Source organism: Eubalaena glacialis, chromosome 6 (genome assembly GCF_028564815.1).
Source record: "Eubalaena glacialis isolate mEubGla1 chromosome 6, mEubGla1.1.hap2.+ XY, whole genome shotgun sequence".
NCBI lineage: Eukaryota > Metazoa > Chordata > Mammalia > Artiodactyla > Balaenidae > Eubalaena > Eubalaena glacialis.
In genome coordinates this window covers 53,510,655-53,799,012 of record NC_083721.1, presented here as the reverse complement: position 1 = coordinate 53,799,012, position 288,358 = coordinate 53,510,655, and the positions used below count along the sequence as shown (strand labels likewise).

Sequence of the window (288,358 nt, the reverse complement as noted above, 5' to 3'; positions counted from 1 at the left end):
AGATTTCCCTTTTCTCCATGTCAACACTTGCTATCTCGTCTTTTTGATAAGAGCCATCATAACAAATGTGAAGTGCTGTCTTGTGGTTTTGATATGCATTTCCCTGATGATTACTGTTGTTGAGTACCTTTGCATGTACCTGTGGCCATTTGTATGTATTCTTTGTTAAAATGTCTATTCAGGTCCTTTGCAAATTTTTTTTTAAAAATATTTATTTTTCCTTATTTATTTATTTATTTGACTGTATCGGGTCTTAGTTGCCGAACATGGGATCTTCATTGAGGCATGAGGGATCTTTCATTACAGCATGTGGGCTCTTTGTTGTGGTGCTCGGGCTTCTCTCTAGTTGTGGCGCACGGGCTCCAGGGCACGTGGGCTCTGTAGTTATGGTGCGTGAGCTCCAGAGAGCATGGGCTCTCTCACTGAGGCATGTGAGCTCAATAGTTGTGGTGTGGGCTTAGTTGCCCCGTGGCATGTGGGATCTTAGTTCCCCGACCAGGGATCAAACCTGCATCCCCTGCATTGGAAGGCAGATTCTTTACCACTGGACCACGAGGGAAGTCCCCCTTTGCCCATTTTTAAATCGTTTTTTTTTCTATTGAATTGTATGAGCTCCTTGTTATCTTGGATATTAACTCCTTATTTGATATGTGACTTAAAAATATTTTCTCCCATTTGGTAGGCTGCCTTTTCATTTTGTTGGTGGTTTCCATTGCTGTGCAGAAGCTTTTTATGTTGATTTTTGCTTTACTGTCTTTGCTTTGGTGTCAAATCCAAAAATTCACTGCCAAGACTAATGGCAAGCATCTTACCCCATGTTTTCTTTTAGGAGTTTTATGGTATTGGGTCTTATTCAAGAGTAGATCTATTTTGACTGTGTGTGTGTGTGTGTGTGTGTGTGTGTGTGTGTGTTGTATGAGGTAGGGGTCCAGTTCCACTCTTTTACATGTCTATATTCAGTTTTCTCAGCATCATTTATTGAAGAGACTATACTTTCCCCATTGTATATTCATGGTGCCTTTGTTGATAACTGACCATATAGGCATGGGTTTATTTCTGGGTGGTCTGCTCTATTTCACTGATCTATGTGTCTGTTTTTGTGCCAGTATCATACTGTTTTCATTACCATAGCTTTGTAATATAGTTTGAAATCAGGAAGTGGGATGTCTCCAGCTTTGTTCTTTCTCAAGATTGCTTTGGCTATTTGGGGTCTTTTGTGGTTCCACACAAATTTTAGAAATGTTTTGTTTTCTACTTCTGTGGAAAATGCCATTGGAATTTTGATAGGCATTGTATTGAATCTGTAGATCACTTTGGATAATATGGACATTGAAGCAATATAAATTCTTCCAGTCAATGAACACAATGAACACATTTCTGCTGTCTTTCTTTATATATTAGTTTCATCAATATTTTATAGTTTTCTATGTACAGATATTTCACCTCCTTGGTTAAATTTATTCCTAAAATTTTTTTTTCCTTTTGGTTGTTTTTGTAAAAGGGATTGTTTTCTTAATTTCTCTTTCTCATAGTTCTTTGTCAGTGTATAGAAATACAACTGATTTTTGTGTATTGATTTTGTATCCTGTAACTTTACTGAATTTTTTTATTAGTTTTTTGGCAGAGTCTTTAGAATTATATATGTGCGTGTGTGTGTATATATATATATATATATACACACACACACGCACATATATATATATATATGTATAAAATATCATGTCGCCTGCAAAGAGAAACAATTTTACTTCTTCCTTTCCAATATGGATGCCTTTTATTTCTTTGTCTAGCCCAAATGCTCTGGCTAGGTCTACACTGAATAAACATGGCAAGAGTGGGCATTCTTATCTTTTTCCTAATCTTAGAGGAAAAGCTTTCAGCTTTACACCTTTGAGTACGAAGTTAGCTGTGGGCTTGTCACATATGGCCTTTATTATGTTGGGGCACATTCTACCTATATCTAATCTGTTGGGAGTTTTTATCATGAAAGGATACTTCATTGTGTCAAATGCTTTCTCTGCACCTATTGGGATGATCAAATAACATTTGTTATTTATTTTGTTGATGTCATGTATCACATTTATTGATTTGCATATGTTGAACCATCCTTGCACTCCAGGAGTAAATCTTACTTGACCATGGTGTATGATCCTTTTAATGTACTGTTGAACTTTGTTTGGCAATATTTTGTTGACATTTTTCATCTATGTTCATCAGGGATACTGACCTGTAATTTTCTTCTCTTTTTAGTGTCTTTGTCTGGCTCTGGTGACATGATAATGCTGGCCTCATAAAATGAATGAGAACGTATTCTCTCCTCTTCTAGTTTTTGGAAGAATTTAAGAAGGATTGGCATTAATTCTTCTTGAAATCTTTGGTAGAATTCAACAGTGAAGCCATCTGGTCCTGGACTTTTGTTGAGAGGTTTTGATTACTGATTCAATCTCCTTACTAGTAATTGATCTGTTCAGATTTTCTATTTCTTCATGATTCAGTCTTGGTAGATTGTTCATTTCTTGGACTGTATCCATCTCTTCTAGGTCATCTAATTTGTTGGCATATAATTATTCATAGTAGTTTATGATCCTTAGTATTTCTTGTTATCAATTGCAATGTCTCTTCTTTCATTTCTGATTTTATTTGTCTCTTTTTCTCTTAGTTCATCTAGCTAAACATTTGTCAATTTATTTTCTCAAAAAAAAAAAAAAAAACAGCTCCTAGTTTCATTGATCTTTTCTATTGTCTTTCTAGGCTCTATTTATTTCTACTCTGATCTTTGCTATTTTCTTCCTTCTACTAACTTTGGGTTGAGTTTGTTCTTCTTCTAGTTCCTTGAGGTTTAAAGTTAGGTTGTTTATTTGAGATCTTTTTTTCTTAATTTATTACTATAAACTTCCCTTTTAGAACTGCTTTTGTTGCAACCTGTAAGTTTGGAATGTTTGTTTCCATTTTCATTTATCTCAAGTTATTTTTTGATTTCCCCTTTGATTTCTTCTTTGATTGGTTGGTTGTTCAGGACCCATTTTGTTTCATATCCACATTTGTGTATTTTCCAGTTTTCCTCTTGTAATTGATTTCTGGTTTCATACTATTGTGATAGCAGAAGATGCATGACAGGATTTAAATCTTTTTAAATTTGGTCTAGTCTGTTATTGAACCCCTTACTGAATTTTGCAGTTCAGTTATTGTATTCGTCAGTTCTATGGTTTCTATTTGGTACTTTTTAATATTTTTTGAAATTATATTTCAAATAATATTTGTTGAAATTCTCACTTTGCTCATGCATTGGTCTCCTTACCTCAGTGAGCATCCTTATGACTATTAATTTGAACTCTTATCTAAATTCTTATTGGGTAAATAACTTATCTGTTTCATTAAGGTTGGTTTTGGGGAGATTTATCTTATTCTTTTGGTTGGAACATATAACCCTGTCTCTTAATTTTCCTTAACTCTGTGTTGGTTTCTGCACATTAGATAAAACAGGAACTTCTCTCCATCTTGACAAACCGGCCTTGTGTAGATGAACCTTGCCAATTAGCCAGAACAGAGCTCCTTGTTGCCTCTCAAGCCTTTGTGATCATCTAAGGCACCGTCTTGGTAATTAGTGGCTCCCAGAAGTTGAGGATATGCCAAGACCTGTCAGTTTCCCAAAGGCGTGGGAAATGTCCTTATGCCTGTTCAGGCTCCAGGATGACTACTAATTGCTTGGCCCTTCAGCTCCCCAGTGCAGGCTAACTGGAAGCTCGACTTTCAGGCAGCAGCTGGGAAAGTCAGGATGTTAAATATGCAGTCCAGCCTCTATCAAGGAGAAACTGGAAGGCGGGTATTTTGCCCACTCACTCTGTGCTGAGCCAGAGGGAATAGTCTCTGGAATTGTTTATGTGCCCAACCAGAACTGCTTTTTTGTTTTGTGTAGTCCCTTGGGACTCAAGAATGCCAATCCCTGTTAGCTCCTAGTGCTAGATTTGGGAGTCAATAAGAGTTGGGTGACAGCCATAACAGTTGGGGTGCTATATATGTGGATAAGCTCCTTCCAGGGAGAAAATGGACACTTGGTTTTATTGTTGGAGGAAGCTGGGGGGGAATATCAAGGGATGTGCCCACCAGCTCTCTCAGGGTCCTTAGAGGATCCCAGTTAGCACACGCAGTGATTAGAAGCCAGAACCTCAAGCAGCAGCTGGGGAGGTATGCAGTCAAATCCCTTCCAAAGACAAACTGGGAGGTGAATATTTTTGCCTGCTCCCTCTGTGCTTAGCCCTGGGGGGACAGCTGCAGGAAGTGTCTGTTTGCCCATTTGAAAATTGCTTTATTTTGTTTGTTTAATATGGTCCTGTAGTGCTTGTGAAGGCTGAGCCCTATTGGCTATCAGAGCTGGTGATTTGCAGGCCTCGCTGGATTGGCTGCCTCAAAAGTTGGAACATCAAATGCGTGGACAAGCTCCTTCCAGGGAGAAGGTGGCGTCTTGGTTTTATGGTTGGAGTGAGACAGAAGGGAAAGACAGGGGAAGGCAGGGGAAGTGTACACTGACTCCTCTGGGCTCCTGGAAGGATCACAGTCTGCAGCTAGATTAAGTCTGATTAGAAGCTGAACCCTCAGTTACCAGCCTGGTAAGTATGTAATCAAATTCCTTCCAGAAAAACACTGGGAGATGGATGTTTTTGCCTGCTCTCTCTGCACTGAGCCCTGGGGGGAAAGCCACGGCCAGTGCACCCATGCCTGTTAACAACTGCTTCTTCGATTGCTATGGTCCTATGGGACTCATGAATGCAAGCCCTGTTGGCTTTCAGACTTAGGTGATTTGGGGGCCCACCTCTTGGGTGAAGGAAGCCTTAAAAGTTGGGGCTCTAGATGTATGGCCCAAACCCTTCACTCCTCAGGGAAAAGCTGGGAGTTGGGAGTTCCCTCCCAATTTCATGGCACTGTGACGGGGGTGGGGTTTTTGTTGAGAGTGTGTCTCAGACTTTCCTGTTTTGATACTGGTTTTTCTCAGTTGCCTGATGTGTAGGAGTCACTTAGCTAGTTTCCAGATTTCTCTCAGAGGGAAATGCTGTGTGCAGCTGTATATTCAATGTGTCCATGGGAGGAGGGAATTCAGGAGCCTCCTATGTCACCATCTTGGTGACATCCAGATTTCTACTTCTGATAAAAATTGAGTAAGGGCTCACTCATCCTCTAACCAACCATCCTATTAGATTGGAAAGGTGTCAACTCTCTTTTCCAGACTCCCTTGCAACTTAGATTCTTTATCTGATTTAGATCCTGTTATATGAACTGGTTTAATATTTGGAAGGCTTAAGGGAGGCAGTGTTAAGAGGCAATGTTTAAGTGTCTATTCTCTTTCTTCCTCCATGTTAAGATAGGGTTTCCATGACAGCTTCTTATTTCCAATTTTACAAAGCCCGAATCAGAACCCCAGGGGTGTTCTTGAACTCTTAACTCTAGTATTAGCCTCTAGTGAAATAATGCTTTTGTGAGTCAGTCCTGTATATATCTGAAAGTCAGCCTATAGACCTAACCTACAACTTTCTCCTAAAGCCCTTTGAATGATGTTCTAGCCACCTAATTTTCTATATTAAACTTCTTCTTCTGAACATAAGTGGTTTCTTTTTTCAACACATAAAATATTTGGAGTAAGAAGTTAACACTTAAGATGATCATCTGCAATTATCTTACCTGGTTTGGATTAAAGGCAGTAATGACATGATGTCATTGGAAAATGGGAACATGCAAAATACAGTGCATGAACGACCAAGAAAGTTACTGAAATTATCATACAGTGTCACCTGAAATAAAGACTAGACTTTGTTAAAACAACAGATTTCTAAAATGGGCCATGACAGAGACAAAAAGGCATACAGAGACTGTAATTTGGACTGGCAGTTTGTAATTCCATCAGATATAGATTAAGGAGAAGGGGAAAGAGAAGGAGGAAAATGGGGAGGGAGGGAGGAAAAAGAGAGAGGGGGGAGAGACAGAACAAAGGACAGAGGGAAAAAGGAGGATGCTTTGAAGAAAAAGACAAAAATCAAGATTTTTAAATTCTTTGCTTAAGGTATTAGTATTATCAAGAAGTCTGTGCCTGCTCTAAAATGATCTCTTATTAGTATGATACAGCTAAAAATCAAAGGCACAGGCTGATCATGTAGGCTACCAAATTAAAATACAGATTGAAGTACAGAGTCATCAACTCTCTTATACAATTTAGTGCAAATCTTCAGAAAAAAAAAATTCTCCCACTTGGAATGAACATACTTAGGTAGATTCAAAGGAATCTGAGCTCTCTGGCCCTCCAAACCTACTAATTTTCCCATATCAGCAGAAACAGCCTCTCCTTCCAGTCTTATAAAGTTGATTCTACTTTGTTTGGAGATCCTGTTAAGTCCTCACATGAGGTAGTTATCGATACTTTGTAAGCAAAAGCCCACTCTCCTTATGACACAGCTACAAAATCATTGCCTCTTGACTTAGAATAGTCAGTCTCTGCATGCCCAGGGACCAAAACCAAAACCCAACATGGGATGAGATAGCTTTACAGCAAACATTTTCTGGATTTTGTTCATTTATTTGGCATCAATATAAAAAAATTTGTGCAAGAATAGATTCCTGAGGTCCTAAATAGGAAAAGAGTTTCAATTTTTTAGGTTAGGTCTAATTTATCAATGTGTGTACATTTTCCAGAGATTTGTAATTCAGTGTGCTAGCTCAAGTATCTGGGAGTGCTTCTGACTCAAGATTGGCTTATGAAGAATGAAATATACATTCCAGAAAATTCTTAGTATTATAGAAAGATGAATATAAAGATTTAGGAAGATAAGAATGATGGAGCAGATTTGTTATTTACAGCTTACTTATCCAAACTGAAATTAACATCTGTAGGAGAACCCAAAAAGCACACTCTTCACTGAGAAATGCATAACTGAGAGAAGTACCAGATTATCATAAAGCTCTATAGACATTGTCCCTTACAGGCCGGCATTAATGTGGTAAATGCTGCCATTTACATGGTCTGACTTATTTCACTGAGTTGATGGATCCCCAAAAGAGAAATGTGGTGGTTATTTTTATGTGTCAGTTTTGATAGGATATAGTGCTCAGTTATTCAATTAAACACTCTTCCTGAGTTATTCTGTAGATGAAGATAACGTCTATAATTAGTTGACTTTAAGTGAAGGAGATTAATCCTGATAATCTGGGTGAGCCTCACCCAGTCAGCTGAAAGCCTTAAGAGCAAAACTGGAGGACAGCAACGTCACCAATACAGTGACATAGATTGTTCTTGACTTCACTCTACCTCACAAGAAGAGGAACTAATAACTATTCAAGAACAAGACACCAAGAGGGAGCTTCAAGATGGCGGAAGAGTAAGACGTGGAGATCACCTTCCTCCCCACAGATACATCAGAAATACATCTACACGTGGAACAGCTCCTACAGAACACCTACTGAACGCTGGCAGAAGACCTCAGACCTCCCAAAATGCAAGAAACTCCCCACATACCTGGGTAGGGCAAAAGAAAAAAGAAAAAACAGAGACAAAAGAATAGGGATGGGACCTGCACCAGTGGGAGGGAGCTGGGAAGGGGAAAAGGTTTCCACACACTAGGAAGCCCCTTCGCGGGTGGCGGTGGGGGGAAAGCTTCAGAGCCACGGAGGAGAGCGCAGCAACTGGGGTGCATGGGGCAAAGCGGAGAGATTCCCGCACAGAGGATCGGGGCCGACCAGCACCCACCAGGCCGAGAGGCTTGTCTGCTCACCTGCCGGGACGGGCGCGGGCTGGGAGCTGAGGCTCGGGCTTCGGAGGTCAGACCCCAGGGAGAGGACTGGGGTTGGCGGCGTGAACACAGACTGAAGGGGGCTAGTGTGTCACAGCTAGCCGGGAGGGAGTCCAGGAAAAGGTCTGGAACTGCCGAAGAGGCAAGAGACTTTAAGAGCGCCGATTAAAGGAGCTCCAGAGACAGGCGGAAGCTGCGGCTATCAGCGCGGACCCCAGAGACGGGCATGGGATGCTAAGGCTGCTGCTGCAGCCACCAAGAAGCCTGTGTGCAAGCACAGGTCACTATCCACACCGCCCCTCCCGGGAGCCTGTGCAGCCCGCCACTGCCAGGGTCCCGTGATCCAGGGACAACTTCCCCGGGAGAGCGCACGGCGCGCCTCAGGCTGCTGCAACGTCACGCCGGCCTCTGCTGCCGCAGGCTCGCCCCGCATCTGTACCCCTCCCTCCCCCCAGCCTGAGTGAGCCAGAGCCCCCGAATCAGCTGCTCCTTTAACCCCATCCTGTCTGAGTGAAGAATAGACGTCCTCAGGCGACCTACATGCAGAGGCGGGTCCAAATCCAAAGCTGAACCCCAGGAGCTGTGCGAACAAAGAAGAGAAAGGGAAATCTCTCCCAGCAGCCTCTGGAGCAGAGGATTAAATCTCCACAATCAACTTGATGTACCCTGCATCTGTGGAATACCTGAACAGACAACGAATCATCCCAAATTGAGGAGGTGGACTTTGGGAGCAACGATATATATATATATTTTTCCCTTTTTCTCTTTTTAAGAGTGTGCATGTGTACACTTCTGTGTGTGATTTTGTTTGTATAGCTTTGCTTTTACCATTTGTCCTAGGGTTCTGTCTGCCCGTTTTTTCGTTTGTTTGTTTTTGGTTTTTTTTTTTTAAGTATAGTTTTTAGCATTTGTTATCATTGGTTGATTTGTTTTTTGGTTTGGTTGCTCTCTTCTTTCTTTCTTTTTTTAATTTTTTTATTACTTTCTAAAAAACATTTAATAATATTTTTATTATAATAACTTTATTTTATTATTTTTTTTTATTTTATCTTCCTTCTTTCTTTTTTTTTCTCTTTTATTCTGAGCCGTGTGGATGACAGGCTCTTGGTTCTCCAGCCAGGCGTCAGGGTAGTGCCTCTGAGGTGGGAGAGCCAACTTCAGGACACTGGTCCACAGGAGAACTCCCAGCTCCACGTAATATCAAACAGCGAAAATCTCCCAGAGATCTCCATCTCAACGCCAAGACCCAGCTCCACTCAACGACTAGCAAGCTACAGTGCTGGACACCCTATGCCAAACAACTAGCAAGACAGGAACACAATCCCATCCATTAGCAGAGAGGCTGCCTAAAATCATAAAAAGGCCACGGACACCCCAAAACACACCATCAGATGTGGACCTGCCCACCAGAAAGACAAGGTCCAGCATCATCCACCAGAACACAGGCACTAGTCCCCTCCACCAGGAAGCCTACACAATCCACTGAACGAACCTTAGCCACTGGGGGCAGACATCAAAAACAACGGGAACTATGAACCTGCAGCCTGTGAAAAGGAGACCCCAAACACAGTAAGATAAGCAAAATGAAAAGACAGAAAAACACACAGCAGATGAAGGAGCAAGGCAAAAACCCACCAGACCTAACAAATGAAGAGGAAACAGGCAGTCTATCTGAAAAAGAATTCAGAATAATGATTGTAAAGATGATCCAAAATCTTGGAAACAGAATGGAGAAAATACAAGAAACGTTTAACAAGGACCTAGAAGAACTAAAAAGCAAACAAGCAGTGATGAACAACACAATAAATGAAATTAAAAATTCTCTAGAAGGGATCAACAGCAGAATAACTGAGGCAGAAGAATGGATAAGTGACCTGGAAGATAAAATAGTGGAAATAACTGCCACAGAGCAGAATAAAGAAAAAAGAATGCAAAGAATTGAGGACAGTTTCAGAGACCTCTGGGACAACATTAAACACACCAACATTCGAATTACAGGGGTCCCAGAAAAAGAAGAGAAAAAGAAAGGGACTGAGAAAATATTTGGAGATTATAGTTGAAAACTTCCCTAATATGGGAAAGGAAATAGTTAATCAAGTCCAGCAAGTGCAGAGAGTCCCATACAGGAGAAATCCAAGGAGAAACACACCAAGACACATATTAATCAAACTATCAAAAATGAAATGCAAAGAAAAAATATTAAAAGCAGCAAGGGAAAAACAACAAACAACACACAAGGGAATACCCATAAGGTTAACAGCTGATCTTTCAGCAGAAAAGCCAGAAGGGAGTGGTAGGACATATTTAAACTGATGAATGAGAAAAACCTACAACCAAGATTACTCTACCCAGCAAGGATCTCATTCAGATTTGACTGAGAAATTAAAACCTTTACAGACAAGCAAAAGCTAAAAGAATACAGCAACACCAAACTACCTTTACAACAAATGCTAAAGGAACTTCTCTAGGCAGGAAACACAAGAGAAGGAAAAGACCTACAATAACAAACCAAAAACAATCAAGAAAATGGTAATAGGAACATAAATATCGATAATTACCTTAAATGTAAATGGATTAAATGCTCCAACCAAAAGACATAGAATCGATACAAAAACAAGACCCATATATATGCTGTTTACAAGAGACCCACCTCAGACCTAGGGACACATAGACTGAAAGTGAGGGGATGGAAAAAGATATTCCATGCAAATGGAAATCAAAAGAAAGCTGGAGTAGCAATTCTCATATCAGAAAAAATAGACTTTAAAACAAAGACTATTATAAGAGACAAAGAAGGACACTACATAATGATCAAGGGATCAAACCAAGAAGAAGATATAACAATTGTAAATATTTATGCACCCAACATAGGAGCACCTCAATACATAAGGCAAATACTAACAGCCATAAAAGGGGAAATCGACAGTAACACAATCATAGTAGGGGACTTTAACACCCCACTTTCACCAATGGAAAGATCATCCAAAATGAAAATAAATAAGGAAACACAAGCTTTAAATGATACATTAAACAAGAAGGAATGGATATTTATAGGATATTCCATCCAAAAAAAAGAGAATACACATTCTTCTCAAGTGCTCATGGAACATTCTCCACGATCGATCATATCTTGGGTCACAAATCAAGCCTTGGTAAATTTAAGAAAATTGAAATTGTATCAAGTATCTTTTCTGACCACAATGCTATGAGACTAGATATCAATTACAGGAAAAAATCTGTAAAAAATACAAACACATGGAGGCTAAACAATACACTACTTAATAACCAAGACATCACTGAAGAAATCAAAGAGGAAATCAAAAAATACCTAGAAACAAATGATAATGAAAACACGATGACCCAAAACCTATGGGATGCAGCAAAAGCAGTTCTAAGAGGGAAGTTTATAGCAATACAATCCTACCTTAAGAAACAAGAAACACCTCAAATAAACAACCTAACCTTACACCTAAAGCAATTAGAGAAAGAACGAAAAACACCAAAAGTTACCAGAAGGAAAGAAATCATAAAGATCAGATCAGAAATAAATGAAAAGTAAATTAAGGAAACTATAGCAAAGATCCATAAAACTAAAAGGTGGTTCTTTGAGAAGATAAATAAAATTGATAAACCTTTAGCCAGACTCATCAAGAAAAAAAGGGAGAAGACTCAAATCAACAGAATTAGAAATGAAAAATGAGAAGTTACAACTGATACCACAGAAATATAAAAGATCATAAGAGACTACTACAAGCAACTATATGCCAATAAAATGGGCAACCTGGAAGAAATGGACAAATTCTTAGAAAGGTATAACCTTCTAAGACTGAACCAGGAAGAAATAGAAAATATGAACAGACCAATCACAAGCACTGACATTGAAACTGTGATTAAAAACGTTCCAACAAACAAAAGCCCAGGACCAGATGGCTTCACAGGCGAATTCTATCAAATATTTAGAGAAGAGCTAACACCTATCCTTCTCAAACTCTTCCAAAATACAGCAGAGGGAGGAACACTCCCAAACTCATTTTACAAGGTCACCATCACCCTGATACCAAAACCAGACCAAGATGTCACAAAGAAAGAAAACTACAGGCCAATATCACTGATGAAAATAGATGCAAAAATCCTCAACAAAATACTAGCAAACAGAATCCAACAGCACATTAAAAGGATCATACACCATGATCAGGTGGGGTTTATCCCAGGAATGCAGGGATTCTTCAATATATGCAAATCAATCAATGTGATACACCATATTAACAAATTGAAGGAGAAAAAACATATGATCATCTCAATAGATGCAGAGAAAGCTTTTGACAAAATTCAACACCCATTTATGATAAAAACCCTCCAGAAAGTAAGCATAGAGGGAACTTTCCTCAACATAATTAAGGCCATATATGAGAAACCCACAGCCAACATCGTTCTCAGTGGTGAAAAACTGAAACCATTTCCACTAAGATCAGGAACAAGACAAGGTTGCCCACTCTCACCACTATTATTCAACATAGTTTTGGAAGTGTTAGCCACAGCAATCAGAGAAGAAAAAGAAATAAAAGGAATCCAAATCAGAAGAGAAGAAGTAAAGCTGTCACTGTTTGCAGATGACATGATACTATACATAGAGAATCCTAAAGATGCTACCAGAAAACTACTAGAGCTAATCAATGAATTTGGTAAAGTAGCAGGATACAAAATTAATGCACAGAAATCTCTTGCATTCCTATACACTGATGATGAAAAATCTGAAAGTGAAATTAAGAAAACACTCCCATTTACCACTGCAACAAAAAGAATAAAATATCAAGGAATAAAACTACCTAAGGAAACAAAAGACCTGTATGCAGAAAACTATAAGACACTGATGAAAGAAATTAAAGATGATACAGATGGAGAGATATACCATGCTCTTGGATTGGAAGAATCAACATTGTGAAAATGACTATACCCAAAGCAATCTACGGATTCAATGCAATCCCTATCAAACTACCACTGGCATTTTTCACAGAACTAGAACAAAAAATTTCACAATTTGTATGGAAACACAAAAGACCCCGAATAGCCAAAGCAATCTTGAGAAAGAAAAATGGAGCTGGAGGAATCAGGCTCCCTGACTTCAGACTATACTACATAGCTACAGTAATCAAGACAGGATGGTACTGGCACAAAAATAGATCAATGGAACAGGATAGAAAACCCAGAGATAATAAACCCACACACATATGGTCACCTTATCTTTGACAAAGGAGGCAATAATACACAATGGAGAAAAGACAGCCTCTTCAATAAGTGGTGCTGGGAAAACTGGACAGCTACATGTAAAAGAATGAAATTAGAACACTCACTAACACCATACACAAAAATAAACTCAAAATGGATTAAACACCTAAATGGAAGGCCAGACACTATAAAACTCTCAGAGGAAAGCACAGGCAGAACACTCTGTGACATAAATCACTGTAAGATCCTTTTTGACCCACCTCCTAGAGAAATGGAAATAAAAACACAAATAAACAAATGGGACCTAATGAAACTTAAAAGCTTTTGCACAGCAAAGGAAACCATAAACAAGACCAAAAGACAACCCTGAGAATGGGAGAAAATATTTGCAAATGAAGCAACTGACAAAGGATTAATCTCCAAAATTTACAAGCAGCTCATGCAGCTCAATATCAAAAAACCAAACAATCCAATCCAAAAATGGGCAGAAGACCTAAATAGACATTTCTCCAAAGAAGATATACAGATTGCCAACAAACACATGAAAGAATGCTCAACACCTTAATCATTAGAGAAATGCAAATCAAAACTACGAGATATCATCTCACACCTGTCAGGATGGCCATCATCAAAAAATCTACAAACAATAAATGCTGGAGAGGGTGTAGAGAAAAGGGAACACTCTTGCACTGTTGGTGGGAATGTAAATTGATACAGTCACTATGGAGAACAGTATGGAGGTTCCTTAAAACTCTAAAAATAGAACTACCATACGACCCAGCAATCCTACTACTGGGCATATACCCTGAGAAAACTGTAATTCAAAAAGAGTCATGTACTAAAATATTCATTGCAGTTCTATTTACAATAGCCAGGATATGGAAGCAACCTAAGTGTCCAACGACAGATGAATGGATAAAGATGTGGCACATATATACAATGGAATATTACTCAGCCATAAAAAGAAACGAAACTGAGTTATTTGTACTGAGGTGGATGGACATAGAGTCTGTCATACAGAGTGAAGTAAGTCAGAAAAAGAAAAACAAATACCATATGCTAGCACATATATATGGAATCTAAAAAAGAAAAAAATGGTCTTGAAGAACCTAGGGGCAAGATGGGAATAAAGACACAGACCTACTAGAGAATGGACTTGAGGATACGGGGAGGGGGAAGGGTAAGCTGGGACAAAGTGAGAGAGTGGCATGGACATATATACACTACCAAACGTAAAATAGATTGCTAGAGGGAAGCAGCCGCATAGCACAGGGAGGTCAGCTCGGTGCTTTGTGACCACCTAGAGGGGTGGGATAGGGAGGGTGGGAGGGAGGGAGACGCAGGAGGGAAGAGGTATGGGGACATATGTATAACTGATTCACTTTGTTATAAAGCAGAAACTAACACACCATTGTAAAGCAATTATCCTCCAATAAAGATGTTTTAAAAAAAAAAAAAAGAACAAGACACCACTGAAAGAATCCTTCAACATGGGGGTAGGGCTGAACCCCCCGCCGAACCACAGAGTCCAAAACATACTGCATTAGAAGTGTAAGAGAAGTGGCTACATGTTGACTGCATTGCCTCTCCCCCGGGCCAGGTCAGCACCATGCAGAAAAGTCTCCCTTGAGCCTCCGGTTCCTCCAGTGGGAAAAGACATCAGCCCCCTCCAGCACTGTGGGTTATTCTGTGGGAGGCCCTACTCTGATCTTTCACCACGGGGACTGCAGGGGCATCTGTGGAGCCCAGCCTCTACGAATCTCAGGGGGATGGAGAAGGGGGATTGCAACAAACCAGCACACAGAGCTCACACTTGCAGTGCCCAAGTAGATCCAAACCAGAGAATTTGCTCATCCACAAAACCATGTTGGTGGCACACTCTGAATCAGGGAATTCAGCAGGGTGCAGATCTGCCTGAGCTGGATTCTCATATAAGGAGTTTTGCTGGCCCTAGAGGCTGGTTTTCCCATGCCTTGGGCAAGGAGCTGAGTCACACCTCCAGGTGCTGTGGAGAGTGGCTCCAGGTCACATCTGACTAGAGGGCCTGGCAGGAACATCTGGAAGCTCTGTACTTCAGTAACCCTCATACCAAGAGATGGGCAGGCAGAGCTGATTGCTCCCAGAGCAAAGTCAATACTGAGCGTGGAGAGTTCCCCTGCTGTGCATAAGTAGGGGAGTTAATTCACAGCCAATTAACCAACATAGCTGAGTTAAGGGTGGCACTCAGCCCCTCCCAGCTGGAGAACCTGTTTGGGAAACTGAGAGTTGCCTAGAGTGGACCCTCCCCTTCCTACCCAGGCAAGGGAGCTGAAACACAGCCCCAATCCTTGTGGCTCCTGGCCCCATTTGACCAGAGGGCTGGCAAGAACACCTGGAAGCTGTGCACCCAGGGGGTGCTCAAGCCAAGAAAAGGGAAGACAGAGTCAATGGTTTACAGAGCAAAGCCAGTGATCCTGTTCAGCCAGGGAGCTTAGGGCACGGATCAGCTTAAGACAGCAAAGAGCTTTACCAGCTTTAGAGTTGCTTCTCCCACTGCTCCCATGCAAGGAAACTAATTCACAACCACATTCATTGCTGAATACACTCTCAGCCCACATGACCAGGGAACCTAACCAGAGCACATGGGAAGCTGCATAGCCCATTCAACAATGCTGCTTATAGTAGCACTTCAACAGCACAGCCTGTGGCTTTCCCTATCTGCAGAGCAAAACCAGTGGTCTCATCTGACCAGGGAATTAAGTGCACACTGTTGCCTAATTCAGGTTCCCAAACAATGAGCCGTACAGGTCCTGAGTCCCATCCTGCTGCCCTGCCAGGGCAGGGAAGCTAATTCATAGCCCCATCTACTACTGAATATAGTACCCACCCTCAATTATCTAGTAAGCCTGAGCAGAGAATCCAGGCAACCGTGGAGCCCATCCTATGGACTCACTTAGGTAGGGGACCAAGTCAGCAGTCTTATCCAACTGCTTTTAGCCAGTGCCCTACCCCCATCCCCAACCTCAGAGCTTAAACAGTTGCCACACCCCCAAAACAGACCATAATAGTAGGTCCCTCCTGCTAAACGACATTACCAGCAGACATGCCCAGAAACCCACACCAAGCTGCCTGGTGAATATCTGTCTCTGTCAAAGCAAACCTGTAAAGTCTGGAAGAGGAACCCAATTGCTCAAATACACAGATACCAACATAAGGAATCAAGGATCATGAAAAACCAGGTAAATATAACGCCATCAAAGGAAACTAATAAAGCTCTAATAACTGACCTCAAAGAAATGGAGATCTGTACTGTTAAAGAATTCAGAATAATCCTCTTAAAAAAGTTTAGTGAACTACAAGAACACAGATAGACAACTAAAAAAAATTAGGTGAACAATGTATGAACAAAATGAGAAGTTGGACAAGGAATAGAAACCATCCCAAAATACCCAACAGAAATCCTAGCGCTGAAAAATAACTGAAGAATTTAATAGAGAATTTCAAAAGCAGACTCAACCATGCAGAAGAAAGAATTAGCAACCTGGAGAATAGGACATTAGAAATAATCCAGTCAGAGGCGCAAGAAGAAAAAAGAATAAAAAAGAATGAAGAAAACCTATGAGACTTACAGAATACAATGAGAAGAAACAATATTCACACTGGAGAATTCCAAGAGAAGAGAAAAGAACAGAAAGTATGTATAAAGCAATAATGGCTGAAAACCTGGGGAGAAAAATGGACATCCAAATCCATGAGGCCCCAAAAGACCAAAACAGGTTTAATCTGAATAGGTCTATACTGAGACACATTACAATTAAACTGTCAAAAGTCAAAGACAAAGAAAGAATTTTAAAAGCAGCAAGAGAAAAGAGAAAAATTGCACACAAGTGAACCTCTATAAGACTAGAAGCAGATTTTTCAACAGAAACATTTCAGGCCAGGAGATAATGGGATGACATATTCAAACTATTGAAAGAAAAAAACTGTCAACCAAGAATATTACACCTGGTGAAGCTGTCCTTTGAAATGAAGGACAGATAAAGACTTTTCTGAACAAACAAAAGCTGAGGGAGTTCATTACCACTAGACCTGCCTTAGAAGAAATGCTAAGGGGAGTTATTTGAGTAAAAGTAAAAGGACACCAATTAACATAATAAAAACAGGAAAAGGTAGTGTAAAATTCACTGGTAATGGTAAATATAGAGTCAATGTGAGACTCTGTAAATTGGTAATGGTGGTGCATAATTAACTTACAACTCTAGTTTAAAAGTTAAGAAAATAAAAGTAAAAATAACCATAACAACAATAATCTTATTACACAACATAAAAATATGAATATTGTAATAATAGCAGTAACCTAAAATATGAGGAGGACGAGAAGAAGTAAAAGTGTAAAGTTTAGGAATTCTATTGAAGTTAAGTTTTTTTCAGCTTAAAATAGTGTTATAATTTTAAGATATTTTATGTAAGTCTCATGGTAACCACAGGGGGAAAACCTGTAGCAACTACACAAGAGAATGTGATAAAGAAGTCAAAGCACACTGGTACCAAAAGACATCAAATACAATAAATAAATAAATAAAATAACAGCAGGATAAGAAATACGGAATAATGGGAACTTCTCTGGTGGTCCAATGGTTAAGACTCCACACTCCCAATGCAGGGGGGCCCGGGTTCAATCCCTGGTCAGGGAACTAGATCCTGCATGCCACAACTAAAGGAGCCTGCATGCTGCAACTAAAGATCCCACGTGCCACAACTAAGATCTGGCACAAATAAATGAATAAATAAATATATAAATACTAAAAAAAATAAGGAACAATGAATCTACAAAACAACCAGAAAACAATTAACAAAATGGCAGTAATAAGTCCTTATCTATAAATAATTACTTTAAATATAAACAGATTAAATTCTCCAATCAGAACACATAGAATGGCTAAATGGATAAAACAATCCAATGATATGCTGCCTACAAAAGAGATTCACGTTAGCCTTAATGACATAAACACATTGAGAGTGAAGGGATGGAAAAAGTCATTTCAAGCAAATGGTAACCAAAAATAGCAGGAGTAGCTGTACTTATAATCAGACAAAATAGACTTTAAACTAAAACTAGTAAAAAGAGACGAAGAGGTCATTACATAATTATAAAGGGGTCAATCCATCAAGAAGATTTAACAATGTAAATGTTTATGTGCTCAACATCAAAACACCTAAATATACATAGCAAAAGCTAACAGAGCTGAAAGGAGAAATAAATAGTAATACAAGATTAGTTGGGGAACTTTAATACCCACTCTCAACAATGGATAGACCATTCAGACAGAGAATCAGTAAGGAAACAGTAGATTTGAATAACACTATAGACCAAATGGATCTAACAGACTAGACGTAATCAGAACATTCTATCCCACTTCTGAAGTACACATGGAACATTTTCTAGAATAGATCATATTTTAGGCCACAAAACAAGTCTTAGCAAATTCAAGAAGATTGAAATCATATCAAGTATCTTCTCTGACCACAATAGCATGAAACCAAGAATCAGTAACAAGAATAAAACTGGAAAAACCATGAACACATGGAAATTAACACTCTCCTGAACAACCAATGGATCAAAGGAGAAATTAAAGGGGGAATTTTAAAGTTTCTTGAGACAAACAAAACACAGCAGAACTTGTGGGATACAGCCAAAGGCAATACTGAGAGGGAAGTTCAGAGAAATAAACACCTATAGTAAGAAGAAAATTCCCAAATAAACAACCTAACTCTATGCCCAAAGGAACTAGATAAAGAAGAACAAACTGAGCCCAAAGTTAGCAAAAGAAAGGAAACACTATAGATCAGAGCAGAAGTAAGTGAAATAAGAACAGAAGAACAATAAATAAGATTAATTAAGAGTGTTATTTGAAGCCAGGACATAGAAGCAACCTAAATGTCCATCAACAGAGGAATGGACAAAGATGTGGCATATATATACAATGGAATATTACTCAGCCATAAGAAGGAACGAAATTGTGCCATCTGCAGAGACGTGTATGGGCCTAAAGACTGTCATAAAGAGTGAAGTCAGAAAGAGAAAAATATCATATAATATCTCTTATATGTGGAATCTAGAAAAATGATACATAGGAACTTATTTGCAAAGCAGAAATAGAGACACAGACATAGAGAACAAATGTATGGATAACAAGAGGGGAAAGGGGGGGATGAATTGGGAGATTGGGATTGACATTTATACACTACTATGTATAAGATAGATAACTTATGACAACCTAATGTACAGCACAGGGAACTCTACTCAATGCTCTGTGGTGACCAAAATGGGAAGGAAATCCCAAAAAGAGAGGATATATGTATACATATAGCTGATTCACTTTGCTGTACAGCAGAAACTAACACATTGTAAAGCAACTGTACTCCAGTAAAAAAATGTTTTAAAAAGAGTTTATTATTCAAAAAGAAATGAAATTGACAAACCCTTAGCTATACTAACCAAGGAGAAAAGAAAACACAAATCAACAAAATTATGAATGAAAAAAGATACATTACAACTGATACCAAAGAAGTGCAAAGAATCACAGGAGGCCATTATAAATGACTATACTACAAAAAACTGGACAACTTAGAATAAATGGAAAAATTCTTAGAAACATACAATTTACAAGATTGAATGAAGATGAAATTAAAAATCTGAATATACCAATTACTAGTAAGGAGATTGAATCACTAACCAAAACTCTCCTAACAAAGAAAAGCCCAGGACCAGATGGCTTCACTGGTGAATTTTACCAAATACATAAAGAGGAACTAACACCAATCCTTCTCAAACTCTTCCAAAAAATCTAAGAGGGGGGAATGCTTATTTTATGAGGCCAGCACTGTCCTGATACCAAAACCAAAAAGGACACTACTAGAAAAGAAAACTACAGGCCAATATTCCTGATAATACAGATGCAAAAATCCTAAACAAAATACTAGCAAACCAAATTCAGCAGCACGTTGAAAGAATCATTCACCATGATCAAGTGGGATTTAATCCCTGAAATGCAAAGATGGTTTGATATATGCAAAATCAATTAATATGATACATCACATTAGTAAAATAAAAGAAAATAATCATATGATCATCTCAACAGATGCAGAAAAAGCATTTGAATTTTTCAAATTCAACATTCATTCATGACAAAAACTCTTCACAAATTAGGTATATATTAGAAATATATTTCAACATAATAAAGGCCATAAATGACAAGCCAAGCTCACAGCTAACATCATACTCAATGGTGAAAGGTTGCAAGCTTTTCCTCTAAGATCACAAACAAGACAAGGGTGCCCACTCTCACCACTCCTATTCATTATAGTACTGGAAGTCCTAGCTGGAGCAATTAGGGAAAAAAATAAAATAAAAAGAAGAAAAAAGATATAAAAGGCATCAGAATTGCAGATGGCATAATTTTATATATAGAAAAGCCCAAAAACTCAACCAAAAAACTGTTAGATCTAATCAATGAATTCACTAAAGTTGCAGGATAAAATTAACATACAAAAATCAGTAGTGTTTCTATACACTACCAACAGATTTTCTGAAAAATAAAGAAATTGATCCAACTTACAATAGCATCAAAAACAATAAAATACTTAGAAATAAATTTAACCAAGGAGGTGAAAGATCTCTACTCTGAAAACACAAGACATTGATAGAAGAAACTGAGGATGACAGAAACAAATGAAAAGTTATCCCCTATTCATGGATTCAAGAATATTGTTAAAATGTCAATACTATCAAAAGCTATCTATAGATTCCATGAAATCCCTATCAAGATTCCAATGGCATTTTTTTTAAAAACAGAAGTAGAAAAAACACTTCTAAAATTTATATGGAACCAAAAAGACCTTGAATAACCAAAGAAATCCTGAAAGAACAAAGCCAGAGGCATCACACTTCCTGATTTCAAGCTATACTATAAAGCTTGAATCAAATCATCAAAACAGTAGACCAATGAAACAGATTTGAAGGCCAAAATATAAAACCAAGCATAGAGGGTCAACTGACATTTGACAAAGGAGCAAAGAATACTCAATGGAGAAAATACAGTCTCTTTAATAAATGGTCCTGGGATAGTTGGATATTCACATGTAAAAGAATGATACTGTACCCCTATCTTAACCACCCACCACAATTAACTTAAAATGGACTAAAGACTTAAATGTAAGACCTAAAACCATAAAATCCCTGGAAGAAAACATAGGAATAAAGCTCCTCAATATGGGTCTTGGTAATGATTTTTTGGATATGACACAAAGCACAAACAACAAAATCAAATATAAACAAGCGGGACTACATCAAACTAAAAAGCTTCTGTACAACAAAGGAAAAAATCAACAAAGTGAGAAGACAACCTACAGAATGAGAAAAAAATATTTGCCAACTATATATCTGATAAGGGGCTAATATTCAAAATATATTAAAAAACTCACATAACTCAATAACAAAAAAAAGCAAAAAACAAACAACCCAACTTAAAAATGGGCAAAGGACCCAAATAGACATTTTTTCCAAAGAAGACATACAAATGGCAAACAGGTACATTAAAAGATGCTCAACATCCCTAGTCATTAGGGAAATGCACATTAAAACCACCACACCTGTTAGAACGGCCATCATCAAAAAGACAAAGGTAGCAAATGGTGGCGTGAATGTGGAGAAAAGGGAACCCTGTGTACCACTGGTGGGAATATAAATTGGTACAGCCACTATGGAAAATAATATGAAGGATTCTCAAAATTGCCTAAACATAAATACGGTATAATTTAGCAATTCCACTTCTGGGTATATATCCAAAGAAAACAAAAACACTAACGTGAAAATATGTGCACCCCCCTGTTCATAGCAGCATTATATATATTTACAATAGCCGAGACATGAAAACTACCTAAGTATCCACCAATGGATGAATGGATAAAGTAGTTGTATATATACACAATGGAATATAAAAATGAGGAAATCCTACCATTTGTTACAGTGTGGACAGACCTTGAAGACATTATGCTAAATGGAATAAATCAGAGAAAGAATACAAATAGTGCATGAACTCATATACAGAATCTTAAAAAAATAAAAAACAAAACAAACTCATAGAAAAAGAGGTCAGACTTGGCATTACCAGAGGCTGAGGGTTGGGGGAGGGGAATTGGAGGAAGGTGGTCAAAAGGTAAACGTCCAGTTATAAGAAAAATAAGTACTAGGAATTTAATGTACAACATGATGACTATAGTTAACACTGCTGTATGATATAATACAGAAAGTTGTTAGGAGAGCCATCCTAACAATTATCACAGGAGAATTTTTTTTCTTTTTTCTTTATTCTTTCTCTTCTTTTTATTCTATCTACAGGAGATGACAGATGTTAGCTGAATCTATTGTGGTAATCATTTCACAATATATGTAAATCAAACCATGATGCCATGAACCTCAAACTTGTACAGTGGTGTGTGTCAATTAATTCTTAATAAAACTGGGGGAATAAAGAACAAAACTGAGGTGCCCCTGAGTTAGAAGAAATTCCATCTATGGGCTGCAGTTAGCTCCTGCCTGAGAGTTGCCAGCCTGCTGGCCTGCCCTGCAGATCTCAGACTCTCCAGCCCTCCAATCATGGAAGCCAATTCCTTGATCTCTCTCTCTCCCACTGGTTCAGGAAGAAAGAAGGACAAATGACAGCACCAGAATCAGTAAGCATGGCTGCTATAATAGAAATCAAGTCCAGATTATTAATCAAAATGTTTTGATAATTAGGAATCATCCTCAGTGGCTTAAAATATTTGGGTAGAATATTGTTGCCAAACAGATTTTTGTATGAACCACCACCAAAAAACCTATCAAACTATAGGTCTGACCTGTGTACACCGAACTTGAATCACTATCATTATAATGAAGTGTCACTGCCTCTCACCCACTTCCCAGACCTGTTTTATCTAGACTGGCCTATCTAAGGCCTTTGACTCAAGAGATAATGTGTCCCTTTTGACACATACTTGTCACAAGGATGTAATATGAGGTTTCTTTGGCCTCCCTCCAAAGGTGCTGCACCTCTTTACTAGAGTTACAGTCAACTAGGAAAGGGCACTGGCTCTGGGAGTCTGAACACCAGCATGAGACAAGACAGGCTGAGGGCACGGGGTCAGGAGATAAATGGAATTTCATTCTAAGTCCATATCAGAATAGGCTTAGTGAGTTTGCAGATACACTCTGAGGTTATTTTCCTTGTTTCTGAATGCACTGTTGGTATATACATAAACTGCAACTAAATGCAATCCCACTATTGGCTCCCTGACCAATGGAGTGAAGGCTACTAAATTAGAAAGGGCATATTTGAAACCTCTGAAGTAATCCTTACCCATAAAACACAAGACTGAATCTCTGGAGAAATTTCAGAAATGAGTACCAACGTCAAGTCTTGAGAAGATATTGGGGTGCTGTTATGGGTTAAATTGTGTTCCCCTCCAAAAGTTATGTTGCCATCCTGGCCCTCAGTATCTCAGAATGTGACCTTATTTGGAAATAGGGTCGCTGCAGAGGTAATCAGTTAAATTAAGATGAGATCAGACTGGTGTAGGGTGGGTCCTTAATCCAATATGACTGGTGTCTTTATAAGAAAAGGAGAGAGACAGAGAAGAGAATGCCATGTTAAGACACAGACACTCACAGAGGGATGATTCCATGTGATGAAGGAGTCAGGGACTGACGTGATGTAGCTGCAAGCTAAGGAATGCCAAGGATTGATGGGCACCACCAGAAGCCAGGAAGAGGCAAAAAAAGATTCTCCTCTGCAGATTTCTGAGGAAGCACTGTCCTCCAACAACTTGATTTTGGACTCCTAGCCACCAAGACTGTGAGACAATACATTTTCTGTTGTTTTTAGACACGCAGTTTATGGTACTTTGTTACAGCAGCCCTAGGAAACTCATATAGATGTTACCCGTTTCCCATCTTCATTTAACTTCCATTTCATCACTGAAAAAGTTAGATGGGTCTTGAAGAATGACATCGCAATATCTTAACAGACCAGGTGGTAACCTCAATCAGAGCTGACTAATCAGATATGCCTTGACTGAAGAAAATCAACAAAGCCTCTAGTAACTGGTATGAAGTTATTGAGAAGGCAGAAGATTTTTTTGAATAATAATAAACAAAGTCTATCAGAATCAATTTTCTTTCACTGGGCAGAGCCAACAGTATTTTTTACAATCTTAGTTCATCTCTGTGTTACCTTTCTAATTCTCTATCGTATCTAGGTCCACAGGGATTTTCATCATCTCACATTTCCACAGAACATTACCTGTCCACTGCATTAAAGACATCATGTCTACTGGACCTGATGAGCATAATTCACATAATATCTCAGGAAGAAAAATGCATGCAAGGTAATGGGCAATAAACCCCAAGAAAATTCCAGGACATGCCAGTTCAGGGAAATTGCTGGATGTCTGTTTTTCAGGCATGTTACAGCCTTAAAGGAATGACAATTGCTGCACTTTGTCCTACGAACCACAGAGAAAAAGTTAAACATTTAGTGAGCCTCTTTGATTTTTGGATGCAACATAAATCATATTTGGATGTGCTGCTCTGACCATTTACCAAGTAACCCGTACACCTTTAAATATAACCTAGAGAAGGCTCCCCAGCTGTCCGAGGTTGCGTTACAAGAGCTCTATCACCTGGGCCTTCACACCCAGCTGATCTAATGGTGCTTAAATTTCCTGTGGGCTAGTTGAATGCTAAAGGGAGCCTGCCACAAACCTCCATGTGAGTGTTTCAGAGTTCTGAGCAATAAAATTCTCCCTTCAGCAACTACTCTCCATTTGAGACATAGCTCTGGATTGTTGTGGGTCCTAGTAGAGACTGAAGAAGTCAGTCACCATAGAGCCAGTAACCAGGAACTTGAACTACTCTTATACTGAGTGTCATCCACTCTCCTAAGCCATATCTGGGCATGTGCAGCAGCACTCCGCTATCCACTGGAAGGGGCAGATATGAGACTGGGCTTGAGCAGCTCCTAATGGCCCAAGAAATTTGCATAAGCAGGTGATTGATACTCACAGCACACTTCAACCTAATGCACTGATTTCTCTCCCTCAACCCACATTTTTGGTTTCATGAGAAAGTTCCCTATGACAGGTTGACTGAAGAATAAAATATAAAATAAAAGCACCTGCTTTACTGATGTTCTCTTAAAAGATCTGGAAGATTTGTCCCTTTATTGTGATTTCCCCTAGCGGAGTTGTCCTGGCATGTGAGTTGTTTATGTTTTAAATACAGCAGAATCCCTTCTTTTTTTTTTTTTTTAAACCTGTATTTTTTTTTTAACATCTTTATTGGAGTATAATTGTTTTACAATGGTGTATTAGTTTCTGCTTTATAACAAATTGAATCAGCTATACATATACATATATCCCCATATCTCCTCCCTCTTGTGTCTCCCTCCCACCCTCCCTAGAGCTCTAATTTGAGCCATAAAACACGCGTATTAACTGACTGGTAATTTCTGCTCTAAAGATATTTTAATTTTGTTTATTTCTTTAATCAAAGATGGGACAGCTGAAGTGGTGGTGCTGGGATTTGGCAAATTCACAGGCAACTCTCAAGGCTGAAGGAGTCAGAGCCACATGGGAGAATACCAAGCTAAAAATAAAAGTCTAAAATCAAAACGTGAAATGAAAATCATTAATAGAAAATAGAGAAGGATGCAGAAGTAAAGGTAAGTGTCACAGATGTTCTAACACATAAGGTCAGCAGAGCAGATTTGTAGTTGTCCTGAGGGTACAATAAAGGGAGCTTTATGACAAGTAAAGTAGGTAGAGTTAATTGGGGAAGGGAGGGGGATATATGGAAAGAACCTATCAGGGAGATTTTTCAGAAGAGACCAGGCAGACAAGTATTTGAAATTTGGGGTTAGGTTGGATGTTATTGACTATGTTTTATCTAGTAAAGAGAATACACACACTAAGTATTTAAACCTTCACAAAAGAACCGAGCGTTTAAACATTTTCTTTAAAAACTAGGAATTCTTATTTGGAATTCTAATATTTAAAATATATAAAAGCAAAGACACTCTGATTGGATGGGAGACATGCTGCAAGCTGACAGTTCCCCTGCCTTGGTCTCCTTCCTACCGTTAAGCTGCCACTGGTTTAAAAACCATCAGTGTTTATGCAAGTTTTTACTGAGAACAAAATCACTGCTGCATTTTTTAAAAAACAGCAATGAATTAAAATGGAAGACAACCTAAATTTTCCCCCAAAATGTATATGAAAGTTATAAAAATGGTAGCTATAAATTCTTCTCCTATATCTTTGACAACTTTTACATTTATATAAGTCTCATTTTTTTGCAGTCTCAAAAAAGTCTCCGTGTGATTCTAGAAGCATAATGTAAATGCTTGAAATAGTGATAAAATATTTGTTTACCAATTGTGTCTGGGCCCCATGGGGACTTAACAGTCTTATCCTACACCTACCTTGAAGCGGGAATGAACATTTCAGTAAAACGTGTAGTAGTTTCTAAGGCTTTGTGAAATTAAATTTGCTTTGGGGGATTCAATAAAGATTTTGTAGAAAAAAGGAGGAGAGCGTTGTATTCGCATGCCACACAAAAATACTCAATATAGGGCTTCGCTGGTGGCTCAGTGGTTGAGAATCTGCCTGCCAATGCAGGGGACACGGGTTCAAGCCCTGGTCTGGAAAGATCCCACATGCCGCGGAGCAACTAGGCCCGTGAGCCACAACTACTGAGCCTGCGCGTCTGGAGCCTGTGCTCCGCAACGAGAGGCCGCGATAGTGAGAGGCCCGCGCACCGCGATGAAGAGTGGCCCCCGCTCGCCACAACTAGAGAAAAAGCCCTCGCACAGAAACGAAGACCCAACACAGCCAAAAATAAATAAATAAAAAATAAAATAAAATAAAAATTCCCACCATTAAAAATACTCAATATAATTCCCTTAGACATCTGAGTTCTATCTCCAAAGTTCTAATGCATTTACAGTCATGTCCTTTCCGTCTCACCCTTCCAGAACCCAATGTTTGCAGCTCTCTTCGCTTCGGTTTTCCCCACCACTCCTATCCTCAGGTCTTGCTATAATCCTTCCCTTACTTCTTCCCCTAGGTACGGAGCAATTGAACAGCATTCCCAGCCTCACCATTTGCTCAGCAAAGAATACAATCTCCCCACACTCCATTCCTCTGAGAAGTCAGTAAATAGCTGATTATTTTTCTGTCATTTTTTCTTTCATATTTCTAACTCACTTAGCTTCAGATAACTGGTGGAGTAAATCCCCCCTGACAACCAGTTATATATTTTTACTATCTCCTCCTTCATTAATTCTACAGTTCCTAGCCCTACCTCTACCTAGGGCCTCTCCATGGCATATTATGGCAAGCTTTCTAATATTGTATAGGCTGGACCGGAAAGGCTAGATTAAGTTGTAGTAACAAAGAAATCCAAAATCTCGGTGACAGGAAAAAAAATCTAAATATATGTCTTGCTCTTTCTATTTACCTATTGTGCCTTTCCACCACACTCCAGAACCTAGTCTGATGAAGCAAACGCCATCTCAGACATTGCTGGTCAGTGACAGAGGGAAAGAGAGCTCTGGGGGGAAGGTGGCAGGGCGGGGGGGATGGTCTTGCAGCAATAATTGAATGCATAGGCTAAGATGGGATCTATTTCTTATAACTCATCGCCCATCCACAAAGGAGCCAAAAAGCACATTATTCTATACACCCAGAAGGTGGGAAGCCAGAAATAATTGCAGTCGTCACTAACGATTACCACACTGTGTTAATAACATCTCAGCCCACCTCTCATTTTCCTCCCCCACAAATGCAGAGGTACAGTTCTAAGGTTTTGACACTATTTGTGCCCTGCCCACTTACTTTATTTCTTGCAAAAACAGCTCATTCTACTCTGCCATCCGTATTGCCTCCTTTTTCTCTTTTTAATCTCCACTTTCCTTTTTCTAAGTATTCTCAACAAAATATTTTGTCCATGCTATAGAGGAGTCGGAGGATGAAATGTGGAATTTTGCCAAATTCACTCTAAAATGTGGTTTGAAAGCTTTCCTGCGTGAGAACTGTCAGAAAATAATCAGCAGATTCTCAGTCTCTTCAATTATCCCAAGAAATGATAAAAGCTAGCCATAGATTTGTGGTGGATAGAAACCAAAATTAATTTTTGTCACTTGCATCATTTTAGTCTGTATGTGAGGGGGCAGCAGTAATTCACGACTGGGTTATAACTGATTCTTAAAATTTTCTCCTATTTAGATTGGAGGTGATTGGTGGCTGGTATTATAATTTATTCTTTTTCATCAGAACATCCAATACTGATTTGCACATAGTAGGTGGTTCCAAATTGTTAGTGATATTGTACAATAAGACCCTGATTCCTTCTTAGGAATGTTTAAATAGGCCAGTAGAAGCAAGGACCACTTTTCTTTCTGCAAAGACCCCTTATTGATTATAATTACTGTTAACACTCTATATAATCCACTTTCATATACAATTTTACACTTAATTCTCACAACAATTTTACAAGTATCCATTATCTTCCCAAATTTGAAAGTGGAGGAACACGTTCTCAGAAAGATTAAATTACTTTCCCAGTTGTAAGTGACAACTTAGTCGTCAGGGAAATCTGCAACAGGAACTCATATTTTCTGAATATAAATCCAGTTTTTTTTCCATTAATAATCTATTATAACTCTTGAAGCCAGATGTATTAGTTAGGATCAGGTTTGGCTGCATATACCAACAACAACAGAACAAGACAGAAGTTCTTTTCCTTTTGCCTCTATGTGGAGGTGGGCAGACTAGAGCCGCTGTGGTGACCCTATGGAATCATCAGGGACCAGGCTTCAGTCTTTCTTCCTCACTGCCTAGCACATGGTTGCCACCCTCAGTATCAGTTTATGTTCCATGAGGACAGTTGGTTTCCAGGGTTTCCAGCCATCACCTCCCTGTTGAGGGTTATGCAGAGAATTGCAGATAGTGCTAAAAATGAGCGCTTCCCAACCGAGTCAGCTCTCTGTAAGCAATGTTCTCTGAAGTCCCCCACAAAACTTCCATCTATGTGTCATTGGTCAGAACTTAGCATATGACCACATCTCACTCTAAGGGTGGCTCGGAAATCTGGGGAATATAGTCTTTAGTTCTGAGAGGCAATGAACTCAAGGTAAAACTCAGGGATCTGTCACCAAGGAGCAGGGGAAGAATGGATATTGTATAGGACAATGGCAATCTCAGCCAGTTCAGGACCTGATTTCAATCTGAATTCTCTCTCCATCTCCAACCTCCAGTAAATAATTAACCAAGAGACTTACCATGAAATTGATAGTACTGTATTTTATCATTGTGAGGTGTACTCTTCCACCAACACCTTTTCACATGATGTGACTTACTATCAATAGAATCAATAAAATCAGTGAGAATTTTGATTACCATTACTTGTCACCTGTCCTAACAGCCAGACTCTGTTTGCCTTAGTTTGTCATAGATGCTGCATAGATGCTGCCTACATGTAGGCTTGCAAGAGTCCCAGGACCTGAGCCTCTCCTGAGGAAGGACAGTGCTCCATGCCCTGCCATGCTTGGACTCAACACATTTATTCATTAAGTTATTATTCTTTCATTTATTCAATAATTCAAAAATATTTCTTGAGTACCTAAAGCCAAGTATTGTACTGGGCCCTGAGGACACACCAGAGAACCATGCCTTTGCTTTAATGGGTCTTGCACTCTTCTGGGGACAATGTGACAGAGACAACAAATTATACAAAAATATATATACCTGAAGTGCTAAGTGCAAAGAAAAATAGAACAGGGTATGGGATAAGGGGTGTGCCTGTGGGGAGTGGGGGACATTTTAGAATTTATAGTCAAAGAAAGTCTGTGATAGGTGATATTTGAGTGGCTACTTAATTGAAGAAGAGTGCCGATGTGCATACCCAGAGGAAGGACATGCCAGGCAGTGTGGGATTTAGGATTAAGCTACTCTCTCAGACCCAATATTTGATCCAGTGACCCTGTGATAAAAAAAAAAAAAATGAGCTATCAAACCATGAAAATACATGGAAGAAACTTACATGCATATAGCTAAGTAGCCAGTCTGAAAAGGCTATCCAAGTGTGATTTCAATATATGACGTTCTTGAGAAGGTAAAACTTCAGAGACAGTAAAAGATCAGTGGATAGATAACAGGGGTCTGTGAGGAAGGAGGGATGAATGAGTGGAACATGGGATTTTTAGGGCAGTGAAACCATTCTGTATGATACTGAAATGGTGAACACAGGGTATTATGCATTTATCAAAACCCATAGAATGTACAACAGAATGAACCCTAATGTGAACTATGGACTTCAGGTAATAATAATGTTTGATATTGGTTCATCAATTGTAACGTACCACACTAATGCAAGATGTTAATAATAGGAGTGTGTGTGCATGCGAGATAGAGAGGGAGAGAGAGGCGGGTGGGAGAAAGGGAGTATATGGGGAATCTGTTCTTTCTGCACAGTTTTTCTGTAAATTCAAAATTCTCTAACAAATAGTCTCTTTTTTAAAAAGGGAAGAATGCATAAAGGGATGAGAAGAATTTGTGACTGCTTTTGCAATCGACCACAGCATCAAAGACCATTTGCCAAACCTTACCCTCCAGATTCACTTCCTAATTCATCTACCCAGCCTCCTGGTCCAATGACCTACCAACCCCCAACCCAGTCCCTGATACAACTGCATTTCTATACCCAGGTGCATTTTCTGATGTTCTTCCCTTAGCTGGGGGGCTCTGAACTCCTCTTCTCTGTGTGTTAAAGTTCTGTTCATTTCTTAACCAGACTCTTACTTTCTCCATGAATCTTGTCAGTATCCTTTAGTCAAAAAGAATCCCTTCTTCCTTTGCATTCCAGCAACATCCTGCAAGTACCTTATTACTGATCCTGGTTGGCCTTATATTATGCTGTTATTGTATCTGTTTTTTATCTGTTTTCCTTGAAGGCCAGTTCCTTGTCTTAATTTTCTTTGATTCAACTATAATGCTAAACACAGTGCAAGGCACATAACGGGAATGGAGTGAATGTTGACTGGAAACTGTAATTAAACGTAGAAGAGATGTGATAATTTAGTCATGAAGGTCCTGTTTTCTTGGCTTTTTTCTAAGTAGTCTGGATTTCCTGGTCCTCTTTCACTGCTAATGACCCAAATGCCATTTTATTTGTAAAATATAAAGAATGGTATGGAGAGAAAGTTATTAAATTACACAAACGATAATAATAGCAAATGATTTCATGTAAAGTATGTGGTGGAAAGGGAAACTGGATCTATTGCATATAAAGAATATCACATTTTACTTATGGGCTGTGGTGAAGGAAAATACATATAAATTATTAGCTATTACAGCCAGTAGATTCCTATTGTAATTGACAATGCTAACATTATAAACACAGACATAGAGTTTCACAAGAATGAATTTGGTATTCAATACTGTACCATTTGGGGGTACATTTTTCTTTATTACTTTGACAATCGGAAACAACAGGAATTTGAGTTGCTGAATTTAATTGATAAGCAGATTGCCTTTTGCCAACTATTGAGCTCTAATGGCCCAAGGTCTGTTCATTTTTTCAACATCATTTCTGTGCAATTGAAATAAAATGATCAATTAGTCTTTTAAGCACAGCATCTGTGTTTCGAGGGCAAGTTGAGAATGGAAGTAAAAATTGATTTTGTGGACGAGTCTCGGAGGGGTACTGGCTCTTTCCCTTCAGGAAAGTTCCCATCTCTGAGCAGAAAGCAGCTGCTAGAATTAGGGCACAAGTGAAAGATGTGTGTAGGTTTAGTACACAACCTATGGAGAAGTTTTAAACTGGTAACAACTGACCTAAGTGAGAGCTAATCTAATGCTACATTAGCTGAGAAAAACAAGTAAGCAATACTTACTCAGTGTTACACACCCGGAAGGGAAACAAGGCCATGACCCGAACTATACATGGGCTCTACCGCTGCCACTATGAGGGGCAAGTGGGGCTGGGATAGGAACCAAGGAGGGAGAATCTCCATTGATGGGAAACTCTATCTTCTCCAAAACTAGATAATGGCTTCACATAATTCCCTAGGTTTTGTAATATACACTTATCAATACAAATGCTTGTATGGATGTGCTTAGTGAGTACTGTTTATTTAGAAAATGGTGCTCAGAAATGTATGTATTCTAAAGTGTATATATAGGACTAAGATAACACCAGAAGGAATAATCTGTAGTAGTCAGAAAGAATCTTAAGTTAATGCATGTAGCCCAGAATGTAGGGGAAAAAATGAGCAAGACCATGATATGCATAAACCCAACTGACTATCAATATCCTACACGACAAGCAAGACATGCCTAGTTGGAAAAGCTCCATAGATTCACTGACACCCCAAATTTTGGTTAAAAAGATAGCCTCCTGTTGTTTAGTTTCCAGTGATGGAGCCTAGAGTTCATCAGACCCATTCCACTGCTGTGAACACTAGCCCAAGCAGTCATCTCTATCCCTCCCCCTTCCAACACACACACACACACACACACACACACCACTTCAAACTCAAAGGGGAGGAATGACAAAGTTCATTTATCAAATCATAATAAAAAAAATTTAACTCATTTGGTTGTTTTGATTATTAAATGAGCCAAACTTTATAAAATGCCTTGCACATGGAAATCTCATAAAATTTGCTACTGCTGTTACTACTGCTGCTGCTACTGTCTGGCTCTGAGGCAACACATAATCTAGGTATTAACAATTATGCATAATGAGTCAGTTGTGATATAATGTAAAGAGCTGATCTTGGGATCACATCAGCCTGGGTTTGAAACCACTTACTAACAACCGAGAGTTTGGCTTATTTACTCAACTTCCCTGAATCTCCACTTCTTCCTCTGTAAAATGGAGCAGTAACATTTACCTCAGGATTGTTGTAAGGAATTAATGTATAATAACTAGGAAGTAGGTGGTGATTGATACATGTCAACGTCTTCTGAGATTTCCTCCTAAACATTTCCTGTGAGAGTCTCCACTCCAGACATGAGGATGCAGCACGGGAATAAGTGGGTTGTACACCCGATATTCCTTCCAACACTGAGTGATTGATGGAAACCTGTTATCTCTTTCTGAGCAGCAGCTGCTGTTGACTGCCACACAAGTGCCCCCTGGAACATGCTGTTAGCAGATAGTGATGCTTTATTGCCCATAGTCAGCTGACCATTTCTCTGGAGGAGCGAAAATCCCTAATACAGTGTGTGAACCAATGTGGCCAAACTATTCAGAATTTGGTCCCGGATGGATACAAGAGTGATCACATCCTTAACTATCCCATTTCCAGCAACTTTGCATGCTTACAAAGCACTGAAAAGCCCATTCATTATAATTGCCCACCTACAATGCCCCAGTTTATATGTTTATCTTGAAAGCCAATTATATTCCTAAGTTTGTTTTGCAACTTTTCTCCCAGGAAATTTCTAGCCATTCTCTAGAGTTAAGCTGTTGTATGACTTCTTTATCTCCTTCCAGAATCCTTTCCCATTCTATTTGGCACCTAGAAGTTGGCCATGAGATTTGAAGTGAATACTAATGTGACTCCTGTACTAGCCCTTCTGCAAAGAGGCAGAGTAATCTTGGAGGCAAGGGCTTTACAGTATGATACAGTCCTTATTATCTCCCTGTATGGGACCTATATTAGTTAAGCCTCGCTTCTCTCAATTGTGAAATGGAGAGAATGCATTCTGGTAAAGAATGGTTGATGCTGACGTGAATGCATGAAAGGAAAATGCGTAGCACGTAGTTGATACTCAACTTTTTAATGGGTCTTTCTTTTTCATACAGATTTGCTCAGTCTACTTTTTTTTTTTTTTGCCAAGTGCTATTTAAATTTATTTATTTATTTTTTATTTATGGCTGTGTTGGGTCTTCGTTTCTGTGCGAGGGCTTTCTCTAGTTGTGGCAAGCGGGGGCCACTCTTCATCGCGGTGCGCGGGCCTCTCACTATCGCGGCCTCTCTTGTTGCGGAGCACAGGCTCCAGACGCGCAGGCTCAGTAATTGTGGCTCACGGGCCTAGTCGCTCCGCGGCATGTGGGATCTTTCCAGACCAGGGCTCGAACCCGTGTCCCCTGCATTGGCAGGCAGATTCTCAACCACTGCACCACCAGGGAAGCCCCACAGTCTATCTCCTTAATCCCCCTTGTTAAAAACTTACTCCGAACCTCTTGCCCATTTCAACTCAGCCCTGTCACAACTTGAGAGAAGCAATCTGTGAGCAAGTAGCTGCAGCAATGCCTCCAGCTGTATAATCCCAAAGCTTCAGTGCTTGGTGATGGCTTGGGAAGGATGGCACCTTCCCAGGAAGAAGTGACACTATGGTTCCACCTTCTGTGAGACCACAGGCAGCCTGACAGATAAGAACATTTCCTGGGCTCCCACTGGGCTCAAAGCACCTGATTAGGTTCAGTGAGGGATGACAAAGGAAGGAGAAGATGGGCCTCCTTCCTGGCTGCTCCCTCCACCAACTGCTTAGAAGCCTGAGAGGAGCCTGGGAGTCAAGGTTAGCTGGAAGATGTCACATCACAGCACCCTCTACTCAAGGAGAGCTCATTTTGAGCTGGCAAGTATTCTGTTAGCACAGAAAATATTCATTCCTGGAGTAAGGGAATTGGGAGTTAACCAGATCCAGGGCACTCAGGAGGCCTTGTGAATCACAGACATGCTGAACAACCTCAAAACTCTGCTGAGAACACTGAGACTATGTATTCCAGTCACAAAGGAGCACAGAAGCCTTTTGTAAACCAAGGGAAGGTAGATGCTGTGGGATTGCTTCGCAGAGAGGACAAAATCTAGGACAGCAGCTACAATAAAGCCACAGCTAAGCCACAGTCCTCCTGGTGTCTCTTTTTACTCAGTCCTTCTTAAATTTTCTGATTTGTCTTTCAAAAGACAAAAAAGATCAAAAGGAAAATCTCTTGTTTGACCAGAGAAGGGCTGGGAATGGCAGGGGAGGTGCGCAGAGGCCAGGCAGGGGCTTGTTTATCTCTATGGTGGATCCGTTCCTCCTTGGGAAGAGCAGGCTGTTCCACCCCGAGACAATGGGGAGCATAATTGCCCCGCTGTCTCAATTATTTCTGAAATTCAAACTTGCAAGGGCGGATTTATGTGTTTGCCTTTAGGAGAAAACCCAAGCCCTCCCACATAGTCGTGGGCTTTGTTCACACGGTTTTCTTCTGCGAGTTTCACTCTCCCGGGGATAACTAGATTCTTGTAGAAACTAAACTGAAGTGCAAGATTAATCCAGGTTGGTTACATGCCAGTTGTTTTCTACAAACCTTTGAAGGTGGATGTGTGATAGACATTTCTAATTATTTATAATGACACTTTTATTACGATGGCTCTTTTCTCCTAAGGACTTTGTGATTTCAGCATGCTCTAGAAGGCTAGAGTTATTCATCACAGCTTATTTATTTAAAAATTGAGGTGAGGTGAATATGGAAATAAGCAATCTAAAACTTTCTTTTAAATCATATTTTATACATCTTTCCATTATTAACATTTTTATATTGCCAAGAGTGCTTACTTTCCTCTTCCAATTCAGTTATATATATATATTTTTCAAGACAAATTTCAAAGTTGTAACTTAAAACAATTTAAAACAAAGTCAATAATGCTTAAAAGCAACTTTAGTATAGGAGAAAAACTCCAGATTTGAGACAAAACACTACATTTAGTTTAGCTGTACCACTTTAGAAAATGTTATTTAACCTTTCCAGCCTCAGTGTCTTTAGGTATAAAACAAGGATGAAGATGTCTACTTGACTGAATTGTGGTTATGAGAGTTGAATGTGATTAATCAAGTGCATGAAAGCTACCAGGTGAAAGAGTTTGATAATTAGTGTTCTCCTGGGTAAATATCATATAGAGAGTAATGTTCACAGAACTGAAGAATAGCTTTGAACAGAGGTTCATATTTGAGGATCATGGATAAAGGTTCAAAGATGGGCTTCTTCAGGAAGCCCATGAATACCCTGAAAACAATGTGCAAAACTTCTGGGCATCTGTGTATGTTAGGACTCTCTGGGTTGTGACAGAAACTGAACCCATACCAGCTTATTCTATCAAGAAAGTACAGGTAGAAGCCTGGGTAGCTTGGGAACAGCTGGAATCAGGGCTTGGAATACAGCCAAGGTGCTCCACCTAGAGGCTCTGTTTCTTCTTCAGATGGGCATTATCTGTAAGCAGATAGGGTGAGGGATCCTGGAGAAAGACAACCAGGCATGACTTTCTTGACATAAGACATTTTGGCCTAAACTGTTTTGTGATCTAAGCCTGGCCATTATGCTTGCCCTAGAACAGGTCTCAGTAACTAATGTTCTTAAGGGAAGTAAGGGAATGCAGGAACGAAAGAAGTAAAAGCAGTCAAGAAACAATAGTTCAGCAATAAAACAGAGTCCTAGTTCCTCCTTAAGGGATCTACCTAACAATCTGATACAGTCTGAGTTCTGCAGGAACTAAGCCCCCCACCCAGCTGGAGGATGCAATGATGACGTTGACCCTCCTGACTTCAATCAACTAAAGCCCGGACGCTGGCCACCTTTGCCCCAGTGCTATGGTGAATTCTTCTCTGCTCAAGCCCCTTCATGAGTATGCATGTTCCCTTAGCTTAGAACTTCCCCAATTTTGCAGTTCGGGGAGACACTGCTTTGGGAAAGACCCCTGGTGCTCTCCTTACTTGCTGCAGGTAATGATAAATCCTTCCTTCTCCCGATCTTTGGCTTGGTTTTGTCTTTCGCCTCAACACCCACTAAGAGGGGAACCTAGTTTCTGTTTAACATATTCACTTTTACACAGGTGACCAGCTTCTTGAAAACACATTGAGGGGCATGGATTCAGACGATTACATCACCCATACTAGAGAGGAACTGGTTCTCTCTCTTCCCAAGTTAAGAAGTCTCAGGAAAGGACACTGATCATTCTGTCTTGATCAGAACATCACTGTGGCCAGGAGGCAGGGAATTTAAAATGCTAGTGGGGACCACTTGCATGAAAGAGTAGGGAAAAAAAAAAATTTCCTAGGAGAAAAAGGGGCTTGAGTGTGGCTCCAGGGAGACAAAATTCACATAAATGGACTATTTTGTGGGAATTCTTTATCAGATTTTCAAATGTTTTCATTCACCATAGAAGAACCACATATCTGCAGATTTGAGAATTAAGAGGTTGTTTCCTTTTGTGGAAATATCTTGTGGCAGATATTTCTTAAAGAAACCCAATGTTTCTGTGAATATGTAAAACGTTTTCACTTAACTGCAGTCCTATGATTAAAAAATTAATGCAAAGTTATTTATTCATAACCTTCACATAAATTAATATTCCAATTGAAGTGCACAGAAGACTCCAATTAAGTTTAATAATTCTCACTGGACATCTTAGGTTCCATAAAAATGGCTAATATCTGTAACTAGCTATCAATTTAACTCAACAAATATTTGAATACTTATTATGCATAAGATTTGAGCTTAGATAATGTTAAGGGAGAGTTGACCCCTTGAGGAAAACATCCTTAGTATCTGTGATGATTAATTTTACGTGTCAACTTGGCTAGGCTATGGTGTCCAATTGTTTATCAAACGCCAGTCTTGACGTTGCTGTGAAGGTATTTTTAGATGTGATGAACACTGAAATCAGTAGACGAGTAAAGCAGGTCAGTTTCCATACTGTGCGTGGAGACTAATCAGCTGAAGGCCTTAAAAGCAAAGACAGGTTTCTCAAAGTGGCAATTTGGCCTCAAGACCGCAGCATAAAAACCTTGCCTAAGTTTCCAGCCAGCAGACTTCCATACTGCAGACTTTGGACTGAACACTGTAACAACAGCGCTGCCTGGAATTTCCAGCCTGCTCTACAGATTTCAGACTTGCAAGTCCCCACAATCATGCGAACCAATTCCTTAAACTAAGGCAGAGTCTCTCTCTTTCTCTCTCTCTCCTATTGGTTTTGCTTCTCGAGACTCTTGGCTAATACAATATCCCTAAAATATAAAGGGTATCTAAAATTTAGAAGAAAAAGCCAACAACCCAAGAATAAAATGAGCAGAAGAAGCAGACCTTCCGCAAGTTCACCTACCTTGGCGTGAACCTCGACCACCTGCTTGGCCTACCAGCATCTCGGGCCGTGGGGCTGCGGGGCTGCGGGGCTGCGGGGCTGCGGGGCTGCGGGGCTGCGGGGCTGCGGGGCTGCGGGGCTGCGGGGCTGCGGGGCTGCGGGGCTGCGGGGCTGCGGAACCGGGCTGCGGAGGAAGCCTACTCCTGGCTAAAGCGGCTGCGCAAGACCGAGACCGAGGCGCCGCCCACGAGAAGCCCGACGCGGTAGAGCTGCACCTGAGGGTCATAATCGTCCTGCCTGAGATGGTGCGTAGCATGGGAGGGGCGTCTACGACTGCAAGAGCTTCAGCCAGGTGGAAATCAAGCCTGAGATGATGGGCCCCTACCTGAGCGAGTTCTCCACCACCTACAGGCCTGTGAAGTACGGTGGGCCCGGCATCAGGACCACCCACTTCCCGTGCTTCTTCCCCCTCAAGTAGCCTGACAGCCAATAAAGGAACAGCCTTCTCAAAAAAAAAAAAAAAAAAAAAAAAGTGTTCTGTGACTGTTTCACATAAAAAGAAATACGAAAGATACTTAATGTTGCTCAAAATTAGGGACATCACATTAACAGTAAGTTAAAATATCTATCTTACATATCAGAATGACAAAAAATCAAATACTTTAATTTCTTATTAAAAAACAAATGAACTCAATTGTTGATTATGTAACCACACAGAGATGAAAGTTACTTCAGGTTAAAAAAATAACTTCAAGTGATTACTTTTAGTAGTAAATACATTGTTATTTTAAAACTACAAAAGGTGTGTTTAAGATAAAACTAGGTAATTACATTAAGGTAGTTAAGGGAGGAGTTTTCATCATGAGAAAACGGAGAAAAGATACACATATAAAGTAAAACAAGTTAAATATAAACCTACAGTCTTAAATTTGAATTGGAAACATTTTTTTTCTCTTAAAAAACCCCTACATTTCCTGACTCTGTCCACAGAAAAGGCCTAGTAGCAATGAGAAGTTGTGTGGTTTGTAAATAATTTTCCACTAAAATATTCTAGGACTTTTCGTGAAACAACTGTTTATAGCCAGACCTGGGGCAGATAATGGGAAGATGAACCTGAGACATCTTATTGAAACAGGAAATAAGGAATTTATCTAGACCAATGTACTCATATCAAGAGAAAACAGAAACCAAATGGAAAGGACTCTCTCCCCAATGGTCTAAAATAAGATAATGTGAGCATCAGAAAAAAAAATAATAATAATAATGCCAACCATAGATTGAAACACACACAATATATAAAAACCCATTAGCTCATTAATAGTCTTAAGAAAAAAATATTCCTTGGTTACCATTTGGAGTTCATAAGACCCAATGTCATTTCTCTAAAAACTGACATCTGTTCTTTTCCTGTACACATTTTATTTTAGGGTAACTAAGTAATTAATGTGTGAAGTTCTTTATAGAAGAATCTTTTCTAATACATGCTGAAAGAATGATAGAATTAGAAAATCATTATTTGCAACCTCTAGGTTACCAATGGAACTGGGAAAAGATCATTAATGGATATTCAACCATTTGTTAAAGGTTAATAGGGAACTTCATAAGAAGTACCCTGCATCCCCAAATCTAATCATCATTAAAGTGAGACTAACACTTAAGTGTTGGTGATGTTGTGGAAAAGTTGCTACCCTTGTGCACTATTGGTTGGCATGCAAAATGATACAACTGTTGTGGAAAACAGTGTGGCAGTTCCTCAAAAATTTAAAAATAAAATTACCATATGATGCAGCAATCCCACTTCTGGATATAAACCCCCCAAAAATTGAAATCAGGGTCTTGAAGAGATATCTGTACACCCGTGTTCATAGCAGCATTATTCACAATAGCTAAAATGTGGAAGCAACTTAAGTGTCCACTGAAGGATGAATGGATGCGCAAATTGCAGTATATACACACAATGGAATACTGTTCATACTTAAAAAGGAAGGAATTCTGCTACAAGATGGATAAAACTTGAGGATATAATGCTAAGTGAAATAATCCAGTCACAAAAAGACAAATATTGTATGATTCCTCTTGTACTTAGGATAGTCAAAATCATAAAGACAGAAAGTATAATGGTGGTAGCCAGGGCCTGGGGGAAGGGAGAGTGGGGAGTTATATTTTAATAGTTTTAAAGTTTTAGTTTCACAAGATGAAAAATGTTGTAGGGATGGATAGTGTTGATGGTTGCATAACAATGTGAATGAATAAATACTACTGAACTGTACACTTAAAAATGGTTGTGCTGGTACATTTTATGTTATGTATATTTACCACAATTTTTTTTAAAAGTGAGACTACCAGGCGCGTGCGTCCTGATGTGATACAAAAGGAACTACATATTACAACCTATAAGAGATGTTTGCCTAGATAATTGCAACTAAATCTACTCAAGCATCCACATTTAACCACCTGCTTACAGGGAGTACAGAGTGACAAATGAGTTGAATTTGGAATGGTAAGCAGAACTTTGAAGTTTGACAGGAGGAGGGAGGGCTGAGAGGAAAGCATTAAAAGCAGGGATCAAACCACAGGAACAAAGGAGCAGCAAGCAGTTCCTGTGGGAAATAACAGGCATTGAGCTGCCTTCTGAAGACCTTGAATGTCTGACTCAGAAGTGAGAAGACAAAAACAAATAAAAATAATGGCAGTCACTTGTGAATGCTTTCTAGGGACCAGACACTGGGCTTCTTGTGCTCATTTATTTCTCACCACAATCTTTTATGAGAGGCATTATTTTCATTGTTTTACAAATGAAGAACCTGGGGCTTATGAAAGGTTAAATAACTTGCCCAAGGACACTCGACACTTACAAAGAAGGGTTCAAAGGTTCAACATCATCGCTTTCTTGACTGTAGAATAAAAAATTCATTGAAGAAAGTATTGCTTATACCTCTCTAGCTAATGCAAATCACTCTTTGTGATTTGTCCTTGGCTTACTTATTTATCACATACTATATTTCATTGATTCAAAATGCCATCAATTGCAAGACTCAATTATTTCATGTACCAAGAAAAATGCCGTCAATTAAAATAAAATACCGTGTTTTATCATTTAGAGTTTTTATTTGCTACCTATTGAAGGAATCCCTATGGTATTATTTAGACATTTATTTATTTATTGCTACCTATTGAAGGAATCCCTATGGTATTATTTAGACATTTATTTATTATTAATCCCTATGGTATTATTTAGACATTTATTTTGAATCATATATCACTTTTATCATACATAAAATCAACAATATTAGCAAACTATGTTGGCTAAGAATTCCTAAAACTTCTTACCATTCATGACTTTTTCACATTGCTTTTCAATTCAGTCAGCAAGGTCTCTGTTCTTCCACATATTTTCGTTTGTGCCATCAAGAGCCAAGATATAATCAAAGTCCACTGGTGTTGGGCTCTTAAGTCAGTTTTGCCATGATATAGAGGTAGTCTACTTTTGAGTTCCATTTGGAACTTAACCCATTTTTTTCATGTCCTTCCCACCTCCTCCTGCAATTGTTTATATCCTACGGGTTAAAAGAGGGTTTCTGATTTTCCTCCAATGTACTGAAATTTAATTTTGCAAGTTTTGAGGCTGAAATTTTCATATTTTCTTAAAAAATGACAACTATGTCATGATTGGTGCCAGGCAAAATAAGGCGTCATTGGGCATAACTCGTATCTTGATTACAGAGGTGTTAAAATGTGACAAAGAAAAATGCAGGCCTTAGGATTGCTAAATATAGTAGTTAAAAATAACATATTTGCTTAAACATTATGAGATGTGGAGACAGAATTAGAGTAGCTAGCTGGGAGACTGCCTGGGTTTAAATTCTCTTCTTCAGTTTCTTACTTCCTGTGGGTCCAGGGGCAGTCTCCCTCTCTCCCTACCTTCTCCCCGTCTTCCCTTCCTTCTTTCTTGCTCGTATTTATTGAACATCTGTCATGAACTAGACATTAGTATAGGTGCTTGGAAGTCATTAGAAAATAAAATAAGGATAACACCCTTATCCATTTTGATTTTAGTCTTAAGGAAGAGAAGTCTTAAGAAAAACATTTTAGATGTGGACAATCACAAGTAAGTCAACAAAGTCAAAATAAAAATGTGTTTTATCCTACTATCAATTTAGACTCTTCAGAAATTACTTTTCTGATCTTCAAATGCTTTATTTGCATATTACATGAATAAATTGTGTATGTGTGCATATTTGTATGTGTGTGTTACTCTTTAAAGTCAAAATACAGATGGAGCTATTTCTACAGAATGTCATGTATTCTTCAAGGTGAAGAAGAAAAACTTCTGCCTAAAATGATGATCAGTGAAATGCAAAAAAGGTAACAGCATGGAAAATGAAACATAAATGAGGTTTATAAAATTATCTTGGTTATATTTCTCTACGGTGTTGTCTGCAGCCCAGATGACCCTCTCATTTAGCACATGAGTTCTTGGTTAACTAAGTTACCTTGGGAGTTACTTTACTGTTGTTCATGTGTGTTAGGAATTTTATTTTTCCTCCCTTAAATCCATGGAGAATATATATCATCCCAAATGCACACAGTCATTTTGAATTTGAAATATTTCCTTGGACTCTTCATATAGGAACAAATCTATTATTTTGTACAGGGAATATTTTTTCCTTTGCTTGACACCATAGGCTAAAGAGCATATCATCTTCAGCAATTTAAATTTAAATGAATCAATGGGCTAACTTTGATTTGCCTCTGTTCCTTCATAGCCACATATAGTAGTTTGCATTAATTAAATTAGTAATAAAGGAATTAAAATTGCTAGCTTCTAAGGGAGGGACATGTCAGTGGTATTAAATGTTGTACTTGGAATGATTGTCCTTGCATGTTAATTATTAGCTGCCTGAGATGCAGAGGAAGTTCAAGGAAATGATACTCTAACCACATGTTATCTTAATTTGGGAAAAATTCCTTTAAAGGATGAATTGCATTGCAATGGGCTTTCTAATCAGACCATGCACTAATTTAGAATCAATGACCTCTAATCCTTTAAATCCACTATCACTGTCAGTAATTGGGAGGCTTCTGTAAGGCTGTTTACAAGTTACCTATCTGGACACAACAAAAGATGGATTTGTTTACAAATTCAAATTTGTAATTGTGTGCACTAGAAAGCTCATCTCTTTAGTTGCAGTGGTGATCAGATCATTTGTGGCATCGTGTTTTTGGTGCGTGCGTAGACTTGCGAAAGAGGAGAAAGAGGAAGGAAGAATAAGAAAAAAATGACCACTAATGTGGTTCTTATCAATTGCCTAATTTCTTTCGGCAGCCTAACCGCTGCCACTTTTGGACTGCACAGTGCTTCTGACCATTTTTCCTCTGTTAAGCCTAGGTATACAAGTAATAATGGGGCAAGATTAGCAATTGTTTGGTTGCTGTAGCGTCCATTCAATGACTTTCAGTCTAAAGAACAAGACACCCCAGCAGAAAAGAGTTTTCTTTTTGAGTTCCTTACCCCTGGTTGGAAACTTGGGCAGGACTCATGGCTTTTTGGTTGACTGAGAGATAATAGACAGTTTTGTAATTACTTGAAATCACAAAACATAGTCTCAATTCAGCAAGCAAGTGTCCAGTCCAAGGTATTAATCAACAATTCAATCTTCATTGTGAAGTAAGGCTTTCATTTTCCATTTTGCTCTAACTAAAGCTTGAGCACAGAAGTGCAGTGTGAATGCTTTTTTCCCCATTCTCACCACACCCTTGCTTTGTATCTGTAGCTTCGACTCTGGACTTGGAGTATGGGAAAGGAGGCGGGAAAAGGCTTAGGGAGGTAGGCTTCAAGGTCTCTGGCCTTGGAGGATATTTAAACCTGTCTCTTCTGATTATTTAATTTTTTTTCCTCCAACATAGCATAGTGGGTCACATTTTGAATAGACTAAGAAACAAAGGAAGCAAGTAACTAACCTGATTGAATTGGAAGACTTGATGTCACCCCAAACTTCACTCCATCAATCTTAGCTATACTGGGTCACCTAAGTCCATATTGCTGTAAACTGCAGTAGACAAGGACAAAGTAAGATGAGCGCACATGCATCCAATATCTCCTATACAGCAGGTGCTGTGGTCCTTTTGCCTATGTCAAACCTTGACATTGCCATCGAGCCTGCTGACAGCGGCACAGACCTGACTTTAAGCTAGAATGAGGACAGTTCTGTATGTGTGGAGACCATTTCCAAGAATAACTACAAACAGGTAGGCCAGCATTTGCCCAAGAGCTAATCTATTGGACCAGATACCACCAGCAAGTCAGCAGTTCTCAGAGACTTTGTTTTCCCAGTGTGGGAAAAGATGCTGCTCGTTGTTTTCATATTTAAAAAACATATCTATTTCTTTGCTTACTGCCTCCATCTTTGTAACCTACACTCTGTTGAACTGGGCTTCCCTGCCCTGCAGAAATCTCCAATTTGCACTCAATAGTCCACACGGAGTCATTTTCTTCTTAACGTGTGCATTTTATTCTTTAAAGGACAACAGGCTCCAATGTAATTAGTATTCCTGCCATTTTACAAAGGAGGTAACTGAGGTTCAGGGGTTTGGCATTGTGCTCCAGGCCTTACTGCTAATACGTTACAGATCCACATTCATTTAGGAGTCCATTCAGGGTCTGCTTGTTTTTAAAGACTATAATCTTTCCATTAAGCCAATAAGTACATCTGTCCCTCAAGAATGCCCTGTGCCATTTGGGGAACACAAAAAGCAAAGTAACCATCTCTCCCTTCACACCATCGCCACCATGACTTCATCTAGGATGTGGTGGATAGTCAGGTCTGCTGGATCTGTGAAGGATTTGGTGACAGTATATGTATATGTAGGTCTGTTTAATAACGCCCTCCCAATTATTTGTTATTTATATAGTCCTATCCATATTTTCCTCTCCTTACATTGAACCTTCCTGCTGAGCAGTTTTATGTCTGCAGAACTTGTGCCTGAAATGTGAAAACACAGGGAAAAGGTTAATGAAAGCAGTGAGAAAACTTTTCGGATATCTTTCAGGATGTTGCCTGTGATCTTCTAGATTCATATTCCGATTTACTGCCTGGATACCCGAGTGCTTGCTGATTAGTATGATTGTCCAAATGACCAATGACATGAATTACTGAAAACCTAATTAGGCCTTTTGAGCTAAGAATATTTTTTAAGAGACTCTGACATTTGGTGAGAAATGTGGTGTCAGCGGAATATCTAGCCTGAATATAATTTCTAATTTGGGGAAAAGTATTGGCATGTAATTATGTGAGCATATAGAGAGAGCAATTATATGAACCTGTCTTGAGTGCTGAACTTTGGAACAATGAAAAGGGACAAATGTGGGCCAGAGACAGACAGAACACATAATGTGCCCAGTCTGCCCAGAAACTTGTATACACGCTTAAAATTTATACACTTAAGATCTCTAAATAGCTACCTGGCATTACTACAAATAATTCTTATGTGTTGATGCCAAAGAGTATTTAATACCATACAGAGGGATTTGAGGTCCTGGGGGAGGGGTGAATGTTGGTCCCAGAAAGGTCAGAGGAGAGGGAAGCATTTCAGAAGCACAAAAATCTAATCATTGGGGTTTTAATAAAATGTCTCTGATTTTTTGAGGAAGGAATCTTCTTGATATTATCCTGACCTAATAAGCCATCCAGGAACTCAGAGTTGCCTCTGAAGAGGTGTACCAGTTCGTTACTGTCACATAACAACAATCTCAAAGCTCAGTGGCTTAAAACAACCCTCATTTATTACTGTAACGCTTGTGTCTGTGGGTCACAGCTGATGTGGGCTGTGCTCAGGTGATCTTGGCTGGGCTTGCTCGTGTGACTGTGGGCTGGGTAGGAGCTCTGCCCTGGCCTGGGCTTGTCTGAGGCACCTTACCTAGTGCAGATCTGCTCCATGGGTCCTCAACCTCCTCCTGGCATTAAAAGGCTTGCCTTGGCACATCCTTCTCATGGTGATGACAGGAGGGCAAGAAGAAACATGGTAGGCCACTTGAGAGCTAGACTCACAGCTAGAAAATGGTCACTGGTCACTTCTACACAATCTTATGGGCCAAAGCAAACCATAGGGCTGAGTCTAGTGTCAAGGGGTGGGAAAATATGCTCTGACCCTTTTCTGGGAAGAGCTACAAAGTCACATGCAAAGGGTATGAAGACAGGTAAGGGTAAATAATCAGGATAACTAATGCAACAGATGGACCATAAAAGAAACAGAAATAGGATGCTTTTTGCAAAAGCATTTAATTTTAGGAAACGTCTTCTGAAACATACAAAGAGGGGAATGGAAGGAAAGGACTTATCCTATCGTATAGCTGTAGTTGCTTCTTCTAAGAAGAAAATATGAGCCAAGGACAAGATCAAAGGCTGTACAAACTGTTGTGATATGCTTCATCACAGAAAGTCATCTTTTAGCAAAAGATCAGTTAACTGCAATTATAAATACAAATGCTTTAACTCTGGAAACTCGAGCTGATTTGAAAAACCAAATCGTAACTGAACAGCTCTCTGTGCTCATCCAAGTTTCCAAACGTCTGCTGCTCTGTTCTGCTCTTCCATTTCTAAATTGGAATATAAATTATTTTGGTAAAGCCCATTTGACTTTGCTCCCAACCACATGGTTTCCCCATTGGATCAAATGTCTGGAAAAATCATTTTAAAGAAGAAATTGAGAAGTTGATTTCCACCCCAGCCTGTACACATACATATCCTACTTCCACTAGTAAGAGTGGGGAATAAAGGAGTTGACCCAACAAGAACTGTCTACTGCCAGTTTCTCTTTGGTGCAATGCAAGAGTCAAGGGGAAACAATGCTGAGGGGATCAATGTAAATTTCACTTCACTGATGTTGCAGAAACACCATAAAAACTACAGCATTACTATTTTTAAATCTGTACAACCCTTTGAATTGAACACTAATTCCATGTATTGCTATTGTCATCAGGACAACAAAAAATATAGTGAGTCCTGTGGTGATAACTATAAAGTACGTATTTAATATTTTAATGACTTTATTTTATTACATTCAAGAAAAATTAAACTTAAAGAATGAAAGAGTAATCACTACACACAACTTTTAAATTGCATTTCTCTGAAAACAGATTATCCGTTAGGAATATGGAGGAAGGTCTATTTGTTGTTTTTGTGGTGTTGCCAGTGTGACAAAAACCCATCATCTTTCAAATAGCTTAATATGCAACTATTATATATGAAGAACAAAGCTCTCTAAATTAAGAAAAGTCACAGACGATTATTCCTGTGAATGAACCTGCAAATGTTTGAAAAAATAATCTTTCCTTTTGGAATCAGACTCAACAATAGGTAATGTCTATTTGTCTGTCAATGCAAATACTATCTTAAAGCTTTTGGTGGACATTCTAATCAAGATAAGAAAAAGGAACTTAGTTGTTACTGCCAACAATGTAGAAGCCCAGAATTTCTGGGTAAATTGGGTTTTCAGTAAGTTTAGCATGTGAGGAACGACTCTGATGCTTAAACATAAAACTTTTCTTAACAGAACCATTCCATTTCCTTAATAAGTCATCCCAGGGAGAGTCCCATGAATCAATTTTCAAGCAGTAACTACATCTCATTTCACTAATAACATGGTTTTTTCACTGATGAGAATTCAAAGAATTATTCAGGGTTGCCCAGATTTCAACTATTATTTCTGTGGAAGTGAACATCTCGGTATGTGAATCGAGCCATCAATTTAAACTTCTAATTGAAGCTCAATTTATGCTGGCCTAGCTGGGAAAACATAATCAGAAAGAAAATATGTATAGAAAAAGTTAAGATGACATTTTGATTATTTATCTCACAAATAGTCCAAATTGAGCTGCTGTCAGCTTCTGAAGGCATGTTTTGTCAAATGCTATACCTTCTGGAGACCATAGCCTGTGCTCTCTGATAATACACGTTTTCTTAAAGAATCTAATAATTTATGTTGAGCCTCTAGATGTTGAGGACCTCATTTATTTCTTGGTAGTATAGAGTTTATGCAATTAGGTTTACTCACACAAATTTCATTGCAACTATTGAGTCTAACATGTGCTATTATACCTTTTGTTACAATTATGAATGCCTCCCATCAAAGTACCATGAATATTTTTACCCCGTAGCTGCTTCCTATTTGACAAATATTTTGTAGTTCTTCAAACAATTCCTTTTCTGATAAGCAAATTCTATATCCTCCCTTACAGGATTATGGGGTAAAGTAGCCCATAATGTGTGTGTGTGTGTGTGTGTGCGTGTGTGTGCATGCGCACGTGTAAACACCTATAAATGTAACTGAATATCTTTGAATTCACTCAGCTGCTTGGCCATCACAAGGTAAAACCTTTTCCTGAGCTAGCTAATAAAAAGAGACAAGACAGATAACTTGAGAATGCCATCTGCCTTTGCAGTCTTATGCTTGTGTGTTCATTTTCCAATGAATATTTGTGCATTTGAGGAGCATTTATAAGAAAAAATGAGAGATGGACATTTGCGGAAGAAAAAGAAATTGGATTGGAACAGGTAAAGAGGGGGAAAAAATGAACTCCAGTATTCTGACTTCAAGTTTCTAGTGTTTTTAAAATACTTTTTATTCAGAAGCTTAGATAAGAAATATACATTCTACGTTTGACTGAAGTAATTTTTATTGTTAAAGTATGATACTTGTAAAGCCAAATCTACTGCATTTTTTAAAATAGTAGCGTTAGTTCCATTTAATTCCTTAGACATGTAATAAAAAACTAACATTTATATAATAATTTATTGTTTTCAAAGCAGTTTTCACATATTTCTTATCATATTACTCTGAATATGAATGGCATTAGTTACTAGAGGGAACAAGTAGGTTATTCAATGCAAATCTAACTTTTGGCACTGTCCCCAAGTATAGATTAGATGTATATTCAATACAACAGGGATGATAAACAATGTAGTGAATAGAACTTAGACTTGGTCATCTTGAGCATGGGTCCTAGGTCAGCCACTCCTGGTGTCTGTGATTGTAGACAAACTTATTTACATTGTCTTCATGTGTAAGATAGGAACAGCACCTCCTGTAGCAGAATGGTGGGTGGATTCAAATGAAGCAGTGTAAATAAAACACCAATACAGTCCAGGTCTCATGATAGGTAACTAGTATCTGAGAGCAGTATGTGTGTTTAAAATGTAATGTGGTGTATATATATATATATATATATATATATATATATATATATAGTGTGTGTGTGTGTGATTTATATATATATATACATGTGGGGGCGGTATTTAAGTGTGATGTGATTGATATATATATGTCACATCACATTTTTAAATACAGAAGTGTTTTAAATACACACATATATAATCATATATATAATGTCTAATACTCCAAATACAGTTAAAATATTATAATATTTGCCTATTAAGTGATTTGAATATCTTGGAATAATCCTTTATACATGGTATAACCAGTTCACGTATCAATTAATGTTTTTTTACATATTCTAAAAAGGAAGATTTCTTTATTAAAGAAGTGTGGGAACTATAGTAGACTGGGGTGAGCATGGCCTTTAGAATCAGATCGGTTTGATACCTGACTTATCTACTTAGAAGCTAAACGTACTTGGGAGTTATGGAATCTCTCTAAACCTTAATTTTCTGCTGTGAAATGGGGGTTATTTAATACCATTTGTAACCGTTCAGGATTAAAAAAGATAACGTATAGATGGCCCAAGCACACAGTATGAGCTCAATAAATATTAATTACTTTCTCTGACGCACATAGCTGGCTTTACCTTACTTGGAGGGAGAAGCATTTCTAGGTTCATGCCTAGGTACTTCCAGATGGTACGCTGAACAGGCAAGGGTCCTTTTAAGTCAGTTCCCAGGACAGCCACGTGGGAGGCCCACAATAAGTGTGACTCTATGGCTGAAAAGGGAGACACGCACATTATAGAAATCACCCCTTGTGAAATCGGGGACTAGCTGAAGTGGCTTACCTGACATCATAGGAGGGCATGGACAATTTTATTTTGCTGAATTACTTCTCCAGGGAGATGGGGAGTCACAATGAGTTTTCCACTCTTTAATAAAGACAACTACTTTCTATGCATGAACATCCTAGTTTAGACAAGAGGCAGACAGCTGTGAGAGATATGTGAAGACATATTTCAGTTTTATTATCTTTTAGGCGTAGACGGGTATGTTAATCCATTTCCACATACAAGTCCTGTAATCACAGATAGCGAGTGAACCTTGAACTGGCAAAACCTGTCTCCTGTTGCCAAAGAGTTAAGTTTGGAAAGACGAAACCTCAAAGGTTGAGGATTGTGCATTATCTTCCTTCCCAGCCTTGCTGTGCTTATGGCTGCTGTTGCACACATAAGCTTTCCTTTTTATCCAGGCATTGATTCACTGGTAACAATGTTGTCCCTTTTTATCCCCAGGCAAACTTTCTGCTTTCAGTCCATAGCTCAGAGTTTCCCATGTTCTGCTCTCTAGGTTCTGACAGCTGTTTTTGGACTTAGTTAACCATAGAAGCCAAGAAATAATTGCAGTAAAAACCTCTCTTTCTATTGTCACATTGCTTCTTTATGCAAATGTCTCTTAGGAGTTAAACTTTGAACCTTTGATCTCTCACACCAAAAGATAAAAAGAAAAAATATTTATATGGAAATAAGTTCATTTTAGTGTTCATGGTTTATTGTGGAAAGCAGGTGTTTAAAAATTTTAGAATTTTTTTAACAAAATTCTAAAGATAAAAGAAAAAAAATCACAGTATTTACAGAGATAACAGAATGGCGTAGCCATGCAAAACAAATAACTTTGGTTTTTCCCCTTTCACTTTGGTTTAAATATTGACCAAGATTCAATTTTTTCCTGCCAAATAAAACTTCAATAAATCAAAGTTTAGAGGCAAAATAACATATTTTCTTTTTTCCCATAATATTTTATACAGCATCAAGTCTAATAGGATATTTTATGTATTTAATTCATACCAATACACTATAGGAAGCTTTTATTAAACTGAGTCACTATTGCTCAGACAGCAAACGGTTTACAAATGTACAACAATGTGTGTTTCTAAATAATGCAGAAGTGGCAAAGTATTTATTCCTAATCTTCATCTGACTTTAATCTTCAATTTATTTTTCATTGCCTTCCTAATTTTTTATTCCATCAATCTAAAAAACAAACGCCAGTTTTCCTTTCCTCCCAAAGAACACAGTTCTATACCTGGAAATCTGATGTTCATTTTTCTTCAATAAAGTTATGTAAATCCATGACAAAAATGGCCATGCCGTGTTCTCCCAGAAACCAGGCTTCTGCTTGAAAGAGCAAAGTTTAAAAGTCTAGTCCCAAGTAGCTATTGGCCCATATCCAGCCTACTTCAAAAAGTTTCCATTTACACTACCACCCTATAAATTTCCTCCAGCATAAAACATGTTTATAAAGTTACAAATTTGAATGTAACTAAAGGTATATAGACATTTTATTATTATACTTTTTGATGTACTGCTTGATAAATTATGTACCAGTTAAAAACACTAAATGATCTCAAGGTGCATTCAATATCTGTAGCGTAGTTAACAAAAACACACGAAAAAAATATATATTCTATATTCTGTGGAAAATAACACAGCTTTGATAATGATCACTGTTAAAAATCTCCAATTCTGACTGATATCTTTTTTTTTTTTAAAGGAAATAGGTATAATTTTAAGGCAGTGGATAACCCAAAGGATTTAACTCCAATTTTCAATTACAGTGATTTACATAGTGACCTATGAAAATGGGAATGTTATCCACGATTTTTCCAAACTGTCTCTCATTCATTGACTTGTTTTCTTATTTTGACAGAAAATAATTTACTAGCAGGTGTCTCTAAAGGTAAATGCTACCCAAATTCTATGTGATTTTTTTTCAGAATAGGCAAAATTGTCAGTTTGGGAGCACCATGAGTATGTGTGTGTGCACATGTGCGTGTGATTTCCTTGAGAGTCAGCTGGTGGCACATACACAGGTGCTAATCAACCTCACTCTTTGCCTCCTCCTCCCTAGTGATAAAAATCAGTTTTTGATTAGGGCAATGTGTGTCCCCAATCTTCACAAGCTGCCATCTTTGGGATTTAGGTGCTTGTGAGAAAGTCTGGGGGCATTACTGATAGCAATCAGAATCAGAAATGTACCTGCTCAGATTATCCATAGAAACAATTGAAATAAAAGCGTCACATTATACATCAGATTAACAGCAACTCCCAGAACAAAGCTTACAGTGTATAAAAATAGCTACGTAAAAAATTTACATAAAAGGCAAACCAAAAAGGAATTCTCAGTGCAGACATTTACAGAAAAGAAAATCAAACCAACACAACATATGACCTATTATCATGGCTGCCAAAACTTGTTGTTATTGTTTGTAATTTCATTTCATTGTTTTATTTGAGATAATTCTCTAAAATCCTGTGACAGCTTGGTAGAATGAACTGCTTAACACTTGAACCATGAATTGCCGTCAATGTCTTTGTATATGTCTTAAATACAATCCACGTTCATGCTTCAATTGGTCTATATAGTTTTCTTTTCTCTGAAATGATGAAAAAAACCACAATTCAGATAAGTTACCATAGCAATCACTTTTCACAATCAACATATGCTTTGTACTGAAAGTGATACTTCATAAGAGCTTTTTATAAAGCTCCACTGTCCCTGAACCTAACTGTAATCCCAGGTATTGCTGCAGCTCTTCAACTAATAATGTTTTTGAATTGTTGAAAGCATTTTTGTGAAAACTGCTTAGTTCTTATGAAAATTATAAGGTTTTTCAGGAAAATATTTCATTCTGTTTCTCTTCAGGTTAACAAACTCACTTATCCCTTCAAATCACACTCCATTTTGTGGGCTTTGTCCTCAAGCTCAATTTTCCTTTGAGAATTTACTCTATCTGATTTTGAAGAAAAAAGAAGGTAAACTCTACATTTACAGAGGATTGAGGAACGAATCCTAGAGAAGCAGAAATAAGAATCAGGTGGGAATGCTGCATACTTGGTCTCCAGTGGAAGGCAGGATACGGGAAGGAATTCAGATCTTACTCCTTTCACCCAATCATTTTGAGATTCTGGTTTCCAGATTATGAAAATGTCTTATTTCAATCATTCTTATTTTTCTTTCCTGTGTGCATTCTTCTAATTGCAATTCTTTCCCTTGCTCCCTATCTCCTCTATGGGATTAATTTAGGTGACCCGCTCGAATGATAACTTGCGGTTTATTTATAACGAACCAAAGTTTTACTATGGCTGTTGGGGATTTTTATATATTTGAGTAAACTGTAGTAACACTATTCTCAAGGACACAAAAAATAATTTGTCCAAATGGCTTCTCTGTTTGACTGGCACAAGAGAACATAAATAAAAATAAAAAGTTCAAATTGAAAGTGGCAATACCATGGAAACGTACCTCTTTTGGAGATTATCTTAAAAGTCACACTCATATAGCTATTATATATTGATGTATGCAATATATATGCATGTATATATATTATATTGATATATACTTAATACACACATACATATATATGCACATATAGATACATACACACATATATAATATATACACTATTTGGAAAAGTGTGTGTGTGTACACACACACAAATTTGTTAGTCTTTTCATTAGAATGATTTGAGAGATGGCTGTATAAATACGCTGACACTTTTAAGTATATTAAATCCTTGGATTAAAATTTTTATATTTTAAAATTATTCTCATAATTGCTTTTTAAAATAAAGTATGAGAATTGCTTCTCATCTAATCAAAATATCAATTTATAAAATGAAGATTTTTGCACTCAGCAAAATTTTTGGCATTAGAATAAAAAATGCTCATTGAATGTTAAAATCTCAAAATTGATTTCAATTATTCTGAGGATAATGATTTTTATTCAGAGGATGGGAAGTCCGTTGAGATTCCATACTTCTGAGAATACCTTTCTGAGTAACCAAAGTTTCCTTTTGAAAATCTCTCTTCCTGTTTGAAAGCTGTAATTATAAGGCATCTTAATGTCAAGGCTTTCCCTTTCATCTCTAGGATGTTTCATACTTTCCTGGGAATTGTTTCTATAAACCTCAAACAGCCTACCCACCTGGACAACAAGTGGAACAGTTTCTCTCTTAGGCTTCTGTTTTGTGATTGTTTTCTTCTAACTTTTTGTTTTCTTCCAGATTGCCAAGATCCTTGTTTACATGTTTTGATGCAGTCCTATGAGAGAATTAAACATTATCACATTGACACACACATATTTAACCTTTCTTATTTTTAATTTTAGGGTTCACATTAATGTATCTTTGAAAAGCAAATGTTTTACATCTAATACAGGTAAGCCCCTAAGATGAACAATTCCACATCTGTGAGCCTTGATTGGTAACAGGACACATTCCACTGAAATTACCTTGGTCGTAGGGTTGCATTAAATATATGCTAAGAGAAAAAGAAGTCAGTTATTTTGAACACAGACTACACATACTTAGTTGCATCATGTTTTTGGCTGGGTTGATGTTCTTTCTACTTTCCCGGAAGTAATTATTATCATTTGATAGTCAAAATTTTCATTCTGGGCAAATACATCCTGCAAAAATTTTCTGAAGAAGTTTCATTAGGGGCTTTCAGTTTCTGCATTCCCTATTATGCATCCATGTTGAACCAATGTCCTGTATCTTAGCAGAAGCTAAGGCAGCTCTAATGTGGTGGTTCTCAAATTGTGGCCCCAGACCAGCAGTATCAGCACCCCCTGGGAACGTGACAGAAGTGAAAATTCTGAGGCCCCACCATAGAAGCATGTAAAAGAAACTCTGGGGATGGGGCCTGCAATCTATGATAAACAAGACCTCCTAGTGGTCCTGCTGCATGTAAAGTTTGAGAACCACTGCCCCAGTGGCTTCCAGGGTTACACACGACTACTAGATTCTCTCTTTTAAGAGCTGAAATCAGGTTTTCTTAAACACACAGCTAAATTCCTTGGTTTTGTGACCACTTGAGAGAAATCATAACTGTATTTCCAAGAGTGTACTATTTCCTTCCCTCCTTCCTCCCTCCCTCCCCTCTCTCTTCCTTCCTTCCATTCCTCCTTTATTCCCTAACTCTCTCCTTGTTATAAGCACATCAGGGAAATCACAGTGATATGGTACTTCAAATTATTATTGCTATATAATTCCTAGTAATACTTCTACTTTTATATAAAAATTATATAGTACCAGATGTGTCTCTTGGTTAAGGAAGCTAGGGTAGAAAACTCCATTTTTCCCTAAAAGTATTTCTATGCTTTAAATAGAACTCCTTAACTCATTTGCTAAGAATCACAACTTAATAGTGTGATAGTGTTAACAGTGTCATAGTGTTAATAGTGTGTAACTGTGTATGATTTATGTCCAAGTGAGATAAAGACATATGGCTCATTCATACTGAGACATTCATTATATTCAGCCTAAATTTAATTTAATTTGTGATTTAACAATTCTTAATTTAGCTTAACTACAGCCTTCTAAACTGATTCATGAGCAGGAGAGCAACCTCAAACCCTGCCAACATGATTGAGTCCTATAATATGTGAGAGTATATTTATATATATATATATATATATATATATATATATATATGAATTTACATGTATAAAATAAAGGTATATACGCCATCTACATTATATATATCACATTATATATATATCACAGATCATTTGAGGTCTAGTCTCTTTTGCTAATAAGTTACTTAACTAGTAACGAATAAAATCTTAGTAACCTCAATAATATCCATACAAGATAATGTACCTATCATAAGAGTACAGTTCAATGAATTTTCAAAAACTGGGTGCATGAATGTAACTAGTACCTAGTTCAAGAAACAAAATAGTTGCAGATGAAGAAATCCCCCATTATACTCCCTTCCAGTCACTTCTACCTCCCCAAAGGTTACTATAATCCTGATATCTCACAGCATGGTTTTACCTGGTTTTATAATTTGTTATAAATGGAATCATACCACATGTATTCATTTCTGTCTGCCTTTTATTTAAACTCAACTTTATGTTTGTGACATTCATATATAATGTTGCATGTAGTTGTAGGTTGCTTATTTTCATTGCTGTATAGCTTGTTATTGGGCTTATTTATCTATTTTACTGGTGACGGACATTCTTGCTCTTTATTCTTTCTGGGATTTCACTTATACATAAATTAGATCTTTTGTGTGTGTCCCACATGTCTCTCATGCTCTTGTGTGTCTTATCTATTCTTTTTCCTCTCTGTGCTTCAACTTGGATGTTTTCTATTGATCTGTATTCCAGTTTACTTCTCTTGTGTTCTGCTGTGGCCAGTCTGCTTTTAAATTTATCCACCAAAGACCTATTTTTTTTTTTTAAGATTTTTCTTTAAAAGGTCAAGTCTTTTATTTATATATTTATTTATGGCTGCGTTGGGTCTTCGTTGCTGTGCGCAGGCTTTCTCTAGCTGTGGTGACCAGGGGCCACTCTTCGCTGTAGTGCACGGGCTCTAGGCGTGTGGGCCCCAGCAGCTGTGGCACGTGGGCTCAGTAGTTGTGGCTCGTGGGCTCCAGAATGCAGGCTTAGCAGCTGCGGCGCATGGGCCCAGTTGCTCCGTGGCATGTGGGATCCTCCCAGACCAGGGCTCAAACCTGGCTCCCCTGCATTGGCAGGCAGATTCCTAACCACTGTGCCACCAGGGAAGTCCCCAAAGACCTATTTTTTAATATTATCTTTTTCAGGTCTAAAATGTCAATTTGATTTTTAAATATTTTAAAGTACATTTCTATTTTCTATTCCATTCATCTCCTTTGGCCATCTTTTCTTCCACTTTCAATATCTTATTTATAATTATTTTAATATCCTTGCCTGTTAACTACAATACCCAAACAATGCATAGATCTGCTTGTCTATTTTTCCTCTTGATTATTGATTATATTTTCTTGACTCTTTGCATATCTAGTCCTTTTTATTTTGCATGACACCATATATAAAACAACAGAAGAGACAACATATGATGTTATTTTCCATCACATAAGGTCCCCCCTTTACTGCAGATAGGTGAGCAGATAGGGTCTGAAGCTCAGTTGCAGTTTAGTAAGACTCAGTCTACATCTGGTTTGTCCCTACTCCTAAGTCATGGCCCTCTCAAGTTTCTGATTGAGACTCTGGCATGTTTTGCTTTCTTCAGACCTTAAACACAGAGAGATCCAGCTCTTCCCTTCAGTGAGTCTCTACCCAGATCTCCAGCCATCTGTCCCATGACACTTCAAATGTGGCCAATCTCTTTAGTCTCCTTGAGTTGAGTGTAAGCCCCTTGATAATAAGGACCATGTTTTATTATATCATACTGTCTGAATATGGTAGGCATCCAAAAGATATTTCTTTTACTGCATTGAACTAACTGACTTTATTACAGTTTATATCTATTCCTTTTTACTGTTCCTTAAGATATTAGTGTTCAGCAATATGAAGTCAATACAGACCCAGCTGCGTTTTTACAGATAGGTAAAATAGAGAAAATACTACATTGAAATGATAGAACTTGAGTGACATCTTACTCCAATGTTTTCAGGTAAAACTGCACAAAATTATATGCATAAATATGTACCTTGATTATTCTAAAAGCACCTTGCTATATATTCTAATATATACTAATAACTATAATTTCTATAAATCAGTAAGATATTGTGGCAATCAAGAAAAACTACATGATTCTCAAAACTTTTTTCTTTTATTCTCCTTGCCTCCTCTCACCTCCCTGACTTTTCCTTCATTCCTTTTTTCTCTACTTTTCTTTTCACTCCCTCTCTTTCTCTTTTATTCTTTCAAACTCACTTCATTAAATACTATTCTTTCCTCCAAAGTAAAAATTCCAACTTTCAGGGAGCCAGTAGAGTGACAGATAAAAGAGTCAATGTTGTATAAGCATAAAAATAAAATAAAATAAAATAAAATAAATTTAGCAATGTAATAAATCAATTTTACAATTGTGGTTTTTTTTCAACCTACTTTGAACAGTATGGGAAGAAGGAAGTTATAATAAGTTTGAGGACATAATATTTTCACAACTTAAAAATAAAGCATGGATCAGTTCCTCCCAGCAGGAAACTTGCACAAGCCTCTTAGATAGCCTCATCCACCAGAGGGCAGACAGCAGAAGCAAGAACTACAATCCTGCAGCCTGTGGAACAAAAACGACATTCACAGAAAGATAGACAAGATGAAAAGGCAGAGGGCGATGTACCAGACGAAGGAACAAGATAAAACCCCAGAAAAACAACTAAATGAAGTGGAGATAGGCAACTTTCCAGAAAAAGAATTCAGAATAATGATAGTGAAGATGATCCAGGACCTCAGAAAAAGAATGGAGGCAAAGATCGAGAAGATGCAAGAAATGCTTAACAAAGACCGAGAAGAATGAAAGAACAAACAAACAGAGATGAACAATACAATAACTGAAATGAAAACTACACTAGAAGGAATCAATAGGAGAATAACTGAGGCAGAAGAACGGATAAGTGACCTGGAAGACAGAATGGTGGAATTCACTGCTGCGGAACAGAATAAAGAAAACAGAATGAAAAGAAATAAAGACAGCCTAAGAGAACTCTGACACAACATTAAACGCAACAACATTCACATTATAGGGGCCCCAGAAGGAGAAGAGAGAAAGAAAGGACCAGAGAAAATATTTGAAGAGATTATAGTCGAAAACTTCCCTAACATGGGAAAGGAAATAGCCACCCAAGTCCAGGAAGCGCAGAGAGTCCCAGGCAGGATAAACCCAAGGAGAAACACGCCGAGACACATAGTAATCAAATCGGCAAAAATTAAAGACAAAGAACAATTATTGAAAGAAGCAAGGGAAAAACGACAAATAATATACAAGGGAACTCCCATAAGGTTAACAGCTGATTTCTCAGCAGAAACTCTACAAGCCAGAAGGCAGTGGCATGATATACTGAAAGTGATGAAAGGGAAGAACCTACAACCAAGATTACTCTACCCGGCAAGGATCTCATTCAGATTCGATGGAGAAATCAAAAGCTTTACAAACAAGCAAAAGCTAAGAGAATTCAGTACCACCAAAGCAGCTCTACAACAAATGCTAAAGGAACTTCTCTAAGTGGGAAACAGAAGAGAAGAAAAGAACCTACAAAAACAAACCCAAAACAATTAAGAAAATGGTCATAGGAACATACATATCGATAATTACCTTAAACGTGAATGGATTAAATGCTCCAACCAAAAGACACAGGCTTGCTGCATGGATACAAAAACAAGACCCATATATATGCTGTCTACAAGAGACCCACTTCAGACTTAAGGACACATACAGACTGAAAGTGAGGGGATGGAAAAAGATATTCCATGCAAATGGAAATCAAAAGAAAGCTGGAGTAGCAATACTCAGATAAAATAGACTTTAAAATAAAGAATGTTACAAGAGACAAGGAAGGACACTACCTAATGATCAAGGGATCAATCCAACAAAAAGATATAACAATTATAAATATATATGCACCCAACATAGGAGCACCTCAATACATAAGGCAACTGCTAACAGCTATAAAAGAGGAAATCAACAGTAACACAATAATAGTGGGGGACTTTAACACCTCACTTACACCAATGAACAGATCATCCAAAATGAAAATAAATAAGGAAACAGAAGGTTTAAATGACACAAGAGACCAGATAGATTTAATTGATATTGATAGGACATTCCATCCAAAAACAGCAGATTACACTTCCTTCTCAAGTGTGCATGGAACATTCTCCAGGATAGATCACATCTTGGGTCACAAATCAAGCCTCAGTAAATTTAAGAAAATTAAAATCATATCAAGCATATTTTCTGAACACAATGCTATGAGATTAGAAATGAATACAGAGAAAAAAACGTAAAAAACACAAACACATGGAGGCTAAACAATACATTACTAACTAAATAACCAAGAGATCACTGAAGAAATCAAAGAGGAAATCAAAAAATACCTAGAGACAAATGACAATGAAAACACGACGATCCAAAACCTATGGGATGCAGCAAAAGCAGTTCTAAGAGGGAAGTTTATAGCTATACAAGTGTACCTCAAGAAACAAGAAAAATCTCAAATAAAATATCTAACCTTACACCTAAAGGAACTAGAGAAAGAAGAACAAACAAAACCCAAAGTTAGCAGAAGGAAAGAAATCATAAAGATCAGAGCTGAAATAAATGAAATAGAAACAAAGAAAGCAATAGGAAAGATCAATAAAACTAAAAGCTGCTTCTTTGAGAAGATAAACAAAATTGATTAACCATTAGCCAGATGCATCAAGAAAACGAGGGAGAGGACTCAAATCAATAAAATTAGAAATGAAAAAGGAGAAGTTACAACAGATATCGCAGAAATACAAAGCATCCTAAGAGACTACTACAAGCAACTCTATGCCAATAAAATGGACAACCTGGAAGAAATGGACAAATTCTTAGAAAGGTGTAACCTTCCAAGACTGAACCAGGAAGAAATAGAAAATATGGACAGACCAATCACAAGTAATGAAATTGAAACTATGATTAAAAACCTTCCAACAAACAAAAGCCCAGGACCAGATGGCTTCACAGGTGAATTCTATCAAACATTTAGAGAAGAGCTAACACCCATCCTTCTCAAACTCTTCCAAAAAATTGCAGAGGAAGGAACACTCCCAAACTCATTCTATGAGGCCACCATCACCCTGATACCAAAACCAGACAAAGGTACTACAAAAAAAGAAAATTACAGACCAATAACACTGATGAATATAGATGCAAAAATCCTCAACAAAATACTAGCAAACAGAATCCAGCAACACATTAAAAGGATCATACACCATGATCAAGTGGGATTTATCCCAGGGATGCAAGGATTCTTCAATATACGCAAATCAATCAATGTGATACACCATATAAACAAATTGAAGAATAAAAACCATATGATCACCTCAATAGATGCAAGAAAAGCTTTTGACAAATTCAACACCCATTTATGATAAAAACTCTCCAGAAAGTGGGCATAGAGGGAACCTACCTCAACATAATAAAGGCCATATATGACAAACCCACAGCAAACATCATTCTCAATGGTGAAAAATTGAAAGCATTTCCTCTAAGATCAGGAACAAGACAAGGATATCCACTCTCACCACTATTATTCAACATAGCTCTGGAAGTCCTAGCCACAGCAATCAGAGAAGAAAAAAAAATAAAAGGAATAGAAATTGGAAAAGAAGAAGTAAAACTATCACCTTTTGCAGATGACATGATACTATATACAAAGAATCCTAAAGATGCCACCAGAAAACTACTATAGCTAATCAATGAATTTGGTAAAGTTGCAGGATACAAAATTAATACACAGAAATCTCTTGCATTCCTATACACTAATGATGAAAAATCTGAAAGAGAAATTAAGGAAACACTCCCATTTACCACTGGAACAAAAAGAGTAAAATACCTAGGAATAAACCTACCTAGGGAGACAAAGACCTGTATGCAGAAAACTATAAGACACTGATGAAAGAAATTAAAGATGATACCAACAGATGGAGAGATATACCATGTTCTTGGACTGGAAGAATCAATATTGTGAAAATGACTAAACTACCCAAAGCAATCTACAGATTCAATGCAATCCCTATCAAATTACAAATGGCATTTTTTATGGAACTAGAACAAATAATCTTAAAATTTGTATGGAGACACAAAAGACCCTGAATAGCCAAAGCAGTCTTGAGGGAAAAAAACGGAGCTGGAGGAATCATACTCCCTGACTTCAGACTATACTACAAAGCTACAGTAATCAAGACAATATGGTACTGGCACAAAAACAGAAACATAGATCAATGGAACAAGATAGAAAGCCCAGAGATAAACCCACACACCTATGGTCAATTAATCTATGACAAAGGAGGCAAGGATATACAATGGAGAAAAGACAGTCTGTTCAATAAGTGGTGCTGGGAAAACTGGACAGCTACATGTAAGAGAATGAAATTAGAACACTCCCTAACACCATACACAAAAAGAAACTCAAAATGGATTAGAGACCTAAATGTAAGACGGGACACTATAAAACTCTTAGAGGAAAACATAGGAAGAACACTCTTTGACATAAATCACGGCAAGATCTTTTTTGATCCACCTCCCTATGTAATGGAAATAAAAACAAAAATAAACAAATCGACCTAATGAATCTTCAAAGCTTTTGCACAGCAAAGGAAACCATAAACAAGAGGAAAAGACAACCCTCAGAATGGGAGAAAATATTTGCAAATGAATCATCGGACAAAGGATTAATCTCCAAAATATATAAACAGCTCATGCAGCTCAACATTAAAAAAACAAACAACCCAATCCAAACATGGGCAGAAGACCTAAATAAATATTTCTCCAAAAAAGACATACAGATGGCCAAGAAGCACATGAAAAGCTGCTCAACATCACAAATTATTAGAGAATTGCAAATCAAAACTACAATGAGGTATCACCTCACACCAGTTAGAATGGGCATCATCAGAAAATCTACAAACAACAAATGCTGGAGAGGGTGTGGAGAAAAGGGAACCCTCTTGCACTGTTGGTGGGAATGTAAATTAATACAGCCACTATGGAGAACAGTACGGAGGTTCCTTAAAAAAACTAGAAATAGAATTACCATATGACCCAGCAATCCCACTACTGGGCATATACCCAGAGAAAACCATAATTCAAAAAGACACATGCACCCCAGTGTTACTGCAGCAGTATTTACAATAGCCAGGTCATGGAAGCAACCTAAGTGCCCATCGACAGACGAATGGATAAAGAAAATGTGGTACATATATACAATGGAATATTACTCAGCCATAAAAAGGAACGAAATTGGGTCATTTGTTGAGACGTGTATGGATCTAGAGACTGTCATACAGAGTGAAGTAAGTCAGAAAGAGAAAAACAAATATTGTATATTAACGCATATATGTGGAACCTAGAAAAATGGTACAGATGAACTGGTTTGCAGGGCAGAAATTGAGACACAGATGTAGAGAACAAACGTATGGATACCAAGGGGGGAAAGTGGCGTGGGGGTGGGGGTGGGGGCGTGATGAATTGGATGATTGGGATTGACATGTATACACTGATGTGTATAAAATTGATGACTAATAAGAACCTGCTGTATAAAAATAAAATAAAATTCAAATATTAAAAATAAATAAATAAATAAATAAAATAAAATAAAGCATGGACTATAAGAAGCTCTTGTAATAGTAATGATTAAAAAAAGAACCCACTTGTATAGTGTTAATCCTTACATTTATAACATTATAAACTCTCAGGAAAATACAGAATGAGCTATATGGTTGTACTTGAGAGTAACAAAAAGAAATTAGAAACTGAAGGAAAGTTGATCCCTATACTGGGTGAGCTCTACTTTTGCATAAGTTTTCCTCTGAGGGCATCTCCCATTTGCAGAGGAATATGCTAACTAGAACTAAACCTTGAAATCAAGGGTAATAAAATCTCAAAAAAGGAGAGAGCCAAAGAGTGGTGAGGAGCCCAGATTTGTGTGTAAACTACACAAATGATCTCTAAACTGCACGTGTGGAAGAAATTTCATGTAGCCCAGAAGAAAGCAACACCTGGAAAGCTTAAAAACCTGACATAGATTTTAGCTGTTACCCACACAGAGGAGACAGAGTTTGTAGTTGAACCTCACCAAGCCAGGAGTTATTGGTAATCATGTCAATCTTTCTATTGAAATCCCAGAAAAACTTAGTAAAGACTATGTGTCAAGATTCAGTATTCACCCTAAGACAGATGTGAAATATAAAATGTAAAAGTAACCGTGACATGATCAAGGAAATCAGCCAGTAATCTAATTCTCTGCCAGTAAAAACAATCCATATCCTTTAGCCTATACAGTAGAACCTAGGATCTCTACAACATATCACCAAACAAAGAGTAGTTATGAATAAGAAGTTACCACACATAAAAATGAATAGTAAAATAATGTAACACAAAGTCCAGAGAATGTCCTTGGATAATAGAGACTTTGGAAATAACAGTTAAGAACTTTAAATCAGTATTACATAACATGTTCAATGACTTAAAGAAAAGTATGGTAACAATGAGAGAACAGATAGAAATCTCAGTACTAAAAATGTAAACGAAAGTAATTCTACAACTTAAAACTACAATATTGGAAATTAACAATTCACTAAATTATCTTATCACCAGATTGGAGGTGCAGAATAAAGCCTCGGTGAACATAAGGACAAAAAAATATAAATTATATATTCTAAAAAATTGAGAGAAAAATAATAGAAGTAAAAGAAGCAGATCCTCAGTGACCTGTGGGACAATAGTGAGCAATCTAACAAATGTGTAATTGGAGTCCCAGTAGGAGAAGCAACAGAGAATTGGGGCATAAAATATATTTGAAGAAACAATGAAAAATATTCCTAGATTTGTTGATGTCCATTAACTTGCATCCAAAATGGTCAGCAGCTCCCAAGGAGGAATGATAAAAAGAAAAACACATCTAAGTACATCATACTCAAAGTAATTGAAAGCAAATATAAAGACAATGATTTGAAAGTAGCCGTAGAAAATTTGTTCAGGGGAACAATGACATGAAAAGCAGCTGATGTCTCATCAAGAAAACAATGCATAACAAAGTTAACTCAACATCTTTAAAATGCTGGAAAAAACCTCTCAAACTAGAACTTTATATCTAGTAAAAATATATTTTAATCAAAAGCAAAATAAAGACATGTTAAATTGAATAAAAGAAAACTGGGAAAAATGATCACTAGCAGACCTGTGCTAAAAGAAGTATTAAAGAAAGTTCTTTGGTTGAAGGAAAATGATACTAGATGGAAACTCAGATATATAAGAAAGAATGAATATAGATTGTATATGTGCTAAAATATAAAATACTATTAAAATTTTTTTACAAAGACAACTGACTATTTAATGCTATATATATAGCATTATATATAAGACCCTTGAAAAATTGTATTTTCATTTAACCTCTTCCATCTTTTTTGCTCTTGTTGTCATATCCATTACAACTGCATATATTATAAACCTCACACTACAACTATATGGAGGAGGATAAATGAAGTTATAATGTTTTGGGGTTTTAGATTATTACATGAGTTGACAGTTATAAACTGAGTTCTTATTGAAATTCCTAGAGCAACCACAATAAAAGAATACAAAGACATATAGTTAAAAGGTCAGTAGATAAATTAAAATGTAATACTAAAACTTATTGGAGTGTCTCAGAAGAAGGCAGGAAAAGAGAAACAGAGGACAACTAGAAAACAAATAGGGAGCTGGTGGTCTTAAATGTAAATATATCAATAATTAAGTAAAATGTGACTTGGTTAAATCCTCCAATTATAAAGTAAGAATTGTCAGACTATAATAAACAATCAAGACTCAACTACATGCTCTATACAAGGGGTTAAGATTTTTTCTGAAAGGTCCAGATAGTAAATATCTTAGTCTTGCAGGCCACATGGATTTGTTTCAACTCTTCTGGCTTTGCAGCATAAAACAACACAGGTAACATGTAAAGAAATGGGCACGGCTGTGCTACCATAAAACTTTATTTACAAAATTAAGCAGCAGCCTGGGAGTCATAGTTTGATCAGTCTCTCTGTACATGAGATGCACTTTAAATATAAAGAGATAACTGAAAATAAAAGGATAGAAAAAGATACACATGTACACCGTAAGCATATGAAAACAGTATGGCTATATTAATATCTGGCAATGTAAAATTCAACACAAGGAATATTACAACCACAATGAGAGACATTTAATAATTATAACAGGTTCAATACATAAGCAGGTCACAACAATTGTTAGTGTATGTTCCTAATGAAAGCCTAAAGCAAAAAGTGACAGAACTAAAGGGAGAAATAGCCAAATACACAATCTTAGAGAATTTAACAGATCTTTCTCAGTAGCTGATAGGGTAAATGGACTAAAATTCAGTAAGCATGATCATAATGAAGTAACTAGTACTGGGCTAGCTCTAGTGCTGGAAGTGTAACTGGGCTAGCTCTAGTGCTGGAAGTGTATGCTTGTAACCTTCTTATCAACGCATTATATGTGAAGTGATTTCATATAATTTGAAAAAAATCTGTAAGAATAAGAAGATTTAAACAAACTATTATCTATTTTAACATAATATACTATAGAACACTCTACCCATCAGCCACCATATAAGTTTTTTCAAGTGTTGAGTAGCATCCACCTGGAAATACTGCATGCCTGCATCATAGGCCCAAAAAAAAAAAAAAAAAAAACTCAATGCATTCAAGACTAAAAGCATACAGACTAGGCTGTCTTAACAAAACAGAATTAGATGAGAAATGTTTGGAAGTTCATAGAGTTCTAGTTACATGGCTCCAAAGTAGAAACCACAAGAGGAATATAAAAATATTTTGAACTGAATAAATATGAAAATACAACATACTGAAATTTGTGGAATGCAGCAAACCCATTGCTGAGAGGGAGATTAAAAGTTTAAAAGCTTAAGTTATAAAAGAAGAAATGCTAACATCAGTGATCTAAATTTTTAATTTACTTCATGAAATTAGAGAAAGAAGAGCAAGTCAAACTCTAAATAACTAGAAGAAAGAAAATAGTAATGACAAGAGCAAAAAAAAATTAAATTGAAAATAAGCAATAGAAACAAAAACAAAGCAAAAAGTTAGTTATTTGAAATCATCAAGAAAATTGAAAGCTCCCTAAAAAGACTGAACACGATGTATGATAAAGGAACAAAACATAAATTAAGAAAATTACAGAACAATATTCCTCATGAATGTAGACAAAAAAATCCTTAATGAAACATTGGCAAATAGCATCCATCAATATATATATAAATTATGATACATCATAATAGAGTGGGATTTTTTCCAGGAATGCAAGATTGGCTTAACATTCAATCATCAATCAGTGTAACTTACCATTGTATCAGAATAAAAAATATGAGAAAACAATATGATTATTTTTAGAAATAATGTAGATATAGATAGAATATAATATAGATGTAGATGTAGAAATGGCATTTGAGAAAATTCAACAATCATTTGCGATAGAAACTCTTAGTAATCTAAGAATATTAAAAAATTTCTTCAACCTGTTAAAGGACATTGTGTAGGAAGGAATTTCGCCTTGCCCAAAGAGAGGTCTGGCCTTCCTGCTCAGTTCCTGGGAGATAATCTCTAAATAGTTAGAATTTTCTGAGTGATAGGAGTGGCTTTCTTATTTGTGGTGGGCTTCTTGGATCACACCTGATAGTTTATGCTGAGGAGATGTCTCAGGGCAGGGCCATCAACACCCAATTATCTTGGGGTGGAGACTGGCCACACCTGAAAGAACAATCATACGGTTTAGGGTGGGGGCTTTGGGCCATTTGATATCAGCCTGACATCTGGGGAAGGGAGAGGCTGGAGATTGAGTTCAACCACGTGGATAATTAATCAATCAATCATGCCTATGTAATGAAGTCTCAACAAAAACTGTGGACACCAAAGTTCAGGTGAGCTTCTCAGATCAGCAGTACTCCATGCTTTTGCCACTCATTGAGGCCAGTAGAGTAAAAGATCCCTGAGGACAAAGGAAACTTCACATTTAGAATCCTCCCAGACTCTGCCCTGCACTTCTCTTCTCTCAGCCAATTTTAATGTATCCTTTACTTGTAATGAATATAACCATGAGTTCTGTGAGTATTCTAGCAAATTATCAAACCTGAGGGTGGTTTTGCAAAACCCCAAACTTGAGTTGATAGCAGAAATGAGGGTAGTCTTATGTGAACTCTTCTCTCTAACTATGTATTTGGACCGTAACTCCTTGCAGCTGGAGTCAGAAGTCTTGGGCAGACATGGAAGTCTGGAGGATACTACCCTTAACTAACTCTGAGTAGGCAAATATGAAAAACGTATAGCTAATATCATACATAATGGCAAATATTGAACAATTCAATCTCTAAGATTGAGAATATGTAAAGATGTCTGCTCTCCACATTTCTATTCAACATTGTATTGAAAGTCTCTATGAGGGCAAAAATAAATAAATAAATAAAAAGCATATGAAATGGAAGAAAAGAGGTAATGTTATTTCTATTTGCAGATAAAATGATTGTTTACATAGAAATCTTAAGGAATTCACAGAACAACTAACAGAACAAGTGAATTTAGGAAGATGGTTGTATGCATTTCAACAACAAAAATTAATTATATTTCTATATACTAATATAAAAATGGAAAATAAAACTCACAGAATAATTGCATTTATAATAGCTGCAAAGTACATAAAACGTAAGAATGAACTTTATAAGACATATCAAATGTCTACATTAAAATTTATAAAATATTGCTAAGAAAAAATGGAAAATATTTAAGTAAATGGAGATATATAGGATGGTCATGGTTTGGAAGACTAAATATTTTTAAGATGTTAAATATACCCAAACTTATCTAGAAATTCAAAGCAACCATAGTCTCACAAAGCTTTAAAAATTGGGGGGGTGGGTAGAAAGTAACAAGTTGCTCAAGTTTATATGGAAACACAAAGATATAAAATTACTAACACAAGCAGAACATCAAAGTTGAAGGACTATTATGATGATGAGGAGGAGGATGACAAATGTGCCAAGGCCAAAAGGAAGCCTTTTTAACCAATGGTGCTAGAATGACTTGATATGTATATGCCATATATATATATATATATATATAGCATAAAACAAGCAAATAAACTAACTTTGTCTTGCACCACACACAAAATAGCAGATATATACTCAAATGTAAAACTATAAAATTTCTAGAAAAAGACATAGAAAAATATCTTTGCCACTTTGGAATAAGCAAAGATTTTGTAGAGTGGACACAAAAAGCAGTAAATATAATAGGAAAAAATTGGTAAGTTGTTATTCATCAAAATTAAAAACTTCTGCTCGTCAAAAGACAGCATTAAGAAAAGAAATAATCAAGCCACAGACTTCGACAACATATTTACAATTTATAACAAAGGTTTTTGATATAGAATATGTAAAGAACCCTTACAGAGCAATTACATAAGACAAATAACAATAAAATCATAGGCAAAAGATTTGAATAGTCGCTGTACAAAAGAAGCTAACCAATAAGTACATGGAGCTTAAAATCATTAGGTCTCAGGGAAATGCAAGTTAACACCAAAATTAGATATCATTTCACACCTCCTAGAATGGATAAAATTAAACAGAACACCACCACCAAATTTATGCAAAGATGTAAAAGAACTGAAACTTTATAAATTGCTGGTGGGGCTGCAAATAGGACTACTTTGAGAAAGCTGTTTGGCAATTTCTCATGAACAAGTATCTACCCTACAATCTAGCAGTTCCATTTCTAGGTATTTGCCCAAGAGAATGAAAACATATGCCCACGAAAAATGCTTGTATAGAAAGTTGGTTTTAGCCATATTATTCATGACAGCCCATACTGGCTGGAAACTATCCAAGTGTCCATAGATAAGAGAATGGATTAAAATAATGTGATATATTCTAACAACGGACCACTACTCAGCAATTCTAAACAATTAAATCATTAATACATGTATTGATATCTCAGAAACACTGTGTTAAAGGAAAGAAGCCAGATACGAGTACATTCTGTATAGTTCCATTTATATGAGGTTCCAGATTAAGAAAACGTAATCTCTGGTGATAACAATCAGCATAGCGGTTGTCTAAGGGAAAAAGGATGGCAGGGCTGGACAGGAAGGAATTCCAAGGGAACTTTCTGAGGTGATGGGATGCTCTATTATCATGATTGGAGTAATGGTTACAAAGGTGTACAAATTTATCAAAACAGATTTAATTGCATATTTAATGTAAGCAAGTTTTACCTTAATATAAAAACATTATACAGCGAAAAGCTAAAGCATGATCCTTATGGCCAGGGATTGAAAGAACCAGGCAAAAAGTACAATGAGAATCTGGATACCTTTTCCGTTTCCAATACTATTTACTTTCTAGGTGGATTTAGTATTTGTCTAGGGATGAAAAGTAGTTTCTGTGATTTTACCAAATTCTATCACATAAAAGAAGGAGGTATTCAGAGGAAGGGAGTGACTAGAATTCCCTCGAAGGAAGTTGTGGTATTCAGGGCAAATCATAATATCTTTCAGCATATCTGTCAGGTAAAATCAGGCTAAGAATCACTGCTCTCAGTTTGGCATTACAAAAAAGGGTTTGTTAAGGGCAACATGAAACATATTTGTAGAATATATTTGTAGAATAAGAGCTGAGTAACTTCAAACTGATAGTTTTCTTATTTTAAAGTTACAAAACAAAAGGAAAAAAAATCTCCCTTCTTTTCTTAATCTCACTCTCCAAAATCATAACTGCTAACACTCTTATAATGCCTTAATGTGCCAGGCACTGTTCTAAGTGCTGCATAGGTATTAAATTATTTTAGCCTTAGGATATCTCTATTTTACATTGAGACTAATAAACTTGCTTGTGGTCATAGAGCTAGCAAGTAGCAAAACCAGGAATCAAGCTCCAGCAGTCTGGCTCCCCAGCCATGTGCCAAGTTACACAGTTATACAAATAAGCTAAGTGTTAACCACTGTGAAATGTACTAAATAGAAATAAAAATAGTGTTGCTGCCGGGGGAAGGGGTATTCACTGAGTCTATGTATATAAGATTTACTTGGAATTTTTAATGAATTTCTCCATTTTTGTTACTGAGAGTCTACTCTCTCTTGCAGGGAAAAGCCTCTAAAAATTATTCTGATTACTTTTGGGCTCAGTTTTGAGATTGATGTGGTAAAAATAAATATAATTTTATGGAAGTGTCCTTTTTAATTTGGGGAAATTTCAGAGATTTGAAAGCAGGTTAGATTTCCATCTACTGCTGGAAGAGAACAAAAATTTATTTAAACCATTCCCTTTAGCAATATTTTCAGTCAATATTTTTTTTTCAGTCAACTGATTTGAGGGATGAGGTTAAGGCATTTATAAAGAACGAGCACTTGAGTAAAAATAAAAATTGTTACAGTTATTTGTCTTAAATGTTCTCAATCAGTCAGCTTTTTTATAACTTTAAAATGAGATAATATTTAAATAACAGAATCACAATAAATTAATATTGGAAGACTCTCTAATTAGTGAGGCAGAGAGAAGAGTCTTGACCTTGGGGTCAGTGAGTCTGGGCTCTCATCCTCATGTGTCAAGTCTTAGCTGCAAGTCCCTGGACAAGTCCCTCCTCTAAAGATGCTTGCTCTTCTGTAAATAGGGGACAATAGGATCTACTCACAGGGCTGGTGTGAGGATAAATGAATAGTGTATGTGAAAGCCTCCAGCAGGTGACAGGGACTCACAAAACTGATGGTGAGTAATGGACAGCTGCCCAGGCCACATAGCTACTGAGTGGCCGAAGGGAGTTCAGTCCTCACTTTCAACACCCCTTCTGTGTTATTTCTGTAAGTGCAGGGCTATTAAGGGTTCAAGTTGCTTTTAAATAACTTTTTAGAAGATTCTTAAACTTTTCTGTGAGATTTTCCCCAGTACCATAAACTTGTTTCTAGATCTCCTTGAAAGGAAGTAGGGAACTAATCTAGTGGTGTCTTCTAAGTGTGCCTTTATTTTAATGCTTCAGAGTTGTTAAGAGACTGGATGGAGGTGTTACTAATGCTACAGTAGAAATCATATTGCAATATATAAATGTATCAAATCAACATGTGGTACACCTTAGATTTATACATTGTTATACGTCAATTATATCTCAACTAACAAATAGGTTAGAGGGGGATGAAGGAGATAGGAAAAGTGAAGGAGGATAGGAGTTGCAGACATAACCAGTACATCACAATCTTGGGATGTGGTGTCATTTGAAAAGATACATAAAGTGTTATAACAGAAATGTATATTTGGAAAATAAAAACAATACCCATGTAAAATAATTCACACATGAAAGAGTTCATAAGACTTTAGGTTTCTCAAATGTAGGCATATGTATAACAAATTTGAAAACTCAGAGGTAACATGAGGAATTATTATCACTTCCTCGTTTAGAGGGGCATTTTCTGTGATTTCTAATTTATAGCATGCCTGGGACACAGCACAGAAGGGCACCAGGACTATGGGTATTTAAGACTGGGACCCTGGCAGTGTGGAATTGCCACTTTCAGCAAACCGGCCGTTGATACCTGTGCAGGTAATTAGGGTCATACCCATGAGAATAGTTATTTTTCTTTCTTCCCTGGTCACAGCTCTCAGCAAAGTAAGTTTCCTCCTGGGCCAAGCTTAATAAAGAGCTAGAGGAGGAGAGGAGAGCTCTTACCACTGCATCTTAGAAAGACAGTTGTCAGCAATTTCTGGGTTTGAAGAAGGAAACAAAGAAGAATAAATAGTTGGACTTGTTACAAGTTTCAATTTGATATCCTTAGCATTTCTAAGACTCTCCAAAGAAACTCTCCATTAAAATAGATTTCCTAATGTCCTCAGTGAAAAATAGAAAATGACCTTTCACTTGGGCAATAGTAAATATTGGAACCACCATTATGTAAAATATCAGTAGATCAAAATAAATGTAACAGTACTGAATATGCATGAAAGCAGGATGCCACTGGCATGTATTCAGCCTCATCGTTCAAAGTGTTTCCTTTAGGTGGGTAATGTGCTAACACAGCCTGGGCAGAGGCAGGTGCTTGAGGAACAGGATTTCCCTTCACCTTTGAAACAATAATTAAACCAAACACATGAAATTAAAAAAAAAATAAAGTGAAATGCATACATACAGACAGCTAGAAGAGATAAAAATTGAAAACATTATGTTTTGATGCTATCTCTTTCCTCTGGAAATGTTTCAGTTCACATGTAGTAGGAGAGGGCAGGGCCATGAATGGTTCTGCCCTTTGAGTGGCCAATGACCTTGTGATTGACTAAAGGGGGACTCCAGCATTTCCACATTATCTTATTTCCCCTCTAGTCTCCCCTGTTATTTATGCTTTGATAGAATAATGGGGCATTTTCTTTTCTTTCTTCTTTTGGCTGCCTGCCAGGCTATGGGTAGGGAAGGAAAAAGAAACGAAAACTTGGATTAGCTTGACGTCTAATACAAGGTGAGAGGCCACATCAGCCCTGCACTTGAGAGCACACCCTTCCACCCCTAGCACTATATTAAATGCCAGCAGGCAATCAAAGTCAGAGACGAAGTTTTAATTCCAAAGAAGTCCTGGTGAGGCAGCAAAATATATTTGAAGGTTTATATGGGATATGGAATAAGATATTGCATGTGTTATCTTAGGCAAATTACACTCACTGAGCCTTAGATACTATGAAATATGGTTACCTTATTAAATTTACCTCATTAAATTTTGAGGATTTGAGTAAAAGTACAAAAAGAGAAGATGCTTACATAGTAATAAATGAGGAAAGTCACTCAAAATGTGCTATAAATGGTCCTTCAGCACTATATTTTCAACTTATTCAGCAGGAAGTCTGAATAAGTTCCCTCATGGGAACATATATTTGATTTTAGACAGGGTATTGATTGGAAATAGAATTCAGTTAAAATCAACTTTCTTGCAAGATCCTGTTCCATATATTAAGAGATACTAATAAGAAGCGTTTTAGAAAGCCTTAATTTAACAGTATTTCTTGAAGTTTGGGGGTTATAGGCAGTCTTCTTTAGTCTTTTGCCAATTTAGGTCTTTTTTTTTTTTTTTTCCTAAGACAGTAGTAGAATAGTAAAGCATTATAAAAGGCAAAACTGACAAAGGATATTTGTGATTTTTAGACTTCCATATTGCCTACATATTGTACAAAAACTTCATGAAAATAGTCATGAGTTCCACAGTTGCGAAAGATAAATCTCTTGGTAAACTTCCAGTATTCACACAATGTGTATTTTGAGATTACAAATGTCTGGTTAATGCTTACTTCCAGTTTAGTGATAAGAAGTATGGTGGTCAAGGGTCTCTTAAATGCAACCAACCTGGAAATTATGGTTTTAATACAGTTCTGAATAAGTTTGTGGCTACATCATGCTACCTTACATTTTTCCTTTATCTTTGACTCTTTTAATTTTTCATTAGTTCTTGTAATATAAGATATGCAGGAGAGAATTTCAAACTCAAACAGTAACATTCAACTTCCTGCAGATATAAAAACAATGTTCAGAGAACAGGATGGAGAGAAAGGGAGTAAATAATTTAAAAAGTCATTGAATTATCTCTAGGTCTTTAATGTTTCCTATCTGTTAAACAACTAGATACAAACTGGGTTTAGTCAATTAATACCTTTTGCCTGGAACTGTCAGTTAATACCCTACATACACAGGAAATGATTGGAGTCATCCATTCTCACTATCAAAATATCTCAAATTAAAAAAAAAAATTCCAGTGAGAAGTTATATGAATCAAAACAGCAGAGGAATCATAAGCCCTTATTCTGCGATGAATATACCATATCACAGTATCAAGCACAACTGCTAAGCATATCCTTTCCATATTTAAAATAGATATAAAAATATGTATCTCATATTAATGGAATGGGGAGTGCATGTTATTTGAGTCGCCACTAGGTATGTTAACAAATGTATTCTTAAATTCTACTTGGGCATAAAAGATTGTTTCCCTCATTTCTCTCTCCACTGACTTTTTAAATTGCCATTGCAAAGAACTAATATAATTGTGGCTAAGTTGTTTGCAATAATGGGTGACTCACTAAGATTGTTGATGGTATTATTTTGCAGGATGGTAAACACAAGGGTATATTTCTTTAGGTATCTGTGGAAAAAGTATGGACCATATCTTTACTAAAAATCTCTCATATCCACGTAAAATGGTGATGAATTAAGCTAAGACAGAAATGAAACTCTCATATTGATTTGTAAAGGTGAAGTTATCTAGAAGAAAAGAGAGTATAGTAGACCCAAAAATTGACTTAGCAATTCTTAACCTGAAAGCTCTTATTATGAATCTGCACTTACTCTGGACACAGGTGTTAACAATAACTCATATAGCAAAAATACTTGCTTATCTCAGAGGGCAGTAGAAAGAATAACTAGTTAGGAATGTGAAGCACTTAGCAAATCTGAAAAGTTCTGCAAATTCTTAATAAAAACACTTTGATGCTTGGGGTAAGAATTGCAATTTATTATTTGATTACCAATAATACTGACAGTATTATTTGATTACCAATAATACTGACACTTTTCAATTAAATAACAGTTATTTAGACAAATGTTCATGTCAGATGGTAAAATAAGCACTTAATTTAATGAAGTACTTTAAAGGAAATGCATGAAGTCTTAACCTTTAACCTAAAGACACTATGAAGCTAAATGTCCAGCATTTTTTTACCCATGATTTTAATTTTGGGTTACCGTATGGTAATGACAAATGACATAATGACATAATGTATGGTATGTATATATATGGTATACCATAATGTATGGTAATGACAAATGACATAACTAAAAAAACAAAAAACCACACACACACATAATTTTTTTCTATTCATAGAAGGACAAACAGGGTATGATGAGACATTGGCAATCAGAATAGGATGATTAAGGACGCTGGGGGAGCTCCAAGAATTTAACATTCATTTGAACATAATGTAGAGGACTGCTGTTTATTTTTCAGCTCAATTCCAGGATACAGAGAAATTTTATTTTCATTCTTTTAGAAATAAAATTACTTTGGAGTGCATCAGAAACCCTAAATAAATAAAACCAAAATACCCTAGAGGCCAAGCTGTTAGATTTATGAGCACCTCACTGTGGATTATAAAGGTAGGATAAGATTTTGATAGTCAGGAAACACACACACAGAAGGAGAATTTCTGTAAGATAGATACCACCTCTGGGCAACTGTTTGCACTTCCTTTCTTTTATGTAGTACAGACAATCTTCTAAATTTTCTATGGAAATCATGGGCACAAAGCAACATGAAGTGTTTGTAGGTAAAATTTTCGCTGAGAAAAAACCCACATTTGTTATCAGGTGATAGTGCAGACTGTTCAAGATTGAGGACTGAAGTGCCAAGATTAGAACTGACTGTGCCCTAGTGTGAGTGGACATGTATATCAACTACAACACACAACAGCAATGTGTTTCTGCCTTATGTAACTGAAAAAGAGAAAAAGTAAGGCATAACGAGAGAAAATAAGAACTAGTAATTAAGCACAAAGATTCTAAAACACCACTGCCTTAAATCAAATATAATTCTGTCCCTTACAACTGTGTAATCTCAAGCAAGTCATTTAACCATTCTTTGCCTTAGTTTTTTCCAATGTAAAATATGTATAATAAGAGTACCTACTTCAGAGATGGATTGTGAGAACGAAATAGAACTCAGTACATGCTCACATTACGGGACCTTAAAAATTCTGAGCCACTGCCTCCCTTTGATGGCAGCTCCATTCAAATATTACTTCACTGACATTTGTATCTTTACAGGGTGAGATCATGGATCTGATTGAGTCTGTTTTTTCTTTTGATTTTCTTTTAAGTTAACTTACCTGAGTTGTTGAAAGGGGTTATATCAAGACATCAAGAAAATATAAAATAAAGTCTAAAGTTGCCACTAGCTATACATATCCCCTTGCAAAATTCAATTTCCTCGTTTATTAGATACAGGAGTTTGAAACCCATGTTTGAAACCAGGGGTACACCACATAATCACCAATGGAGCTTTTAAAAAATGCAGTGCTAGAATTGCATCTCTGACCAGTTGCATCTGAACCTAGGGTCAGAGCTGGGGCAATGAGGAGTACTAGGCATGTGTGTATGTTAAGAATCTTCATTGGTCAACTGGATTTTCATTATAAACCACTGTTAGATGATTTGTGAGGTTGATACCATATGTATTATTTCATGACTCTAATAATCTTTAAACATCATCTAAATCATTTTTAAAGTAATCTTGGTACTTTGTCTAATCATTGTTTTAAAACTCAAGACAACATAATGATGACTTTTTCCCTGAATTAGATTCTTCTATGGAACAAAGTGACCTAACTAGAATAGAGAAGTAGTGACAACAAGATGGCTTTCCCTACCAACACTTGCACTGCTGGCCAGACCTGTCATTGCAAAGACACCCGGCTGTCCCTGCAGGATGTACTAACCACTTTTACTTAATCTCCAGCAATCTCAGGCAAACTGTTTAGAATGGCTGACATTTAGGCACTACGTGCCTTTTAAAAATCTATCTAACCATTGAAAAAAAATCAAATAATTGAATTCAGACTACTGACTGAGAAAAATAAGGGGACACAGGTGAAATCACTCCAAGCCATGTCCCCAGTCTTGGTAATATAGTCACAGTGAGCTGAAGACAAAACATGATCAGCCTGATTTCGGGGATATGTCTTTCCTATTACAGAAATTACATGCCCAGCTGAAATGAGCATAATGAACACACTGTATTTTCTCCCAGTGAAAGTCAATGAACAATGAAGATCTTTTTTCTACAACTTACTTTGATTTCTTCATGTACAGCCAATAGACGACACCAGCAACTAGGGCAGCGAGGAGGAGACCAACAACGATTCCCACAATTAGTTTTGCCTGGTCATTCACCTTTTCTTTGTTTTCATCTACAACAAAAAAGAAAAGCCCATGCAATTACAGACAATGCCAAGCATTTGTGAAAATAAGTCAATCTAGTTATTATTTCTTATTAAAAATGACTGAGGCTCACTACTAAGAGTAACATGCAAACTTGTGCTTTTAAAGGATTAAAATTTTAGCATTCTTACTCTCTTGTCTCATTTGCTATTTTAAATCAAGTCAAAATTGTGACAGCTAAGAAAATTACTTAGACAATGACACTTCATAAATCTTGAGCGGATAGTCAAGGAAGAAGAGTCGGCAGCATAGTACCTACCACTTATCTCGTCTGCCTCATCGTGTTCTGGAATACTTACTGAAATGAAAAATGTTAATATGAAATTAAAAACAAAATTTGTTGATATATGAAAGTCACCTTTACCATTATAGTATGATGTAAAAATACTCAAAGATAAAATATCTATTCTACAGCTAAGGGTAGAAAAAAATTTACATTTAATAGTGTGAACTTCCCTACAAAGAAATTCATCTTGTTTTAAAGAAAGGAGAGTAGTTAAAACTGCAAAGGTATTAATCTACCATAGATAACTTCACAACTGACAAGCTATAGTATTGATCTGAAATCCATATTAATTTCCCCACTATCTACCACCTTTTAATAGGACTTCTTTTTTAAGAGAAACAAGTTGCAGTGTATGAAATCTTCAATGTAGTGTTTCTCAACTTTTTTCCAATTTTCTGGCCTCAATGGAGGAGAATTCATTTTCATCCTCTAGCGTCAGGGATTTGCCACTAGAGACATTCTCAAAGTGGTAGGGGTGGAGGTTAAAACTGGGGACGTCTCAGAGGTGAAGGGGCAATATATGTGATGCTTGTAAAAGCCCTCCAAATGACTCTGATAGTGCCGTGCTCCTGGCCCATTTTAAGGATTGTCACTGTGGTGGATTATCATCTAATATTAGACTGAATAAATATTCTTCTATGCACATGGGCTTGCATCAGAACTTCCAGTGATGTTTGTTAAAATGCAGATTCCTAGACCCCTCCTCATACATACTATATTGGAATTTCAGGAGGTGCTCATTGAATTTGAAAACGACGGTATTAGATGTTGATCAAACCACTGCAAGGTCTAGAAAACCACTATTCGATGGGTTAGAATAAAAAGAGAGACTTGTGTTCAGGAAGAAAGGATAAGTTCTCTTTTTAGGTAGGACAAATCAATACTCACTGAATTGAATTCAGAGAAGTCAGTGCTCCTATTTTAGAGTTATATTCGTTTGGTTCTTTTCTCCTGTCAATCCAAAAGGCTTTTAAATTCCAGTCATATTCTGTTAAGGACCATTATCTTTCGATAATTATTTTCTCCTACCTCCAGCTAATTCCTAGCCAGTATATCTCTATCCTGCTAATGTCACATACAGGATTCCAACTGACTGAAGAATGAAGGTTTGGAGGGTCAGTTAGCATCTTGTCCAGAACTGAGCCTCATTCTAGCCAGCCATGTTAAGACTGACATGGCAAAAAAAAGAATTACAGAGTTGAAGATGAGAGATAATTTCAAATTAAATAAAGAAGCTGCTACTGGTATGTATCCATTACCTTGATCTCAGCATTGACAGATTTTTTTTTCACTTTCTCTGAGATAATCTCATTTGTTTGTTTTTGTAACCTATGATTCAAATATGATATTCAAAAGCATCAATTTTTGAAGCTAGATTTCAGGAATTCTGATATCAGTTTTACTACCAACTTGCTGAATGACTTTAAGCATGTGGCATCCCTGTGCAAAATAAGAATAGGATAAATACTACAAAGAATTGAAGTGCAAAATAATAGATTAAGGGGAATTAAAAATTTACCAAAATTAAAATTGTCACAGAAATGTTTTCAGATAATCTTCGAATTATCTGTACTCTGAACACAAAACATGGATTAAGTAAGAGCAACTTAGTCCTTATCCTCTGTTGATCTTGGAAATATTCCTGTACAAGATAAAGTCTCTGACCCGTAAAACATGAAATGATTTAACTGTCAAGACACGGATTGTACAAGAATGGACACCAGAAAAAAAAAAAAAGAACCTTATGATGATGATACCAAATGCAAAATAAATAAATAAAACTTACCATAATGCAGCACAGGAAGATGGAATTGAAGATTTTAAACTAATGAAGAATAACTTCAAATTTTCTTACATTTTTAATGCCAGAAATGAAATACTCACTAGCAGAGACATTCAAGGAGTTTACTGTTCTCTCCAGCTGGTTTTCTGCTGTGCAAGTTAATGTAACATTCTCTTCAGGGGAAATGATAATTTTACTATAATACCTGCCATTGATATAAGGAGATTCCTCTGTCTGGAAAAAGAAAAGGAAAATGGATTTAGAAATGGAAATGAATTAAAAACATGGGAAAGAGTAATATTGAATGAAATGGGATAGGTGTGGTGTTCTGTCGTGTTATCTGGCGTTCAAGGGTACATGTAAGGTCATAGATGAGACCAGTTCAGGTTTATAACCACAGCATGGAGGAAAAAGAGTAGCGAATCCATACCTGGGTTTCTGTTTATGCTTCTATTATTAATTCTAATAATTAAATCAATTAAACTCTTCTTTTTCAATAGATGCTCAGGTTAGTCAATATTTTGACATGATAGTACCTGTCTCAAAATAATTAGTTGGAGATTAACTCATCACCAATTTTCTCCTAATAAACATGAATTTAATTCTATTTGTAAACTATGTCATTGTTCTTCACTACAGGGTTGAATCCCTTTATCTTAAGCCATGATATCTTAAGTGCATATGTATGCATGATTTTCTCATGGGAAAAAGACTATTTTTTCCTCAATTTTCTTGAGTTAAATACAGAGGATAGGTTATTTTTTCAGTGACTGGTAAGTTCATTTGGTTTTTGTGAGGTATTAATGAGGATCATCACTGCCATTTAATTCCTTCAAACATAAGAGAAAATTCACTTTAATCTCTTCCCCAGGACATGACTCCTAAGTCCAACTGCACTAAAGCAAGCATGTACTTGTATTCTTTTCTGAGACATATTATACACACCACATCCTGTATTGTTCTCTATGTGCTTTCTCCTCAACTACATCGTAAAGGACTTGAGAACAGGAGAGAGCTTCATGCTTAGAGACATCATGGAGCCCCTGGGGCACAAGTAACAGTAGTTGTAAAATAATAGATTCACCAAGTGATTGAGGAGGGAACAAATAAAAAATTATGGATAGATCAGCACAAACCTAGGACAAGAAAAATAACATATCACCTATTGGGCCAGAATCAGTCCTTCTCCTTGACAGTGAAGAATGGCATTATTTTTAACCTCAGAGTAAGTGCACCTGCTTTTTTTCTACTTCCCACTAGTATTTTTCACATAACTTTCTCACTGAGTCTTTGTTTTTATTATGTTTATCTCTACAATACATTTGCTTATTTCTAGGATGGCCTTTTAAATCTTTGTATCTTTTTATTCATCAAATATTTACCAGATGCTTATTTTTCTATTTTCTTTGTTTGCATTACCCAGTACCAAAAGTTATTTTTGCTGTAATTATTACTAAATTGAACTAGAGAGCAAAAAAGAATAGAAGAGAAACAGTCGTTTTTTATGCCAAAAAATAGATGTGTACATTGTCAGCAATTCAGGTCTTTTTTCTGAAATCAAGAGCCTTTTTGTCCTCCTCAGGCATGTTCTCTTGCTTGTGTGTCCGCATCACACTTAACCAAATCAGGAGGCATTTGCTTGTGTCCACTCCTTTGGGGACCTTCCATGCTTGAGTTATGCAAATTTATATCCATCACCCATAGGTGAAAGAGCCAAAATTCACCTTGCTCTGCAAAACTACATTGCATAAGCTGGACCAGCAGCCCAACTTCCCCAGACAGAGCAAGAATGGACATTTTAACTTTATATTGAAACTCTGGTTTATGCATGCCTTCTCAGATTTCAGCTGGGTCTGAAGCTGGGAAGAAGGCAGCACAGAAGATTCAAACAATCAAATGGCACATCTGGGTATTCCTGAAGAGTCTTTAGGTGGCTGAACTGAGAAGAGGGACTGTCTTAGAGAAAATGGAATTAACAAGTATGTCAGTAACTCAAGCTGACTGGCAATTTAATGGAATTACAGCTCTGAACTGTTAGTGATAGACCATATTCTCATCTTTTTTTGTGTGTGTGTGTGTCAAAGAAAATTAATGGTAGTGTTCATAAGTTCTTAGCCCTTTACTACTACAAACTAAAATGGTGTGACAAAGGTACAAATATTACTGTTTATTTTATGAATACTTTATGAATACTTTTGTTCAGCAGGAACCAACCTAGACACTATATATTTAGCTAGCCTTACTCTGGCCCTGGCACACACAAATCAGACCATGTGTTCACAGTATACTATGTTCTTCACCACAACCCAGGGCCCAGTTTCAAGAAGAAATAACCCTTAATGTGCTTAAGTAAGCACAGTATAAGTGAGGCCACTTATACTCAGATGTGGAAGTTCATGGTGCAGGAAAGCATATACCTTAGTGCTTTAATCACCCAAGTTTCAGGAATTAATGACCATGGAACAACACTTAATTTATTTCCTTTTAAAAACAGATATTGACCACAACAAAATGATTCTTCCATTCTCCATGGCCCTATGATTTTAAATTTCTCTTTGAGTTATGGTCTTCCTTTGGGAAAATTAAGAAGTTAGCAAAAGCTTCTTCTGAAAATATACTGCAAATTTCATGTTGATAACAAGCTAGCCTACAGCTTAGGTACCTAAATAAAACCCCACATTGGACCAAGTTCAGCACATAACAAGAAGACAAATACTTGCTTGGTTTATGACGCTTCCGCTGCCAGTAATTGTCCACTGTATAGCTGGCTTCGGAAAACCTTCCACATGGCAGATTATTGTTTTAGACAGTCCACTGGGATCAGTTTTCTTTGTCATTTTGATTTGAGGTTTTCCTAAAATGTCATTACACTTAAAATAAGATGTTGAACTGAGATCATAAAAGAAAGAGATATTAAATTCTCAAAGAAAAATTTAAATTGGTGCTCACGTATTTTATTACCTTCTACAATCAGAGTCAATGACTCCCTTTTCTTTAGTCCTTCAACCTCTTGCAGAGCAGTCTCACAGACATAGTTTCCAGCATCTTGATAATGGAGACTAGAAAATGATGGGCTAGATCGAAGCCTGATGTTATCCTGATTAAATAAAAAGTTAATTACGTCACATGGCACAATTATAACTCTCCATGTATTTATTACATAATAATGAAGCCCAAAATTATACTTCTGGGTCTAATGAAAATGAAAGCTTCTTTTTTTAACTTCAAATTCTTTCAAAAATAGATTTCCTTTTTCCTCTGTACTTTTAGAGTTAGACATACCAGAGTTTTACTTCAGACTCTTCCATTTACTGAATTTATAATTTGGAACAAATTCATAAACTTCTGAGACTTGGTTTCCTTATTTGTAAAATGGGGTAGTAATCTTACCATATTGAATTGTTATGAGGACTTAATTAATTATAGGCATAATATAATGTGTTCACATTAAGGAGAATTCTCGGTTGATAGTAGCTACTCCTTATAGTAAATGTAGATGAAATTGAATTGACAGATATTGGAGACTTGTGCTACATAATCAATGATGGATATAAATACCTGGAAGTCATTTTATAGGAGACAGTTTTCAAGACAGGGGATCCATTACACAGCCATGGCAATTATGACAAAAATGATTTTTAAAGAAACCTTTAATAACAGATTACTATCCTAATTCCTATGAACAAAGGAAATGCAACATTTAATTTTGAAAATCATTTTATATACAGAAAATAATCCTATTTACCAGAAATTGAAATGCTCCTAAGAAGACAACTAAACACAATCTTAAGATTATGTGGTATTTGTTCACTACGAATTTTTTTTCCATTTCCAACAACTAACCAATGGCCAGGCAATATTGATCAGCACTACTGACATGAGGTATTTAATCAACAGCAGTGACTGCAGCTGATGTGGAAACTGGTTTAGCCAAGTAAACTTAGTTTCTCCAGTCCTGTAGTAAAACACACTATGAGTGTTCATATGCCTAGAACTTGTCTAGCCCTTTGACCATTAACTACTACAAATACCTCATGTTAAATATGCATTTTAACTATCTGAGTAAATAAGAACTTGTGATGAGGTTGTGTTTAAAAGAAAGCGAAATAAGAAACTGAGCTTTAAGAGTAAGATAACAAGTAACAGAGGATCTGGCATGAAAAGAGATAAGAAAGCAATAGAAAATAATTAACATTTTCATCAAGAAGAAACTCTAGCAATAAATTTCCCACAAATTTTTTACAAAGATAATTCTTGCCAACCCCTATTTTAAGTGGTTTGTATGTGTTTTGTCAACACATCACTGGTTTAAGTGCTTCTGTTATACGCCACGTTCTGGTAATAAAAGGGCTGGGTGTTCAGATACACTAGCCAAGGATTCGAGTGGAGGGAACATAGTTACAACCTTTCCCTTTGGTGATAACCTTGTCTCAAATCACCAATTACCAATTCTACTTTCTCACTCTAAAAAGATAATAGCAATGTTTGGGTCCCCAGGTAATGGCCTACATTTCAGACAGTTACAAGAATATAAGCACTCAGGAAATACAGACAAAGCTCCTAGTATGTTCCAGGTGTTCTACTATGGCTCAGGGGTGAAAAGAGATCTCTGCCTTCAAGGAGCTACTAATTCATGAAACCCACATTCAGACACTTAAGGTCAGTTTCAGCAGAAAGGCAGAAGGTTATGTGACTAGAGTGCAGCATTTATGCTGGGTAAGGCCTGAGCTCAAGTCTCCCCTCTGTCACCTGTGGCTCTCTGATTTCTCCTGCCTCAACTTCTTTTGAATAATGTGGGGAAATAATCATTTTCCTACATATTTCACATGGTTGTTGTAAACACACTGTTTATAATGTTGTGGATTAAAACACATTGAAAGTTGTTAATCCCTAAAGTATATAACTGTATATGTGTGTGTATCCATGTGCATGTGTGTATGTGTATAATTACTCAGTAGATACACATAATTAAATTAATGCCCCAAACTAAGTTTCAGAGCATCAATTATGGATGCCATAGTGATGCTGAGTACCTCTAAAAGTTTATTGTGTTATGATTTGTATTATATACAGAGAAACAGAGTATGAGTGTGGGTGTATAAACATATTACCCATGAATATATAAGAGAAGGCTAAAAAGGAATCAGTTCAAACAGTGGAATATTACCAAGGAATATTACTTACTTTCATCCATACCACAGTTGCGTTCCTACTAGCAGATATTGTGCATGACACAGGCAGAGCATCGCCAATCTGCTTGGTCACTTCCCCACTTGGGTTTAAGGACAAATCCAAATCTGTGAAGCAGAAAATATGCTTGAAATGCAACTCCAGAAAGTAAGATAGTCAAAATATTTTTTGAGAAAAAAATGGATGAAAGAAAAAAAAATCCTCTAACTGCACTTGAAATTCAGAAGTGACTTATGTGACTGAAATAACTGAACTGTAGCATAATCAGTCTAGCTTTTCAAGCCAGTTTGAGATCAGTTTGGACAAGCGAACGGTCAATCTAATTGATTATGCATTTATTTGCAGTTAACATGATTGATGTTTTGACTGCATGTAAGTGTTCACCTGCGGTCTATCACCTTAAGAAAAAAATTCTTAAATCACTTCTGGAAGAAAATAAAGAAAGATGATGACTAGGTAAATATTATAAAAAGAGTTGATAAGGCACACCATGGGAAAATCAAGTATATTTAGACAGCAGGTGATAAACCAAAATACCATTAGGTGTCTAAGTGTTTCTTCAGAGTGAATTGACTATAATGGTTAGATATTTTTCAAAAATGCTATCCCGTTTCTCATGCAGTTGAAATTTTAAATAAGATTTATTATTAGGTACACTGTCAGCAGATACCATTTTTAAAAAACAGAGTATAAATACATCTAAGGAAGTAAAATCTTCCAGATGGAAAGTAATTTCTATAAAAATCTTACTGTCATAGTATGATCTGTATGAGGAAAATCCAGTTCAATAGAACATTTATTGTACAACTACTATGTTCCAAGCACTGACAGGAGATACTGAGATGAATAATGAGCTCACAATTTACAATCTGAGGTAGAGGTAACATGCACTCAATGTGATGACACTACACGGCAGCATGAAATCAGCACCTAGTGGCAAACGTGCAATAGATCAGGAGCTCAAGAAATATTTGCTGAAAAACTAGAGTAAGGGCTACAGACAGAGGTACAAGAGAAGACTTATGGGAGTATGGAGAACAGAACCAACTTGACTTTCAAAGCAGTAATAAAGGCTTTGCATGGAGGCAGTATCTGTTTGTGGCCCCTGATGGTTGAGAAGGGCTTTGATAAGTGGAGATGTTGGGAAAACTTCTGCCACATAAGCAAAGGCAAAGAGGTGAGAGAGCTTGGCAGGTTTCACAGTGGTGAGTAAACTGGTATGAATGGTTATAACACATGGAAGGTAAACCTATACAAGTAATTAAGGCCAGACTAAGGACTGTGCTTGCCATACTAAGAGTTGGGACTTTATCCTATGGCAGTGGGGATTTGCTACTGCATCCTGTGCTTCTCCTTGGTTTTACATGTTATAATTGTACTTTGTTGACTGTTTACAGCATTATTTTTAATACTTGTTTCGCCTGCTAGGCTGTAAGCATCTTTGGGGTAGGGACCATGACTTGAGTTGCCACTGTGTATCCACAGTGTCTGCCACATTGTAGGCCCTCAAAAACTACTGTTGAATGAATGAAGGGAAGAAGCATGTTTCTCATTAATATTAAAATAGGCATTATCACATAGAAAAGTGGAGTTTCCTCAGAATATTTGGTTGAATTATATTTAGAAGGAAATTCAATTCAGGGCAAGTTAAAGCTTTTCTTAGCTCGACAGTTAACCTGCCAGCGAGAAGATAAAAGAAGTGATTTTAAAGGATGATGATGGACTTTGAAAGCTTGGATGAAGAATCTATATGTGCGTGAATTGGCAGAGAACTAGTAGATGCTTCATCAGCAACTAGAGATCTGTGGGCTAAAAGCCTGATGAGAGGTCTGTTCCGCTAATATGTGCAAGTACTGGTTGGTGCTTCTCTATCTACTCCCTTTAGTCATCTATGGAAAGGAAACAAATCTTTTTTGAAAGCAAACAGTTTAGAATAAATGGGCAAGAATAAGATTTTTATGTTTTCATGTAATTTAGAGTAAAATCTTGATTTACTTGCGATGCTATTTTAGCTTTTTCTTTTTAATAGATTTTATTGGAGTATAATTGCTTCATGATACTGTGTTAGTTTCTGCTGTACAACAACGTGAATCAGCCATATGCATACATATATTCCCATATCCCCTCCCTCTTGCGCCTCCCTCCCACCCTCCCTATCCCACCCCTCTAGGTCATAGCAAAACACTGAGCTGATCTCCCTGTGCTATGCTGCTGCTTCCCACTAGCTAACTATTTTACATTTGGTAGTGTATATATGTCGATGCTACTCTCACTTCGCCCCAGCTTCCCATGTCCTACCCCCCCACATTCTGTGTCCTCAAGTCCATTTTCTATGTCTACGTCTTTATTCCTGCCCTGCCACTAGGTTCATCAGTACCATTTTTTTTTTTTTTTTTAGCTTCCATATATATATGTTAGCATACGGTATTTTAGCTTTTCAGAGCAACACAGGCCTTAAAGCCCAGTGTTAAAGCCTACCTTCCAAAACCAAAATGTATTTAAGTCCAATTAAATGCACTGAAATTCAATTAAACTGTTACATGCTTTTGTTTAATTTCTTTTTAATCGCAGCTGATCATTGAGGTATTACGTAGCTGCAGCACAGTCTTTTGCCTAATCCTTCTGCCATCTATCCTTCTCTGCCTGATATACAGGTGATATAAATGAGAGTTCTCTTTCTTTAGCGTCCTGAGTAGCTAGCATCTCTTAAACATAAGCAGATTGTACCATCACTAAGCTCTGGAGATTATTGGTTATTGGCCCAAAGATTTCATGAACAATGATATCAGAAAGTTATTCCACAGGCAATTTTATCTGCTGGCTACATTCCCTCACTTCACTTCTTTTCCCCTATGGAACAAACTGGATAAATGTCCTCAGAGAAAAAGTAGCACAGTTGTTATCCTGAGAGGTCACTGCTTTCTCTCTAACTAGCCCTTGATGGCAGACACACTCAGATATGTTCAACATGAAAATGGAGCAAACAGAGAAGTAGCTTAGCTGTGAATATTTCTTAACAGTCCACTGTAACCATAGGGCTCCCCAGGGTGTGCTCCCAACATCAGACACTCAAAAGCAACCATCTGGTTACTCTATTCCCCGATGTACCTCCTTCAAACTTCTAGCTCCTATCCTACGTGTTTTCCAAGTGTTATGTGTAGAGTAATAGATTTAGAACCATTTCCTCAGAACAGTTTCTAACATCTGTTTCAATTCTGAAACAAAGAAACACTCATATTCAATGGGATTGTAGTGGATCATGTCTAGAGAAACCTTACTGTAATGGATCATGTCTAGAGGTGCTGTTGGGTGCAAAGGACTTATTAGAAAATTTGGCTTATATTTCCAAGCAAGACTGACATTTGCCCAAAGCACTCTGTGTATTCTAGTGTCACCAGCGAGCAGTTCAAATTAGTTTCCAATTTCTACAATGCATAGGGTACATCAATAATACAGACTGTCAGGAACTACAAAATGAAGAACTCAAGGCAAGTGTCTGTTTTCTATGTATATTTATTTTTTTCTATCTACTGGAGTAAATATAACTTTTGGAGTATCTGGAGTATAAAAGTGGGTTAAAAGTTCTGGGTGATTTTGAAGTGGTTCTGTTTCTAGAAAATTTCTGTTGCTTGGGCTTGGGTGTTAAGAGTACTCTGTAACTTAAAAAAGATACTTAATCTACACTTTTCTTGGCCAAATGCAAACCTTGTAAACTTCGAGAATATCCAAATATTTTCTTAAAATATAAAATAATTTATTTCTTTAAGATGCATGTGAATATTTTATTAATACCACAAACTGAAGACATTTAGAAAGAAGATGGAGGTTTATCACTGCCAAAAGTTGCAATTATTAGATCCATTCAAGATTTCAATATTGTAGGGCAAATCTGGACCAAAGTTGGGTTCACTCTGATGCTCTTTAGTAAGTCTATTGAAACCACATTATTTAAGAAAAATATAGCTGCAATTTATTTGAAGAGATAGCAAAGTTAGACTATGAGAGGCCTTTAAAGTGAAGCTGGTAATGAAGAATAAGGTGACTTACAGTGAACTGTGATGGCTGTTGAAGCAATCATGCTTTTTTTGTCTATCAGGGAGCATTTATAGTCTCCTGTTGCATTGCGCCTCACATCTGCCAATGTGTAAGTATTTGAACTTCGTATTCCTTCAGGCTGTCCCTTTTGATAGAGGCAAAATGTCAGATGATTACACTTGGTAGCTACAATAAGAACAATTATATTTCTTGATTAAAATGACATTTTCTCAGATAAGAAAAAAAAAGGGAATGTATTTCTTCGATTGGACAAATGAGAGTAGAGTTTGTATTACCTGAATCCTGGAAAAATAATTGGTAATTTGGTTCTAAGGAAATTGAGAAGCTAATTTACATTGTATTGATGACATCTATTTTATTGACAGCATGGCTTGTGTTTGTTAAGGCAGATTTTTAAAAATGTTTAATATTTTATTTTTACATTTATCCCTTGCTTAATCTGACAAAAAGATTTGAGGCAGCTTAAAAGAAAACATAACATATAATCCAAATTAGGAAGGAAGGAAGGGAGGGAGGGAGGAAGGAAAAAGGGGAGGGAGAAAGAAAGAAAGAGAGGGGAAAAGAAATTTTAAAAAGAGAAAAGAAAAAGAAAAGAATTAATAACTAAGAATTAAAAAAATATATAGATGAATTAGGAGTATATAGTAACAAAAAAGATAATTGTTGTTAAAACTAGACACAAATTTGGCTGTGTCATCCCTGAAAATCAAGGTAGAAACATAATTAGTTTCAAATTTTCATTTGTGTTTTAGACAAAAACAATATGTCAGTTTATTAAGATAAACAGAATTTTCTGTCAACATTTAAGTAGAAAGGAAATCACTTATACTTGTCTTCTGAGTAACATAGTGGATGACACTCTTAAACATTACTGAACAATCCAGTGGGTGACATTTGTGAACAGATCCCTGCAGTAAATGCAGTACAGAGTTGTATATGGCTTCTCCCAATGGAAGGTTATGTCAAACGCAAACCTGGGAAGGCTGTGGGAGAGCAAGCAAGTGTCCTCAGACAGAGCTCTTTCCTAGTCTGGCTCCATAGCGTCTAGAACACATCCAAATTATCCTCTAGACATCATTTCTTTCAGCTGTGATACTGATAAAAGTTGAGAAAATGGCTGTTTAAGACCACATACAATGGCAAGATACAGCCCATTGCTTTATTCTATCAAGCTAAATATAATGTGCAACAGAAGTGTCCCTATATCAGAAATTCAGGGACGTGTTCAGGAATGCACTGTGTATAGATTTAGAATCCACATCAGACCATTTGCTGTCATCATCCTTCATTTTATATTTGTTTGCTTCTGAAGAGCAGATTCTTATAGTTTATTTGGATAATGAGACCTTGAGTTTCTACCATTACGGTTTCCTATGATCAGATTTTTTCCTCTTTGTCCCTGATTTCCCTTAACACTGAATTAAAAAAAGGCAAGAGCACTGGCAGATGCCAAAAAAACTTTTAAAGGACATTCCACAGGTGTCCCTTGACTCCAAGAATAACATCTTTTCCTCACTTAAGCTGCCCAAGAATATACAATTCTTAATGTCAGCCAGCTGCCAAACAACAGGACAGAATGATAGTGGTCTCGCTCAAGTAATAATCATGAAGCACTTACTGGTAAGTAAAACAAAAACTCCTCAGGAGGAGGGTTACCATTTCCCAAGCATTTAAGAGTGATGTTGTCCCCTTCTTTGATAGCATTTTTTGATGGCAGCACTTGTATTGTCACCTGCTCTGTAGGATCTGCAAGAGTCACAGACACAAGTTAACCATTTCATCAAGTACCAAATTACTCAGTACATACAATGAAAATGACTAAATTATACACAATTTTCTCAAGAAGCTAGTAATGGTAATTGCTTAAATGTATCTTTTTATAGAAGGATTGAAGTTAATAGCTACTTGCCGTAACAAGTACTAATCTTGGTTAGAGCAAACTACAAAGAGACCCTGTTACATAAAAATCAATTTCTTCTTAGCAAAATGTCTTTACCTGAGGTAGGAATGACCATAATTATTTTATGTGTAAAAGACCAGTAGGAACAATCTCACTGTATAATCTCATTATAAGGACATTTAAGTATATTATATGTATCTTACAGTTTGGAAAGACTGGAGCAGCTAGCAAAGGAGCTAAAACTATTAACCTCCCCCCAGTCTTATTACTCAATAATACCTTATATTAAATTAAAAGGGACATGAGCCAAACAATACCAGCAAGATTTTTGGCATGCTGGAGAGTAGATCTGCTTTCAAAAAGATAAATCCATGAACTGAGGGAGACCCTTAACACAATCAACGAACTGTGAATGTATTGTAATTTTTTTCTGTTCATTGGAGCCAAGATGCAACTTTCATTCCATTTCGGTCATTTTTATGGTGAAAATAGGGCTAAAGGGTATTCTTTAGTTGAGGCTACTGCTCAACAGTAGAATGCTAAAGAAATGAAAAGCTGAATACACAGTGGACCATACCCAGCTAACAGGAAAGAAAAGGAGGTGGTGTTGGCAGTTATAAATGACCCACTTTCTAATGTATCTACTTGTTATGTGGCTGATGATACAATGAACAATGAATTTTGAAATCATATAATGCAAAGGTTTATTTTAGAGAACCTCTTCCACAAGGCTTAATAACTACTGAGGCATGTGTCTATATTTCCAAACCGGCAGCACTAAAAATTATCTATGAAGACTTATTTTGCTATTAGCTAATAAAGTGAGACGAATAAGTGGTAGATTTTGAGGCTTTTTTCTATCTCTTGCAGTCATTTACTTACCTTTCTAAGATTAAAGTGCAGGAAAAACAACCTGAAGGATTGTTATAGATTGCTTCTCTGACTTTTTCCCATGCTTGGGCATCTCTGAATATTTGCCCAGAATGTTCTGAGGCTAAACAAAGATTGGTTTAATATACCTGTTCATTTTTCTGAATTTGCCTGAGGTAGTTCCCTGACCAGCAGTTCTCAGTTAAGTCAGAAAGTAAATAAAGTTTGTCCTGCACTGGCCTTCCATTTCTAGGCCTCCCTCACTCGTTTGCATGGCCCTTCTCTGCCTAGCTTGGTCTGTAGCACGTCACTGCAGCACATCTCTGACCAAAGTTGATGCCAGAACAGCTAGGAATCATAATCGGTCTGACTTCATGTTTTATTTAAATACCCCCCTTCTCTGTGTCCCCTTTTCAACAGGCTCTGCTCTGTACTAGAGAGTTGAAGAACTACACTGAGATCAGAGGGTTAATGTAACACATTTGAGTTTTAACAGTAGCCTTCTGGTTGCCCACTAACGTGCGTCCAACAAAATTAATGATCTCTTGCTCTCCTTTTGACTTTCAGTTTGACTCTATTAGTAAATCATCAGTCTGCCAGTTACTCTGGCTTTCTCCTTTGCCCTCTCTTATCCACTCAATCACCCAGTCTTAATGATTAATCCTTATATTTTGCATCTTCTATTCCCACCAACACTTCTCTAGCACAGGCTGTAATTAATCTACACCTGAAACACTGCCTTCAAACTTCATTTGGTCCTTCACCGTGAGCCTTTCTCTTTTCTACATCTTTATATATATATATATTCTCTAAATAAGTTTTTGAAGTAGTGCTTTGAATATTACAATGATATTTAAAATTCTTCACACATTCCCAATATGTAAAAATTGAAATTAAAATTTCTTAACCTGGTATCCACAATTGCCTTGAACTTAGTTCAGGTAAGACTCTTATATCTCACTACTCCATAAATACCCCTACATAATAATCAAAGGAGTCTACTCAATTTTTCTTTCTCCCTTCTCTCCATTTATCCTCTGTCCACTCATTTATTCACTCATTTGGCTAATATTTGTTTTGTGCAGGCACTAAGTGCAAGAGTTACAAAGTCAAAAACAGCAATTCCCTGTCCTCAATGAACTTTCAGTTTATTTATGATGACACCAAACTTATCAATTAAGACTGTAACAGCACAAAAACTGCCTAAGATGCATAAGCATAGTAATCACTGGTAGTTTACAGATCTGCCAGACTGGGAAGCTTCCTGTAGGAATTGACCCTGGAGCTGGGTTTTGAAGAATAAGGAGGTGTTTGCTGGATAATAAAGGTAAGATAGTGACAGCATATGGATAGGAATGTACACAGTATTCTACAGGAGGAATCTGGAAAATAGAACAGGCTACAGAAAGTAGTTAAATGTTGAAGGTTGAGACAGGTCAGGACCATGGCTATAGGGGACTCAAGGCATTTTGAAATTGGGAGTTTAAAGATTAACCTGAGAGATCTGGGGAGTCGCTGAAGAGTTTTAATCACAGTAGTGACATGTTCACATTTGTGTTTTAGAAAGATATTTCTGGCAGCAGCTTGCAGGGCAGTTTGGCGTGAACAGACAGGAATACTATTTTGGAAGTTGTTACAAAAATACCAGCAATGAGGAATGGTGGCATAATCTTAGGCAGTGTCAGAAGGCAGAATCAGACACATACAAAGATGAAAGAGCTAGATTCTATAAAACTTCATTACTGACTGGATAGGGTAAAGGAGTGGACCAGTGCGTCTTTCTCAGGCTTCCTCAAGGTGAATTGATCAAATTTCTTTTTCTTGAATGTACTCTTCTGTACTTTCCATTTAGCTCCTCCTTCTCTAAAGTAATCCTAGAGCAGTGGCTCTCCAGCTGTGGTCCTCAGATGATTAGTATTAGCATCACCAAGGAACTTGTTAGAAATGCAAAGTATTGGGCCCCTCCCCACAACTACTGGATGAGAAGCTATAGAGCCAGGTCCTGTAACTGGTTTACTAACAAGTCCTCCAGGTGATTCTGATGCATATCCTGAAGTTTGGGAATTACTGTCCTTGGGCACCTGAGCTTTCAGGACTGTCCACTAAGTCCCTGTGGCACTTACCACTTTGCATTGACAGTTTCCTTCTGATGTACATGTCTTACTTACCTATTGGAATAGTAAACCCCTTGAATGTCAGGACTATATATTAAACACTTTCGGGTCTTTGCCATGAAGCCCAGCACTGCATACATTGTGCCTATTCAAAAGCTGTGCCCAATGCTCCCCACACAGCCAGCCACAGTAAAATCATTTCCTTCTTCCTCATCCAAGGACTTTTCTGCCCATCTATCTGCCCATGCCTGACACTCACATACATTTCTGTTCTTTCTTAAGCCAATTTCCCAATACTTTTCACTCATCTCGATGTTCTTTCCTATCTTGTACTCCTGTACTTACACCAAGATAGTTTATTTCCAACTGAATATCTTTGAACAGAGTTCTGCTTCCACATACAGAAATAATAGTTTGATTTTAGATAAGCTGTACATGATGAAATCCTCTCAATCCTTGCTTTTAAATCAAGTTGAAATTTTTATTTATTATTTATTTTTGGCTGTGTTGGGTCTTCGTTTCTGTGCGAGGGCTTTCTCTAGTTGCGGCGAGCAGGGGCCACTCTTCATCGCGATGCGCGGGCCTCTCACTATCGCGGCCTCTCTTGTTGCGGAGCACAGGCTCCAGACACGCAGGCTCAGTAGTTGTGGCTCACGGGCCTAGTTGCTCCGCGGCATGTGGGATCTTCCCAGACCAGGGCTCGAACCCGTGTCCCCTGCATTGGCAGGCAGATTCTCAACCACTGCGCCACCAGGGAAGCCCTCAAGTTGAAATTTATTTACAAAGTTTAAGGCAAAACAACCCATTATGGTTAGGGCATGTGGAACTTCAGTTCTGTTCTTCTATAAGGTTCTGCACTTCATGGAGCCAAAATAAAAATGTAGCTGAGATAAAACTCTTTGAAGGTTCAGTGGGCATTTCTACCCTTTCTCTCAAATAGAAGTAGAAGTACTAGGTTATTCTACAACATAAGGCAGTATTATGAGAATTTCTGATTCACTAAAAAGTAATAATAAAGTTTTCTTGCATCTTTCCCCAAAATATATCTCTAGTCTATGCTTATGAAGTAATAATGATTATATAGTAATAATGATGATAGTACTTAATAACGAGCATTTAATGTGCTATATATTGTGCTATTTTAGATTTTTGATTTTACTTAATCTCCATAATAACACCATGAGTTAAGTATTACATTAATATTTTTCCTATTTCAAAATAGGAAAACTGAGACCTAGAGTAGTTAAGCTTCTTTTCTAGGAATACAAAATAACAGCACTGGGACTGGATTGCCAGCATCTTTGCTCTTAATCATATTATCTTGGCTCCTGTCTTACAGGAAAGAGCACAGCATTGGAGAAAAGGATTCTAATCCACTTGCCACAGCTAAGTTAGGGCAAGTCTCTAGGTCTCACTTTACTGCTAGCTAAAATAATGGACTTAGATCAGATGATCAAGAAAGTTCCTTTGTAGTCTAGTATTCAAATCTATTAAGTTAACCAAAACATGTTGGAATTCAAAATCCTATTTAACTTTTATGCAATTGATCTCATTATTAAAATAAATTTCTTTATTAACATGGAAATTCCATATCTAGAAAACCAATCAGTCATAAGCTTCTATTCATCTGTCATTCATTCAGAAAACCATCAGATGGCATTCTGAACTCCTACAAAATCCAAGGCTGTGCGTCAGGGCTGAGGACTACCAGAAGAAATCAGACTAAGTTAGAGATCTTGTGTTTAAGGAACTTAGTGTCTAGTGTAATACAGAACAGATGATTATAAATAACAAAGTATAGAGTGAAAGATATCATAGATGGGTAAGCATTTATTCCATAGGTCTTGCAAAGAGGAAGAGATTATTTGGGTACCATGGAATGGGGATGGGGGTTTGGAAGTAGATTCCAAAGAGCTTTTGGATTGGGACTTAAAATAGCATTGGAATATTTTTTCTAATACATAAAAATTGCATAATTATTTATTGAGTTACTTACAGTAAATATCAAAGACTGCTTGTTCAGAGTAAACTGTTTTCTGGCCGGATGGTCCATAATATGTCACAGAGCAGGTGAATGGCATTTGAATGTCAGCCTTGGTTGTCTTGTACTCCAGGGATGAAGTCATGATATAGAGCTGAGTCACTGGGTCCATTTGCTTTTTAAAAATTATGACCACCGCTGAAGAAAATAAAGAACACTAATGGTAGGATCTTTCATTGGAAAATCACAGTCCTTAATTAACTGTCACAGCAACTTTGAGAAGTGGTTTTGTCCTTCTTACTGTATTTAACAGGAGGGAAAATTGACAGGTAGTGAGGTAGATGTCTTTTCAAAAACATGAATCAGAGACATGGACAGAAATAGAATCCTGGAATTCTATCTCCCACTCACTTTAATTAACTTTTAGAACATGCCATATAGAGAAATAATTTTCTCTGCTCTTGATTCTTCTGCACAAGGTCTAAAATGATGTTTTAAAAATCCCTTCTGATTTAATGGATACATAAAGTAACAAAGTATAGAATCATAGATCAAAAGAGGGCAATGCATTTAGACTCAGGATAGTCTAAGGAATGCTTAGACAAGAGAAAGGCAAAACATGTCATCTGAATTTATTGCCCACTTCTTACCCACCTCCTTCAAGGGGTTGCAGAACTTTTCCATTCCTGTACCACGTGATGTTGCCATCCGGATAACTGTCTTTTGAAATGCACTCACCCAACTGCAAAATAAAGAGGAAATATTACAACCTTGGTTGCATCAGTGGTTGTCCATTTGAAAGCCCCAGACTCCTCAAGGGATGCAGAGTTACTCCAACGATTTCCTGACCCATTCATTTTCCAAGCCTTGACTAAGGACTGAATGAATGCACTCTTGTATAAAAACAATGTTTTGTGCTTAAAATTATGGTCTTGCCCATTTTAAAATGTGCAATAGATGCTGCCACCATTAATAAAATCACATTCATTTAAAAGCATTACCTGATTCATTTTGACAGTATTCAGTTTTAACATTAACTAAATAACATAACTATATTAACATTGGCTATTACCATGGTTCATAGATCTGTGTATTCAAGAATCATTAATGGTGTTAAAATGAGGCTGCCTCTCCAGCTTCATGCTACGTTTATTTCAGATGACATATACTTACCACGATCTATAATCCCCACCACTTTACTTCACGTGTTCTTAATATTTAGTGTTGTACTATGCAGTCAAATTCAATCTGATTCAAAGAATTCTGAACTTGCTTTTTCCCCCAGCCAAGGAAAATTTGGCTATTTTAGTTAGTGAAAATGAGATTATGAATCAAGTGATGTGCTCATATATGGAACTCCAGTTTTGTCCCTCCTTCAATACAGACTTCCTTCAAACCTCTGCTACTGTGATTGTTTAAACCTGATCTTATCCCTTAACTTCAACTTTTCAATAGTTTAATTTGTCAATAAGATAGAGACCAAACACTATACATGACAGAAGGCTTGTCATAATCCAGCTTCTCTTTAACTCTCGAGATTTATCTCTTATTGCACTCTCTTGCCCACTGGCTGAGCACCCAAAATTCCAGCAACGCAAATAATGTGTTTCCCAAACATGCCATTTTCTTTAACATGGTATTATTTCATATTGTTGGAAAGCCCTTTTTACCTTTGGTCTGGAGAAAATCTACTCATGTGTCATTACTTCATTAAACATCCATTTCGTTCAAACAAGAAAGACTTATGCCTTTTTTTACTCTCATCTCCCTCTCCTCCCTTCAGAAATGACCAAGCCTTCCTCTGTGTCTCCTCTCTACCTTGTGCAGACTTTCTGACTGCCACCTGGAACACTGTCAGCTCCACAGAGCAAAGTCTATCTTATTTGTCCTGGCATCTGAGGCCAGGAGAAGGCATTCAACACTAGGCTAAGGAAAGGCAATTAATCAAAAACAAGTTCTTACCTTTTTAAGCTGCTCTGTTTCAAGAAATGGGGCTTTGCTTACAATTTCGGGTTTAGATGGTTGCTCTAAAGTTAAGTAGAGAAAGATTTTAAGTGCATGTGGGAGAAGAAAATGAACATTTGTGATTTGGTTTATAGAAAAATAACTCATTTACCCAAAGTAGAAAAATAAGCAACAAAATAAAAAATAGATTTCCCATATAATCTATAATTAAGAAATCTGGTTAGTTTACCCCTTCCAAATATTTGCTTTATTATATTAAATATTATTTTAAGTGCTTATTATTCCTGTGAATAAAATATTGGTAATGTTTTCTGGATGCTTTATAAACAGTGAGTACGGTTCAGATTGTAAACAGAGGTTAATATACTAAAGAGGATATGTTATCTGCAATTGATTACCATGTGCACTTTCTACTTAATAATTTCCATCTCCTTAGAGGAAAACCTGAGTCCATATGAATCTGAATCACAGGGGTGCTTATTTAAAATGCAGATTTCTGAGCTCTACCTGGCCAACTAAATCAGCATATCTGGGGAAAATCCTATAAACCTACTTTTTAAACAAGTTCCATTGGGGATTCTTGGGCACAGCGGAGTTTAAGAATCACTGCTCTAAAATCATGGGAAATGCAAAGTGGCTAAGGGATGTAGAAGCCCAAGTTTCCTGTGTATCTCACACCTTATCTTTTAAATGAAGTTATATTATGAAACTATAAATGTGAGAAAATCTTTCAAATTTGGAACATGAGATAATGGACAGAAGCGTTTTAAATATAGGAAGTTCAGTAAGCATAAATTCTAATAGAGGCTTCAGGAAAAATTGATTACAAATTGCAGCAAGAAGGTATTATTTAAACTTATTTTATTCTTAGCTATTAGTTATCTATCATTGATGGATTTTTAAACTTTTTAATTAGCTCTAACAATTAGTCTATAGAAAATGGATATTTCCTCATTGTCATTGATTTTTGTGAGTCTCATGGAGAACTATTCTATTTTCAAATAAATAGACAAATAAAAACAACCAGCTATTCTCTCTTCCATAGTCTTGTCTACCATATCTACACTTTCAATTTTGATTACCAAACTAAACTAAATTGCTTTTGTATAATTATTACTCAATTTGGAATTCAGTTATCAGACATGTTACCTACCCAGACCATTATAGAAAACAAGGATGAAGACAAAAAGTCTTTGGAACAGCAAGATGGGTATCACCAAGATTGTATGCAAAAATAATGTAAGCTTCTTCAGGTTAATATCCTGAGTTAATTTTCCCTTTGCAATTGTTTTATATTAGAAATTAGAATAATTAATAATAATAGTGAATCTGCCTATCTGTTGAGCTTACACTTTAATTATAAGAGGCCTATTTACTATTAATTCTAGAAGTATAATTCTCTTGATACAATTTTCTGAAGAGTGATTATCTATATTCTAAATGCACAGATTGGAAAGAAAATATAAGAAAGATAAAAAGAAATGGAAAAAAGAAACATAGAAAAATAGAAAAGCATAACAGACAATTACATTAACACAAACAAGAAGTGACACCTGGCTACCTGATTGTTAGGAATGTGACCAAAAATATAAAAAACTGACAAAATATAAAAAACTGATCCAGCAATTTCATTCCTGGCATATATTCAAAGAAAAGAAAAACTCTAATTCATAAAGATTCATGTACCCCTATGTTTTTAGCAGCATTATTTACAATACACAAGATATGGAAGAAACCTAAGTGTCCATCACACATAAAGAAGATGTTACGTGTGTATACACACACGCACACACACACACACACACCCCTAATGGGATATTAGTCAGCCATATAAAAGACTGAAATTTTGCCATTTGCAACAACATGAATGGACCTGGAGGGTATTTATGCTTAGTGAAATAAGTCTGACAGAAAAAGACAAATACTGTATGTTATCACTAATATGTGGAATATAAAAAACAAAACAAATGAATGAATATAACAAAACAGAAATACATTCACTGATATATAGAACAAACTAGTGTTTACCAGTGGGGAAAGGAAAAGGGGTAGGGACAAGATATGTGCAGGGGGTTAAGAGGTAAAAATCACCATGTATAAAATTAATAAGTAACAGGGATATATTGTGAAGCACAGGGAAATATAGCCATTATTTTGTAATAACTTTAAATGGAGTATAATCTATAAAAATATTGAATCACTGTTGTACACCTGAAACTAATATAATATTGTAAATCAAGTATACTTCAATTTAAAAAATTTTTTTCAATTAGAAAAAATAAATTATAAAAATCAAAACAACATAAATAGCAATTCCTGGGAATCATGTGGTAGGGGATTAAAGCCTTCTCCAACACACATCAGTAAGTCTTGGTTTTACCACTATTTTAATGTAACATCATTAATGTTCATAATTACAACTCTGAGTTATGGATAAAACCTTAAATTATGTTCAGAATTCAATGTTTTATGGCAAATGTCTAATACCTTTGAGAGAGGGCTGCATCCAAAATATTTAAACAGAACAAAAATCTTGGAGCTTGAGTAAGTGTAAGTTCTCTGGGAACTAAAATCAGTTATTCAGTGACACCTCTCTGAAAGCTCAAGAGAGGTAAGATATTAAATTAATTTTTGTGGTTGATCAAGTGTCAAGATTAACAAGAAAAAAAGAGCAAATAGTTTTTTGTTTCCTCAGTACTATCTATGCCTGGAATATATAGAGAGATCTGAAAAATCCTCCAAAAAATTAGGCTCTTAATAGAAAACGAGGATGGGCAGTTTTGTTAAGTTGTACTAATTTCTAGTTCACCAAAATCAGATACCAATTCAGTTGGAACATACTTCCTCTAATGTCAAATATATTCCTCTACTTTGACTTATAAACCCCATATAACCATAAATACCGATGTGTTACAATTGTTGGTCTTTTCCACATGGCCATGTGTGCTTTGTTTCCATAAACACTTTCTAAAATTTATTCTTATTTCAATAAAATAAAACTGCAGCAAACCCAGGAAAACCTGATGAAAGTATGCTTAAAATTTAGTCCTCTTTGTACTGTTATTCACTTTTCCATTTAGAAGAGAGAGTCACAGTGGGTATTGAGAAAGTAATGGTAATACCTATTGCATTTCTCTGAGTTATTTTCTCAAACTTCTGTTTCAAGCCCTCTATATCAAATACATATTTTGTATGTAACTTTCTCTTATATTAGCTTGTAACAATCGATGAGAATTAGTTAGAAGACCATAAAAGAGGATGTGTACTATTTTAGCAAAATTGCATATTGATTCCAAAGTGTTTTAAAAAAACTTTATGTGAATTATGTCTTAATATGATTCAAGGATTCATAACTAAGTATAGAATTGAAAGGAAAAGTCATACCACAAATTTATTTGCATTAGTAAAATAATTTTGTCAAGAGTTTCACAGCCAGGTGAGGATGGAGTGATGAATGCAAAACTGCTCTATATCACCCAAATGCATGAGTGTTATTCTCAAAATCCTCACACAGAGGATGGCTCAGTTTGATATGGGAAGAGAGCAAGAAAAGGCAGGTGCACTGGTTACATTGAGTCAAGGGTGCTTCTCTCAGTACTTTGTCAGCAATCAACTCTTGATGTACTTTAAGTAGGTCACTGTGAGCATGAAATCGTTTATTTTCCTTATGAGATGGGAAAAGGTATTTTTTATACTTAAAGAATCAAAATGAAATATACAGTGTAGATCTCATTTGTTAAAAAGGTATTTTCTGCTTCCTTCATTCTGAAAAAATAAAAATGACTTGCAGTTGAAAGTTGAATAACTTTCACAGGGAGGGTGGGAGGAGGGATGCTCAGTTTTGATAAAACATTGAGAACAGTGTCCCAATGAAAGCTCAAATAACACTGTGATGTCAACCATCACTAGGAGAGCTGGTTGGTCCAGGTGGAAGTCACGGGAACAGTCTTCCTTTTAATACCACACACACCAGTGCAGAAGATTAGGCTGGATTGTGGTTTTCAAATGCTTTTTAGTACTCAAGCCCTTCTGCCTTTTTTCCCCCTGAACAAAATATCATGAAAAAACTTCCAAATATTGAGTGGGCAAATTATAGCTAATCAAGTAGAAGCAGCTAGCTCCTCACCCTCCTCAGCCCTATTCATTAGCACGTCAAGAGGATCCTAGGAACAGAGTGGGAAAACCACTGCCTAATCCAAAGTACTCATTTACTGATGAGGAGGGAATCGAAGCCCCTGCCCTGACTGGTGAAGTCACTTGCCCAAGGTCAGAAATTAGCAGCAGATCTAACAAAGCCAGATCTCCTGATGACCAGTTCAGTGATTTTTCCATTATATCACTGACAGCCATTTGGCTCTCTGGGCAAGCATTCAACCTCTAAGATCTACTCTTCCTAAGGGATGGTTTTATTAACTTCAAATGTGCATTAAATGCAAACTGTTTGATTTTGATGCCATTCAACGACTAACCAACCAAACAAACAAAAATGCCTCATTAGTGGTGACAAAGCATGGGACTTACTTGGATCTGGTCTACTTTATGGGCATGATTTCTTGCATCTGAGATATAGCTTAAAACTGAATAAACAAACCTACATCAGAAGTAATAAAGTCATCAGTCATGACCTCTAGTTTGAATAAAAACAGTTTGTGCTTGTCAGGAGGACACTGCAGCAAACTGATCTGGGATTAGCTCACGTTAACCACACTCATTCTGTGGTACACAGTGCATGTTGCTAGGTGCTAGGTGACTCGACAGAAGGAAACAGAGGACTGATTGATGAGCCTAGTAACTCTTAAGTGACTGCAATATATACATGCGTAGAATGAAAGCCTCCATGTCACAGCTGCCATTTGCTTCACAAATAACGATCCAAAGTAAATTCATTATTTTTAAAGAAGCAAAGCCCTTATATGCTCTTGCAAACTCTTTCTTTATCATGAGCTGTGCTGTTTATTTAATTGGACTTGGAGGGTCCCACAGTTTCTAGTATAAAACCCCATTTTCAAAAGTGTGTAACTTGTCTGTTTAAATTCTCTCTGGCCCAGAGCCTGGAATGCAAATTCTGTTTCTGAGAATCACTTTGTTTTCAACAACATTCAAAAGAGAAGGGGGTAGGGGGAGTTGATGGTATGTAGGGTTTGAGTGTGTTTTTATAACCATAGAAATCCTCTGTATTCCAAAACAGCTTACAAATTTTATCAAATTAGGCCAAATGATGTTTTTTGGCATTTAAAAAATTATATTCTGAAAATTGTCACAAATGTTTCTTCGAAATGGAACAACCTGAATTTTCTCAACTTTCTTGTAGACTGTCTTGATATTTGGTAATTTTAACATAATAACAAAGAAACATTTCAATGACAAATCAATACATATAACTTTAGAATGCTGTGACTTAATCTCTGTACCTACTGCAGTACATTCTTGTGTACTTATATTTACGACCTCATGGCCTAATTAAAAGATTTTGGTTGCTCACTTTAGAAAAAGTGTTTTTAGCAGCACACCATCCATCTTCCTAATAACATCAAAGTGAAATAAAAGACAAGAAAGAAAAAATACATGGGACTTTGGCAAATACAGGATGGAGATTATCCGGGGTGTTTCATGGAAGGGGGCGTAACTGGGAAACGCTTGGTACTTGGTTTGATCCATAAAATGATTGAATTGAGTGGATGGTTTCTGGAAAGTACCTTCTAAGCTGAAAGGTAATCAACTGAAACGTGTACTATGCTTTTACAAGGTTCTTCGGGAGAACAAAGGTCTCCTTGATAGTATAAGCACTCTGAATCCTTGTCATGAGTCCATAAGAGCACTGAAGTCCATATAAATGCTTAAGGGACAGTCCTACTTAGTTGTATAGGCATTACAAGAGAAACAGGAAAAATCCACGGTTAATTGCTGTAGTAGCAAGGCCCTCTGGGTTTCTTTCTTCCCTGTTTATTTTAATAATTTCTAGGTGCTGTCAAGTTATCAGAAAGCAGAGGAAAAAACTGAAAAGTGAGACCTTCTTCCCTAATTAAAAAAGACTGGTATTCTGAAACTTTCGAGACCTATTTTTCTCCCTGTAATTTCTAAGATATTAGGATGTAATGAAGGTGGGATATTTTATTAGAATATTAAAAGATAAAAAGTTTTAATTAGAACTTCTCAAGTCATTCATTTGCGTAGCTATTTGTACATGCACATTAACTATATATTATCATGAGGCAAAGTAACCTCCAGTAATTATTACAAGTTTCTTCTACAACCTTTTCTTGTTCCAACCCTCCTCTACTTTTTCCCCTTGGTGGATTCCATGTACACATTTAGAGTGTGGTGTACTTCTTTATTTTAGGGCAATTTTCTAAACCGCTTGAACAGTCTCAAGAAGTAAATCAACAAGCATTAAGCATTAAAGGTCAAAATGTGTGTGTGTACACACACATATACACACACATGTATATACATATACAGAAAACTTAGGTCTCTTGTTTGTATTTTATTGTTTTTTTTTTAAATTTTATTTATTTATTTATTTATTTTTGGCTGTGTTGGGTCTTCGTTTCTGTGCGAGGGCTTTCTCTAGTTGCGGCAAGTGGGGGCCGCTCTTCATCGCGGTGCGCGGGCCTTTCACTATCGCGGCCTCTCTTGTTGCGGAGCACAGGCTCCAGACACGCAGGCTCAGTAGTTGTGGCTCACGGGCCTAGTTGCTCCGCGGCATGTGGGATCTTCCCAGACCAGGGCTCGAACCCGTGTCCCCTGCATTGGCAGGCAGATTCTCAACCACTGCGCCACCAGGGAAGCCCAGTATTTTATTGTTTTTACAATATCAAATGGCAACTTTTATATGGTTTAGCCTAATTCATATATATGTAAGCATGATATGCATGAATATGTGCATGTATTATATATCTATGTATCAATATGTATCACAGAACATTTATTTGTACGTCAGTGAAAGTAAAGGATCACATGCCAGTTTTCATTTAGCACTATTTCATATCACAGGAAATTTTACCCAACAAAACAACAGAATATTCTTTTAGTTCCTCATTGCAAAGCTCCTATTTGCATTTCAGGTTTTTTGTTTTCCTCACTGACAGCATGCATGAGCAGAATGAAGATCTCTAGAAGTCCTCTTACATAGATGCCTACTGTGGAGACACTGCAGAGAGTTCAGTCTTCTTTCTAAAGAACATTTTCTAGTACCAGCCATCAATCCCACTTAGCATTACACTGCAGACTACTTACTGAACACCTTGACTACTGTAGGTGCCTCAAACACGTTGTCCTCAGTTACGAGCATGCACACAAATCTCTTTTCATCACTGATCTTTGCATTACTGATAGAGAGAGTGTAGTTTTCTGAGAGGTTCAGTCTGTCTTTGTATTCTGGTACATCGTCGTACTGCACACTTTTCTTTGTAGAGGACCTGAAGGCAATAAATACTGGGGAGCCATCAGGCTTTTCCTAAAAATTGAAATAACAATACATTTTTAAAAAACAGGCATATTTAGATGTTTCAGGATTACAGCCAGAATAACAAAATTTTCTTGGCCGTATTATTCCACCAAAATTTGTAGTTTGGTCCAAGAAGAATAATTTTAGATATGTGCCTCATATAAATCTTTGGTTATAGAAAATTATTCTTCATAAGAAGAGAAGCTGTAAGTTCTTTTACAGGTATCAATTTAAATATACAAAAATGAAAGGACAGAGCTTTAGGAATCCAAGCTTTTCTTGCATCTGGAGGACAGAATTAGTAACTGTTTTGAAAATGACAAGGGTTGGCCTTATGTCTAATGTAAAAGAAAAAAAATAGATGAAAACAAACATATAAGTGTTATGTTACAAAAGGATTTTCAGCTAACTATCAGAGTAAGCATACACTTGAGCTGCAAACACTCATTTAGAAATCCTGGGCAATTATCTTTAGCATGTTCATTACTTTAATCCACATACTTTATGTGTCCACACTTTTCAGTTTCAGCCAGAACTGACACAGCTGACCTTTACACATAACATAGCTTAATGTGTCTTCATGGAGGAACAGTATTTGCCCTTGTGAAATGATCATGTCCATTAAGCAACAGAATTAGATTAATCACTAAAACCCATAGTTTTGCTATCTGAATCTTAAAACTTAGCTCGAAGGGCTTTCATATAAAATCTGGCATATACAATTATGCCAAGAGCACTGAGACATAATTCATTTCTTCCTCTGCTCCCACAAACATTCTCTTACCTACTAACAATAATCTAAAATAAGGGCCAATCCCTCTTCTACTTACCTCACAAGGCCTTTGAGAAAATAAAATATGATAAAACATTCTAAAATGCATGACAAATTTCAAGGTGTTATGAGGAGTAACGTTTTAAAAATTATTAATATTTACTAATGTTACGGACTAAATTTATATGCCTAAGCCCTAACCCCCAGTGTGGGATTAGTGGAGGTGGGCCCCTGAGAGGTGTTGAAGTTTAGATGAGGTCATGGGGATGGTACCCTCATGATGGGAACAGTGCCCTTATAAGAAGAGGAAGAAACGTGAGAGCTCTCTCTCTCAATGAGAACACAAAGAAGAGGTTTTGTGAGCACATAGCAAGTGGCAGCTGTCAGCAAATCAGGAAGAGGGTCCTCCGCAAGAGGTGAATCGGCTGGCACCTTGATTTTGGACTGCCCAGCCTCCAGAACTGTGAGAAATAAATGTCTGTTGTTTAAACTATCCAGTCTGTGGCATTTTGTTATAACAGCCCAAACTGACTAAGACAATTACTAAGCTAATCTTGGAGTCCAAAAGGTTTAGCTGGTTGAATATCTGAATACATCAGTAATATTCTCCTTAAATCTTTTAATTTTGCCACAGGTTTACAATGCAAATCCTTGTACTAAATTATTCCTTCATTAAGAAAAATATGTTAGACCAGTTAGACCAGTATTTTAAATTTCTATAATATATTTGTTCACTTATGCAAGAAATAATAGTTATTAAATTTCGAGCACTTAACTGTATGCCAGGGTACTTTCTTTGGGCTTTCCATGCATTAATGGATTTAATATTCATAACAACCCTGTAAATTACACATAATATTGGCTTCATTTTTAGACAATGGAGACAGAGATTGGTTAAATAACTGGTCCATTGCCCCGGCCAGTGTATCTCAGCAGGGTCAAGACTGGAGCTCCACAGCCTGGCTCCATCATAACTACACTATATCATTCTCGACAGCCGTTAGATGCCTCTTCTGTACCAGGCACAGAGGCAGATGCTGGTGAAGAGGTGGTGGGAGTGAGGTAGGGCGGGGTACACAGGGAGCTATGATCTCCATTCACAGGGAGATTACCGTGCAGTAAGAGAGAAACTAATCCATCTTTCCTCTGTATTTGCTCCCTTTCACTCTTTCCAAATCTGCTCTTTGTCTTTCAGGTTACATTAAATTAGAGGTTGTATAGTATGTCTGCGAATCAGGACTGCTTTTAGAGCGTATGGTACTTCAAATGTATCTCATCAGTTTATTGCTGAAGGTTTTTGTTTCATTAACAATTTGAAAATTGCCATTATTATTTGTTTTCACTGCCATTGTGCCAGTTCCATTTAGGTGAAAATTATTTCCTGGGCATCAGAAATGTCTATAATCACAGAAGTTTTTCACCACTGTATTCCATTTATTTTAGCATTAAGTTTGACTCAATGGTGAATTAGGTGGTAGTCTCCCAGACCCTTAGAATTTTAGGGGTGTTAATAGACTTTGTCCTCATAGGCCTTAACTTCATATTTCCATTTTTATAGAGAGCCAGAAATAGTTAAAAATTACCCAGTGTGAGCTGGATAACAGGAGGAGGGATCAGGGAAGTGCTATGCTGCCTCACCTCCTTCTTTTGCCTTCACCTGCCCTTCACACAGTGTGTTTAGAGCATAGTAGCCCCACACTCATAACAGCTTACACTCTTCGTGCAATTACCATGTGCCAAGTACTAGGTAAGTATTCTGATATGAGTTACTTCATGTAACCTTCACAACACTGTAAGGAAGATTATTATTATCTCATATTTTTCTATGAGAAAATGGGGATTAATTCACTCGTCCAGAATCCCACAGCCAATACATGGCAGAACAATGTCAGTCTGACTTCAGAACCATATTTTAAAAGATTGTGTTATACTACCCCTGGGGTGCAACTTACGTACATTTCTATTCTGCAGAACATTTGTTCTTGCAGATATCTGAGAGGAAAAGTTGTGTGGTTCAATAAACTTAAGAAATGAATGAACTCAGACAATTCATCATGTATCTTACTATAGGAAAGGCTCTGAGAAGTACTGCAGTAAAAAAACTTTTCAAAAATTATTGGACCATCACAAGAATTAAAGTAATATAGAAGTGTGATTGGATTTGAAGCAATTCAGAAGTGTAAGATGCTTTCAGGAATATATCAACCAATTAATTCTGCTTTTTTTACATGTGTAAGAATAATACATAATAAAAATCTATGCCCAAAGTCAAAAAAAATTATTGGACCATCAAATCCTTTTCCTATTCAAATACCTTTTAACATTTCATGGACCTAGGGAAAATTTGCCAGTTGTGTTCAATGAAACATATGTCCTCTTTTTAAGCTTGCAAACCATTGTGAGTCTCATGTGATTTAGCAATGGGAAATTGTGCCACACAGACACCTTTTGTTGGTCTTGGTAATGAAATTTAGATATTTTATCAGAGTTACCTAGCCTTCCCACATCACCTACCAGGATATCTACCCTTCATTTCCAGACCCATTGGTACCTTGATACCTGAGAAAATATGATTTTGCTATCTGCAAAAAATGAATAAAATCAGCAGTGTTAAATTTTAAAAGGACCTACCACTTCGACTGAGTTCTAAGACCAAGTACCAGTAACAGGCTTCTAATACTGATGACTAATTTTCAGTGAACATTTGAATGCTCTGGCTTCTGGTGCATCTTGCTTTTGCAGTAACTACACCAAACAAAACATGAGTGTGTAGAGAAAGGCTGCCATCTTCCACTAAGCTCTGCCCTATACTCCACTGATTTTACCCTGGAACTCTGCCTTTTCTTCTGCCTCAGACACTTCAGGGTGAATCTTTCAGACTAATTTGAGCTAAGAATTACCTGTTTATTGGCTTTATTTTAAAATAGCATTTGTTATGTAAGACTTAGGAATTATTCTTTTGACATATTCAACTCATTAATTTCACCCTTTTACATTTATACCCACAGCTGAATATTGCCATTACGTTAATTTGAAAGTCACATTTACTCACAGAAGGAATTTTCTTTCAAAAACTAGAGGCAATTAACCAAGTCCAAGGTAGGTCACACTTACATATTTCCATTTGCCAAACATGAGATTCTGAGGTACACTGAGTCGGCAAGGCATGACAATGGTATCTCCATATGCTGAGTTTACAGTATACCATCCAAGACCTTTAGAAAAAAAGGAACATGAGAGAGAAGAGTTTAAATGTTTTCTTGAAATAAAGTAAATAACTTCAGTTCAAGATGCATGTCTTAATGAAGGTTATGTATTATAATTTTATCTTAAATGACATACAACAAAGTATGTAGTTAGAACATATTTCCTATAAATATCAACAGCTCTTATTTAGCTACTAAGCCTTCAAATGTCACACAGTTCAAATCTATAAACCTCTCAGTTTTAGCGAGGAATAGATAAGTAGTATATGCCAAAGGAACAGTGTGGAATCTGAGGGTTTCTTTTCACCTTCACTGTATTTCATAAGAAAAAACTTCACTATATTTCATAGAAATGTGGGACTATACAAAGAGATTAACATGCTTAAAATTATCAAAACTAGCTTTAAATACGTTTGTGTTTTTCATTTGAAAATATTGTTAAGTTTAAATTTGGAAAATTTAAAAAACTATTAAAAACTAAGAACTAATACATATAAGACCACAACTGAATCTTAAATATAAGTGGTAAAATGAGCATGAAAATGGCCTGCTTTACAGTAGCAATGGTTAAAATACTAGTTTTCATTTTAATTATACATAAAATATTAACAGGAAAAGAATTTGTAAGGAATTCCCTGGCTCTCCAGTGGTTAGGACTCCACGCTTTCACTACTGAGGGCGCGGGTTCAATCCTTGGTCGGGGAACTAAGAACCTGCAAACTGCGTGGCAGCCAAAGAAAAAAAGTATTTGTAGTATGAAATTTCTTCATGAAGTGATTACACTGCTTTTTGGATAGACAATCTAACTTAAGCAATAGTTTGCTACTAAGGTACAGAAAACTTCCTGGTCTTATTTAATTCTTTATTGAAAAGAATGTGATGCTCAATAATTAAATTATCAACAATACCCACATTTTTGCATACGTATGTAACATACTATTCAAATCTGTATATATTTATGAAGTTTAAAGAAACATAGGCATTTAACTTGGCAATTGTATAGTACTTAGGAAATATATCAGATCTTTTTACCTTATTTTGTTTACAACTATCTTTAAAGTTAGATACATTTGCAATTAAATACCTATTAAGATATGTCATAATTGGATACAGAGTGTGAAGGGGCTAACTTTATTTTAAACTGAAAAGAAAAAGAAATGACATTTTGTCCACCAGGTGGTGCTAAAGTGCAAAGCTAAGGCAATTTACAACACATGAATAAGACCATCTTATGACTTTCTGAAAAACAGGACAGGGTGGATACTATCTTTCTCTGTTACCCATCAATCACAACATATAAAAATTTCATATAGGGATAAAAATCATTAACCTTAGTAAAGAAAGAAAAGGTAATAAAATTCCTATTTTAAATTCTGTCAACTGAGGAAGCTACTTTCCTTTAAAGCAATTTTGCTCCAGTGAACAAAAGCATTACAAAGAACACAAATTTCATGTAAATATACTGCACAACTACTTTCCAGTATTTTTAACATTGTTAAAATAAAGAATACAAAGTATAAGTCATGAGAGTGTGTTTTTAACTTGCTATTAGAGACAAAATTTTACTAAAATTTTTATTACATTCTGTTTTATAATGAAAAATTACCGGGTGGGAGGGAGGGAGATGCAAGAGGGAAGAGATATGGGGATATGTGTATATGTATAACTGATTCACTTTGTTATAAAGCAGAAACTAACACACCATTGTAAAGCAATTATACTCCAATAAAGATGTTAAAAAAAAATTACAATTTTCCATCAATAATTTTTCATTGTTTAGTGTCAACCATACTTTAAATTCCTTTTTACTATAAATCATTGAAGAGCATAAGACTATAAGGTCTCTTCAGCCTTGTTAAAATAAAAAATTGTTAGGATTTAGATATGTGGTGGCAGACAGGCAAAGTGATGACAGTTAAGAAATTGCTTTATTTCACAATATAGTACTTGTTTTCTACAATATTTTGGATATTAAATATGGAACTTGTATCATGTATTTTAGAATCTGTTCATGCAGGTTTGCCAAACCATGGAAACCATTTTGTGCTTTAATATTTTGTTTTTTTCATCAATATATAGCAAGACACTTGAACATGTAATGACTCTAAGATAATGTGAATCTCTTCCTTAAATTATGGCAAGACACGCACCTCTAATTATCTCCTATAATTATAAAAACACACCTTCTTTTGACAACTGCCAGTGCTCCCATGGTTGGTCAAGGAGTGAAAACAGTTTACACAGCTTAGGTACCAATGAGGTGAATCCTTTGCTAGGTACAGGGAAACAAATTCCTTTTCCAAAAAATTTAATGCTTTGCTCTTTCTTACAGACCATTTTTCTTTCCTCTTCTCTATAGAACTTTAATATACACCAAATTTTATAATTCTATATTTTATAATTGATTTAAAAATTTAAAATTTTATAATTTTTATAATTGATTTTAAAGCTGTATGAATTTCAAGTACATAATGTATTCGCATGATGAAAGCACAATCACAGCAGGAAGAGGACCATATATATATATATATATATTTTTTAACATCTTTATTGGAGTATAATTGCTTTACAATGGTGTGTTAGTTTCTGCTTTATAACAAAGTGAATCAGGTATAAATATACATATGTTCCCATATCTCTTCCCTCTAGCGTTTCCCTCCCTCCCACCCTCCCTATCCCACCCCTCTAAGTGGTCACAAAGCACCCACCGAGGTGATCTCTCTGTGCTATGCGGCTGCTTCCCACTAGCTATCTATTTTATGTTTGGTAGTGTATATATGTCCATGCCACTCTCTCACTTTGTCACAGCTTACCCTTCCCCCTCTCCATATCCTCAAGTCCATTCTCTAGTAGGTCTGTGTCTTTATTCCCATCTTGCTCCTAGGTTCTTCATGACCATTTTTTTTTCTTAGATTCCATATATATGTGTTAGCATACGGTATTTGTTTTTCTCTTTCTGACTTACTTCACTCTGTATGACAGGCTCTAGGTCCATCCACTTCACTACAAATAACTCAATTTCGTTTCTTTTTATGGCTGAGTAATATTCCATTGTATATATGTGCCACATCTTCTTTATCCATTCATCTGTAGATGGACACTTAGGTTGTTTCCATGTCCGGGCTATTGTAAATAGAGCTGCAATGAACATTGTGCTACATGACTCTTTTTGAATTATGGTTTTCTCAGGGTATATGCCCAGTAGTGGGATTGCTGGGTCGTATGGTAGTTCCATTTTTAGTTTTTCAAGGAACCTCCATACTGTTCTCCATAGTGGCTGTATCAATTTACATTCCCACCAACAGTGCAAGAGGGTTCCCTTTTCTCCACACCCTCTCCAGCATTTATTGTTTCTAGATTTTTTGATGATGGCCGTTCTGAGTGGTGTGAGGTGATACCTCACTGTAGTTTTGATTTGCATTTCTCTAATGATTAGTGATGTTGAGCATTCTTTCATGTGTTTGTTGGCAATCTGTATATCTTCTTTGGAGAAATGCCTGTTTAGGTCTTCTGCCCATTTTTGGATTGGGTTGTTTGTTTTTTTGATATTGAGCTGCTTGTAAATTTTGGAGATTAATCCTTTGTCAGTTGCTTCATTTGCAAATATTTTCTCCCATTCTGAGGTTTGTCTTTTCGCCTTGTTTATGGTTTCCTTTGCTGTGCAAAAGCTTTTAAGTTTCATTAGGTCCCATTTGTTTATTTTTGTTTTTATTTCCATTTCTCTAGGAGGTGGGTCAAAAAGGATCTTGCTGTGATTTATGTCATAGAGTGTTCTGCCTATGTTTTCCTCTAAGAGTTTGATAGTGTCTGGCCTTACATTTAGGTCTTTGATCCATTTTGAGTTTATTTTTGTGTATAGTGTTAGGGAGTGTTCTAATTTCATACTTTTACATGTACCTGTCCAGTTTTCCCAGCACCATTTGTTGAAGAGGCTGTCTTTTCTCCTCTGTATATTCTTGCCTCCTTTATCAAAGATAAGGTGACCATATGTGCATGGGTTTATCTCTGGGACATCTATCCTGTTCCATTGATCTATATTTCTGTTTTTGTGCCAGTCCCGTACTGTCTTGATTACTTTAGCTTTGTAGTATAGTCTGAAGTCCGGGAGCCTGATTCCTCCAGCTCTGTTTTTCTTTCTCAAGATTGCTTTGGCTATTCGGGGTCTTTTGTGTTTCCATACAAATTGTGAAATTTTTTGTTCTAGTTCTGTGAAAAATGCCAGTGGTAGTTTGATAGGGATTGCATTGAATCTGTAGATTGTTTTGCGTAGTAGAGTCATTTTCACAATATTGATTCTTCCAATCCAAGAGCATGGTATATCTCTCCTTCTAATTGTATCATCTTTAATTTCCTTCATCAGTGTCTTATAATTTTCTGCATACAGGTCTTTCGTCTCCTTAGGTAGGTTTATTCCTAGATATTTTATTCTTTTTGTTGCAATGTTAAATGGGAATGTTTTCTTAATTTCACTTTCAGATTTTTCATCATTAGTGTATAGGAATGCAAGAGATTTCTGTGCATTAATTTTGTATCCTGCTACTTTACCAAATTCATTGATTAGCTCTAGTAGTTTACTGGTAGCATCTTTAGGATTCTCTATGTATAGTATCATGTCATCTGCAAACAGTGATAGCTTTACTTCTTCTTTTCCGATTTGGATTCCTTTTATTTCTTTTTATTCTCTGATTGCTGTAGCTAAAACTTCCAAAACTGTGCTGAATAATAGTGGTGAGAGTGGGCAACCTTGTCTTGTTCCTGATCTTAGTGGAAATGGTTTTAGTTTTTCACCGTTTAGGATGATGTTGGCTGTGGGTTTGTCATATATGCCCTTTATTATGTTGAGGAAAGTTCCCTCTATGCCTACTTTCTGCAGGGTTTTTATCATAAATGGGTGTTGAATTTTGTCGAAAGCTTTCTCTGCATCGATTGAGATGATCATATGGTTTTTCTCCTTCAATTTGTTAATATGGTGTATCACATTGATGGATTTGCATATATTGAAGAATCCCTGCATTCCTGGGATAAACTCCACTTGATCATGGTGTATGATCCTTTTAATGTGCTGTTGGATTCTGTTTGCTAGTATTTTGTTGAGGATTTGTGCATCTATGTTCATCAGTGATATTGGCCTGTGGTTTTCTTTCTTTGTGACATCTTTGTCTGGTTTTGGCATCAGGGTGATGGTGGCCTCGTAGAATGAGTTTGGGAGTGTTCCTCCCTCTGCTATATTTAGGAAGAGTTTGAGAAGGATAGGTGTTAGCTCTTCTCTAAATGTTTGATAGAATTTGCCTGTGAAGCCATCTGGTCCTGGGCTTTTGTTTGTTGGAAGATTTTTAATCACAGTTTCAATTTCAGTGCTTGTGATTGGTCCGTTCATATTTTCTATTTCTTCCTGGTTCAGTCTTGGAAGGTTGTGCATTTCTAAAAATTTAGGACCATATATTTTTAATCACTGTATCCCAGGGACAATGTCTGGCATTTACTGGGCATCTAATAAGATGATTTTTCATTTGAATCTTGTTCCATCCATTCCATTTTGGTTATCAAATTAACATCTTTAAAAACCAGGGAGGAGTTGACAACACTGGAACTTTGAGAATTCTTTTTCTTACCAAATACTGCAAAGGCTGTCATATACTGTCTTCGATGCGTAAGGAACATGGATTTGGGCTTGGATGGCACTCTCTTACTTGAAGAGAAACAAACACAAAGCCAACATTCTTATGAGTTTATGGATTAAACTACAGGATAGAACATTTCTCCCTTCCCTTTCAAGAGAAATTAAGGATTGTTTGTGCTATGTGATCTGCAAATGACAGTAAGAAGTGACTTTTTCCTTACTTGTGATGATCACAAAGCAAAGAGTTGTTTTTAAAAGTATTTGCAAATTCATGGATTGAGTCTTGCAGTGACAGCTCGATATCCAAAATTAGCCAGGACAGGACTCTTCAGAGCACAGCAAATGTAAGGGAAATAAGAGATCTGACAAGAATGAGGGCAGTAGGTAAAAGGGCAATAGTTACAGATAGAAGCCCTGGTCCACAGACTGAGGGCAGAATGCATGATAATCATTTGCATTATCACTTGTGGCATTAGGAGCCACAGTCATGATGATTTTAGAAATAATTTTCAAGTTTGTTATAATCATCAACTTTCCTCTTCGGGTAAGAGTATAAGGGCTCCAGGTTCATCTGATAGAAAGACTAAGGCTTACACATGTGGGAGGGCTAATATCTCTAACCCCCTAGGGATAAAGTAGCTACAAAGACTACTGTGATTTGGTGATGAATTAGCATCCTGATTTCTAGAGACGTCTCAGTCTTTGAGATGAAGTGCCAGGGAGACCCAAAGCACCTGTCAACACAAATAATTCTGTTTATACTTTTCATAGAAGCAAGAGATTTTTATCTTTGAATTGCCAAGTCTGAATTAAATTTAGCTTACTAGAATTCCCCTGCAATTCTCTCCCTGTAATATCAGTTGGTTAAATTATTCATGGTTTTGTAGCATAGAGATTATTGGATACAATTGCAAATACAGAATGCCTATGATGTCCTTCCTCAAAGAGGCAAAATATAAAATATAGAAGGAAATGTGTGTGTGCACAAGGGTGTGAATTTCTGTGCTATACGTGTTATGTCTATGTGTATATGCATATGTCATAAGATACTTTAACCCGGGCTAAATCACCTTTCGTATTAAATGTGTTTTAAAATTTTAACATAGTGTTATGAATTATTATTATCACTGTTGCTATCAAAATGTCCTGACATAAAGTAAAACATAAATACGTTTGGTAGTGTATATATGTCAATGCTACTCTCTCACTTTGTCCCACCTTCCCCTTCCCCGTCCCCTGTAAAATAGATAGCTAGTGGGAAGCAGCCACATAGCACAGAGAGATCAGCTCGGTGCTTTGTGACCACCTAGAGGGGTGGGATAGGGAGGGTGGGAGGGAGATGCAAGAGGGAGGGGACATGGGGATATATGTATACATATAGCTGATTCACTTCGTTATAGAGCAGAAACTAACACAACATTGTAAAGCAACTATACTCCAATAAAGATGTTTAAAAAAAAAATACATGTTGGGCTTCCCTGGTGGCGCAGTGGTTGAGAATCTGCCTGCCAATGCAGGGGACACGGGTTCGAGCCCTGGTCTGGGAAGATCCCACATGCCACGGAGCAACTGGGCCCATGAGCCACAACTACTGAGCCTGCGCGTCTGGAGCCTGTGCTCCGCAACATGAGAGGCCGCGATAGTGAGAGGCCCCGCACCGTGATGAAGAGTGGACCCCGCTTGCCTCAACTAGAGAAAGCCCTCGCACAGAAACGAAGACCCAACACAGCCAAAAATAAATAAATAAATAATTTTTTAAAAAAAAATACGTGTTATATTTGAGAAGCGGCATGTAATAATTTAATGATTCTTATGAAGAATTATTAGCTAAAGATAAAGAACAATAGAACCTAGAAAGGCTACATAGGAGAATTCAGTGGGAATAAAATGAGATAAGCATAGCATAAGAAAAATTTCTTGACCAAATAATTCTCACACGTAGAATTCTCAGGCAAGTGATCATAAAGTACAAGATAATTATAGTTATGCATTTTATATAGCAAATAATTTAAAGAGGCACTGAAACAGACTGGCAGCCTTTTGAAGTTAGGTGAACACTTTATATTTCTAATTAAAATAATAAAACTGTAATAATTTTGGCAATATTGATGAGAATTTCTTTTTCTGTATAAAGTAATTCTTAAGGACTATCAAGGTCAGAGTAATCATTCTCTTTGCATTGCTGACAACTAGACATTTGAGTTGAGGTCACTTAAACATCAGAATCTGCTACCACATTTCAAGCAGAAGTACAGCAAAAAATATAGAATAATATAGGACCAGAATTCATCAGAGTCTATTTTACATGCTGTAATTTAGCGTGGTTAATTATTTTTTATTGCACTGATACTTTAAAAGCATCATCATCCTTAAAAGCTTTTTTTTTTTTTTTAGCTCTCTATCCCTGTTAGGTGCCATAGAAGGGTTAATCACATTATAATTGGTTCAGAGCTTACAACATAAAAACTAAATTCCAGTTCTACAGAAATTTTAGAGATATATTTGTGCAAATGAATTGTTGGGGAGGAAGTGGGTAAAAATGAGAGTTATCCTTAGAAATTACTTTCATATTTATTTGACTGATTTTGACAGATAAACATGCTAGTGTCCCTATTTGCTCTATTAATGAATTAAGATATGTACAACTCTAATTAAAACATGTAAAACATGTAGTGTTTCTCAGTCTCATTACTATTGACATTTTGGGCTAAATAAATCTTGATTGTGGGGGGCTGTCCTACGTACGTTTAGCAATATCCCTGTCTCTGCCCATTGGATGCCAGTAGCACCTTCTCCTCATTATGACAACAAGAAAATCCTCAGACATGACAAATGTCCCCTGGGAGGCAAAACTGCCCCCTGAAACCCCATCTAGTTGAGAATTACTGATTTAGACCTTCACTCATTTAATAAAACTGTGGTTTCCAATAAAGGGATCATTGTTGTAAAATAGAATCTTAGTGTAGGACTAAATAATCACTGAATATGAATGAAGGGATGGAGGAAGCAATGGCACATAGTAACATTGGTTATTATCAAGTTTGTTTTCCTCACAGAAACATATTATATTAAACTATAATAGGAGGATTGATTTCTAACTTTGAAATGTTGGGATCCAATCCAATCCAAGAAATTACAAAAATATGCTGTTTTAGCAAATCTACTTCATGTACTATAATCAAGCACAAATTATACCTACTATATATGCTTTCTAAAGTGTACATATCATGTATATTTTATTTGATATGATAAAATATCATAGTTCTACTGATAGAGAATAAAGCTGATGCCTTTAAAGAGTCTTCCAAACCTGATTTTATAATTCAATGACACAAAGTTATCTCATAATTCCTCCCATAAATTTATTATATGAAACAAGTTTAAAATTTTTGTCAAGGTCGTGTAATATATAACAAGTAAGATTTGTTTGTGTGCGTGTGTGTGTGTGTGTGTGTGTGTGTGTGTGGTACAAGGGCCTATAATTCCCAAGTAACTTGGAATGCATGGCAGGTGGGAGAAGACATCTGAGGGAATCTAATGTCATTTTGAGAAATACAGAAAACAGTTATTCTACCCCCTTTTTCATTTTCAATTTCTCTTCGTAAACTTGGGTACTTGGGGGCCAAGTTGGGTTTTTGCTGAATCAGAGGTAGGAATACATTTGTTCAAACTTTACTTTCTACCTTGCCTTTCACACGTGTCATATATTATAATGTAGGTATAATTGTGTAATGCCTACATATAAGAAAAAGAGTAATTCTTCTTTTCTCTTTCTCTCATCAGTTCCTATAATTTTATAAATGCATTATATTATATCTTTTAGATAAATTTTATTCCACTGTGGAATAACATTTCAATGGAAAAAAACATCTTACCAAATTATTATTGCTAGTACTCAGGAATATGTTTTAATATATGTGTTCTTTATATTACTTCCAAGTTTTGCATGTTACTTGGAAGTGCTCAAAATATTTATCTTTTTAGTGATGTATAGGTCAATGTAATAATCCATATTATGCCATAGAAGGGAGATCTATAAAAACAATACAATTTAAAAAATACAGTACCAGTATTTGCTGTGCTGAAAATTATCTTCTCAATTTACCACATGCCACATTATACTCTAAGCATAGAATGATCTATGAGGCTGGATAAGTTACAATTCTTCTCAATTAGTTTAGGCTTTACCCCATCTCTGCTTCATTTTTTATCATTGTTCCTTGGGACCATCTGCTCTGCCTGAATTCCTACATATCCTTCAAGGCCTATCTCAAAAATCATCTATTTATACATTCAAACATGCATCAAGTATTTACTGAACACCTATTATAGGCAGAGTGCTAGACGTTCTTTGTGGGGGAAATATATAAATAAGATACTGAGGCCTGCCCCTGAAGGAACATGATGGAATTTGTATGAGCTGCTTATTAGGTAGAGAAAGTGGTATGGCAAAGCAGAGAAGGGAATCCCAGCAAAAAGTTTGAGGGTATTGGTTTAGGATTCTTGGAGGAAATTTCATCTGATCTGAACACTGAATTTCTATAAATGGGAAGATGAGAACTACTTCACCAGTCTGTCATAGCCAGGGACCAACCAGGCAGAGGCACTGAGTGATACTTGGTTTTCTCTCTTACAGCAAACTCCATTTTTTGTTTTTAACATCTTTATTCGAGTATAATTGCTTTACAATGGTGTGTTAGTTTCTGCTTTAAAACAAAGTGAATTAGCTATACATATAGATATATCCCCATATCTCCTCCCTCTTGCATCTCCCTCCCAACCTCCCTATCCCACCCCTCTAGGTGGTCACAAAGCACCCACCGAGGTGATCTCTCTGTGCTATGCGGCTGCTTCCCACTAGCTATCTATTTTACATTTGGTAGTGTGTATATGTCAATGCCACTCTCTCACTTCGTCCCAGCTTACCCTTCCCCCTCCCCATGTCCTCAAGTCCATCTCTACGTCTGCGTCTTTATTCCTGTCCTGCCCCTAGTTTCTTTAGAACCATTTTTTTTAAATTCCATGTATATATGTTAGTATATGGTATTTGTTTTCCTCTTTCTGACTTACTTCACTCTGTATGACAGGCTCTAGGTCCATCCACTTCACTACAAATAACTCAATTTCGTTTCTTTTTATGGCTGAGTAATATTCCATTGTATATATGTGCCACATCTTCTTTATCCATTCATCCGATGATGGACACTTAGGTTGCATGTCTGGGCTATTGTAAATAGAGCTGCAATGAACATTGTGGTACATGACTCTTTTTGAATTATGGTTTTCTCAGGGTATATGTCCAGTAGTGGGATTGCTGGGTCGTATGGTAGTTCCATTTTTAGTTTTTCAAGGAACCTCCATACTGTTCTCCATAGTGGCTGTATCAATTTACATTCCCACCAACAGTGCAAGAGGGTTCCCTTTTCTCCACACCCTCTCCAGCATTTATTGTTTCTAGATTTTTTGATGATGGCCGTTCTGACTGGTGTGAGGTGATATCTCACTGTAGTTTTGATTTGCATTTCTCTAATGATTAGTGATGTTGAGCATTCTTTCATGTGTTTGTTGGCAATCTGTATATCTTCTTTGGAGAAATGCCTATTTAGGTCTTCTGCCCATTTTTGGATTGGGTTGTTTGTTTTTTTGATATTGAGCTGCTCGTAAATTTTGGAGATTAATCCTTTGTCAGTTGCTTCATTTGCAAATATTTTCTCCCATTCTGAGGTTTGTCTTTTCGCCTTGTTTATGGTTTCCTTTGCTGTGCAAAAGCTTTTAAGTTTCATTAGGTCCCATTTGTTTATTTGTGTTTTTATTTCCATTTCTCTAGGAGGTGGGTCAAAAAGGATCTTGCTGTGATTTATGTCATAGAGTGTTCTGCCTATGTTTTCCTCTAAGAGTTTGATAGTGTCTGGCCTTACATTTAGGTCTTTGATCCATTTTGAGTTTATTTTTGTGTATGGTGTTAGGGAGTGTTCTAATTTCATACTTTTATATGTACCTGTCCAGTTTTCCCAGCACCACTTATTGAAGAGGCTGTGTTTTTTCTGTTGTATATTCTTGCTTCCTTTATCAAAAATAAGGTGACCATATGTGCATGGGTTTATCTCTGGGCTTTCTATCCTGTTTCACTGATCTATATTTCTGTTTTTGTGCCAGTCCCATACTGTCTTGATTACTGTAGCTTTGTAGTATAGTCTGAAGTCCAAGAGCCTGATTCCTCCAGCTCCATTTTTCTTTCTCAAGATTGCTGTGGCTATTCGGGGTCTTTTGTGTTTCCATATAAATTGTGAATTTTTTTGTTCTAGTTCTGTGAAAAATGCCATTGGTAGTTTTCCATTTTTTATTATAGTAATCTCTACAGATTAGATATTTGATATTCATAAGGAACATGTCCTAAGACTGGCAGTTTTCCCAAATTCATAAATGCACATAAAATTTTCCTAATAAAATGCAATAAACTGTAACACCTTTTTACTTTTTCTTTACTTTCATCATCAACACTAGCATTGGATTCAATTTGGGGTCACTTTTAAATTATAAGCAAAAACTTTATTTAGAAATGATTTAAAAGTAACAGAAATGATTTAATTTGTGGACACTTATTTTTATTTTTTGAGAAATGCCTCGTGAATTTTAAATCAGCAAATGTACAGATTTTACTGTGCTTGTTAGAATTTCTTAACTTAGGATCCATGAATGGACATTAGGGCATCTATGAACCCTCTAAGTTATTTTAAAAACTCCCATATTGTGGTACACTGAAACATCTGTTTTTAAAGAAAGAGAATTCAAAGCTTTCATCAGGTTGTCAAAGGTAACCTTGAATTAAAAAATAAAATGTTTAAGTTTCATTCTAAATTGAAGAGAAGTTGTGGAAGTACAATTTGATGGTATCTATCAAATTTTAAAATGCTAATATCCTTTGATCCAGTAATTGTACCACTGAGACTCTATCCTACAATAAGTTTCTGCACAAGTGCACAACTGTATATAAAGATAATGGCAGTATTTTGAATACTAAAAAACTGGAGGAACCTAAATGTTCATTAACACAAAAATATAAACTAGAGTGTGTATCCACACAATGCTCTACACGAACCCACTGAAAAGAAATGAGAGCCAAATACATTGTTTCCTTTTTTCTATATATATTTCAGTATTTATAATTTTTTATCATTCATTCATTGGCTACTGAGTGCCCACTTTGTGCCAAGTGCTGTTCTAGGGTGGGCTATCCAAATCGATAAAAGGAAAAAACCCTGCTCTCATGGAGCTTAAATTCTAGACATATATATTTATTCATGTATTTTAAAGTTTAATTTCTTTCCAAAAAGAGGGAAATTATCAGTTTAATTTATCCACTATGTTGCAACCTATTTGAAGGAAAAGCCTACATTTCGCTCATTTTGAAATTCACTGCAGCACCATGAAGGTTGCAGGTGCTCAATAATAATGCGTAAAATAAATTCCCACTGCAGTACACTGAAAGGAACTCTATCAGATCATATTCTCACGGCCCATATCCTTTAGTCTGCATTTAACATTCCAGAAAACCATATGCTATTCTTTGAAATTCTAGGGAATCCAGGATGGTGGGGATGGGGGGCACTGTGGTGATTAAAAATCAATACCTTAACATTGTTCCCTGCCAAAAAGCTATTTTTGCTTTAAAAATATTTTTAATGGAATATAACATAAATGCAAAATAGTGCACTGACCTAGATTTACATTTGAAATGTCACTAAAAGCATCAGGATTTAGGGTTTCTTTGGCAACTCCCCTCACATTCTTTGTTCTGCGGATGAGACTGGGATTTCCAAAAATTTGTCCCACAGGGGAGCTCTGTGTCACCAAGTCCTCATTCCTCAGTGATGAGTTTTTGACTGGGCTATGGGGTCTCTGTCAACAAGCCAAGACACTGGTCCTTTCTTAGGGATAAACTCAAATAAAAACACTTCATGCTCTGTGTGTGTGGGCGGCAGGGGGCGGGGCAGGGAGACTACACTGAACCAGAAATTTCAAATTTGTATATGAAAAGAACAATATTCTACATTTTATTTTAAAATAGATTTTCATAGTGAAGGAGACTAAACAAGAGAATGTTTAAACATATTTTCCTTTATATTCTACAGTTTACTCATTATAAAAATTAAAAACATTTATGTATTAATAATTTATGTAAGTTGAAGTGCATAAAGTTGACTATTTTCTACTATCATGCTTCTCTCCTAATTATCTAGGACTTGATGCTGTGTCTTTAAGGAGAGTCCACTCAGACAATTGATACAATGAAAATAATCAGTAAAATATTACTTTCCTTTTGTTTCTCTCCCCCAATTCAATTTCTTGATTAGTTCTTGCATTGTCTCTATCCAGATCCTGAGGAACCTGGATCATTTGGAACCAGCTTAACTAAAGAGGTAGGTAGAAGAAACCCATATTTGAATACTCCCCCAGGTTAAAATAATGCAAAGGAAAGATGAATACATTTATGCTCCAGGTTTAACTAAGAGTATCAGTTCTATTTGAATGGTGAAAAATTACATTTTCCTCTGCATTTTGCCACAGAAGTTGTGCTGAAATTGTGAATATGATTTAATTATTTTAGCAAAGACAATAGCTGTACTGTATTCATGAAAACACTATCAACAGGAAAGCAGGCACAACGCTTCACAAATGACTTTTAACTGCATCATCTGAACTGATGGAAACTTTTTGGAATTTAGACTAGAGCCTGTCTTCAGAAAGAGTTCATAGTTATTGTGACATTATTAAATTTGTTTTCTGCAAATAATTTAATGCCATGACAACGAAAAGACCTCTTGAATTGAGATAATCAAAGCTGTCCTTGAAAACACTCCCCAACCCCCAAACAACAAATTCCTAATAGCTTTGATATTCCTCAAAATGCCTTAGAAAAAATATATCACAAAGATTTTTAGCCAATAAGATCATCATTGTTTTCACAGAGAGCTTCTGTTAATAGCAGCTTGTGCTAATTGTATTGCTTTAGCATTTAAAGTAATCAACAGCATTAGAGAATTTTATCTTATAATTGAGGTAGTGAATTACCGGGGATAGCATATTGTCAGGGCTCCTCAATGAGCAGAGTAGTAAACTCTTGCTTCTGAATTGGTTGAGTGATCTTGTCCAGTATGCCTGCTTCCGGAATATTCCCCGTTAAGTATTTAACTAGGTACCAAAAAATGTTTACATGGGTTGAAATAGCTTTTTGCTCTTTTCTTCACATGAATCCCAATTAGCATTGCCTATGTCTCCTGAGGATATAGATTTGTACAATAAAACATAGTAAGTAATAAAGGTTAAAAAGCTATTTAGTAGGTTTTCCCACATATTTGGTGCAGATTGCTGGCTGATTTCCAAGACTTAGATTTGTGAAATTCCGGGCTTTTAATTGACAACTCCCCACAGAGGTTGTAATATAAGTTAAGGTCATAGGAAGAAAATGATGGCTTTCTATGGCATTTTCCCTTTATTAAGAACTAAACTCAGCTTACTATGAAATCTAGTTTTCTAGTTCTGAGGGGGAAGGAGAAATAGAAACATTTGCCCAATATAATTTTTGAAAGAGATTAAGAACACAGGAAAGATAAAATTTTCTTTAAAAAATTTAAAAGTAAAACAAATAGTTGCATAACAGGAAACAGAATAATCTCTTATATGAAAATGAAATAATCTTCCAGCCTTAAGAGATTCTGCGTTGTCTCAAGGACCAGGTAAGCATAGAAACCGGTACCCATTGTAGCTTGTCCACAGTGGGAACTCAATGGTATTGCTCTGAAATGCATGAACTTAGACAATACTGTCATCTATTAACTTTTCATATATGCCACTTTCCCTAGCAGTCATTATTTTTAATTGATGAGTGGGAGGAAAAGTGGGAAGGAGAACAAGATAATTTAGGAAGGCAATGAGTAAGAATAAGAAATATAGGAAGCTGTATTGAAAGGTAGTTTTATCATTTCTAAGGATGTCAGAATGGAGGGATGCTTTTAAAGATCTTTTAAAATCTGGACCTGAATATGCCTCTAGCTTTGAAACTCTCCTTTACTCCCGAAGATTTTAACTTGCTGAACACTTTTTCTTACAGCCCCAGAGGCCCATCGTAACTTTAAAATGTGCCATATCTTTGCTCTGATTTAGGAAATGGTTTAATAATCTGCAGAATTTCTGGAAGACTAGCCATCATGGACAAAGTGGCAAAAAATAAAAACCAAAAAGCAACAACAACAAAAAAACCATCTAGAAAGGGAGAACAAGTTCTTACAGTAGGAAAATGGCTCTTCTGCATTCAGTTGGTTTTCTGTGCTTGTTAAGGTTTGCATCATATCTCACCTGCCTGTTTCACATCTTCATAATCTTATATAAGCATCAACTAATTAAATGCTTTCTCTTTATTATTCAAGCGAAAAAATGTTTGTGAAGCGTGGTGGGCATTAAAATGTACCTCACAGACCCCCCAAATGCTGGGAATGTAACTTACCAAGGACCCCACCTGCTGCACTCTAATCCATCACCAAGTTTGTTTTGAGGCCACACTTTCCAGGAGTTGTTCCCAGCTCAGGACTGAGCACAGCAGGGATACTAAGGCAGACAAGGTTCTTCCCTGAGGGCTGGCTATGGCTCAAGGACTCCCTGCCAAACCTTCTTTAGGCTGCAGGACAGTCTAGGACGTGTCCATCCAACCTTCCATCCCTTTCTCTTTTCCTTTGACCATTTTTTTGGGGGGGCTGCACCATGCAATTTGCAGGATCTTAGTCCCTTGACCAGGGATCGAACCCGCGCCCCCTGCAGTGGAAGAGCAGAGTCTTAAACATTGGACCGCCAGGGAAGTCCCTCTTTTCCTTTGAAAAGATTTATAATGCCATCTGACATTTCTTCCAGCCCATTAGCTCCTCCCTCATTGTTTTCTCACATTGATGTTTCCCCTAATACAATCCTGGCATGTTAATCCATTCTGGTATAATATCTGCTTCTCAGAAGATCCTAACACATGATTGAAATTAGAATATAACTATATTGACACTCCAGCATTAGTAGACTATTGGATTCCAGAAAATTCAGGCCGCAATAGATATGTAGTGAAAAAAAGAAAAACCCTACAGCTTGATTTAGTAAGGGGTTAGCCAAATTAAAAGTAAAAAATACACTAGAACAATAATAGTAATAATAATGGACATTTTATGGTGCTTATAGTTTGCAATACTCTTTTATGTACATTGTACATTTTTGCATTTGAGTCTCACAAAAGCCCTGTATGATGAGCAAATAAATGTGTGCAGTGAACAGATATTATGATGCTTCCTTTGACTGATAGGACACTGTTTGGCCTGCAAAGCCAAGAGACTAAACTAACATCACCAAGCCAGTACGCAGTGGAGCCAGAGCTCAAAATTAATTCTCAACTCAAGTCCAATACTCATCAAAATGATGACATGTTCTTATTTCATTTTAAATTGTGGTTAAGTTAGGAATATTGTTTGAAAAGTATTAAAATGTTTTCCATATTTAGTATTAAATAAAATTTCCATATTTAACATTAAAAAACCTATAGATCAGAAGGACTAGAAAGAAAATAAACTATTAAGTTTGATCACCTCTTTCTCAATGGGATGTAATGTAGCAACTGAGCATTTATTGCCAGGAAATATACGAAGTCCTGTCCATGATAGCTCATCTGATTCTCAAAACACAATAGAAAACTGCAAATAGCTGAGGAGGTAGGCATCTTTCAGATAAGGAATCAGAGGTATAATAAGGCTCTTTAATATAGACAAGGCACACAGCTGACAGGCAGAGTAGCACTTTATGCATTTCAAACACCCAGCACTGTAGAGATAATACAGTAGACTACCAAGAAAAATTTATTGGATGAATAAAATGAAGGTTAGGATTCAAATCAAGTCTTTCTAACTTCAAAACCTATACCTTTCCTCTCCATCAAAAATACTTTTCACAATTACAATTTTTAAGTGAGTTGAAAACGTAAGTTCGCAAAAAAACCTGAACATGAATGTTTATAGTAGCTTTCTTCATAATTGTCAAAATTTGGAAGCAACCAAGATGTCCTTCAGTATGTGAATGGATAAACCAACTGTGGTACAGCCATACAATGGGATATTCAGCAATAACAAGAAATGAGCTAGGAAAGGCAAAGGAAAAGACAAAGGAAACTTAAATGCACATTGCTAAGAGAAAGAAGCCAATCTGATTAATATTCTGTATCAATCTGTATGACTCCAACTATAGGATATTATAGAAAAGGCAAAACTCTGGAGACAGTCAAAAGAGGGGTTGCCAGGGGTTTGATGGGAGGGAGGATGGGACAGATAGGCAGAGCACAGAGAATGTTTTGGGTAGTGAAATTATTCTGATACTATAATGGTGGATACAAATCATTATACATTTGTCAAAACCCATAAAATATCTAACACAAAGAGGAAAACCTATAGAACTTATAGATTTTACTTAATAATGTAGCAATATTGACTCCTCAATTGTAACAAATGTGCAACACTTATGCAAGATGTTAATAATAGGGAAACAGGGATGGTGAGTGTTGAAGGAGTATATGGGAACTCTCTACTTTCTATTCAACTTTCTTATAAACCTAAAACAGATAAAAAATATTCTATTAATTAAAAAAACTGATGCGCATAGTTTCTTCAGCCTATGGAATGCATTCTCTATTTAGACAATCTAATCTAAGTTCCCTTGGTTAAGATGGAAGGAAAGACATAAAATCTTCAAGGGCAAAGCTTTGCATCTACCAGCAAAGGTAATCTCCCCAGGCAGATCTCTGACAATTGCTGACAATTCCAAGACCTCTGCTGAACAGTGTCCTGGGTGGCCGTGCTGCAGCCCAGCAATTGCTGTTTTATGATTATGTTTCCCACATATTCCCAATCCTACTGAGGTGCTAATACATTGGTTCATCTTTCCATGTAAAAGAGACAATGTCTTTGACAATTTGTTCATGGTTACTGCTCAGGAAGATAATGACACTCAAAATTTCCCTACACTGCATATTATAATATTACCTCTTTGGCTCTGCTATTTTTAACAGCTTTTAAAGACAATAGTGCCATTAAGGTTAAAAAAAGTTCACCATTCCTACACATTAAAAGAATTCCAGGTTACAGAGATGAGCTGTAAGAGGGTTAGAAAGGCTTCAGATTGTATTATGTCTTTTGTTTATGAATCTCATTTGAGTTCTATAACTGAAAAAACTCCTAAAGCTTCCCCCCACAGGAAGAAATTACTTAAAAAACAAACAAACCGAAGAGAAAAGATTGAGATGCTTAGACTGTGTCCTTGTCTGAAAATCCAATGGCAATTTTCAAGTTAATTCCCCCTTAAGAGTTCTACCAAAACATGCTGTAAGTGTGCATTCTTCAGCCACAATTCTATCACTCTGTGTATATAGAATAGATGAGAAAGAAGTCTCTGGAATCAACTTTAAAATGTTTTCTTCTTTATCATTTTTGAATTTCCAGCAGCCTCAACATACAGATATGATTATTGGTGCATGTTCAATCTCTCTATATATTAAATACTTTCCAGGTAATCAGTATGATTTTCAAGTGTGTTATTCAGAAATCCATTGATTCTTAAACCTCTAATTTTAAAAACTGGAAGCTATACTACAAAGTAAATTTCCAACCCAACATCTTACCTAACAGTCACCTGGAAGTGTGCTATTTATTCTAAAACCTTTATAGCTAAGACAATTTATAATGATGTACATGGGAAAGCCAGTGCAATCTACTGAAAATGTAAAATTGCACGTGCCTGAAGAATATTCTATAGTAAATATGGGTTAAACATTTATCCAATATTGTTGATGTAATTGAGAAACTGTAAAAGATATATGCTAAACTCCAAGAGCCATAGGATGATCTCAGTATAAGTTTTTAATTACTGATCTGTGCTGTATTTTCCTTAATTTTTCTAAGAGTTTTTTCTATAAGCTTTTGAAAATAAAATTTCCCTTAACCCAAAAGATTCTATTTCATATTAATTTAAATACATTGTACCATAAAGCAATCGGTTGGCTACAGTATGTCAGATACTATATTCCTGTTTGGCACACAAACATAAATAAGTTATCTACCCAAAGGAGATTAAAATCTAGAAGAAGAGGCAACAGACAAGACTGCATGGGTATGATTCCAGCCCTGCTACTAATAAGGTAAGTGACCTCCAGAGTTACTTGACCTTTACGTGCTCATGTTTCCCAACCATTAAATGGAAGATAACAATAGTATCAACCTCAAAGGGTTATTGTGAATATTAAATACATTAATATGTATAAGCTGCTTAAAAGAATACTTTTCATACAACAAATGCTCAATAAATGTTAGCTATTATGAAAAGATGCTCAACATCATTAATCATTAGGGAAATACAAATCAAAATCACAAGATATCACCTCACGCCTGTTAGGATGGCTCTTACTAAAACAGTCAAAAGGTAAGTGTTGGTGAGGATGTGGAGAAAAGGGAGTCCTTCCTTCTACACTATTGAGGAGAATATAAATTGGTACAGCCATCATGATACAGTACAGATAAAAATAAAACTGCCATATGATCCAGCAATCCCATTTCTGTGTATATATCCAAGGAAACAAAATCACTATATCTAAGTTATATTACACTCTCATGGTCACTGCAGCATTATTCACAGTAGCCAAGATATGCAAACAACTTAAATGTCCATCAACAAAGAAAATGTGATATAGGCACATGAACACACACACACACACACACACACGATGGAATGTCATGCAACCTTAAAACAGAAGAAAATAAGGAAATTCTGCCATTTGTGACAACATGGACGAACCTAGACATTACGCTGAGTGAAATGACAGATGCAGAAAGACAAGTACTGCATAATCTCATTTATATGTGGAATACATATACATATATATATATATTTTTTTTTAAAAAGCCCAACACATAGGAACGGAGAGTAGAATTTGGTTGCCAGGGCTTGGGGAAGGGGAAATGGGGAGATATTGGTCAAAGGGTACAAACTCTCAGTTATAAGATGAGTAAGTTCTGGCGACCTAATGTACAGGTGATTATAATTAATAGTAATGTATTGTACACCTGAAATTTGCTCAAAGAGTAGATCTCAAAGTTCTCATCATCCCCACCACCAACACACAAAGGGAAACTATGTGAAGTGATGGATACACTGATTAGCTTGAATGTGGTCATCACAATGCATATGTATATCAAAGCATCACATTGCACACTTTGAATATATACAATTTTTATCTGTCAATAGTATCTCAGTAAAACTCAAACAATGTTAGCTATTATATCTCTGTATTTTATTTAGTGGAATTAAAGAGATTATGTGCCAAATGTTGTAGGAGCAGAGGAGAGATTAATGGATAGACTGAAGAAGGCTTTACCCCAAAAGGACATTCATAATGACCTTCACAGACAGGGATTTCTTCAAGTGAAAAGGAGAATGAAGGAAAGTCCACGCAGATGAAAGGCTGGGAGCAAGAGGCATGATCTCGTTCAGCCAGTGTGGCTGAGACTTAGGGCATGTGAGAAGCAATGGAAGGAAACACAGCTGGGAAGGTAGCTTTGGGAGTGGTACTTGGAAAGCCCTTAAATAACAGCTTAAAGAATTTGGATTTTATCCTCTAAGGAATGTGGAAGCAATAAAAGGTTTTTGGTGTATTTTAAGGATGGCAGTGAAGTGGTCAGATTTCTGCTGTTGAAAATTATCTTTAGCAGTAGTGTGGAGGATGACCAACTGGATAAGGGACTAGAGGAGAATAACCTTGTTAGAAAGTTAAAATGTTAGAAGGTCATGTAATCATAGTGAAATAGGTCCAGGGAATGAAGAAGAGAAAGCACAGTGAAGAGGAGACATTTCCAAAGTGGAATCTACGTGAGCTTCAGTAAGTGTGACACATCATGAGACTACAAAGTTCACATTTCCAAACCTAGCTGAGTACACTGCTCACGGGAAGAACAGCTAATACTTCGTCTCTGTAGAAGCACATCATGCACTGTGTGTGAAATCACACACTCACTAGGCAAATAGGAAAGCCGCCTTTTAGTGTTAGCTCTTTGGAAAAAACTTGAGACTAAATAAGCAGAACAGTCCAAAGCAAATATTAACTCTGGTGGTGTTAGATGCCTGGATTTCTAAACGCAAATTATTAATGTAATATGCATTTTGGTTTTAACACATGCAAGCCCTTTTTGATTATCACTGCAAAATACAGAAAGAAAAAAGCCCAAGGTGCTGGAACTTAAATAGTCCTAAAGAAATCTTGCTGTTTTTTTAAGACTTTGTGCTTACCAATTAGCGCTTTGATGAAAAAAGCACAAAAATGGAACGTAAAAGAAAAAGACCTACACTATTGTGCTTTTTAGACACACTAATTTTTTTCTTTTAGAGCAGTTTCTGAATTCATTTGGGACTCCAGAAATGTTTCTGCAAGCACAGATGAGTGGATCAAGGACCTCATAAAGCTCTGATATGAAGTACAAAGCCATTGTACTATTATCGTTTAAACATTCCAATTCAAGTGATAGTGTGACCAAAGATGGTTACCAAAGACTATTCCTGCTAACTTTAGTTAACAGTAAATTTCAGTCTTGACTTGATGTACAATGTCCCTCCCACAAAAGGAAAGGGTGGAAAATATTACTTATATATCTTTCAAATAGCTCTTTCCAAAGTCGCTGGTAGCTGGGAGTTAGCAGCCTCTGCTGTTCTTGTCTTTCTTTCCCTGCTGTACAAAAGGGTAATTGAGCAATCTGTGCTCTGGTCTGCCGGGAAGTCAATCCATCCAACTAACCTGCACCTTCACCTGGCTAATGTCCTTTCTCCTATTCACGATTCAGTTGCTTTTGTGTGCTCTCCTTAAATGCCCTGACTTTAGGAAATGATTTCCAAAATTATGGCCTCAAGCCCCCAGGATCATGGACTGTCAAATCCATCCAGTTTTTCATTCTTAAAATGTCTGCCATTGATGTTATGTAGTAGATGATAAGAAAACTTTATTAAAAATTCAGTATAAAATATCAGCTCTGCAACTCATAGTTGAAAGAACTCTGGCGTAGGAGTCTAGGAATGTGAGTTCTTGTCTCATACTTACCTCGAAATCATTGAGAACTTGCTTTCCTGGGCCTCCATTTATTCATGTATAATATGATATAAAACAAGGCTTAAATATTCTAGGATTAACATTCCCCTATATGGGAAAAGCATACAGTTAATTTTCAGCTGGGATTTGAAGCCATATTACTTTTATGTCTGGACTGGCAAAATCTTAAAGAAAAAAGAGAACATGTCAGATTTCTTATTTTCGCTGTATAACTTAATTTGCTGTTGGAGATTCCAATGAATATTTTGGAAACTTGACACTGAACAAAGTTTGGTTTGGTTTTGGTTTCTAACTCTGTATGAATTGATGGGTGTTTTTAGATGTAGCTTGAGTTTGCTTTAGATTGGTTACCACTATCACTTAAGAATTATTAAAAACTTTTATTACATTGCCTCAGCATGTAATATGTTTTAAGTATTGACATATACCATGTTTTGTATCTCTCTAATAGTACTATCATAATAAGCTCATGAGGTTAGAAACAGTGTTTCAGAAAATTCTGAACCAAGCATAGAATAATTTTGTTTAAATATGGAGCGAAATGAATTAATATTATTTTATCTTAATTACTTCCATTATGGATAATAAAAAAATTAACTGCCTTTCAAAATTAGAGTAGTACTTCATAGATTCAGTATTATTTACATACAATTTTCTAGGTAATTGAAATCTAACCCCTCATGTACCATATAGCTTTTAAATTTTTAATTCTTTTAGATGGAAAACATTTGTACCACACTGCATATTGTCTTGACTTCAAATCAAATTATATGATAATACCTAACATTTATACAGTGCTTAAAAATGCACTTTCCAAGGACATCATCTCTTAAACCAAGTATCATTCAGAATATAAATGAACTTTCTTGTGATAATTCAGTTATTTCTACAAGCATATACTGTGCTATAATTCAGAGAGGATCTTGGGAACTACTGAAATGACTAAACCTATCTGCCAGTATACTAAAGACCACAGCCCAACAGGATTTGGACATCACTGTGTTTGTCTGAACTGATTTATCTTTTCTCTCACTATTCCTGTCAGTTGTCACTCTTGCTAATGATAACAGCTCACATTTGCACGGTACTTGAGAGCCTACAGAGCACTTTCCCATACATTGCTCCATTCTGTGATTGCCTCCTAGCCCTTTCCGATTTGCCACCAAAGTGCCAGGCCTTTGAAAACAAGATAATCAGACTTAAAAAGAGATTCTATTTAAAGAGTAAACAACCTCTGAGTGAGGGCCCCAAGGAGTTTCCTAAAAAATAAGGTTTAGATCACAGACAACAGCATTTATTTTGGCTGCTCAGAACCTATGTGTTTCCCACAGATTCTTGGCTGGGCTCTGAATGGTTGAGGTTGGCGGATAAGAAGCCTCTGGCTCTACGAAATATTTCTGTTATTGCACTTTACAATGGATTGTCTAGTGATTTAAAGACGTTGCATATTGGAATGAGAAATAACCTTAGAGATTATTCACTGCAGGTTACTCATCATATAACTAAGGAGGTTGAAGACCAGAGAATTTTTAGTGCTAAAGGCAGAACTGACTTAAGGAAACAACTCTTCTGACTCTCAATCAATGTCCTCTCTATTAACACGACACCATGCATTTGTTCTAAATGACCTTGGTATTTTTAAGATACTGAGTTTTTGGAAGTTTGGCACAAGTGATATGATGAAGATAATATATTTTCAAGTGTATGTACTATGACATGCACTGAAGCATGTAATAGAACGACTGCGTTTCCCGCTATTAAACTGTAAATATTTTATCAGTATTTTCTCTATAGTTTCAAAAGTTGAAGAGAAAACATTTTAAAAGAGATACTGATTTTTAAAAAATGTTATCTGACTACCCCCCCAACATACAAACCCTTATCTTGAAAATACAAAATCCTAAAAGAAAAGGAAAAAAAAAAAGGAGGGAGAGAGGGAAGGAAGGAAAAAAGAAAGAAGGAAAAGAGGGAGGAAGGAGGAAAGGAAGGAGGAGAGCTGGGGAAAATTAAATCATTCTTTGCATATTAATATTAAGGAAGCTTAGCAATTTTTGTGTTTCAATAATTTTCTCCTATCTTAATATAAACTATAATTAGTTTGTGGTTAAATCAGCATGGGTATTTCAATTACCTTTCTGGCAGCAGGGCTAAATTGGTCACTTCTAAGTGATGGTGTGTGAAAAAACTTATTACTATTCCCCCTAAATTCTTCACTTTCAACTAACCAACACAATTAATACCAAACATTTTGGTGTTCAAGTGAGTGACAGCTTTGACTTGATATGTAATTCTTCTTAGGGGTTGAGAGTAGGAAGAAAACAGTTGCTTAATACAATCTAGTTCATTCTCTTGTTTGTCAAATGACCACACTGGAATAGAAGAGAAATGGAGCAAGTACTTTTAAGATTATAGTATTTCATCTCAATAAGAAAATGCATAATGAAATAAAAGTAGTCTATATATCTCACTGTAGAAAAGCCAGATTTTTAGGTTTTTATTACCTAACAACTTTGCACCATGTTTATACTTAACGACAACAAAAAATGAAGTACACTTTTTCCCTTAGTTAGGAGAAATTGGCTTTGAATATTTGCAGATTTATTCTCATGACAAATTTATGATGATTCACATATTTAGCTTTGGGAGTAGAATTCTAGGGAAGAAATTCTACTATCAGTTAATGTGGAAACTGTGCTGGTAAATCAAGTATAACAGCTAAGAAATAAATCGGAGGATTTTAATTGGTCGATATGTGCCCTAAACAAAACCTATAATGAGGACCCTGAGTAGACTGTGTGAGTGAAGCCAATCCACAGCACCCTGACCTTCTTCAAAGAGGCTCTGAAAACAAAGTGGTTGTTAGGTAACATAATTTGAAATAAAAAACAGGAGATACCATATTTATTTAAAGAACCAGTATTCATCAGTACAGCAATTCTAAAATTCCTATTTTAAAAAGCAGCTCTCCTGGGGATTCCTGGAGTTAAGTGGAGATGCAGCAGTGAAGAATGTAGCCATATTTGAACTGAGATGATTTGGGTAAGCTGTTCTCTCTAGAAATCACATCAGCTTTCCAACAGAGAATCCTGAGGATGTGTGTTTGCTTCTGCCTGCCATCCCTGCCAAAGCTTACCCTATTTAATCATGTGTTTACAGATGTAGAGAAGAAACATATGGACACCAAGGGGGGAAAGCAGGGGCGGGGGGTTGTGGTGGGATGAATTGGGAAATTGGGATTGACATGTATACACTAATATGTATAAAATAGATAACTAATAAGAACCTGCTGTATATATATATAAAAAAAAAGGTGCATTGTGAAAAAAAAAAATCATGTGTTTAAACACGATAGGCTAATTACGTCATAAAACCACCTCTCCACTTCCAGCAGATTTTAACCAATGAATAGAAATTAATTGGTATGTAGAAGGATAGACATGAACTAATTTACTGAACACATATTTAAGGCAAAAAATATTTCTTTTCTCTAGAAAGATAGGATTAAAGGGCTTTTCTATGCATGGTTGGAAATCAAAACCATGTTAATTGTTATATGAGTTTTTTTGGCTGGGAATTTGGGAAAGAATTAATAAAACATATCTTATCACTGGGCCTATTGACTAAACTGGTAATATTATAGTATGAAGAAAAAACTGCATAACTTCTACATTCTTTTTTTAGCTATAATTTAACATTCTAGTCTGATCTTTTGTCTTAACTGGTAACTCACACCAATTTTTGGTTTCCTCTTACCTAAGGTCTTTTACTCTTAGAAGGTATGAAATACAAGCACATTTTAAAATTATTTTCTAGCTCTTAGATATTGAAGATATGAGATCTCCACTCTAAATGGCTGTGAAAATTCTACTTTGCTTGGATTTTTACAGTGATTTAAACATCATTTCTATTCAGCTGGTACATTTTAACCACTTTCATGAACTCAGAAATAATTTTGTGACAATATACTATTGTAATTTATTGTCATTCGTTTGCTTTTGAAAAGGTGAGATAGGTTGTGTCCTTCCTATTGCTAAACATATACATTATTCTGAACATATATCACTACAATTTAAAAAACTCCAAAAAACATTAGTATTTATATAACATATTGAAGAAATTGTTTCACTTTATTTTAGAGCAGTTTGTGATGAACCACATCTTCACTAATGGAACAAAGTTACCATCTAATGTCACATTGACCAGATGACAGCAAGACAGATAAACACATATTATATATTATACTAATAAACAGATAGATAGTTAAGGCACCACACACACACACACGCACACACACACAGAGCAGGCTGACAAACATAACATGCTGGTAAAAGGTTACCAAACTTAAGACAAACTGCACTGTGATTCTTCTTCTCTATTTAGTATGGAGACCTAAGTCCAGAGCACACTATTCACACATTTAATATTTAGAAAACTTCTCAGTAATGCTGATGTTTCACATTTAGTTTGCCTGGCCGGAAAGTACAGAATAGTGAAGCAGAATATTACAGAGCATGGGGGAAAAGCCCAGAGGTTTGCTATTCAAATGTTCTGGTTTGAACCCTAGCACCATGACTTCCTAGATGTATAGTCTTGAATATATTGTTTATCCTCTATGCCTCTCTACTTCACAAACTGTAAAATGGGAATAACTGTACCTGTCTTCCAGCATTAAGTAGATAATGAATGTAAGACATCAATCACTCCAGACATGGTGGGTGCTTCACAAAGGAGAGCCCAATTTTCACTTTCAAGCAGTAAGAGCCAAGGAAATCCTATTTGGCAACATATGAGTTCAGTGACCACATCTTCCAAATGAAAAATTGAGACACAGTCTGCCAAGAATGAATGCATTTTTGGTGACAGCAGGACAGAATATTTGAAACTGGAAATGTCACTGCAAAACCTTGATGGGTATTTATCATGCTATGAGAAATGTAGCCATCAGGAGAGCATCCAAGAACATTCATTTTTAAAGGAATTTTATTTAACAACCTTTGGTGTTTTCACTTTAAAAAGAAAGGAGACTTACTAGAGCACAACACCCCAAAAGTCATTATCTCTGAAAAGATACCTGCATTATACTTTTCATGTTATTATAAATTGTAGTGGTGTCCAATCCTGATATATTACATATAGGTTCAAATACAAAGACAAAGAGAACTTAAAGGAAGTTCCTTATCATTTAGGATGGCTGGGGAATACTTTTCTTCCTTCTCTACCTCCTCTTGCTATTTAGTGTCTAGAGAGAAATCACTTCTTATCTTCAATACATTCTGTGACCTTTTAAAAGTCCCCCTTTCCTAGTGAGAATGAATCAGTGGTGTTTAAAGATAAATAAAAAGAAAACATTCTCATGGTTTTCTGGGTTTAGGTGGGAAGTACACTTTATTTGAATTTTTTCCTTAAAGGATACCATAAAACTTTCTTTTCTTCATTGATTCAATTCAAAAATAGAGTAGAAGACTTTTTTTCTTTAGCTACTAAGAATAGTTAGAAGGAGGTAATAGGGTGAAAGAGGAGATGTAAAAGGCCTATTCATTTCATATTTGAGGGCTAGTCTTTACTGCACTTCTTCACTGCTCCCTCTTGTCTCTTCCTTACACTTCTGCAATAAACACACACACGCACATTTTTTTAAAATAAAACTACATGGCAAACAAGCCAGAAAACTTTATTTTCAATTTACATTGCAAAGAATTAAATATTTTAATATGTAAGAAGCTCTTACAAATTAATAAGGAAAAGACAAGGGAAAGACTAGGAAATTTACAAAAAAATAAATCCAAAGTCATTCAACATATAACAAAGAACATAAATTAAAACAAAATACTATTTTTCGCTTATAAGATAGGCAGAAATGAAAAATATATACAGAATTGGACTTGGTATAGGGAAATAGCATTCTCAGATCTTTTCTGAAAGGCATTTTTAAATATAGTATTTTCAAAACACCAAAATGAGCACATTTCCTTAACCAAGCAATTCCACAACAGAAAATTTATCTTAAGGAAAAAATATGACAAGCTTGTAAAATGTTTGTACAATGATGGTCCATGCAGCACTGTTAAAAGCAACAAAATAAATTCATATAATAAATTATATATATATTTAAAAATAGCTACTATTTATGAAGCACATATGAGCTAATTATATATATTACCTCATTTAGTTTTCACAAGAATTCTGAGAACTATTATTCCCATTTTTATCTGCAGATGAGAAAATTGAAGTTCAGAAAAATAATGAGATTTGCTCAGCTCAACCATCTAGTAAGTGGCAGATCCAGAATTAGAACAAAGTTGGTCAATTCCAAAAACCAATGTTCTTTAATTTAGATTATATACCATATGACCCAGCAATCCCACTAGTAGGCATATACCCAGAGGAAACCATAATTCAAAAAACACATGCACCTTAATGTTCATTGCAGCACTATTTACAATAGCCAGGTCATGGAGACAATCTAAATGTCCATCGACAGATGAATGGATCAAGAAGATGTGGTACATATATACAATGGAATATTACTCAGCCATAAAAAGGAACGAAATTGGGACATTTGTAGAGATGTGGATGGACCTAGAGACTGCCATACAGAGTGAAGTAAGTCAGAAAGAGAAAAACAAATATCATATATTAACACATATATGTGGAATCTAAAAAAAATGGTATAGATGATCTTATTTGCAAAGCAGAAATAGAGACACAGACATAGAGAACAAACGTATGGATACCAAGGGGGAAGGAGGGGTGGAATGAATTGGGAGATGACATATATACACTATTGATACATGTATAAAATAGATAACTAATGAGAACCTACTGTAAAGCACAGGGAGCTCTACTCAGTGCTCTGCGGTGACCTAAATGGGAAGGAAATCCAAAAAAGAGGGGATATATGTATACATAGAGCTGATTCACTTTGCTGTACAGTAGAAACTAACACAACATTGTAAAGCAACTATACTCCAGTAAAAATTAAAAAAAAAAATAGAAGGCTGATTACAAGAGTAACTGGTTTTGACCTGATTTAATTACAGTGATTCTAGAATCTCATAAGTATAATGCCAATTATTACTTTTAGATATACTTTATCATGTTGGTGATACAGTCATTCAGATCTAATTTGTCATGAAATGTTTAAATAAAGAATGTTTTAAAATCTTTTCTTTCACACACACACATTTTAAAAAAAATGGACAAACAGAATATCTAACCTCACTGAGTATGGTGAAAAGTAATCTCTTCAGAAACAACCTCTTGTAGTAATAATAAATTACCCCACAGCTTTACCTAAGATTGTCTTATCTACCTCAATCACCCTGTTCTGTTAATGTGCTTAACACCAAGAATGTCAAAAGACCTTGCAGAAAATGGAGAATGAGGGGGCATGCGGAATGATGTTTGCAAAGGCTAACAAAACTGAAGACAATGAGGGAGCTAGAAAATATATATTTCCTCTTCAGTGACTGAGGAGGACAGAAAGCTTTACTAAAAACTCTGTTTGGATGATAGTGTGTAAAACATTAATTTTTCATCTCCTTTCCCTCCATCCTTAGCCCATATTTCCCGCTTTCTTTGCACACACAAAATAAGAAGCAAAGCTCTTTGTAAATTCTTGGAACAGAATTGACTTTTTCTTAAAGGCTATCAATCCATATTGAATGACATTAAGACAATAATATGAAATGCTGTTAGGTAATGAAGATATACTAGCAGCGTCATGCCTCTATCTAAACTAAAAGAATTGGCTAAGAAATCATTCACCTGATTTGCAAAGTCTAGATATATTCCTCTACGTGACAAACATTATTTAATGTTAAAAAATGCAATGTATTGTTGCAATTTGTTGTCATGATGTGCAATGTTTCACATGTAGAAAAACTTTTCTGATCATATTTCTCTTTTCATAGGTCCCATAAGTTTTTCTTTTTTGTTTTAAAAATTAATTAATTAATTAATTAATTAATTTTTTGGCTGCATTGGGTCTTCATTGCTGCATGCAGGCTTTCTCTAGCTGCCCTGAGCAGGGGGCTACTCTTCGTTGCGGTGCACAGGCTTCTTATTGTGGTGGCTTCTCTTGTTGCAGAGCACGAGCTCTAGGTGCGTGGGCTTCAGTAGTTGTGGTACGTGGGCTCAGTAGTTATGGCTTGTGGACTCTAGAGCGCAGGCTCAGTAGTTGTGGCGCACGGGCTTAGTTGCTCCGCGGCATGTGGGGTCTTCCTGGACCAGGGATTGAACCTGTGTCCCCTGCACTGGCAGGCGGATTCTTAACCACTGCACCACCAGGGAAGTCCCAAGTTTTTCTGACAGAAAAAATAATTGGGTAATTTCAAAATCCACATATTTTAAAGAAAGATATTGCCATTTCTTATTTTTTACGGAACTAGAACAAAAAATCTTAAAATTCGTATGGAGACACCAAAGACCCCGAAGAGCCAAAGCAGTCTTGAGGGAAAAAAATGGAGCTGGAGGAATCAGACTCCCTGACTTCAGACTATACTATAAAGCTACAGTAATCAAGACAATATGGTACTGGCACAAAAACAGAAACATAGATCAATGGAACAAAATAGAAAGCCCAGAGATAAACCCACACACCTATGGTCAACTAATCTATGACAAAGGAGGCAAAGATATACAATGGAGAAAAGACAGTCTCTTCAATAAGTGGTGCTGGGAAAACTGGACAGCTACATGTAAAAGAATGAAATTAGAACACTCCCTAACACCATACACAAAAGTAAACTCAAAATGGATTACAGACCTAAATGTAAGACTGGACACTATAAAACTCTTAGAGGAAAACATAGGAAGAACACTCTTTGACATAAATCACGGCAAGATCTTTTTTGATCCACATCCTAGAGTAATGGAAATAAAAAACAAAAATAAACAAATGGGACCTAATGAAACCTAAAAGTTTTTGCACAGCAAAGGAAACCATAAACAAGATGAAAAGACAACCCTCAGAATAGGAGAAAATATTTGCAAACGAATCAACGGACAAAGGATTAATCTCCAAAATATAAAAACAGCTCATGCAGCTCAATATTAAAAAAACAAACCACCCAATCCAAAAATGGGCAGAAGACCTAAATAGACATTTCTCCAAAGAAGACATACAGATGGCCAAGAAGCACATGAAAAGATGCTCAACGTCACTAATTATTAGAGAAATGCAAATCAAAACTACAATGAGGGGGCTTCCCTGGTGGTGCAGTGGTTGAGAGTCTGCCTGCCAATGCAGGGGACACGGGTTTGAGCCCTGGTCTGGGAAGATCCCACATGCCGCGTAGCAACTGGGCCCGTGAGCCACAACTGCTGAGCCTGCGCGTCTGGAGCCTGTGCTCCGCAACAAGAGAGGCCGCGACAGTGAGAGGCCCGCGCACCGCGATGAAGAGTGGCCCCCGCTCGCCGCAACTGGAGAGAGCCCTCGCACAGAAACGAAGACCCAGCACAGCCATAAATAAATAAATTAATTAATTAAAAAAAAACAAAACAAACAAACAAAAAAAACTACAATGAGGTATCACCTCACACCAGTTAGAATGGGCATCATCAGAAAATCTACAAACAACAAATGCTGGAGCGGGTGTGGAGAAAAGGGAACCCTCTTGCACTGTTGGTGGGAATGTAAATTGATACAGCCACTATGGAGAACAGTATGGAGGTTCCTTAAAAAACTAAAAATAGAATTACCATATGATCCAGCAATCCCACTACTGGGCATATACCCAGAGAAAACTATAATTCAAAAAGACACATGCACCCCAATGTTCATTGCAGCACTATTTACAATAGCCAGGTCATAGAAGCAACCTATATGCCCATTGACAGACGAATAGATAAAGAAGATGTGGTACATATATACAATGGAATATTACTCAGCCATAAAAAGGAAGGAAATTGGGTCATTTGTAGAGACGTGGATGGATCTAGAGACTGTCATACAGAGTGAAGTAAGTCAGAAAGAGAAAAACAAATATCGTATATTAATGCATATATGTGGAACCTAGAAAAATGGTACAGATGAACCAGTTTGCAGGGCAGAAATTGAGACCCAGATGTAGAGAACAAACGTATGGACACCAAGGGGGGAAAGTGGCAGGGGGTGGGGGTGGAGGTGGTGGTGGGATGAATTGGGAGATTGGGATTGACATGTATACACTGATGTGTATAAAATGGATGACTAATAAGAACCTGCTGTTTTAAAAAATAAATTAAATTAAATTTAAAAATTAAAAAAAAAAAGAAATATATTGCCGTTTCTAATAAGCATTTTAAACCTACCACGAATGGAAGTATTTAGGCTTTGAGAACAGCCAGTTGTTGAAAGTTAAGAAAAAGCAAGAGCAAGAAAGCAGAAATAGTTTAGTTCTCATTTGTAAAAAGTTTATATGCATTGCTCATAAAATGTACTCCGTAAATCTATGATCTTCCATGCCCTTAACAGTTTCTTTATCTTTAGGTAGAATCATCACCCTATTCTCAGCTAATCATTTATTTGCTGTCAAAGGTAGTTAATGGCACTTTGATCTTGTTTGCTAATTTTAGACATAAACTGATTCTAAGCTCTTGCTGCACTGTGTAAAATGTATCCCACCCTGCTTGCATACTTTGACTACAACCTCAGGTTCTACAAAAACAAATTATTATTCATGCTGTTTTCTTTTTTACAAGTTTGGCACCTCACTCTTCCATCGCCGAAGTTTGAGTCTGTCATTTTTTTTTTTTTTAACCAGGACTCTATCTTTCACAGATTCTCTTTCTGTCTACACCCATCATCATGTTTTTCTTTTCCTTTGTAAAACAAAACAAGTTTCATTCTTCCCCTCTTCACAGCAAAATGTCCTTCTTGTACTGCAGTTCATATCAAAGGATTCTTCTTACAGAGAGTCTGAGATACTGCCAACCCCTAAGTGACCTCAAGGGCTTGCAGAACCAAAGAAGAAACCAAAGGGCTAAGATACCTTTGGTTCTCCAGCTTCCTGATGTGGAATGCAGTGTCAGGTGCAGTGCCAAAGACACCTCATACCTCTCAGGAGCTTGAGCTCATCACATCAGATGTCACTCAGACACAGAAGAAGTGGTATTTTGGTGACGAACATATAGAATGTTCAAAGCTCCCAAGCAAAAAAATCTCTCCCAACTTGAATGAGTAAGGAGGGAGTTTGGAGAGCTTTTGAAAGAAGGGGGAAAGAAGCATTAATGCATCAAAGAGAAGAGAGGCATCTGGGAGTAGCAATAAGAATAAAAGAGAAGATAAATAGATGGGGGGCATCATAAAAGTAAAAAGAAAGTAAAAGAGATTTACTTTACTCTAATTTACTTTACATAAAAGTAAAAAGTAAAGAGAAAGTGTTGCTTCCTGGCAAATTGACATTGAACATATTTTTTAAAATAGAGACCTAACCTTTTTTCCTTCTTCTCAGATAAATAAGTTTAGCTGTTTAGGCTGAAAAGGAAAAAAGAAAGAAGGAATGAAGAAAGGAAAAAGGAAGGAAGGGAGGAAGGAAGGGAGGGAGGGAGGGAGGAAGGAGGAAGGAAGCTCCATCATCAAATAAACGATCCTTTGCTACATTCTAGAATATGTCAGACTAGTGATGATATGCTTTATTCTCCCCTTATAAAATACTATCAAAATCATTCTGATTACAAGAAAAGTAAAGTTAATGACTTTAGAAAGAGAAATAAAACTAATTTTACACAATGAACACAGTGATTTTTTTCTAAAGAACCCCAAATCCTCACAGAAGTATCCTCATTGGCCCATCTTTCCAGCAGGCAACTGGTAAAGAAAAACTGGTTTCATTCTATAGTAGGAGAAATAAAACAGGAAACTATTACTTGGTTTTATATATAAAGGCATTTTAAATACATCATCTTTAGTTGAACAAAACAGTCCTGGGGTCAAATGCTGGCTTCATCATTTATAAGCTTTAAGCTTGAGAAGTTATTCAAACACCTTAAACCTCAATTTCCTCATGTATAAACTGAGGATAATGATAGTCTTTATTTCTTAGGGTTGTGAGGCCAGAATGAATTAATTTAAATTACTGTAGCGGACAGCCTGATACATCAGAATTTTTTTTTATTGCTGCTGTAACAAATTATCACAAACATAGTGGCTAAAAAATAAGAATTTATTATCTTACAGTTTCTGGAGGTCAGAAGTCTGACCTGGGTCTCACTGGGCTAAAATCAAGGTGTCAGCAGGGTTATGTTCCTTTCTGGAGCCTCTGTGGGAGCATCCATTTTCTTGCCTTCTGTTGCCTTGTAGAAGCTGTGTGCAGTACATTCCTCGTCTTATAGCCCCATTCCTCCATCCTCAAAGCCAGCAACATTGCATGTTTTTCTCACTGCAGCAGCAAAGCTTTTCTGCTTTTAAGAACTCATGTAATTAGGTTGGGTTACCTGGACAATCCAGGATAATCTCCTCCTCATCTCAGTGTTCTTAACATTAATTACATCAGCAGTGTCCCTTCTGCCATGTAAAGAAATATATTCATGGCTTCCAGGGAACAGAAGGTGGACATGTTTGGTTGGGGTCAGGTCATTATCCTGCTTACCACAGCCTGGTACCTCAGAATGTGCTCCATAAATGTAATTAGTTTATTATTTTTATCATTATCATTACTATTTTATTGGCATTAGCATGGTCATACACCTATAGATTCTCATAACTTAGGTATCATGAGTGACCCTGACCTCCCACACACATCCACACCACTCATTTCTCAGTTGAAGAATTAGAGACCAAGAGACAGGAAATGATTTACCCAAGGCCATCCAGCCAGTTGATGCTGATTTTCCTCAGTTCATAGTTCCTGACTCAACATAGTACTTCCCCCATATTACCCTGCTGAGAACAGTAATCTAAAATGTACACCTAATATTTATGCCTAATTTGAAGTTTATTTGCATAGAATAAAATGTCAAAAATGTCAAACTAAATTCTTAATTTGCATAACCAAGAACATAAATCAAAACAATAATTATTCTACTTTTCATAGAATGCTCTTAAGAAATATTAGGGAGAATGCTTATAATTGCTAAATTTCACTGAAGTCAGGTTAGAATTTAGATTTGGAAAAAGTGACTTTTTAGAGCACATATATTCTGTCTCGAAGCCTCTCCTTTTCCTTGTTTGTTTTTTCTTGCATCTTTCTTTCCTTTCCCCTTTTTGTTCCCATAGTTCTGAATGAATATGCTGTTTGTTCAGCGGAAAAAATTAACACCTCAAGAAGACAACAAATTATTTCATTTCTAATTACAGTGACACCTCTTTTATATATCTTTCCCTGGAGAATAAAATGTTCTGGATGAGAAAATTTTCAAGATAACTAAAATTTACCCATTCAATTATAAAATTATATTAACAAAACAGGCTTTGACATTTTGGGTGGCAATTTCTCTAAAATGCACTGAACACTCCACTGATTTATCCATCAAACTTGGTAACAGTCTGAGCATAACATATCCTATTTTAGATGATATGAGGATCAAAACTATTGTCCTGTATTTAAGAGAATGAATTCCCTGGGAGGTACCATGTAGTCTGAGTGTGTTGGACCATCAACTAAATGCCTTCTGGATTGCTGTGTTTTTCTAGATTCTGATTCTTCAATCTCCTTCATCACTGTCAACCATCAATTCTTTAGTGTGTCTGGTTTAAGGATTTTCCCTTCCTTTCCTTGCTTCTTCTAAACTATCTTCCACTAGAATGAACTAAATCATAAGAGGGAATCAGACAACTGAGATATAAAATCCAGCAGTCTTAAATATTCACACAAGAACCTACACAGTTGACTCTTAGTTTTTTTCATTAGCTAAGTCCTGGCAGCAATTTCTTCTTCTTGCATCAGGATAGATACAGAGCTAGTTCTAGATGAATATTATTGTAATAATTGCCAAAAATATGACATATGAATAAATATGGTATACATGGATTTGCTTTCTTTCACCTCAAACCATTAGAGTATAACATGTACTGGGATATGAAAAAAAATGTGCTACTTATTGATATCACATGGGAGTTTGCTGGAATAAGAAGCTCAGCATCATCCCCACCTTCAAGATCTACTGATTCAGAATTTTGACAATATCCCCATGAGATATTTATGCACATTAAATCTGAGAAGCACTCATTTAGAACATAATACTCTCCAACAATAGGCTCTCCAATGATGGAGTTTCATTACTACCACCTGAGAAATCAGGATTTTCTGCTCTTAGAACTCAATTTTTCCCTTTAATACTCTTCAGTCCACCTTCATGAAGTATTTTCATTATCTAACATACCCTTAGCAAAATGTTATCTTCAAGGAAAAAAAATCTGAGTTTAAATAAATTTGTTGCAGATAAATAGACACATTATTCAATTCATTTAGAGCCATGAATCTTAGATTTTTAAATCCTTGAGGAACATTATAAATTACCAGGTTCAATCTAATCCCCTCAATTTGCACAAAAGAAAACTGAAGTCCAGAGAGATGGAGTGAGTTGGTTTAACATGTTATCAAGTATTAACATGCTTTTTACTCTATCTTAATCACAGATCCACTCATTCAATTATGTCCACTCAATTCCCTTTTGTTTGTTTGTTTTTTAAATTTGCTTTCTGTTGAAATTCATGTACTCACTCTTTTTCCACACATCAGTGTCAAAGCTGTTTAATGGGTTTATCCTCCCTTAGATTCCTCTCTACATATCTTTATCAAGACTTATAGTAGGAGTCCCATTTATTTATGCTGCACACTTAGTTCAATTATTGCTACTGGGCCTGTGTCTAAATTAAAGCTTTATTCATTTTCTGCTGGAGTTCTCCTGGTCTCCATTTCTGCCTGGATTGACCTTTGCATTCAGGTTGGTGGCACTCTCTGCAAGCTCCTTAAATTGTGCTGGCTCAGCCTAGGAACTCTTCTTAAAGTAGTAATTTAATCTTCCCCTACAACATCATCAGTTCTCAGGAGCTAGTCTTGCTCTCTACCCTGTAAAGTCTTTAGTCTGGGGTTAGGATAAAAAACTCAACTCCACCTCCCTCTCTGACCTCATAACTCTTAACAATAAGTACTAATGTTAGTCAGGGCAAAGGCATGATTGTAGGAGATTATGATCTCTGGTGAAAGAAACAATTATTAAGAGCTCTTTTATTTCCAGCCTCCCTTTCTTGGGATCTGTTATAGCTCTTGGATTACTTGTCCTCTTTGCGTTATTTTTCTCTTATTCTTTCTGTGTAGCTAATAGGGGAACATGGGACAGGAACACTTCATTTTCTTCTCACAAGCCTATGACATAAACCAGAAAAAAAGGAAGAGGAGTTGACCTCAAAATTAGATTTTAGTCTAGGCCTTACTTAGATATACACTCCATTGGTAGAAGTTCAGCCCAGCTAGCCAAGAGCACAGATTACATATGGCTTTAAGTTTAAACCCTAATTGGTAATAAAAAGATATAATTTACCTAGAATCTCCCCTCACACATAAATCTCCATGAGGATCTGGGAGATGGATGCAAGGGGAAGAAAAGAATGGGAGGAGACCTTCTGATTAAAAATGTCAATGGGCCCCAGACAATTTTGTATAGTTAGATTTTTTAAAAAATAGTTATTCTACCTCTAAAATGTATGCTCTTGAATCTTAGCTGATTTCCCCAAATGAACGCTTTCCTTTTTATAGGGCTTATAGATAAAACTCTTGCAAAACTAGGCAAAAATCCTCTTCCTTCATTGGTAACCTATTTTGAATCTGAGCCTAGTACAGCAACCAAATAAATAAATATGTTTGTACTCTGCTCAGAGAGATAGCATAAGAATAATTGACTGTTAAAAATAACCTAATTTTTAATGCAGGTGTTTATTTTCAAAATATAATTCATCCATTTTAAAGTTAGACCTCATGCTAACCAATTTGAAAAGTAATGTTGAAAGATAAATGAAGCTATTTCCTAAAGTATTTTTCATCTATATTTTTAGGAATGCCTTTGGATTGGTTAACTCTCAGAAGCTGACCTTCCTAAATGCCCCATATCTAGCAAATTAATTTAACAGTCTGTATATGCATCCTGTTTTGTGGTAAATTACTAGTAAACAACCACTGTAATTATAACAGGTGCATACTCACTAAGATGCATAAGATGAGAATTCAAAATGATGTAGAACACATTCTCTCCTTATTAAAAACAAATGCTAATTCCCCATAATATGGACTTTGTCATGCAATTTGCTCTCTTTCTACTGGCCTCTCCCTTAAAGAAGAATTACTGAGTTACAGTTAAGTATAATATAAAGACACAGTTGAAGTTTGTTGAATGCCTACATGGAACATTTAATAACAGACTATTATTAACTGATATAATAGTCTTACTCATAAAATTGCACTTTATGTGAAAATTCAGTAAGTGCCACAACATCTCAGATAACTTGAGTACAGTAAGCATCCTCTATGCATGAAAGCATTTTTAAAGAAATCAAGCTGAGCTTTAGAAGTATCTATCACAGTATTAAGATCTTCATTCAATAAATTGGACTGGTGTCTCTCCTAGTAGGACTATCGTTGTAATGACACTGCCCAGCAGGATGCTGTTTTCTAATGCATAGGAAGATCAATGCTTTCATCTATAAACATTAAATTTAGAAAGGTTCAAAGTTGCTACAAATAGATTAACTCTTTTAATGCTTTAGTCAAAGGGTATTGAAACAACTGTTTAATGCAAAAAGTTTTGTAAGCAGTAACTTTCTAACAAGAAATCTGATCTTGCTATTTTGGTAACTGGTAAAACATCAAGAGGAACAAGGCCTTGCTTGACACAGATTGTAAGAATTATTCTTTTTAGTAAATTGGTATAATTTGCGCTAATCTAACAGAGTCAAAGCTTAAATTTGCATGTCATTATTTGGATTCATATAAATTTGTGCTTTTCTTAAATTGTCTTTACAAGTTGTTAATTAACATTTACCATTAGAGTACTCAGTGATAAATCAAATACTAGGTTCAAAAATATGAATTAGCCCTTTTTGAGGTTAAAAATGACCACAGGTAGGTAATTGCATATTGTTTAACCTAAAACCAAGGTTGGTAGATATATAATTTCACTAATACCATGATTATTATTCAATAACCCAGATGGTTGGTCTGCACTACATATTTATTGAATGAGTAAATAAATAGTGAATAGTTGACATAACTCCTTCATCTATCAGTCCTCTTATAGACCTAATACTTAAATCCAACTTTCTGGGTTAAACCATATTGATTTAATGGGTCTTCTGCATTCCAGGAAGCATAGAAGCAGGTGAATTTCTTCTATATTTTTTTGTTATAGGCAATGCTCTTACCTCTACCTCTCTCTTCTCTTTCTTCTCCCTCTCCTTCCCTACCTCCCTCTCTCTCTCTCTCAAACACACACACACACACACACACACACACACGCACACACGCACACACGCACACTGTAGTCCTGCAGTCTGGCATCTCCAAAACAATCCTAGACTATCTACTAGGATTCCTTTCAGGACTGTAATTGCAAGATTTCTTTCAAATATAGATCAGTGAAGTACTCAAGGCAAAACACAAGGGCATTTTTTGACCAGAAGCAGTCAAAAAATGTGTCAGCATTGATGCCAGCAATTTGGATGGACCATCCACAGGCTTCTTTTCATACTGCATTAGAGATGCAATATTTGATTTTGCAAGAATATCTACTTTTATTTTTGTCTTCATATGTAAAGCAGAGTTTATTTTTGTAACTCAACATTTGATCATTAAACATTGGACAATGAATAAAATATTGTTATTCATTTTAATTTTTGAGCAAATGTTTATGGGATATTTGGTAAATATTGAGAATGCTTTTGAGATTTCTACTATTTTCCAAAGAAACCCTTCCTGATTTTAAGTTTGTTTATGGGCTTAGTGAAGAGTATTTGCTTTCCTTAAGTATGAGCATGTACTGGGTCACTAGCTTCCAAACTGTTTCTCTAGTTGAGTGAAGTTTTCATTTTGGTGGCATATTTCCATGACAGCTGTTTATCCCACATGTTTATATTGAAAGCATATTAATGTGAGCACCTGGGGGTAATTAGCATCAGGTACAAATGTCTTTGGATGTTAATGATTCCTCTTCTCCCCTCTTTCTATTGTCTGAAACCTGATGTTATTAGGTACTAATATTTTTGGGTCTTTGTGGTACTGATAACACCCTAAAAGTCATGCACGTTGACTTTGGTTAAGAAAGCTTGAGTTTTGGTAAAAATTCTTCAGTTAACTGTGTATAACTCAACAAATAGATCTTTCTTTTTTTCCCCATGGAGGTATGTATTAATATTGACTTGGTAATAATAATGTGACTCACTGATCTTTGTTCATCTGGAATCATTTAGATTTAACAATTTTTTCCTTGAGACCTGGGTGTGACAATCCTATAAGATGTCATTTGGATTAAGCTTGTGAGGGAAAACATTGCCAATGCACTGATTATTGATATTCTTGATTTGGTCTCCCAATTGTTATATAATGAAAGTAATTCATCCAGTAGAGCAAACAGCAAAAGTTGCTCTTGAACTTTCCTATTTGTATGACTTCAACATTTTCTTCCATCGTTGATTTTCTGATATATGATATGAACTTGACATATGATGGCTCTATTTGTCTACTTTTATCCCCTGGGAAATAGCTTCTGGTCAAGAATACTTACCTGCTTATTTCCAATACTGAATGTAAAATACTGGCTCCAGAAGGATCATTTTATTGAGTTTCTAAATTTTACAAATAAAGGAAAAAGATATAGACACATTGAGACTTGTTTAAGAACCCTCAGCTTGTTAAAAAGCACTTGTAACTTAATTGGGTTTTGTAAAACCCCAGACAGCCTAAGCTCTGATGTTCAGAATAAAGCAAACTATAAATCTGATAAAAATTATTCGTTATCACATGTACTTTATTTCACTCCCTTTCACCCCAATGTAACTTGTGGTCACGTGTGTCCTATAATACATATTCCTTGTTTGGCGTCCATGGTATCTTGCTCTCCTGCTACTCTTCTATCCTCTCTGAGTAATTCTTCTTTCTCTGCCTGCCTGGCTGTTTAAGTTATATCAACTGTATCCAGTTGCCGGGATCTCTCGGTTTGTATATTCAGCCTTGACCATGCTTCTGTGATCCAGACCCATCTTTGCAATTGCTCACAAGTCTTCTTCACCTGAATGTTTTACATCTTATTAAACTTAATATGGCCTAAACGGAACCAATTATTTTCTTACTCTCCTCACTCTATCATCCAAAGGCAAGAAATTTTTCTCCTGTATTTTCTACTTGGTCACTAATTCAACAATCTGTACAGGCAATCAAATTGGGGAGGTGGGTGTCACTCTAGATTTCTCTACCACCCTGAGTTCCCCACACCTAATCAAACACAAAGTCCCCCTAACATCTTATATGGATGTCTGTCATCTGTCTCCTCCTCACTCTCCCCATTCTACCACGATTCATTGTAAGGCCTAACACACAGTAGGTGCTCTATACATTTTTATGGATGAATGAATAGAACAAGAATGAGCAAATGAATGATGACTAAGACATAGTTTCTACCCTCATTTAGCTCACTGTCTAGCAAATGGAGAGAAACAAAGAGACATGTATGTGATGCATGCTATGTTCCAAGAAAAGTCATACGTAAGAGGTACTTTACCTAAGCTGGGGCTCGAGGAAGTCTTTCTGAAGAATGAAAACCTAGGTAATGAATAAATTTATTTACTCTCATTTATAATCTACTTAGTTTTCCACTAATCTCTTCAGATTGAGTAGCAGGAGAAATTTGGATGGTGACAAAGGGAAATTCAGTGGTTTCCATAAAGACCAGTTTGGCTTTTCTACTCCCCAGGTAGCCATAACTGCTTAGATGTTCTTGGGTACAATTTTTCCTGAAAGACCTCCTATCTCTGTTTTACAAAATTATTGACTCACAGAGAAAGACTTGGCCCCTGATTTTAGTCACAAATCATGAAACATGAGGCTTTGATTAACTAGCAGATTATATTGTTCTATAAACTTAAATGAATTCAAATGAATTCTTATGTTTCAATATAAAGTATAGGTTAAATAAATATACTGATAAAGCTATAGGATAAGATTCAGTCTCAACCTTCTTGTGAGGTGAGCTCCATGGGTTGGTCTCAGCTATGTAGTGACACTCAAAATGAAGAGGTATTTCTAGTGCTCTTTACTAGATTTATTTGCTCTGAAGTGGACAAACTATGTATTAATAATAATAATAGTAATAATTCAAATTTTCCTAATATATTCTCTAGAAAAAATTCTCCTTGAAAATTTAGAAAATTTCTTCCCATATAATATGAATTAATATTAGTAGTAAATGATGAAGTTTCAAGCAGTATTTCCTGGCTCTACTTTAAAATTTGTTTTCCATTAAATTTTCTTTTCAGGGTTAATTAGTCTACAGTCATGAAACTTATCAAATAATAGCCTTGTTTACTCTCTAATTACCAGACATGATGCAGTAAATAGTGAAGAGGCCAATAGATTTAGTTCTCATTTTGAATTTAAACATACAAATTATCTTCAATGAATTGGTCAAGCAGCTCAAAGAACACCTTTACAATTTTATAAAGAAAAGACTAAGAATACCTAAACAACAAAGGGAAAACATAGCTTTCTTTTATTTTTTTCCATCAAGAAAACCTCTCATTCCTAAATTTGTGCAAGTCTATGTCTTAATTCACTTTATGAAATATGTGGAGAAATTTAACAAACAAAATATCCCCCTATTTGGTTCCTTTTGGTAAAGGCACCATTTAAAACCTGTATTTAATGCCACATAGCCAAAAGAATCTTCAGAAAGAACAACACTGGAGGTTGTCATGCTCCCTGATTTAAAACTGTAAAATACAAAATTATAGTAATCAAAACAGTATAGTATTAATATAAAAACAGACACATAGGTTAATGGAACAAAATAAAGAGCACATAAATAAACTCACACATATATATTCAATTAATTTACAACAAAGGAGGCAAGAACATATAATGGGGAAAGGACAGTCTCTTCAATAAATGATGTTGGGAAAACTAGAAAGATACATACAAAAAATAAAACTGGACCACTATCTTATACCATATACAAAAATTAACTCAAAATGGATTAAAGACTTAAATGAAGACCTGAAACCATAAAACTCCTAGAAGAAAACAAAGGTGGTAAGCTCTTTGACATCAGTCTTAGCAATGTTTTTTGGGATCCAACTCCAAAAGGCAAGGGAAACAAAAACAAAAATAAACAAATGGGACTACATCAAACCAAAAAACTTCTGCATGGTGAGGGAAACCATCAACAAAATGAAAAGGAGAGCCTACTGAATGGAAGAAGATGTTTGCAAATCATAATCTGATAAGGGGTTAATATCCAAAATATATATAGAACTCATACAACTCAATAACAAAAAAAAAAAACCCCAAATAATCCAATTAAAAATGAGTAGAGGATCTGAATAGACATTTTTCCAAAGAAGACATACAGATGACCAAGAGGTGCATGAAAAACATCACTCATCGTCAGGGAAACGCAAATCAAAACCACAGTGAGATATCACCTCACACCTGTCAGAATGGCTATTATCAAAAAGACAAGATATAACAAGTGTTGGCAACAATGTAGAGAAAAGGGAACCCTTATACACTGTTGGTGGGATTGTAAATTGGTGCAGTAACTATGGAAAACAGTATGGTGGTTCCTCAAACAATTAAAAATAGAACTACCATATGATCCAGCAATTCCACTTCTGGGTATTTTTCCAAAGAAAACAAAAAAAACAATTTGAAAAGATACAGCATCCCCATATGTTCATTGCAGCATTATTTACAGTAGGCAAGATATGGAAGCAACCTAAATGTCTATGTATAGATGATGGATAAAAAAGATGTGGTGTATACATTCAATGGAATACTAGCCATAAAGAAGAATGAAATCTTGCCATCTGTGACAACATGGAAGGACCTAGAGGGTATTATGCTAGACAAAACAAGTCAGAGAAAGACAAATACTGTATGATTTCACTAATATGTGGAATCTAAAAAACAAAACAAACACAACAAAACAGACTCATAGATACAGAGAACAGATTGGTGGTTGCCAGAGGGGAAAGGGGTGGAGGAGGCAAAATAGGTGAAGGGGATTAAGAAGTACAAACTTCCAGTTATAAAATAAATAAGTCATGGGCATATAATGTACAGCATGGGAAATATAGTCAATAATATTGTGTTAATTTTGTAAGGTGACATATGGTTACTAGAATTATTGTGGTGACCATTTCACCATGTATACAAATTTTGAATTACTATGCTGTACACCTGAAACTAATTAATATTGCATGTCAACCATAACTCAAGAGAAGACCAAAGCATTTTACATTAAGTCAACTGAAAAGGGAAAAATAATAAAATCAAATCAAATCTGTATTTAGTCTGGACTACTCGTAGAATTAGTTCTTGAAAAAGATAAGAAAAAACTACTGATGCAGAATTACACACCACATTTTACCATCATTTCCCTCACTTTTTCTTTCTTTTAATGCCAAACATTACATTTTAACTTAGTGACTTACATAACTGTGCTATGAATGTTCTGGCTTTTAGAAAGTAAAGGCATCACTTTCATCAGTAAAAAATGAAATTCAAGTTGTTTCCCAGTATGGGAAGATGAATAGCACTAAGCTATGCATAATGTAAGTCTGCCCTGGTTCCCCTTGCAGTCACTGAGTAACATTGAAAAGGTGGATTATGGACTACAGTTATGTGCTCAGTTTTTGGTTTGAGAAAACAAAATATTCTTATATGTCTTACATAAGTGCTAAGTCTGATGGCATTTGCTTTATTAGCCCCGTTAAGCAACCTGAGCTCACCAATTTTCTCTTAGCTTTCTGGCTAAAAAATACATTCTTCTTTCCACTATCGTGACTGCTGATGGTTCTATTCTTATAAATAGTGTTAGAAAAAAAAAATCAAAACTTCTTATCTCCCAAGGTTGTGCTACTTTCAGCCTCTCTGGGGGTCAACGGATAGGGCAGTGAGAGAAGTTATGCACTGTCACAGGCTGAACAAAATCTCATCAATCAGAGAACAGGATTTCACTCTCTGGTGCCTTCTTTTCACTAGAGTGGAAGCAAAGGAAAGAATCCCCAAGCAAGCAATTCTGTTGAATTACTGTGTAAGACTAGGGGAACAAATGACAGTGCTTGTATCTCGAGTAAGCAGTTTCTAACATGAATAAATTGTTCTCAGAAAATACATTGTATCTGAAATTTTATTTCATAAACACAAGAGGCTCAAAGTAATAGCACATAAAAGTTTAAAAAATCTGAAGTCAAGCTTTATTCTATGTACAGAGAAAAGTTCACATCCTAACAAGAACCTTTTTTGCTGCATGGTAGCCTAGCATGCCCCTTCAAAAACCTCAGATGTCTGGTCATGCTGAAGCCATGCTTTGGAGGGATCTGGATCTGAGCTCTATGATTTTCTGTTAAGTCAATGGCTCTGAATTCTGCTCCCTTCTCAAACTACCTCTTAGGAACTATTTCAAAAACTTCACAGTATGCACACACACACACACACACACACACACACACACACACAGACACACACGCACGGTTTAAAAAACACTAGCTAGACCAGAAATTGGAGGCCAATGAATGAATAAACTTTTAAATTATTCTCACTTCCACTGTTTTTCCCAGATATCTTTGTTTGCTGATGGATTATGCCAAAATGTGTATTTCATATTGTTAGGATGGGTAGTAAGGAATACAGAGATGCTACATTCCAGATTGTGCCTGGTATGGGGTAGGAGTAGATTAGCCACAACTGAGTGGAATCTCCATAGTACATGATCTGTTCAAAACTTTGCAGATACAGACATTAGGTGTAATTACATTTTATGGGACTGATTCATACTATCTAAATTCATAAAGAATGGCTACTTAATTCAAGTACAAAGAAATAGTTTCAAAACAGATATATGTAAAAAAAGATTGACCATGCTAATAGTAAACATAAGAAACATATAACATGGATATTTCATATCAGATAAAATAGACCCAAACAAAGAGTTTTACTAATATAAAAGAAGCATTTCAGAATGATAAAAGAATTAGGAAGATACTGCCATCATAAATGTATATGAACCTAATAACAGAAGTACATGAAAGCAAAAATATATAGAATTAAAGGGGAAAATAAATAATTCTACAATCATAGTTGGAGATTTTTAACATCCTCTCAGCAACTGAGAGAACAAGTAGTCACAAAAACACAGTACAAATGTGGATAATCTAAACAACATGATCAAGCACCTTTAACCTGTTGATATTTATATAATATAATCCAGTAAATGCAAAGTACACGATCTTTTCAAGCACACATAGTATGTACCCAAGATAGACATATGCTGGGCCATAAAACAACTCTCTCAAATATGAAAGGATTAAAATCATAAAAAATCTTTTCTCTGATCATTATGGAATTAAATTAGAATCAACAACAAAATATCTAGAAAAAAATATTTGTTAAAGTGCCAAGCTTTTGTTCCTTATGAAATACAATTATGAAGACAATAACCCTCCAAAACAATAGATATGATGTATTACTCTAGTATACTCAATTGTTCATAGAACTGAAGAGCTGAAAAAGCGCTCAGAGGAAGCAAAAGTCTGGGGTCTTACTTCTAAATGTCTTCAAAATATTTAGATACATGTTGTCAGTGAGCTAGTTAGTGAAAGTTTTTCAGAACTTACGTGCTTTTGTTTAAGACCTTAAAAGGAAGGAATATGAATGTAAAAAATAATTATGAAATTGGGTATTTATTTTTGCTATACTTCCAAAAACACTTTAATTTTGCAAAACTCATTAATCAGTCTTTTGTATTCGGTACTTTTCACTGATTGTACCTATTTGTAAATCTATTTGTTATTATACAATTAACCTGGAAAAGAAACCTCTGTTAAATATGTATAATATGTTGTACAATAAAAGAAGAAAATGTTTGTAAAATATTGATTCCACAATTTAAAATACAGTAATGGAACAATCTGCAACCTGAACAAACAACAACAAAAGTTTTAATTCAATTCTTTAAGTGTGAATGACAGAAAATTTTTAAAAAATCTTAATAAAGCTCTAAACATTTATTTTTATTTGACTTATATAATCAAACATTTATTTTGTATTCTGTTTTAGTTTTTAAAGCACTTACCTTTTCAAATCTAATTAGAGAAGAAAATTTTCACTCATTACGTATTTATTAACTTGATAATTATTTTAAAAATACCCTCTATGTACATGTGAGGCATCATGCCAAAAGTTAGGGATGTAATCATATTCTCTGTTCTAATAAACTTTATATTCTAGTGGGGAAGTTAGAAAGCAAATAAGAATACAAAAATAGCTAACTATTTAATTATAACTGTGCTATGAAATTAAAGCAAATAGTGATATCAAAGCATGTAGTAGATATCCTCAAGTGACAAAAAATGGAACTGAGCTTTGAAGAATGTACAAAAGTTAATTAATCAATGGAGAGAGTTTTAGACAGAGGTAGGAATAAGTGAGGCATGAATCAGAAAGGGGAAAATGTGTTTGAAGGACCCTAGGAAAAGCCTGTTAGTGAAGCACAGAGAGAAAGGAAGATGGTCTCCAGGTAAGGCAGGCAAGGTTAGCTGAGCCTGGTAGACCAAGTAAATTACTTTTTTCTCAAGTTGCAATGGATAGCCATTTAAAGCACTTTAGACAGGGGATTTAAAATGGAAAGGAATAGCAGATATTCTGGATTTGGAGAGTCAAAGAGAATAGTAAACAACAGTTCTTAGGTTTCTACCCTAAGCAACTAAGCAGATGGTGATGCCACTTGCTGAGATGGGAAAGACAGAAAAGGTAGAAATCTGTGGAAGAATTATAGAGTACTTGTTGGGACATACTGAATTTTAGTGGAGGTGCTGTAAGACAATTCAGAGGAAGAATTTACGTATACAGCTCAATATAGAATGGACATCAGAGAAGTGTTTTGGTTTAGAGGTGTAAATTTGAGGATCATTAGCACACAGATGACAATGAATGCTATGATTGTAAATGAGAACATTTAGAGAAAGAAGAGAATTGCTATAGAAATATGCCATCTGAGGCTCAAGGAACTCCACCATTTAAAGGTTAGGTAGATGAGAATGAGCGAGCAAAGGAAAGAACGAGTGTTGTGTAGTGCGGTGAAGGGCAAGAAAATAGTGTCTGGAGGAAGGAATCATGATTAGCTTGTGGTGTACCAGAGAAGCTGTATAAAATAAAGAATCAAACATCCCATCACTTTAGCAACATGGGCCACTGTTGATCTTACAAGGAATCACTTTTTTGTTAGAGGGCTGAAGCTTGAAGGAAAATTAGACCCTGAGGAGAAAGGCATGCGTTGTTAAAAAGGAAGTTTGGTTGTTAAAAAAGAAGAAAGAGAAAGAAGGTGGTGGTTTGAAGAGTGAAGAAAACGGGGTATATAGAAATACATTTTTTAAGATGGCAAAATTTTGAGCATGGTAATGATGGCAAGGATCCAGTTGAGAGGGAGAGAGTATAGACAAAAGAGAGTGTGAAGTTCCTGAGAAACTGGGAGAAGCTATGACAAATATGAGTTAAGTTTTCAGAGTTAGTCCAATAATCAGAGACAACATTTTAGAAGAGTTTTCTCTTAGACTTATTCAAATAATCTGATATTTTACTGAGCATAAAATTTATAACATAGTTATATTTGATGCTGAGAAACTTTACTGCCAAATTATGTGTGTGATTAAGTCTTCTTTATTTAAAACTTATGCCCCAGTTAATGAAAAGTTATAGATATGTCTTATCTACTCAGTAAAGACTATTTTAAAGGGAAATGCTAACTTAAACAGCAAATTAGTTTCAGGAAAGTACACTACTGAAACAGATGAACAGAACACATACTGCAATTTAGTGTTTTATTTCTGTAGATTTACCTGAGTGATTTCCCCTCAGAGCAACCTGAGTGTTTTTAAACTCTCATTTTAAATTTTGCTAGCATACAAGCCAACCTCACATGAAAGATGTTATACAGATATCTGTACCATTTTAAAATGTATTCATTGAGGAAACTATAAACTTAAAACCTTCTGCATTAATAGACTTTGCTTGATGGTTTAAATTCAAAATCCAGGCTTCAAAACAAATGCCCTCTGCCTACTGACAATGTAAGCAAACACCATCAAGAGAAAATAGGTTAGAAAGTGCACTGCCAGATTTTTAGCCACAGCAGGGGGATAAGTAGGTGAGTTTGGCTGTATCTACAAGAACATGGCAGTTGTTGGATAATCAGATATTATTTGCTCTAATTGAGCTGCTATGGGGATGATCTTCAATGGGCCAGTTGAACCAATGCACTGGCTGGAACCTGTAAAGCATTTTATATGTGACACAAATAAAAAGAACTGGGAAGCCAAAGGAGACTGAAAAACAATAATTCTTATAAATATAATGATAAGTGAAACATTATAGTTTATAATTTAAAATTACAGTATGTCTACTGCCAATGATATCAATGTTCTTCATTGTCAAGGTAGCAGATCGGTATCACTTACTCCCAGATATGAAGAGAAAGTGACTAACTTTTGAATATAAATGATAAAGCTCCTTTTATCCCTTTTTTTAAAATAAGGAGAGGCTTAAATCTGAATATTTTTCATTTGTCATTGAAAGTAGAGCTACCTATAAAATTAGACCAATTATGAATGAAGGTACATATGATTGCTATAAATCTCTTAGGTATTAATCTTATGTTTTGGGACAACTTAACAAACTGAACACCCTCTCACAGAACAAGAGAAAATACACTGTCATAAAATTTTCCATATAATACGTCAATCTAGTCTAAGAATTGCAGTATGGAACAAACTGGAGCACATACATAAACACACGAAGCTACTTCACGAACACCACAGAGAGAAGCTGACATGCAGATTGCATTCCAACAGTTCTATTTAGTGTCTAATTACATCTTTAATTCAAAAACATGGGAGGGCAAGCAACAGAACAGCATCAAAATTTTGTAACAAGGTCTACATAATCTATTTGACATTGTTGGAAAAATAGCATATATTTTGGGTAATTGCTAAAACCTCAAAGGATACTTTTCCAACTTCTGACAGTGAAACAGAATGCTACAAACCCTAACCACTACCTGTGGTACTGATAGAATCACAGGTACATAACCACAGCGATGGAGCTGATAGTTAAGTAGTCATTGACCCTTAAAAGCATGGTTTCAACCTTGAATGTAACTTTTGGAATAACTGAGTATAATAGACATTTGAAGACAATCACTTTCACTTTTTAAAGAAAAATTGTCTTGTTCCCCATTGTTATCAGGAGCCCACATTGGCTAGTGGCTTTATTAACCTAAATACCTCTCCAGGACTTCAGAGGGAGAGGATGGGGTAGGAGATGGAATGTGCCATGAAACTGTGGGTAGGAGTAATATACGTATATTCCTTAGTCATAATGCTTTTTGGTGAGAAAATGTAAGCATACAAGAAAGAAATCTGTTGACCTTTTAACAAGACAATAATCAAGCTTTTTACAGCCAAGATGTTCTTAGAAAATGACATTGTTTCTTCCCGTAAGTTTCTTTTTCATATAACTTTTTTCCTTTTCTCAACAGTTTGGCCAGAGTAAATTTAAATTCTGGCTTCCAAAAGAGAATGATTTAATCATCAAACAATAAAGAATCTTATTCCCCATGCTATCAAATTTAATCTCTTCCACACTAATAAAATCTTCCAAGCAATAGTCAAATTAAATGAAAATAAACCAATAAATTAACCTACATGTATAAGAATAAATGGGCCTCCTATTTCTCCTATTTTCTTCCTTCTCCTTTCCCCAGCCTCATTCTTTTTGGGGAGGTGATATTGAGAAGAAAGACAGGAAATTAGAATAAAGGTAAATGTAGCATTTCACAGAGCAGCTTGGAGATTTGAAATATTCCTTATACGCTAACAGTACAAAGCTCGGAAAATGGGACGTTGTGACTAATTAGATTTTCTCATGAACTTAAAGTAAACTAGGGAGGAAAAACAGTTTTTTAAAATTTCAATCCTTCTTTAAAACCTTTTGAAAGTGATTTAATCCCCTTCTTGGCTTATTAAGTATAATCTATGGAGGAGAATGAACATATTTGATGAGTTAGATTGTATGAATGAGAATCATCGTTATGAATAATAATTCTCATTGTATATTTCTGGGATGATATAGGAGTTTGGACTGATTATACATAATCTTCAAGAAATGCCATAGAAGGTTCTCTTCTGAATAAATCCTGTTTATCACTTTCTCTTTTTTCTCTTTTCTCTTTCATTCAAATCTGAGTGTTATAAAATTCTGCTAAAGTGAGAACTATAGTTAACCCTATTTATAAAAACTTTAACTTTATATGTACAAATAATTTTCAATTGTCAAAATATGAATTATTTTAATTATATTTTAGCCCCTATGCACTTGTTTTCTAACTTCCACTGACATGGTTGATTAACTAAGTTTTTGACACAAATACATTCATTATTTACTGTGGCAAAGAAGAACCTGGAATAATGGTTCTTTTTAGTTATAAATTAATTGTGTAAGTTCTTTCTCATCCCGGTAAAGATATGAAGAACTTTTAGGGTGGGAGAGATTATATACCTTCTTAATCTGGAGTGCACAGAAGATAGAATGTTAATCCAAAGGAGAGGACAGGAAACTGCATAGTAATCCAGGTTTTTTTAAGAACAATTTTCAGTTTATCTATTTATTAAATAATATTATGAACCTACTATGTAAAAAGCACCCTTGAATTTTGCTACCTAGTTCCCACCTTATAAGACTTTAGAGAACAGTTGAAAAAAGGATGACTTTCAATTTGGGTAAAAATTGTAGGCAGAAATTAAACCTATAATTTGCTGAGTACTTACCACATTAAAGTGTCAGCCACATTAAAATACTATATATATATGTATATATAATGTTATACACAGTATAATATACATATATATAACACAAAACCACACACATACAACATATCATAGTGTCCCTAGGGGGTAAGAGTTATTATTTCTGTGTTTATAGATGTAAAAACCTAGGCTCAGTGAGGTTAAGTAAGCCAGAGAGTTTATGAGTTTATGTTTCAATATGAGATGGAAATCACACTGTCAGCTGGAACACTAATGGTATATATTTTCTGCACACACCTTATTTGTTTATTTGGTCCGCAGGCAAAATCCTATAAAACCAGGAAACTTATCTGAATTTACCCAGTGCCATTCTCTATTTCTAAGTTCAACTGTCAACTCCTCTCTGCTTTCTGCTTACTTTTGGTCTCTCTTCAGTGTCTTCAAGTTATATAAATAACAGTAAGACCCATAGTCTCACTGGCTTAACAAAACCAGAGTTTGGAGCTAACAGCATCTGAAGAGTGAGGGGGGAAATCTTGGAAAAGAAAGAGCTGGAGAGAGGCAGGGGAAAAATACTGTAGATAAACCCTGCCTAATATCTAGCAGAGTCCTGAACTACATATGAGCAGTGAAGATTCTAAGAAACCCAATTAAGGCTAAAAGATCTGAAAAAAATGTCAACTACTTCCCCAAGCTGTGGAGACAAAACTTGGAATTAATTGCCTCACAAAACAAACAAACAAACAATCAAACAAAAATCACTCTTTGGGAGAATATAACAGAACCCAGAGTCTCCACAACATATTATTCACAAGTCCAGTACACAATCCAGAATTATCACGCATATAAAGAAATAGGATAATGTGATTCACATGTACTGAAATGACAATCAAAGAGAACTGGCCATTGTGTGACCCAGATGCTCAAATTAGCATGCAAGGACTTTAAAGCAGCTATTATAACTACACTCAAAGACATTTACTAAAAAAAAAAAAAAAAAAAAAAAAATCAGTAAACAAATAGGAAATGACACCAAGAAATAAAAAGAAACCAAATAAAATTTTAGAACTGAAAAATGCAATATCTGAAATAAGAGGTTGGAGTGGACATATAGCATTCATTTAGATAAATACCAATGTTTTCAGACATGCCAGCTTCACATTTTAAGTATGAACTCACAATAAAACTGAACTGAATATTATTTTATGTGCTCTAGGTCACTGTCTATGGCTCTGTTCAGCCCTGTTAGTAAGAAATTCTTTTTCAGAAAAGGAATAGAGATGGCAGAGTAAATTATATCAGCAACCTGTCACATGCATTGCCCACCACAGACATGGAACCACAGCCTTCTTCCAATGGACATGCCTGTTCATGGGTTGATTTTCCTGCAATGCTGACAGGATGCAAACAGGATGCATTCATATTTTCTATTACTCTATAAAAAATAACATAAAGAAATGGTTTCTGGTCAAGTTTACAGATACAGTCTGTAAAAAATAAAGAGTTCACTATATGATATTGCTTAGGAAGGGTATAGAGTAGTCAAAGCTATGTCATTAGATCTCTTAGCATTACTATCTAACCAACCAACAGCTGATCAACAAAACTTCTTACTAACTTGTTTTTATTAAGTGGAAGTTAGCAAGGTAGTTTTATTACATATTTTGTAGTTATCCTAGTCTGTAGCAGTGTCAGAGAAGGAGAGCAGTAAAGCCAAGAGTTTAGTAAAAGGCTGTCTTACTATTCCTTGGACAAACTTCAGGTACATGTTCAGTTTGAACCAGACACTGTCCTTTTCCTAAAACCACAATTTGTTCTCCTATTACACCATATACATGGCTCAATGATGAAATTAGCCCAATCTATTTTAATTGTCCTTTTCTTGCCTACATCTTCATCATACTCAAACTTCGTGAGAGAGGGTATAGGTTACTGCTACTTTCTCATGTGGCAATAGGCAACCACATGGAAAGGGTCACAAAAACTTGATTCCTACTTCCAGACCTCAACAAAACTGAAAGATTTAAAGTGAGAGATGAAAAAATGATAAAAGAAGTTTTACAAGTTGTCTGAGGCAGTGGTGGACAGATGTATAAGATTACACGAAGCACAGTGCTATTTTGCAAAATGATATCCCTCATTTTTATTGTTCATAAGTGTAATTTTTACTGGGTACACTGCAGGCACCAAATAAGTTTTCTCACTTCAAACTCAGGGTTTGAAAATCATCTGATATTTAAGCTAATAAGAACCAACATAAATCTGTAGAAATAACAACCTAATCACTCCTGATAAATTTAAGGTATCTCCAAACCTCACTAAAGATCCTGAAGTATTTTCCTAATCAAAAATGCATCATAAAAGATTAGGAGTTAAATTAGCTAAGAAAGTCATCTTCTAGGAAAGACCATACTATCGGAAGTATGCAACTAATAAGGAATATTGAAGAATGAGAGGTATATAGTAAAATGTTTTCTGTATGTCTCTTACATTCTCTACGGAAGAGGTTTTTTAAGGCTGAAGTCCAATATTAGTTATCTACCCAGAAATACTCCTAGGTTGAAGAAGATCAATTCATTAAGCCTATACTAGATGAAAATATCACTCTCTGTATAATTCTATGTTTATGAAATAGCTATTTAATCTGTAGATTGACTTTCTGAAGGAATCTACCTACTAGTGCACCAAACTTTCATTAGATAAACATTTCTTTGCTCAACAGGAATGAAGAAAAATAAAGCAATATTTACTTAGCCCATAATACATTCCAGAGAAGTTCCTACACACTTTTCATGTATAGCCTATGTAATTCTCAGCAGAGTCCTGAATAAGTATTATATTCATTTTACAAATAGGAAAATTAAATTCAGAGGGATTAAATTATATATCCAAAGTTACACAGCTGTTAAATGGTGAGGTTGAGAATTAAACCCCATTATACATTGTTCCAAAGTCCATGCTCTTTCTTTTCCACTGTAAATTGATAAAGTGCCATTTTGCTCCATAAATCAGTTTCCGATGAGCTTGCTTAGTGCAAATCACTTCTGCACAGCCTACTCACTTACCCTATGCGGGACTGATAAAATCAAGTCATATATACAGTGGAATATTACTCAGCCATAAAAAGGAACAAAACTGAGTTATTTGTAGTGAGGCGGATGGACATAGAGACTGTCGTACAGAATGAAGTAAGTCAGAAGGAGAAAAACAAATAACATATGCTAACACATATATATGGAATCTAAAAAAAAAAAGAAAAAGAAAAAAAATATGGTCAGAAAAACCTAGGGGCAAGACAGGAATAAAGATGCAGACCTACTAGGGAATGGACTTGAGGATATGGGGAGGGGGAAAGGTAAGCTGGGACAAAGTGAGAGAGTGGCATGGACATATATACACTACCAAACGTAAAATAGATAGCTAGTGGGAAGCAGCCGCATAGCAGCGGGAGATCAGCTCGGTGCTTTGTGACCACCTAGAGGGGTGGGATAGGGAGGGTGGGAGGGAGGGAGATGCAAGAGGGAAGAGATATCGGGACATATGTATACGTATAACTGATTCACTTTGTTATAAAGCAGAAAGTAACACACCATTGTAAAGCAATTATACTCTAATAAAGATGTTAAAAAAAATACAAAAAAAAAAAAGTCTAACTCATTTAAACAGTTGAGACTAGACCCTGGGTCTCCTGGTGGAAAAATCCAACAGCCAGGTTTGTAGCATCTGAGGCTAGAAGTCAAATACCTGCTTGCTCATTTGACCTGGATCTAGACAGAATCAATTCAGGTCATTTGTCACTAATTAATATGTGCTGAAACAATGTTCTAAACATTCAGAGTTTATAACCTTTCCATTCCGCATGTCTCAGAGATACCAGAGTACAGTCACCTCTTGATTAAGCTGGATGGACAAGTTAACCTTTGAGCTACATCCTGGCACATGAAAAGAAAAAGAATGGCTTTGATAACTAATGAAGCTGGGAAGAGAAGGATTTTTTTAAATATAAAAAGAAAACATGGATATAAGAAGAGCACTTAAACCTTCTTATACAGGAGCAGAATCTTCAGAACATATGCAGCCTTAATAAATGAGTAACCAAACCATAATCAAGACGAAAAGACAACCCTCAGAATGGGAGAAACTATTTGCAAATGAAACAACTGACAAAGGACTAATCTCCAAAATTTACAAGCAGCTCATGCAGCTCAATATCAAAAAAACAAACAACCCAATCCAAAAATGGGCAGAAGACCTAAATAGACATTTCTCCAAAGAAGATATACAGATTGCCAACAAACACATGAAAGAATGCTCAACATCATTAATCATTAGAGAAATGCAAATCAAAACTACAATGAGGTATCACCTCACACCAGTCAGAACGGCCATCACCAAAAAATCTGCAAACAATAAATGCTGGAGAGGGTGTGGAGAAAAGGGAACCCTCTTGCACTGTTGGTGGGAATGTAAATTGATACAGCCACTATGGAGAACAGTATGGAGGTTCCTTAAAAAACTAAAAATAGGGCTTCCCTGGTGGCGCAGTGGTTGAGAATCTGCCTGCCAATGCAGGGGACACGGGTTCGAGCCCTGGTCTGGGAAGATCCCACATGCCGTGGAGCAACTGGGCCCGTGAGCCACAACCACTGAGCCTGCGCGTCTGGAGCCTGTGCTCCGCAACAAGAGAGACTGCGATAGTGAGAGGCCCGCGCACCGCGATGAAGAGTGGCCCCCGCTTGCCACAACTAGAGAAAGCCCTCGCACAGAAACGAAGACCCAACACAGCCATAAATAAATAAATAAATTAAAAAAAAAATTATTAAAAGAAAAAAAAATACTGACTTTAAAAAAAAAAAAAAAAACTAAAAATAGAACTACCATACGACACAGCAATCCCACTACTGGACATATACCCTGAGAAAACCATAATTCAAAAAGAGTCATGTACCACAACGTTCATTGCAGCTCTATTTACAATAGCCAGGACATGGAAGCAAACTAAGTGTCCATCGACAGATGAATGGATAAAGAAGATGTGGCACATATATACAATAGAATATTACTCAGCCATAAAAGGAAACAAAATTGAGTTATTTGCAGTGAGGTGGATGGACCTAGAGGCTGTCATAGAGAGTGAAGTAAGTCAGAAACAGAAAAACAAATACTGTATTCTAACACATATATATGGAACCTAAAAACAAAAAAAAAGGTTCTGAAGAACCTAGGGGCAGGACAGGAATAATGATGCAGATGTAGAGAATGGACTTGAGGACACGGGGAGGGGGAAGGGTAAACTGGGCCGAAGTGAGAGAGTAACATTGACATATATACACTACCAAATGTAAAATAGATAGCTAGTGGGAAGCAGCGCATAGCACAGGGAGATAAGCTCCGTGTTCTGTGACCACCTAGAGGGGTGGGATAGGGAGGGTGGGAAGGAGATGCAAGAGGGAGGAGATATGGGGATATATGTATATGTATAGCTGATTCACTTTGTTATAAAGCAGAAACTAGCACACCATTGTAAAGCAATTATACTCCAATAAAAATGTTTAAAAAATAAATAAAAATAAATGAATAACCATTAAATAGAAAGGTGAAGATGGCACAATGTTAAAGAATGCTTTTGCCTGATGTCTGGCCCCTGATTGCTGAAATGGCTGTGATTTGCACTTAAGAGCATAATCACCCTGGCCTACTCATCCATGCTTTCTTGGAGAACATTCAAGGTGACCAGAAAGGCACTTATTAGGTGTAGAGAGCACTGGAAATTATGGGAATCTGGACCTACAAGGGCATGAGCTCCCTGCCAAATATTGAAGAGTAAAGAAAGTATAATCATAAAGCATGGATAGGGGAATTCCCTGGCAGTTCAGTGGTTAGGACTCTGTGCTTCCACTGCAGGGGCCCTAGGTTCGATCTCTGGTCCGGGGACTAAATCCCAAAAGCCGCGTGGGGTGGCCAAAAATTTAAAAATAAATAAATAAATAAATAAAGCAGGGATAATAAAACAGCTATCGTCACATTCTTTGAGTTAGACATCAAGGACCAAAAAATAAATGGTGGAAGAAATTTTTAAAAAGTAGATATTAGGGACTATTTGACTGTTTTCAATAAAGCATGAACGCAAAATTAACGTTGTGGCATTGCTTTGATTGTTAGTGAAACCACTGTAGAGTTGGGGTTTGAAGGACAACAACCGTCCTTCTTCTTGTGGTATTTTTCCTGGTGTTTAAAGTCAAAACCTATTTACCTCTTTGGTAATAGGCACTGGTCTAATTCTCTAGTCCGGTTTAACCTGAGACACAGATTTTTTATGAAAGATTAAAAGCCACAAAAATTCCATGTTTGGAGGAAGGATTTCATTAACAAATGCGTTTTAATGCTTACCTATAATAACAAAATGAAAAATCTCCTAAATTTGCTAAAGGATTATCAACCATGTTGTGTTTAAATAAACACGTTGCCTCTTTAAAGCTGGAAAAAGAAATCAGGTATAAACTGGAGATAGTTACTTTCAGATATTATGCTAAAAGTGGTCACAAGCTCTTCAAACCACAAATAACCAGTGGGTGTAAATGTCTTACTCATAATAACTGCATTCCCTTGATTTTCTTTTTTTTTACCAATTTTTTTCTCTGTGTATTTTTTACTACACTCTAATTATCATTACACTTTTGATCATCTGCTGAACCCATCTTGCCCATAATCAATCTTGGCTAAATTATGTCTTCTGATTCCCCTGAACCTACTCCAGCTCAGAATTTGCTGGAAAAAGTCATGTAACAGTGTTGACTGACATCATTATGAATTTATGTTTACACATCTTGTTACCTCCAGTTCAGAAAAGATATGTTTCTACTCTTTCAAAATCACATCATTACTTATGCCCTCTCTCTTGAATCCTCTAGCTCTTTCTCTACACAAGTTCTTTCCCTGAGCCCATGAACAATGTAAACAAGTCTCTTCTATCTTGACAAAACCTTCCTTGCCTCTTCTAACTACTAGGTGTTACTATTTTTTTCTCATTTTTTTCATTATCAAAATTTCTAAGTATATATCATATAATTTCATTTATAAGAAACTCAAGAACAGACAAAACTAATCTATGATGATAGAAACTGTAACTGATTGTCTCTGGGCAGGGGTAGGGGAGATTGACTGGAAAGGGACATGAGGGAATTAGCTGGGGTAACAGAGATGTTCTATTTGGTTAGGTTAGCTGAATGCATTGTCAAAACTCATTGAACTGTACATTAAGATCTAAATTCAAATTACATCTCAAAAACATATTCAGAAAGTGTAGCATGTATTATCATATTTCCTCCACCAAACTAGTCACATACTTTCATCTCTTATTAGCTATTTCTACCACAATATTATTTTGTAGCTACTTTTCCAATGACAACCACAGTCAGTCCTCATATTAAAACCCCATTAATCAGCAAATGTAGTCACCTATTCTGGGAAGGATTGTTTCTTGATAAGACAATTTTCTTTCTTTTGATGATAAAATACATTTTCCTATAAAATAGAAAATATACTACATTATTCCACGGGCATCCAATGCAATAAAATTTATTATTTGTCCCAGTGTGCTTACAGTTGAGAAGGAGAAAATATAAAGAAAAAACTAGGCACCTCACTTGAAGACCCTTGAAATCTCTTTGTAGACTGAGATTTGCCTGTCTTGAATAACCAAAAGTAACAAAAATTTAGAAAAATGTCCTTTCTAAAATGCTCACTACTTTTTTTTTTACTAACTAAAAACTCTGTATACAGAAACTTTATGTTTGGGAACCAGGATTATGCATAATATAAACAATGCAAACTTACTAATTATTTTCAATTATTGTTCTATTACGTTGCATTTCATGAGTCAAATATTCCTCTAAGTAGAAGCTTTCAGTGAAAATTTTGGTGAAAAAAATCTGAATTTACCAACACTCTATAATGCACTTGGACAAGAAAATAAACATACTTAACTGTCTAAAACATGACTGTCTCTGTTCTATGCATTACCTTGCACTGACATGGAGGTTGACAGATTGGCTCTTTGAGAGCAGCAGATATTTTACAGGCAGTAACTATGGCAAAAGAAACTGCACATTTTGTTAGCTTATTTTAATCTTGCTTGTGGTGAACAAATATCTGTGTATTATACAAAACCTTCCGTAGGAAGGATGAAAATTTTATAAATTGCCAATCATCCAGATAAAGTAATCTGCAGTCCCTGGGAAATTGCTATTCCTTCTATTGACTAAGTGACTTCAGGGAAAATACTTCAGTAACAGAACAAAATCTCCCCAATTCCTAAATAGCTTCATCACATCTCTGAATCCATGGCCTCAATATTCCACAGTTATATATTATAACACATTCACTATGAAAAATGTAGTCAACAAAGGATTTTTTTAGAGTAATTGCAAATTTTAAACTTTTCAAGAGAATTAATTTAGCCTTGTGATGCAGGTGGTACTCGTGGAGTAATCCTCTTTTTCTCAAAACCCTCCAAACTCCCAATTCTTGTAAATAGCAAATCAAAAAACTTAACAAGAAATTTTAATTTTTTTATCAAAATGCCTTAAGAAAGTGTGTCAAGTTGTTCATTGTTAGAAAATTCTGTTTTTAAAGTTATGTCACTTAAAGGTTGCTGCACCTTTACCTTCTCAGCATATAGACTTACTGGACACAGAAATAGACAAATTAGGAAATATATTTGTGAAGATAAAAATTCCATCAGAGCAGGCAGTAAAAGGTACACAAGAGAGCCACCATTAAAGACACAACCACCCTAATAGCTGCTGCCCGAGATAATGTGCTGACACAGTAGAAACAGGACTGAGGAAGGTGAAATATTACTGAAATTCAAATGCTGGGATGTTCCTTTTGGGTATATAGTTTTTAATCAAAATTATTAAGCGATATTGATTTGTATCCCTTTTCATGATTGAAATATGGTTTTCTGAAAGGTATGCAACAAAATAAGGTTAAACTGCATGTAGTATGTCAGCTATGAAGGAGTAGCTTTTAAAAATAATATCCAAGATACAGATTTAAGATGGCCATGCTGACACTTTATTTTTCTTGTACATATGGATCTGATCTCTCTCAATTTTCAAGTTAAATTTAGAGAGTGCACAGCTAATATTCTGTGTGTCTTGGAAGAGTGCCAGGATAAGAAGACTGTGAGAAACAGATGGAGAGGTTAGGCCAGCAATATAGCATTTTTGAGCTGAATGTCACTATGCAATACAAGCTTTGTAAGTACATATTTTATATTAAACTACCTAGACTTCCATGCTTTTGGAATGGTTTCCAACTGTTTGATCGTGTTTTAAGAGTAATACTGAGTTTGAAACATCTACATAGACTTCTGTTAGCTTTATGTTCTGCAATTTATTTTGCTATGGGCAATGAACAATTGAATAAAGCTTTTCCCCCCCAGTACTTACTCATATTCATTGATTAACAATGTAATTACTCTTTAAACACATTACATTTTACACTGTTAAATATGGGTCTTTTGATATATACGTCAATCTATAAAATTAATATATATGTCAATCTATATTTTAGAAAGTACAAAGGTATTGGCTGAAGCTAGAAAGCCAAGTATTTTTATATTTATACATGTATATTGTTTTTTCATAAAATGAAGTGTTATATATAATGAAAGATTTTTGGGGGGACATACCAGTATTGCTCCCACCCCCCAAAATAGTTGTTCTTTCTCTTTTAGGCTCTCTACCTATCTCTCTGCAAATCTATGTGGCACCTTCTCAAAGTGCATGAGAGGTAAGGAAGCAAAGTATAAAAATATTACTTATACTGATTTTAATATTTGTGCTGATGATAAGTATTCATTTTGATGGCTGTTGAATGGAATTTATTCATTAACTGACCAAACTGTTGTTTTAGTTTGACTATCCACTTCTAATTTTTTATAAACTTTTGATGAACATGAGATTGTTTTATACCCATTTGCTTCTAGAAATATTTGACACGAGTATATTTGACATACTATAGAATCTCATATTCAAAATATTATTTTTGATTATATTTTCACAGGATTATGGAAATTCTCAAATAATTCCACTTTCTTCTAGAATAATTAAAGTGTATCTAGTGTGACTGTCCATGTAATCAATTTGTAATAAGGTTGGTTTGACCTGTGTCCATACATATGGGAGAGCATGTATTAACAGGAACTGTCGTCTAGAGCCTGAACTAGTGCTTGGCACAGAGTAGGTATTCAATAAATATTTAGTTACTTAATGAATATCTCTATTTCATCCTAAGTCAAGATAGGAGGTAACAGAGCATGGAGGAGAAAACAATGGACTAGGGGTTAGAAGAAATGGTTTTAGTCCTTTCTTTGTTCTCACTTAGTATAAGCTGTTCACTGTCTTCCCAAATTATCATCTCTAGGCTTCATACTACTTTTGCTTGGAATGCTTGCCTCCCCTGCTTACTGTGACAAATAGCCACTCATTCTTTAAGTTTCAGATAACACCACACTCCTTCACATAATTCTGGTTTAACCACAGCCAACATTGAGCTCTCCCCTTCTACACTTATAAATTTGTCAACTGACACCTCATTTTATTTAATTTACCATCTAATTATGTAATGGCTTATACTTCATTTGAATTTCTTAACACGTTGTGAGTCTTACTTCCCCAGTAAGACTCAAATCCAGTGGTCTCAAACTTGTAGCTCAATTGTCCCAAATATGTGTTTTATTTGACCATCACAAAATTTCAATGTTCAGCTAGTTGCAGATATTCATTTGAGAATGCATGACAAAAAAATGGTTTTCTAGTTTCTCTTGGAAAAATACAAAGTATGGTCCCACTGGGCCTGCTTTCTCGTTTGGCAGTGACCAACCAGAGCTGAATAGCTATTGCCCATTTAGTCCAGGCACATATTTCCATTAATCCCCACGTAGCTTGAACCTGTGGGATGTATGAGATTTTAAGCCTTGATGATACTTCATCCTAATGTACCCACTCCAACACCCCCCCAAACAGCTCCCCCCACCATACTCCAAACTTACTTGAAGTCTCTAAAAAGACCCAAGGTCTCTACCTAGGTATCTCTTAGGCATTTCATATTCAAAATGTTTAAATTTTTAAAAATTATCTAAATTGTCACATTATCTTCCTGTTTTCTATGTATCCATACAGCAAAATTCAATTAAAAAATGGTGTTAAACCTACTTCTTATTTCCCATCTTCACTAACGGCACGTTGAGCAACTAGAAATCGAAAAGCCATTTTGACTTCTTCTACATTTCGTTATCCAGTGATTTCCCAAGTTCTGTCAGATTTACTGGCAGAGAGAGCAGTTAGGGTGGTGGAGGAGGACTCATTTTCTTCTCTCCACTCCTATTGCCTCTGCCCTCAGAGTCTGCATTTAGTGAAATGGTGCTCCTCGCTCTGTGAGCGTACCTGTCCTTAAACTTAACAGAGCCGCACTAAGAAACTCCATTTAGCTTTGATTTCAGATTCCAGAAACCAAAGTCAATTTATAGTCAATAGTAAAAGAGTTGTTTTAGAGCCCAAATTTACTTTCATGGAGCTTGCAAAATGGCATTTCGAAACATTTACAATGATCTAAGAGACGATTGGTGAAATGTTTTGGCACCAGCAAGTCTGGCATGCAGCTCTCAAGACAAGTGGCATTTCAACCTATATCCTACTTGACTTTATTAGAAGCACTGTATGTGAGAGAAACAGGAAATCTGCACAGCACTTTTAAAGCAATGCAGTGAATTATAAATTAATGAAGGTTTAGTATGGGAAGGGAATAACATCTGCAGAAGAGCAGATTTCATAAAGACAAAAGGGAAAAACGTTTCCCTTAATAAAACATACCCTTTCTGCATGCACAATCAATTCTCAATTAGTCATACCAGAGAGAGTATCCACCACAGACTGTCAAACTGCCTCACTTTAACTGCTTCCCTCCCCCCACACTGTTTTCTGATTCTGCCTCCTCTCACCCAAGATGCTCCTTGAATTAATATTTCCAATAATTTTCTTCAATCTGTTTCTGCCATCAAAAAATCCAATTTTCTTTTTATTTTGATGGAGTCTCTATTGCATGATACAGCTTTTCCTCCCACAGTTTCCTGGCCCTTCTCTGCCCAAGCCTAATGCTTAGTCAATCAGAGTGGTAGCAAGCCAGAAGAGAATAGGAACTCAGAGGAGAAATGATTTCCCTAGGAAGTTCTCCAATTCCTTCTTTATACCCCTTTAATGAGCATACAGCAATGAAGTCATCATTTTGGAAGTTCAAACTGACTACAGAGAAATATGCTGGAGTGCTTTCAAAGTTCAATTCAACAATTATGGATTGAGTACTTACTATGTGCAAAGGCTTTTACTAGGTACATGGGAGAAAGAACTCGCTGCCCTACAGGACCTTACTGTCTAACTGGAAGGGAAAGTAGAAGATAATTTTACAAATAACCAAGACATACAACAGGGCTTGCATCACAGTAGCACCATCAGTGTATTGTCCATCTAAAGCAGGGAGGTGGCCATTCAGTAATTTCTTCAGTAGACATTAACCAAACATTCACTATTTGTTAGATGCCCTGTAAAGCTCTGGGAATACCAAGATGAACAAGATAATACCGCATCTTTACAGTCTATTAGGAAAGTAATGCAAGGAAACAGTTACAAACATCAAGATTAAAATGTGCACTTAAGTGCTATGTAGAAAAACATGGCTATATGGGCACCAAAGAGAAAGTTTCTATCTCTGCCCAGTAATGGGCAGGAGTGCCAAGAAGGTTTTCACAGAGAAGGAGATGCGTCTTGAAGGGTGAAGAGAGAAAGGAACTTCACACTGAAGCACCAGGATGTGCAGAGGCTTGGAAGTGTGAGAGAACATTCTGCATTCTAGAAGAGTTCATAGTTCTGAATGGTGAGTGTACTCACAGGATCTGACCAGGGGGTGCTAGGAGATGAATCAAGGAAGAAATACAATCCTGGAAAGCTTTTATGTGTCAAGCACCCAGTACAGTGCATAGTGTGTCAAAATTTTGTGTAAATGAATAAGTGAATAAGGAGTTTGACTTTTATCCTAAGGATGTTGCATATGTATAGAAGGGTTTGCATTTGGGAAAAGTCTCCAAAAGGTGAATGTGATGGTTGGAATGGAGGGGCTAAGATGAAAGGTACAGAGACCAGACAGGACATTCCTGCAGTCATCCTTATAAGATGATATGAGCCCCCAATAAAGGGAGAGTTGACAAACTGGAGCAGAGCTATTTCAGAAGTTAAATGGCATAGCTTGTGGAATAACTGGATATGAAGAGGTAAGAGAGCTCAAACATGAAAATGTTTTACACATTTGTAGTTTGGATAATTGAATAGCCTTTGGTGCCCTTCATATAGATAGGGAATCTGAAAGAAAAGCAGGTTTAGTATCCACTTAAGCTACCACATGCTCAGCGGAAATTCCTCAGGTACCTATTTGAAGTTATTTTTATTTAGATAAGTTAAAAATAAGCCTAGGGACTTCCCTGGTGGTCCAGTGGTTAAGACTCCCCTCTTCCACTGCAGGGGGGCACGGGCTCAATCCCTGTCAACCCCTGGTCAGGGAAGGTCCTGCATGCCGCATGGCACAGCCAAAAAAAAAAAAAAAAAAAAAAATTAAGCCTACATATCTAGTTTACCAATTCATCTTAAGCTAGAAACTGAAATTTTTGAGTAGGTAGGTTTCAAAGAGCAGTAAGAAGTGATAGCCAATAGCTTAATTAGAGAAAGAGACAAAAAAACAAAAAACCTTAAAAACAAACAAACAAACAAACAACCACACCAACTAGAGCAGTCTTTATTTCTGGCATGCTTAATGACATTTAACATTTAATACATGCTGAAGTAGAATTCTGCCTTGGCCCACATATGCCTGGATTTCTGTACAAAAGACAAATGGTACACCCAGTTTCACTAACTGGTGAAGCCCACAGCTCCTCATTTAAAGGAGCAGCATAGGACCACTGTTTTCAAGGTACTTTCCAGGGAAAGTAACCTTGAACTTAATACTGCTTAATACATAGTAGTCCCACCTTATCTTCAGTTTTGATTTCCTTGGTTTCAGTTACTCTTGGTCAACTGCAGTCCAAAAATATTAAATGGAAAATTCCAGAAATAATTCATACATTTTTTAAATTGCTGGCTGTTCTGAGTAGCATGATGAAATCTCGTGCCGTCGGCTCCATCCCAAGGGGGACGTGAATCATCTCGTTGTCCAGGGTATCCAGCCTGTTAGTCACTTAGTAGTTGGTCCCTTAGTAGCCGTCTGAGTTATCAGATCAACTGCTGAGCTATCACAGCGCTTATGTTCAAGTAACCCTTATTTTACCTAATAATAGCCCCAAAGTATAACAGTAGTAATGCTGGCAATTCAGATATGCCAAAGAGAAGCCATGAAGTGCTTCCTTTAAGCAAAAAGGTGAATTGATAGGAAAGAAAAAAATTGTATGCTGTGGTTGCTAAGATCTATGATAAGAAGGAATCTTCTATCCATGAAATCATGAAGAATGAAAGAGAAATGCGTGCTAGTTTTGCTGTAGTATCTCAGCCTGTAAAAGTTACAGTCACAGCGCAGGATACGTGCTTAGTTAAGATGGAAAAAGCATTCAATCTGTACAATAAGATATTTTCAGAGAGAGAGAGAGAGACCACATTCACATAACTTTTATTACAGTAAATGGTTATAATTGTTCTATTTTATTATTGTTGTTAATCTCTTACTATGCCTAATTTATACATTAAACTATCATATGCATGTATGTATAGGAAAAAACATAGTATATACAGGGTGCTGTATATTGGCGGTTTCAGGCATCCACTGAGGGACTACTGTATATCAAGCATTTGGGTGAAATAACTCCTTAAGATTGTATAATGATTCTTAATCCAACCATTCCTCTAAAATTTATCTCTGAGTTGAGTCCCCTAGTTGCAGATGTGTTGGTTCAGCTATAAAGTTGTTTTTCTGAACTGCATGTACAATAAGGAAGATTAAAAGAAATAGCTCTAAGAAACTAGCTTTTTATCTTTATAATGAGTATATTGTTTAGGAAGTTCTTTAGTACAATACCAGTACCCTTTCATTCATTCAAGATATATTTATTGATTATCTGTAATTTTCCAGACACTGCTAGGTTTTGTAGATAAAATATAATGAATAACACAGAGCCACTGCTATTAAGAAGCTTTCAAAACCATGGTGGAGAAAGATGATTAAACAAGTAATTATAATACACTGTTTTAAGTGCAATGATATGTCTCAAATGACAGTACTACAGAGGAGGGGCACCTAACAATGCCATTCTAGGAATGCATCAGGGATTTCTGAGCAGTGTTTTGAGTAAGTCAGTGAGGAGTGGTAGGACATGCCAGGTAGAATTAGAGAGCATATGGGAACACATGGAAACACCAGAAAGTTTTTCTCAGCACCAGAAATAGTTCTGATTCTTCTGCACATCTGAACAAGAGAGCTTGCAGTACATGTGACATCTCCCTGTTTTTGTTGGCTGCTACTCGTGCCTTCCTCTAATAAATGCACAGCACTTCCTAACACGCGCTTTGTACTAATATCATCCCCAGCCTCATTTTATTGGTTTTACTTAATTCATTTGTGTCTTGATTGCCTCGTTTTCTTAAAATTATTTAAGTCCTTAAAAATGTATTATTTTGTAAGTAACATTAAGCCCTTTAGCATAAGATGGGGTATAGATAAATAAATAACTCTAACGGGGGTCATGATAATAGCAATGTCATTTAGAACAAAGGCAAATAATCCCAAACACCTGAGTGCATCAGTGTGTAACTGATATTCATGATGTTCACCCCTAAATCATTAAGAAAAGTTTAAACTTTATATGTTCTATATAATAAGGCACATTAGTTTCGAATACTCAGATCATTTTAAAATGGTTAATTTTACATATTTGTGTGAATATGAGTAAATATTTGTGTGAATACACTTACAAACCTTTAGATTTGTAAACTTACAAACTTACAAACCTTTAGATTGAGAGAGAAAACATGCCTAACTGGAATTGTTATTCCCTGAAGTCTATAATAAGCACAAGCTTTCATATGTTTGACTTAGAAACACTTTTAATACAATGTAGCTAAAAATCTCCCTATGGACTCTGCTGTACTCGTTTAAGAAGAAACATATCACCTTTCTGTACTTGAATGAGTTTGAGCTGACTATATATCCACACGTAAAATACAAACAGGAGTCCAGGGAAAACCCATTTAGTTGCTTTATAAGTCTCATTCAAGCTTGGATAAACACTTATTACACAAACTATGAATATGCTTTTGCTGAAAATGCATAGAAAAACAGCAGGTAATGATGCTTTGTACCTAATATAACACTTAAATTGTTTGTAAGGGCTCAGTTTAGTGAATAACTTACCAGTATCTATTTGCATTTTGCCATTGGCAATTTATAACTTTTAAAGTCATTCAATTTACACTTTCATGTTTGTTATTTATGTGTATCATATCTACATTGCCTTTTCTATATTTTGAACTTATCATCTCTAATACATTTTTTTTTACAGAAATCAAAACTTGGGTAAAATATCACTGTACAGCTAACAAAGCTTATGAATATTTTAGCTTAAATATCTTAAAAAACAGGGGTCTGCCTTAACCTCTTACAGTAACTGAACAAGTGTTTGTTATCACGATGTCATTCATTCAACAAATTTTAATGAGCACCTACTGTGTGCCAGCACCATTCCAAGTGCTATCTAGCAGTAAACAATGAGGAAGAGTGTATTCAGAATTTCCCTTTCTAATGGGATATCACTGGAAATTACTAGTTAATAAATGAAGGAGCCAGGATGGAAATACAAGCTGACTCATGGTCCACCTTCTAAGCCTTTGGGATACTCAGCTTCCCATGTTAAAAAATGAAGTTAACACAGAGGAAAGCATGTAGAGAGATAGGGAGAGACAATATCCTATGACATGTTTTAGTACCTGGATCCAGCCAGACCTAAGGTCATCTGTACCCTGTACTTCCTAGTACTCCAAGCCAATAAATTCTCTTTTTAGTTTAAAATAGTTTGTTTACTGTTAGTTGCCACTAAATGAAACCTAGCTAATAGATAATCTCTTGGATAATTCTGTGATTAGTCTCTATGAATATGAATAAGTTAAGAAACGTATTATTTGATTATAGAATTAGTTGATAAAAGCAAGACACTTGTCTTGATCCTGCTAGAATTTTCAGAATTACATTAAAAATATTATAAATATGTTATCTCCCTTTCAATAGGGCAGGTGTGTGCTCTTGAGCAAGTCATTTAATCTTCCAGTGCCTCAGTTTTCTCATGTGTATAATGGGTAAGATAATAGCACATAGGAATGATTTGAAGATAAGATTAAATGAAATAATACACGTTTTATATAAAAATTAAAATTGTACCTGACAGGGCTTCCCTGGTGGCGCAGTGGTTGAGAATCTGCCTGCCAATGCAGGGGATGCGGGTTCGAGCCCTGGTCTGGGAAGATCCCACATGCCGCGGAGCAACTGGGCCCGTGAGCCACAACTACTGAGCCTGCACGTCTGGAGCCTGTGCTCCGCAACAAGAGAGGCCGCGATAGTGAGAGGCCCGTGCACCGCGATGAAGAGTGGCCCCCCACTTGCCACAACTAGAGAAAGCCCTCCCACAGAAACGAAGACCCAACACAGCCAAAAATAAATAAATAAATAAATTTTTTAAAAAAAGAGCTAGGAAGGGGAGGTGGTGGTGGAAATTTAAAAAAAAAAAAAAAAAATTGTACCTGACAAATGAAAAGTACTGAAGTATAATACAAATATTATTATTACTATTAATCTCCTCAAAGGGGCTTATGGCACCCACACAATTAAAGAATCACTACCCCATACTTTCATGACTATTTTATTTTAGAAGTTATGTGGGATAACCATGATTGATTCAAAGTATTTTAAATACTTTTTGTAATGCTAAGTGGGTCTATGTGAGGTGGTGTTGGGAGATGACAGTTGGCCCTGGGCATTGAGAAGATGAAGAAGAATGATATGAAATCTGCATACCAATTTTGGTAGAACTTCTACCAAAATGCCTCTGCTTCCGCAGGGCAAAAAGGAATGACGCTGAGGGATAATATGGAGTCTCAGTCAATATCAGGAAGAAAAGAATGAAAGAGAAAAGAGATTCCAAGCATGGAAAACAGATAAGGAGAGGAAAATACTGTGACCCTGTGATTTAATTGGTGGAGTATCTCAACCATTACTTGGAGTGGCTACTCTATGTTGTATGTGAAGCACCTTCAAACTAGTAAATTTGTTGTAAATATTCATGGTACTGTAATTGGAACTATTAGTAGCATTTGGGAAGCGATAACTAGTGCCCAGAAGGCAGTAAACATGTGGAACACTTTCTTCCTCAAAAACACAACGACCTATCATGCTTTATTTGTTAATTACAGATGTGGTAGTGTAGCATAATAGACTAGTTTGGGTTCAACCAGCAGCATTTTTAAATTCATCGTTTGGAAAAAAAAATGAGAAAACAATTCCTTTGATAAAAGTAGTATACTTCCATCGAGGTATACCAACAATGCCATCATTCTTTTGGTGATTTTCTTCCTCTATTTCTCATTAGTTTCATCCCATTAAAATTTTTGACAAATCTAAATCTTATAAGGCTGATTGGTTTGATTAACCTAATAAAGAAAAAAAGTCAGCCACTTATCAACCTTCACCTGACATTGACATAAAGTCTTTACATGGCACAGTTCCTGGGTTTTGTCATTTGAAATGGGGCGAGGGATAGCTAGTAGAATGAATAGGGTTGCAGTGCAACAGATTAATTAAGCAGCTCTCAGGAATGATATTGAGATGTAACTGATTAATTGAACATTGAAACCATCTAATCAAATAGCAGATACAATAAATATGTTTCTTCAGAGATAAATTATGCTCTGATTATCATATTCATTTATAGAGTTGAATTAACTCTTTCTGTGCTTTTTAAGCTTTGCTTAGCTGGAAATAGCCACCTGCTACAGATTCTCTTTCAGGTTACTCTAAAAACGCCTGGTGAACATGCCTGTATTCCTTCAAGATTTGAGCAGTTTATTCATTAAATATTCAGGCTTTCTGTTCACAAAAAAAGGTAAAAAAATCCACTGAGTCATTATTATTATTCCACACAACCTGCAGTCAGACAAAGCATACAATAGTATTGAAGATGAGTCAGTAAGAACCTATTTTATGCTGAACCCAGTGTTTAATAAGAAAGGGAGAACATATAGTTGTGTAAACATTAAAGCCAAAGATCCACCAAGCCATTTATATGTGAAAATATATCTTTTGAGGTGTGAAAACATGGTTATTATTTTTTTCATATGCACCTGTGGAAAAGATGGTCACTTTACAGCTATGAAGTTTCAGTAAAATAAAGCATGGATCTTAAATCAGGGCAACTGGGGAAAGATAAATTCACAGAGCGTAAAGCAGTTCATTTGTATTTAAACTGTCTTCCCTTTTGCTTATACTGAAGCCCTGCCCCCTATTTTTGACACCCGGGCAGGATCCAGTCGTCACAGCTGTGCAGCTCAATGAATAGCAAGAGTCTGCTCCCTGTGCTTGTGGATGCTCATCATCAAAGGGGGTCTGTCACCCTCTAGTCCAGAGGCGAGTTCCCTGCCAGCCTGGAGGAACCGAGCTTCATGGGGGAAGGGCAGAAAATCCCAGAGATAAGAAACATGGCCTTGTCAGCGTCTGAGCCCTGGCAGCATCTAGTCCTAAAGCAAAGTCCTGTTTGAATTCCTGTGTCAATGATTTTCTAACAGAAATTCAAGCTCCACCCAAGGGAGAGCTCTCCAGGAGAGAGGTCCTGTGAATGCCTCTGCTGCCACAGATGTCATGTGGAAAATTGGATGGAGCCATGGTTACTCATCTCTCTGAGTTGGAATTGGCTAAGAAGGCAGTATCACGTGTAGAGGCAAGATGTCACAGAGCTGTTGGCTGAAAAGGGATTCAGAAGATTACTGGAATTGTTTATTTTAATGGAAACTAAAGAACTACAAGTGACATTTTTCTTTTAGCTCAAAAGAATTTCATCGTATCAGTGGTGAATAATCTTATACTGCCTAATATTTTATGCATATATATGTATTTTATGTATGTATGTACAGATGAAGATTGCTTAAAATTGATCAGAAAGAGCAGGTCTCTCTCTATGTCTCACTTCCTCTCTCTATATTTTGTATTATTTATTTACCACATTTCTACTGTTTATAAAATCCTAAAGTTGAAAGTTCTGTAAACAGAAAGAAATAATATGTAAAATATACTTCATATATATGATAATTATTTTGAATTGATCAGAAAAAGAAAGTCTCTAAATTGGAACTGAAATGCTTTCAGGAAGTTACTGAAATACTTACAGTTCAGCTTCAGATGACCTTTAAATAACTAACCTCTCCTCTAAAAATAAAAAGTGTCTCCTATACCATTAGAACTTCACAATCACAACGGCTTTTTGTTAGTGGTAGTGGTGTCTATATATCAAGAGTTCATGTAAAACACTTCCAATTGCAGAAATCTAGAAATCTATATGAAAAATAATAATCAGGACAATCAAACATCTTTCTCATGTTTTTGGTCTTCTCCTTAGAACATTATAAAGAGAAAAAGAAGTACATCTTTTCATTCTATTCATACGTTTATTGGTAACAATGCTATGAAGGAAGACTGAACCCCATTCCACTGCCAAACACCAGCATTATTTGATAACAAAAGCAGAACACTTGTCGAAACATGCTAGAGCTTGGAGGATTATATGTTTTAAAATTATAAACATAAACTTGTCTTCCTTTTAATAAGACAGGTGGTGATTTACCTTTAAAAATATATTCAATCTCTTTAAATTCTGAAACTCACTCCTGCACTGAAATTGTAGCCCTTTTACATCTTTCCCTCTTAGCTAATCCTTCCAAATTTATTTTTTAATTTTTTTTAGGATGAAAAATATTTTATTCAATAACTTAGCTGAATAAGCATTAATCCTTCCAAATTTTAAAGATAAAAAAAAATTACCTGTTCATGTATTACTTAACATTTATCGTATTTGAATATGTGGCAACTGTGTGATGAGTGACTTAATTTATACATATCTTCAGTGTTAATTTCTCCAATTATTTTTGTTGTTGTTGCTCTTTAAGTTCATTATAAATATTATTATTGTCTTACAGACTAAGATGAATGACGGTCGCAAAAATAATTTGTTTCATATATCATACATCAAATAAACTGTTAGTTGTTTCCTAGATGTACTTGCAATGTATGAGTTATATATATGTGTATATGTATACATACATATATATATATAAAAACTTCTTTCTAGGGTAGCTTTCAATATTCTCAAAGGAAAGGTCATTGTTCATATTTGTTAAGATCTGCATCAGTGATTACTTACCTGACTACTTGTCTTTAAAAAAAAAAAAATGATAAAAGAGCAGAAAGATAAAAAGCATGATGAATACTTTTTAAAAGTATGTGTAAACAAAAATAATATCACTAAGCATTTTGGTTCTAATTATGAAGATGAATACCTTGCACACTGGAGGGACCTGATTTATATAGTCATGGCATTTTAAATTACTTTTTCATCTTCAGAACAAATTTTAAGATGTGTTTTGCGGCTTTTTGAATTTACTTTATTATATTTGGTCAATATTTTTGTTTACTTAAAGAAAAATCCCAAATAAACAACCTAACATAACTATTAAGGGAAGAAATTGAAATCTGAACAGACCAATCACTAGTAATGAAATCGAATCAGTTATCAATAAACTCCCACCAAACAAAAGTCCAGAACAAGATGGCTTCACAGGTGAATTCTACCAAACATTTAAAGAAGAAATAATACCTATCCTTCTCAAACTATTCCCAAAAAAACGAAAAGGAAGGAATGCTTCCAAACTCACTCTATGAGGGCAGCGTTACCCTGATACCATAACCAGATAAAGACACTACAAAAAAAGAAAATTACAGTCCAACATCCCTGATGAACATACATGTAAAAATCCTCAACAAAATATTAGCCAACCGAATTCAACAATACATTAAAAGGATTATATACCATTATCAAGTGGGATTTATTCCAGGGATGGTTCAATATTTGCAAATCAATCACATGATACACCACATTAACAAAATGAAGGATTAAAAATCATATGATCATCTCAGTAAGTGGAGACAAAGCATTTGAGAAAATTCAACATCCATTTATGATAACTCAACAAAGTGTGACATACACCACTTTATTATGTTGGACATACACCAACATAATAAAGACCATGTATGATGAACCCTCTAAGATGAGGAACAAGACAAGAATGTCCACTATCACCAGTTTTAATCAAGATAGTACTGGAAATCCTAGCCACAGCAATCAAATACACACACACACACACACACACAAAAGAGAGAAAAAAAGAAAGAAAAAAGAAAAATAAAGAGATAAAAGCCATCCAAATTGGAAAGAAAGAACAAAACTGTCACTATTTGCAGATGACATTATGCTATATTTAGAAAACCCTAAAGACTTTACCAAAAACCTATTAGAGCTAATAAATGAGTTCAGTAAAGTTGCAGGATAAAAAATCAATATACAGGAATATGCTGCATTCCTCCACATTAATAATGAACTATCAGACAGAGAAGTTAAGAAAACAATTGCATTAAAAAAAAAGTACCCATGAATAAATTTAACCAAGGAGGTGAAAGACCTGTACTCTGAAAAATATAAGACAGTGTGGAAAAAATTAAAGATGACACAAATAAATGGAAAGATATACCATGCTTATGAATCAGAAGAATTAATATCATTAAAATGTCCATACTACCCAAAGAAATCTACAGATTCAATTTAGTCCCTATCAAAATACTCATGACATTTTTTCATAGAACTAGAACAAATAATCATAAAATTGTATGAAACTCCAAGATCCCTAAGAGCCAAAGCAATCTTAAGAAAGAAGAACAACGCTGGATGTATTATGCTCCCTGATTTCAAAGTATACTACAAAGCTACAGTAACCCAAACTGTATAGTACTGGCATAAAAACAGGCACATAGATCAATGTAACAGAATAGAGAGCCCAGAAATAAACCTACACTTATGTAGTCAATTAATTTATGACAAAGGAGCAAAGAATATACCGTCAGGAAGAGAGAGTCTCTTCAGTCAATGATATTCGGAAAACTGGAAAGCTACATGCAAAAGAATAAAATTGGACCACTTTCTCACATGTAAAATATGTAAAAATAAACTCAAAATGGATTAAAGACTTAAATGTAAGACCTGAAACCATAAAACTCCTCCAAAAAGACATAGACAGTGTACTCTTTGACACTGGCATTACCAATATTTTTTTGGATCTGCCTCCTAAGGCAAGGGCAACAAAAGCAAAAATAAACAAATGGGACCACATCAAATTAAAAAGCTTTTGCACAGCAAAGGAAACCATCAACAAAATGAAAAGGCAACCTACTGAATGGGAGAAGATGTTTCAAATCATATATCTGATAAGGGGTTAATGTCCAAAATATATAAGAACTCACACAGCTCAATATCAAAAAAACAAACAATCCAAATAAAAAATGGACAGAAGACCTGAATAGACATTTTTCTAAGGAAGACATAACAATAGCCAACAGACACATGAAAAGATGCTCAACATCAGTAATCATCAGGGAAATGCAAATCAATACCACAGTGAGATATCACCTCACACCTGTCAGAATGGCTATTACCAAAAAAACAAAAATCAAGTGTTGGCTAGGATATGTGTTGTGGGTAGGATTGAATATTGGTATACCCATTATGGAAAACAGCATGGAGGTTCCTCAAAAAATTAAAAATAACACTACCATATGATCCAGCAATTCCACTTCTGGATATTTTCCCAAAGGAAGAAAACCCACTAATTCAAAAAGGTATCCGCATCACTAGTTTCACTACAGCATTATTTACAATACCCAAGATATGAAAACAAAATGGAATATTACTCAGCCATAAAAAAAAGAATGAAATCTTACCATCTGCAACAACATGGATGGACCTAGAAAATATTACACTGAGTGATATATGTCAGACAGAGAAAGACAAATACTGTATAATTTTACTTATATGTGGAATCTAACAAACAAAACGAAACAAAACATAAGCAGATTCATAGATACAAAGAACAAACTGGTGTTTGCCAGAGGGGAGGGAGGTGGGGAGTTGGGTGAAATAGGTGATGAGGAATTGAGGAACAAATTTCTAGTTATAAAATAAATAAGTCATGAGGATGTAATGTACAGTATTGGGAATATAGTAAATAGTACTGCAATAACTTGTATGGTGACAGATGGTTACTAGACTTGTAGTGATCAATTAATAATGTATATAAATGTTGAATCACTATGTTCTACACCTGAAACTAATATAATGTATGTCAACTATACTTCAATTAAAATAAATTGCAATAACATTGTAAAAGTAAATATAACTACCTTTTATTTTGAATGCATTATAAAAAGCAGCATTTCTTGCTCTGTGATGAACAAATCATGCTGTTCTTACAATCATTTTCTTAAAAGGCCCTTTAAGAAACGAGTAGTGGTTTCATTTTATTTAAAAGGGATAAAATTAGTTCAGCACTTAGACTGTACTATACAATTACCCCAGATTCGTTTTATCATATTGGGAACTTTATTAAAAGTTCAGTCTATGTTTTTGGGATCATGACGGCAGTCCTCCAAAACTGGGTATAGATTGAATGAAAGTAGGCATTAAAGAAACATTTGATTTATCTTTCTAATACTGTGAAAGTAGGAGTTTTGAATTCAGTTCAAAGTATGAAAGCTATAACTGGCCTGATTTGAAATTATGTATGTCAGCAAGTTTATATGCAGAGCCTTTTGAAACTTGTCTAAGCCTATTTTAATAACAAAGATGTTTCATTCTACATTTGTCCAGTGTTTAAGATCCAAGCCTCCATATATATATATATTTTTATTATAGTTTCAAGAGAAATCATTTTAAATTGGATATATCATATATTTTCTAGTTTAAAAGCTTATTATTTTTGAAAAACCTCAGCTATGGTTTTAATTAATGAATTATTGAATTTTATTGTATACCTCTTACTATTATTCAATGTCTTTTAGATAGCCATGATTTAATTAATGGTTCTCAACATTTTTTCAGCTTTTAGGAAGCTCATTTGCACAACACCCTTTACCCAGAAAGACTGCACGTCGACAGTATGCTTTTCAACACAGTAGAAATGGGGGAAACAGGGAGGAGGCATTTCAAATCTAGAGAAAGCTGGGGAGGTAGGGATGCAGTTTGAAAAAAATACCTTTAAGGATCATGATTTAAACCCCATGAAATTATGCTTGTCCTCATACAAAAATTAATGATTAAATGAATAATCTTTTGATTTCATTTTCCAAATAATACATACTAACATTTTAATAGTGTATTTGATATCTTAGAAAGGGTGCATTCAAAAGAGAAATAAGAATAAAATCTTTAAGTTGAAATAACTCTTTTTATGAAAAAGAAGTATTCTACTTCTTTTAATAATGTTTTGATATATTAAATGCTTCTTCCATCTGAGAACTTGGAATTTACTCATTTTCACAAAAGTATCTCTTTCTTTAAAAAAAAATCTTTTTTCCCCTTCAAACATTTGATATTTTTCTTATTTATCCTAAGGAGAAAAGTGAAAAGATATTTTCATTATTCCCTTGCAGTGGAAATAAGTTTCAATTTAAAATAAATTTTAAAAGTTACTTGGCTCACATCATTCAATGTTTTAACACACTTTGAAACCAGTAAATATCATTAAGCTTATGGTGTCTCTGAGAGTTAGGATGGCCCTATGTGTACCCTGGTACCTTAAACCCAGGAGACAAGAGGAGGTATAAAGGCCAAAGATAGGTTGGTTCTGGTCATAATCTAGTCCTAATTAACAATATAAAATCTCATTCAGTCTCAAATCCAGCATCGACCCATTTCTAATCTTCTATTCTTCCCAATACTTTCACAAATATATACAGAGAAAAAGAAAATACATTGGTGTATATTAAATCCCCTTGGTTATTTTTAAAAACGGATATGAAAAATCTTCACCTGTAGTAAATAATGAAAATTGAGGCTTGACTATGAAGTATCGAAGCTTGAAAATACTGAATAGGTTCTAAATGCCATCCCAAAAGAACAACAGCAATAACCTACATGTAATGGCAACACCCTTAGATATTTAAGTAGAGCTGGATTTCTTTAAATACCAATCTTGTTAACTCATTATTTTATAGTCATACCTCAAAATTGAGAAGAAATGCTAAGCCCTTCTTTTATGAAACTTACAATATAATAAGGATTGGAGCCTGTTACAGGGAAAAAAAAGTTTTACAGAAGCTTAGATAATGTGTAGGAAAAACAGATATTTGAAGGTGAGTTGTGAAGGGGCTGGAATACTATTTCATTTATTGATCACAGGATTTAGAAGAGGCAACTCGGGAAGGATGCATATTCAAGGTCAGCTGCACCTTTATATATAAGTTCACACATTAACTGATGAGCTACAACTCCATATGTTTCCTACCGAAAATCTGTGAAGGCTTTCTCTTTCAATTGATTAAAAGCAAAGGAAAGTTGACAGGGGAACTAATGAGCTATACATAATGAATAAGGTGGCAATGTTCTCTTCTAGTCAATCTTTTTTATAAAAATGGGAACAGAAACCTGATTCTATGCATTGCCATAGAGGTTGATCCGTGAACTTCGGCCACTGTAGCTACTATTAGTTACCATAATTAAACAATATGTATAAACATGAAAAACAAAACCAATTATCTGGTTCTGGGCTAAAAAATGGTGAGCCCACAAGAAAAATCAGATATTTAGAACTTATATTTTCTTTGTTTGGTCACAAAGTACATTGGGCCGCCATTGGCAAATGGTCAAATGATATTTGGGCTTCTATTCATAATCCAGTGATTATGGTTGATGTACAGAACCAAGTCATAAATTCAGGTCTTATTATTTTACATGAGCTCAGGCCTCAGCAGCTTAGAACAAATGCTCTTGAAAGGATTTTCTAACTCATACAAAGACCCTAAGTAAAATTTTTAAAAAGAGGAAGTTTCTTTTCCATGCCCTCATTCTATTCCGCCAAGCAGATTAGAAACTCACACCTCTCCTCTACTGCCTGAAATAATATCCTGGGGCAGAAGATCTGAGATAGCATAAACAGAAAAGCAATTTGTTTGGTTATCTGATGGAGGCAATTTATGTAGAAGTGTGAATCGACTTAAATTTCCTGCCTGACTTGCTTTTAAAAAAGGGATTATTAACATAAATGAATCTTGATTACTGACAGGAGGTGGTAGGCTCAGTGCTCTTTGCTAACGTCTTCCCTAGGGCATGTTGGAGATAAGAGGTCAGTAACTTGGCAACCCTTTAAAGACAGCACCAACTTTTATTTTAGTTGAAAGTCTCTTATTTGATGGCCTCTGAACGAAGTGCTGAAAGCAAGGACATAAATGAGACACTCCAGTCCCCGACCTTGAGAAGTTCTAACTTGAGGAGGTTGTCTCCCAGCACCATCTCCCCTCCTCTCATTCCATCACAACCACAAAAAATTAAGCAAAATAAAATAGGTATGAAAAGACTCTGTGCTACTCCAGAATGGGCAGCAGGATAATCAATAAATATTTTGCTTTTTAGTTTTAGAATTGTTCAACAAATGGTTTATTTATTTTTCCTATCAAAAGTGCTACCTCTTAGAAGGAGTTTCCTTTTCCTGTTTCCTGTTCTCTTGACTCTCTTGCTTTAAGGTTGACTTAGGAGTTGATTTAGGTGCTATTCCTTGTGCATCCACAGCTAAACTACTCCAAGGTGTTTTCTCTCATTCTGAATTTGTTTTCTCCTTGATCACTTTAATCTGCATCCATAAGTAGAGTTCCTTGCAAACACTAAATGGGCTTTACGTATTTTGAATGAATGATATACAACTAATATTTTTCCCATAGGAAAGAAATAATACTGTGTATCTAAATCATCTTTAGAATGAAAAGTTCACCCAATGTGAGACCATAACTTCATATTCTTTTAGATGTAAGATAATAAGTCAAATGCTGCAGTCTAACAAAGAAATTGTCTTAATTTGTATTAAGATGGAAGTAAGAAGAATTTAAAATAACCATTAGTGAAAGAAAATTATTCAAGTTTTACTGAAACTTTGACTCAGCAAACTGATGAAAATTGACTCTGAGGCATTAACATTTGATATTATCTTCACAAAGGCACCACCAGAGGAAAAGTACATCTTCTAAATTTTGTCATTCTTACCTGTTTTTTAAAAAAAAATTTACAAATGAAACTAAAGGACAGCACTTCAATCAACCATGACAGTATTTTCCGACAGAGTTCATTTAAAAAATTTCTCCTATTAAGATTAAATATTGCTAGAATGATTTTAAATTGTTTACAGTGCCAATGACCAATTATTAAGAAATGACTTATAAATTATTTATAGTCATAAATCATAAGGTAAAAGAAAATCAGTTTGTCTCACTTGGTATTTTGAACTTTTAAAGCTAAACAGGGGAAGTAACTACCATCTTTATGCTTAACAGTGCTATAGGTTGAGGGCTTTCATTCAAAATATTGATTTATGCCCTGAACTAAATAAGTAATGAAGTGAGAGAAGAGAAATAGCATGCACATTCAGAAATTATTCAATATAATGTACAGTTTTGAAAACAAAACTGCAAAGATGCTGAAATAAAATAATTTTCTTTTTTAGAATACAGAATAGTGTCACATAAAAATTTATTTTTAAGTTTTCCAAAAAAGCCTTGAATGTTAATGTTAAAAAGTAAAATGAAATTCACTTTTATTCATTTATTTCTTTCCATCATTTAAAAAAAAGAATTAGAAAAAAAAGATATTATCTATATAACTTAATCTAGTTTTTCTTTTATTTATATTACTTTCATCATCATTTAATCCTGGAAACCTTACATTTCTTATTTACTTTTTAGACTAATAATTAATATGCATTTTTCTTATGATGATATAGCAGAGCAAGGAAAAGTAAAGAATACAAACAAAAAGAGAGTGGAAATGTTCTACAAATTCAGCTAGGGACTTTCACATGCCTAATTTTATTTAAAGACAAATTCAAAATCAAGAAGGAGAATTACTGTCATGCACAAAAACAGTATCTATGATTTAAGATAAAATAAAGTTATAATACTAGAATAATTATTTATTAACACTTTAAACTTTATTTTTGATGATATTCACAGACCAGAACTGAACTGTAAAAATATTCCTTTAACCACACTTTTCCTCCTATGTTATAGCCAATAACAACAAAGACAACAACAAAATGGCAAGTTTTGCAGCCACAGGGATTCTGCTCTCTATGAAGCAACTATACTTATTACTTTGACCTTCAGCCTGGAAGACTCCTTCAGGAAATATAAAATAAACCACAGAAATTACTCACTCAGCCTTGGGATTTGGATTCATTCTGTGCTCTGAATACTTGTATCCTGATCTTACTGCACCTGACCTTTTAGATTCTAGATCAACACGTGCTCCAACTTTCCATTTTAAAATACAACAAGCTCAGATTCCGCACTGAACCCAGATTCTTCACATCCCCAATTCCTATTCATTTGTGTTACTTATTTTATGGCTTTCTTTCCAACAGAATCACAAGCTCATTTTAGAAAGAGACTGTTTCTTTACCCAGGTCATAGTAAGTGTAATCTGTTGAGTGCTTACCACGTGGAAGGTGAATTCCATGATTTTCTATATATATACCAAAAAAAAAAAAAAAAAATCCCAAACATATAAGGTGTTTTTGTTTAGTTTCATTTTACAGTTGACCCTTGAACAACATGGGTTTGAACTGAATGGATCCACTTACACACAGATATTTTTCAATAATAAATACTACCGTACTACATGGTCTGTGGTTGGTTGAATCCAAGGATGCTGAGGAACCTCGGATATGGAGAGCAGACTATAAATTACAGGCAGATTAACCACTGCATTATCCAAGGGTAAACTGTGCTTTGTTTTGCCATTTTTATTGATAATGAAACTGAGGCACATGTTAATTGCATAAGACACTCAGATAATCTAAATGACTGATCTGGGATTCCATTCCAGTCTGCATCATCACCATTACAGGACTTTGCATTCAGTACATGTTTATAATTTAAATAATTAAATAAAATCTCTGAGACCTATTTACTCTGAGCTAATGATTCTAAAATTCTTTGACTTCTGACTCTTAGTATAATCCTCTACCTTTTAGCCTAATTCCCTTACTTGTTACCCTAGGTACTAACAACCACAGAGACATAGTTTCTGCTTTCAATCTTTGGTTACTCACTGTCTAGGACCCTCCATTCATCTCACCCTTGCCTGAAGAGCAAACACTTTCACCTATTTTGTAATTGTCATATACCATCCCAATCCCACATACCTTGGTCAGGAGTATAACATTATTTCTATATACTTTTCTGTACAGTATCTTTAACAACATGAATGGTTCATTGTAGGAACAGCAATTTGACATTTTTCTCATTAATCTACACTTGCCAGATAGTTAAGGATTGATGGAACATCCCAGTACTGAGAATTTCAAGAAAATAATAATGCCTATTATATTTAATGAAATGTTTATGTAATAATTAAAATTTATCATCATATAATTTTGATATCTATTCCACAATGAAATATTTTTTAATGTTTACATATTAAATTCTCCCTAGTATATACTGAATAAATGTTATTGAATTATAGATTTTTTTCATGTTTTTTTAAGAAATTCAAAATTTGATTAACATTTTAAAATTATGTGTGTCCATCACATATAAAAATAAAAAAATAAAATGCCAAAGAGTCATAATGTTGAATAAACACACTACGTCAAAAATAAGGAAGAGTTATGTAAAAAGCAAGCATGATAAATTAATCCTAAACTAGTATACAGTCTCTGAAAAATTAGGGGTTCTCTATCAGGCCCAAGAGCAAAAGACCATTAACTGGAATATCAAGCTTCATACCATAAGGAGGATCACATTCTCTTTAAAGAATATGACAGAGTAAATATTTAGAAAACATGTTAGGAATGGGCAACAGAGGCCAAATTCATGCCTTAAAGATGACTTTGCGTTATATAGTTGTACAGAATCATGTATTCACAAACAGGGTTTGAGTTTAGGCTACAACTTTTCTTTTAAAATTGAAATGTGGCCTAAATTTTAAATTGATAAAAATATAAATTTTCCTGCTCTGAGAGCTTAGGAATCTCTTCATATGCATGGCTGTAAAAATAGGCTGCTTCCGATTTATATACAATGGTTTAAGTATGGTATTTTGTATTCACTTGTAATTTGAAAAGGAATTCATAACATTGTAATGAATTTAGGGGTAGATTTTAAAAGGAAAACTTTTCACGTTAACTTACATCCTTTTTCCTCTTTCGGAGGAAAAAAAGTGTTAAGTCAGATTCAGGAAGAGCCTCTTATGCCAGGAAGATGGTTTACTATTAGGACAGTAGTTCCTTTAATATTACAGTTAACTAGAGTTCCCTACCAGATACATACCAAAGGTTCATGTAATAGAGTTGAATTAATTTAAATGTCCTTATGCATTAAACTTTTCTTTCTTATTAACTGTTGTGGATGAAGTGTTCTAATATTTTAACACATAAGAACAATCTAGCACTTCTTTCGCAAAACACCTAGGATTTTTAAAAATCATTTTGTTTTTATTCCTTTAGAAAAGAAAAGAAAAAAAAAAAAAAAGAATCCTTCCAGGTAATATCAAGAATGCTAAGGAATAGTCTTTAAAAATTTTCCTTGCCTCAAGATGTCTGGGGAGGCTGAGAGGTAGAAGGGATAGGAAAATAAAAACTAATTTTATCTTTGCCATGAAGTCATATATTATCATGGTCCAGAAATTGGGAAAAGCTTTCTAAAGGACAGCTAATGAGCTCCCCAAAAGGTATATGAAAAATAATCTTTTTACTAATGAAATTAAGCAAAGATTACTATAATGTATGACATATTGCAGGTTTAAAAATTCTGTTGTTAAGTTTTCAGAGGTTTGTTACTATTATAGGAAATAATCAACTGTAAGGAGAATAAAACAAAGTCCTTAGCATTTGTCCTCAAAATTACAGTGGGTGGAAGTGAGAAATGAATTAATCATGCAAACCCCGTCTTGAACCAACTTGAATCCAAATAGTTCCCATATCATGAAGTATATTGCACCAGTTACTATGGACTGAATGTTTATGTTCCCCTGAATTTACATGTTGAAGTCCTAACCCCAATATGATGGTATTAGGAGGTGGGGCCTTTGGGAGGTGATTAGGTCATGAGGGTAGAGCACTCATGAATGAGATTAGTGTCCTTATAAAAGAAACCCCAGAGAGTTCCCTTGTCCCTTCCACCATGTGAGGACCTGAGAAAATGACCATTTATAAACCAGGAAGTGGGCTCTCATCTGACACTAAACCTGCTGGTGCCTTGATCTAGGACTTCCCAGTCTCCAGAACTATGAGTAATATATTTCTATTGTTTTTAAGCCACCCAGCCTATGTTATTCTGTTATAGGAGCCGGAACAGACCAAAACACAATATTTTGCTAGAGGTCAACACATATTCTGTCTCTCCCGCCAGAGTAAATAACATAAGAATAAGGATTTTTGTTTGTTTTGTCCATTTCTGTGTTCTAAGTATACGGGACACGTAGCAACACTCAAAATATAGTTGTTGAAAGAGTGGTACTTTACTTTCTGACTTTTCTTCCTTTTTGATTCCTTATTGGAGTGGCTATCTACTGCTTGAGCCTGCCCAGCAGTCATTCTCTCTTCTGAGAACAGCACCCTGATTGTCATTACATCATCACTCCTCCCCAAATCCTAGCCTATGCAATTCAGGCAGGTTGACATTGTTCCCACCTCCACCCCTGGCAGGTTCCAGGCATGAGAACACACTTAATTTGGACAATAGGAAGAGTCCATCCCATTGAGCCAAATGTATGGTTCAGATGGCATGTGACCTCTAGGTGGTGACTCAGGCCAAGGTAATTCAGGTGAAGAACTTTTACTGGGACAATTAAGGAAGAGAAGCTTTTTACAGTGAAGTTGCTGAGTGGAAGAATTGTGATACTGGCCATCCTAACCACACACACCATGGCAAGAAGTTGTTCAAATGAAGTCAAGACAAGAAAACCAAGCCAAGAGATGGTAAGATGTGTATGTTGGCATCATACAAGCTCTGGATTCTAGGCCTGAAGCCAGTACTATCCCACTATTTTGAAGTTATGTGACCCAGTAAATTTCATTTTTATAAATGTAGTTTGAGACAGATTCCTACTTGCTACTGAAAGAGTCATAACCTCCAATACCATTGTATTAATTACTTAAAGCTTTATACATGGAAGAAATGAACAGCACCATGCTGATGCTAGATCATATAATAACCATGGGAGGAAAATAGTGACAGTCATATGGTGTATTCTTAGAAATGTCTAGCAGTGCTTGTGTTCTCTTTTTAATTTACTAATATTAAATTTCGGAAGGAGAAAGAATAGCATTTATTTTTCCATCAACAGCTCTAGATGGTGTGTTTTTCCTTGTGTGACTTGCCACTGGTTGCTTCAGCTCTGCTGACTACAGAACTGAAGTAAGATAATTAATCATTATTATTTTTTTTGTTGTTGATAGCACACAACCATAAGCATGGTTTAAAAACAGAGAAAGAACAATCCATATTTTAGGAGTTACAATTTACTAAATCATATAGAGGCCTAGAATGGCTTGAGGAATCAACATACATGCCCTAATTTCACAGTTGAAGAAAGTTAAGGGGTTTGCCTAATGTCATATCATTGCCTTGTAGCAGAGGCAAAGACTATAACACAGCAAACCATACTAGGATTTTACTTATTTTCATACTGTAATTTATTTCCAGAGACTTGCTTTTAAATCACAAACATGAAGAGTTTAAAATATTTAGTTAGGCTTAGAATTCTATTCACATGTAGAAAACTGGTTCACAATTTCTACATACATGTATTATCATTGGGCAGAAATTCATACTGTGCACTACTAAATAAGAGCTCATTAAACAGTAATTTCATTAGCACCGTCAAAATTCCAATATAAACTTATATGAGTTAAGAAATAAACAGCTTCATTTCTAGAGAATTAGCTATCTTATAGGTCAATGGATCTTAATTTACCTAATGCTACTTTAGTGTCCTGACAAATTTATCTCTACTTACCAATAAGAACAGGTCTATGAATTACTTTAGTAATTGCCCAAGAGGATAAAAAGGCCAACGTAGAGTACGTTTACATATATTAAGATATGAAATTTTTTCATGAAAGAAACTCAAAATCTGAGACAAAATATTCTCCATATTATATTTTCAAAATAAGGACAAACCATTTAAAATTAAAATCCAATTTAAAATAAATAGATCCTTTATGTAACATCCTAAATGGGAAAAGAATTTGAAAAAGAATAGATACATGTATATGTGCAATTGAATCACTTTGCTGTACACTTGAAACTAACACAACATTGTTAACTATACTCCAATATAAAATTTAAAAAAAATAAACAAATAAAATAAACAGTTATTAACAAAGCTAACTTTCCACATTTCAGTCTCATTTACCATGAACTATAGAAAACTAAGACAATTGGTTAAGATAAAATCTTATGCATTTGAAATTTTTCCCAAAATTGTACTGTTTTTCTTAACGTTTTCTCACTTCAATATCAATCACGAAAGCAATTTATAGTCATATGAAATTAACCATAGTATGTGACAAATAAAAAGCGCTTTGAAGTTCCTGGATGAAAGGCTTTGTGTTAATGCAACACATTATTAATCCCATAAATACCAAAGAATTTAAAAGAGAAAGTCATTTCACAGGGAAGATAGATTTTGAAGTTGATATGAATCGTAAGGAATTCTTAATATCAACGGCACCTTAGTCTTATATTTTAAGATCAGTTAGTCTTATAATTAAGACCCTTCCATATATCACCGTTGGTGGGACAATGAAGTAAGTGACTCTGGGGGAAGGAAATATGAGTACAAAGAAACACCTCTATTGCTCTTAATTAATCACCCAGTCTTCTTCCTGGCAACAGACCCAGGAGCACTTTTCTGCAGTGGGATAAAGACTAATTGGTAGATTCACTCTGACCATCTCATCATATGTCTGTCACAAAACTTAAAGACACTGTCTATAATCCAGTTACAGGGTGTCAGCTTGTCTGAGAGTGTGCATATATTTCTTACTGTGATGGAAGTAATAAGCTCTGTTTGGAAACCGCCTCAGCACCCTCCAAAGAAGGTAGAGGAGGAATTTGGTAGCTTAGACATAACTTATTCACGGATTCTATGCAAAACAATATTCAGGATCTTGTAGTGAAAAACTGCTTTGCTGGAATATCAGAATGTTTCATTGAACCAGGGGAAGCTCTGATTTGAAAACTGCACATTGAACATCTATTTATCGACTGAGCCTGTATCCTTCACTGACACTGGCATTGAGGACCTGGCATCAACTAGGATATCCTGTGACAAGCACCTGGCAATAGCAGAAGAATCAAACTAAGAACAGTTCTTAGAAGTGTATCTAAAATACTAGCCTGATTATTATAGCTATAAGCAAGAGTTTTCATTGTCTCTGGAAGGAGGAAAAAGTGATACTTAAACTGAAGTTTAATATTTACAATCCTGTTTACTTTCCTATATGGCCATTTCTCAAAGCTCAAAGTGTTCTGAACAAAGTTCTCCAGTTTAATTTATGTGTGTGTGTGTATTAGTGGGGCAAATTGGTTACATTAAACTGGTTAATGCACATGTTCCTGTTAAGTTTCAGAGAATGTGATTAGAATGAGAGTGTATATATAAATCCTTGTAACATACTGGTTTATACCATTCATTTGTTTTGCTCAGACTCTGCAGGAGGATTTTCTTTCTAGCATGCATTTTCCAATGCCTACATTTGAACCAAAGTTTTGGTATATGGCAGATAATCTAAACCTGAGAATAGTAAATGCATGTACCCTGGCAAGTGACTGAAAAATTTTTTTAAAGGTAGTATTGGGAAGTAAGGTATTAAATAAATGTACGACTATATACCAGTGATATCCAAATATTACTAATGATCTTATGTGTAAAGCACTGTACTAAGTTTGACATTTTATATATCATTAAATTCTCATTAAAAAACATATGAGATAGACACTATACTTCCTTTTTACAAATAAGGAAACTGAGGCTCGCAGAGGTAAAAACCCCAGCTAAACCAATTTTTCAAAACAAAAAATCAAGATTTCAATGCAGATCTCCTTGGATCTGAAACTTTTATCTTTTTCACTACAAAGTGCTACCTCAAACATAAGCAGCTTTCTAAGGTAAGTGTAATAGAAACTGCTTCTTTTAGGATTGTCTTTAGCATATAAGATGTAAACATAAAAGTTTATGTTTAATTGCATCTCACACATTATTTTCACATGTTCTGAGAAAAAAGATACTTATTTCAGTTTGTTTCAATTTTCCTACAGAAAAAAATAGGATTTGATATGCATGAATTCTTAAAGGCGTGTTTTATTTCAAACAAACCCTAAAACAACAAATATTCAAGTTATATATTTTGCAGTTGTCAATAACTCTACTTGAAAGAGCATTTCCATGGAGACCTCTTTAGAAGTATGAGTTTATCCTTTTCTGAATATTCACTAAGAATAGATTATTCATATGTCTAATTCTGGCATAAATGTATATGGAGGAGATTTATAGGCTTAGTTAATTCTTTCATTTTGCAGACCTGTTCATTATTACACTTCAAATTTTGCTGCATGAACTTCTCATTCATATTGAAAATACACCCCTATTAAAAAGCTTTTGTTCAGTAAGATTTTATTATAATCCAAGATGTGTGCAGAATTGAAAAGTAAATTACTATCTTATACTTTTAAATGATTTGGTCCTCAGTTTGGAAAGAACAGCTTTTGAAATATGACAGTTCGTGATAATGCTGCACTTCCATTTACTGTCATAATTCATAACAAAAACAGGGTGGAAACTTATTTCAAAAACCATCAACACACAGCCGGGAGAGCTTAGACACTTTCCTTTACATAGTTAGGCATGGTAGATTGATTGCTTTAATGGCCCTATTCTTTACCCCTTCCTGTATATGCCACATTTGCCACGTGACCGTTTAGTTCCTCTTGCTAAGGAAGCACAACCTCTTTCCCCTCTTCTTAAATTTGGGGTCACCTTGTGTCTTGCTTTGGCCACCATAATGATAGCAAATGCAAGCAGAGTCTTCAGAAAAGTACTTACACATTTCTGCTCACTCTTGCCCAGAACATGCCCAGGCTGGCCTCCTTCATGAAGAGAGACGATCTTGGACTGGAGCTAATTTGCCCCAGTTATGCTACCTGAGGCATAACTAGCACCAGCTGATTCCCCCTGACCACTCTCCCACCCTCTGACACCTACAAATACGTGTAACAGCGAGCCCAGCCAAAATCAGCCAAACTCAGCCCAGATAGGCTGAACCTCACAGACTCACAAGCTATATAAATGTTTATTGTTTGCTGCTAAGTTTTGGTAGTTGTTTATAATGCCACATTACTGCAGCAATATCTAAATTATATACTATGTCTCCTCTCATTTTTTTTTCTTTCTAAGGGTATAAGTGGGGATCTGCAATTAAGGATTAGGTTTACCTTAATAAAGTACATTTTCTATTTCTTAATCAGGAAATAGCCCATGAGCATATTTCTACATTTAGGTTTGCATTAAATTACCATTCATTGAGTATCTCCTATGTTTCTGGCACTGTGCTAAGAACCCCAAATATAAATAAATAGTTCAAAAGATATGTCTGGAACTGTTAGAGCAACAAAATAAGCAAAGTAGTAAAGGAATATAATTGAAAGCATAAAATAAATATCCATGAGCACATACTGATATAAATGATTAAATAAATAAATAAGGGAGAATAGATAAATATCCCATGCAGAATAATTCCAAGTTATTTAGGTAGATACTTCACCCTTAAGGAGGCAGAGCATAAATACCCACTCCTTAAGTGAGGCCTGCACATAGTGACTTCCTTCCAAAAGCAATGGTATAGAAAGAGGGAAAAAGAGTAACTTTACTGGGCAGAAACCTGACAAACACCAACTCAGCCAGGTGTTCAAGATTAACGACAGCAGTTGTTAATCACGTTGATAGTATGGACCTCTGATATGATGGGATGAGAATTGCATTTTGCCTCTGTGGTTTCCCTCCTCAGAGCCTAATACTCCAATCCCAAAATTATCATAAGAAAAACATCAGACAAATCCCAATAAGGAATATTCTACTAAATACCTTACCAGTACTCCTCAAAACTGTCAAGATGAATCAAAAGGAGGGGGTGGGATTTGAGCAACTGTCATAGTCTAGAAGACCTTAAAGAGGCATGATGACTGAATGGAGGGTGGTATTCTAATAATATTAGGTAAAAACTAAGAAATACTGAATAAAGTATGAATTTTAATTGATAATTATTTAATTATTATTGGTTTAGTTGTGACAAATGTACCATACTATTGTTAAGATGTTAAGAATAGGGGAAACTGGGTATGGAGTATATGGGAACTCTGTGCTATTTTCACAACTTTTCTATAAATCCAAAATAGTCTGAAATTAAACTTTTATTAAAACTATACTGTCCCTGAAAACATGTAACAATTAGTATGTTTTTTATTTTTAATGAATCATTCACTGCTCTACTGTACAGACTGAAAGTTTTGATTGATTATATACAACGTTTTTACTTATGTATTACTGATTTGTTTGTTTTCTCTTTTATTACCTAGTTAGGTTCTGTCAAAATTTCAGGCATAGTTTCTTTAAAAAATCTGAAAAATTGTAATTTCCCAAACAGTGCTATAGAGATATGAATTTTAACAGATTGCTAATTTACTATGAGTTATTAGTAAACAAATAGTATCTCATTCTGAAAGATAAATTTTGTAAGTTAAAATAATTTTAATTCCAAAATGAATTTAAATGAACAGATTGCACACTCTTTTAACATAATTTTGAAAGTTAAATGTAAATTGCATAATCAATTAATTTTCACTATCATTTTCTAAAATTATTGTCAAATATAACTTCTTGTCACAGTCTTTCTGGAGAAGATTAACGGTAGGATCACAGAGATACCAGCTGTTTAAATATTCTTTTTATTTACAATGCTAGCTTAATAAGTAACCAATCTGCTTAGCAACTATAACCTTTTTTTCAGCTAAAGAACTTTCATGGAGATCCCCTACATATATGGAACATTATTATTAACATTATTATTTTTTAATGCTAGGCCATTATCCTTAATAATTTAATGGTATGAGACAAATGTCCAGTGCAGTGACAAAAATAACGACTAGCTCATATCTTTGGTGGCTTTAAAGAAATGAAGGATATCCAATGGGCTTTGGTAAACAGGTCTAAAAGATAAAGGAAGCAAGTGTAGAAGACATTTAATAAAACATGCCTCTCATTTTTATTCCTTTTCTGTTTGGTTTCTTGGGAATCTCTGTTTGACAGTGAACTGCAGTGTATTTGCTTCAGGCAGATGCTTTTGTTCTTTTCATCTACTGACATGGCAACCAAGAGAAGGATGGTGGGAAGAATGGTTGACACCTAATAATAAGTTTTAAAGAGCAAAATAGACTTTTTGCAGACAGGATTATAGTGTGAAACAATTTAAGATGTTGGTGTTTTTTTGGTTTTTTTGGCTGTGCCACATGGGGTACCTTAGTTCCCTAACCAGGGATAGAACTCACGCTCCCTGCATTGGAAGCAAGGAGTCTTAACCACTGGACCGCCAGGGAAGTCCCAAGATGTTGGTTTAATGTTTATTATCTGAAGTTGGGCATGAAATGGAAGCATAGATTCAGATTCCAACCAAAGGTTAGAACGCAATCATATTACGTTTGATTTTTTTCTGTAACTAAGAATATCAACATAAATTCATTGAGAATGTTTCATTTTTGTCCAGTGTGAAGGTTATATTGAGGATAAATGGAGAAATGTAAGTCACCAAGTCATAAAGATTACAGATTCATTTCTTCCTTTCTTAAGGGTCTGGTCATGTCAATTCCCTTCTGGAGGCCAACTCCAGCGCACTCTGGCACTGGCTTGTTTTTTTGCATGCCCTCACAAACACACTTTCTAGTTTTAATAAATACTTTTGGTTAACTGTTTCAGAAACTAATAGTATTAGTCTACCTTTGCTTTGTATAATGGTCCACACAACAACTACCATGTCTCCACAGGAGAGATAAATAGTGGAATTATTAAGAGATATATAAATGCAGTGTTTCATGAATTACCTTTTAAAAGTAGCAATTCTGAAATATTTATTAAAAGTCAGGACTGTAATATCTACTCCTTGTAATTTGCTCAATATCCAATTCCATCATTAATGAGATTAGCAGAAAATTTTAAACGGTGTTTGTATATACATTCCTAGTATTTATAATACATGCATTGTATGTAGTATTCCAAAAATTATGTGTAGAGTACTCAATCTCTTCCAGTGCCAGAAAACATGAATACCACAATATTTTGGAAAGAAGAACCTTTAGAAAATTTTTTTCCTTTCAAATCAAGAAAAGAAAGTGGCTCAAGAATATAAGGGTGAAAAATTGATAGAAAAATACTCTCTGATTTCCCTGGTTTTCTTTTTAGAGTTTATTGTTTCCAGGTTCATTAAACCTTAAGAGAAGCATTGTGTGAAAAGGGCCTTTTAGCCCTGGAAAATCTTTTGGTCAAAAAAGTTAAGCATCTAATTCTAAGGTTGTCTGATAATATTTATACAGTCATGGGGAGTTTACAAAGGATATGAGTAGAGTGATCCCAAGAGCACATAGCAACTCATGGCCTTTCTAGGCATTCAAATATTTAGTTCAGATGCTTCAAGATTACAAATGAAGGATTTAAAAATATTTTTCTTTCTTTTACAAAATTCTGTTGTGTATGGGGCAGGGGGATAAAATATATCTTACCTCAATCCAGCCTTTGATTTGCCTATCATTTTATTTTAATAAATATTATAGGTTGTCTCTAATCTTAAAATTCTTTGTCTGAAAACTTCCTTTGTTTATCATTTGTAGACATTTTCCAAAGGAAAGAACTTTGTACACATGGTGGTTAAATTTTCAGGAGAACCCACAGAAGCAAAATAAGGGTTGATGAAGAGCTGGAGAGAAGCCAAGGAAAAGAGTTAAAAAGCACACGTGAGTTAGGTTACACTGAACCAAATTGAAGTCCAGGCTATATCTAAGAATCTAGTCAATTCTATGCACTCTCTCTGTCCAAACCCTCAAAGACACCCCAAACTAATAATTTCATGGAGTAAAGAACATTGTGAAGCTCATTTAAGAACCTCCCCTCCCAGAAGCTTAGGGTTTAAGAGCCTTTGCTCTAAGTAAGGTGTCAGACAAGGCAGGGAAATAGAAGAAGAATGGTAGATACTGAGGGAGACTAGAGTTTTCCTATCTCCAGGTTCCTCTTTCTTTCCTTCACCACTCAAAGGCAATCTTCAGCCTACGACGATGAAACAGTAGGGACAGAGGGCAAGAAGTGGCAGCAATGGAAGTTTTAAGGCAATCTAAATTTGAGTTTGCCCTTCTCCCCGCACACCCTCTTTTTTTTCTCTGCCTCCCAGCTTTTCCTCTCCCTTCTCCTCTAGCTCTTTATTACAGATGAAAGAAAGACACAATAACAACAAGGACAGCGGAAGTTATAAGGAAAAGGAGAAGCATAGCCAATGGGAGTCCTCTGGTAAAAGAGTGAGAAAGATTACCTTGGCCAGCCATTCTGCTCTCCTAGTTACCCTGGCTCCCCTGTCTCCACATATTCTATCCCTCCTGTGTTTGCTTTCTCTCCATTTCCGTACTGTATAAGGAACTACTAAGAACTAGAGATGGTTCTTTGGAAAGTATGGGCAGTGGTGAAGGAAAGAGAATGATTTCCTTTTTTTCTCCTTCCTTTCCCACTCCTTAAGGATTTCTTCTAAGACAGGACAATCCCACCTGGCATTGAGGAAGGCAGCAGAATCTCCATGTCTCTCCAGAAGGAATGACTGTTCAAATGTAAGAGAAATATCTCAATAGTATATAAATACAAAACTACCCATATTGCTAAATTTTGATTTGTTTAAATCAATAATGGAAACATTTAAAAAATAAGTTTACAAAAGTCTTTCTAGTGATTCTTTTTTGTTGTAAATTCTAGCCATATTTATAATATCCAGGAAGAATACATTTATATGCAAATTTACATTTTGCATTCGAAGCAAGTAGTAATTCTACATTGGCTAGACCTCCTTTAACATATCCAAGGTCAGTTATATTCTTGAGGGAAACCCTTTTCAAAAACAGACAATGTTATACACTCTTAAACTTTGTTTGCCAAACTATAACTTTGTTATAGTCTTTCCTCCATTTTGTGTTAATCCTAAAAGTAACCAAAAGGATGGAAGTAATCATCATCATCCCAGTAGAGATGTCTGGGGATTGAATCTAAGTCTTACTGAATTCTGGGTAGGCTTAAGAATTTTATGGTATTTTGCCCAATGAGATCCAAAGTCTAATTCAGAAGAATCCTGGTTGCTTAAGCAGTTAACAATCTGCATAACTGGAAAGCAACTGAACCTTTTTCTTCATGTCAGAATACTGAGGGGTTGCTTTTTAAAAAATACTTTTAAGTATTTTTGACTTCTAAGATGATATTGAAAGAACTTAGGTGCCAAGAACCTTCAAAAATAGAATGGATATAGAAATATTATTTTGATTTGACACCAACCCTAAAATGAGGAACAAGTGTGTAACCTAAAATGAGCAAGAAAGCTCCTACAAAAATAGCAAAGTAGAGTTTAGTTTTGCTATGATCCTAAGGCCAATATTCTCTTCTACTGGAGGAATAGGTCTCCTATGAAAATAAATAAGTGAAATCTTCCAAGGATCTCATTTTTGAAAGAGAGACTTCTCATTTTCTAAGAAATGAACAAATGGGCAACCACGTAGCAACTAGGTAAAGTCTACTGCTCATGTTCTGAAAGAATATTTTGCCACTCCAATAATCATGTGATGGATACTCCCACTCTACAGAATCCACCCCCCTTTACAGTAAAAAGTATAAAAACTATGCCAGCAAAAATGCTTACTAGTTGCAGTATTAATCTTTTTACCATGTACATACCAGTTGCTATTTAATTTACGCCTAGTTATTATAAGGTACTGAATGGTACATTTAAAACATAAGCTTACAGCTAATCAGAAGCTAATTAAAAACTTTACACTATAATTTTCTGTGCTTGCTTTCATCTATAGTTTTACAGGAATAATTTGTGATTTTTACAGTGTAATCTATTTAATTTTTATGATAAATTATTCTTTAAATCATTTCTGGAGAACAAAGATCAGTTCTCTAGAATCAAAAGTGTTCAGCAGAAGCCCTAAAAGAACAAGATTCCTCTAATGGAGGCTCCTCCTTTGATAACTTGAGAGGGTCCCCTCTGGAAGAAGAGAAAATTCCTCAAGCCTAGCTACATAATTATACACCAGGGGAAAAAAAACAAAAAAGGCAAAGCAAATGGAACCATTGTGTCACCAAACATACAGCACAGCCTTCACTCAAGCAGACAGTAATCTTTCCAGAGAGATTAGCACTTACACTGAAAAAATTATAGAAGTATTTAATAATCATGAAGCACAGAACAAGACTGCAAAGGTTCTGAATTTTAGCACTCATTCTCCTCTTTATGGTTAAAATAACTTGGGGTATCTTTGAGCTCCATTCTCCCTATCTCTAGAATGAGACTCAAAATAGCTGAACATGCTGCCACCCACAGGTTGGAGGCAGTACAGTGAAATTAAGAGTAAAGACCATGTGAAACATCCGAGTTCAAGTTCTAGTTCTTCCACTTTACTTCATGGTACTTAACACCATGGAAGATACATAGCAGGTGCTCAGTTTTGATTTGTTCATCCTAAGTGAATGAAGCCAGACTCCCAGGTTAAAAAGTAAGCTGCTTTTTCCTCTTCTTCACCTATCATGGTCAGTCTATCACAAAGCATTTGTTTCTTTGAAACAACTATAGTGTTCTGAACATGATTTCATTGTTTTGATGTCATTTTAGTCTGGCTGGGACTTCACATCAAGATTCCTGTAAGGTCATCCTCACTTCTCTTGCTAGTCTTGTCCTTTTCCAAAGAAATTTGTCTTTTCTGTCACCTATAGACATTTCCAAATGTTCTCGGTGCCTTTAAATACCTGCCTTTAAAAAATCCCAAATTACAATGCCTCTCATTTAAGATATTCTCTAAACTGGCCTTACAACTATTTAATATTATTTACCCATAACTCTAAAATAAGCAAAGTTAATTCTTCAGCATAATCATAAAAATTCTCATTCCTATACCAACATGCTTTTGCTCTGAAATTCCCTCTCATCCTCAGCATAGTAAAAATAACATGATTTTTGGGTTCAAAAAATTCTAAGTGTTAATGTGAATTCTGAATACTTGACTAGATGTATAATTTAGGGTAGCCTGGCTCCTTGTAAAATGGGAATAAGTACTCAATAGGCTTTCGTGAGGATTAAATGAGATAATAACCGGTTGTTTGAAAAGCTGTTCTATCTTATTATTGTTTAATATTCTGCTCTATAATATACCAAAGAAATCCAATACTGTACCATGATGATAACACTCAGCATGTTGCACACATTAAGTGACTGCCGCAGTGTGCAACAATACTGGGAAAAGAGGCACGATTTTCTCCATTTATAACTTGTGGTCTGGAAGAGCACATGTTTTGCCCAACGCTAGAAAATATCTCAGAGGCAATGCAAAATTTTAGAAACATTAATTCATTAATTGGTGTCCATAAAGTGCATTGATTCAAATGAAAGGAGGAAAGTCAACAAATTTTCTGCCAGAGTGTATTACCAGTACCACTGAAAAAATCACGGAATTACTAGTTGTCTTAAAGTACTGTCACCTTGGAGAGGCCAAAATTATTCAAAACTAAGTAGAAGTGGAGTAAAATGTTTTTAACTTCATGAAGGTTTTGACTCAAGAGTGAACAAAGATCTCCTAGGAATTTTTTCAACTAGATCACTTCTTTGGAGCTCTAATTAATTGCCACAGATTGGGCAAAGTTGTGAACCTAGGATTTCTATCTATGACAAGTCTTAATCCACGTTTTAGGGTGGCACTTTTCTGTCAGAAACCATCTCCTTCTTGATCCTTCATTAGGATAGAGGAGGCTAAGGAAAAGAACAGATACTATTAAAAGTGATCTATTTGTTTTTCTATTTTAAAAATAGTGAGAAGTAATTCTTCAAGTTACCAATTTGATTGGTTTCTTATAATAAAAGTTTATTATTGAGATCTGATATTTTCAATGTTATACTCAACACAGAGACTTAATTTTTATGGCCCTCAAAAGAAACATAGCACAGATATTATTCTTTTTTTCTATCAATACCATAATTTGTTTCCTCATCATAGATTCTCCTCTTACATTTAATTCAATCAGCTAGAACGTTAGCAGTGATTCGTAACTGTGTAACCAGAGCCATTTGCTCACTCTCTCTGAAGCTATTTCTTCCTCTCTGAAATAAAGCTAACAACTCACCTCAGAGGGTTATTGCTACTATTAAGGGAGATACTATAAGCAAAACACCTCTTATCTAAAAATATGTTTTAAATTGAGTCTGAGGATTATAAACAAAGGTTTACTAAATCATTTGCTCACAGGTTGCCAATCCTGAAAAAATTGCTCCAGATTAAAGTTACTACTAATTCATCATTCATTTCCTAGCTTAAAATGCAACCAAATTGTGTATGAAACCCCTGAATCTTTTACTCCATACTCCCACAGCAATGACAAATCTCTGTCCTTTTTCCTTCCTCTCTTCTGCACAGACACCTTCCACACCTCCACCAAAATACATTGCTCACTCATTTATGTTCCCATAGCAATATCTCCATTACAATCCCATCCCAGTGCATTACAGCTAGTTGTGAATATGTTTGTCATTTTGGCTGCACTGTGAGTACATCTAGGGAAAGTGCCTGGTACCTGCTGGAACATGATCGCTGAACTGAATGGCCCAGGAGTGGCATTAAGAAATAAATACTCTATGAGCTAAGGAAGACAGTACTAAAAATTATTATTTGATGGGACACATCATTTTTAAAATTCAAATATATAATTCCAAATACTCTCATCTATCAAATCAATTCATTCAGCTCCCTGAGAGTTCAGTCTCTAGTTAGTTGATTTTGGCTGATGTTTAGATGCAATATTTCTTCAAAGCAAACATTCTTAGAGCCAAATTTGGATTCTCTTATAGTGGATAGCAGTATGTGGAAACTGTCCTTGAATTTCGCTAAGTTAAAATGGTCTTCTCAATGTTTTGCAATATAGAACTCTGAGAATATAATAAAGGGCATCACATGTCTAGGCACTGAACACTTTTGGAGCACCTATTTTTTTTTAAGAAAAGAAAGTTTTGTCCAAGCTGCTGCAAGTGTTCTATACATGGCAAGTTGGAAAGGAGAAAGCTGCTCCTTCTCAAGCAAAAAAAGGGCAGGCTTCTCATTTTTCACATTCGGGTCCTGAGTATCTTCACTCCTTGTAACTATTTTCTAGGCTGTGTGCTACTTGTGGAATGAAGGAACTTCAGGAACTCTTAGCAAGCACAACCCTGAATCGACTCCTATCCAGTTCTTCCTAAAGTACAATTCAGATGTCTGGAATTTGGGAGAGGCTACCACACAGATGTGTGAACTCTCCCTTTCTCTTGGCTTTTTAGGCTTTCTCCCTATTATACTGGTTTTCATCCTTTCAGAGGTAAAGGCCTTTTTGAGAAACCAAGAAAAGCAATGAAAATTCTCCTCAGAAGAATGCAAGTGAGCAGATACTGCAGCCTGTCTGTGGAATCCACATCAAGAACCCCTGTACTTATGTTGTCATATCACCAAAACAACATGTATGCATCATATCAGTTTAGGTGTCCACAAGCATGACTTAAATTGAGTTACATGTCAATGAATTGTTCTAAACTTTTATTATTGAGAACCAATATAAAAATGACCACTTGAAGATCGTGTGTGTGTGTGTGTGTGTGTGTGTGTGTATGAAGAAGAACAAAGTAAGAGAGGAGAACATCTAACAGTGACTCTACGATGTTAGGTAAGTCAACTGTCTATGGTGAAATTGGAGCACATACACTTTAGGGAATTTTTTAAAGTATTTAATATTTGCTAATCTTTCTCACTTTAAAATATGAAGTAATATTTGTGATTCTTCAAAAATTCCAAAAAAAATTTTGTATTTGTGCTTATATATATAAGCCCCATCCACCTTCCATATACATATTCAGATGGCTAAAACAGTAAACCTATAGGTGTGCCAGGCACACAGTAGGCATGCAATAAATGCTCATTTTGGGAAATAAAGTTGAATTCTACCTTCACTATGTGACCTTCAACACAATGTGAACTATGTGATACTACACTTACTTGCATGTCATTATTATTTATTCATTCTCCAGGGAAATTAAATTTTTCATAACCACCTGTTTATTTTGACCACCACATACTGTTAAATCTCAGATCAGTAGCAGATACTTCAACTGGAAAAATAAGACTCCTTTGGGACCACTCATAATTTCTAGTATGCTACATTTTAAAACATTCCCTATAGGAAATTTTATTACCATCTACTTTAAGGCCTAACAAAATTTGGCACTTTATATTCATTTTCCTTCTTTATCTCTGGACTCTCCCTGTCAAAATGACCTTTAAAACATCACAGAGTTACTGCATTCACTGTGATGTGGTTTGGGGCATCACTTTTATCATTTCTCAAAGCGAATGTAATATAGCTCTCTTGACTTATTACCTCATTTTTCCATTAGTGCTCTAGAACTATTAGTGTTTTCCCTGACTCCTGTTTTTTGCTTTCATTTTTATTAGTTTTGTCTTTTATAGTCCAAATTTAACTGTTTGACACTACTTTCTCAAATGCAGCAGTGAAAAGAAGTGGTACCAATCTGAATGTGACTCAGAAATCAAGTTGCCTCCTGAACTTAAACACTTTCCAGATTTCTTCCCTAAATTAAGTTTCTTTGGCCTCACTGTATCCTTTAAGGAAGTAAATGACAACTCAAAATGTGATTTTGTAATGTAATGAATTCTTTTACATTTTTGAGAAAAAGGAGGATAAATTTACTATTCTGTATGTATAAGAAGTATATAATGATTTTCTACCTTATAGCATCCTCTTTTAGAGGACTATAAAAATCAGAGGTCCTGTAGATGTACTGGAATTGGGGGAAAGAGAATTGATCTTAAAATAAAGCAGAATGTATCAACTGTTCAAGGAAACACAGAAATGGAAATTGATAAGGAATTTTATTTGTAAGCAGGCAAGAAGATGGTATTAATGAAGAGCAGGTAGACGATAATACATAAGAAAGGAATGGAAATGTTTTAGGATTTGGTATAAAAAAACAGAACTCAGGAAAAATTCCACTTGTAACAAGTTGCACTTTTTTTCTGGAGTGAATACTTAGGAGACTCAAGAAACTAAAGATATAATCGAATACCTAAAATATCAAACGCTAGCTTTTGTCCTAAATGCACTTTTTATAACACTGCACTCCTTGTTTGTATTTTGGTTATAGCTTTTTAATGCTAAACCCCTCCAAATTCTGAGGCAGATGAACCTTAATACATCAAATTAACTTAGTAGCAAAACCAGACCAAACCAACCAACCAAACAAACAAAAAAACCCCCACATACGTCAGAAGAAAAAAAAATCCAGTTCTCAACCATCACAATCCATGGTTTTAGAAAAGTTTACTCTATGAAGTGAATTTGAACTGTCATTACTTTTTAAAATCTCATCGTAGTGCAGACTGATTGAATGAAGCACATTTGCTTGACTGCAGAATCAAGGAGAAACGGTGTCATACTCAACCTCTCAGCTGTTTCTTAGTGGAGAATTAGCTTCAAAGCTTTTTGAGCATTTAAATTCTGGCTCTAAAGCTAACCAACGCACACAGTGCCCCATGTGAGAAAAGGAAATCTAATTTCTAAATGGACAGCTGGTGAAGATTGTATTTTAATCTTAAAACTGAAGGAGTCACTTCTTCAACCCCTTTATTCTGTTTTACCTTTAAAAACCGAGTAAGAGACATTTTCAAAACACACAAGATTTGCATTAAAGCTTATACTTGAAGAATTTAAAGACCTCTGTAAGAAAGAATGAGCCCAGCCATATATCATAGGAGGAAATGAAAATGAAATACATTTCTTCACTCAGGGTGAGTCAGCATCAATGCACCACATAATCAGACCCCTCAAATTAATCAGCAAAAGGACAATTCCTTTTCTTCTGGTAGTTCTAACCATAACATCATGTCCTCAACTTATAGCAAAGAAAATAATACTCACTGCTGAAGAAAAATAGGGGGGAATAATAATTCCTCCATTCCCAAAGACACAAAAATGGCTCATCATCAATCATTTAAAGAATATTGACAAAAAGAAGGAACGAATTTTGTTCTGCATGTCCTAGGAGAATATACAATAAAAGAGCATGAATGCTTCACACTAATCAAAATTACTGCTAGTACTTCAAAAAAAAAAAGAAAAAGAAAAACCTCTAAATATAAATGGAAAAAAAGAAGTAACATTTATAGAAAATACACTATGTTAAGTGCTTTACATATGTTACCTAATTTAACTTTCCTAATCATCATGAGGAGAGTATAATTATCTCCCAACTTCCTGATTTAAAACAAACAAAAAACCCCACAAAACCTGAGACTAAACAATTTGTTCAAGGTAATAGAGTCAGCAAGTGGTCAAGCTGGGATTTGAGTCCAAGTCTGAATGGTTAGCAAAAGCTATTATCTTCTCACTATAGTTCATTTCATTCAACAAGTATTCACTAAATATCTATTCATCTATGTTACGTACTTGGGCCAAAATGGTGAAAAAATGGAATTGTCATTGTCCTCAAGGAGCTTAAGAATCAGTTGGAGAACACCTTGCCTGGAATGAGTAAACACAATGCAATGAATGTAGTGTAAAATCTAGAGGATTTAATAATAGATCAGCAGGGGGTGGAGTGGGGAGAGAGGGAGACATCAGGAAAGCTTTGGGGAAAAGTTCCTAGAACTAAAGGGTAAGCGTTAACCAGGAGAAGCAGGAGCTTTCGATGCAGAGGAAGTGGTGTGTGTAAAGGCCTTGGGTGGGAGTAAGGCAGGGGGACTGTTGGGGAATAAAAGAAGTTCAGTAAAGCTGAAGCTTGGGGACAGAGGAGATGAATGTCACTAGCCCATTGTGTTGTACTTTTCCCATATCAAGGATTTTGGATCTTTTATAAGAGGTTATAAGATGCCACTGAAATATTTTAAGTGGGGATGACACGATCAGATTTGGATTTTCTAAAATTCTCTCCAGCTATAATATGAGAATAGACTGTAGAGTTTACAAAAGGAATGTGGGGAAATTAGTTAGAAAGCTATTGCAGTAGCTCAAGGAAGAAATGAACTACGAATAAAAAATTTCTTTCTTATAGAAGTGGAGAAAATTTATTGAGACAGATATCTAGAAGTAAAATCAACAGAATTTGTTGATTGTGGCATATGACGGATGGAGAGGTGTCAAGGATAATTCAGAATACTGGTCTAAAAATTGGTTGAATGGTGGTGCAGCTTATCAAGACTGGGAACACAGAACAAGGGGCAATAAGGGGCAATTTCCTAAAAATAACATTGTTACTATTATCAATCATAGGAATGATGATAACCAACCACTGAACTTTTAACTGCGCAGCAGAAACTGTGCTAAGTGCTTTATATGTATTTTCTATTTTCTCCAACTATGCCCCTGAAGTTGTTATTCTTATTATCTCAATTTTATAAGTGAAAAAATTAAGAACTAAAAAGTTTGGTAACTTACCCAGCTAGTATGCAACAATGTCAACTGGATAGGGTGTAAGAAAAAAAGCGTTAAAGAGGGATTAAATGCTATATTTGGAAAAAGATAGCTTAAGACATTGTTGAAGTCTCCTCTTAGTGGTCTAAATGTCCTAAGGGGATGTCCTAATGAATTTATTCTCCAATGGAAATCATTGGTCAGAAAAGTCTATACTACATGCTTGAAAGAGAGAGAGCAAGGTCAAGTTGAGAATGACAGGTGGAGCAAAGAATCAGGAGCCACATAGAAGCTAATAGAAAGGGCCAAATTTGGAAACAAGCAGGATTGTTGGGAGACTACCCCAAATAGCATTACCCAGCACATCTGCCTTGTCTGTTGGCAGGAAGATAGTGCATGAGAGTGCCTGGTTGTCACAGACATGCAATAAAGAACATCAATAGGAAAATATACTAAAAACAAAATAAAACATATACTTACTTTAGGCCCCCAAATCTGAGTTATTTTCACTATATTCTAATTATACAACCTACCGAAAAATGGTAAAACCTACGGAATGAATGTTCTCTGATGTTCATTTATGGTGGCATCAAGGAAAAGCCATTGGTAAAAGTATAATGAAGCTATATCTTTTGACATAAAATTGTAGGGATGATTAAAGAAGAAAGAGCGCAAAGACAAAAATCTTGGTGGAAAAAATACAACACATAACTCTATCAGTAATAACTAAAAGGTTTGACATTCAAGTAAAAGTAATTTATATATGGCCACTTTGATTCAACATACTCGCTCATTCATGTGGTTTCCAGAAGAGAACCAATAAATGTTTCCATGGTTGGCATTTATGTGGTCGTGGGGCTGATCAGCAGGTTGTTTTCTGAAGGGACTATCTATAAACTGTCATACATCAGTGGGCAGAAATGTCCACTTCCTTGCAAAAGCTGGTCCTTGGGTGATCACTTATTTGGAGATCTCTACTAATCTTTCACTTTACAAAATTTCTGCCTTTTAAAAATGTACTCGAAAGCATAGACCTAGAGACACCTATAAGATTTATTTGTTTCGGGAAAACCATATGTTCCATAGGTCTTCTTTCTAAAGAACTTTATCTCAACTAATCAGTCCTTAAAACCTCTGTGAGACCAAAGTGATGAAGGCAAGTAATTCATGTTTACTGAGAAATAGCAAATTTAGGCATCTTGCCCAGAGTAAATGGGCATCCATCAACTATTCCGACATACTCTCTAAAGAGGACTCCGCAACATTTTCAGGCTACTAGCCTGACAATGCATGCAAAACAGTACTCTACAGAGAAGCCAAAACTTTCTAAGCTGGCACGGATCTTGCTCGTGCTTTGTCTAATATATCTCTTGAGTCAGCTCTACCAGTTCTGCCCTTACTGCTGTGGATCAGATCAAGTTTGTCTCTTGCTCTTATCTGCATCACAGCTTCCTAAATGCTCGCCCTCTTTCCAAACACTCTCTCTCTGCAAACATATCTTCAATACTATCATCAGACTTGCCTTGCTCAAATACAAATTGGGTCTTTTCATTCCCCCAGTCAAAAAAGCTTTTAATGTGTTTACAAAATAAGCTCCACACCCCTTAGCTTAGAATTCAAATCCTTCTTCAGTTTAATTACAACTTTAGTTTTTGAACTTTATCTCCCATTACACTCTGACTCTTAGTCCATGTCTTACAAATAAACATAACCACACACACACACACACACACACACACACACACACACGCTCACCCTATATTCCCTGAACATGCTCTGAGCTTCCTCAAATTTGAGTTTCTTTGCTCAAGCTGTTTTCAAAAGACTCAAACTTCACAGCAGCCTTCCCCCCTTCATAGGTCAGCTACATAAAGAAGCTACCCAATTCATCCCAGTTTGAACAAATCTATATTTCTCTTCCAAATTCATAGTACTTTGAATGTGCATCTCTTCAAACACTTTCACTGCTTATCTTAAACTCTGCATTTTTGTGCATCACTGGATTTTAAATCACTAAATAGCAGAGCTTTATCTACCTATTTACATGTATTTCCCCCCCATCAGCATTGGGCATGATGTTTTACATATAGTGGGCATTGCATTTGCTAAACTGAACTGAATTATGTTTGATAAATGACATCATAGCATATGTCCATTTTAGGCCTAAGTACAGAAAACTATGTTCTAAACCATTTTCTTCCATTCAGTGAGTGCAAAACTTCATTCAAAATATTTCACATTCTATTTCTAAGTACTTTTCATTTGTGTTTGTTTAATAAAAAGAGATTGTAACTAAAAGGAAGCCTACAATGATCAAACACATGTTGCAATAAAAAGGAGCTGTGGACACATTACTCATCCAGTATTAAGCCTGCTATATATAAAAGATAGATTCTTGACATTGTTATATCAATAATTCCAAACAACTTATATCAGTCCTCTCATTTTACAGATGAGAAGGTCAGAGATGGAATAGGTGACTTATCCTGTGCCTAGCCATTAGGTTCCAGAGCAGGAAATAGAAGTCAGGTATATTTTACTATAGAGTCTAGACATGTTCCAGGCTACAGTACAAATTCCCAGGTCTACAAGATTGAAATGATGTGCAAACATGTATAGTGGAGATGGAGAAACTATTTTTCATCCTGGTTTGTACAGCAAATTTATACAGAAATTCAACACCAGAAAGAACTACTAAGCAAATACACCTTTTCTCTAAATGTCCAACCTGTAATACTTAACCTAAAATATATGGTGTTATTATCAGATATATTTTAAATCATATGATAATTTAAAAATATAATCTTCACAGACATAATAAATACCAGTTACTGTGCCATGCATTTAATTCACTACTTAATTTAATCTTCACAAGAACACTAAGGTAAATACTATCATTATACACATCTTGCAGATGAAGAAACAGAAACTCGGAGATGGTATTAATCTATCCAAGGTCACAATGCTAGCTAGTGGTAGGACATTGATTTAGAACCAGACCTGCTGGAATAGCAAGATGTATTTCCTAACTATGTGCACAAGTTTATATAATCCAGGCAAAACTTAAGCCTCTGAAAATGTTAAATTTAGATAAACTTTTCATTATTGTTTATCATATGATAAGGAGTTTACATGCATGAGATTTATGATCATTTACTTCAAAATGTTTCCTTGGAGAAATTCTAATTAATATCCTAGTTAATACACCCTTTGGTTCTTATTGAGTATTTAATATAAAATATCAAACAGTGGATCAACATTAACTTATATTTCATATTTTTATTCACATGTTCTTGTAGTATTTTCCAAAATTAGTAGGCTAGGGAAATTTTTTCTTAAACTAGACAAAACCATCATTTGTTTTCTGCTCATGTTGACTTGTGGCGCTATATCTAAGTCATTTTTCTTCTGAAGAACATATCACTTAGATTGTAAATCATCTCATGTGTAAAAGAAAAAATATGGCAATTTAAAAAAATATGATTCTGAATTAAAATTTGAGCATTTCCCAAACACAAAAGTGCAGTACAAGATTAATAACTTGCATGAAAAGAAGTGTCTATGGATCACTAATTTTACTGTTTTTAAGTACAAAATCACTCTGCTTTGTTTTACCTCTAACAGTGTTACTGTGAGAGGGATATATTTGTTTAAATTTTGAGTACCACATTACAAATTAATTATAATTATACAATTTAAACATCATCTACCATTTCAGTTAACAATGAGAATAAAGCATACTTGTTTCTAATGCTTTTTGACCTTTTTTTTTTAACAAGATTCTTCAAGGTTGTTAAAGTGGAAATGCTGAAGAAAACTGATGTCCTAATTATTTGGACACACTGATCTCTTTCTCCCCTTATGAGCACTATTCTGAGATACTAAAAATTTAAGAATTACTTTATAAAATCAGAGGTCTGAAAAGGACTCTAGAGGTTTATCCCTTCTTTCTCCAGGTTTTATTCATGTCATTCTACACTTATGCTATTAGTCCTGACATTAAATATCTCCAAGGGAAAAGATTTCATTTCCTCCTTCAGCAATTTGTTTCAGTTCATAAAATGCCCTAACCACTATGAGATTTTTTTCCCTTTTTCCAATTTACAATATAAATTTTTATATGTGATTAAATCATTTCTTATACTTTTCATCTTTAGGATAAACACATTCTGCTGCTTCACTTTAAGTTATATTTCGCTCCTAGGTTCTGAGACCCCAAGCACATAGGACTGTAGAGCTTTCTATATATTCTGCTCTTTAGCATCAGAAGCTGTCCATGTCAGTAGTCACCCGAGGACTTCTGTTGCTTTAAAGGCAGCATTGCTAAGAAGCCCCTATTCAGCTCTGTTCAGATGATAACCAGCATCTCTAAGCTTTGAACACTGCATACCAATTTGCCCTTAGTCCCTTTGCTGATTTTGATGAATAATGTTCTCATAGATAATATCCTGTAAAATGGGAATAGCTCATGTTTTAAGGGCTATTTTGAGAATTAAATGAGTTAGAACACATAAAGAGCTTAGAACAGTGCTTGGCACATAGCTAATAAATGTCAGTTGTTGCTCCTGATGTCATTGATACTATTTTAATTACTCCTATTACTTACTATTGCTGCTGTTGCTACTACTACTACTACTGCTACTGCTACTATTATTACTATTACTCTTTTACTACTACTACTATTGCTACTACTATTACTTCTTTGATACTGCTTCTACTGCTATTATACCCTGACAGATGCATTTTCTTCTACCATGTGGGGCATCCAGAGTGAGCTTTAGGAGGCTAGACATCACCTCCTCCCAACTCCCAGCTCCTCTTAATTGTACAGTTGAGCTGGGCTCTCCCTGATCACATGGCCTCTAACACAATTATTATCCACAGGTGACAAAGACACTACAGCAAATTTATACAGATCAGGGCCTCTAGGTTTTCTGGTCCTTCATCCTTCCTGAGAGCTTTCTGAAAGTCTGTCATTTTGTAAGATCTGCATTAATGTTCTTCTATTAACATGAATAACTGAAAGTTTGCCTAACAGAAATATCTTTCAATATTATATGATGTTTATCAACTCCATTAATGGGTTATGACGTTTTGTACACGAGTATGTAGAAAATTATAAGGATAAACCAAAAATTAAATTTCTTAAAAAGATCTATAATGGGAAATATTACACTTTTTCTCATAAGTTGATGTCAAAGGGAATTTTGAAAATAATTAAAAATAATTTTTTCAAAACAATTTGTATTTTCAAAATGCCACACAATCATTTTTAATGTTCATTCCTCAAAACAACTCCCCATGTGGGAGTATGGCATCATCAAACATTTTTTCACAGATGAAGAGTCTAAACTGTGGATATGAAGCCATTTAAGGATGGGTCAAAATGTGATTAGATTTCACAATCTCTGAGTTGCTAGCATGCTGTTAAGTCTATTGAAGCACAGCCTGCCTCAGAAAGGTAACAGAATAAATGAGTTAGCATTTAGATTTGCAAGTAAACCAACATAGATCATCAACCAAGTAAATAAAGCCTATTTCCATGGAGCTAAAAATAAGATTGGGGTACACAAACACATACACACCATAAACACACAGACACACACGTGCACACACAAAGAAGAAATGGACATTAACTCCTCTGCCCTGATTTGCTTTGAACCCACTCTAATTCTCTGATAGATTTAAGGAAGCCATCACAGCAGACACTACCTCCTTCCCTCCAACGTAAGACAACTTGTCTTTGTGACTTCTAACGCAGCCTGTCCAACCTGACTTTCCCATTGTGCTAATTCTGGGTGACCCAGATTGGTGATCTTGGAGACTGAAACTGCAAATGGATGGCTGTTCAGATGGCTCTGTTATAGCATCAAAGGTGACCGTGAGGATAAAATAAAGCCAGTAGTTTAAAGTTACAAGTAGCAAATTCAAATTCATGTAGGTGTTATTATCTTAAATATAGACCAATCTGGCCTATATTCATTGTAATCATATAGCTCCTGTTGGCAAGGTATAGCACAGTAAACCATTTATTTTGGGGACAAGAAATTCCTAATACTATGACAAAGTGTCTAGAATTGGCACATTTCTTGACAGAAATTTCCATTGAGTATAAATGAAACCACTAGATTATCTAAGAGTAAATTGTTTCACTTGTTTTCTGTATAAGCCATATACTTGAAGTATTACTGAAGTACTTCAGAAATATTATTTTTATTATTCTCTTTGCTTGGTGTTTGTCATTATTCGTTATCCCAAACTTGCTGTTTCTCTTCTCTGTTTTTCTCTCTCAAGCAGTGGTTCTCAATCATGGCTGCACATTAGAATCAACTCCAAAGTTTTTTTACTTAATTGCCTGCGCTGAGACTCAGTTATTGGTATTTTTTTAAAACTCCCAAGGTGATCCTATGGTGCAATCAGGGTTGAAAACCACCGATCTTGGTGCATTTACTTTGTTTCAGAGCATCGAAACATTGTCTAATAATGATTAAAGGCAGGGGTCACTGAAAGGATTATAGTATGGGAGTGGCAACTTTACATAAATTCTTCTACTTCTACAGAGTACCCTGTGAAGGAACTGAAATTATTAGTTTTTTAGACACACTTTAAGTTCTATGAAAGCAGGGACTATATCTATCTTGGCTACTACTGTATTTCCAGGTGTAGTTCCTTATTAACACTTGATTTAAACTTACTTGATAAATGAATGAACAAGCAACCATACTGATAGAACCACGAATTTATTGGGAAGGAAAACATATTTCTTATGACAAAATTCTCTGAATATGATCTCTGGAAGAGTCTGTCTAGCTCCTCTACTGCGTTGCTCCTGCATCACAGTCCCTTAAGAAGCTTCTCAAGTAGCTGTATATAGAGCTCAGCAGGGTTTCTATGTCTCAATGGCGCTCCATCAAATACAAGATATAAATTCCAGCTATTATGCTTTTAACTTCAATTATTTGAAAACAGAAGTAGTGACAACATATAAAATTTGTATATAAGAATTAAGGTATTTGTTAATAAGTCAGAGACAGAAAGTAGGTGATGGTAGTGAGGGAAGCAGTAAGGGAATTTAAAACAATGTTTGCTACTTTTTAAGAACAGTTTTTATACAAAGACATGCAGGCTGTCTACTAAACAAGTTAATTTTAGCCAGCGGGTAAGAATACTCTGTATTCTCAGGCCAATGGCAACTCTGCTGAAAGAGAGCCAAAGTTTTCCAAACAGAGTGACCCTTGTTGTCTTTGTGTGAACTGACCAGCTCTTTTGGATTTTCCAGAGAGGGCAGGTTTTCATAGTTTGGGTGGTCAGAAAATTCCAACCTGCAAGACTGGACCGAAAAACACAAAACTATCGTGATAGATAGAACCTTAAACAATTATGAGATAGAGACATTAACATTAATAACAATAACTAGGTATAGCCTTCTGCTTACTTCATTCACTGTTTTTCATTATATTGAAATTTGATAAGGAAATCTAAAGAGTTGCAGACAATAATTTTACTTAGGTCTAATATGTGTATATATGTGCAATACTATGTTTATTGAGCTAAATATTTAAAATATAGCTAAATATTTCTTGTTAGATATTCTGAATTGTTTTAACTAGTTATTTGGCACATGGATAAAAACGAAATTAATATTCTTACACAGTGTTATATATTATTTATCTTTTCAAATTTATAAAATTTAAAAGGGAAGATGAGTCTTGTAAATGTAGTGACGACTATCCTAAGCCTCAGAAAAATAACAGACATGCAATTTCCTCTGAAGTTAAAATGTATAGAACAAAAATAGTCAGGTCAGCAAATATTTACTAAAATGTATTAGGCACTATAATGGATACAGAAATAAGGCGACCAGTATCCAAACTTTATCTGAATAATTCCTATAAAATCTGAGGTACATTTATTTTAGAAATGGAAAAGACCACCAAATTCAAGTAGCATTTTTAAAATATGATAAAAGTTTATTGCTATCTGTATTTTAAGGTAGTTTCAAACATACCTTATAAGAAATTCACATTTGGGGCTGTGCTTCTATGTACTTGGGTAAACTGCCCCAAATCACTTAAGATTCCCAAGGGGAAGGACTGAGACTCAGAACAAAATAAAGGAAGTGTAAAGGTAATCAAAAAAAAAAAAAAAAAGGCTTATGAGGGCTAGAGGCCCTTTTCTTTTGCTGCTCTTGGCAGAAGGAACAAAGTGAAAGGCAATCTTCAGTGCTAAGAAAAATGCAGACATGAATTAATGGTGATTAAAAATTGGTAAATACTACCAGCTTCTTTATAAATATCTCTCCTAAACGTGCTATATTTAATGGTTTAGGATACAAAAGATAGGACCAAAGCAAAAGCCATAAAAGAGGCTTTCATACTAGGAAAATAATTTATACAACAAACACAAGTGTAGTCATTCCAGCTGGCATGCTGCTATCCATCTTAATTATTGCAATAAATGAACCACTGGCCATCACTTTAAAAAGACTATGGAAATCTGGAGGCTTACCAAAAGATCAGAAAGAAAAGCTTTATGTTAAAATAAAGTGATGATTAAATTGGAAATCAAGCCATAATGCTGATGATACATTTTTATTGGGATAAACAAGGTAGCTTTGTCTTTGAAAACTGTATCTATCTGACCTTGTAAATTTCTTGATTATCTGATAAGCAACTATACAATCTGTGGGCTATCCAAACACCAGATTGCATTTACAGAAAGCATATTTACTACCGAAAATAACTACAAAGGGGGTCCTGCAGTGGGCGAGGGTCAGCAGGAGGTAGGCTAATTGGACACTGGGTAGATAGACAACATTGCCTTCCTCTGGCACAGTTGTTCTCAAAATGTGGTTCCAGGACCAGCAGCATCAACAACATTAGGGAACTTAGAAATGCAAATTCTGGACCCCACATCAGAAGAGCTGAATTGGAAACTCTAGGCACTGGACCCAACAATCTATGTTTTAGCAAGCTAACCAGGTCACTCTGATGCATGTCCAAGTTTGAGAACCACAGTTCCAATGAAATGAAAGCTCTATGGGACCATATTGTGTTTGCTGCTGTATCTCCACTGCCCAGCCTAGCACAATGGCTAGCCCATGGCCGGCACTCAAATGTTTGTTGATTGAATTCATTAAAAATAGAAACCTTTTTTCTGAAAGAAAGTAGATTTTAAAAGATATCCCAAGCTATCATTTTAGGTATTTCTAGTGCTAGCAAATACATAACTTCATTTATAGAACAGAAGTTAAGCTTTTTTAAAAGCTTCATTAAAATGGATACGTTCTTATTCAAATTAGTCAATAGTAGTTGGAAAACAAAATGTTCTTTAAAAAGTTATTGTGACAATCATTACATACATAGTTTTGAATTTGTGAATGGGTAGTTAGTTGGTTTTTTGTTGGTGTTGTTGGGGGGAGGATTATTTGAGGAGGGATTGGTCTTGAAAAATAAAATCTATTACCTATTATTCTCCATAACTGGCAAAAATTATTTTTTAAATTTAGTCATCCATTTAAACTTTTAGCTATCACTTCTTGTTACTCAACATAACAATATATTCATTAAATTTTGTGTCACAAAATAACTCTAGCATTTTGGATAGGTTCAATTCATATATACATGTGTAAAATTTGCAAAAAATATCCTTTATTTTTCAAATCAGTGTTTACAGAGAATGAACAAAAATAAAAACTTGAAAATAATAGTAAGGTTTGCATCTGTAAACTCTAAACTTATATTGCCAGTTAAATAAGGGAACAGATACCAAGAGGATAATTTATGAGCCTCAAGGGGCAGAATAATGGCCATCATCATTTCACAAAGTACAATTTTAGGAGACGTTTTTAGTGTATTTTTGTTTGAATTATAAACTTTACTAGAAAACGGGAAATTGGGCAAAGTAATACATTTTAACTCTAGCACACCATTTGATATAGCCTCACAAAAATGTTACTTCAAAAAATTAATTCATCTGCAATAGGAAACCTGTCACCATGATCTGAAAACTGGCTGAAAGCCAACAAATAGAAAGTCAACAAACAACTTAATGCCTAAAGATATACAGTCCCTTTTTATAAAAATTACTATTTCACATGCTGGTGTATAACAAAAGAACTATAAAACTGCTACGAAATGAATCCAGAGGCCATGACCTTTGGAAAGGAATGATAACCTGTAAGGGAACAATCTCTTCTCCTGAATGTCTTCTAAGGGGTTAGCTATGCCAATAACTGCAGACAACAGGAGCATCCAGGACAGGGGAAAAGAACAAAAGAAACAGAGGACCAGGCAGTGAAGAAAGCGATGGTTCTATCATATTTTAACTCCTAGGGAGTAGATATCACCGTAGAATGTCAAAAACTTTATTAAGTCCACTACAGATCTACTTTTAAAATTCAACTGGTACTAACGCCTTTATCCATATTTTGTTTTCACCTTTGAAGAAGAAGCCCAAGTTCCTAAGCACTCTTCTCCCATTTCTTGGCTTCTCCTCCTCCAACTTTAACAGTTTGCTCAATCAATCCCCATTTGCTTCCCAGTTTAGTTCTGCCCCTTTGGCTTGCTCCTTCTTTTCTGTTAACCCACATACATATTTAGATCTCTTCTTTTCCAAATATTCTCAAGAGGATCAAACGTCTTATCTCCTTGACCTCCTATTTCTCTCCATTCTCTGTCTGCATTGTACTCCAATGATTTGTGTAGCTGCTCTGTCCTGTTACACCTTTTGATACAGAAACTGTATCTTATTCATCTTTATCCAACACAATAGCTATATGCAATGGCATGCTCATAATGGATGTCCAATAAACATTAGGTTAGTTAAATTAAATTAAAAGTGCTGTAATAAGCAAGTATTATTTTGCCTGCTCAGTCCCTTCTGTTACCACATGCCCAGTTTTCACGAAACTGCACAGAAACCTGTCAACTTCCCCTCCTCCAATCTTAGTTGACTGGTCCAAAGTCAGTATCTGATCCAAGCTGAGCCCAAAAGAATCCTTTCCATGCTAATTTGGAACTGAAACTAGGCAAACCATGACGGTTAGTTTATTGAATGGAGGAGAACTAAATCCAGGAGATAGACTAACCTTCAGCGTTAGAATCAAAATAGGATAGTCTGTAGAAAGAGGGAAGGCACACAAAGACAAACAAGAACTGAGAAATGAAGACCAAGAACTGACAGCGTTCATGCCCTTGATTCTATTTAGTTCCCAAGTTCTAAGTCCTAGGTGTATCATCTCCCTTTGTTATAGAGTTTTTTTTTTTTTTGTACCCTCATTATAAATCCCCTTTTTTGCTTAAGCTAGATCAAGTAGACCACTGTCACTGCCATAAAAGCTCCTAAGCAACACAGGTACCAGAATCATGGGTCATATTTAGTTAATTACTTTTGACTTAATAAGAGAAAGCATATTTTCAGGGTAAATAATCTAAAATAGAAATCCAATGTGGAAAAGTCACTTGAAATCATATAGAACAAATATATAACATGAGTATACAGAGTAAGAAAGTACGAAAAAACATCTACATGTGAGAAGTAGGAGTCTATTTGTTGTTTTGGATTTCTACATTTCTGTATTTTCTCCAAGGACAAAAAGCTCTAGATATCTATTTTACTATACAGGATGAAGGTGACAATATGTGGAACATCACTATGAAAAAGTTCCATTGAATATGATTCAACATAAAATGTAAAAGTGTACTCTGTTGTGGTCACTAAATATTTTTTTTTTAATGGAGAGCTATAAAAAAGTCCAAAGTAATTGTTAAAAAATTTCAATAGCACAAATCCCTTGTCAGTAAGTTGGCAGGAAGGTCACTTGATTAAAATTTAAATCACAGATGCTGATTGTTAACTTATGATAAGCTTTAGGTGCAATTCTGTGGCATGAGGTGCATGCTTTATTTACCACACTTCCAGTTTATAACCTTATCAAAAACTCTATATGAACCTGGTTATTATTACCTACCCTGCGTTTGTTTCACCAATTATAAAACTACTCCTACTTTTCACATTAATGGAAAGGATAACAACATAAAGCAAAACCTTATAAGGCCACTATGATGGATTCAGAAAAAGTAACGGCAATCTCTGTAAGCTAATGAATTATTAAATAATTTTCCAAAATATAGTTATTGGCCTGCCACACTTTCTGTATGGCTGCAGTTAATCTTAAAATGAAAAAAAAAACAATTTTCCAGACTAAATAAGTTTGCTCATGACAATAAATGCATGAGACCCATAGGCCGTAGAGCTGCGTAGTTCTAAGTGTACACAATGTAACTCTGAAATAAGGAAAATAATAATTTTCTGGAGTACTTTGTGGAATATGTTTCATATCTTGCATTTTCTTAAAAACAGTGATAACTTAGTAAAAATCCTCTAGGACAAACGTCTATTTTACAAAGTCAGCCTAGGTTGAAGGAGTTAAAGGAAACCTTTGAGGCCTTAGTAAATGTAAATGGTAGCAACGAAGCGAAGAAATGTTGATCGAGAGGCCATGTGCCTCTTCAAGATGGAAAAGCCCAGGCATCCGGGAGTGAGGGTGGTAGCTGGCTGGCCAGGCCTGTGTGTGTCTACAGCAGCCAACTGGAAATGTCCCAAGATGCCTGTGCTTCCCTCCTTGCTCATATGTCCAATTTAGGTACTGTCATCTCAGACAGATGCACACAGGCAGTGAGTCAGGTGTTGGACTACACGGAAAAGGAAAAGAGGATCTAAATACACTCAACCCACTGCCCCAAACTATTCTGTACTTTCTTAGTGGGTTCAGTGATCTAAGAATTAATTTTAATTCTTTCAGCTTTAGGTGTTTTACATGCTGTTGCCATACTCAGTGAAAGTGCTGTAGGACTCTGGCTACTGATGTGGCATTCTTGAGGAAATGGACTAGAACTATATTTTAAAAACACACAAAGCCTTTTTGTTTGCTCCTGTAGCTACGGGATTACTATGGCAATTTGAGGGGATTCATAATGCCTTTCATATACTATTCATCCCAGCTCATAAATTGAAAGCGCTTTTCCTTAAATCAGCCTGGCTTCAATACTTGACAAGTGAGGTCAGTTATAATAGTCTGGAATTGTTGATTACCTACAGGCAGGTGTTCATTATATTTTCAATAAAAAAACTGAGAACCTTTTACTACCTGTCTTAATTTTAGTATCTTATTCTTTCAGTTGTTTCTTTTAAAACACGTTTACATGTGTTTTAAAGTCTAATCTCTTTTGAATTAGCTCTTGACTAGCTGTGAACTAAATGTCAGATACAAAGGAGGGCCTAGAAATCAGACCAATTTGGATTTCTAAATGCCAGAATACAATCTAAAAGTAAAACACCATTAGACGGCCAGTATGGAAAAGAATCATTTTATGAGTGATGTTTCTGAAAAATGCCAGAGATAACGGCTATAAGGAGATTGTGGCCAAGTGGTGTCTCCTTGATTCAGGTGAGTTATAAACATGTTTTGTATTAATCTATACTTGAAAATAATCATCCTTTATTGTTGCAAAGACTGCTAGGAGGGTTAACTCTGCCTCACAGAATTTAGCCCTGCTAAATTCCTCCAATGAAGAGATAAGATTTAATATTCTTCCATTCCTCTAAGCAGTCCTTAAATTAGAATAACAAAAATGTTTTACTTGCAGATATTTATGCTTCGAAATTTTCTACGATTGATAAAAATAGTTTGGCAATGCAATTTTTCTCTATTCTGTGTAGTAAGGTTATATCTTTGATAATCCCTGAGGCCTCTAGCTTCCATTTATGAGATGCTAAGTATTCAGCATACCAGGCAAAAAATAATTAAAAAATACAATTATAATTGGCTACTTCCCCAAATTTAAAATTAGTCATAATTTAAGTAAGCTTAAAATTAAAAACTGGATGATATAAATTCCAAATTATGAAGAAATCTTATATGCAGCTTCAAAGAAATGAACTGTAGGCTTCTTTTGCAGGCTGTTTTGCTCTTCTGTTGTTGTATTTTTATTTTTAATGCAGAAATATAGTTCTAGATGATACCAGAAATCAAATAATCCTAAATTTGGGAAAAATATGTTTCATTTGCATAATATATTTAATGTAATATATTTCATTTGTAAATGTGATTAAAGTAATGTTTCCTAAGCACTGGTTCTCCAAGTGTAAAGTCACATACCAGATTAAACAATGTTAAACAAATTTCTTTACATCAGGCATTAGCAAAGTTTATTTATATTCTGAATTTTAAGAGTGCATATAAATGTGCACCATTTCACAAATGAATTTGATCATGGCCTAATTATTGGCATCACAAGAGTCCGAGAAACATTTCTCCAGGACTACGATGCCACAAGCTTCTAAAGTTATCCATTTCATAAAACATGGTTCAACAACTTTGGTGTCAGAAAATTATTACTGATACAAAATTTAAATTCTTCTTGTATGTTTTCTTCTCATGCTTACTTTCTTGTCTACACAGGTGTGAATTCGTTAACTATATGTCTGAACAATCTTTTAGTAGGCATCATTTAGGCTTACATTGGTATTTGCAAATCACTTCAAAACGCCAGTCAACAAGCAAACTCTGCAGTCTTGCCTTAAATTGATTTAAACTTAAATGTGGACTACTATTTTGTAAAATGTTAATAAAAATGAAGGGTTATTTTAATTCCAATATATTTGTAGTTTTACTGTAATAAATCAGAAAACTTTCATGCGCCTAAAGAAGAGAAAGAGAAGCAAGAAACATGCAAAAATGAGTATAACTGTTATTCTAAAATTTTATAATCATGGGTAGCACTATATGCAATGAAATGTTCTAATTTCTCAATTCAAAATAAATACATTACTACTTGAGTAGATGTATCTCTTCTACAGTTTTGGTAGTAGCACTATTGTTATAATGATCTTTGTGCTAGTAGTTTATTTAAAAATAATACACAAATTATAAATATTCAAATCACATAAAAGAATATGCACTTAAAAAAAAAAATGTTTCCCTTCTATCTCATATCCCCAGCCCTCTCTTTCAGAGACAGCCATTACTAAATGTTCTTGTATATTTTTCAGAAAAAAATAGCTATGTGTATACAGGCATGTTAAATTTTTGTCTGTTTAAAGACATTCCACTTTCATGCAAACGAGCATATCATATACATTGTTCTGTCACCACATTTTTCTTACTATCCTTATATTTTTAATAAAAAAGGATAAAGAAAATTATAGTGGGATAATTTTCCACTTTACATGAAAATTTTTTCCTCTTATCTATTATATTTGAATATGTGTCATATTTAAACTCTTTCATGGAAGGTACGGTATATTAAAACATTATTTAAGATGTTGATAATAATGGCAGTATTAACAGTAATAGCTAACATTTCTGAAGCCTGTACTCCTTGCCATTCAATTTGCTAATTACTTTACAAAGATTTTCTCATTTAGTTCTTTCAACAAAACTCTGATATAATTGTTATTATTCCTTTCACTTTACAGATAAGGAAACTGACCTAGAGACATTACATAACTTGCCCACTTAAGTAGCTTGTTTCAGTTATTCATTCTTTCTCTTTTCTTTCACAAAATCCTTAATATAACCATTCAATTTATAGTCCTTATATCTTGATTGTAAAGTCTCAGGACTTTGAGCCTGAAAGAGCTAAAAGATCCACAGGGTGTGGTTAGACTCATTTGGAATCTATTGCAATAATTATTAAGTTCAAAATCTACCCATTTTGGGCTTCCCTGGTGGCGCAGTGGTTGAGAGTCTGCCTGCCAATGCAGGGGACACGGGTTCGAGCCCTGGTCTGGGAAGGTCCCACATGCCGCGGAGCAGCTGGGCGCGTGAGCCACAGTTACTGAGCCTGCGCGTCTGGAGCCTGTGGTCCGCAACAAGTGGGGCCGCGGTGGTGAGAGGCCCGCGCACCGCGATGAAGAGTGGCCCCCGCTTGCCACAACTAGAGAAAGCCCTCACACAGAAACGAGGACCCAACACAGCCATAAATAAATAAATTAAATAAATTTAAAAAAATTAAAAAATCTACCCATTTTATCTTTTAAAAGAAAAAGAAAGAAAAGTCTGGTCTCTTAAACTAAGTTTCCTAGAAGGATATTTCTACAATCAAATATTAAGCTAAGGTGTAGATCCAACATCCCAACACTCAAAAATCATAGACAATTTGAACCAGAAGGGATCTTAAATTACAGTTTCTATCACTTTACAGATAAGAAAAATGAAGTATTTATCACCAAATTTATTATCCTTTCATAGTGATCTCTACATTGAAAGAGATATCAGAAACATCTCTGCCTTGAGTATGGAATACATATAAAACATCCCAGACAGACAATTGGCTATAACATTTTGTAACACTATCAGCGATAGCGGTCTCTCAGTCATTCTCAAAAGCAGCAAATTCAAAGTCAAGGAACTAGCTTTTTCTTTCAGCTGTTGAATCCTGTTTTGTGATTATTGGTGTGGGACAGCTGTCTGTGAAGACAGGGAATCATGGATCAGTGTTTTCACAACAGCTTTTTTTTTTTTTTAAACTGTTCTTAAATTTATTTATTTATTTTTGGCTGTGTTGGGTCTTCGTTTCTGTGCGAGGGCTTTCTTTAGTTGTGGCGAGCGGGGGCCACTCTTCATCGTGGTGCGCGGGCCTCTCACTGTCGCGGCCTCTCTTGTTGCAGAGCACAGGCTCCAGACGCGCAGGCTCAGTAGTTGTGGCTCACGGGCCCAGTTGCTACGCGGCATGTGGGATCTTCCCAGACCAGGGCTCGAACCCGTGTCCCCTGCACTGGCAGGCAGACTCTCAACCACTGCGCCACCAGGGAAGCCCACACAACAGCTTTTAATTCACAGTTTACCCCTTCCTTCTCCAGACGTTAACTCTTCCTCACAGAACCTGTATTGTATAAGGTTTAATCAAGTTTATTGTTTTTCTCTGAACCAAATCTAATTTCTCTACATCTTTATTTAAAATATTGAGACCAAAATGAAATATAATAGTGTATTCTCATGAAGTATGTTCAGTGTTGAACAGGGGAGAAGTTGTATCCCTCCTTGTCTATCATAATTTCACACACTGTTAATGCTTGTCTATACTGTATTCTTTATTTCTATGACATTATTTTATTTATGGTCCACTGTGGGAATCTCAATCTGCAAAATGTTACATGGCTAGCCCTTAATTGAGCATGCTGGTGAGACCAAAAGAAGAACAAATAATACATACAATGCAAAGATCCTTTTTATTTGGCAATGGCATTAAATCACACAACACATAATCACATGGAAGGAAATCCACCCAATTCTGGCCTAATATCATCATTGAACAAGCAAAGAAACAAAGAACAAATATATGAAGTGACTAACCAAAATCCCAGGGCTGCTGACAAAGGCAGAACCGAAACTTGGGGCTCATATTCCCTCTCCAGTCTTCTACATCACTCTGCCATTGATCATTGGCAGTCAAGCCTCACAGAGTAGGAAAGCTCCTGGTCACTGTTACTAACACCACAATGATCCTGGTTACTGTTAGTGATTCAACAATGATAAACCAACACTCACTATTAAATGTTTTCTAGTTTAATTACTAAATAAAGTTAGTGGAGTGTATGAACTGTTTGTTTGGGGCCTGTTTTCTTAACTTCTTTTTCATTTTATTTTATTATTTGTGAAGCAACTATGTTTAACAGTGTACTTATGTGGTTAACAAGTACACACTGGTTCTGCTGTGAGAATCAATGTCTTTTTTTTTAAACTTAGTAGTACATTCCGTATCCTGCAAACATCTAAAGAGAAAAAGCTAACAGGTTGTGCAATATTTCCAGAAGGCAAAGTAAATAACCAACAAAAAAGTAAAGGATGATCTTATGTTTGAAGTGTTTCTGGGCTTTGTTTGACGGTTTCTTGGGGTTTTTTGCGGGGGGCGGGGAGGATCGTTTATTACTTTTATTTCCTCCTGCCATTCCTATAGCAAACTCATTTGGAAGCTCAGCCTGTTTGACTACTAAATACTGCTGTGGAAAATGTAATTACTCCTCAGCTATTCTATTTCTCTTATGGAGAAATCTCTAAATTTCTATCCAGAAAATAATCTGAGGTGAAAAGAGAAGATAAAACTCAAAACTTATCAATCTGAAGTATCATTAACACTTAATATGATATTAACCAGAGTGAGATTAAAACTATTGGGAAAATAATGTTTATTAGATAACTTCTTCATACTACCTTTGATATTTGTTTTCATGTTAAAGGATTAAGCTCAGAAGGATAGCATTCTAAACATTGGAGACCGTGCTTGAAAAAGGCATACAGTGATACCAGTTATTTGGTACTTCCTGAATTGGGCTTTGTGTCCCAACAGGTATGCTTCTCATAAATATGCCTAACTCGATAGGAAATAATAAACACCTTCCACATAATTTTAATTTAAAAAAATCCACAACTCACTAAGAAAGCAACTAAACATATATATTTACTTTAATATGATGATAGGCTAAGTCTAGGCTCTCAGGAAGCGGGGTCTGATGTCTAGCGGTAAAGGTCACAGGGAAAAGGGGTAGGAAGGTAGGATGTAGGGAAAAGTCGTGCAAAATCTAAGCACGGGTAATAATGTCCCTAGCCAATGAGAATGTATTTGTTTGGGCTCTCTCTTTATGAATAAACCAAGAGAGGGAAGCTGTAAGTAGAAACAAATCTGCAGTTTATTATGGCTTTGAATATTTCTATTCAGTTGGCCCATGCATGAACCATTGCGTAGTTGATTCCAAACAGATGTAGAGGCACCTGTTCTAACCAAACACATTTCACTGGTTCAGTTTTGTCTTCCTAACTCTGGTTTTTTAATATCCATTTCTTCTTCCTTCAGATTTGTTCACCCATCAGACTTCCCTGTCCAGAACTTGACTAGTCACCCACTCATCTCTCTGTTATACTCATTTCTCTAATTTTGACTTCCTCTGCACACTTGGGAAGTAAACTCTTTATTCCAGCCCAGCCCCACTCTTTGAAATAAAATCCCAATGCTCAAGTCTTATCTCAGGCCCACTGATCTCTAGGTTTAGAGCAGATCATTCAATACTATATTAATAGTATATGTTCCATCCATCTCTGGGGGGGAGTAGTTTCAAAAACACTGTCTTACTAGAGTCTCACTGGTTCAGGGAACTGAATCTGTATAGATAAGCCTTTAGCACTCACCAAAGATCTGAGTATACACAAATATGCTCAGTTGGAAACTGACAGATGTATTGTATATTTATGTAAGTTCACTATTAAATGATATGCCCTAGACTGTTCAGAATTACTCAACTTTGATAAGGAACCATGAATTCACATTCTGCTATTGTAGAATTTGATAAGCACTGCTAAATTTGGTCAATGAGTATCTGGACTTCAACAGAGATTTACATCAAAATTTCTCTGTAAGAATTTTCTTTCCAGCCATTGTTCTCCCCTCTCCAAGATAAAAAATTAAGTGATTTTTAGTTATTGAGAAGAGAGATTCAAATTTGGAATTATTAGAGTGTATTATCAACTACATGCAGAGCTGAAAAGAAAAATTATTTTATAGTATGATGTTACTGGTCCATGTAAGCAATCTGTGGTTATCTCTTTTTAAACAGCAATTTCTCTTTCATGCTAGCATTCAGGTTTTGTCTCTCTTTTCTCTCTGTAGAGAGATCCACTCATTCCCTCCTGTACCTTCCTCAAGCTGCCCCCTTAAGTATCACATGTCCTCTACAGCATATACAGAACACTCAACGTTTCCTGTAATTACACCCTTTATAGTAAAATTTAATTTTTTAAACCTATTCACATAGAATAAAATAAGGCTCATTGATGAGGAAAATTATTTCATTGTATTAACCTTAGATTCTGCTTCCATGGAAAAGTGAAAGCTCTATTATTTTTATATTGTCTGACATGTCTGTGGGAAGATTATTTTGTTGGATCACAATATCATTAATGTGAAATCTATATTAGAACCCAAGAATCCATGCAATATTTGTCATAGAAATGGGTAACATTTTTTCAAGTAGAAGAGATAAAAAATAATAATTTTCATGTAGACTACTTGATTAATCCAGACTCTTAACAGGTCATTGGTATGGCCCGACCAGTTTTATATAAAGAAAGAGAAAGTCTCATTTACTTGGCTTTATTTGATAATACCTTTGCTCTGATTACTTTTTGATACATACGCTATACTGCATTCAAAGTCTTATATTGTAAAGGTTGAAAGTGAGAGTATTTTGTAATTCAAAAAATAAAATAAAAAGTACAGTTTTTACATTTAAAATTGATTATACAAATATATTGGTCATTCTTTTGTAAAGTACTACTGTGCATGGAGCACAGCAGGTATACAATACATGGGAGCTATCAGTGACAACATGTTGCGTTTATATTGGTTTATATGGACAAGTAACTTTTATAACATATTAGAAAAATATTAGAATTTCTCTGTGGGAATTCAGGACTTGACTATCAGACCACAGAAGTAAAAATTTACTAACAACGTTTTCTATGGGGAATAAAACCATAGGGAAGTTAAAATTCAGAACAACTGGGAAGGATCCAAAGTAGAGTAAAAAATAAATAAATAAAGGCTTATTAAAAAAAAAAAAAGACTTTAATTAAAAAGATTATAAGGATTTAGATTATTTTGCCCAGAGAAAAGATGTCAGTTTCAAGAGCACAAGGTTTATTTTTCAGTAAAAACAAAATCTTTCAATTTTTTCTTAGGTTTGTGTCTGAATTCTTTTAATTCGTCAATAAAAAAATCCTTCTGCAAAAGTAACACTAGATTTTCTCCGAATTATCTCGATATTTTACTGTTAACAGCATTCAAGGCATGGTCCACAACACACACATATTTTCTGTGGTACAAATATATTCAATATTGCCTGTATGATTGATCAACTTCTCATGAAATCTTTTCTATACTATTTTTGCCATATTCAGGAAAATGCCCTGATCCAAAGGTTTAATCTAAGAATTAAAACCAGGAGAAATAAAAATATTACCAGTCGTTTACTGCCTATTGAGAATGTGTTCCTACAATTATCCTAGAAAAACTTAGTTTAAAAAATAAATCAGTTTAAATAAATTTTTGTATTTCTCTGGATGATCTTACATTTAATGTTCAATGTCTATGAAAACTCAAAGAAGACAGTTATTAAGGTTTTTATTTTATGTTAATCTGGATTGACACCTGGAAGAAAAATTAGTCTAACTTTATTTCATTTCTTTTTATACTTCACTGTGTATGTAGTTTGGGTAGAATACAGCAAATACTGTTGTTGTTTTTTTTTAAAAAGAACCATAATTCAGGAGATTAGTCATTCTCTAATTACATTTTTAAAAGCAATTGAAAAATTATCTCAATACAGATATTTCTAATTCATATGTGAATATATGTAGGCTTTATTAATAATCGATATTTCTAATTTTGACTAATGTGTTTATTCAATCATCATATATGTACTGGGGATATACTGTATATCAGTAGACACTGAGCAGAATAAAGATTAAGACATAGCCCCTGCCTCTAGAACACAAAAATCTTCTAAGTAGAGAGAAATGAATAAACAGGCAATAGGCAATAAGTAAAATTAGCTCTGGAACTACACTGAACGGACACTTCAGGGCGATCAACAAAGAATTTCTGGAGAAGATGGAGTCTAAACTGTGTTCTGAAGGGTGGAGATGCTAGCTATTTTTCAGGCAAAGGGAGGGTGATGGGGGAGGGTGCAGAGAGAGTGCTTGAAGAAGACAGTGACATGAATAACAACACAGGAAACAAGAAGGCCATGGCACAATTAGAAGTATGGCTGGAGCATGGACTTCCAAGAAAGACTGTGCTGAGAAATGCATGAAGGACCTTAAATGCTATGCTAAGAAGTTTGCAGTTTATCCTTACTGTAACAGGGAGCCATTGAAGTATTTTAAGCAGAGCAGTTACAAGATTCTATTCATATCTTACTCATTTTAATGGCAGAGGGGAGAAGAGATTGGAGGGGCACTAGACTGAAGTTTGGGAAAACTTTAGACTGTTTATTTTGTTCACTTCCTTAAAACTGCTTATGATCACTACTCTATTTTACTCAGAATCTAGAGTCTACATAAATCTGTTATAAGCACACACACATTTTCTTACTCCTAAGTTACCTCTGGCCAACTTTCAGAAATGACCTACAACAGCAATATGCTCTCAGGCATTGTGAACTACAATCTGCAAGGTGTCTCTTTTTTAGCCTTAATTTTACCTCTGTTTAGATTTCAACCACAGGATCACAATGCAATGATGTTTCATTATCAGATAAGAATTGTGTCATCATGAATATGATACTAATAATTAATGAATAAAGTCTAGGCATTTGTGAATGATTTATTTATTTTATATAGTGAATAGATTCAAGGTTATGCCCAATAAATAATATGACATCACTCTCATTAATATTCCACTTCTTGAGTAGGAAAAAAAGGTGGAGTGGGGAGGAGCTACAGCTGTCAATTTTATGTACTTATCGGAGTAAGCTGGGTTTATATTTGTATTTGCGGGAAGGTGGAAAGATTAACTGAAATTAAATATTTCAATAATACTAACAATTTATTGAGAGCGTATTATTATTATTTTTTTTAAAGTTGATTTTCAACCAGCACTTTTTTTTTTTTTTTTAATTTATTGGCTGTGTTGGGTCTTCGTTTCTGTGCGAGGGCTTTCTCCAGTTGCGGCAAGCGGGGGCCACTCTTCATCGCGGTGCGCGGGCCTCTCACCATCGCGGCCTCTCTTGTTGCCGAGCACAGGCTCCAGACGCGCGCAGGCTCAGTAGTTGTGGCTCACGGGCCCAGTTGCTCTGCGGCATGTGGGATCTTCCCAGACCGGAGCTCGAACCCGTGTCCCCTGCATTGGCAGGCGGACTCTCAACCACTGCGCCACCAGGGAAGCCCCGAGAGCGTATTATTTGACAGTCATACTACTGAATGAGTTTGTCCCTACTGCACAAATTAGGACAGAAGACGCGTTAAGCAATCTGCCCAGTGTCACCCGGCTGGGAGGGTGGAGGGTGGAGATACAGGTCTCAGAACCACACAGTCTGGCTCCAGAAGCCACATTCTCAAACTCTAATCTATCACAGAAAGAAAACTAAATAAAACCAGCACTTACTTTAAAGAACGCTTAAAACCGTAATGCATAAACTACAGGCCTCAATCCCAGGCAGCCCTACTAGCACCGCCACAAGAGCACATATCTAATTTTAATATGAAATGTTTAAAATCTGTCTCTGTTTTGGAGATTCTTATATGTAACAGAGAACTGGGCCGTTTCTTTAACTGATGGCATTTTCGAAATAAATTAGGAGGTCTATGTGTGAGATTATGCAATTTTCTGCAGAACTCAAAACCATAATTTCCATTTTGGATAAAGAGTAAATGGGGATCATCATTTAAAACCTTTTTTTCCTTAATTTGACCTCCAGTAAAAATTATTGCTTACCATTGATTCAAACCTATATAAAATTTTCTAAATCAATGTATAATTTTGAATCTTAGAATTTTTAAGCTGCAAAGATCTTAAAAATCGTATGAGACAATACTTCCTTGACAAAAGTGAAACTCATAAAGGGTAAATGAATTGTCAGGGTCACACAGGTGATGGATATCAACTTAGATTGAAAATATAATTGGAGTTATCTAAATCAAGGGGATATTGGGGAAAATAAAAAAGAGGGAAAGATATGAGTATAGGCCATTTCCACATAGAAATCTATAATCACTTGATTAAAAATCTAGGCAGGATGAGAAAAATACTATTTTTCTTCTCCTATTCTAATATATAACTGTTTTCACTTAATAGATACCACAAAAGTATTATCAAAATATTCATTATTTTATTGGAAATAAACTTTGTTCTCCTTTGATGCTTTGCTATATTAAAGTATGCTTCTCAAGAGTATACCTACTTTAATTTCTTCTAGTGATTTATTATCCAAAGGGTATAGGGAACTAAGAACTAGGGTTTTAAAACAATTATTTGTAGAAGCATTTTTTGAATTCCATTAACAAGAGGAAGATATTATTCAATTTCAAAAAAACATTAATATTAAAATTACAGATTTTTAATAATTTCACTATTAAATTAGAGGTCACCAGAAAATCATAATTAATAGAAGCACCCTCCAGTGCTCACAAAAAAAAAGTAGTGGAGCTCCCTCTATTGAATTATGGTTGAGAAAATATGCCTTGTATTTAAAATCATAATTTTATCTTCAAAACAATTCTAATAATTGTAAATTTTTTCTCTTTCTAAGCTCTAGTACCTTTCAAATTATAGAAGCACATATGCAATATCAATTTCTAAGAATAATATTGTAAATTACATATGTCTATAATTTTAGAATGTGTTCTTTCTCTTTCACGGTTTTTGTTTGCAGGAAATTACATTTTAAGGCTGCAATTTTCAATTTGCGTTTTTCTTTTGTTTTCCTTGAGTTGGTAAAACTAAAAAGTTATTTGACAGATACTGGGACTATGATACATCCTAATAAGAATATGAATTCCAATTTTGTTATGGAAACTCAAAAATGTAGTTTAATGGAACTAAATATATCTACCAACCAGTAAAATACGGTATTTCACATATTTTTCTGATATGAATAAACTGGCATTTATTATAATATTGTGATTACTTAAAAATGTGATTCATAATGATTATTATTGGTTGAGAGTCCACTGTGTGCCAGGCACTGAGACATGCACCATACACTCATTATCTTTTTGAATATTCATATCAAATGAACTTGATAGTACTGTAATCCTCATTTTACAGAAGAGAAAAAAAGACAAGAGACAGTAATCAAACTAATGCTCTGATCCAGAGCCCAAGCTCTTGAGCTCTTGTGCAATGGAATATATGCTATGTATTGACAGTCTGTGAAATCTGTAAGCCTTGACAGTCTATAAAAATTAAGCAATTATTTTTTAATACCACTGAGGTATAGCCACACTGTACACAAAAGAGTAACTATTCAGGTAGTTCAAATCCTTTCTAGCTGAACATTTAGGATCAATTCTAAAAAATGATAACCTCTAAACTATACCTGGAAACTCTATTCTTTTTACTGTTTTATCATCATTTATTTTAGAAAGAAGACATACTTCTTATCAGCAAAGAGAAAAAAAGCTGAACAGATGCAGGTTTTGTTTTAATAAACAGATACTTATTTGCCATTCTAGTATGATAAGAAAAGCAATTTTATCATATGCTAATAAGTCATTTCTAAAGGAAAATTTCTATTTGAGAACTAAATTACCATATACTGGGGTTGGGTTGAGTAGGGGATTAATCCAACAGGGTAAATCCAAATATGTATTGCATTTTACTCTTAGATCTGATATCAAAAGCATTATTCATATTTAGAGCCATGCTCATCTCTGCAAAAATATAAAACTTATGCCTTATGGCCAACATAAACACTTTTCTTGGGAAGTGTCATACCTATCACCACATAGAGAAAATGCTTGCAGAATGAAGTATAAATGCCACAAGTTTGGACATTTAAAACTAAATGCTAAGCAGAAACTGCTTTAGTTTCATAAAATTACAGTATGTACATACTAATATTAAGTCCATTATGAGTGTTTGTTGCCTTGTTTTAAAAATCTATCTTCAGCATATGCTTGTTGAAAACTCTTCATGTACATATTTTATGTTTTTTTTAAATAAAAGTAACTATAAAAATATATTTTACTCCTTTTCACAATAGGTGCAAAAATTACAGGGTGAAACATTTAATAGCACTGATTTTTAAAATAAATTTACAGAAGATGGTATTTTTATCAACTCATAAACAATTTTGACAAGCCTGTTAAAACAAACTTGTTGGAAGAAATGTTCAAAATATGATTTACTTAAAAATAACTGAAGTCTGTTTAGTAAAACCTATTAAACTGGGTTTACAAAATGGCATTAGTTAGACGTATATTGCATCTACAATGAACAAACACAAATATTTGGAAACCATCTGTGTAATGAAAAACATTATCAACTACTCTTAAGGCTCACATCTTGTTGCCTCTTAATCCACTGCTTCAGTTAATCTCATCTCACAGAGTATGAATCTTCTAAAATGGATGGCTTACAATTACATGGTTTATGTTCTAAAAGTTACCCATCTTATGTGGAAAGAGCAATGATAATAATTCATAATAAATGCACTTCTTTCCTGCATTTGTGGCTCCATCTCATGTGTAAAAATTTAGGCACAAATCTGTCTATAGCTTTTGCCTTACATATGAGCGTGTGTGCCTATTATTACTCCTATAATTCTCATTTTTTCCATAAACTTTAAATAATAAGAACAAACATATTATCCTGGTTTTTAAGAAGTTATAGTAATAGTACAGAGTTATGGAGGAAGTATGGGGAAGGTGCATCCCCATATACTTTAGCTGGGACTAAAGATACTCTTTTTTAAATAGAGATATATTTGACATATATTTGTTTTAGGTGTACAGTATAATGATTTGATAGATGTATATATTGCAAAAATGATCACCAAAATAAGTTTAGTTAACATTCATCACCACACATAGTTACAATCATTTCTTGTGATGAGAACTTTTAAGATCTACTTCCTCAGCAACTTTCAAATATACAATATAGTATATACCCTTTGAACCGTAATTTTAGAATTTCTTTCTAAACAAAAAATACACATATTCTTTGACTCAGCAATTTCACTTCTAAGACATTTTCCTGCCAACATAATTGCTCATATGGACAAGAACAAGTATTAAGATGTCCACTGCCGTATTGTTTGCAACAAATAGATTAGAAACAATCTACATTTCCAAGAGCTGGTGAAATGGTTAATTATGGTGTGTACAATAAACACCAATACACCATGTTAAACAATGAGGTAGAGCTATATGTGCTGATATTAGATATTCTCTTAATCTCCAACATGTGCTGCAAAGTGAAAAAGGAAAGGTACAATACGTTCTCACTAGATATGTTTAAAGGGTGGGAAGTTTATATGCAAATATGCGCTAATATATAAGCATTTGAAGAAAATCAAAGAGATCCTCTTCTGAACCCCATAACTGGTAAGTAAATTAGGGAAATTACAAAAAAAGTATTTGAACAACTTCAAGAAATTCCTGGTCACCTCCAGGAGTTAGAGCCATGTTCCTCCTCCTTAGTGTCTTCACTCATCCCATTCTCTCAGCCCATATCTTTTATTTGATTATTTCTCATCTCGTACTTCAGATATCACTTCCTGAAAGAACCTTTCTGATTTTTTCCTAAACTCCAGACCAAATTTGGCTACACTGATGTAAAATGCTCTTTATGTGTCCTTGCCGTACTTAGCAAAAGTTCTAGCAAATAATTATATAATTAGTTGACTGATGTCTGTTTCCCAGAGAGAACATAATTTCTTGGAGTGACAGTGGACCTTGGTTATTTAGTAACTAGTTCATGGCAGTATCCCCAGCACCAAGCCCAATGCTTTGCACATATTGAGTGCAATAAATATTTATTGAATGCTATTATTATACGTTGAATGGTTAATTGACAAGAGTTTTAATTTTGGATTGGTTAACAATATGACCTTAGGCAAGTAGCTAAGTAATTTTAAGGTTCTTCATAGCTCCAAAACCTTGAACCTATGGGTCTAAACATACATCAAACTAAGAACATTGTTGTCTCTAAAAATGGTGGTTAATCTTCTACTGAATTTTAGGTAATCTCTTTACCTGTATCTTCATCTATCTCAGCTGTCAAATACGAGAACTGAACAAGATAGACATCTAAGGTACCTTCTCATTTTTCCAATAACCCCTCTTCTACCACATTTTAGCTTCTGATCATGAATTGCATGCCTTTAACCCTTCAATTTCTCTCTCTCTCTCTCTCTCTCTCTCTCTCTCTCTCTCTCCCTCCACACACACACATACACATATACACTTTCCATAATTTTATTCCTGGGGAAGATAAAAGTTTGAGCAGTAGGAAACAGTACTCTTATTGGACACTGCTCTATAATATATGAGCCTCTATAATATTTCTTGCCCAATAATCTGGAAGAAGAGGGTGTAGACTGTGAATATGGGGCTGAGGATCTGCAGTAAGGATCCCTGCTGTTGCCACACCCCTCACTACTATCGTGAGAGGTAGACTTCCATCAAGAGAACTAGCCTAGGGAAGCCTATTAGAAAATGAAAGACCATGGAGAAGAATTAATTTTTCCTGAACAACAACAGACAGACTACAGTAGAATGGCATGGAGCTAAAATCAGAAAAGCACCCAACTGTCCAGCTTAAATTGCCAAACTGCAAAATAATGAACTACATAAAATAGTTGCTGTTTTAAACCGCTATATTTTGGAGTACTTTATTACGTGGCATAGTTAACTGATACACTGTGGTTCAAAATTTTAATAAGAGTAGCAAGACTTATTTTTCTGTTTTTTGCTTGATTTGGAGCTAGGCAAATTTTATAGCCAGAAACCTCCCAACTATTAGGGAAAGTACTTGGGAATATGCTGACAAGAGTTTTAGCCACAGTGTCCAATGCCCGCTCCCTTCAATCCGTCTTATTAAGGACAAATCTATGGCATCCTTTACCCGTGTGCTTAGATAGTACCCTCTCACCTTTCCTACCTCCATCTGCTTTTGGAGTTTTCTGAATATCTGGGACATTCAGAGATATTTGAACCAAATAACATGTGGGTGATCAATTAGGAATAGTCAGTCTTGGCACCAACTGTTCTGGCTATATTGTTGGCTGTCCCAAGTCAGGTCACCATATCTAACTGATACAACTGTAGTTCACATGTACAAAAAAACTTGAGACCCTCCTTCAATTTTTTTTTTTTTTTTAATATTTATTTATTTATTTATTTATTTACTTATGGCTGTGTTGGGTCTTCGTTTCTGTGCGAGGGCTTTCTCTAGTTGCGGCAAGCGGGGGCCACTCTTCATCGCGGTGCGCGGGCCTCTCACTATCGCGGCCTCTCTTGTTGCGGAGCAAAGGCTCCAGATGCGCAGGCTCAGTAATTGTGGCTCACGGGCCCAGCTGCTCTGCGGCATGTGGGATCTTCCCAGACCAGGGCTCGAACCCATGTCCCCTGCATTGGCAGGCAGATTCTCAACCACTGCGCCACCAGGGAAGCCCCTCCTTCAATTTTATAGACATCCTTGGTAATTTATTTTTAGATCTAAATTGATAGTGGAGCTACTGAGAAACCTCACAGAAGAACAGAATGGGAATTGTGCAGTTGGCTAAGAAAGGATTTCAGGATCAAATTGAAACAGGCCTTCCCTAGATAACTGCATGGCTAAGTATAGCTCCCAGGTGAATTTCAAACATCATTATTCTCTTGGCATCTCAGGTTGATTCGGTTTCCACTCCAATCCATGGAATCCTTAATGTTCCACACCTACTACAATATTCTGGGGTTCCAGCCATAACCTTATATCTCTCTTATACTTGACATTAAAGAGGCATATAACCCCTTATTGATACTTCACTATAGCTGATACTTAAATAAAAAAGGCTAGAAATATTCAGTTTGTCAGGATGAGGAATGTCTTATAGTTAAGTATTCTAAGACAGACACATAGACAGTCAAGTCATTAATAATTATTGTTATCATCTAATTTGCCATCCAAACTGCACTTTTGAGAGTAAAAAGGGTACCATTAATAATCGAATAAACCAGGCATAAACCAGGAGTGCCTTGGATATACCAGGATGTATGGATCATGGAGTGATAGAGAACAGAGCTTTAGGGGAAAAAAGGCAAGGAAGCAAGCCAGGGAAACTGGACAGCTGAGTAATTTCTGATTAGTCTATTATCCCACAATTTTGTTTAATTTTATTGCAATGCTATGAATTCTTAGAAGATCAGACACAGTCATGTTCATTGAAGTACATCAACTCAAAGTTGAATTATGTAATCCTTTGATTAGAAACTATTTTGGATTTTGCACAACTCTGATTGCCCCTTGAATGGAATGGATAATTGAGAACTGACTGGATAAATAAGAGAGGAAGCAGTTAAAGCTAATTTCAGTCTTGGAACATACACTACAATAATGGGCTATGATAATAGGTTACCATAAAACAATTACTGAATACCATAGCACAATTGGAACTAGTCCTAGCTGAAATATATATGGTATTCTGTCTAATAAGGTTGGGGGGAAAGAACATAAATTTTGTTATTTAAACAGAGAAATTAGCTGGATGAAAATATCAGTAACTCCAAATATATGATAACATTTTGTACACTACAGGGATACTTGTAATAATTGTAGGATTTAACCTTATCAAAGAGCCTATAATATCCTCTTCTTAAATATAGACGATATATTTTAGTCTTGGCTTTGTTCTCCACAGGGAAAGGAAACTTCTGCCCTAATAAAAAAAAAGTAATGAGAAATATAAATGGACATTTTTCTGGACATTTTATTGAAAATAAAAAGGAGCTGATATCCAAAAGTAATAATCAAATAAATATTAATTCATCATGCAGCACTCCCAAGAAAATTTTCTTTAGTATTCCAGTGAGTTAGCTCAAGTCTTAATATGCCACATACACTCATGTGTGAGAAATAAAATGGGCCTTTGTGAAAACCTAACAGTGAAGAATAAAATTAACACTCTGAGAAGAACTAAATTTAAGTTTCCATGTATACACACAGGCACAGAGATACTCTTTTATCAGAGCTGTACCTATGTTGCTCTCCTGCGTATTTGGGATAACATGTTGCATGTATCAGAGAGCTAGAACTCTTTGATGATGTTTTATGTGAAATAGATGGCCAGAACAAAAAGAGGTGTGTTTGGGAATATAAAACAAGGTGATTATAAAGCACTTAAAATACTATATGACAAAAAGCTGCCATCTTACACTCAGTAATGCTGACAACTTAGTGCTCAGTTTTACAAAGGCCTATATTTAGTGTCATGAAAACTTGAGGGAGAAAAAAACAAAAGAAACATTTTTGCCTGCTTTTAATAAAATGGTCAAAGTGATAATTAAGTGGAATAAATTAAAGAGTGTTATTCTATTAAGAATATAATAAAAGTCTTAATATAGCATGTTTTACTTGAAAAATTCAAAATGCTGAGCAAGGGAGTCACTAATCTCACCAAAATCAGAACAATGTACTACATAGGGAGATAATTTTACAGATGGGAAATAAAAAGGAGTAGAAAAATAACTTCCCCCAAGTTTACAACATTCTTATGCAGCACAGCTAAAAACTGAACACATGAGTACTGACTCCATTATAAAGAATTTTTTGTTGACACTTAGGAGTCTTAAAGTAGGTTTTTACTGATTTTCTTCTTTTTAATAAGTCCACAGTAGACAAGCATTTTCTTCTAAATTTCTATTTAAAAAGATATGCTAGTTTGAATTTTCTAAAAAGTCATAAAAAGTTTGGAATCTAGTCATGAAAATATTTTGGATTTCTATAGATTTGAAAACAATGGGAAAGCATTATTATTTTCTATTTCCTTCTGCATTGTACTTACAACCATGGAGCAAATCAACTTCTTTGTTTAGGAGCCTTTTTAGGGTGTACATATAAGGCTTTGTCACATAAACATATTAGCACCAACCATCACTTACATTTTATTCTAGGAACTATATATGAAGTTTAAATAGAGCCAGTCTTCCAGAAGGGATGGGTTGCATAAATGGGTTTTTTTTTTTTTACGACCTAAAGCCCTTTCTGACTGTTGGGGTCTCTTTTCCCAGGAGAATGGGAGACTAATTCTCTCCAGTATACATTTTTTTAATAGCCTTATTCAGGCTTGGAGGAGTAATCACAAGATACGAGTTTATAAAAGTAGGAAAAAAGACGGAAAACTAGCAATTGGGAGCCACTTACATTTTTCTAGTAATACAACTTATATGAATCGTGTCTGTCCAGGCTGTCTGAAAGCATTAGAAAAATACAGTTGGAAAATGACTCTGCCTTGCCTAAATGGGTTTTTTACCCCAGGTCGTTAGAAACAAATGGTTGAGCTGTCAGAGCTCTCAGAGAGCAGAGCCTTGGTCCACCCTTTCCCTTACACATGAGAATACTGACACCCAAAATGGTGAAATGACTTGCTCAAGTGCCTGAAGGTAAATGGTCCCAAAACAAACCTAGGAAAGCAGGCTACTGAAAATAGTGCCCCATTAAATCATAAATTGCTATTGGATTAAATAAATCATCAAAGAAAAAGCAGTATTACTGCCTACTAAGCAGTTTGCAGTTTTGAAATTATAAATTTTAATAATCCCACATCAGTTAGTCTGAAAGGACATTATTTGAATTGATGCTCTTCCCAAGGCCTATTGAGATAAACGGATACATTCCAAACAGGATATCCCACTGAAAAAAAAGCTTTAAGTGTGTTTACGTCTTGGAATGAACTTTTTATCAGTGAGCAATTAAGAAACATTCCAGAGGGGGTGCACACAGATGACCCAAGAGAAGAAACAGTTCAGGGCCCCCATCTCCTTGTAAATAATCAAGGAAAGCCTTTTTTTTTAAAGCAATACAAAATGTTACCACAGGCTGACGCTCTTTCTACGAGAATAATAAAATTCTTGCTCCCTCGGATGCTGAGCACATACTTCGTTGCCTTCATCTCTGAATTCAGTTTCCGTGGTTCATAGATAATTCTCCTCCTGCCTTCAAAACAGGTAACATGCCATGCCTAAAATATATCCATGGCTACGTAGCGACTACAGACCAACAGACCTGCAGAGGCAGTTTCACAAACTCTAGTTTTTGTTCTCTAGGTCTGGACACACTATCAAAACCGCTCCGGAAATGAAGGGCTGCAGGCGGGCCAGTTAGTCCCTTTGCCTAAGCCAGCCATTGGTGCTGCATCCCCCCCGGGCTCAGCGGTGCAGAAGCCTCTGAAGGAGAGGCACTTGCCGTCCAGGACTTGCATCCTGAGTCTGGACGTGGCGCTTTTAGTACCATAATTCTTTCTTTTAAAACACACTGGCGCCGCACCGAAAATCTGGCGCATTTGCCAGTCGGGTAATTTCAAGGAAACCGCTGATCTGAGGGTCTAAGTCTCCTGACCCACAGATCAGCAGCGGGTGGGCGACGGCGAGAGAGCCCGCCCCGCTGGCTGAAAGCGCGCAGCTGGGTGCCGGCTAGAAACGCGCGAGCTTGCTGCGTCAGAAGAATCGCCGCGAAGATCTGAAAGAGGAACCTCTCCCTTTTTAGCAGTCACATGTGCGGAAAAGCCTGTCCTCTGAGGTGGCCCAACTGAAAATAAATTCCGGCACGGAAAAGGAAACTGGGCGTGCGCCTGTGGTCCGAGCGTGGTGGTGTAGGTGACACTACGCTCTCCAAGTGGCGAGGGGGTTAAACCGAAAACCAACTGTGGGACTGTGGGCGTGTGGACCTTCGCACTGAACAAACTATGGAACCCTCATCCTCCCTCCTCTCTCCCCTCGGCTCCAGAATGAGTGCCCCTCCTTCCCACACCAGACACTGGGATCAGGAAAAAGTGAAATACGTACAGTGCCAAAGCCAGGAGGGTCTCTCCTTCCCACCTCCCCGGGGGTTCTCTCCTTCCCACCTCCCCGGGGGTTCTCACCCCCCCCCACCTGCTTTAAATCCGGTTCGACTCTCGATTCACAGTCCCAGCCCCAGAGCCGTTGATCTGTCACAGACGCCTCTTGCTCTGGCCTCAAAACAGCAGGTGAGCTCATTACCTCGACTCGAAATGGAACTTTAAACATGAGATCAGAACGGGAGGGGGCACGCACCTCGCGCGTACACCACCACTAACACACACCGCGGCGGCAGTTCACAAACACTAGGGATCTGCAGGCTCTAACCCCGAGCCCCACTCTCCCCCGCTTTTCTGGGAGAGCTCCAGAGGCTTTCAAACCTCTTCTTTGACCTCAGCATGCCAACAACTGAAGGGATGTGCAGAAATTAAAGACGCGAAAAGGAAGTGAGTTTTTCTTTGATAAAAACTAAAGAAAGGGGCAAGAGTACAAACAGAAGCCGAAATAACAAGAAGTAGGAGTTTTATTTGCAATTGTCTACGAGGGGCTAGAGATCAAAACTTCAAAGGGAGAAAAAAAATTTACCCCCAAATCTTCAAGTCTAGCGAAAAATTAACCTGCTGCTCTGTCAAGCGACGGCGAGCACGCAGAATGCCCTGTGAGGGTCAACTCACATCAGCCACCCGGCGGGTCTCAGGATGACAGTGCCAGGGGATGTCCCTAAGGGCAAGGAAAGAGATTCCCGGGCGAGATATATTAATTGTTGGGGCTTTTGCCTTTTTTTTTTTCTTATGAGGCTCAATACAGAACTGAGAACTGAGGTTAGGTCACAGGTCCTGAACAATCCACAACCCCCTCACGAAGGGCTCACAAACCTGGCTGCGAATTCCAGTCCAGGCTGCGTTCTTTGCCCGCCATCGCCCCTACTCTCACCCCCCACCCAGACAATGGGGGAGACGGCGTCCAAACCACGGTCGGAGCTTTAGGAGGTTTTTAAAAGCGAGTGATTGAAGTCCTCCCTTCCTCCTCTACCCCTCCCCCTCCCATCCCCGCTTCGCCTCTCACCACGGGAAGTTACCAGGGGATTTATCACGAAAAAGTGCGAGCTATTGCCTCCAAGAGCTAAGCGAAAGGAAAACTGCCCAGAGCGCAGTGACGTGGACTTTGATATCCAGAGACTGGAGGGGTTGTCAGAGGGCGAGAGCTCGCCGCCCAGGCTGGAGCCGCAGGGGGGGAAGGGGAGAGAGCCAGATGAATCTTGCCCGTGGGTCCCGCGGAGCCCCGACCCCGGCCGCACCCAAACTTCCTGGAGATTTATCCAGTCCCCCCAGTCGCTGCCCCAACTTGAGCCACCCGGTCGAGCCCAAATATGCGACACAGGTGAGGGTACCCAAGGCCAGCTCTGTGCCCGCACCGCCGTCCCCTTACCTCCCCCACGCGCCCCGGCGCGCCTCCCCGGGGGTGCGAGGCCCCGGGCCGGGGACCTAGGAAACTGCCTCCCGGCCCAGGTCGGCCTGGGGCTGCTCTGAGGCCCCCTGCTCTTACCTGGCCGAAGGACAGCAGCGGAGATCAAGAGGCAGAAGACCAGACGGCAGGAGGAGGCCGCCTTCGATGCCATATTCCTCCTCCTCCTCGGGGACCACCGACAGAGTCCGCGCCGCAGGAGGGGGCGTCCTCCCCGGCCCCGCGCTGCCCGCGCGCTCGCGGGTCCGGACGCAGCGGGCAGCGGCTTGTCCCAGACACACCGCCCCCTGGGCTGTGGCGCTGCACCTTCGGGTCTCCGCCGCCCGCAACTTTCCACCACGCAGTGCCCCAACTCCTCCTGTCTCCCCTTCAACACCCGCCCTTGGCCCCTTCGGCTGCTCCTCCCGGGACCGGCGACCCTCTCTTCCCGGGAGACACTTGAGTAATTCGGAAAGGTATACGTGGTTCTTTTTAGCTGGTCTGTTATTTTCCTTCTCTTGGAATAATAATAATAATGGTAGTGGCAGTGCGCATAAAAAGCCTGGTGCTAGGAAAGAATTGCCGGGAGGGGCAACAGTGGGGCGACAGGTCCAGGCGGTCTCCTCAGGTGGTAGCGGCGGTGGCAGCGATAGCAGCGGCGCCCGCAGCGGTCTCTGGGCTGCTCTGAGTGGAGGGACTGGAAGGCGTGTGTAAGCTGCCGCTTTCCTCCTCCCTTCGCCTCCTCCCTCTCTCCTCTCTCCTCCCAGCTTCTCTGGACGTGGAGCCAAGCACAGGTGGTAGGAGCTGGATCTGCAGCCTAGAGGCGCTGCAGGACCGAGTCCGAGACGAAGTCCGCCTCAGGAACTCCACTGGGTTGTCAAGCTCGCCGAGTCCCGGAGACCAAGTGGGCGGGGCTTTCTAGTGGCTCCGCCCCGGGGCCACGCCCGCCAATAGGGAGCCCGCCCAAGAGCTGCGCGCTCCTGGGTGGGCCCCAAGGACTGCCACTTCCCTGTGGCGTTATCTTTGCCCTCGTTCTACGGATTCTCACTTCACGCTGCCCACGCAGCTTCGCCACGGTTCAAATTGCCCTTTTCTGGCCCCCAGACGCCTATCCACTGGCTCACTCCTCAGGGACTTTTCGGCCGTGATATCGCAGCCTCCTTCTCCTATAAAGAGAGTAGTGGGGCAGGGAGGTGGGGGTCGGAACCTCGCCGGGGACTCGCACTTCGGGTCCAAGGGCGAGAGCGAAGGAGGGAGGAAGGGGCTGGAGGAGGTGGCAAAGGTGGGAACTTGCCTCCTGGGAGTTACCAGGAACAGCTACTGGTTGGCGGGGGGTGGGGGGGGGCGGGAGGGGGTAACTCACTAGGCTGATTCCTTCCCCCTACTCCCGCCACGTGCCCTTCTCGCACGCACCTTGTTTTGCAGGCAGATTACTTGAGTCGACTGCCCACTAGCAAACAAAATATTCACTCTTTCCCAGGGGAAATTACATCAGGAATTTCTAGATCATACTTCGTTACACGGATTCTCCCAATGTCTACAAAAGCCAGAGCGAGTGTCTCTTTTATTTTGAATTAAGAGGCGATTTTAAGTTACAAACAGAAACCTCAGATTACTCAGATTAAAAGCCAAGCTTCTCCTTGTCCGTTCCAGAAAGCCAGGCATCCCAGCAGATGGACAGGCTTCTCTGGCAATTTCTAAAGATTGAACCACCTCCCAGGCGGAACGTCGGGAAGCTGTGTCGCTTTCAGATCAGGCAGAGAGCATGAAGGAATATTTCCCTCTAGAACACCGGGGTGGAGCTGTCGGAGCCCTAAGTGGCTCTAAATCAGGGATGTGGGATCACAAGTCTCATCCACGAAGCATAATAAAATCTTGGTCCCAGAACCACTTCGCCGGGGCATTAAATAGCCTTCCGTGCATCACAGGGACACCCCTGTGTGAGACTAGGCTCCAGCAGAGAATGCCAACTAGTAATCGTCACATACCTCGCTTTCATCAGAAGACTTGAGTCACCAGCTAGATGGGGATGAGGGAAGTTGGTGGCAGGAGAAATAATAAAACAAGCGGGAGCGCGCGCGCGCGCGCCCACACACGCCTTTGAATTCTTTCTCTTTTCCTGCTCGAAATTATTAAGCTCCATCTTCCGCTGTGATTTTTATCGAAAGCCTGCCAGTCTTGTCCTCCCAGTTCTCTTTACATTACATTCACAGTATTCTAGAGTAGAGCTCTTATATTTTTCCTCTCAGAATAAGTAGTTTCTCCCTTTTGGTTTTAATATTAGCATTTCATTTGCATCTTATGAACCTACAAGAAGGCTAATGCTATGAGGCAAATGCCTTTTAATTCACTATTCCATGAGCTAAAGTATGGCTGAATTGCTAACATTCCTATGGGAGCCTGTAGAATTCCTTTAGGGAATTTTTTCCCCTTTAACAGCAGCTCTAAGTAGCTCTTACTCGAACAAATCATCCTAACTATATATTTAACCTGGATCCCTCCCAACCCATCCTCTGTCTATCTGACCGCCTTTATCTTGGGGTAGGAGTTAATACAGCATAATTGTTAAAAAGTTGATCTGCAAAGGCAGACTGTCTGATTTGGGCTTTGACATTCCCAGGGGCATGATCTTGGTGAACTCAACCCCTCTAAGCCTCAGTTTCCTTACTTGTAAAAAGTGATAACAATAGTGCTAGCCTCTTGAGATTGTTGTGATGATTAAATGAGATCACCCAAATAACTGGCTAGATACAGTAGAAGGAGTGTGGGCTTTGGGGAGCAATCAGAGTCTAGTTAAAACCCCTGTTCTGCACAAGCGAGTGACCTTGAGCAAAAGTCAGTCTCTTATAATCAAAGTATGATAAGTATGATGACACATCAGAGTACCACCTTCAAAGGTGTGCAGCTAAGTCGGATCAAAATACATTCTATAAATTAAGTATATTATACTTACCCACATTTATGACAAGTATGATTGTATGTAGTACAGTCAGTTGGTCCAGAATTCCTTTTAGAGAGGAATTTGTCCTAGTGTAGGAAAATGCCTTAACAAGCCGCTTGGAGCAGTAACTCCAAAAGCTATTAGTCTTATATAGCTAAGGTCACAAAGTGATTGTGAAACTACTCTATATTAACTAACATAATAAAAATAAAATGAGGAATTACAAAATAATAAAAATAAGAATTTGGCAGTGAAGTGAAGGGGAGTGAAGACAGGGATGCTGAGAAAAGAAGAAGGGACAAAGACTAAGCCATACAATTATAAATTGAAATGGTGGAAGACCTTTAAATATATTATAAATAATTAGTTAATGACAGTTATTGAACACTTACTATTTGTTAGGTTATTCTAAGCAATTTATATGAATTAGTGGAATAATCTCCCTCCAAAAAAATCCTGCGAGGGAGATGTTAATATTATCTTCATTTTACTCATGAAGAAACTGAAGCCCAGAGATATGAAGTAACTTTTCCAGGTTCACACAGTGATTCGTGATTCATAGTAATAGTAATGCCACCATTCTACCAAAGGCACTTTGATATTAGAGCTTCATTTCTATCTACTTGCTCATCACTACCCACTTCATTTATCAGATATGTGCAAAAATAAATTTATGACTTTCTTTTTGGTTGAGGGGGGCTTGATTGAAACATAAATTCCTAAAACTTTAATAAAGCCTCCTACTCTCAAATACATTGTCTTTGAGGAAATTAATAAGGCAGTGCACCCTATCTGCATGAGACAGATACAGTGCATATGAGATGACAAGACCATTTCTAGTAATTTAGCATAAGTAAGAGCTCAGAATTGGAAATAAACTTGAGATGTAAGCGCCACAAAATAATGTAGTAGAGAGAGAATTTGTCCTTCAAGATCTAGGGAATGGGCAGTTGGATCCACCTTACCTAGTTCTTAACAGGAAGAGCTTTTCCAGCTGCATCTGGACCACAATTGCTTTTGTTACAACCAAGAAAACATAGTATTCCAATGATATTTACCAGTTTAATCATGCCTCAGAGCATGATAATGGGGACTGCTTATTGCAAGGAATAAAATGAATAATGTTCAGCCAGAGGAAAATGTATTTCTTGTTACCTGAAACATGAGAAACATTTTGCATCTCCAGTATAAAAGAATTCATCATCAGTCAGGACAGTATGCTCAAAGCAGTGACAGCACAGTAGGCAGCTTTCCTGCTTAGAATCCGTTGAGGTCAGATCTCAGGATCCCAGAGGCTCAGGCCAGGAATCTTTGCCCCATCTGTACTACTCCATCAGTATGTGGCAACATAGCTAGGTGAGGCATGTGAGCATTTGAAGAGTTGAGGTGATTTTTTTCTTCTGATCAATGTAAACAATTTCCCACTGGAGATGAAATTTCCCAAAGATAGCTTTGGAGGCTGGTGACATTTGTTCCTTACCACATTTATCATAGTGTTTTGTGTGCCTTCCTAGTTTTTGAACAAAACATGTATGCAATTCAAGAGCATGCAACAAATCTGACTCACTTTCTCCCCAACCCCACCTCTCCATCGATGATTACACATTTCTAGCCAATGCTTTGCAAATACATTGGGTACTCTGTAAGTATTTACATATGAATGATAAATAGTGAGAAAGTTTTTTATAGAACATAGACCCTGAAACAAACTTAACAGGGAGAATGAAATAAGGAGATGAAAGCTGTTTCCACTGAGCCTTCAACGATTGGACTAGTATGATTCTGGTACCATTTCCAACATGTGGGGTTTTTTTTTTTGCATACCACCAAAGCAATTCTTGGACACTAGGTCGATATTCTACAATTCAACTCAATTCTCACAGTGTCAGCCTGGTTATAGCATCAACCAGATAGAAGAGATACCTAGGGCAAGGTCTGTGGGAAGGAGAGCAGAGCATCCATGCTCTCTGAGCATGCCACTCTCCCCAAATAACCATGTGTTTACCAACCGGGAAGCTCTTGGAGCACAGTCCTTTCAAGTCTTTATGGAGGCTTCATTACATAGGCACTGTTGATTACATTCGAGGCCATTGGTGATTGAACTCAATCTCCAGCCCCACTCCTCTCCCAGGAGGTCCAGAAGTGGGACTAAAAGTTTCACCCTCTAATCACAGAGTCAGATTGGATCTCCTGGTAACCAGGCTCCATCCTTAGGTGACCTAGGGGCTTTCCAAAGTCACCTCATTAACACAGCAAAACGTACCGTTAAGTTACCACTCTACTCACTGAGGAAATTCCAAGGGTTTTAGGAGCTCTTGCCAGGGGTGGAGTCAAGACCAAATATTAAATTTCTTAGTGTAACATACAATATCACAACTAGGCAGAACTAAGGTTTAGGGAAGGCAAAGAGAATGAGTCAAGACCTGGTCACCATAGTGAAAAACTTTGAAATATAAACTGAGGAAACCTAATCTACAGGAAGAAGAGAGTGAAAAAAAACTATTTGCCATCAGTGAGAAGAAAACAGAGCCACAGGAGAATAGAATCCTGACTAGTAAAGGTTTCGAGTGACCAGGAAGGGAATGGGCAAGGGCCTTGACTAATGCACTAATGAGAAAATTGAAATAGATGGCTAAGTGGCATTTATATTAAGTCTAAGAAGATATAACTATTTAAAGAGGCACAGGGATTACACAGGTATAAGATAAAGCTCTGTTTTATTTCTGGACCCTAAGGTTTTTAAGTCAATGATTCCTAAAATGACTCTATATATGGCCTGGGGAACAGATGGGTATCTGTCCTCCTAAGAAATATTCCCTTGAAATTTATTTTTTAATTTTGATTAATAGTAATATCAGTCATGGTTTGAATAAAATTTTGCAATCACATCTTCAATAACATCAGCTAATAAAGCTGTATCACTGGAGCTCAGGAGAGCAAAAACTTTCAAAGCCTCTGGTAAACATTATGTTCTTATTTCAGACTGTAGCTCGCTCAATGTCTGGGTACAAAAAGAAATTCATTGCTATTTCAGTCGAAGTAGAAATCCATTTAGTCGTTTTCCTTCCTGTCTTAGACATGAGGAATGGAGAAAAAATCTAGCTAAGCCCTTTGACCGTAAAACATACACCATAACTATAAAATAGATGCCCAAAATTCTTAGTGTATTAAACACTTATAATTCATTAGTGCTTTCGGTAGGTGCATAAAATTTACTCAAAAATTATAACAGTCTAAGTTCCTCCTACAACTTGAGAGTTTCTCCTTAGAGTTCTCTATATGTTTTCAACTTTTAACTGAAATATACGGTTCTTTCAGTTTTGGGTAAGTAAAAGTGATTCAGAGCATAGTTATTCAAATGTTTGATACCTCAAAAGAAGTTTCAACTTGATTACCCCTCAAAAAGTTCTCCAAAGTTATCTCTACTTGCTTTGTCATATATCTGCTAGCCATTCTGATCTACGATAATTTCATTCAGGAATTTGAAGTGGACATGTAATGACTATAGAAGTTGAAAACAATGTATTTTTGATTTCCTAAAACAGATCACCATGGATTTAATGGACTTCTGGAAAACCAAAATGAAGTATTAACTAAGCCCAGGTTATCTATACTAGTTTTCCTTAAAATAAGCAAGATAGTTGCAAGAGTTTACAGGAAAGTATTAAGAAGGAATTCTTACGCAAATGCATAATCCCTAAGGAGTGATATTAATTAGCAAAAAAAAAGATGAATAACACTGAATGAAGTCTCATTGATTATGTAATATATGACAGAATCTTATAATTTTAATGTTTCTTAGGGCCTTACAATAATTTAGATGAAGAGTTTTCAATATTTATTTAAATACAAATCTTTTTCTTCTAATGTAGGCTCACTCTGAAGTCAAATTTCCCATTTCCCCCTGTTTGACCCATTCAAACCATACTGGTCTCCTCATTATTCCTAAATATACCTACCATATTCCCACATCAGGGCCTTTGCACTTGCTGTTTCTAATCCTCGGAATTCTTTTTTTTTTTTTTTTTTTTGCGAGGGCTTTCTCTAGTTGTGGCAAGTGGGGGCCACTCTTCATCACAGTGCGCGGGCCTCTCACTATCGCGGCCTCTCTTGTTGCCGAGCACAGGCTCCAGACGCGCAGGCTCAGTAGTTGTGGCTCACGGGCCTAGTTGCTCCGCGGCATGTGGGATCTTCCCAGACCAGGGCTCGAACCCGTGTCCCCTGCATTGGCAGGCAGATTCTCAACCACTGCGCCACCAGGGAAGCCCTCCTCGGAATTCTTTAACCCAGTTATTAGTGTAGCTTACTCTATCACCTCTTTCAAGGTACTTGCGCAAATATTACCTTCTCACTGAAGCTTTCCATGAACAACTATTTAAATTTTCAACCCCCATCCCCAGTATTCCTTATCTCCCTTTTGTGTTTCATTTTTTTCTCTGTCAATTCAATCCCCATATAGCATAATAGATTGAAAGCTCAATGAGGGCAGAAATGTGTGTCTGTTTTACTCTCTGCTATATGCCTAGAATAGACAGACACATTAGTAGGCACATAATACTACTTGACCAATGAGTTCATCAATTCATGAATACTTGATGAATAATAAATTATAGTGCAAGGTAATTAATAAACTGATACAGGTGGGGCTGCTTTGACCGAAGTTTTATAAATAGCCTGAAGTTTCACTTCCCCCTTTAGATACTTCAAAGCTTTTTAGCATAATTAGAAAACCCACCAGGTCAGTATCATATGACAGATGAGGTAATTGAGGTCCCAGGATCCAGAAGTCTTAACCAAAATTTACACAGGTATGGGTACCACTCTTGCTTAAATGAAAATGGACCACTTTCTGGTAGAGTAAATACACAAGACACTCTGTAAATTTTTAGTCAAATTCTCAGAATAATAAAAAATTTTGGATGCATATAAGACATTATTAATCAATTTTAAATACAGTATATTTGCCCAAACTCTTTTCAGAACAGACATTCTGAATAGTGTTCTGTATAATATTTCTCTAAGGCATGATTATGGATGCAGTATCAATATTGCAAAGTCTACAGAGATGTTCAGTATTCAGGACTTTAAGCCTCAATGTTCTTTATACTTTGTTCTTTTCTGGTGGATTTGGCAAAATTATAATTCAAAGCAATGTATTCCACAAACATAGATGATTCATAACCTATTCAGCTAACAGTGCTATAGGACAAATATTTAATTTAATTTGATGTCCAACATTTTAACATTACATGGAGGTGTTTAATGTGTTTACTTTTCTTTGTAAGGGCAAGAAATTCACTTAATAATTGTACCTCAAGGTGAAAAACTTATGAGAAAACACAATACATTTACAAACAGCTATAAAATCCAGTGCACAAAAAGATTTATAAACATGTATATGCTTTCATTGAAATCACCAGAATCTGTGATGTGTTAGAGCCAGCAGGGAAGTAGATTAAATTATTTTTGACTATTGCTTCCAGTTTTGAAATTCTGTTAAAACCAGTTAATTGATACATCTCTTAAGGAAAATAATTTGTCTTTTTATAAAGAATGACATCCAAGTTATAGAGCGAAGCATACTGTCCATGTGTTGTTAACATATCAAGTTAGAAGAGAATCCCCAAAGAGCATAACTCTGGATTATATTTCCTAGACTCAAGGACATTTCAAAAGAGGGCAAGGTCCATGGTTACTTCTCAGGTTTTTTTCAGGGCTGAGACAAATCTTGAGTTCAGGATTAAATGAACTCTGAATTCAACCTTTAAAGGCAAAGACACGTCAAAAGGCAGCTTGAGAAGTGTGACTAGAGGGGGAATCATACTTATTTAGCCTGACTGAGAAGGTGAGCCTTGGTTACTCAGGTCTTTCTTCCACACCAGCAACTGAGTCATCATCTATCCTCACTTCACCTTCTGGGACCTTCCCAGAAAGTCTAAGAAAAACTCCCAATTTACTCTATCTTGAGGTGATTTTTCACCAACCACTCGAATTCCTGCCATGAAACTTAAGATGTGAAGATCTTTTTTCTAGTGCTGATTTGTCCTTCCAGTTCTAAAATGATCAGCATTTCCTTCTCCTTTCTTTTCCTCTCAACTTAGTACCTTGTCTTTTGCCTATTCAGTGAAAGCTCAGCATTTTGAGTCAAATAATAAAGCCGTGATAATTTATGAAAGGAGAAATGAAAGTATTGTGGCCTGTGTGCCAATGAAAGAAAGAGACGTTTAAAGAGAGATGAATCATAGGTCAGGAAAACACAAAATTAAATAAGCATATCTTAGAATATAGGCCCAAAAGGGAATTTAGTTCTTGGTATTTCCCCACCCCCTTTACTCTGCTGGGGTTTTTTTTTTGTTTTTTTTTTTTTAGATAGAAAGACATTATTTTCAGAATCTCAGTCAGCCAACAGGAGTTTGTCATCAAGTCAGGAAATTTTTACTAAAGTTTTTGTAATGGTCAGGATACTTTCAACTGAAAGTGACAAAAGCCCAGTCCAAAGAGTTTAACCAAAAAAAAGAAAGAAAGAAAAGAAGACGGTTTAAATGATTTACTTACTGGTTTAAATGATTGGGAATCCCCAAAGTATGTATATTTTTAGGCATATCACAATCAAAGCATTTGAGCAAAGTTGTCAAGGCTCTTTGTCCTTTTTTCCATATTCCAGCTCTACATGCCTTTGCTTGTCTTGGACTGTTTTCTCAGTTTCTCTACTGCAGCCCAACTTCCTTCATACCAATAAGGTACCTTCAAACCTACCCTTGACCAAAAAGATACCTTCAGACCTAAGCCTATATCCACAGAGATTGAAATCCTAGAGATAGCCTCTCACTCTTAGAAAAGGTATGATTGGCTTTGTCCATCTCTTGAGATGAACAAAGATCCAGGACTATGACTGGCCAGGCCTGAGTCATATGTCCACCCCTGCAGCCAGAGGGCAGGTGGGCATCATGCTTGACAGTACCTCAGAATCACAGAGATGGGTGCCATTCCCCAAGGAGCAGACAAAAACAGTAGACATCCATTTCATTTCCTTTATGTTATTTTTTAATTGGTTCTTAGGACCAATATGCTTTCTGTCCAGATTGTGTACAACAAGAGCTTTGATTATGGAGGGGAAAAATAGAAATATTCTGCAACATAGGAAACCTAATCTTATTTTCGTCCTTGCTTCTTTTAAAGGGCTAGACTATTGGCACAAAGGGAAAACAGGCATTATTTGCAGGTACTTGCTAATGTTTTTTCTCCTCACTGTCCTGTGCACTCTCTGATTCTGTGGGGAAGGAAGGAAGCATTAGTGTTGTTCTATGCTTAGAAGGATGTGAAATAAAGTGACAAAATAAATATTCTAAAGTATTTGCAAATATGTTTATTTCCCCTGAATACAGGTCAATATAAGGTACATTCAGAGAGTCTGCCAAACAAGCAGGTATTTCCTCAGGACTTCTTTTGAAAGTGAGCACTGAGTAACTCTTTTCAACTTTATTGTCCATATGTTTGCTAAAGCTCATTTTCCATCAATTTATCAGTCTGCTGTTGTCCTTACATAAAGAAAGAGAAAAGTAGATAAGTAGCCAGAAATTCATATTGGCCAATCTTTTTAATTCATCTAGCCCCAATTTCAGTCTTTTAAGTATACTTTCAGTTTTAGCAGTGATTAAGACAAGTGCCTGTAGAAAGTTTTGGATGAAATAAGTCAACATTTTGGTCTTTTATTTTCAAGCAAATTGCCACCCTTCAGGAATGGTGATTTTAAGCAAGAAGCTGTCCCCAGCCAATCCTCAATCACACTTTCTACTTGATCCAACTACAATTAGCTCAATCTATCACCTTCTTTGAATGTAACTAAACTAATCCCCATTCCAGCCTTCATGCATTACTCCTTCTTTCTCCAAGAATTACCCCAAATCTTTCCCACTTCTCCTCTAACACACTGCCCAAGCATCTCCTCCTCTGTGGTACAGTTGTAGGCTGCAGGCTCTCCAGAGCTGCTTGTGCCCATCGCTGCCAGATGCCGCCTTCAGTGATGTCACGCTGGCAGCTTGAAGTTGCCATTGTGGAATTATTTACACACTGTGGGAATCGGAAATTGGCAAACACTACAAATCCAGACTGTTTTTGGTTTTGTTTTTGAGACCTGGTTCTTAAACTACCAGCATACCATACTGTCCATGGAACTGACTTCATTCTTCACTAACCACTCTAATAGTGTTTACAGGTCTGAGTTTGGTGTCAGATAAACTGGAGCTTGAGTTCTGGCTCATTGATCTAGTATTTATGTGACACTGAGCAAGTTATTTCACCTGTCTACATCAGTTTTCTTAAGTAAAATAATACATGTGAAGCACCTGGCACAGGAAAGTGCTGAATAAAAGTAGCTATTTTTTCAATAGCCCTTGATCCTTCATGTGTATTCCATTCATCGTTTTGATTAGCTATGTTTCTGGCTGTATGTTGATGTCATTTGTATTTGCTCTTTCTTTTACCATAAAACCCCCAGTCTTAAAAAGGACCATCAGAGTATCTTGCCTCGTGTGTTTGGTAGATAGTGAGTCCACAATAAATGTTACTTCAGGGCATATTCGTACAGAAGGCAATCAAACAGTCGAAAATGTGTGGCCAATGATGCCTGAGAGCACTAGTTAAGAGTAAGGATGCCTAATAGCAGAACGCAGCTTACAAAACTGAAAGAAATCCTGGATCAAATATCTCTAGTTTTGAATCCCAGTTCTGCCTCTAATTTTTTGTGCAGACTTCATCAAGTTACTGACCTCAGCTTCCTTATCTGTTAAATGGACAAAAGAGTAGCTTTGTACTTTGTACCCTCATAGTTTAGGAGGGTTTCTTGTGTTAAAGGATGCTAAATGTGTGGACAGTCTTCTCTTAATAAAAAGTGGCTATTATCATTCTTCCACTAGTTGATTGTGTCGTTTAATCTTCCAAAGCTTCATAGACTTTAACTATATCTATAAAAGTAAGAGGGCTAATTTGGTGCTCTCTCAAGAGGCCTTTTTTATTTTGAATAAAATTCTTTGTGCCTAAAGCCCTTTATTCTAGAAACAGATAAAGTCCTAATGCCAATTTTCTTTGGTGAACAAAATCTCTCCTTGCCAGTCTCAATACTCCTAGCTCAGGTCCCCATCACCTGTACAGCAAGTTTCCAGTCTCCCATCACCTGGATGGCTCTAAGCTACTTTCTCCAGACTTCCCTGTGATCATCTTAGACAGACAGACAGACACACATACACAGAAATTTGATTATGTCACTCCCTTTCTTTAAAATCTCTGCTGGAGTCATTTTACCTACAAATGAAAGCTAATCTTCCTAGCAAGATCTCTAAAGTCCTTGACATTCTCATCCCAGTTTCATATTTGCCCACCTTAGTTTCATTTCACAACCCTCTCATGAATACTGTGCTTCAGTCAGGTTGAACTCACTGTTTCCTAAACCTACCCTGGCAGTATTTCTCAACTTGTGTCATTACATATATGTTTCCCTCAGCCTGAAATGCACCTACTACATCTATCCCTTTGTTTTCCTGGGATACTCCTACTCATATTTCAAGACCCACATCACATGTCAAGTTGTCTTTTAAAAAGCCTTTCCTGATTCCCCTAGGCAGTGTTAGTCATGCTGTCTCTGTATTTCTACAGTGCTAGCACTTACCTCTTTGAATTATATTTATCTGTTTACAAGTCTGGCTCCTCCACTGGAACAGTGACTTACTAGTGATGTGCCACAAGTCTGGAGTCAGACTGTCTGGTTTATAAACCCCTGCACCAACACATACTAGATGAATGAGCTTGAGAAAGCTACTCAGCTTCTTTAATCGCCCGTTTTCTCACCTATAAAATAGAATGTTCCATTATCAGGGTCCTTATAATAATTAAAAGAGAAAAATGCATGTAGAGCTCCTACCCATATGCCTGGCATAAATTAAGGGCTCAGTAACTCAGTAACTCTCAATGTTGATGGAGATGACAGAGGAGATAGGAAGGCAGGAGAGGGAGAGAAAGTGATGGAAAAAAACCACATCATTTATCTTTTCAGTCCCTGGACCAGTTCCCAGAGTCTGGCATCTAGTAAGTACTCAGTGCGTGTTTGTAGAATGAATGGTTGTGCTACTTCACAGTGCAGCTAAAATGACAGATACCAGCTCTTTTCTCATATCTAAGTCCACGATGTTGAATTAATTTTTGAGATGCCAACAACTGAGGTGCTGATAGAGAGGGAGAGGAGTGGAGAAAAAGGATGGTAGGAGAGGGAGAAAGGAAGTACCGTGTTGGGTGTGCAGAGAACAGCTTTTCAGAGCCTGTCTAAGCATTTCTATTATTGTTATCATCAAGAACTGAAACAGTTTTTTTAATTTTTTTTATTTTTTAAGGAGTTAAATGGTGAGGATTCCCAGTCTAGGGAACAGCCCCACCAGTAGGCACCACTTGGGTGGTAAGGGCAGTCAAAGCAAACTCCTTTGATGTGCTCTGAGAGCCTGAGGGCAAAACAGCAACGCAGCGAGGGGTTGGAATGCAAGGAGCTTAGAATGAAAATGTGTTCCTGCAAGGAAGCGGGTAGGGAGGGACAGAGCTCACTTCATAATGAAACCCCGGGACTAGAAAGGACTGGAACATGGAGAGTGGAAGTCCAGCTTAGCGCAATAGTAAACTCTGGAGGCATTTACACAGATGAAAACAAAAACAAAAATCGAAACAAACCCTGATACGCAGGACGTAGAAACCGAGACAAGTTCGTTCAATTAGTCCCAAAGACACCTGGTAATTAGACCAGAGATGCTGTGGGAATGGTATACCAGAAAAATAAACTGGGGAAGAAGAAAAAACGAGGTGGTGAAGAGAGAAGCAGTGCTGGTGAATTTATTTCAAAGAAGAAAAAAATGCTCTTGTTTTCATCAAATGTTCGATGCTCCCCAGACCAGAGAAGCGGCTGATTCCCTTTTGCGCTCGGTAGAGAAAACACACAAGCAAAAACAGAAATAAAAACAGAGGCAAAGAGGCGTGATTTCGTCTTCTCTTCCTCCTCCCTTCTTCCAACCGAGTCCTTCCTTCAGGCTCAGAGCCCGCGCGCGAAGGTTCGCCTTTGCTGTCCACCGCCGCGTCCTGCCGGACCCCCAGCAGCTGGCCGTGGTTTCCATTCTCCAGACCCGAGTTGGGTTTGGTCCTGAGATCTCACAGGCCAGGAAGCAGGTCCAGTTCCCCCTCCTCGTTTTCTCTCCTCCCCTCCCGCTTCTTCCCTCTGCTTCCCTCTGGTCCCTCCGCTCCTCTGCTCGGCTGTCACCCGCTCCCCTCCCTCCCCACGCCTACGTCCCCGAACCCGCGGCTGGGAGGAGGGCCCGCTGACACTCCGGGAGAGTTGGCAGGGTCCCAAGGGGAACCCCCGCTCTTCCTCTTTAGCAAACCACTGTCTTTCTGAGCAGAAACTGATTTCCATGGCCGAGGACTGTCCTGTCTACATCCCTCGGGACAGACACCGTGCGTGGTTCTTGGCTCCTGACTCGGGGCCCCAGAGAGCCCGGCTGGCGGCGCCCTGGCCGCGGACGTGCTCGTGCTCCGCTGCCCCAACCGGCTGGGGCATCGCCACCCGCCAGGGTCGGATCGCGTGGTTCCAGCCTCGCACAGAAGAGATCGCGGTCAAGGTGTAGTCCACTGCAATCGTCCGGGGATTCTGTTCCTCTAGATGAAGGGCCGCAGCCTGCCTCCTGGGTCAGAAGCCGCTAATCCACCGTTTCCGGGAAGTGGATGGACTGATTACATAGAGGAACAAAGGCCACAAATATGTTAAACAAAATAAGCAAGTGCGTGCCTCTGTCTTGTCATTATCACTGGCAAAAAGAAGTCCAAGATTTTCCCAAGTAAAATCTTAGTAGCTCCACTCCCCCATAAACTTTCATTTTAAATGACTCTATATTCCATAAAATGTTTAGAAATGATGATTGCACTTAAATCAACACCTGACCCTACTCAGATTAAATACAACTACTTTTACTGGAAGGAATTCCTTACCAAGGAAGAATGTGTGACTTCTGGAAGACTACTACTTGAATTCTCCTCTGGAAGCCCAAGACAGGATTTTGAAATAGCTGACAGTACAGCTGAGTTGGTTGCAGGAAGTGAAAGCCCCGCTCAGGTTTTAGGAGTTTTGGGGGACTGTTTTATATTTAGGTGAGAATGCTGATCTGGGCATAATTGACACATAGGAAGTTATTGAGTTGAGGCAGGAAAAAAAATCATAAGAAATCCTTGGGCAATATCTGAAAGAGCATTTAATTCTCTGTCACTCAAGAAAAAGGAACTGTTCAGCTTTCAAAATGTATCTACATTATACAGTCAACCAATAAAACATAATCCCCACTCAAGCAATTAGAGGAGAGCGGGGGATTGCAGTTGGGATTTTTAGCTTGGTTAAAGCAAATAAAATACTATAGAAGGAATGAATTCAAACTTGTTGAAACTTGGATTTGCAGAAATATAAGGTAGCTTGTAGAAGATGAATTCAGGTGGAAAATGACATTTCTATTATGTTCAGGAAGGCATTAGAATGTCAGGAGAAATGCTGGAAAGGAGATTTATTACCATAAACACAGTTGACAAGTTCCATTTTGTTGAGTATCTTGGATGGAGGAAGGAAACCAGCTTTTCAGGCGGTGATTAAAAAAGCTCTGAAAAGAGTGTTCAGTAATCCAAGAAGAACTGAGTGGAAGAGCAATGTGCTGCTCTTGTTCTGCTGAGAGGCTCCTGGGAGCCTCAGAGTCCCCCGGATTTGCTTATTCCTTGTCTGAATATTTGTAGTAGATGAATTACATGTGATATGAGATGGGTTGGATACAACATGTGTGTGTGTATGTGTGTATCCTTCTCATTCTCTACAAAAACTTCTCCCCCCTCCCCTCCCTCTCTATGTGTGTATTTGTATGTATGTGTGTACATGTGTGTATTTGTGTGTGTGTGTGAGTATACCTATCTCTCTATATATTCAGAGATGAGGAGGGGATTCTCAAAAATATAAATAATTTTTTTGTAGTAAAGTCATACAATATATTGTTTTACATTTTGAAGGCCACATTCATTTGAGACATACACACACTTTATGTGGCCTATAGGGCTAATATTAGGATTCCATTTGAATGATGAGGAAATGAGGATAAGAGAAGGGAAGTCATGTATATATTGTTTTACATTTTGAAGACCACGTTCATTTGAGACATACGCATGCCTGCCTCATGTGGCCTAGATGGCTAATGTTAGGAGTCCCATTTTAAAGATGAGGAAATGAAGATAAAAGAAGGGAAATGATTTTCTCAATGTCCTTTTCACTTTGCCATGAAATCTTTCACAGTACTTGTGATTCATAAGCACGAACGTAAAACCCACACTGGACCTCAACACATCCTCTTTTCTTGAGCATTTTCCCTCTCTCCTTTTTAGTTTGAATAAGCAGTTAAAATCTGATCAAAAACTTCAACAGTTCTCCATATGTGCTCACTTCCTATTCTTTTTCCTTGCTTTGTTTTTCTCCTTAGCACTTCTGACTCTTTAACACACCTTATATTTATATATTCATCTTGTTTTTTGCATGTGGTTTTCTGCTCCAGAGAATACATTCAGTGGAGACAGGGAATTATTTTGCGGGGTGAGATGGTGACTACTCTTTTTCTGCTGGATCCTCAGTGCCAAGAAAAGTGCCTAGCAAATAGGAGGCACTCAAAAAATATCTGTTAAATGAATGCCCACATGCATGAATGAATGAAGGCTTGAAAATAGTCCATGTAAATCTAACTAGCATCTATCTGCCACTGCTTTTTTGTAAGGGAGGGGTGCTAATTAATTATCTACAAGAAGAATAATGAAAGGAAGCTCGCTGCAGGTCTCTGGACACTTGATGTGAAGATGATATCCCTTATTTGTTTGTCTTAGTTCTTTCTATCAGCAAAATGTGGTGTTTGGAACCTCACTTCTGATGTCCAGATGATGCCTCTGCTATGGCTGGGAAAGTTTTTTGTACGTCTTATGTCTTTGCTGTCCTACTCTCCCTTCACCTTTCTCTCACATGTGCACAACACACAGGAAATGCCCCTTGCCTACACTCAGCCAGGAAAATATTTTTCCTGGACCAGTGCCTTTTACTTAGGATATTTCCAGGGCTTTTCCTCCCTCATTAAATTTTACCTACCCTTTTTCCCATTCCCTCTGGTGTCTACTTTCCATATTGGTTTATGCTTCGTAGGTAATACATTTTTATTTTGTTAGAATCAAGTAGTAGAATTTCAAGACCACATAGTACAGCTTCTCTTCCAGTGAACCCAATCTTTCTACAGTATTGACATGTGAGAAGCAGTGTGAGTGAAAACTCAGTCTCTGGACACAAGACAGATGTGCTTTCTGCCTTTCATGAATTATGTGACTTTGGGCAAATTACTTAACCTCTCTAAGCTTCAGGCCCTTCATTTAAGAATGATGACAAAATAGATTTCATCTCCCAGGGCCACTTTATTAAATAGAATATGTGGAACAGTGCATCGAATAAATCCTTGCCAGTAGTAACCACTAATAAATATTAGCTATTCCTAGTAATGTCCTTGATAAATGGCCTTCCAGATTCCATTTCAATGCCAACAGTGTTGGGAAAGAGATCACTACTTTCTTGAGTCAATCAGTTCTTTTTGAAGATCCACTGTCCACCTCCTGTAAAGATCCTTCTTACAGCCCAAACCTGCTCCCTAATAGCTTCCACTCATTGGTCCCCAGTGTTTACTTGGAGAAACATGGAGTAGGAATGTGCTGCTATGGTCTGAATGTTTGTATCCTACTCCCCCGAAATTCATATGCTGAAGCCCTAACCCTTAATGTGATGGTATTTGGAGATAAGGCTTTTGGGAGGTAATTAAATGTAGATGAGGTCAGGAGAGTGGTTCTCTCATGATGGATTAGTGCCCTAAAAAGGAGAGCAAGAGACAAGAGAACTCTCTCTCCATGAGCATGCACTGAGGAAAGGACATGTGAACATACAGCAAAATGGCAGTCCTTGCAAACCAGGAAGAGAGCCCTCACCAAGAACCAAATCTACTGGCACCTTGGGCTTGGGCTTTCCAGCCTCTGGAATTGTGAAAAATAAACATCTGTTGTTTAAGTCACGCAGTCTACGATATTTTGTTGTAGTAGCCTGAGATAAGACATGTGACTTCTCTTTCATAAAATTTTTTTTAAAGTTTCTAAGACAGTTTTTATAGCCTAGCTACATCTTCTCCGTTTTAAGCTAAGATTTTCCAATTCCTTCAAGTGCTGTTCATCTGTAGTGATTTCTCACTCCATCACCAACGGACTGCTCATGATGACGTCTAGTTTGCCTATGTACCTCTTCAAGAGCTGCACCAGAAAGATATGCAATAGGCTAATTATTGTCTAACTAATACAAATTACAGGGGAGATAATTATCTCGCGTGGTCTGTACATTCTATTCTTGATGATGGCCGAGATCTCATTAGGTTCTTTGGCAACCATGTCACACAGTTGGAGGCATGTCTATCTTGCCAAACACAAGTTAGAAGCAGAGTAAGAACTCCATGTTTTTTTCACATGAAGCACTGATAAACCAGATCTAGCCTGGTCTGTACCTGAGTATCTAGGAGTGTGTCTAACAGCAGAGTTTATTATTTATTCCTATTAAGTCACACTAAAGGAACTTCTGGAAACAATGTCTTCAACCTATTGTTCCCAACCTTTTTTTTTTCCCTCTCAGTACACATTAATGATGGTACTCACATGAAATACAAATGCCCATGGGCACACCCATGATTATTTGAAATTTCCATCTGCCAGTTTTAACTCCACCCTTACTCTTCTGTGCAAAAGAGCATATTGGAACTTGAGTGAGTAAACCAAAGAACTAAATGTGAAAAACAATAGCCTAAAGCTTTTGGAAGGTTACATTGGTTAATATCTTCACGATATTAGGAAAGAAAAGAATTTCTTACACAATGTCGTAAAGAAAGAAAGCAAAAATAATAAAGGAAGAAGTTGAGACATTTGGTTTTATTAAAACAAACAAACAAACAAAAAATCACCAAACCCCATAAACAGAATGAAAGTATTTGCAACACATATATTTGACAAAGGGCCAGTATGTTCCCTTCAATTATAAAGAATTCTGACAAATTATTAAGAAAAAAAACAATCAATAGAAAAATTGGTAAAAGACTTAAATATGTACTTCACAGAAGAAGATGCCTGTTTGAACAAAAATCATATGAAAAAAATTAGCAATAGTAATCAGGGAAATATAACTTAAAACTCAGTGAGCTAGCATTTGATTCCTGCTAGAGTTGTAAAAGTTCAAATGATTGACAATACCAAATGTGAGGGAGGAATTACGGTAATGAGAACTCATACTCTACTGGTGGAAGTGCCAATTGATACAACCAGTTTAGAAAAAACGTTTTGGCATAACCTAGTCAAATCAAATATGCGCATATGTTATATATTACACAGGTTAGAGGTCAAGATGCTGTAAAATAAAATCTCAGTGTTATTTGCCTCTCATATAACAGTCCCAAGTGACTTTTGAGGATTCTCCTATCTCATTAGTTTATCCCTTCTTAGGTCACTGTCCATGTTTGCATGGTCTGTAAGCCAGATTGCAGGCACATCAAAGTCCCAGAGTGTGTGTGGGAAGGGGAATGAGAGCATAGAGAAGTACACATCTATTTTTTAGGCCTAGACTAGGAAGCATCTTAACTTTCGTTTCACTTAGACTCCATTGGCAAGGACTTAGTCACATAACCACAAATGGCTGCAAGAAAGCTGGGAAATGTCTTCTCTAGTTCTCTGTTTTTGTGGAGTAAGAATAGGGTAGATAGTAATGAACAATCTCCACCACACCCTATGACACAGAAATTCTACTCCTAGGTATGTACCTAGAGATTTGTTTCTAAATACACACCAGGAGACATTGTACAAGAATACTGAGCAACGTTATTTTAGTGACAAAAATTCTGGATTTTTTGGATTATCTATCTGGACTATTCATCAACAATACACAGAATAAATGAATTGAGGTGTACAATGGAATGCAAACTAAGGCTATACATCAACATAGATGAATGTCAAAGCAATGCTAAAAACATAAGCAAGTCACAGAATAGACATAGGATGATCCATGTGCATGAAGTTAAAAAAATGGGAAAAACTGAAAAATGTAATGTTTGGGGATACCTAACATGGGTGGTAAATTGATGAAAAATAAGAGAATGAAATCTCAAAAGTCAGGATAATAAGCAGCTGTCTTTTGTGCAAAAGGAAGTTGATGAGTTTGGGAAAAAGCACTCAACAGTATGGGCACTGCTCTATTTCTTAATGAGGTGGTGATTACAAAAATTTCCCCTTTTCTGTGTGTATATGTTGAGCAACAAAACCTGTCCTGAAAAAGCAAATTTAAAAAGTAAATAATTTTTTAAATTCTGTACTTTAAGTATATAAGTAACTAATTATTTGCGACATGTAGTTTGCAACACATGTGTCAAGACGACACAATCATCATTTTACCCAGAGGATGGATTTGTAAAGGGAATTTCAGCCATTCTGGGACTAGACTTTGGGGAAGATACTGTGGGGATGTTGGGGAATGAGAGCTCCTTCTATAGTATAATGCAGGCTCCACCTCTCGGAAGTGTTGAAAGTTTTTGTTTTAAAATTTTTGCTTGTGTCTGGAGGTCAGAATCTCAAGGGGTCAATGATGTAAAATATAATAATGTAAAATGGGACAACTATATGTAAGCTTCTAGAATGGTAATGGTATATAATAGGAACTTAATACGCTTGAATTTTCTTTTCCTCACTTGGACTTGCTTTAGATGCTGTATAAAACACTAAAATAAATCCTTAATATATCTTTGTCTTTGGAATTTGAGTCTGATTTTTGAAAATAGCTCAGAGCCACTCAGAGCCAACTGTCATGAATAATAAAAGTGAACAAGTTGTATAATACCATTTTTGGTCAAAAATGAGTTGTGATAAAATTAATGAGAATTTTTTTTACTTGTACAAATTTGTAAACAGGCTCTGAAGGCCATTCCAAAAAGGAGTTCCACACATGGCTTAGGCAATGACAATATCTTTGGAATAAATTTTGACTCCTATTCATCTCATCAAATCATATTGACTTCACCCATGTATACTACAGTCATATCAGTTTTAAAAACATTGAAATAATTCTGTACCTACTACTAATAGCCCCTGACCTAAATTCCCTTGAATACAGTTCTCCCTATTTCCCAGCTGCCACTGCCCATACACTAGGTTAACTCATGATATAGCAAGGGGTCTCGAATCCTACTTAAGCACTACAACCGGTATGAATTCTGATTGGCTGATGCCTGTGCCATTCACTCGGCTAATTATTTTGAATGTCACTACTGTTTGTCATGCTGTCTGACCAGCAGTTTCATGGTCCTGGCAATGCTCATTTTGATGTTAATCTTGGGTAGTTTGTATAACATCAACAACAATATCTTTCTGAGATGACTAGAACAGAAAATTAGTAGTTCTTCTTTGGAATAACTGATCACCCAGAAAATTCTTTCCTTAATAAAGTGCTACAGGCATCAGATTAAGACTTCAGATATATTTACCTTCAACAAATAAATGCTTTATTGCTGTTTGCAGTACAGACAGAAAAAGATCCTAAATAGATCTGGTTAATTCCAACACCCTTACAGATGTTAAGGCATAATTAATCCTGCCAGTGATAATTCCATGAAATTCCTGTGTATGATAAAAATAAGTAGAATAAAATCCTAGGTGCTTTTAAAGCAAATAGTACAGATCAATCAAATCTGGAGACATGGTAGGAAAAAAATCTTTGAAAATCCATTTAGGTTTTTATGGTCCATTTATTTTCACAATTTTCAGTTGTTCCTCATTGAACTCACCTCATTGATATTGTTATTGGTCACAGAATGGTGATTCTTTCATTTTTGTCATAAATAACCCCACCTTATTGGCAATTTTCTATTACGTTTTAATTTGGCATTAATTGCAATTGCCAGCTATTGACATCATGTGATCATACATTCATGTGATCATACTGCTATGGCTGCAGTTTACATCAACTAATCCCAAAGAAGCTGTATGATGAAGTGAGCTCTGTGTTATAAATGTAATAAATAAAATATGTTATAAAAAGTTTATCCCTTTTTTATACTTCCTTGTATATACATTTGAAAGTAATTCTGCTTTCCTTTTCTGTTCCTTGCATTTTACAAGAAAGAGAAAAAAGAAAAAGCAAGGAAAAATAAAACTAAAGAACCTGAAGATTGCCAGGATCTCCAGCACCCAACACAGTGCCTGGCACATAGGTGTTCAATCAATGGTGAGTGAATGGAGAACTATCTAAGCATAGAAATCAAGTGTCTTAAGTACTTACATCAGTTATTGGCTGCAGCCCTGTGGTAGCCAAGAGTGGAGTCTGGAGCAGTCAAGGCCCTTGACCCTCCCCCAGTTAATTTTTAATTTGAGAGAACTTCCTGGTAGATGGTATGTGGGAGGTTTCTGGGCTCAGTTGTCAAAAGCTTTCTCATTTTGAAAAAATGAGCCACTTTGCAAGCTATGGAGTGAAACAGTATTATAAAGATGTCCAATTCAAGACCAATAGACTGACTTTCCTATAGTGCTGTGTTTGAAATAGCTAGAGTAGGCTAATGAAACAAGAGGAAAATGGAAACTGGAAGATGATTTTATGTTTATTGCCAAAGGGGATAATACCTTGAGTTCTTTGTTACAGAGTGACAAAGTCTAGGGAGTAAATGGTTCTCAACACAGCAGTGTGTTGATATGCTATGAAGCGTTGTATAATTTCATTCATCTCCTCTCTGAGGATACAAACTTAGTGTTTATATTAATAGTTGGCTATGGTTTTATTACTTGGAAAAAATCAAACTAGAATGGTGTATTAGTTATTTATTGCTATATAACAAATTACCCCAATACTTAGTAAAAGCAAACATTTGTTATCACTGTTTTTGCAGGTCAATAACTGGAGAGTGGATCAGCTCAGCAATTCTGGCTCAGAGTTTCTCATGAGACCAAGTGAAAATGTTGGCTGGGGCTACCATCATGTGAAGGCTTGACTGGGCCTGGAGGATCCACTTCCAGGATGACTCATTCACATAGCTAGCAAGTTGGTGCTTGTTGTTAGGAAGAGGCCTCAGTTCCTCCCCACGTTAGCCTCTCCTCAGTGCTGCTTGAGTGTTCACATGACATGGCTGCTGGCTTTCCTCACACTGAGAGATAGGAGAGTTGGTAGCAGTGATGTCTTATAACTTAGCCTCAGAAGTCACATATTGTCACTTCAATATTCTGTCAAGCAGATCAGCCTTAATCACTGTGGGAGGGAACTACATAAGGGTGTGAATACCAGAAAGAGAACATAATTTGGGGATCATCTTGGAGGCAGCCAGAAATGCTAAAAACTTAAATGTAAATACTGTGCACTGGAGGACTAGGAAATGGTTGTATCCTATCCTCAGTTCCCCATCTCTCTAAAAGTTTTTATTAATTTTTTGTCTACTAAGACTATCTCATTTAATTCACACCATAAAACTGTAAGTGAGATATATTATTGGTCCCATTTTTAGGTGAGAAAACGGAGGCCTAGAGTGATTAAGTTATACTATGTTATACAACTAGTACATAATTGAGTTAGCATTTCAATTCACTGCCACTCAAAACAAACAAATAGGTGGGAATACTGTAGCTATTTAACTAATAAAAATAAATAAAAGATTAGATGAGAATTTGCCTGAATTTCTATCAAAACTAGATAACCTCTCTTAATCATTAAGCTAGAATGTCTTTGCATGCTGCAAACGTGATTTCACCTGATTCTTGCACTCAAGTTATTTAAGTGTAGGAACAATGGATTTATACATTAAAATTCTAGGTAATTCACTTATAATATGAAATTTAATTGCCAGAACAATTAGGTGTTTACTTTGATCTGATTGGCATATTCTCCCTCTGTAGGGAGTTAATTAGTTAATTGTATCAGATGTGATAATCTAGATTATGCTGCTGTAACAACCTCACAATTTCAGTGTTCTGAAACAACAAAGATTTATTCTGTGCTCACGCTTGTCCAACCTTTGTCAGCAGGGTGATCTCATTGTAGTGCATCAGGGAACTAGGCTGATGCAGGTTCTGTGTCACATGCTTCCAGGGCAGATCCAGGATATGTGGGGTTCTGAGGCCTGTACTGTTTTGGGTGCCCTTTTTAAGAAATATAATACAAAATCACAAATACAGAATTAGATACGGAGCTTTGAAGTGGGCCCATGCAAATGCGGGGCCCTAAAATTTAAGTTTTTTTAAATTAGCTTCACAGTAGATCAGCTTCATGCTTCAACGATTTCCAGGGCAGGGAAAAACAATGCAGTGAATCACACACTGTTCAAGTTTCAATCTGGAAGTGACATAGCCCAAGTTCAAAGTGGGTTGGGAAGCATAATTCTACCAGGTGTCCCCAAGGAGGAGAGCTGGGAATATTTGGTAAACAGCAGTAATAATTACTACAATAATCAAGGAACAGAGGCAGGAGAGAGACATGATTTGAATGCATGGTCATATTACTTTTAAACTTGATGCATCTACTTGTCCGCTTGTGCAAAATGTCGTTACCTACCTCTCAAACAGAGTGGAACCACAGGTTAGCTTTCTTGGGTCTCCATCCCAAGGATAGCACAGAGAAGGGTACAGGCAATGTTTGATTCATACATTTCTATTTTTTTCCCTTTTCTTTTAAAAGTGATCAGTTCCTTTTCATATTGATACATTCTTTCTTAAATATAATATTATCTTTTGTCAAGTTAAATGATATGATATCTATAGATATATATACAGATATAGTACTATAGATATAATACTACAGTATACTATATACATATGTATATATATAGTAATATATTCTCTCTATATTACAGTTGACCCTTGAACAATGTGGCGATTAGGGACTCCCATCCCCTGCACAGTTGAAAATCTGGATAACTCTTATAGTTAGCCCTCTGTATTCATGGTTCCATACCCATGTGGAACCAACTGTGGATCGTGTAGTAATGTAATATTTAGTATTGAAAAAAAATCTGCATATAAATGGACCCGTGCAATTCAAACTCGTGTTGTTCAAGGGTCAAACGTATACTACACATATATAGTATGTAAATAGATATATGTATAGTTTAGACAGTATATATAGATTTGTGTATATATACACACACAGTAGAGCTATATATAGTATACTATATAATAGCATATATACTATAAATACTATAGATATATAGATAGATGCTAGGGGCTTATATAGTATTCAATAGATATGTGCTATATATTATAGATATATAAATATATAGGTATACTATATTTTACCAAGGTTTTTTGGTCTCTTTAATGTGGTTTTACATATAATCTTTGTTACTATATATTGATTTTCTAGTTTGTTGCAGAATCACTTTACTTTCAAATTCTTGGAAATGTACTGCCTAAAATATCTTCTAGCCTTTTTATAATGATGCCCATATCCCAAATTAGCAAGTATGATTGCTCTGAGTAATAGCTGCAAATGTGAGGATCTGAAATAATCAGCAGAATAAGATTTAGTACAAAGAGAAGAGAAATATGTTCATCAAAAGTTTGGATTTTTTGTTTTTTATTGGGTATTCTGGGAAAGTAGAGTACAGAGATAGAATTCACAGTTAACTACTGCTTTTGAAATATGGATGAATTGGTGTCCTGTTTTATATTTGTATATTGATAATTCTTATAACATTATTTGGAAGACAAATCATTGTGTTCACTTGCTGTTAATCTGGAAGTATGCCAAAAATTCATGTATATACACATGTACATGTTAATCAATCGAAACAATTATAATAAGCCATTTGCTTTCTCTAAAGTGATTTCTTATACTCAGCTCTTAACCATCTACCTTAACAAAAAGGAGGCTGTGGCTTAAATAATTTTAAAAATAATGACAACAAAAATCCTAAAATGTATTGAGTTCCTATTAATATACTAAGAAATGATTTAAATTCATACTACTTAACTATGATATTTCACTGCATTTTATTTTAAAAAAGTATTCTCTCTATTGTTTGAGTTGAATTGTATGAAACTTTCAAAGTCCACTATAATAAAAAGGAGCATTGGCATAAATAATATTTGAAAAAAATAATGACAATGTTTAAACTGTATTAAATGTGCTTTGTGTGAGGCGCGATGCTACTTAATGAGTGTAATCTCATTTCTTCCACTCACAATGACTCTATGAGGTAGATCTGATTTTCCCCATCTTACTGACAAAGCTGAGACTCTGCAAGGTTAATGAATTTGGGATCACACAGCTAATGAGTGATAGAGTAGGCCAGCTTAATTCAGAACTGCAATATATGGTTTCACTAATTGTATTATCCTTGCACTATTCAAATCCTGAATAAATGAGTTGTCAGTAAGAAAGAGGTAATTAAGAGCCTTTTAATAAGAAAATGATTCATCTCTAGATAATCTACAAACGGGGGTTGATTTTGTTTTTGTAAAAAAGCAAAAAAAAAAGAAAAGAAGGAAAATAGAGCAAACAAGTAAACGTATAAATAAAGATCAGTCAAATATAGTAATTTGCGGATGTTAGAGGAGGTCATCAAGAGGACATGACCACTGGTTGACCAGAGGTCTGGACTTTCACAAACGGAGGCGCTTCACTTCCTCCTCTGTCCTCAGAATGTATGCTCTGCCCACCCCGTTCCCACAGTGGGAGCAGCTCCAAGGACATATCCTTGAGAGAACAAGATGTCGTTGAGACCCTCTGGACTGAATATGTGACTGAACTCAGGTACGGTCTCTGCATAAATTCTTAAGATTCTGGTAGGCAGGTGAGGAGATCTACAAGCCTCATGTGTAAGTTCCCTTGGTTATTAAAAGTGCCACCTGTTGTGGTACATATATACAATGGAATATTACTCAGCCATAAAAAGGAACGAAATTGAGTCATTTGTTGAGACGTGGATGAATCTAGAGACTGTCATACAGAGTGAAGTAAGTCAGAAAGAGAAAAACAAATATTGTATATTAACGCATGTATGTGGAACCTAGAAAAGTGGTACAGATGAGCCGGTTTGCAGGGCAGAAGTTGAGACACAGATGTAGAGAACAGACATATGGACACCAAGGGGGGAAAACTGCGGTGGGGTGGGGATAGTGGTGTGCTGAATTGGGCGATTGGGATTGACATGTATACACTGATGTGTATAAAATTGATGACTAATAAGAACCTGCAGTATAAACAAACAAACAAAACAACTAATACTAAACTTTTATTGGGTTATTTGTATGGAAATATGTTAATATAAATGTTTCAGACATTACATGAAATTTCTAAAAATCTTAAAAAAAAAAAAAAAATACATGGATAATATTGTTTCTGAGAGCCAAAATTTTATTTCATTACATTTTTTATTGAATTCATAATTCTACTCTACTTTTCCCAAAGAATTTATTCCAACCTATTTTTATGCTTGAAATTCTTTTACTGATCACCCCATCTTATTTCCCTGTAACAACCACCTATAACAAAGCTAAGAGTTGTATTTTTGCCTTCTTCTTTGTTATTTTTAGAATTATTTTGTACACATTTATCAGAACAACCTTAATGTGTTATACAATTTTGATGAATAATTATAAAGTACAAAAAGTAAATTCTGACTGGAAATGCATTTTTAAATGACTTGGATGGTACTTAAAATTCTATGTTAAAATACGTTCAAATCAAAGAGGTGGCTATAAAAGGAAGTTTCTGGGATTTTTTAACTTAATTTTTTTTAAACTTAAAAATGTCATTGAATGCTTTGACTTCCTTCTGAGTAATATGTCAAGAAGCGCAGAGTGATCTATCATGAAAATTATAACAATCTGTTACCTGGCAGTTCAATTACTTTTTTCTTTAATTTTGTTGATAGGCATAAAATAAAATAAAATAAAATAAAATAAAATAAAATAAAATAATAAAAATGAAAAGGGAAAAAAAAAAAAAAAAGTGCCACCTGCCAATCTGAAGTAGTCTGTTTCTTTCTTTGGTCTCTCCTTGGCCTCCATGTGCAGGAGGCAGATTGTGAAGCAACAATTGGCAAGCCAGCCAGGAAATTGAACAGATGGGTCTTTGGAAAGAGGCATCCGAGGGGAAATCCTCGGTTGGCCATTGACTTCTGTGTAGAGAGGGATGACGCCTATGTTAGGTGCTTGTGGACTGCTGTGTGAGTGTGGTGAAGCTCTGAAGACACAGGCTGGTTTAATGCACTTGGGTGAGGAACTGTACATAGTACACTGTGGCAAAGAAGAGAAACGAACAGCTGCCACGGTGTGCTAGCCTCCGATGCCCAACTAGACACTGAAGCTCGAGTTAGAAAGTTGGAAGAAGAGCTGAGGTTAGAGAAGGACATGCAGTGTCCACTGCTCTGCTAGCTCGGGGCTGGCAGACAAGGTGGGAGAGCAGGATAAGAAGTTGGAGAACTTAGTGTGCATTTTGCAAAGCTAGGAGGGTGGAAACTGCCACAGATTAAGGCCACAGCGCTTGTGAAGAAGCCTGATTGGGATGCTAAGAGGCGGAACCCCTGGGAAAGGGAGGAGAGTGAAGAGGAGGAGGTTACGATGATTGACAGTGAAAGGGAAAAAATACCTCCTGCCATCTGACTCCTAATACACAGAAAAGGCAAAGTACAGTAACCATAACCCCAGCCAGCAGGGCAGCCCCCCATGAGAGGATTTACTCCCACTGAGCTTATTGATGTAGCTGCCAAGTTCCAGGGACAGACCAGGAAAATTATCTAGGCATAGTTGGTGCAGTGATGGGACATGGGGTATGATGGCAGTTCCCTGACTGGGCAGGAGGCAGAGAAAATGAGCAACGTCACCACACTCCCTGCCCTCTGGCAGTGCCTGCGTGGTGATCAGGCGGTTCAAGGAACTCACTCCCTTATAGGTTGGATTATTCTAGCTGCAGGGAGGCTTGGCCCAATGAGGGGGATCTCCCTGGGCATGTGAGGCCTTGGAAATCTACAGAGGAGATACAACAAATTCTTAGGGACTTGAGAATGAGATAGGCCATATACACTCCTGTCTTTGAAGGCTCTGATCCAGTCACATTCACTGCAGGAATGAAAGCCAAGATACTCTAGTCCTCCCCCAGCACCTGGTATGGGATGGTGATATCCATGCTGAGCCCAGTCGTGGGATAAGACATTTATGAGGTTGGGCAACCCACTGCTGATTTGGGGGAAATTGACAAATCTAGGGAATGGATACGGGTTGTGGGAAAGGCCCTAGACAGAGTGGGAACTCAAAAAGCCAAAAGGCTATCCCAATAGGGTCTGAAAGTTTCAATAAAAATAACCTGGAAGCAAATGTGGTTTGATTTCAAGGCTGCTAGGACCCCACCTGAACAGGTAAACTGATAATCCAACACTATGTTGGTTGACCTTGACCAGTCCTTTCAGAGGGTTGAAATTGCCTCATATTGTGATCCTAAATTTTATATTCACTATATTCCCTAAAGCATAGCTTAATAAATATTTTATGACCAGAAAAAAAATAAAAAAAAAAAACACAAAAAGCTGCATCATTCTTAGAATGGTGAGGTTCATCACTCTCTCTTGACTTTGTGTTGATTTAGCTGTGGAAAGCCTTGAAACCTGAACAATGGTTCAGAGCTGCCCCACCTGCCCCTATCATTTCTGACTGTAGGGGCAGGTGCTCCAGCAGAGGCCTCAGGGATACAGTCCTACTCGGGGTGGGTGCCTCCACAGTCCAGGAATAGGATGCAGGCCAAGATAGCCTCCAGGGAGGCTGTTGGAGGTGATTGAAGGCCTCCTGTTGAGCCCACTAGTCACTGGTCCCCCAGAAATAAGCAAAAGGTGACGACTCTGTTGATACTGGAGCTGAATGTACTCTAATACCTGGTCACCCCCAGAAGTTTTCTGGCCCCCTCAGTGCCATCAGTAATCACAAACAGCAAACGGTTATAGTCAGAAAGGTCCCTTTGACACTGCAAATTGGGCGTTCTCCCTGATGAGAACACTGGGTTTTTATCTCTTCAATACCAGAGAATATACTGGGCATTGATATCCTGCAAGGTCAAACTCTGCAAACCTCTGTCAGTGAATTCTGCCTCCGGTGAGTAATCAAACCAGCACTGAGGAGAAACACCAACTGGGAACCAGTAATTGTACCACTCCCATGAAGAACCGTAACTGTCAAACAATATAAATTGCCTGGGGGCCATAAGGAAATAGGAGAAACTATCCAAGAACCGCACTGAGTGGGCATCGTACATCCTGCCCATAGCGCTTTCAAGAGCTCAGTGGAGCCGGTAAAAAAGCCAGATGGCTCATGGCGGATGACCATGAACTACAGAGAACTGAACAAGGTAGTGTCCCCATCCATGTGGCTGTGCTCAACATTGCCACCATCTTAGATGCCTTGGCCCTGGTCCTAGGAGTGTATCCTACTGTACTGGACTTAGCAAATGCTTTTTTTCAATATATCTCTTGCCACTGAGTCACAAGATCAATTTGCCTTCACATGGGAGGGACAACAATGGACCTTTCAAGTGTTCCCTGAGGCTACCCGCCTAGCCCCACCATATGTCATGAAATGGTAGCCTGAGGTGTATCTCTGTTCTCGTTCCCCACCTTAGTAAAATGGGCTCATCGTGCTGATGATAAACTGTTAACACTTAAAGCCTTGGCTCTGCTGCAGGACACTCTGCAGATTTTGCTGGAACATCTTTGAGGGAGAGAATGGAAGGAGGTGAATTCATAGAATTATCAAGGCCCAGACACTGCCGTAAAAATTTTTGGAGTCATTTGGTTGGGTAAGATGCCTGTTGTTCCAGGAGCTGTAAATGATAAGAGGTAAACCTATCCAACCCCTAAGAACATGAAAGAGATGCAAGACTCTGTGGGGATTTTGGGGCTTTGGAAGACTTTTATTCCTCACCTGGCACAGTGCCTCTGTCCCTTACACCACCTGGTTAAGAAAGGGCATGTGAGGGGCTGAGGATCAGAGCATCAAGCCACCTTCCAGAAAGCAAAAATACTAGTGAAGCAGATTAAAGTTCTGGGCATCTCCCAAGCAGGGTACCATCTGGGTAGATGTGTCTGTGACTCTGGAAGGGATGGGCTGGGCATTGTGGCAGAGATAACAGAAGGAGAAAGCACCCCTAGGATTTTGGTTCCAGCTCTGGAAGGGGGCAGATACCCCATATGCCCCACAGAGCGACAGCTCCTAGCAGTGTACACAGAGCTCCTCCAGATACAGCCTCTCATGAAGGAACAGTGTATTATGGTAAGAACTTCCTTTCCTATGAAGGGCTGGGTTGAGAATACATTCCATCCACCCACCTCTGCCATGGCTCACACTCCCAGGTTAACTGAGTGGCCTACTTGCAGCAGACAAGCACCCTGCCCACCAGCCACTGTCTCTAGAATTGTGAGTGCTATTAGACCCTGTGGAGTATGTGGATCCTCCAAATGCCCCTGCCCCTGTTCCTGCAGAGGCCCCTGCAGCCTGTAGAGAGGGAGTGAAGAAATTCCCACTAACACCTGCTATACAGATAGTTCTAGTAGGGGCAACCCTTTCACACGGACTAGTCGCCATTCAGTCCAACACTGACACCATCTGGATGGAAAAAGAAACAAACCACAGCAGCCAGTGGGCTCAACTTAGAGGGGTTTGGCTAAAGATCATCTTGACCCCTGGCCATTAACTCTTTGCATTGACAATTGGACTGTTCTAAAGGCATTAACCCTATGGCTTAGACAATGGGGAGCCAAGGGGTGGCTGATCATGAATAAGCCACTGTGTGGTCAGGGTATGTGGGAAGACGTTTGGGTTCCTCTGCAAAAGCCTGAGGCAGTCCTCACTGTCTTCCATGTCCCAGCTCATAGGATCCTGACGGCCCCTGGCAATCAGGAAGCTGATGCTCTAGCTCGGGTACAAGCCCTAGCAACTGTATTGCCAAGGATGACAGATTGTTCTAGAAACACAGTAACTTGGTTAACACGGTCCAGCATGCCCTGTGTGTTCTAAGTAATGCCCAAGGCAAATTCCCAAGGATGCCAAAGGCCATTCCCTGGAGTTCCCAACTGGTGAGGGATTGGCCAACTGATTATATTGGCCCCCTCCCGCTGAGTGAGGGTTCTAAGTTTGCCTTTGTTTGCATGGACACTGCATCTGGCTTAACCCAAGCTTGTCAGCAGGCAAGCCTGGCTGCCATCGTTAGAGGATTAGAGAAGCTGAGTACCAGGTACAGATACCTTTGCTGAATAGACAGTGATTATGGGTCACATTTCAAAGGTCATGGTGTGCAAGACTGGACAAAAGAACATGACATTAAATGGAGGTTTTATCTCTCCTGTAACCTGTAAGCAGCAGAGTTAATAGAAAGGAAGAATGGAATATTAAAACAGCAGATTAAATTACTAATAGGTAAAACCACCCCGGCCTGGTGGACTAAAATACTGTCTCAGGCTATCGTATATTTAAATGATTGACCTGTAGGGCCTGTTGCTCCCTACACCAGACTGAGAGTGCCTCTCTTGCTGCTGGGACTCCAGCGCAGCCAGATAGTGGCCAAATGAGCCATCTCCATGCTAGTGACCCCTCAGGGCACATTGTGGAAGAGGAGGGCGTGTGAGCTTGTAAGAGCCGGGCATGAGGGTGGAGTGTTGGAGGAGGTCATCGAGAGGACATGACTGCCGGTTGACCCCAGAGCCGGACCCGGGCAACTGGAGGCTCCTCTCCCTCTCCATTGTCCTTGGAATGTACCTCTGCCCACCCTTCCTACAGCTGGAGCCATTTTCAAGGATGCAGCCTTGGGAGAGCAAGGTGTAGTTGAAACCATCGGGACTGCATACGTGACTGAACCCCGGTAAGGTGTCTGTGTAAACTTTTAAGATTCTGGCGGGCAGGTGGGTGCGGGGATCTTTTGCAGCAGCTGCTGCCAAGCCTCTCAAGTAAGTTCCGTTGCTTATTAAATCTGCCACCTACCAGTCTGGAGTGGGCTGCCTCTTTCTTCCGCCTCTCCTTGCCCTCTGTGTACAGGGCCAATTTGGGAACAGACAGTGAAATATTTCGAACTTAACTTTCATAGGAATTAAAATCCTGTTTGAGTTCTTTCCGAACTTTACCAAGCTATGTTTACAGAAGCCTGATATTATAACATGGGAGTAAACATGGCAACTGTGTTTTTGAGGTATTGCTTGTAATTACTGGTAGAGATAGGGATATTAGAAAAAACAGCTGCAAGATTTATTGCTGTTTCACCATGCATGGAGAAACTAAGTACAGATTACATAAAGTTTGCCTAAAAGATCTATGAATTAATGTTATTGTATATTGTTTATTTTTCCTGTGTTCCTTATATTAATGTGATGAAAAAATATTCAAAAGGAGTAGGGAAATAAGAGGAGAAAGATAAATTCAAAACCACAAGATACGTCTTATAAAATTAATTTCTCTCCCACCAACTCTCCTATCTTATTAACCTAAGTGGCTGCTACTTGGTTTCCCATAACCTCAGATACCTAATAGTAGAATATATACAGACTGTAGGTTATACAAATATTTAGTTTACAGGAATGTGCTTAATACTATTACCAATTCACTTATACATATTCCCAGTGTGTTTGAGATTAAAGCATGAACATTTATAAAAAATAGTATCAGCCTATTACTGTTTCAGGACCTATAATCATGTGACAGATTATTTGGACTCCCAATTTGCAGTTAGAATGTCTTTTCAACTGTGTTTATGCTATTCACACTTCATGTATCATCTTCCTTCACTTCAGTCCATAGTCCTATCTTACTCTAAACTTTTAAAGCATGCTTATTTGTAACATTCATTTGTGTCACATCCTGCTTTTTATTTAAATTCCCTAAATGGGTTTCCACAGTTCCAGTCATCAGAAGTTAATTGATGTAGTGGAATGTATACTTTTTTTTAAAAAACTTCACTGAGCCTAGCAATTTATATTTGTTGAATGAAGTAATAGAACACCAGTTATTCAGCCAATAAAAAGCCTCTTTAGAACTTGTGTTGACGTTATGCACTTTAGTAGAAAAGAATAGGTACATACGTTAATTTATTTAAAATATTTTTAACCAGAAAAACTATAGATTAAAAAACAAAAACACTTCTTTGGCACTTCCACCTCTTACAAAGCAAACGAAAAACAGTACGTGGTAAAATAATTTCAGAAAACTAATTATTAAAAGAAGACAACATAGAGTTGCAGCACTGGTAATTTCTGTTCAGTGTTCCATAAAGCACAAATATAGATTTTTTTTTTTTTTAACATTTATTTTATTTTATTTTTTATTTTTGGCTGTGTTGGGTCTTCGTTTCTGTGCGAGGGCTTTCTCTAGTTGTGGCAAGTGGGGGCCACTCTTCATCGCGGTGTGCGGGCCTCTCACTATCGCGGCCTCTCTTGTTGCGGAGCACAGGCTCCAGACGCGCAGGCTCAGTAGTTGTGGCTTGCGGGCCTAGTCGCTCCGCGGCATGTGGGATCTTCCCAGACCAGGGCTCAAACCCGTGTCCCCCGCATTGGCAGTCAGATTCTCAACCACTGCGCCACCAGGGAAGCCCCATAGATTCTTTTAATAAAAAAGTAAAAGTGGAAAAACACAAATGTCAAAAAAAATTATTTATGTCAAGGTTGAGATTTGATAGCTAGATGACTTCCTGCATATTATTAAATTAAGTCACTTGCTCATTTTCGAAAATACATTTTCTAGGTGGTTCAACAGATGTTTACTAGTCAGTTTTAAATGGAAATGCATATTAAAATAGTGCAGATTATTAACATGCAACACAATTTGTCCGAAGATGGAAAAGATTCGATGGAATGGCGATCTCAGTGTATTTCTTTAAAAATAGGATTTTAAAAGTGTATAAGGCACTCAAGGAAGTTGAGGGAGGTCTTACTATTTGCCGGACACTTTTCTAAGTGCTGTTTCATGTATTCCCTCGTTTATTCTAGATAATACTATGGGGTAGACATTATTATGATCCTCATTTTATAAACTTTTTTTTTTTAATTTTATTTATTTATTTATTTATTTATTTATGGCTGTGTTGGATCTTCGTTTCTGTGCGAGGGCCCTCTCCAGCCACTGCAAGCGGGGGCCACTCCTCATCGCGGTGCGTGGGTCTCCCACTATCGCGGCCTCTCTTGCCGCGGAGCACAGGCTCCAGACGCGCAGGCTCAGCAATTGTGGCTCACGGGCCCATTTGCTCCGCGGCATGTGGGATCCTCCCAGACCAGGGCTCGAACCCGTGTCCCCCGCATTGGCAGGCAGACTCTCAACCACTGCGCCACCACGGAAGCCCTGATCCTCATTTTAGAGCTAACGAGAGTGAGGTCTATAGAAAGATATTTTAATCAAGCACCTTGCAGTATGTGAGGACATAATAAGCTCTTCTAGGTGCTGTTTCCTGCCAACACGTCCATGCTTTTGTTTACCGTCACTATTTTCTTTGCTTGCAATATACTTAACCTGCTGGTTCTTTGTCTGTAAACTCTTTTTCATTCTTCACATCTCACTGATCTTGCCTTGGGCCTAGTTCTCGTTCATGAGGGCTCACAGACAGGGTACTTACTGCCCTGCACTGAATTATCTATTGAATTTACCTGGGGCAGCTTTCACTTGGCTGTTAAACTGCTGAGGGCAGGGACCTCGGCTTACTCACCTTTAGTCTTAGCTGCAGTTCCCTGCAAAACCGAACCTGTTATGTGCTATACTTTATAGAAAGATGCAATTTCAGGGCAGAAAGAATGTGTGAAAGGGGAAGTGCGACAGGGAAGGGGGGAAAGAAAACATAAGGCCATTGTTCTGAGCTGGTCACAGCTTCACAGGACAATTCAGCTGGTTGCTCAGCCACATGGGATGTCTTCCAGGGTGGCCATGTGGAAACACTACACCTTGAAGAGTCACGTAGGAGGAAGAAGGATTGAGAGTTTGTCTACTTCCTCCTTCCTGTCTCTTGTCTTTCACTGGTTAAAGTTAGACCCCCTTGGATGTTACCACTCTCTGCACTTCTGAATTGTTCTCTGGCACCCATAGGGCAGCACTTCACCTGATCTTCAAAGTAGTGGGAGAAGCCATCATTTAACATTTTGATTTTTTTGTTCATTGTGGATTTTGCATTAATTTGATTTTTAAAAAATATTGCATTAAACTGTACTTTTTCTTGATTACTGAATTTTTTGCAACCACTTAAATTTTGCTTCACCCTAGTCCCAAACCTTCTACATAAGCATATATTCCCACAGGTCTAGGCTGTTCAACACGGCACTAGTTTAAAGTGGACAATTTTCAAATCAACAGATGCAGGAACTCAAAGATTCCCAGGCTCCAGACAAAGCCAGAAACACCTTAAGTCACTTTCATCGATTAATCAATCAATTCATTAATTCAACAAATATGTATTAATATTAAGGTTCTACGTGCCAGTAAAGGTGTTAGCAGGCAGCTGTGAAAATGACACTGAAACTATCATATCTAAAAGTTTAATTTCTATTGCGATAACCTTTAATTATTTTTCTGGAAATTTGCATTGGTACATAACTAGTCTGTTTGGCTTACGTAATTAAAATATATGACATATCCAGCACTTTTCAAGGTGAACAAATGCATCATGCTCCATTGTTTGCTTTCACATCAAAATTACCGTTTTATGGAAAACCATTGAAAACAAAGTCTATAAGCATGCCCTACTCAAAAGCACATACTCAAATAACTTTCAATTAAAAACATTTTTTTGGTTGACAGGAACTTCATATTCAAGTATATATACTATTGCAGGATCTTGAGTGCTGACGTTCTAAATTTTCCTTTATACTTGATATATGACTTCTATTAAAATTTACATTTTGTTGAGTTTGGATATTTGTTTAATCCTTCACTTTTTTCTTACTGCTTATGTTACATGACAGAAAACAGGAAAAATATATTTATATACTGTTATATTTATATTTCAAGGAGAGATAACGATCTAATAGTATAGAGTTCAGAGAAGGGAATGGTAATGAATTTCCTTGTAGCTGAACTTCCCAGGTTGAAACACTATGTCCAAACTCACTAATATACTGCTTATGCACTAATATACTAATATAACTCACTAGTATACCAAGTATACTGCTGTCATTCTCTCTAAGGAAAAGAAATAATTTGAAGCAGAAATTGATTCATTACTGCAACACATAATTACATAAACAAAACTCCAACTGTTTTGGAGTTGATATCGAGGACATGCTATACTAGATAATGAGCAGATGCAGACTTGAATGAGTGACTAAGAACATATGGTAATAAGAAATACAGAAAGATGAGCTAGATAACATTGGGAATTTTAAATGAGTTGAGGGAAAAAAAAACTGAAAAAAATAACTGAATTTTTACAACAAAGAAGATATCAAGAAGGTATTGTGATGAGATAAATAGGAATACCTGCAACAGCAAGCTGCTTCCCCTTTTGTTAATTGACACCTCGGGCTCCTATGGTTTTGAAGACCAGTAAATAAACCTGCAAAACTGGGGTAGCTGATGATGTAGAGGACACAAAAGGCAACTTTTTTCTACCTATTTTATTTTCAGGGCAATAAAACAAAAATTGAGGCGTTAGAAAAAAATGTAGAGGACACAAAAGGCAACTTTTTTCTACCTATTTTATTTTCAGGGCAATAAAACAAAAATTGAGGCATTAGAAAAAAAGGTAGTAAAAGGATCCATTCCAAGTTGGCCTACCACTTTGGCCTTATGAAGGAGAAATATATTAAGGTGTTAAAATAGGAGATTGAGTATAAACCCCCACAACATGACGAACACAATTAGAAAATAGATTATGACCATGGCAAAAAGGTAGCAGTAATAGTGTTCGCTCTGTTACAGACACTGTGACCTAAGGAAATCTAGGATAAAAATGTGCAAGAGATGTTGCTGATAACCTGTATCTCCTGAGTATGTTGCATGTTTCCTAATTTTCTTTTTTTTTAAAGATTTTTTTGATGTGGACCATTTTTAAAGTCTATATTGAATTTGTTACAAGATTGCTTCTGTTCTATGTTTTGGCATTTTTGGCCGCAAGGCATGTGGGATCTTAGCTTCATAACCAGGGATGGAACCCACACCCCCTGCATTGGAAGGCAAAGTCTTTTTTTTTTTTTTTAAAGAGAACGCTATTTATTTATTTATTGATTTTGGCTGTGTTGGGTCTTCGTTTCTGTGCAAGGGCTTTCTCTAGTTGCGGCGAGCGGGGGCCACTCTTCATCGCGGTGCGCGGGCCTCTCACTGTCGCGGCCTCTCTTGTTGGGGAGCACAGGCTCCAGACGCGCAGGCTCAGTAATTGTGGCTCACGGGCCTAGTTGCTCCGCGGCATGTGGGATCTTCCCAGACCGGGGCTCGAACCCGTGTCCCCTGCATTGGCAGGCAGATTCTCAACCACTGCGCCACCAGGGAAGCCCCGGAAGGCAAAGTCTTAACCACTGGACCACCAAGGAGGTCCCTCTAATTTTCTTTTGACGAGTCACTTTGTGTTATAAACTATTATTTATTCTAACAAGACAATGCATGACAATTACCTGTATATTTTCTCACACTATTAACATTCTTTGAACATTGTTGATAATCAACCCTGATTAATCATAATAAATTAGTGAAGTTAAATTTGCTCACATATATCACCTCCTGTTTTCATATTCATATTGACAGGAATCAGGGCACAAAATAAGCCTTTAAGTAATCTTCCATTCAGTTGCTCTTTTAAAAATAGGACTCTAGTCAAATTAGTGGATAGGTAAAGCCTCATCAATTTTTCTATAGAAATACATCCAGTTTTTATGGACTATTTTAGATATTTATTAAAGACAGTAACATTTAGTAAAAATTCCAGACTTCTTGAGGATTTCTCATTTTTCATTGCATTTATGTCTAGTGTATTATAAAATAAGGGCATGTAAGATAATCATACTGTAGTAAGTAGCAATGAGTATAAGTCTATATTACTTCATTAGCAGGATATTTGTATTAATTGCAAACATTGTTAAGGGGAATACTCAGAATATGTATCACTGTGACTAAAAATTCCATGATTGTTATTTTATTTTTTTAAGGGATTTAAACTGTTTGGGAAACAACATTAATTATGATTATTTCTTTAGTCGCCTTCATTTAAAAAACAATTTAGGTAGAACTTTTTTTCTTTAACTGTTATGAGTTGTTTCAATTTTCCCCTACCATCATTACAGAAAAACACTTGGAAGTTAGCATTATTATACCACTGATGTGTTTGTGTCCCTGCTGTACACACTATAGTACATCTCACCCACAAGATTAGTGATAGCTTGTAAATGAAATGCCATCCATGCTTCTTGGTATCTGTGTAGTAATGCTAAGGAGTCTGAAAAATTCTTTTAGACAGTATTTTACAGTTATTTCCATTTAAATCCCAGGTATCTTACCATGGCTTCAAAGGACTCCTTTTTAAAATATAAATTTTGAAAACTATTAACATCAACCCAGAAGCAATTTATGAAAAAGTAAATTAATAGTCATCCCAGAGACATAATCTTAGAAGCAGCTTTGTGGTTACTCAGGAATAATAGTGTGACAAACACTATCTTGGACACTTGGAATCTTATTGTAATTTCCAAAACTCAAAAACGGGAAAAATCTAGCGTAATAGAAAAACTAGCACTGCAGATATAAGAGATGATCACTGCGCTGTGCTTGGATAGGACCTGGAAGTGAAAGCTCAGGTCACGTGGCTCAGGGAAGCAATAGATAATGGAGTTTGGCATGACCTGCGGAGCTAAGGATTACTGCCTTTGAAAAGCAGAATATTGACCTAATTATTACAGGCCAAAAAAATAAAAGGCATGTCACGTTACCATTTCACATACAGGAATTTCCCCAGTCTCAGGTAGACCAGAGGGTGACATTTGAAACAGAGACTTGTAAAGACTGTTATAACACCCATCC

At 36.5% G+C, this 288,358-nt stretch overlaps 1 protein-coding gene and 1 pseudogene across 2 annotated transcripts; one reads left to right on the top strand and one right to left on the bottom strand.

Annotated features, from left to right (window-relative positions):
* Window positions 1-33,798: 33,798 nt before the first annotated feature.
* LOC133093283 (small ribosomal subunit protein uS19-like) lies at window positions 33,799-38,624 on the top strand (annotated as a pseudogene).
* A 15,667-nt stretch (window positions 38,625-54,291) lies between these two features.
* Window positions 54,292-249,140, bottom strand: ALCAM (activated leukocyte cell adhesion molecule). Of its 2 annotated transcripts, XM_061194146.1 has the most exons (15): window positions 248,437-249,140; window positions 109,317-109,417; window positions 105,220-105,439; window positions 97,981-98,045; window positions 96,673-96,760; window positions 96,034-96,216; window positions 90,772-90,899; window positions 89,145-89,277; window positions 85,092-85,204; window positions 82,869-83,004; window positions 82,628-82,761; window positions 80,009-80,141; window positions 78,098-78,136; window positions 77,690-77,807; window positions 54,292-54,407 (listed from the first exon to the last, which is right to left on the bottom strand). In XM_061194146.1, the coding sequence occupies exons 1-15, from the start codon at window positions 248,507-248,509 to the stop codon at window positions 54,320-54,322; spliced, it is 1,752 nt and encodes a 583-aa protein (XP_061050129.1). In that variant the 5' UTR covers window positions 248,510-249,140; the 3' UTR covers window positions 54,292-54,319. The 2 variants fall into 2 exon arrangements, with proteins under 2 accessions (XP_061050129.1, XP_061050130.1); XM_061194147.1 differs by lacking the exon at window positions 78,098-78,136.
* Window positions 249,141-288,358: the final 39,218 nt, after the last annotated feature.

Bases quoted from the DNA above. Each gene is read 5' to 3' on its own strand.
- ALCAM (XM_061194146.1), bottom strand. From the start codon at position 248,509: ATGGCATCGAAGGCGGCCTCCTCCTGCCGTCTGGTCTTCTGCCTCTTG. The intron at 89,278-90,771 runs GTAAGTGCTTCA...CTCTATCAAAAG, and splicing joins AGTTTTTGTTTTACTTACCA to GGACAGCCTGAAGGAATACG. The intron at 78,137-80,008 runs GTGAGTATTTCA...TTTTCATTTCAG, and splicing joins CTCCTTGAATGTCTCTGCTA to TAAGTATTCCAGAACACGAT.